This window comes from Doryrhamphus excisus, linkage group LG16, assembly GCF_037039965.1.
Source record: "Doryrhamphus excisus strain RoL-2023G ecotype Guam linkage group LG16, RoL_Dexc_Guam_v1.1, whole genome shotgun sequence".
Taxonomy (NCBI): domain Eukaryota; kingdom Metazoa; phylum Chordata; class Actinopteri; order Syngnathiformes; family Syngnathidae; genus Doryrhamphus; species Doryrhamphus excisus.
In genome coordinates this window covers 11186588-11438584 of record NC_136372.1, presented here as the reverse complement: position 1 = coordinate 11438584, position 251997 = coordinate 11186588, and the positions used below count along the sequence as shown (strand labels likewise).

The following is a 251997-nucleotide window of genomic DNA, read 5'->3' as shown; positions in this document are numbered from 1 at the left end:
AAAAACAAAAACCCTAGTCAATAATCCCTCATTTATTACGGTTAATTGATAAATCAGTCCACCAAGTCGGAATCCTTATTTATGAATTTATTTTTTTGAGGTTAGAGCATAGAAAATCTGTTTACAACCTTCTAAATATGTTATTTTTTACATTAATAGAGACCTCTAAACATGAAATAACACCCCTATAGTCATTGCATGCATTTCAGACATATATGTCTTATAAGACCTGTGTGTTGCTTTCAATGTGTTCCGGTGCATTGAGTTGAGTTTTAGCTTGCAATAAAAGCCTGTTATTGCGGCCATCATGTCTGGTGCTTGTGTGTCTCAGTGAACATGACAGTTACTGACACCTAGTGAACAGTGTAGAATACAACATATCCTCCCATTAAAATTAAAATTAAAATTAAAATTAAAATTAAAATTAAAATTAAAATTAAAATTAAAATTAAAATTAAAATTAAAATTAAAATTAAAATTAAAATTAAAATTAAAATTAAAATTAAAATTAAAATTAAAAGCGCACATCAGCGTGGTACAGGATTAGTTATTAGGACCACGCTAAATAATTAAAAATATAACAATAAATATAAATATAACAATAAAATATAAAAAGTATATACTACTACTAATAATAATAATACAAAATACAAAACTTTCTTACCTTTTTGTGCGAACAAAATTAATGATTTAAAAATGATGCATAAAAACTGCCAACTTGCTGGCAGGTAATTCTCCAAAAAATACCATTCTAAAAAAATTAAAATACACATATAGTTTGATACATTTTGTCTATTCGTGAAGATAATTTAATGTGATTTTCCTTAGTTGCATACACATGCTGTATATAAATACACACAAGACATAGTTGTTGGAGGAATAAAATATGACATACTGCTTATACAGTAAATACACGCAAGATGTAGTTGCTGAATACAATAATACACAGTCACAGATGGTTGATTTGCATGGGCTCAGCTCCCACTCGATGACAGCGTTAATTTGATTGGTCGACAGTCTCTATGTGTCCTGTGATTGGTTAGAGGAATAAAATATGGCAGCACTTGAGTTTTACTTCTAACCAGTAGGGCGTTAAAAAAAATTATTATTTTTTCCCTCATTTTAAATATTGCACGTAATATTTATGACATACAAAGTATTATATACGGTATATAATATATAGTATTACATAATGTTGTTGTATGAGTTTTGAGTATGAGACAAAAAGCAGTTTTGCATGATGATGGCCCACATGCAGTAGCCCGTAGGATGTGTAATCGGTATTACTGCCGTGATTGAGGTTCACATTGTAATATGTGTCTGTTGCTTTGAAAATCTTAATCCCTTTTAATCTTTAATCTCTTGGTGCGGTCAGGTTGGTATAGTGTTGTAACAATGTTATTTTTTAAGGATGTATGACAATGAATGGGAGGGACGAAAGATTTTTCAATAAAAAGCGCCCGTTTAAAAAAATCTAAATGTAATACTGTACATTAATACAGTATTGAATGCAGCCCCTCTTGTTGAAATACCCCAAGTGACCACAGGGTGGCACTGTTATAACTACTTTAGTCGAACTGACGGGGCAGACGCTATAAGTCGCCCTTTTCCACTATCTTTATGACGTTTCCTGATATTCTTATTCTATTCATTATATTATTCTATTATATCATTTATTTCACAGCATTTGCACCGGCAAAATGTAGAGCTTTTAATACAAATACTCCCATAAAAACTCATTAATACTGTTTTAAATGTACTAATATTACTATTTTTATTACTGTGTTTATATATATATATATATATATATATATATATATATATATATATGTATATATACATATACATATATATATATATATATACATATATATATATTATTACTGTGGTTGTACTTTTTGGTGGTGTTGACAAAGTATTGCTTCATACTGAGAGGTGTTTCATTAAACATTCTGTTAACATTTCATTATGTTAACATTAACGTTAACATTTCACAACAATGCTGCTGCAATAATAATACTATTTGTGAATAGACCGAGTGAAAAGGTAAAATGAAATCAAATAAGCACATTTCATTTTATAGCAATTATTTAATACTTTTATTTCCATTGATAGTATTCATTTCAAGTTACATGACAGCTCTCTGGAAGTGTCTACAAGTCAATGCACCATGTATCAGCCATAGAGGAAGGGGGGGGGGGGGATGGCGGAAGACACCAGTAAAGGTTTGAAGGGGGGGCGGGGGGGGGGGGGGGCAGAAGAGGAAACTCTGGTTACTGCTGCCAGGTCCCAAACTCAACCCGAATCAACACAATGTTAGTCACACCATCATCGTCGTCATCGCTGTTGCCATTCAGTCCAGTGCTGATGTGCAGAAGGGAATGCTGGGAACTTGGAGGACTCAGTGCAGTCGACCTACAGGAGGATGAAGACACACAGATCAGATCAGAGTCTTAAGAAATGGACGCAAATGTGTTATTGTTTTAATACAATCCAAAATACAGTTTATAGTGGAACCTTGGTTAACATCAATCTCATCCAGACAGTCCGACTCTAACCAAAATTTTCAATGTAAACCAATAAATCCATTCTAGAAAGCCCCAAAATCGTTCCATCCATTTTCTATGCTGCTTATCCTCACTAGGGTTACGGGTATGCTGGAGCCTATCCCAGCTGTCTTGGGGCGAGAGGTGGAGTACACCCTGGACTGGTCACCAGCCAATCACAGGGCACATATAGACAAACAACCATTCACACTCACATTCATACCTATGGACAATTTGGAGTCACCAATTAACCTAGCATGTTTTTGGAATGTGGGAGGAAACTGGAGTACCCGGAGAAAACCCACGGGAGAACATGCAAACTCCAGACTCAAGCGGAGAATCGAGCTGCAATACTATGAGTGCCTGCATCTGAGATAAAGAGATACTGATGGGGCATCTTACAATGTGAGCCTCGAGTCTTAGAATGACCAACTGTTACATGATGCTCACATTAAGGATTGGAGGGCGACTCCTGGCTCATGACGTCCCCTCAGCTGCATTCTTCACACACGCAGCGAAGGCCTCCATCAGGTCTTTGCATGCCTCCGCTCCCTTCTCAGCCACACTGAAACACACACAAAGAAAAAGAAGAATTACACCAACCAGCACTGAATAAAGTGTGACAACAAAGGCGCAACATCTGTTGACAAAACAGTCAGTGTTGGATGTGCAAACACAACTGGAAGACAGTAATAATAAAAAAACACACTAAACAGCTTGGGCTGCACGGCGGACGAGTGGTTAGCCCAAAGGCCTCGCAGCTAGGAGACCGGGGTTCAATTCCACCCTCGGCCATCGCTGTGTGGAGTTTGCATGTTCTCCCCGTGCATGCGTGGGTTTTACTCCAGTTTCCTCCCACATTCCAAAATCATGCTAACATGCTAACATGCCAAAAATTGGCGACTCCAAATTGTTTTGGTCTTGGAAACCTGCCAGTTATGGTCATGAACACTGAAAACTTGCCATAACTGAGGAAAGTGAGGCCTGCGGTTCTTTGAATGTTGTTGCCCTGTGGACATTACATAACATCCCTATAGTCACCTTTCCAGTCAAATTACCCAATATAGTAGATGTAATCAGAAGAAATAAACCATTTAAGACATAAATAACCAGAATGGCACATAAATAAGTTTTATTTTACATAGCTGTCATTTAGGCCTCACAGCTAGGAAACCCAAGTTCAATTCCACCCTCAGCCATCTCTGTGTGGAGTTTGCGTGGGTTTTCTCCGGGTACTCCGGTTTCCTCCCACATTCCAAAAACATGCTAGGTTAATTGGCGACTCCAAATTGTCCATAGGTATGAATGTGAGTGTGAATGGTTGTTTGTCTATATGTGCCCTGTGATTGGCTGGTGACCAGTCCAAGGTGTGCTGCGCTTCTCGCCCAAAAACAGCTGGGATAGGCTCCAGCACCCCCTGCAACCCTCGTGAGGATAAGCGGTAGAAAATGAATGAAAAAGGAATGGTTATTTTGATGAAAACAACCTTTTTTTGTATAGTTTATGTTGTGGTTTTGACCCTTTTTTGGTCAGAAAGTAATATTTTTTTTATATTTACCTTTGTTCTACTGCTGGTTACTAAAGACTCTCATCTTTCTTTTGGTAGGTTCCATGTCTGTATAGCCAAACAATATTCTGTGCATTGAAAAATCAGTCAAAGTCGTCTAAAATGGCCGCTACTGAAAGGGTTGAATTTTGAAAAATGGCTGTAATTGAATGAGTTAAGGGCCTTTTAAAATGATCTTGGATTCCAGTGGGATTTTACTGTACTTTGTTTATAAAACAACTGCCAGTGATCATAATGTAGGTCTTTAGCTCCACGGAAAATTTTCATATCGCAGTGTTACTCATTTAAATACTCAATTCTTACAACTGAAAAAAAAATACTGACCGACTGTAAAGCAAAATACAAAAAAAGCTAAATAAAGTTGTCAATTGTGAAAAATTAGGTTAGGGAAAAAGTTATAATATTCTGGGAATAAAGTCAAAATATTACAAGAATAAAATAATATATAACGAGAGGCACATTTATAATGATAACACATGTCACTGCAAACAAGTAAACAATTGCAATTGAAGAGAGAAGGCAAAGGCTCTGGAGTGGAATTTATTCCAATACTTAAATATTAGTCCGAAATCGACGGAGAACATCAACGTCAAGCTAGCAGGACATAACACGGGTAAAATGTATTTCACTCTACAGGATTTTTACTGATGTATCGATTACTAACAGTACCGGAACGTAGCCTTGACTGCAATGTTGCTTTTTCTCTATATATGCAATTTTATCTTCAATTTCAGTTTTTGTATCTCTTTATATTGTGCATTTTGTACATCCTGTTCAACTGAATGAAGCCAAAAAAAGACTCTATAGAGAGTGTATAGAGAGAGAGAGAAGCTGGGAGAGTATTTCTGGCTCCCATGCAGCAGCAAACAGTAGCCGACGCTGCCAAAGTGCATTAGGGTGATGGAGCAAAAGGGAGGAAGAGAGGGGGTGGCGGTGGGAGGAGTTATGAATACAGAAGAACGTGTCTGTGTAGAGACCCATCTGTTCGGCAGGACACCAGTGAGGGAGGGGCGGATGGAAGGAGGGAGGGAGGGAGATTGCGTGATGATGGAATGATGACAAGACACGCAGGTAGAAGGCTGAGCTTAGAAGGGGGGTGGTGGTGGTGGGGGGGGGGGGGGGGGGGGGTCAATGCTCAGCTCCTCCGTCCCTCAGCAAAGCATGCAGTCTTTAGTCTTGGTGTTACTCACCAATAGCTTTTCTATGTGTAAAAAAATGTATGCTATTAAATAGATTGAATGCACATCAGTATCTGACACACTATTCACACTGACCAGAATGTAAGAACGCTAACCATAACACAGAAAAACTACAAACATGCATGACATCACGTCGCTACATTTGCTGGCGTGTTGGGAGAGAGGGTGGCTGAGCATGATGCAACTCGCATCTGCTAGCTGCAGATTATCACTCAGCACTTTAGTACGCCAGGAGGCTGATGAAAGTGGTGCGTGCTGCTTCCTCCCGTATGTGTGTCATGGGGGACGTCAAATGCTATGCCTCTCTCGGTATATAGTTGACCCCGCACATTCATAATTCAGCACCTCAAAAAAATTTGCATTTTTGGCCAAAATATAGTATTTTTTGACATTTTCTACTATAACAATTGGCTTTTTTCCTGCATAAAACACATTTTGATGGCATTTATCTGTTTGTTTGTGTTAAAAAATAACTTGAAACATTCTGAATGGATTTCGATAACATTTTTAGGAATTGTTGGCAATGGGATCAGGAAGAACTGATTAATATTTAGGGGTGATCAGGATCCGTTTTTTAACGGATTCTTTAACATTGCTAGATAAGACCATCTTGTGCATAACTCCAAAAAAAATTGTCAATGCACTTGTTATACATTTATACTTAGACATTGTGCTATCATGCTCGGTGTTAGCATGCTAAGGTTAACATGTTAGCATTGCTAGCATGCTAGCATATTAGCATTTTTTTATTTTCATATAGTGGCATTTTTAGCCATTTTCAAGGGGAGAAACTTATATGAACACTTAGCCCCATCATGCTAGGTGTTAGCATGCTAATGTTAACATTACATTACATGCTAATGATAGCATATTAGCATTATTTCTATTTTCATGGGTAGGCGCATATATCAACACGTGCCACTATATTGCTAGGTGCCACTATCATGCTAACGTCAGCTTGTTAGCATTGTTAGAATGGTAATATTAATGTAGTGGCACTTTTAGCCGTTTTCATGGGTAGATATTTATATGAACACTTAGCCCTATCATGCGAGGTATTAGCATGCTAATGTTAGCATGTTAGCATTGCTAGCAGGCTAATGATAGTATATTAGCATTTTTTTCTATTTTCATGGGTAGGCGCATATATCAATATGTGCCACTATATTGGTAGGCGCCACTATCATGCTAAGGTCAGCTTGTTAGCATAGCTAGCGTGGTAATATTAATATAATGGCATATTTAGCCGTTTTCATGGGCAGACACTTATATAAACACTTAGCCCTATCATCCTAGGTGTTAGCATGCTAATGTTAGCATGTTAGCATTGCTAGCATGCTAATGATAGTATATTAGCATTTTTTCTATTTTCATGGGTAGTTGCATATATCAACACATGCCACTATATTGCTAGGTGCCACTATCATGCAACGTCAGCTTGTTAGCATTGCAGGCATGGTAATATTAATATAGTGGCATTTTTAGCCGTTTTCACGGGTAAACACTTATATCAACACTCAGTCCTATCATGCTAAGTGTTAGCATGCTAACTACACAACTAAAATAAATGGGCTTACCACTTTTACTTCTCAGTGTCAACAACACACTTATACATTCAAAAGTGTAAGTAAAGAAGAAAACGTATTGAAACACAGCCGTTGTGTCATCTGAGAGTCATACATGTTTGGACACAAACAACTGGTTTAACAAGTCTTACCCACTAGTTAAAAAAAACATCTCCATTCATTGTGGGTTTGCTGAGTGTTCACTAGTTGCTATGACAACCCACTTTGCCCCATGACCCTGTAATATGACCTTCAGTTACAGTGGCAGTGCACTCTCTCGGGACATTGCGTGATGGCTGCAATGGTGATATCATCGGCTCCCATGCGTTCTGTAATCCTCCCATACACACACACACAGACACACACACACATTCACAGAATGAATACATATCACTGTGCCACTATGTTGAATTAGGTGACATCACACCATCACCATAGAAATACTGGTAATACCATTAGTATTACGCTGATGCATCAGCCACAGGCCCAATGATGCCGTCCTCATGTCTGACACAAAATACGGCTGAATGATGTAGTTTGTCTTTTGGGACTGACATGCATAATAGATCACTGAGCAGGTGCAGCAGCAATAAGGAACGTAAAACATTAGTCAAATGAAGACCACCGCTCACTTCATTAGGTACTCATACACAATACATGAACTATATTAAAAATATTTTTAAAAAAGCTAAATTTTGATTGACACCGTCATAGAAGTACTAACGCGGTTGCAGTATGTGGTAGTATACTGGACTGTATTGTACACATTTTGAAATTTTGTGCCTTTCATGTTATTTAATAAACAAAAATATTAGAAACACTCAGCTCTAGAGTGATGTTTTTATGTAAATGCACACATTTAAGACAGCTCTTGTGTCAGATTCCATTATATACAATAGTACACATGTTACTAGACTTGCTAATAATAAAGTAAATAAGTAAATCCCCACTATTCATGGGCGCTATGAACCCCTGCAAGTAATTGAGACGCCAATAAAAATGGCAATTTTGAACCAACAGAAGATCATCAAACCAAACACCTCCCTCGTTCACGGTGCAACCAATAAAAACAAGTGGAATTCACAATGAAACTTGAGTGGTTATCAAAATAATTGCTAACACACAAATATACTGTACATCTACAAATGTAAATACTATTTTATACTGATTTGTAACCTGCAAGGCATGATGGGTAATAATTTTGATTTGGGGCAATGTGCGTGTGGGTACATATTGTACATATTTTTAAAGGATTATAGCCTGTAATCAGTCCTAATAACCAGTATTTTGTGCAGTCAAAGTAACAAAGAATTCTGATATAAAACATGAACCTGATGTTGAGTTCTGCAAGGAACAACATTGCTTACTATGATGAAGTCTCGTAAAGGAGGGACCGAATCATCCATCATCCTCACTGATAAAACTTTTGCACATTCATGCTACTAATTTCTACGGAGTCACTGAATTCCACCATAAAAAATACCTGTCTGTACATGCAAGAGCAGTCAATCAGTGACAGAGAAATAGAGTGTGTGTGTGTGTGTATGAGCATGTGTGTGGAGGGCAAAGGGTCAAAGCAGGGGGTGGGTCACTGTTAATCCCATGGAAAGGTCAAGAGTCTAAAAGTACCAACTGGTAAGTATGCTGTTGTGCATGTTTGCAACATAATGCTTATTTTAAACAGGATCCGGTCACATTGTGTAAGTGTACACGGACAACATTACTGATGCCAGCTTTGTGTTGGCTAAATTCAATTTGAAAACAAATTACAAATTACAATGATATTTTAATGTGTTTTTAACATTTTTATACTATACCGATAGGTGCACTATGAAGAGTAAATGATTATAAATAACGAAAATAAATACTACATATATAATATACTATATAATACATAAATATACTAAATGTTCTTAGCAAGGCGCTTATCCCAGCTGTCTTCAGGCGAGAGGCGGGGTACACCCTGGACTGGTGGCCAGCCAATCACAGGGCACATATAGACAAACAACCATTCACACTCACATTCATACCTATGGACAATTTGGAGTCGACAATTAACCTAGCATGTTTTTGGAATGTGGGAGGAAACCGGAGTACCCGGAGAAAATCCACACATGGGGAGAACATGCAAACCCCACACAGAGATGCCCGAGGGCGGAATCGGACTTGGGTTTCCTAGCTGTGAGGCCTATGTGCTAACCACTCGAACGCCGTGCAGCCTATACTAAATGTTGTTAATGATAAATGACAACTGTGTAAAATAAAACTTATTTATGTGCTATTCTGGTTATTTATGTTTTAAATGGTTTGTTTCTTCTGATGATATATACTATATTGGGTAATTTGACTGGAAAGGTGACTATAGGGATGTTATGTACGTATGTATGTCTAATAATCAACAACATTCAAAGAACTGCAGGCCTCACTTTAATCAGTTATGGCAAGTGTTCAGTGTTTATGACCATAACTGGCAGGTTTCCAAGACCAAAACCACAAAAATAACATAAAGGCTCTTCTCAATTTTGCCAGAAAACATCTTGATGATCTCCAAGACCTTTGGGAAAATACAAAAGTTAAACTTTTTTGGAAGGTGTGTGTCCCATTACATCATACCAACAGTAAAATATGGAGGTGGTAGTGTGATGGCCTGGGATTGTTTTGCTGCTTCAGGACCTGGAGGACGCTATGATGCTGGGAATTTTGCCCATCACACATATTTCTTTCGCTTTTCTGTGTATTATAACAAGAGAAAATGTGTTAATATGAGCTAGCTAACACTGCACTTCATTGGGACACACATATTTCAACTATGAAGCCTTCTAAAAAAACAACGTTATGTTTTGATAAACATGCTGTGATCATGCATTAACACGTACACTGATGATAACATGTACTACTTACAGTATCTTGACGTATTTTGATGAGTTAAAACACTACCAAAACTTATTTCCTAGGCGCATTGATACACATACTTATGCTAGTTCCGTCAACAACAGCAGTATCAATACAGCGACAACACTTATGATGTCCGCTCTCCTTCGGATGGACGTGTGCTCCAGTCCTCGGGTAAAAAATACTGACGGCAAACGAGCATCTTGTTTAGTCTTTGTAGCAAAATTGAGAGCTAGGTATCCACTCTTCCGTCTGTGAATGACGCTGAGACTCACAATTAGCCATGCGTCGTGAGATAAAAATAGTTTTCCATGTTAGCTGCTACAATAACAATATGGCTGTGGCTTGGTTAACAAGTCAGTTATGTAAATGGTACACTTTTGGCGTTTTTTTCGGCTTTTTTTGTGAGGGCTTGAATTGGTGGACATAGACAGTTTGTAGGGACCAACTGAAGCGGTTTCCACTGCATAAGGAGACACCATGCATGTCTAAATATCTCTATGTCATCAACTGAATGACAGAGTAGGAGCATTTTTGCTTATTTAGCAACCCCAGTTGAAAGAAGAAGGTGTCAGATGGAGAAGTGAGTGTCATGTTATCCTGCACATACGGTCTCACGCTGACATGCCACAAATTGTGACTTTTAAAAAGCTACTGTCTATAAATACCCGGATGGCTCTGGTATTGATTACACAGATCCTCATGTTAAAAGTGCAGTTGTGTTGATGTTAGAGTTCAGACCAGACAGCCCAGAAGTGGAATATCACTCACATGCAAAGACTTAATTCCTAAGTCATCATTACCTTGAATTAAATTTAATGTAGAGACTAAATAACATAAAAAAACAATAATAATTTTTGGGAAAAAAATCCAAGTTGAAGCGCACATCAATTCGAACCTGTCATTCTACCGAATTGTGCCCTTCTATCTGCCCTTCTTTCCATTCCATTCCATTTCAGCAGTCTCAGTAGGAAGTTCAGGCTTCCCGGTCCCCGGCCACCTCTTCCAGTTCCACTGGCAGGACCCCTAGGCGTTCCCAGGCCAGCTGACATAATCTTTCCAAAGTGCTCCAGGTCTGCCCTAGGGCCTTCTCCCGGCTGGGCATTCCCGGACTAGCGGCTCTACTCTGACCATCTCCTGGATGACCCAACTCCTCGCCCTTTCTCTTCGGTTCCGTCCGGCCACCCTATGGAGGAAACTCTTTTCACCCGCTTGAATTTGCGATTTCGTTCTTTCAGTCGCAACCCAAAGTTCATGACCATAGGTGAGGTGGAAACCACAACAGTCCAGTACAGTGACTGCATTACTGCAGACGCTGTGCTGATCCCGTCTGTCGACCTCATGGTCCAAACTTCCCTCACTTGTGGAAAAAGATCCTTAGATATTCAAACCACTTCACCTTAGGTATGACCTCGCTCCCAAACAGGAGTCCTCGGATTTGTAGGTGCTGAGTCTCAACTCCTGAATGTCACAATCTGATGAGGCCATCAGGACCACATCGCCTGTGGATAGCAGAGATGACATCCCAAGGCCTCCTAGAACATACTCCATGACCGTGATGTGCACTTGCAGCTTCCCCATAGGACAAAAAACAAACTCCGACCTAACTGCTTTGCTTGTTGGAGTTCGAAGACCCGAAGCTAGGCTGACAACACCAGCTAGCGAGCTGGCCAGCTTCCGCCAATGTCAGGTAGAGCCAGTGACAGCTAAAGCAAAAAAGGCAAAGCATTGTAAACAAAGATGCAAGAAAAGTCAATAGGTTCGATAAGAAAGTGATCAAACACGCTAATTGGCATAGCCGGTGTCAAGCTGTCAAACTGAAGCCAATGAGGTTTTACAGACTGGTTTTGAAGTCTGTTAGCAACACTATGTGACACTGCATACATGTAGGGTTTGCAGCTACATGCCGCAGTTATCAATATATGCCGATGGTGTGTATTTAATATTGAAATCGGCCCTTATTGATCAGTGGCAGATCGATCGGAGCACTCCTGGACAATATCAATAAAGTAGGCACCCGGTGTTCACAGGAACCACCAGCGAATGATGAAAAACTGTATTATACGTGATTGACACACCCATAAATATATTTAAATGTCATGCTCTTCCCGACCTCCAAACCCTAATTTAAGATGACTGATGAACAGAGGGAATTGGAGTCAGGTTGTAGCCAGCAGCACACAGCTACGGTGCGTTCACGGACCACTGCTTGCCAAATCTCACCATAAAGATTAAAAAAACTTAAAAACTCGGGCTTGTCTTTAACATATATATTGTACATTGTATCAGTTATTTATAAATTATTACCAACTTATGGTGAATGAGGTTTTCAGGCAGAAAAATAAAATAAAAGTCAGGATCCTCTATTGTATTACTTTATCATTTACACCCTGTATGCAAGAACGTTTATGACCAGTAGTAAAAGACATTCCTTCCCACTTTGTATTGCAATGTGACGTATAATGAGGAGCAAATCATGTACAACAACCAAGATGGCAATAAAACATTGTCATTTCAAATGTTTCATGTAAGACCAGTGCTAATGAATCAATACACTCTGCACCTACTCGTAACCCTTGCCTGAGTGAAGCCACTCCCATCATTCAGCACAAACTGCTATTATCTGGAGCCACCACACTCCAGCAAAAGTTTTATCATGACTCAGCACTCAGGCTGGACTAGTATTGGCTGCAACTACAATAAACGAGAAACTGAAAATTGTGCAAGAGAGATATGAGATACGGAGACTATGGAGGATGGGAAATCCCATAATAAGTTATCTAACACAGAGGTGTTCAAAATGCGTATTCTAAAACGTATTCTAAAAATATAATTTAAGAAGAAAACTACAAAAAACAACATTATTTTTTATATGATGAGAAACAAACGAAAAAATTAATAAAGTTGTAATTTTTGGGAAATTAGCTTTCGGAAAAAGTTGTAATGTTACAGGAATAAAATCACAATATTATAGCATAGGCATAATAAAGAAAGTAATTCACACTTGTAAAACTTAAATAAAATAAAAAAAAAACAACAGCAGAAATAGGAAGAAACAGCTGTAATTTTATGAGAACAAAAATCCAAATATTAATTAAAAAATATTTTTTAGACGAGGAAAGTCACAAATTCAAGAACAAAATAAAATACAGTTGTAATTTTAGAAACATTTGGTTGAGAAAAAAGTTATAATATTATGGGAATAAAATCATAATATTATGAAAAGAAAATGTATTGTGATTATTTAAAAAGAAAGTTGAAATACTTGAAAAAAACAGCAAAAATGGGGGAAAAAACTATCTACATAGCAGCCATCTTGCTAAGTGCTAGCATTAGCAGTTTAGCATTTTGTGTACCACATTAACATTTAGCACTTTAGCAACTGTCTATTGAAGCAAAGAGCTGTTCCCATGTTATCACAATGTATCCACACAACATGCTAGCATGCTAGTTTTTTTCTTTCTTTAATACATTTGAAAACATAAAAAATGATAGGTTTGTGTTCATTCTGGGGTGTTGTGTGTAGAATTATTCAATTTTGTGCATACTGCACTTTTAAGATTTTATGTATATAGTAGCTATCTTGCTATGTGCTAGCTTTAGCGTTTTACCATTTGACATTTAGCACTTTAGCAACTGCCTGTTGATGCAAAGAGCTGTTCCCATGTTATCACAATGTATCCACACAGCGTGCTAGCATGCTAGTTGTAAGCAAGCTAGCAATTAGTATTTGTTAATGTAATGTTTAAAAATACATTTGCAAACAAAATTAAAAAAAATATGTGTCTGTGTTGTGGGATGTTGTGTGTAGAATTACAAGGAGAAAAATTAAATGTGAATACTTCCCGGATACACTGTAGATATATAACATTTAATGTACTTAGTAGCCATCTTGCTAGGTGCTAGCGTTGGCAAGGCACCAATCCAAGCAGGTATAAGTAAGCAAGCTAACTGTTAGCATTGTTAGCATTTCTTCATTTTAAAAAAATATTTCATACACTTTCAAACATTTTAAACTTTTTAATGGGATGTTGCTTATACAATTTTGATGAGTAATTTTAGAATGAGGGTGGAATGTCACAAAATGGGGGAAAAGTTCTAGACTCATGGTAATTGTATTAAGTCCTGTTATCATGAGAGCTTTGTCACACACAAACACACACACATTGTTATGATTCATACGGATGTGCATGTGTTCTGTGTTACATCACAGTATCCCTCGCTTGGTTGCACACTTTATGTATCCGTGTTCTGTTGGGATGGCACTTTAAAAAATAAAGTATATACAAATCGTGGACACAGCGCGATGCAGCACGGGAGATGGGCCGAAGAAAGGCAAAGAGCTAACGCGAGGCATTGTGGGAAGAGGATGCAAGTGACGTAAGCAGATTCCCAGCCTCCATCCATGCGTATGGATGGACATCAAACCTCACCCACCATTAATCCTCAAATCATTGTCCCAGACAGTGGGTACCCCAAGTTGTTGTAACCTTTACCCCAAGGCTGCTAACATGTCACATTCGGTTAAATGTGAGAGCTCTTGTTTTGTGGCGACTTTCAGCGCCGATCACATCGTCCTCTATACATAGACTCCATTTTAGCGTGGCGGATCTTCGGTTATATGAAATAAACCCTCACAGATGTGTATTTTTTTATGTTTCTGGTCATTTTTGCTGTCATTTAATAAAATGTACGCTATAGTTTTCATTGCATGACAGTGGATGCAACCCCAAGGTCATGCAAAACCTTACATGAAGTTCCCATGATCTCACAGGTTGCATGAAGAAGAGCTTCACCATATTCAGAAGTTTCATACCTCCTCACACACCGTCACTTACCATTTGTCCAGGTCAGCCTTGATGCTGGCACAAGCAGCGGGAACTGGGGCCTCTGCGGGAGCAGCGGCGGTCTCGGAGTCCGACATGTCTGGTTGAGTACAAGGTGTGCTGTTCCAGTTCCTGTCCTCCAAACGTCAGTCTGTGGATCCAAGCACCACCAACGGAGAAAGAGAGGGACAGGGAGACAGTAGGAATGTGACTAAGTGCAAGGGGAGGGCACACGAGAGGAGGTGGGAGGAGATAAAACACGTGAGATGATAGCACGGGTCAGGGTGGGAGGCTGGAGGGGGGCTTAGGGGTAAGGGGGAAAGGTCACCGACCCAGGCTCATGTTATGTGCAAACAGTTTAGGAGGTAAAAGGTTGAATGGAGACAGGAGGAGACGTTGACGTTCTGTATTATGTCCGCTTCGTCTGCTTTGATGATTCTGGCTTTGGTCATTCGAACAAATTAGAATTAGAATTGAAAGCTTAACAATATGGCTCCACTGTCAAAATGTGTGTGTGTGTGTATTGGAATCCACTGACAGCCAGTCCTCCAACAGCTTCTGCACATTATGGTGCGCCATCAAGTGGCAGCTTTCTTCATCACAGCGTATGACAGCCTAAAGGTCACAGCTACAAAAAAAGATAGATAGTTTATGAAGATAAACTAACGTGAAAGAAAGTAAGTTGGGAACATTTGCAGCAATTTAACTTTTTGAAAATATTGAATACCTGATGTTTGCCCTTATGTAAACAATCTCTAAGACTTCCCAAGGTCATAAACCTTCAGGAACATCAGGACAAATGACCTTTCCTACCTTCCTTGTCCCGGTTACACTGAAAGAGTAGCCTCGTCCAAATCTCTTTGTAACAGCACACAGACCCCATGACCCCTCTGGCTTTTATAATGGTAATGGTTTTATTTCATTTGAACATGCATCAGATTACAATTGAGTGCATCCCATAATCAGTCCACAGTTCCACATGTCCAAAAGGAGTAGGAAGAAGCAGAGCTTATTAAATCCCACCCCTCCATCTGGTACTTTTACAATCAGTAACTGTTACATTTGTTCACGTCCTGCTTTCCTAATATAGTTTAAGTTTTTTTTTGTTTTTCATCCTCGTCATCCTTGGATTTAGCAAACATCAACTGCTTGTATTGTTTCTTGAATTGGCTCATCGTTGTGCATTGTTTGAGGTCCTTACTCAATCCATTCCATAGTTTGATTCCACATACTGAAATGCTATGGCTTTTTAACGTAGTCCTAGCATATAAGTGTTTCAAATGTACTTCTTCCCTGAGATCATATTTCTCCTCTCTTGTAGAGAAGTATTGGATGACATTTTTAGGTAATTGGTTATTTTTAGCCTTATGCATTATTTTAGCTGTTTGAAGATGAACTATATCAGCAAGTTTAAGTATTTGTGATTTTAGAAATAAGGAGTTAGTATGTTCTCTGTAAGCGGCATTATGAATTATCCTTACTGACCTTTTTTTGCAGAACATTTAGTGAGTGAAGATTGTTTTATAGTTATAGTTTTATAGTTACAGTTATATAGTTTTATAGTTATAATGATTGTGACAGTTGAGAGGCCAACATCTGAGTTTTTTTTCATGATGTTCATTTTTACTTCCACGGTGATAGCCTTCCTTTTGTTTTGTTGTTTGTATTGTGACATAAAATCAGTAGGGGTTGGAGACAATAACATATGCAGCCTATCCCAGCTGACTTTGGGCGAGAGGCGGGGCCCACCTAGTCGCCAAGCCAATCACAGGGCACATTTAGACAAACAATCACTGACACTCACATTCATACCTATGGACAATTTAAAGCCACCAATTAAGCTAACATGCATGTTTTTGGAATGTGGGAAGAAACACCTCCACTCCCCCTTCCCTCTCCCCTGGTGCAAGTCCTCGAGTTCATATTGTAAAAGTGTGTTTATTTGTGCCTATGTTGCTGAGTTTATTTTTGCCAGTCCCACACATTACTCCCCCCATAATTGTCTTCTTTTCCCCTATCATCTCTTTTTGTTGTTCCCTTTCCTGGGAACTTCCCAGGATGACTGTACGATAATGTTGGACGCATGATTGCACAATTTCGCTTGTACCTCTGTCTAAGTGACATGTAAAGGCCATTCTGATAATACAGGGTCAGGCAAAATGATCTGACACATTTGTAGGTTAAATAAAAGGCAAATAAAGTAAAGAAACAAAATTTTTTTTTTTTCGAAAAGTACATATAATACCATTTTGCTTTGTTTCTTCATAATGCCATTGTTTTTCGTTTCTTTTTCAGTTGCTGCCATGAATTGGACTGGTGAGCATTGTGATTTCATTGTGGAAACGTTTATCAAAACAAACAAATCTGTAACCGCAACACAACGAGCGTTCCATTTGCACTTCAATCTTGGTAGACATGATCCCGTACCAGCTGGAAACACCATCTTGTTATGGGTTACCAACTTCAGAGCTACTGGATCTGCATTGAAACCAAAATCAACCGGCCGACCTCGCACCGCCAGAACTGATTTCATTTTTAAAACACAATGAAACAGAATAACATTATATGTACTTTTGAAAATAAAAATACTTTTTGTATCTTTACTTTATTTGCCTTTTATTTAACCTACAAATGTGTCACATCATTTTGCTTGACCCTGTACAATAATATAAGACAATGCAAGATGATCAACAAAATAATACAACAATTAAATCCAAACAACTAAATCAAATCAATAGCCTGAATCAATCAATCCAGCAATAAGCTAACAAAAGCAACAACTACTAAATTCTTTGGAACGTTTTGCCCCAAATCCCATTCAGCAGTATATGAACTGACCCACCCAGCTCTTCTTTGGACACCCCTGCCTTAGACTAAGTTGGACATGTAAATTAACCAAAATCTTGGTTTTGTTTCATCTTTATTCATCACGTTGCCTTCAGGGCCTCTGTGTTGTTTCCTGAAATAGCAAAAGCTCATTCATACTCCATTAGAAAATGTGTGCAGCCTAAATTAAATCAGTATCAAATACCATGCAATTAACTTACTCAAAGCAACTTGAATGAATAAACACAATGCACGTGTTGGGGTAAACATATATGGTATGCTGTATTATCAGTAAAAGCACACAGTGTTCAAAACAGGAAGAAAGAAAATAATATGTATTTAAAGCTTCCTTGTATGAGTACATGTGTGCATGCAGTACATGTTTGTTTGCATTTGTTTGCACGCCTGTGAGGGAGAACTTACAGACAAGAGGGGGGTGTCCTATCAACAAGTGGAACATTGCACGGGCCAGTTACTTAGTGATTTGGCTGATAACATTAGAGGACACCTGAAAGTCAAAGTGTAGGACGTAAGGTACGGGACATGCATGGTGGCTTAAGCCTGACAGCATGACAAATAGAAGGGGAGTGGAAAGAAAAGGGTCATGGCTAATAAACTGTACGAAGCACTGCATGGCACCTGAACTTTGTCCACGGGGATGGTGAGAAGGCCCAAAAGACACTAAAGGGAAGTGTTGACAGTGGGTGTATCCAGTTCTTCTATCCAGTTCTTATGTCTAAGGGAGAGCCCAGCCATCCGATAGACAAAACTAATTTCACCTGCTTGTACCCATAACCTTGTCCTTTCTGTCACTACCCAAAGCTCATGACCATAGGTGAGGGTAGGAATGTAGATCGACCAGCCGCTCCCTCTTCAGGGTTTGCATCGCCTGTTGATCTCATGTTCCATCCTTCCCTCACTTGTAATAAAGAACCGGTGGTCCTTAAACTCCTCCATTTGGGGCAGGATCTCATCCCCGACCCTGACATGGCGCTCCGGGAAAGAACCATGGACTTGGAGGTGCTCATTGTCATCCTGGACTACAAGTAACGTAAGATTTCATCTTTGGTTGTGATCCAACAAGGCGGCGTAAACAAACTGGATTGTATTCGGGACGATAAACAATAGTGCAAACGCAAGCCATGGCTAAATTTTAGCAAATATTTTATATGTTAACCAAAAAACGGGCTAACCAGGGCGAATGTGAACCAAGGTACCACGGTATTAGATTAGATAACCCTCCCCTGCTCGGATCAACCAATCACGACAGGCAGCTGGTCCCTTTGCTTGGATAAACCAATCAGAACCACGGGGCCTGCAAGCTGGAGGCTGCCTACACTGTGCCTTTTTGCTATATTTTTACCATTTTTCCTGCGGGCCAATAAATAACAAGACAGGGAACACACTTTGGACACCAAGCAATGTAAGATTTCATCTTGGGTTGTGATCCAACATGGCGGCGTGAACAAACCAGATGGTATACGGGACGATAAACAAGAGGGTAAACGCAAGCCAAGGCAAAATTTTTGCAAAGATTTTGTATGTTAACCAAAAAACGTGCTAACCGAGGGACGAATGAGAACCAAGGTACCACGGTATAACATTAGATAACCAACCCCCACTCTGCTCAACCAATCAGAACCAGGTGCCTGCAAGCTGGTGGCTCCCTACACTGTGCCTTTTTGCTATATTTTTACCATTTTTCCTGCGGGCCAATAAATAACAAGACAGGGAACACACTTTGGACACTAAGTAATGTAACATTTCATCTTGGGTTGTGATCCAACATGGCGGCGTAAATAAACCAGATGGTATATAGCACGATAAACAAGAGGGCAAACGCAAGCCAAGGCAAAATTTTTGCAAATATTTTGTATGTTAACCAAAAACGGGCTAACCAGGGCGAATGTGAACCAAGGTACCATGGTATTAGATTAGATAACCCTCCCCTGCTCGGATCAACCAATCAGGACAGGCAGCCGGTCTCTTTGCTCGGATCAACCAATCAAAATGTAAGATTACACAGTAATGTAAGATTTCATCTTGGGTTGTGATCCAACATGGTGGCGTAAACAAACCAGACGGTATACGGGATGATAAACAAGAGGTTTTACCCAAGCCAAGGCAAAATTTTTGCAAATATTTGGATTGTTAACCAAAACATGGGCTAACTGGGGGACGAATGTGAACCGAGGTACCACGGTATAAAATTAGATAACCCTCCCCTGCTCGGATCAACCAATCAGAACCAGGGGCCTGCAAGCTGGAGGCTCCCCACATTATTCCCTTTTGCCATATTTATAAAAAAAAATTCTGCAGGCCAGTAAATAACGAGACAGGGAACAAACTTTGAACACCCCTGCTAAAGAATATCAGTATGTAGCACTGTTATAGCTACCTTTCATAGATTAAAAAATCAAAGAAACTTTCCCATCAGATGGTGGCAGGTGAGGCTGATCATTCATCAGAGAGTATAGCTGAGGACAATGCGTCACAATGTCATTGGTAAACATTGTGGCGACATGAATGTTTATATTCATCTCTGTGATTAAGAAGAAGGAACCCTTCCCAAAACCAGCCAGCGGATGTTGCATTAATTCACATCTCCTGGACCATGTTTCTCATTATGAACCACACCAACAAGTACCAAACAATTAGCACATAGTCCTGCTGCATAAACAATATAAACGATGGAAGTATAAAATGGACCTTGAGAAGATTGGACCTTTACAAGAAAAGGGCAGCAGAGAAAAAGACGAGCAGCTGGTCAGGGAAGAAAAATGGCTCACAGAGAAAGCAATGGTAGAAAGATTTTCATCACAGGTAAGATAAAAAAGTTTTTGGACAAAACTTTCCTTTATTTTATTAGTATGACTAGTTTTCATGACGCTAACATTGTAAAAAAAATCAGATATTTGAGGATCTATAAAACTGTCTGTCCACCTACTTTTTATAGTGTTGTACATGGTAGCCATGTGCAGGGGCGTGCCCATCACTGACCTGCTTGATCGAGCCTCTCAGCACTCAGACAAACTACATTCTCTCAGCACGACGCTCACCCATGAGCTAGTGAGTACCTTTAAAAGCGAACAAATAATTCAGAACTGGCTCTGAACGTTCTGTATATATTTTCTTGCCAGGACTCTCATTTCCCTCCTCTTGGCCGGATGGTCTTGCCCCGGCCATCTGTGTGCCACACATCCTCACTGCAGACACCCAGCGACAAGGAGCAAGCACTTCAAGTACCTGTAAGTCACTTTGAATTAAAACTTTGATTAATAATGACTGTAGATTGGACTCAGATCCAGAATTGGTCCCTTTTCAAGTGCAAATGGTCACTCAGGACACAATCCAAATTTAAGACCTAAGCCTTATTATGAATTGGTACTCATCACGATGATGAACAGATTGAATTGATACATTTTTACTTCTCCAGCACACAACTATGGTGCATTCAAGGACCACTGAAAAAGTATGGAAACTCAACACTTCGAAAAACATGGATATAAATATTTTTTTTATAATTTGTGCTGCACGGCGGACGAGTTGTTAGCGTGCAGGCCACACAGCTAGGAGACCCTAGTTCGATTCCACTCTCGGCCATCTCTGTGTGGAGTGAGCATGTTCTGTGCATGCGTGGGTTTTCTCCGAGTACTCCGGTTTCCTCCCACATTCCAAAAACATGCTAGGTTAATTGGCGACTCCAAATTGTCCATAGGTATGAATGTGAGTGTGAATGGTTGTTTGTCTATATGTGCCCTGTGATTGGCTGGCAACCAGTCCAGGGTGTACCCCGCCTCTCGCCCGAAGACAGCTGGGATAGGCTCCAGCACCTCCGCGCCCCTCATGAGGATAAGCGGTAGAAAATGAATGAATGAATGAATAATTTGTGCATTTCCCAATCAAATGCATGGCAAAAGCCCAAATTTTGCAGGCCACACAAACTTGAGTTGCCTGATGCTTGCACGTTTCTGTTTCTCAGCATGTTGCCAGTCTTCCTGTTCGGACAATAAACTGCAGAGACAAGCGTTAAGGTCAAGCGGATTGTACTTTGTCGCTCCTGAAAAGGTCATATGTGTAACATCAAGGCACTAATCCCAACTGATGTTCAACTTTTGGTCTTTTTACGCCATTATTGTCTGTTTGGTCGTATTATTTTGTTACATCTGTTTCCTGTTTGGACGTTTTCCAGCAAGGGCCACATGCTGAAATATGAAAGGACACAATGGCCACGTTGATATTTTGTAAATCAACACATCTTTATATACTAAGAATTTTTTTTTCATAAAAAAACTGCAGCTCAGGTGTTTGTATTAGTAATACTACATATAGTACATACAGGTTGATCCTAATTTAGTCGAAAATTTGCTTTTTTTTACCTTTCCTTTTACCTTACATAAATTATTCCCCTCATATTTTTACATTATTCCCGTAGTATTATAACTTTTCCCCCAACCCAATGTTCCAATAATTATGACTGTATTTCACATATAATTAGGACTGTAAAAAATAGCATTCATTCTTTAATATTTCAACTGTATGCTACTAAAATTGCATTTTTTTGGGTCAGGATATTACACATATATGCTTGTAAAATTTAAATTTTCTTCCTGGAAAATATCTTCTCATATTTATGACTTCATTCCCATAATATTCCTGTCTTCACCTCTCATGGTGAGTTTTATGTTTACCATGGCTGTACCTTCTTCGTCATTTTGGTACTTTTTGCATGTCGTACCACTCTATGTGAGTGTATAATTAGTCAAAAAAAGACTGCGTTGACTCATGCAGGATGCGGACTTGCTTTCACTGGCTCGTTCCCTACTCCAAGCCTGGGTGGACCCACTGGGGGTCCTGTCCTCTTCAGCTTACTCCCTGCCTCACCTGGCCCAAAGTAAATTACTAAACAAGATCCAAGAGCTGCAGCAACAGTCCAAGAGCCTAGGAGATGGTCTGAACATACTATCTGGCAAGGTATCCATGCTACAAAGGATTTATTTGCATCACCTGGTAATATTTCAAATATTACATATGACACTTTCCCTTGCCTCCACTATCACAGATGGACCAAGCGGCTCAGACCATCTATTCCCTGCCCTACAGAGGAGGCAACGACATTGGGCAGGACAGGATATCCAAACTGAACAAATTCCATTTCCTCTTGTCCTGCTTTCGCCGTGATTCCCATAAAATTGACAGTTTTCTCAAAGTCCTCCGGTGTCGGGCCGCAAAATTGCAACCCCACATGTGCTAAGCACCAACGTGCCCATCTGGAAAACTAATTTCAAAGCAAATCTTGTATTGCAAAGCAGCTAGCGCACAGATAGAACATTCTAACAGTATGCAGCAAGAATTAGATTGCTATATGCTACCTAATATGACAAAGCACAGCATTATTACATTATTATACATTTAAATCCTTTGTATTGTTTTCTATCCAGTACTAATACTATTTAATTCATACTATGAAGATGTTTAAACAGGGTTTATTCACACTTACTGCAGCGCAAGCTTTTTAAGTAGTATCTCTTTCCTCTACTGGGCTTTGTTCCTGTGCTGTGTTTTATGTGATAATGTAATGATAATTGTTAATATATCCAGTAGGTCTGAATACTACCCATATTTGTAAATGCAACAAATAAGTAAGCGATCATTCTTTTCCTTGTAATAATACAATTTGCTACTAGTTTTACTCATTGGCCATCAATAGAGAAATGCTATACTTTACTGTAATAATTGATTTTGTCTCCCAATGTAATGCTTTTTGCAATATTTGCACTGTAATGACACTTTTTAAATGCATTTTTTAATGAAAAGGTTTTCATTAAATTACATTTTCTCTTACACAAGCAAAAATAACTGTACCGGCTCTTATCATTCTTCTGTTTTGCTGACTCGTATACTGTTTATTTTCAATTTTTTACATTCTCATTCAATACAAAATGATTAAGGGGCCATCCATAATTTTCAACATTTTCACAAGAGTACAAAGAGTACTCTTTTGCCACCACAGAGTAATTCAGAAAATGGCAATCACAGCCAGGTCCATGCCCAAATATAGATGCCATGCCCTTTCTAAGCCGCCTGGCCAGCCGCTACAGCGTCCTTCCGCTTTCTTTCCGAACGCACAAAGCAGTAAAAATGTTGAAAATTATGGATGGCCCCTAAGGCTTCCCAGCATACTTTGCTACAGGGAACGCCTTGAGATGTAGTCTAAGCTAATGTCAGCATACCGACACCTACGATGATAACGTGTCTGCTTAAGTTTACATTTGTGAAAATTGCAAAAATGCTAGTAAAATTAATTAGTTCATTTCAGCACGCCAGCGATAACAACATGCTAATGGTAGCATGCTAACACCTAGCATGAGCAAGTGATGCAAGTGATGAAAAATGCTCCCAATGTAATGCTTTTTGCAATATTTGCACTGTAATGACATTTTTAAAATGCATTTTTGAATGAAAAGGTTTTCATTAAATTACGTTTTCTCTTACACAAGCAAAAATAACTGTACCGGCTCTTATCATTCTTCTATTTTCAATTTTCATTCATTCTCATTCAATACAAAATGATTAAGGCTTCCCAGCATACTTTGCTACAGGGAATGCCTTGAAATATACTAGTCTCTCCAAAATGTCCTGGATCTTCCCCGGGGCCTCCACCAGTCAGACGTGCCTTGAGCACCTCCCTGGGGAGGCGCATGGGAAGCATCCTGACCATATCCCCAAGCCTCCCTATGTAGTAGTAGTAGTAGTAGTAGTAGTAGTAGTAGATGCCCTGTGTATGTATTATCTACCTTTTATGACCACTGTGTGTCGCACTGTTATGTTGAGTAATAACCTCCTCTGTAATGACCTCTTGTTGACGTGTTCGTCACTAAGTTGAAACGTGATTCTGAACTGAATACCTGATGCGGGCCAGACTCCATCGCGAGCGGTCCCCATTTGAGTTGATTTTGAGTCCTCAGCTTGCTTGGTGACATCATTCGTGCCAACTGGAATGGACAAGGGAATAGTTGGCAAATAATTCCATGAAATTGAAACACTGGGAACCTGTTCTCAATAAGAATTGGCTTTCGAATCCCATCCCTATTCAGCACGTCACCTGTTATTTTTGCTGCAGGTACGCAGTCTGTGTGTGAGTCCGAGTGATTCTTCCTGAGGAGTGATATCAGATAATAAATATTACAAGATTCCATACTCAACTCTCCAAGTGTTGTGCAGCCATTGCAAATTGCATATTTACACTTATTTATAGTAAGTTAATAATAGCAAATCCAAACCTGGTTTGCCAAACCCTTAACATACAATATTGCATCTACTGAATTGTTTGTTTGAGACCCCCCAAAATTAGTGTTATTACTGGAGGGTGGCATTAAGAAAGCACAACACCGGCCAATCCGTGTAGACCCCCTCCCTTGCCCATCACTAAAAACAGTTTGCGCTGCGTTCTCAGCTGACATTTAGTAGCTCTCAGCTGTTTTTTTGTTGTTGTCGAATGCACATATCTCTTTTGCTCCAAAGCTTCCTCTTGTTACATAGTTGGTATTGGGAAACTATCATGTTCGAGTATGAAGAATAAACACAACCAGGTCGAAGTTACAGACGCGTCGTCTTTCGAGGTGACTCTCCAGCAACTCAACGACTTGTTGACGGACGACAGCGGCTTTTACAGCTGGCCAACAAAAAACTTTCACGAGGTTTATCCACGCATCTATGTCGGCAATGCGTGAGTTATTTTTATTTGTCATTCCCAAAGTTGGAGCGCCAACATTAACAATAATGCTTCAGATGAAATGTCAAACTTTCATTGCTTTATAAGTGCTCCCAATCCTTCTCCATGAGGGAGTGGGCGACATATGCATGGTGACTCGATCGCAATGGCTATGGTATGCTGTGTGTGTGTTTTTTTTTTTAATTAATCTAAGCTATGTTGCTTTTCAAAATGAGGGACTGTCGAGTACTTATACAGTACTATGTCAACATAGAGTAGTCAGTGTACAGCTTATATAGCATTATAGATGACTATGTACTGAAAATACATACACAAAAAACAGCCATTGTCTAAAGACTGGCAACACCTGAGCATCAAGATAAGTAAGTGATAAGTGTCTTGCTTATGTTGGCCGTAGCATCATGGTTTGGGGCTGCATGAGTGCTGCCAGTTCTGCAGAGTTGCGGTTAGTTGAAGGAGACATGAATTCCAACATGTACACCAACACCAATTTTGAAAAACATGATAAACACCCCCATAATGACACCAAATGTGTCCGAATGTTGACCCTTTGGCTACAATTTGGTTTGTTGTTGCCAGCTTTTAGACAATAATGACTTTACAGTGTTAAGTACTTTTCAGAGGATACAACGTTGTATGCATTTATTGTGTTTGTTGAATGAATGCAGGTTTTTGGCGAACAATGTGACACGTCTGAAGCGTTTGAAAATCACACACATCTTGAACGCAGCAGAGGGAAACTCCTTCATGCATGTGAATACCAACGCTGAGTTCTACAAAGGCACAGACGTCATCTACCATGGCATGCCAGCCAGCGACACTGATCACTTTGACATCAGCATTTACTTTGAGGAAGCTGCAGAATTCATCGAGAACGCTCTGGCATACAAAAACGGAAAAGGTCAGTGCATGCTTATTCATCATTCACAACTTGCTAATTTTTGCCACGGGTTATTTTCCAATTCTGTAAATATATTTGAAATTGTTATACACAGTATAAATATTTTTAATTATTTTTTTCAATCAAAAGTAAACACATGCTAAAACTAGAAAAGCACTTAAAGAGTTCAGACCTCTGCAAGGTACCATAGTTCCCCCCATATTGTGATTTACACAATAAATATTAGTCCTACATTTATTTTATCTACGGTACATATTAAGATTCCTTGACTATGAAAACATGCCATGGAAGGGTTTGAATGACTTAAAAATGCTAAAAATGCTAACATGCTAACACCTGGTATTATAGTGTATTATATGCCTACCTCTGAAAATTCTACAATGATTGTTTGCATGCTATTGTTAGCTAATATCAGCATGCCGACACCTACGATGATAACGTGTCTGCTTAAGTTTACATTTGTAAAAATTGCAAAAATGCTAGTAAAATTAATTAGTTAATTTCAGCCTGCCAGCAATAACAACATGCTAATGGTAGCATGCTAACACCTAGCATGAGCAAGTGGTAAGTGTTCATATAATCTATCTACCCATGAAAACAGCTTAAAATGCTACTATGTTAATATTAGCATGCTAGCAATGCTAACATGCCAATATTAGGAGGCTAACACCTAGCATGATTGTGGAATGTAACAGAAAGACATGCACAAATGGTCTTATCTCACAATGTTAAAGAATCCCTTTAAAAAATTCCTGGATCCAGATGCAGATCACCCCCAAAATTTAATCAGTTCCTCCATATCCCATTTCCGACATTCATTCATTCATTTTCTACCGCTTTTTCCTGTGCTGGAGCCTAACCCTGTCTTCGGGCGAGAGTCGGGGTACACCCTGGACTGGTCGCCAGCCAATCACAGGGCACATATAGACAAACAACCATTCACACTCGCCAATTAACCTAGCATGTTTTTGGAATATGGGAGGAAACCGGAGTACCAGAGAAAACCCACGCATTCATGGGGAGAACATGCAAACTCCACACAGAGATGCCCGAGGGTGGAATTGAACCCTGGTCTCCTAGCTGTGAGGTCTGCGCGCTAACCCCTTTTCCGACAGTCCCAGAAAACTTTTATCCAAATCCATTCAAAAACATAACCTCTGCAGGATGGAGGTAAGAACATTTGCAGTAGTTTTCAATATAGCTATGCTAACAATTGTCCATATTTCTAAAACAATAAATGAAGTTATGACAATATTTAAACAAAACAGCATCTTTTACAATGTTACTGAACCACATGGATTAATTATGCTGGTGTCAACATCAAGGCTTACACACTGATGTACATGCAAAATAATATACTATTTTATACTAATTCATAACCCTTATGTCATTGTGCCGACATGACTGTATTTTGTCTCCGTTCTTCCACAGGTAGAGTATACGTGCATTGCAAGGAAGGCTACAGCCGCTCACCCACCTTAGTCATCGCCTACCTGATGCTTCGCCAGAACATGGATGTCCACAGCGCTCTGGCCACGGTGCGACACAACAGAGAGATCGGACCTAATGACAGCTTCCTTCGACAGCTCTGCCGACTAAATCATAGGCTGACTGCTGAGGGAACGTTCTGGAACAAATGAAGCAGAGGAAACAAGGTGCCAATTATTTGTGCTACGGTGGAATTTGCTCATGTCAATGTTCCTTGGTTGACTGATGTCGATACACCTTGGAGGTATTTCTGTTATCACTTTGATGATGAGATTTTTGTTATTTCGTTAAACCTAGCTGTGCCTCCTCGCTTTTGCTACAGGAAGTCACTGAATGGACTTTTTTCATGTTGTTTAGCTTAAGAATAATGTTGCTGTTTTTTCATGTTGTTTAGTAATATTGATGATGCCAACAATACTACAATGCATGTCTCAGATTTATATATGTCGACGTCGACTTAAGCAAGCACTTTTTTTAGTAATTAAAAGAACATGGTGGACAGGGACTTGATGAGCTAGACTGCGGAAATTAAAGGTTAAAGGTTAAAGTCTACTCCAAACCATCACATGGAACACTCAATGTAACTGCGCCACACACGCTATGCACTTACACACTAAGTAAATGCAAAACAATACTATTTTCTACTAATTTAGCCCACAAGGACACTTTCCCAACAGTCTTTGCAGTTTAGAAATTAGTATAAAATAGTAGTTTTGCATGCATATTAGTGTGGAAGTGGTTTTGGTTGCACGACGGTGGATGGCAGAGGTGTTTGGTTTGATGACCGCTTGTTAGTTTGTGTTGTTAATTAATTCATGCATGTGCTCTTGGAACATAATTTAGCAGGAATCTACTGTACTTAGTTTGTGAAACAGTCTTAGCATAGGGCTAATCAGTGGCTTTCACTGTTAAACAGGCACACATTGGAGTCTTTAATGCTAAAGACGGCATATTGTTATTTTGTTTTTTGCATCACATACAAATATCAAGGCACTTTTTAACTTTAGAGTGAATCGTGTCACCCAAAGTTGAATTGTAGTTTCAACACTCAATGCAGGATCACGTGATTGTTTTTATATTCTTTGATTATGTAATAATGCAATTACTGAATATTGGGTATAAGCAATACAAAATAAAAACATCAAGAAAGTGAAGGTTCTTTTTTAAGCCATAAAAACCCATCAACATTTTAAATATCCCCAAACAAAAGTTTTGGGTTTAACTTTATAAAAGTTATATTTATTTGAGTGCTTGTCATGTGACAGGTCACGTGGCTATTCCAGACGTCCAGGATATGGCAGTATGTCAGGTAAGCTAGCTAGCTTCTTTCCAAACGCTTATTTTCTGCCATTAAAGATTCTTTTATTACCGTTTCACTGTTTAAATGCTTTAAATTGGTGTTAAATTATGCAATTTAACTGCGGTTGCTATATTTCGTCAATTAATAATTCAATTAATTCATATCGCTATTACTATATTACTTAAAATTGACGTTAGATATTCGTCACTATAAGCAAAATGCTAATAAACTACTGTCGATTATTGTAAATGAATTAGTGTTCTTTTGTTCGATTAAAATGACATTTACGGTGCGAAGCTCAAACAATTGTTTCAAATAAGGAATGTTTACACAGTGAAAGGCCAATGTAATCATGAATCAGTCATCGACTTGCAGGTTAACGCTGACTTTATCCTGTAGAGGGCGCCAGTGGTTCACCTCTGTTGAGACAAGTAAGACACGTTTCTTCAGCATTGATTTCCAAATTTGTGTCAGATTACGTTATGTTATGAGGATACTTCGATGATAAATACATTATTGAATATTGTGGACGGTACTACTGAAGGCGTGACCAGCTGCATAATTTGTCCCATAAGATTAAAAAAAATAGTTGCAGAATTTTCTCTAGAGTACAAATTTGGCCCAATGCTGTTGCATGTTGTTTAATCTCCCATGCTGCTCACAACCCAGTACAAGGATTATAGACCAGGATTATTCACTGTTGTGTTTGTTTGTATATGTATCAAATCCATGACTTTCATTATATCCACCCTGCTGCGCATTAGCCAACAAACGGATGTGTCTAATATTTGTTTTTAGAAAGACATTTTTTACTTGCAAATCCTCACCTTGTAGCACCCTTACTCCCTATCATCAAATGTGTGCTAATGTTCCTAAAGATTTAAATATATGCACTTTAAAGTAGCGGTGGACCATTTAAATGTTGGCATATTTGTGAAAATAATCATCCAAGAGAAGTGGAAAAATATTCCCTGAATGGCCTGCTGCCCGGTCAGCCGACCTCGGATAAATGGTAGAAGACGGATGGATGAAAAATACTAATTTTATCATGCAAGTATTGCTTCAATAGCGATTAATAATGATACTAATCTGTATTTGGATGAATCCATGCACTGCTACTTTTAAAGTTCAATTTGGGGAGACAGGTTGCACAGGTTTGATAAGGGTACGCAGAGGTCTCAAGGAAATTAATGTTAGTCCCTGCAGGGGATTGCATGTGTGTGCATGTGTGTGTGTGTGTGTGTGTGTGTGTGCATTCCAAAGGGTTTAGATCTTGAGCTCAGTGATTCGGCTTCTTTTCCTTCCCAAGTTTTCTTTCACCTCTGTACTTTCTGTGTCCAATCTTTTGTTTTCTCATTTCATGCAGTGTGTTTGTATGCCGCTGTGACGCATGGAGTTGACACAAGGACATGTCTGTGAGGAGAGCAGGCTAACGCTCTTACGTAACACCGGTCTGCATGAATGGACGCATGGGGGTGGGGGGATGGGGCATCTATGTGTTCTTGTGGCTGTGCTTATCTGGCTGAGTCAGGTGAATGTGACTGGAGTGAAATGGGATATGGTTGCATGTTAAAAGCGGATATTTTAAAAAAGATAAATTGCTGTTTATTATCAACTCCTATACGGTTTATCAACTCCTATAAAGTTAGCTGCACAAACCGGAAGTCCTTCTATGCATTTGGCCGTGCCTGGAGGCGGGCCGTGGGTGGAATACATTAAAACAGACTGTTTTCACTGGAAGCATAAAATGCAGCTGAATAGGTGCAGATTCTGGAAGAACTAGAAAGTTTTCTGAGCTGGTTATCTTGTGTAGCTGCTTTATAGGAGACTGGATTTGGGCTGTACCTCCCTCATGTCTGAGAGCAAGAGGGAAGAAGGGTGGAGCAGAAGCCGGAAGCTGCGTATAAGCTAACAGGCTAACATCTCTATGATGGAAGAAGTCCCAATTATTTAGCACAAGCATTATCACAAATGTACAAAGAAGTCAGACAGACAGCTGCTGCACCTGATGCAGTTGAAATGTTGGTATTCCTGCCACAAAATAAGGAATACTTGTGACTTGTAAACATGTTTACAGAAAAATACTGCTGTAAATACTACTTTAGTTTAAAGTATATTTCAGTTGGTGACATTTTAAAATGTCCTCCAAACCAGCCTCTTTTTCCTTTTTAGAAAAGAATGTCCCACTTTATTGTAGTGGATGTGTTTAGATACGATTTTTAAAATGTGACTCTTGTATGAATATCTTCATGTTTTTTTTAATAAAACAACTTGACATTTTAACTAGGTCAGAAAAGTGGAAAAAGCATAATAGGTACCCTTTAATAGTGATATAGTAATGCGACAGCTGAAGCCGCTAAACTTGAACAATAGTTGGCCTTCAGTTTGTTCAGTTTTTCTTGTGCCAAATAATGGAAATAGAAATACTTTGCTGCAAAACCGCCCCGATTATAAAACCTGCAGTTTCTGATATAACATTCTTATCTGCCATATACATGTAAAAAGAAGTTAACCACTGTTAATATTCAGATTAAAATGTATACAAGAATAAAGAGGGCTTAATGAAAATGTCATCACAGATGTACCTCATGCATTTCATTGTTTCTCATTACTTTGGTGGGCCCCTTGTGTTGCAATTGAACGAAGCTATAAATATAGGAGTACAAAGTCACACATGCGCATACACACACATAATCAGTGGCAATCTGCAGTAAGTCAGCTCTGTAACAGCTGTGCCTCTGAGTGTTTTTTTTTTTTTGAGAGTTTCCGGGATGGGCGGGTGTGTGGGTGTGTGTTGGTGCCAGATTCTGTATTGGTGGAGACTAAAACTGCCCACTGATACATCATCCCCCCTACAACAAACCACTAATAAGCTGGATCAGTCTTCGTACATTCATTTTCCAAATGTAGCAAATCTGCACCACAGGAAATATGTTTGTTGAAATCCAATGCAGTGCAGAATGTATTGAAACCTATCATAGTCTAAGCTGCTTACCATTATTTAGCATGTCTGTTATTGCCATGGCAACACCTCATCACCTATTTCAGTGGTCTATGTTTGATGATGATAGTAATTACAGTGGACAATTAAATACATCATTTGACTTTCTTATTTGATGGGATACACAGTAGTATATTATAAAATTATACAGTCATGTTTGATTGCAGGCAGGATGGAACGGGTGGACAAAAATGTCAGGCGTGAAGAGCTTCAGTTAAAATGAGAGGAACGGTATACAAAACTGTGGTGAGACCAGTCATGTTGTTTGGTCTAGAGCAGGGGTCTCAAACTCAATTTACTTGGGGCCCCTGGAGCTCGGGTCTGGGTGAGACTGGGCCGCATCAGGTTTTCCAAAAAAAAAAAACCCAAAAAAGCGCATTTAATAAAATTTATAAAAATAAAATAAAAATGTTTAAAAACTTCGCTTTGGTTCCAATTTTCTACAAGAAAACCTCTGATAAAACATTCCACTGTTCTCAAATATCTTACTTTTTGTTTTTCTACACAAAATAAGATGAAAAATAAACAAATCAAGAATAAAGAAAATCAATCAATCAGTAATAAATAAATAAATAAAATAAGAATAATAAAACGGCAAATAATAAAAACTTAAGAAACCACATATAGTTGGGGGGTAGACAAATTATTTTTTTCAGATTAAAATTAACAAAGCATTATTAGAGCTCTGTAGACATGACAGAACACGACGATAGTCACATTTATACTCTTTATTTACAACATATTGCGCAACTGCAGGGTCTTGAGACACATGCTAACTCACAAACTAGAGAGCTAGCGACCTAAATGGTAGCCTTCAAGTTATTTCCTTTAAACTTAAATAGCCAAAAACTTACCACTTCCACATGGATAGGGAGGATAACTACTAACAGTTATTTAACCTTTAACATGAACATTAATCAAATGTAATAATTTTTTTCTGGGTACATGATACCATACAGCATCCATATCAAACTTGCGCGGGCTGCACTAACATTAAACTTTCATATCAAGGCGGGGGCCTCAAACTAGTGTCCTGTGGGCCACATTTGGCCCGCGGGCCACGTGTTTGAGACCCCTGGTCTAGAGACAGTGCCACTGAGGAAAAGACAGGAAGCAGAACTGGAGGAAGCAGAAATGAGGATGCTGAGGTTCTCATTGGGAGTGGCTGGGATGGATAGGATCAGGAACGAATCCATCAGATGGACATTACATCTGAGAGGCCTCGGAGATAAAGTCAGAGAGGCCAGACTGAGATGGTTGGGACATGTCTAGAGGAGAGATAGTGAATATATTGGTAGAAGGATGCTGCGTTTAGAGCTGCCAAGGTAGGAGGCGTAGAGGAAGACCAAAGAGGAGGTTTATGGATGTAGTGAAGGAGGACATGAGGATAGTTGGTGTGAGAGAGAGACAGGGTTGGATGGAGGCGGTTGATTTGCTGTGGCGACCCTTGAGGGGAAAAGCTGAAAAAGAAAGAAGTAGATACAATTATGTTTAAATCCCATGCACCCACAGAACAAGGGAATCCCCGGAGGGAGCACTCTCCAGTGCTGGACGACTTCAGAAAGAGTGGGCAGTCACCCTTTTGGAATCGGACCCGTGGCCAACCCGAAGGCAGAAGGACACTACCGTCCCGGTCACCGTGTTAAATTCCAACGTGCAGGCCACGAGCCGAGGAGCACAAGGAATTGTCACCCCTGCCCATCACCTCTCACTGAATAGTCCAGCCCCTCTGGAGAGGACAGGTTCCAGACCCCTTGTTGTGCCTTGATTATATCCAGCCGGAACTTCACCTCACACACCAGGTCAGGCTCCTTTCACATCAGAGAGATGACACTCCAAGAGCTAGCTTCTGCAGGTCTCTGCTTTTGGCTGCTACCCAGCTCACTCTGTACCCGACCCCTTTGGCCCCTCATTGGAGCGGGGACCAATGTTGTCTGTTGGAGGTGTGCCAGTTCCTAGGATAATTGGGACACACAAACTCAAAACAACAACAAAAACTAAAACATACAGTATTATACTGTATATTCTAATTATATAAGTACAGACATTATATAACCATGATTCACTTGTATAACTTTTTTTCCTATGTGTCCGTACTTTAGGTGCACCATTAAAATGGAACAAATGCATTTATGTGGCCCTCCTCTTCGTGGTCCTGATTGCAGGTAAGCATTTAAGATGGTTTTATTTAAGCTTGTGTGCAACATCGTGTGACGTAAAAGACAAAAACACAGTACTCCAACTGATATCAAATGGTTTTTATAATGCTGAAAATATATATCACAGAGCCACAAACACAAATAGCTTTTTAGAAGCCATTCTTTGATTGTGCCACACTGATTTGTCACTGGAAAACAAAGCAGACAAAAACAACTGTGCCCATGATAACCCACAAGCAGCACTGTATCAAATACATCATCAAACAATCACCAGGGGGCCTTTAAGACCCTCGTCTTTTTCAGCTTTTACATTCAACTTCAAGCTGTACCAAAAGGTTCTAAGTGCTTCGCCAACAGGAAACAGCCTTCTGCATGCACAGAGCCTCGTGTGATGTCTTACAAAATCAGGGCTGCATACAGTCACAGTGAAAAGGACAAAAAAAATCAAGAGAGGACATCACGGCAATAATAGAAGTCTGGGACATGGTGTCCCAAATCTCTCATTCAAGGCACAATTTATTGGCCTCGGTTTGGAATTCCTGTAAAGACGGTCATATTTATAACTTTAGAGGCATGTTGCCAATTTGCACTGCTGCCCACGTTATAGTGACGTCCTCTCTTGGTCGGTTAGGGCTTAGAATGGAAAATGTCCGCCATCTAATGCTAAAAGGTCAAAGAATGGCTTCATATAGTATGTCATGCTTATGCTTACAGACATAACAGGAAGTGCAGTCAGTGCTGAGAGCCACAACTTTGTCACAATGCTATCTAACAATCGTGAACAGATGCTACATGATTCACAGCCAATTCACAACTTTTTTTTTTTCCTAGTCTTGGTTACATTTCTGGAGTTTTCTGGAGCAGGCACTAAACAAGTCATAAAACCACAATTAACTTCGCGTATGCTGACACTCGAGCGCAAAGCAGTGTGATGTTTTATGTTTGACGGTAACTTTTACTTTGACTTTTTCTAAAAATCCACAAACAGCAATATTCTTCTCACGACACTGAGATAATGTAGATTTTTACATCAAAGGATGGACCTTAGTTAAAGGTCAGATGAATGTCAAGCAATCTAAAGCCTCAAAGCATTATTTAGTATGTAGTTTTTTTTTTTTTTTTTGAAGAGCAAAGGCTCAAATGAGCACGACAAGTCGGGTCACTCATGTTCTGTTTGACAAACAGGAACAGGAAATTGATAAAAGCACTGATAAAAACAGTATAAAGTGTAAAATGAATAGTGCTAGCTTAGTACAGGTGGTCCTCAGTTTACGGCCCAAAAATCAGTTTGTGTAACATTGCTTATTTGTTTTCTTATGCTGTAGTGCGCTAAAGAAAAGGAAAGCTGTCAGCATGGAAGTGAAAATGAACATCTCAGAAGGAGGAGACACGTCCGCCAATATTGGCCACCCAGCTGTTCGACCGCCATTAAAGGTAAAGATTATTGAATGCTAATGAATGCTAGAAAGGTCATGGAGTCTGAGGCGCTTTTACAAGGAGATCTGGGTAGGGAATCTGAGGTTATTCTTCCAGACTAGCATGGGATCGTATTTTAAGAAGGTGGAAAGGCCTGCAAGACAACTACAATGGTAAAAGTAAAAGTAAGGAGTTTTTATTTCGGTTTCATTTAATTGCCATATGTTATGTCTTTAATGTGTTCTGTGCACAATGTGAGTGATTTACGTTCCATTTAGGCATATATATTTTTTATTTTACTATTTTACTTAATAGACATTAATTGAATGTTAATTCTTAATATTTAACTGTAATTTTGTCAACTTTTTTTTCACTACATACAGATAAAAATCCAAATTTTGAAAAAAATCTGATTTGTTTTGATCCCCAATTATACTTCCTATGGAAAATAACCCCTCCCTTTGCAAGCCTTCATGTGCACCCTTTTGGGGGACTTTCAGGTCTTCGTTCTACGTACGACTCTCCTTCCTAAGACTATGATATAAATTTTAGTCTTAAGTCAGAATTTAAACCTACATAGTATCTAAATTAATAACAAAGTCCATCACACTGTACGTAGCACACACAAGTACAACACTGTAATAAAAAGATAAAATAATATATAATAATGAAATGAAACAATAACGAGACAGACCCGTTGTCCTTGTTGAAATGTCAGTAATGAGGCGACTATGCTGATTACTTATCACCGTCCATTTCAAAGGAGCAGATCCTTTAACATGTTCAAGGATACCATCTTTGTCCTTAATGAATTTTCACTTTCCTTTTTTATGCACTGCATCCAAAAAGTATGACTTCATTCAATTACTGCAGGGTGTTGTAAAACGAGGACCGCCTGTATTAGGTTACCTAAATCGTGGCTTCAAATATCTGCTTCGGAAGAACAAAGTTTAAGAAAGAAATGAAAGTTATTAAGAAAAAATATCCATTATCCATACATTAAAAGGGACACTTGATTATTTGTCAAATATTGGTTCTCCAGCATGAAATTAGGCTGGTTCCTTTAATGAAATTCAACTGAACACTGAATTAGATGACTGCATTTCCTCCGATGATGCATCTAATAAAGCATAAACACAAATAGACCCACCATCTCTTCCAAGAAAACCATATGCACACTGAAGACAAAGAAAAGAAAAATATGTTACAATACATTGCTCAAAGTGTTTTTTGTTTTTTATACATATTAAAAATATCTCAGTGGCAGTGTGCCACTCAATCCTGGCTTTAGCTTACTTATGCAAACTCACCCTGCCAAGCATATTTAGTAGAACCACACGAGCAACATCCATTTCAGCAACAACATGAGTGTGGTACAATTACAATTATATTACATTCCACAAGTGGACATACTCCTGTAGAGGATTGTCATCTTTCTCCACCAAACAGTGCTTGTATGAGTTGGGGCAGATGTCTTTGAGGGTGTTGGAGTGGCGGCAGGGGACGACATAAATAGAAAAGACAGGGGAGAGGTTTGACGTTGCAAGAGATCAGAACAGATGTGGAGAGGACAGAGAGGACGCCGATTAACAGATGTTTTCCCTGGGTAAGTATCATTCGTTTTTAAGCAGGCGCATGAATGTAATGTGTTCTTTTTTTTTATAGCCTAGCGACAAGTTCACAGTTTCATTTATTGTAAACATGAGGTAAAACGTGACGAGTATTTAAAGTGTCAGACAGACAGACAGACAGAAGGGAAAGTTCAGCACTAACAGGGGACGGAAAAACATTTCATTTGCATTAAGTTAAGTGATGCAGAGGATGGAATTTCCCTAAGAACAGGCTAAATTATCTTGGTACTACAACTAAGACCATGCTCAAACACATGCAACAGGTTCATTCTGTTTATACCAGAAGGGGTCAGCGTCCAAATGAACAAGTTCCTGAAATGTAGACCGTGTGATGATTTTTTTTGTACAGCCTTTTTAGCGTAGGTTTTGAATGTCCCAAACCTTCTATCAGGCTAATGCTGCCTTCCAGAGTACTTGGAAGCTGGAAAAACCTTCACCAAGTCATACTTTTTGGTTGTATGAGTTTTCAACCATTCAAAAAAACTGGAGTACCAGTGTTTATTTGAAGAATTCATATATGAGATTTTTCCAAGTTCCAAGTTATCTAGAATGCAACATAATCACCCCCAACATAGTATATGGTTGTAGCCAGTATTTGAACATGGCGTTGCAGTAGCTGGCACAGTAAATGGATTCTTACTGTTAGTCTGTCTCTGTCTCTGCTATGCTGGTGCATGTGATCATGGCTGAAGGCAGTGCGTTTTTTCTGGTGCTGGTGATCGTTTTCGGGAAAGATAACCACTGAGAATGGCTGCCAGCTCAAATTGTGATGTCAAACCTCATTTGTGTGTAGTCCTTAAACTGGAACACAATATGTGCTCTCCGCGCTCAGGGACGAGAGATCCTGAGTTTAGAAAAAACGGGGCAATGTGAAGGTCATTTTGGTGATTTGGTGTTTTGGACTCCCATCGCCGTGAGTGTGAGCTCACTAATACAGGTGTGCTACATGACTGCTTGGACGTGATGATGTGATTTGGAGTAGGTCAGCCGCTGATAGCATAAATAAAGTGTGTATTTGGTGTGTGTGTATTTGGTGTGTGTGTGTGTGTTTGCCCTGCTTTCATTCACAGTGAAGGTGAGATCACAGAAGGCCTGAATGCCAACTGTGAACCTGCACTGCTTGATCATCCTATTGCTGTGCATGTGTGTGTGTGTGTGCGCCTGTTTAATCAGTACTTACAGTTCTATTTAAATACCCTGCAATGTGGACAAGTAACAAAGAGCAGTGGCACTTAAAGGCTGTATCACTGTCAGGGGCTGCTTTTCCAAAGACAGAATTTACATTTACATTTCAGAATGATTCTGTTAGATTTTTTTCTTGCCATGAAAAAACGTGGAAGAAGTCCCGACTGTGATGAATTTTCATCTTGGCAAAGTATGAGCAATTGGTGGCACAGATTTAGAGGATGCCATGACTTGCTACCATGGCAACAAAGCTCTCTCAGCTCTCGAGACAGCGTCTTTGTGAAACCAGCCCCCTGTTAAGTTTCCTCACGTCGATGCATGCGTGTGTGTGTGTGTGTGTGTGTGTGTGTGCAGTAGCGTGAAGGTATATTTCACAATATGGTCATGATTAGTGTTGCAAAGAGGTGGAAACATCCTGTAGGATAAGGATGTTTCACCAATATTCATTAGGATACTTTACACTGGAATTATGATAATTAATGGGAATTAAATGGATTTGATTTATACGTTCCAAACCAGTTATAGTCTCAGGAAGGGTGTAGTTATTTATTTTTTTTTAAATAGAATTTTTTATATTTGACATCAAATTTGCTGTTAAAAAATAGTAACCTGAAACGGTGTACAAGGCGTATGATTAAATAAACTTTCTTCCTCCTCCTTTTTAGACATGTTGAATTGTGCAAATGTAAACATGATGTACAGTGGATCCCCGCAAATTTGTGATTCAGCATTCACGGCCCTGCTAAATTTTTCTAAAAAAAAAAAAAAAGCAGTTTTCTCAGGTGATATGCCAATTTTTCTGCATTCAACCTAAATCATTTATGATTTAGAGATACCGGATATTGCAAATAAAATGCACAGCTTAATTATACTGTTTATGTCTTCACTGTATTCACTTGATATGAGATTTCACACTTTGTTTGGGAGTCATTGGACGCATCATAGTTGCAGTGAGTTGCAGAAGTAAAACCTCTAAAGGAAAGAGGGGCAAGCTGTGCGTCAAAAATAAACATTTTTGTGGGCGTCTCAATTAGTCATGGATTTCGCCATTGGCTAATAGTTCCGCAGAGGGATCTACTGTACATCAATGTAACTATGAAAAACTAAACCATTAGTCCTATGATCCAACTAAATCAATCTGGGTTCAGCAAGTTGCCATTTTGGACGACATATGCATCGATACTAGGAAATAAAGCATTGGAAGTAAGCACTTTTAATGATTCATTCATTCATTCATTCATTCATTCATTTTCTACCGTTAAATGTTACTCATGTAATTGTTTGATTTGGCGTAAGTTGATTAGTTTTGCCTGTTGAGTGGGGCGCACTTGAAGTGTTGGTTACATTTGATTTAAATGAAATGTGAATGCACTTGTTTATATCCATAACTGATTCCATTAGAGAGAAAAAAAACGATGAGAATCTAGGAATCCCCGGTATCCAGGTATTTATTTCACAGACCGGTTGAATTTTTGGCTAAAAATGTATTAAATCATTTTGGCTCGTATTGTTTTAAATGAACCAATATAGTCGTTGAACGTATAGTCAACCGCAAATTAAATCGTTATTAAAACAAATCATTACACCCTTATTTATTTACATCCTATGAAATGACTATTCCCATTAATTCTCACACAGTTCCCAGTACTGGACTGGATTTGGATTTGTGCAACCCTAATCAAGACAGCTTGAAGCAAAGAAGAATAAGAAAGAAGTGAGTGTACAGAAGAAAAGAAAGTGTTTGGGGTTATTACATCCATTGTAGTTCTAGTGCAACATAAAAAACCTGATAGTTATTTGTTGATGATGATGGGTGGAGCTTATTTCAGAGGTGTTGAATTGAAAATGTACATTTTAGGGACATGACAGTCGTATTTTTTTTCCCCAACGGCGCATGGCTTTACGTCCGTTTCTGCTGCCGACAGCAGGGGAGAAAGGGAAGAAAACAGGGTCCAGTTCAGAGTCACATGACGCCAAGTGCTGTTTCCTTCCTCTTGGCTCGGATGAATCCAGAGGCAAAGACTGCTTACTCGCCGTTTATTGAATCCCCACCGCCATAGCCTGTTGGCTCCATCCAATCAGGCCACAATGGCTCCTATACTGGAGTCCCATTTTTTGCTGTCGTAATGAGGTTCAATCGGCACCATGTAAGGTCAAAAGGGGCCCAATTCAGACCTGCCATCAATGTGTCTGGTGTAACCACCGATTCAAATGATGTTCATTTGCCTAAACAAAACAAACGCCGTGGGTTCACTCTAATGAAGCATTTGCAAACCTCGAGTCGAGGGTGTCTGGACCTGGGAGCCTTTTGTCGATGGCAAAGATTGATGACATCAAGTCTGCATCAGAACTTTATGAAGGATGGTTAAGGCCACGCTGACATGAAAAGCAAATATTCGCTATGTCGCAAGCAACTAAATTTTTTTTAATTCATATAATTTTGTCAATTTTGTAAAAGAAAAGAAATCCAATCCCCCCCTCAAAAACCCTTCTCCTGAAAAAAAAAAATTACCCAATTTAGATTGGATTGCATATTTAGCAAACACAAATATGGATTTTTATAGTCAAACATAGTTTCAATAAAATTACAAAATAAGCAACTAAATATTTTTTAATTCATATAATTTTGTAAATATAGTAGTAAAAGAAAAGAAATCCACCCCCCCCAAAAAACCCTTCTCCTAAAAAAATAAATAAAAATAATCAAATTTAGAATGGATTGCATATTTAGCAACACAAATATGGATTTTTATAGTCAAACATAGCTTCAATGAAATAGCAAAATAAGCAACAAAATTTTTTTAAATTCATATAATTTTGTAAATATAGTAAAAGAAAAGAAATTCAATTTCCTCCCCCCAAAAAACCCTTCTCCTAAAAAAATATTTTTAAAAAATCCTAATTTAGATTGGATGTTGCATGTTTAGCAAACACAAATATGGATTTTTATAGTCAACCATAGCGTCAATAAATATTTTTTTTAATTCATATAATTTTGTCAATATAGTAAAAGAAAAGAAATCCAATTCCCCACCCCCCCAAAAAAACCCTTCTCCCAAAAAAATAAAAAATAAAAAAAATAACCCAACTTAGAATTTTGATTGGATTGCATATTTAGCAAACACAAATATGGATTTTTATAGTCAAACATTCAAAAGTCAAGCTTCAATAAAATTTCAAAATAAGCAACTAAAATTTTTTTATTCATATAATTTTGTCAATATAGTAAAAGAAAAGAAATCCAAATCCCCCCCCCCAAAAAAAACAAACCCTTCTCCTAAAAAATAAAATTATAATAAAAAATAACCCAATTTGGATTGGATTGCATATTTAGCAAACACAAATCTGAAAAATATCAAAGTGGCCCCCACATCCTTTCATTTTTCTGCATGCGACCCACAGTGAACACCCTTGTCATCAGCGGTCAGTAAAGATGAGTCAAGTTAACTTTCACTAATCGGATCACACCAGATGCACGTTGAGAGGCGGTGTGAAAGGGGCCCTCAGTCTTCCGTCAAATTCTGAAATAAAAACGGTAACTGTTGGTCCCACAAAAAATGAACTGGTTGATCCGTGGCCCATCTTGAGAGAGCTGTCTTGCAGATGAAAGGGCAACTGTACCAACATGAGAGGTGAGGTAGAATCGGTCCGTTTTTATCAGCAGTACTTGAACCAGGTACATGCCACGAGGTAAGCGACATAACCCCCCACCCATTAGGACTTGCTGGGGAGGGTCAGGGTCATGTCATGGTGTGTATCAGTGGTATTGTAGTCCGATGAGAATGTAGGCAGGTCGAAGGAGGTGGGTGTGATGGCGCAGCACAGTAGTTGTTAGCCATGCAAACGTAACCAAGGTCTGAAATAAATATGTTTCTAAAAACCACCCAAAAAAGAAAAACAAGTGTATGTGTGATACATTTGTGTATGTGCGTGATGCAGCGAAGACAGGAGGTATATGTTGGAGATATAAGTACCTCTCTATGTCTTGATGTTGACATTTTTTCATGTCACACAAATAACCCCCATCTGTGCAGCTTCCATCAGTCTTCACCTCTGCATTTTTATGTTTGCGAGCTATAGGTGGCGTTATTAGAGTGTGAATGCTGAGAGACACATTACACACAAATGCTATTCTGTGTCAGAAATGTATGGCTTTTTATTCGGGGAGGTGTAAAGTAAAATTGAATGAAAAACTTGTTGAGACAAACATTAAGACTATTGCTATTTTGCATCTTTAAAAAAGTATGTGAATTAAGAAGGTCAGTGGCGATCATGGCCCGTCTACAAATGTCAACATTTAAAAATATGGGCTATTTCCTGGAAAATAAGGGGACATTTTCCTGAAAATTAGGGAAATTCAATGCAAAAAAAAAATTTACAAAAATTTTTGTAAAAAAATTTTTTTTTTACAATTTCTTTTTTGTAATTTTCCTTCCTCCTTACTGGTGGAACTTCCTGAATTTTCCAGAAGATTTCCCTCAATGTTTTGGAAAATATGCCTTATTTCCAAATGCCTGATTGTTGCAGAGAACGTTAAAATACGATAAACTATTAAAACAGGAGGGCGTCTAGGAAGAAGGGCAAAAATACTGGAGTTTCCCCCCCAGGTAAAACGGGAGGGTTGACAGGTATGTCTGTCTAGGGGACGATGTTGGCACGGTATGTGTGGATTGCTACGGTATGCTGTGATATAAAAGCGGGCGTCAGGACAGCATCTCTCAGCATTCATGTGCAGCTTTAAAGACAACTGCAATGTCTTGTTTATTTTGCACTGTTAGTTAACATTCACTGTCCTTTGGTGTGGAACTCCTGAGGAAAATATATGGTTCTTTACCCAACAATACAAAGAAACTGTGTTGTCATTTGGGGGGGGGGGCATACCTGTCAACACTTGCATTTGAAAATACGGGAAATTTTCTGAAGGAAATCGAAATTCTGGTCAAACCAAAATGTGTAACAACCCTGATTTTACAGAGTGTATCACGCATGACGTTAGTATTAGTATTAAAGTATTAAAACAGGAAGGGCAAAATACGGACGTGTCCCAGGGTAAACCGGGGGGTTGACAGGTATGGGTTTAATCTCTGATCCTGACCTTTCATTCAATATAATCAGGGACGGCTGGCTAATAGACAGGGTATGATGGTACCAACATTCCTGAGACATCAAACTATAATTATGTATGGGAAAATGAAAAGAAATAGACGCAATATGATCTCAAATAGCATCCTTAGGGATGTGATCAAAACCAGTGTTATTATTCTTTTAGCTCTAATTACAATTGGAAGAGGAGGCAGAAGGATCTGCTGCACATGTGAGCAAGTGGGCTTTGTTTTGCTAACCACATCCCAACGTTGGCCTGATTCTCTGGCTGCGTACATTGAACAGAGAGCTAGCACTAAATTCTTTATCGCAGGCAGTTTCACTTTATGTAACTCCTAATAGGCTGTTGTATAAGTGAGATGCTTGAGAACCAAAGGCTAATTATTCACAGGCTAATTATTTTCCCATGCAGATTTCCATCTCGCGAATAGGGGTGGGCGGTTAGACCCAAATATTCATGGGATCGGATCGATACTTGCATGATGAGATTGATATTTGTGTTTATTGGTCGTGTTCATATTGTTATATTTTTATGTTATTGGTTATAAACTCAGGGAATAGAGAGGCCAATTGATTTGAATGACAACCAACTGTAGTTTTTGCTTTTGTTTATTTTGCACGACTGACTTTATTTTGCTCCAACAACACTGACTGTGTTTGGTTTACATTGATTTGGTCCGTCTAGGGCCTGATTAATTTCTCGATTAATTGACACAACAAGCTTCAGATTAATCAAGCAAGAAAATAATCATCAGTTGCAATCCTAACTGTAATATTTTGTTCATATTGTTTATTTAATGTTAAATTATTATACAAAAATTACTTATTAATGCACAGTTTATTATAATTTATGCATAATTTATTAATATAAATATATATTTTTTTAATCAAGCCAAAATTATTGGCATCGGCAATACTGGTCCCGTACTTACTAAATTTACACTATCGCCCACCCCTAAAAGCAACACCCAAATAAGATCCAGGCATCCCAATAAATAAACACATTTTTATTCTTATTTACAGCTCATAAAATATTGATTTGCAAAAGTTTATTTGTATATATCTGACAGGGGAGGGGGGGTTACTGGTAACGGTTGTGATGTAGTCTAGAGGTCTATGTTCAAAACTTTCCACCAGCCGTCACTGATTATGAATATAAAATATTAAGCGTCTGTTTATTGGACACCATCATCATTCAATAGAAACGCTGACATCAGATCTACTGTACTGTCCTATTATATTAAGTGTTCCCACCGTAACTACTAGAGAGGTACAAATGAGGACTACATGGCTGTGTGTTTTCTCAGTAAACCACCAATAAATAAGACACTGTATTTTACAAGCTATGAGGTAAAAGTGCATGTGTTGATGTTTTTCCTGTGTCTGTGTGTGTGAGATAATTGAGAGGTCAGTATGTGAGGGGGAGGTAGGTTGACCAACACTGTCATGGCTCCTGGTGGAACTGTAGAGGGCACCACTGCAGATATGGAAGGTGCAAAGAAGCATGTGGAGTGGGATTGTCTGAGATGCTGATCAGGACGCAGAGGAAACTACATGTGTGAGAGGCGTGTGTGTGTGTGTGTGTGTCTGCATATAGTTGGACTTGAGTGTATGTGGTTTAAATAACTATACTGTACCTTTTAAAGTGACAAGACTAAGAAGCCACATTTTTTTTTCACTTGTGATGTTGAGTGCTGGTGGTAGGTGGTGGGTGTGTGACCCCCCAAACCCCCTGAAAAATGTTCACAGGGCATGTTCCCATGAAAGACGAAAAAATAATTAGCTTTCTCCCACTTCTTTCCCAACCCCTCCACCTAGATTCAGTTTTTTCAGTGTCAAAGGGGTTTGCCAATGTTATCCGGTCACACGTCCTGGTCCTCGAAGACCTCCAAGAAGAGCGGGGGAAACAGTTCGTTGGGACACTCCACCTTCATGTGGAGGAAGCGGCTGGCATGGCACGCTCCGATCATGCGTAGGTCTGTTACCTTCATCAGCAGCTTGGGCCAGAAGTGAGGAATGTTGTGCTTGCGGTAGTTGATGTAGTGCTCGAACGCCAGCAGGTAAGCCTCTTGGCACTGCTCGATCTTCTCCACATTCGTCAGCCCTGTGCGATCTTGGGTGGAAAAATACACAGAAGGACATGTCAATGTAATTTCTAGAAGATGACATCACATACAGCGGTGTGAAAACGTGTTTGCCTCTTTCCTGGTTTCTTATTTTTTTTGCACATTTGTTAAACTTAAATGTTTCAGATCATCAAACAAATGTAAATATTAGTCAATGACAGCATAACTGAACACAAAATAAATTTTATTCTATCATTAAGCGAGAAAAAAATCCAAAAGTGATCGCCCCCTAAACCTAATAACTGGATGGGTCACCCTTAGCAGCAACAACTGCAATCAAGCGTTTGTGATAACTTGCAATGAGTCTCTTCCAGCGCTTTGGAGGAATTTTGGCCCACTCCAAAGTCTTCATTTGGTTTTTCTTCAGCCAATCAGAGGTTGACTTGCTGGTGTGTTTTGGATCATTGTCCTGCTGCAGAACCCAAGTTGGTTTCAGCTTGAGGTCACCAACAACAGATGGCCAGACAGCAGAATTCATGCTTCCGTTTATCACAGCAAGTTTCCCACAACAGCCCCAGGCCATCACACTACCACCACCATATTTGCTGTTGGTATGATGTTCTTTTTCTGAAATGTAGGCCATTTTTGCCCAGTGTCTTATGATTGAGTCATGAACACTGACCGTAACAACGGTGAGTGCAACCTGCAGTTCTTTGGATGTTGTTTGCGAGGTGTTTTCTGACTTCTTAGATGAGTCATTGCTGTGCTCTTGGGTGTCATTTTGATTGGACGGCCACTCCGGGGAAGGTTCACTAATGTTTCATGGTTTCACCACTTGTGGATAATGGCTCTTACTGTAGTATACTAGAGTCCCAAAGCTTTAGAAATTGCTTTATAACCTTTTCCAGACTGTGATATCTCAACATTTCAATACAAGGCCATGTAGTTTGGGATTTTTTTGTCTGTCAATTATAAAAGGTTTCATTTAAAAACTGCACTTTGTGTTCAGTGGCGTTGTCATTGACTAATAGTTTGTTTTATGATTTGAAACATTTAAGTGTGCAAACACTTTTTCACACCACTGTATTGTAACTATTTCCAGCATGCACAGCAGCACAAATTTGTGAATCAAAACCCGTTTTCCTTATTTGTGGGTAAACCCGCCATTTTCTGCTTCTAATCCCCATTATTAGCTTGTTTATTGTTCGAAAACCCATTTCATTTACCATATATTGGGAAAGCTTGAGTTGCACAGAAGAACTTTAACTCGCTTCAGGGCGTGTTCTTCCCTTGATATTTATACTGTTACTCCTGCACCACAAACCAACAGGAGCTTATCCCTAACTCCTCCATAACTCACCACCAAAAATAACAACAAACAATGTAAGTGTAGCAAGCACACAGACTCTGCTGATATGGAAATAGACGCTTACAATAATAATTCATAATATGAATGCAAAACAATAATTACACAAATACTTCTACAAAACATATAGTTATTTCAGGCATGCTGGGAAGATCCGGTGATGTGGCTTAACTTAATTAACAAAATGGTCAGACTGAGAATGTGATGTGAATCAATCACATCCTTGGCCTTGTGTTGGGCGTGTGATGTTTGAGAACATAATCACATCAACACAAGAAAGCATAACAGCGCTGGAGGCAGAGAAGAAATCCATATGAAGAGATAAACATCTGAATGCATAACAGTGTTGAAAATGGAATTTCCCCCTGAAGTAGACAGATACACAGCTCCTTGTTCCGACAACACAAGGTTCATCTGTTGAATGGGACTTTTTGTTGCAGTATTCATACTGAACTTTGTGAACTATTGATCAGGGGTCTGAGATCGCCTGCAGCATTTTCTTTCCATCTCAGTCTCCAAAAATTCATTTCTCGCTTGCCGCCGCATATTAAGAGAAGAAAAATATAATCTGTTCATTGCAAACGTTTTCCTCACCTGAGCTCATGAGCAGGACGGCCTGCATCAACGCCACCTCTGAATCGTCAAGGTTAAACTGGGCCAGGCTCTTGCCTAAATCAAAGATGGCGTCCGACACCACACCCAGTCCCCCGTTCTTCAGCTGCTCACGTTTTACGGCCATCTCGCCACTTAGTGTCAGCGTCTCGCTTTCCGGATCGTAGCGGACGGCGGCACGTAGCGACATGATCTCCATGCAGCACCCCTTCAACAAGATGATCTGGTCTTCACACGGAAGCTGGAAATACAAAATAAGAATGTAGTGTCATCACTAAGATAACCTTAAGCAGGTTTTACAGTATTTACCAATATTCAGGTCAAAGTTTTAGTTTTTTTACTTAACTATTCAGCATACATTCTAATTTGGTTCACTATTAACCTACCTGAGAGCAATCAAGCTGCTAAATATTTGATAATACTGTTGTATTTGTAGGCTGCATAGTGATCAAGTGGTTAGCGTGCAGTCCTCACAGCTAGGAGACCGGAGTTCAATTCCACCCTCTCAGTGTGGATTTTGCATGTTCTCCCCGTGCATGCGTGGGTTTTCTCCGGATACTCCGGTTTCCTCCCACATTCCAAAAACATGCTAGGTTAATTAGCGACTCCAAATTGTCCATAGGTATGAATGTGAGTGTGAATGGTTGTTTGTCTATATGTGTCCTGTGATTGGCTGCTGACCAGTCCAGGGTGTTCAAGTTCAAAGTTCAAAAACACTTTATTTATCCCCGAGGGGCAATTTAAAGGACACAGAGAGCAGCATATGGAATAAAAAATGTAGAAAGCAGACAAGAAAAGTACCCCGCCTCTCGCCTGAAGACAGCTGGGATAGGCTCCAGCACCCCCCGCGACCCTTGTGAGGGTAAGCGGTCGAGAACGAATGAATGAATGTTTTATTTGTGATTATTTGTAGTGATGATGGCCTGCACGGCGATCAAGTGGTTAGCGCGCAGACCTCACAGCTGGGAGACCCAAGTTCAATCCCACTCTCGGCCATCTCTGTGTGGAGTTTGCATGTTGTCCTTGTGCATGCGTGGGTTTTCTTCTTTTGGGAGGAAACCGGAGTACCCATTTCCTCCCACATTCCAAAAACATGCTAGGTTAATTGGCGACTCCAAATTGTCCATAGGTATGAATGTGAGTGTGAATGGTTGTTTGTCTATATGTGCCCTGTGATTGGCTGGCCACCAGTCCAGGGTGTACCCCGGCTCTCGCCCAATAACAGCTGGGATAGGCTCCAGCACCCCCTGCAACCCTCGTGAGGATAAGCGGTAGAAAATGAATGAATGAATGTAGTGATGATGAAATATAACATATTTACAGCCAAATATAATTGTGTATCTTTGTGTCCAAAATATGTCCCTGCATTTCTATTGCACTTCTTTTGTTTCTAGTTAAAAGATAGGAAATTAGTTGACAGACGATCAATAGCTAGATAGATACCAGGGGTCCTTGTCTTAGAACGTTCCACACCAATGCCCTGGTATAAATGAATGAAAAATGTTATTGCTCGAGAACAAGTAACAACAAGGTGCATGCCTGGATCGCTAAGCGGAAGAATATAGCATGTGTCTGTGCAGCGACACTGAGTAAGAAGAACATTGCTTGTTATTTTTTATCACTTCATTATCCCTCCCTGGAAGCTATCCTGAGTAAAGCAAAGACAGGATGTTTTCCAGAGAGGACAGGGAAGGAAAAGAGAGTAATAATTAATTCATTGATGAAGCCGATGTTGGTGCCATGAAAAAAGTGTGCTAAGTCCCCATCAGTCTATCCTCGTGACATCCCTGCTTCCCACTACTCTTTTTCCAAACATGCTGAATAGTGTAACTGTAAACATGTGATGATCCTTCTTGTAACTTGTTAAGCATGTTCAAAACAAACTAGGTCATGGTCATGACCGCATGGAACTAGTCTACTGTACACCCCTTTTCATCATTTACATTATTTGATATAAACAACATTGAAAACTTGATATTCTGGAGTCTGTTAATGAAACCCAAACACATCAAATGGCAAAAATGACATGTAACCTACCTCTGAGAACATGGGTAGTTTCTTGGCAAAGTCCACCACACGTGTGATGGCAGGTGTCATGATCTTGGTGAACTCACTGAAGGCTTCCAGGTCCACCTTATCTCCTTCCGATGCAGGCACCAACTTTCCCTGACCAATGTCATCTGACTGGAAATAAACATCAATAAACAATAGCCACGTATACATGAATCCAAATATTCCAATTGCATTCGGTTTATCTGCTGAAACGAAATGAATTGAACCTTTGTATACACCTCATTTCCAAAGAAAAGTGCCAATCCGAATGAACATATAATCAGATTCCTTTCCCCAATCCGAATGAGGTATCTTGTACCCCCGAAACGCAAAGTTGTTCTTCTTCATTGTGATTTTCTTCTTCTGTTGTTTTTTGGCGGTTGGCCAGCAGCTTTCGGTGTGCATTACCGCCATCTGTGGAACAGAATCTAAACCCTTCTATACTTCATTCAGTTTTTCTTTAAAAAGAAAATATATATCTATATAAAACATGACTTGAGTTTAATTATAAAATATTAGCAAGATTGAATTTGATCTTCATTCATTCATTTATTTCTACCGCTTTTTCCTCACAAGTGTCACGGGGGTGCTGGAGCCTATCCCAGCTGTCTTTCCTTGGGGCGGGAGGCGGGGTACATCCTGGACTGGTGGCCAGCCAATCACAGGGCACATATAGACAAACAACCATTCACACTCATATTCATACCTATGGACAATTTGGAGTGGCCAATTAACCTAGCATGTTTTTGGAATGTGGGAGGAAACCGGAGTACCGGGAGAAAACTCACGCATGCACGGGGAGAACATGCAAACTCCACACAGAGATGGCAGAGGGTGGAATTGAACCCTGGTCTCCTAGCTGTGAGGTCTGCGCGCTAACCACTCGTCCACCGTGCAGCCCTGAATTTGATCTTTTCTCGTTTAAATTTATCCCGGGTGCGTTCTTTCAGTGCATGATCAGATATGAGGTAACATGCAGCTCGAGACGTTCTTCAGTTTTAAAAAATGGAGGCGAGCAATTGGCACTGGACTGCTGCGGAAAGTTTGTTTTTGATCCAAACTAAATTTCAAGACTGGATGGACGGACACGCAATACGGAATGGAGTTATTCCAACAAGTGGAAAAAAAACTCTGGGAAGCCGGTATCACGCCATGTTCATGTTTACGTTTTACTGCGCATGCCCCATTGACTATTCTGTTTGATTATAGCGGTACATGTAGAAAGGAGAATGGGAAAGGATTCTGTGGGTTGGGAATGAGCCAGAAACACATGACTTCCATCTTCAACGTAATGAATTCAATTAAAATTGATTTCCTACTAAAATTGTGACTGACCATGTTATGAAAAAAATGAATTTACAGACAAGCATAAATAAATAAGCGCTTACCGTAAATACCTCTGTATAAGCTGCTACTTTTGTCTCCATCTTATGCAACACTGAGGCGAATCTAAAGCTAAACTCTAATGCTGTGACATCTCCTTGACTTCAGAACGACTACAAATTGTTTAAACAGTCTGACTCATGGCGTCATTTTACAAAGAACACTAAGCTCATCAAACAGCCCAAAGGTATACATGAGAAATGTACAAGCATGTACCAATACGACATTAAATAAAACACAAAATAAAATGTAAGGTTTTCTCATAATGCAGTGCCTCCGAGCAATGCATTCATCAGGGTGCTGCAATAACATCAGCCTCCCTCTGGGCTCTTCTGTCTCTCTGGTGGACAAAGGCAGCATTGTAGCGCCATCCATCCATTTTCTATTACAACTGCTTTGCTCAGATGAAATGGATTATGGGAAAACTTAAAAAAAACTTGCATTGGTACATGTTTGTATATGTATTGGGTATACCTTTTCTGTGTTAAGTTGTTGTGTTCTGAGTTTAGTATTTTTTGTAGGATGGCATCTTGTGTCAGACTGTTATTTTGACTAATGAGCTCCTGGAATTTCGAATGGGTTGACAATCTCAGTTTGAGTTTTTTTTTTTTTTTTTATAGTTGATGATTGGCTCCACAATATGCCATTTAATGATATGGACATGTCCAACTTATACATGGGCGTGACTTATACACTGGAATTTACAGTACTTCATTTTTACAGCACTTACCAGAAACTTGCGCTTCTGTTTCCAGCTGGATCCCTGCGCGTTGGTGTTTCGGTGGGCTTCCGTTGCCATCCTGATCAACTCCCACTCTGTGGTGTTCGGCTCTGGTCTCACCTGCAGTGTTCGCACCAACTCCTCCCTTTTTCTTTTTTCACGATTCTCCTCGATGAGACGCCGCTTGGCCACTCGCTTTGAGTCATCCAATACCACTGATAGATCAAAAGAAAACACAATGGTGAGGTTGTGCTCGTGCGGGGAAGTATTTCATTTCTGTTTTAAGGTAGTTTAGATAGTTTGGTTGTGACTATGACTTCTGTTTATGGATCATCTTATGGCACGTTAGCCAGCACTTTCCATCCAGCCCCAGAATAAAATGACTGAATTTGGGTCCTGTGCTAGTAAAAACCTGAAAAAATGTCTAAAACTTGAATAGTTTTTGACAATGGCTATCCAAAAACATACTTTTGTAAAATCAGAAGCACCGGTTGTAAATCTATTGTGGATGGATCATTTCATTGTGAGATTCCAAGACACACAGTACGGCTGATTTCCTTTAATTCGCCTCGCCTCACTGTGAGATCACGGAGGAGAAAATAGTGATCGTGAATTAACTATCACTGACGATCTGCTCTGCATACCCTTGAATGTTCATGCTATTTGCTGTCTTGTCGTATTTCTGTCTTTGAGCATGATGATATTTTCATGGACTGATCAATTTAACATTTGACTTGGCATGAAATTGGAAAAAAGTGGAGTAGTTACGATAAGTACGATAAGCAGAGATGGATTTGTGATAAAGCAGGTTAGGTTCGGTTTGATACAGAGTAATTTGCGTGCAGGAACGCACATTGCCTTATAAGTATATGGCTTAGTGGCTTAACCAAGGTAACAATGCTACAACAACCAATTTTTCATAGAAATGACCCCTTCGGGTCTCACAAAAGTGGTTGACCATGTAAGTGGACACTTTTTAGCGTTGGTGGACTTGATGAGTTGGTGGACTGTAGTATTTATAAGTATGTGTCAATGAATGAGAAACACTATGATACATAAAAGCTCCATAAAAGGCCTGGGTTCATTTAACAATTGACTGTAGTGTAACTGCTACATAAAATATGTCAAAAGACAAGCCCAGGTGTTTGTACATTTATGTTAAACTGCACATAATCCGAGTTTAAAACATACAGCTTTAATTAGGCCATGAAATGTTGGCACACAACATTAGGCTATGTCCACATGAACACGGATATTTATTTTAAAAAAAAAAAAAGCAAATTTCCCCCCCTTCGTAAATAAAATTTCCATCCACGCACGTGGAGTAGGGGACCTACTGTATTATATTCATTTGCAGGTCTTTGTATTGAGTTCTGAACTCCTATAGAGCAGCTACACACCATAACCCACACAGAAAGCTTTCTAGATCTTCCAGACTCTGTGCCTCTTCCAGCAGTGTTTGTGGAACTTACTCCCCCACCCACCGAGACCACTCCAAAACTTTCAAGGCTCAGTTCCAAATGCGCGAATCTCACTATCTGACACGTTGGCATCACAATAATAATAATAACAAGACAATAAATAATAATTAACACAATAATAATACAACATTGTAATGACATTTCTAGGTCAGAAAAGAGGAAAAGCATAATAGGTCCCCTTAAAAAAAGCTCTGCCCACATAACACGGAAGCACAGAAAGCAATCACAGTTGACTTGGTCATGGAATATAATGACGCTGTTCATCAATATAATGATATCGTAGATATGCATGAAATGTAACCAACAGCCGTAAGAGGATAAAAGAGGAGATACATTGTCGAACATTTGTTCTGACACAAACCATAAAGCTCAGTTTTCCCCATCCACACACAGACACTCTAGCCAGAACTTTGAAAATCTCCACTTGTTTGCCTGTTGTTTTTAAAATATCAGTATTCTTGTGGACATACTGTACCATAGTTCATCCGTGCTTGTTGGGATCACTCAAATTAACTATGCCTCCTGGATCGTGCTCAGAAAAGGGGCCTTTGCAGACAATGACCACATTGCCGGAACGTATACAATTACAAATAGCAAATGTGCCTGATCTCCAAAGATCCCAAATAACAAACACTAAATTGCATGTCCAAACTAAAACAATTGCTATTATTACTATTACTAACTATTAGTGGTCTTGATGCAGGTGACCTACATTGGTTTTGAGTGCGATTTTTAACAGGTGCTATTTAAAGGAGAAATATGATCTCAGGGAAGAACTACATTTGAAACACTTATATGCTAGGACTACGTTAAAAAGCCATAGCATTTCAGTATGTGGAATCAAACTATGGAATGGATTGAGCAAGACCCTCAAACAATGCACAACGATGAGCCAATTCAAGAAACAATACAAGCAGTTGATGTTTGCTAAATACAAGGATGAAGAGTCTTGAACCAGTCATGATGTGCTATACGTATCACTATATTGACACATAATGGTACCCATTATATCATTGGATGGTCATATCACCTCGTACAAAATAATTTAAAAAAGGCAGGAAGTGAACAAATGTAACAGTTACTGGTTTTAAAAGTACCAGATGGAGGGGTAGGATTTAATAAGCTTTGCTTCTTCCTACTCCTTTTGGACATGTGGAACTGTGAACTGATTATGTGATGCATTCAATTGTAATCTGATGCATGTTCAAATGAAATTAAACCATTACCATTACCATAAATGAGGATGTGGTACCGGCTGTTATCATGGCGAGTTTGGAAGAGCATAGCGGCAATAAAAGAAAAATGAGGTCTGAAGCCATGGAGTTAGAAATTTTGGTTGAAGATGCAAATATACACACTCTGCATCATCATAATAATGCTATATTAATCTATTTTGTCATTTAATATACATGTTTTACACTAACAAAACATAAAAAAAGTACATTTTTTTATTAACAAAACAATTTTCATTTTTTTAGACTACAACTGATTATGTGATGACATTTGTGATCTCTGAAAATGTACTTACAATATATAGTGTTATCGACTAACATGGCTACATATCCAGGTGAAATCCATATTATTGGGATACGGGACGCAACAGTGGTGCACGGCTCGATATTAAACGATGGTGCACTGGAATATTCCAGACACAAGAAAATGCAGTGTTTTCCATCGGAGATATGGCTTGGCTCCTTTTTGTGATTGGCTCCAAATCAGCCCTTCCAGTATCTCAAAAATTGCAAGGCCGGGTAGATCGGGTCTGCACGTCTTTCGTAGATCAGGCCCTTAAGTGCAGCTTTTCCCAATCAACTCTGGTCGACGGGAATGATTGCCTTGTTGTGATTGTATCTATTTGCCACCTATTTTTGATTAGTACTGTACTGTAAGTACTGTATTAGGAGGGACTACAGAAGAAATGAAAGGTTTATGTGAACTCACAATCCATTGCCATGCCCACAGAGGTACACTTCTTAAAGCGGCATAGCTGGCACTGGTTGCGTGTGATCTTGTCGATGATGCAGCAGCCTTCATATTTACACGTGTACGACGGGTGGAGGTTCTTCTGGATGGTTCGACGGAAGAAACCCTGTTTGCACAACAGAGAGGGAGAAATGAAAGATAAATAGGAATTAGTAATTTGATCTATTTTGCCGTTCTGTTATGCATCTTCATGGTAAATACGACAAAGTCAACCATGAGTCACAATGCATTCATCCATAAGACTCTAGTTTTGGCTACTTTTGCAGTCAAATTGACAAACATCTGAAGGACATAAACTTCCTTGTTGTCAGTGAGGAAGAAGGAAGTTTTGCAAAGGCCACTAAAAGTAGAATAGATTCCAATTGGTTTGTGAATCACTGAAAAAAAATGAGCTTTTCTTCAGTATGTCCGAGCAGCTGATTCCCCATGTGATATAGCGGGATTTGATTCTGAGCAAATCAATATGAAACACCCATTACAGTTTCCAAAAATTATTCTCTTCACTTGTTTTATTCTATGAAACGACACTATTATATTTCCATGTGGAAATCTGAATTTTCCGTCATTCATTAACAGTCTGTTCCAGGGCAATTAAAGGAAAACTGTACTTTTTCTGGAATTTTCCCCTTCATCCACAATCCTTATGTGAAACATGAGCACATATTTATTTCCCTTTTCTGTGCATTCTCACGAAATAAAACTTGTTAGTAAGAGCTTGCTAACAATGCACGTCATTTGGAGGTACCTACAGTGAAGAAAATAAGTATTTGAACACCCTGCTATTTTGCTATTTCTCCCACTTAGAAATCATGGAGGGGTCTGAAATTTTCATCGTAGGTGCATGTCCACTGTGAGAGAGATAAACTAAAAAGAAAAATCCAGAAATCACAATGCATGATTTTTTAACAATTTATTTGTGTGATACAGCTGCTAATAAGTATTTGAACACCTGAGAAAATGAATGTTAATATTTGGTACAGTAGCCTTTGTTTGCTATTACAGAGGTCAAACGTTTCCTGTAGTTTTTCACCAGGTTTGCACACACTGCAGGAGGGATCTTGGCCCACTCCTCCACACAGATCTTCTCTAGATCAGTCAGGTTTCTGGGCTGTCGCTGAGAAACACGGAGTTTGAGCTCCCTCCAAAGATTTTCGATTGGGTTCAGGTCTGGAGACTGGCTGGGCCATGCTAGAACCTTGATATGCTTCTTACGGAGCCACTCCTTGGTTTTCCTGGCTGTGTGCTTCGGGTCGTTGTCGTGTTGGAAGACCCAGCCACGACCCATCTTCAATGCTCTGACAGAGGGAAGGAGGTTGTTCCCCAAAATCTCACAATACACGGCCCCAGTCATCCTCTCTTTAATGCAGTGCACTCGTCCTGTCCCATGTGCAGAAAAACACCCCCAAAGCATGATGCTACCACCCCCATGCTTCACAGTAGGGATGGTGTTCTTCGGATTGTACTCTTCATTCTTCTTCCTCCAAACACGCTTATTGGAATTATGACCAAAAAGTTCTATTTTGGTCTCATCTGACCATAAAACTTTCTCCCATGACTCCTCTGTATCATCCAAATGGTCATATGCAAACTTAAGACGGGCCTTGACATGTGCTGGTTTAAGCAGGGGAACCTTTCGTGCCATGCATGATTTCACATCATGACGTCTTAGTGTATTACCTACAGTAACCTTGGAAACGGTGGTCCCAGCTCTTTTCAGGTCATTGACCAAGTCCTGTCGTGTAGTTCTGGGCTGATTCCTCACCTTTCTTAGAATCATTGAGACCCCACGAGGTGATATCTTGCATGGGGCTCCACTACGACTGAGATTGACCGTCATGTTTAGCTTCTTCCATGTTTAGCTTCTTCTTGTTTAGCTTTCTAATGATAGCTCCAACAGTGGACCTTTTTTCACCAAGCTGCTTGGTAATTGCTCCGTAGCCCTTTCCAGCCTTGTGGAGGTGTACAATTTTGTCTCTGGTGTCCTTGGACAGCTCTTTGGTCTTCGCCATGTTACAAGTTAAAGTCTTACTGATTGTATGGGGTGGACAGGTGTCTTTATGCAGCTAACGACCTCAAACAGGTGCATCTGATTCAGGATGATACATGGAGTGCAGGTGGACTTCTAATGGGCAGACTAACAGGTCTTTCAGGGTCAGAATTCTAGATGATACACAGGTGTTCAAATACTTATTTGCAGCTGTATCACACAAATAAATTGTTAAAAAATCATGCATTGTGATTTCTGGATTTTTCTTTTTAGTTTATCTCTCTCACAGTGGACATGCACCTACGATGAAAATTTCAGACCCCTCCATGATTTCTAAGTGGGAGAAATAGCAAAATAGCAGGGTGTTCAAATACTTATTTTCTTCACTGTATAGCGACTATGAAACCCTCTAAATGTGAGAGGATCCATTGTACTCCAACACAAGTAGAAATGAACAGACTGATTTTCCATAAAGAAATGACCCCTATGGGTCTAAAATGTTATGTTTAGTTTATGTCGGCGTCTACTTAAATTATATTTTTAGTAATAAGAAGATCATGGTGGACCACAGGCTGGGGTCGGCAACCTTTACTATCAAAAGAACAATTTTGCCTGCTCTTATGGGGCAGTGAAGCCTTTTTTTGTATGAATTTGTATAAAATCAAAATAAGATGTAGCCCACTTTAATTTAATAAAAAAAAACAAAGTTGGCATGTTTTAAAAAAGTAAACATAAAGCGTTTTGGGATGTGTCTGAACAGTGACTGAACAATGCATTTCCTTCTGAGGACATTAAATAAGCCGAAAAGGCTGAGCAAGCTGAAAAGTTTCATACTAGAACCACACAACTTAGCTAACAACGTCTCTTATTAGCTGACCTGTACCTTACCTTGCAACCCTCGCATGTGATACAGCGGTAGTGGTAACCGGTCGCCTTGTCTCCGCACACCACGCATGGTTCATCCTTCTCCAGATAGCTGGGGATGTACCCTGGAACAGAGATGCTAAGAGCTATAGGAGAGGAGGAGGAGGTTACAGAGGAAGACGGGATGAAATGAAGAGAGAGGTGAATACCGAAACGCCAGGTAGAATAGGATGGGCAGCCAAAGATGCAGGGAACGAGTTGTGATTCAAATGGGGAAGAACATGAAGGGGAAGTACAGGGGGGGTAGGGGCATTGTGTCAACACAAAATGAAGCTCCTTTTGTATTAGACCCCCAAGAGCAGGGGTGTCCAAACTTTTTTCCACCAAGGGCCACGTACTGAAAAATGAAAGCAAGATAGCAAGATCTCATGGTGTATAGATATCATATATTATTTCATATTATCTTGCAAACTGTATTTGTATACAACTCTGGGTAAAATTGTTAATTTGTTAATACTTTGGTTGTTTATATTGTTTATTTTTTATATTGTGTATTTTGTACTGCTTAACTGATTCTGTTTTCTTGCTGCTGTCCAATGCAAATTTCCCCACTGAGGGACGAATAAATATATTTTGTATATATGTATATTTTGTAAAACAACACCTGTAGATATGCTCAGTAGTTATATACATTATATTTCAAGAAAAAAATTGCATCTCAGCTTTATGATACAGGTGAAAAAACGTAGTATTGGTATGAGCTAACATTTGTAACTTTTATTTTTGCAATATTATGACTTTTATGACTACACATAATATTTTGACTTTATTCTCAAAATATTGCAACTTATTACAAAATTGTACAACTTACTAGGTGGAGTGGAACCTTGTTATGACTGGATGACTGCTGTCGACACAAGTGGTTGTCAACATAACCAAAACCAAGGGAACAAAAAAGTTATATGGAATCTAATTGAATCTAATTGCAATATTATGACTTTATACACATAATATTTTGACTTTATTCTCATAATTTTATTAAAAATTTATTAAAAATTATATGGAATATAATTGAATCTAAACAAGTGAGTGACGTGTAGGCTACTTGGACAGATTGTCTACATTCCTCCTAACATAAAAACATCAATATACTCTGCCTTAATTATTATAATTATTATAATTATTAATTATTAAGTGGCGACATGCATGAACTTGCTATTGGCTCACTTGCAATAAATGTTTACTTCAATAACCTAACCTCAGTGTGTTAGTGCAGAGTTTATATTTGGAATCCAAAGAAAAAGCAAAATGCATGACGACACAATGGTTTGACCTTCTCTCTTTTCAGTAGGTCCATTATGTTGGAATTTATAGCAGTCGCTCCTAGGGGTGTCACGAGATTGTGACAAGGTTTCATAAATCACTGATAATTATGCGATAAATGAAAATGAACTCAATAATTTTGATGCTATGTCTGTTTTCCTCGTGTCTCATCTCCGAACAGAAGGAAGAGCAATCACTCTGTCCATTGGTTCAGTGCCTTGACGCTTCATAGAAGAGCAGCGGTTCTTAGAACAACATCGTGAAACCTTTTGTTAGTCATACAACCGCTTTGGCTATGCTGGGGGAGGCGGGGCCGTTAGCATACACACATAGCAATGTAGCAAGGGAGCCTCATGAGCCTCAATATATTAGAAAGTCGGATCAGGAGTAAAAAGAAGATGATTAGAAAGTCATAATTGGTTAAATAAACAATGCATTTTCTTGTCTTGGGAATTGAGTATCTTGTGACGCAACCCTAGTCGCTAGGGTTCAAGTCCCGGTCCACCATAGTCTTTTATTGCTAAAGAGTTAAGGTTGACATACATGGTTGACTGCTTTTGTCGGCATAAAATTTGAGACCCAAAGGCGTCATTTCAATAAAATTGTTGCGTTTATGTCGACATGTGTGGTGGTATTGTTAAATTTTGTGCTAAAAAGCGTAAAAATGTCAACTGCAACATATGGCATGGTTGCATTAACCTGAATTCTACCACAGCAAATTATTATTTTTTTATCATTACCCACCCGAAGAAAGGTTTGCACATTTATGGAAGCGTTAAAAAAAATACAAAAAAATTACCAATATTCAATATTGCGCAACACTTGATTAGCGAGCTCAACAGTGATGCAACCGGATGCATTTCACAAATAAACACAAATTTGTACAAAATAAGACAAATGCTGCGCCAATACAAGTTCCTGAAATAGTGCCAAAATGCTGCAAGTGACTGAGGTATTCTTTCTTAGGTGTGATATTTGATATTATATCTTAGATGCACAATATTATTGAGACGTGACATGACATTACCTCAAAGCTGCATGGAATCAGCCATCACATATCTGACATGATACTGTGAAAAATAGTTATCTCATTCTGTGTGGAAGTGGTAAGCTTTTGGTTTCTTACTTCTTATTTTGAATTTAGAATATATACATTGTTAATCAAATTGGCTTGAGGTAGATTAACTTGGTTAAGTATATTTTTCATCACAATAGTAGTCATGCCAAAACATTGTGTTGCTGCTGGATGTTCACAGTATCCGAGTGATACTGTATGTTTGTTTTCTTTTCCGAGAGAGTTAGGTTCAAGACAACAATGGACAAAGCAAGTGCAGAGAATGAGAGACAGTTGGACGCCCACTACAACAAACGTAACGTAACACTTTACAATCACTGCAGATTGCATGTTTACAATCCTGAGATGAAATAATTCTAGACTAAGTTTATTGCTCTGTGGCACATGTCACCATTTTTTTATTATTGGCAGAGAAACCAATACTGATAAGATCTAATTTTTATCCCAATATCAGCAGATATTAAAAAAGATAAAAGATGATAAAATATATGAAAACAGAAGATAAAGATCCAAATAAATCACCAACAAACTGCGGTATGTTCAACAATCCTCTATTATCTCCATTCATGTCATGTCACAAGTAAAAGTGTAAGCAATGGGTAGTTTCGGGTTTTGGTAATGCCGACAACTGCTGATGTCGAAGTGAGTCACCGACGTAAGTATTAAGTTATGACCTACCCCCCAAAATTCCGAACCTCATAAAACACCTTAACAATGCCAGGATTACGTGTCCTTTGGTGGGATTAGTAGGGACATTAGTAAGGATAATAACTTGTTAAAGTTGCAGTTAAAATATGATGAGTCTATCATTTGACTTTCATTCTCATACCAGCTTTTTAAAGTCGTTTTATAACTTCTGTATGTGAGTCTTGGTGGAGGGTTTATAACAGGGTTCTTCAATTTTGACGACCAGAGTGAGCTCATTCTTATAACACAATGCCGCTAAATGAAAAATAGCAAGATGTCTCGTACAACAGCGAGGACAACACTGGGGGAGTCCACTCCAATATGATGAGGTATACTCAACATTCATGAGACTTCTCCAACACATCAAAAGAAGAGCATCATGGCTCACATGGCTCCTCCATTGTGAATAGATATATATATATACATATTTTTTTTTGGTAAGGACAAAAGCATGGATGGGGAAAGTTGGAAATGAGTCACCCTTACCAGACATACTCTTCATTGAAGACTGGCTGTTCTTCCTTTTTCTCTTTGGCACATCGAGCCACCTGGGGGAGGATTAAGATAAGGTGGGGTGTCAAAAAAGGATGATACAGTTTCATCATTTATTTGTTCACGGGTTTGACCGACAATTCAACCAAGACCCATTTCCACTTTCAACTCGACTGAGGTGATTTGGCTCAGAACCATTTTTTTTCACTTCTTTCTGGCAAATTTATTGTATATTTCCTTTGGACTTTAACCTACAACGCTGTTTGAAAACCAGAAAATATTTATTGAAACACACATCTTTTTATGTCTTAAATGGCTCATTTTCTCCGATTATACGTACTATTTTATGTAATATGAGTGTAAATGTGACTATAGGGGTGTTATTTGATTTCTAGAGGGCTCTAATAACATTCAAACCTGTATGTAGAAGGTTGTAAACTGGTTTTCCTTGTTTTCTAAGCAGGAAAACATTTCATAATATTGAATCCTGCTTCATCTTCAGTGTTGAATTTGCAGAAATGTGAGGGAGACTATGATTATATTTTCAAATTCATTATGAGCGCATCTGCTGTTTCCATGACCTCCATTCTTCAAACCACCTTCATCTTTTTGGCCTCCTCCTCCACGTCTGGCTATATTGTTCACTCGTGTCACATTTTCATTGCTCCTTTCTCCTGTGTGCGTCCCATTTTTCAGTTCCACCTTTCTTTACCTCTGTTCTGAAACGTACTGTTTCTTTCTTTTCACCAATGCTTAGTAATAGAAAAACAAGCGGTGACGTCTCGTTTTCATTTCTCGCTGTTCTTTTCACGGTTGATCAAACGTGTTAGTTTTATTGCCGAGCACATGCTCAGGGCAGTAACACTGTGGGAAAGTGTCTCGGCCGGTCACTATAAACTCTGTGAGGTGAGCTGTGAAACAGAAGCATTGTACATCAGCTGAAAACAACAGTCATCACTTTATTACGGATGGGCTCACCATGATGTAATCATGGATATTTCACTATCAGAGAGGAAGTTGGTTCACCGCACCAGAGTCTTCTTTTTGGCCTCTGGCCTGAAATACGTAATGAAAAGCCTCTGCGCACATTGCTACAAAATCCTGTAATGCTTGTAGTTAAGCAAGACATAGTCACTGATGCAGTTCCTGTTGTTATTATTATTATTTGGTTTACATAAAAAGGATGTGCTCTTATTTTGAAGGCCAGACGTGTGTTGTGTGGACAATTCAAATGAGCTAGGTGCAAGAATATACATGCCTCTCAAACTTATTTCACTCAGAACTTGCACTCGTTTACATTAACAAGCAGTTTTTTTTCAAAGCCTTCCTTTCTTTTCACACAGGAAGTGAACACAATGCAAATGGCAACATGTAAGCAACCAAATTATTGCAAGTGTCAACATTGTGAATAGAAATAATTGAATAAAATTAGGTAATTTTGCTCCTTCCTAATCCTTTTCAGATATGTTAAATTGTGCAAATATAACCATGTGATGTCCCTCTCAATGTAACTGGTTAAGCAGGTCTGAAACACATAAACCATATTATAGCATAGATCATAATCAGAGGTAGGAGAAAGTCTTTAATCCCACGTCTCAGTCAAAGTCAAGTCTCAAGTCAAGTCAAGCCCCAAGTCATAGACTTAAAATTTTTAAGCCCTTACAAGTGATAAGCACTGTTGAATAAAACGCTATTGTAACAATATATTACATTTGGGAAATGCATTTTGAATTGATTTATTATATTTTAACATAACTTAGTCACAGATAAAGAGTTGTGTTGTTTGGTCTAGAGACAGTGCCGCTGAGGAAAAGACAGGAAGCACAACTGGAGGTAGCAGAGATGCGGATGCTGAGTTTCTCATTGGGAGTGACCATGATAGATAGGATCAGGAGCGAGTACATTTGCAATTTATATACTGGTTGGAAATACCCTTGTGAGAAATTCATTGTAAAGTAATTGATAAAACGTTCATATAATTCAAAAAAATCATGGAGACATTCAGACATTTCCTTCAAGAACTTTGGTTAGTGCGCTGATTTAAACCATGCTAACTTTTATGACCCTACCTCTGAATAGAATCGGAATCGAGAATCATTAGGAATCTGAATCGAAAAGCAGAATCGGAATCTGAACCGGAATAGCTGAAACTCAAATGATGCACAACTTAAATGTGCATGTGAATAACCTTCTACCATTCTCCAACACTCATTGAAGCCACACCCTCTAAGGTTCATCGTGGGAAAATGTGTTGTCTTGCTGGAATGATATAACAATGGGGACACATTTTACGCAACAGTATTTTCAAGTCGTCATATTAAAGTCCAAGTCACTGATATCAAAGTCCAAGTCTGGAGATGATATTGTGAAGTCAAATCCAAAGTCATCCATGACCGAGTTATCATTGATTAAGATATGCCTTTATTCGATGATGATCTTCAGAATAGTCAAAACCAGAGCGCTCTCGTTGACAGAATTAGAAGCAAACATTGGGCCAATTGGCAAAACATTACGCAACAAAGCTTCACATGTGGCTATTAATACATACAAAAAGAAACTCAGAACTGGAATGCACTGTACTACTGTTACAACAAACGCTTCAGCAGCAACGCAAAACAAACAGTCTGTAACCATATGCCTTGCTTGAAGTTGCAAGATGTCTAGCATCCACCACAATGACAGGAAAAGAAAGCTGACTCAGACTTTAGGAGACTTTGAAATACTCACTAAATGACCAATGTGCTACTTTCAGTGGCTACTTTCAGTTTCTTGATGAGAATTCGAGTATAAGTATAGTGTCTGTAAGAGTTGTCAATCGGATATCTGCAGTACTACCAAGAACACCAAAGTGACAACTGAATCAATACAAGACCCTGCAAGTGCATAAACACAAACACCAACCTGTTGATGCAGTATGGCTGTAAAATATGCATGTTGCTCTGGTTATTGTTTGCTCTTTCAGTCTCCCGGCGCTCTCATTTACTGAGTACACTCAGTCCTCAGTGGCTGTGTTTGCAGTGAAGTTGTCCGTGTTGCTCCGGGTCCTCAAAGCAGTTGGCAAACAGCTCGCATTGATCTCCCCTCAGACGGAGGTCTGAACTCTGACAACCTCCCTGTAACCTCAACACTGAAGTTGACCCCGCGAAAGTACACGAGCCGCACAGATTGTCGAGCTCTTGTCAGTTGTGACAGCACAAGCGTTTGAGTCCGCCTGCCTCAGACTAACTGCTGGCAGGAGTGACTACGCTGTTTATTTCCCTCTCTCCCCTCCCTCTTTCGCTCCCTCTCTTCCTCCTTCTGGTTCACCCTCCCCATCTGTGGGTGCATGAGACACAATGTGGCATTCCCTTCCGTCGCAAAAAAAGCTGTGTAATTATGTCAATGTTATGCTGTTCTAACATATGTCATACAGGGGAAACCGGTCCTATTTGTATTGAAAACTTGGCGTACTCAAGTCAGTCCCAGTATATCGTGTTCTTTTTACAAAAAAGACCACAACTTAGGTTGTCATAAAATTCGAGACCCAAAGAGTTTCAAAGAAAAAACGGAAAAAATGTGAATCCACTGTGTACTCCTTTGCAACTTTATTAGCAGCTTTCTGCTAACACTATGCCAACAACATAACATTCTTTATTAACATCTTCTCGGCCCCTTCAATAAATTAGTTAAAAGAAATACACATAGAAAAATAAATAAAGAACAAGAACGCATGAATGTTATTTTTAAACAGCTAAAATAAAGTTGTCAGTTTGAACCGTCTCTTCTCCCTCAACGTACCAAACGTCATACTACGCTCACCATAATGCCATAATCGAGGGGAGCCCTGAGCTTGTTTCTCTGCAACAAGATGGTCCCATCTGGGGGCAATGGGAGACATTAGCCACGTTTTCATGAGTTTTTCGTCTTTCCGAATGGAATCTTTGTGAATGACTTTTCCGAAAACAATGGTATACATGGAAAGGAATAATCCAAGCTCTTGTCTACATGTGCCGCTATGATCAAACAGAATAGTCAATGGGGTAAACATCAACATCATGTGATACCGGCTTCCCCGACTTTTTGTTTCACTTGTTGGAATAACTCCGAGTTTTTCGTACGTCCAGTCTTGAAATTATATTCAGTTGTTTCAAAGTTTGGATCGAAAGCAAACTTTCCGCAGCAGTGCTGATTGCTTACCGCCATTATTCCGTTTGAGTGGGTACAAGATACCTCAATCGGTTTGGGGAAAGGAATATTCCATCCCTGTGAATCCAACTATATGTCAATTTGGATTGCCACTTTTCTTTCGGAATGAGGTGTATACAAAGGTTATGTTGTTTCTGTTTGAGTAAATAAACCGAATGCAAGGGGAATATTTGTGTCCATGTATACGTGGCTAATGACAGAGTGCAGAGGTGCACACACTTTTTCAGCCTGAGAGCTACTTGGGACACGGCCGAGTCAAAACGATCTACCACATACTAAAAATGCAAGACACATTTTGACACATGCGTAGTGACGCGTGTGTGTATACAACTGTGCTAAGTACTGCAAAATAGTGGTGGGCAAAACCGTTCATTTCAGTAAACCGTATCATTACGTTCATTTCGGTCAATTGGTCGTTAGCCTGTGATCCCCCCCGTGTCGAGTCAGTCCGTTCACTCATGGTCATGTTCGTTCCGACTAAACAGCGCAACAGTGTTGGTCATGAACGAACGGCCGAAGAGTGTCCGTCAATCTCTCATCTCGGTCTTTCAGTGAGCTAACCCCACCCACAGAGTGAGGTGCGACGATAGGATAAGACAGGCAAGGACGCAGATAGTCCCGCCCTGCAAAAGGAACGGTGAACTGACTCTCCAGCCAATCAATAAAAAGCAACTGCGTTTGCCTCATCTGTCAGTTTTTTTTTTTCAATGCCATGCAATCTACCCATAATGCCTTTGTGATCGAACAGTCGATCGCGATCGACATAATGGGCACCCCTGGCGTAGTGCATTGCATATGTCCACTCTACTCTGTTGTTGCTGTCACTGCAGAAAACCCCAGTTCACACAGATATGATGTCGGAAATGGCAACAGGGTTTTCAGGGTGGTGGCGATCTCAGAGTGCTGTGTCATTACTTTCATCCAGAACATCTGTACAGTTTTTGTCTTTTTTTAAATCGCCATTGTTTGCGATCTCCAGCAGTTGACGTTCTTCTTGCATAGATATGCTGGAGTCACCTGGATTTTTCATAAATGGGCCACGGATCCATTCCTTGGCAGTTCTTGTGTCATTTTTGGTCGGGAAGTAGCGCTTGAAGTCTTTTAAAAGAAAAGACAGGTGATCCTGCCCCAGCTGGGAGAATGAAGGCTCACACTCTCACACAAAATCCCTGCTAGTGTCTGAACATTTCCAATATGCCTCTGTTAACGTGCCGTCCCAGTAAATCCAGTTTGGCATTAAATGCAGCTACTCTATCGGCCAACTTGAAGAGCGTTGTCATTTTCCCCTGAAGTGACAGATTGAGTTCATTGAGGTTGAATACTGTATGTCACACAAGTAAGCCAGTTTTGCGACTCATTTCTCATCACTGAAATGTGCTGAGAGAAATCTTTGCAGCGGCTCTGGCAATCGTAATTCAAACACTCTGGCCAGCGATTACCCTCGAGGTAACCATCTTATTTCTGTGTTTAAGAGAAGCCATCCATCTCCTCACAGAGCTACTCAAAAGGCTAGAGTTAAGGGTGTGTGCTTTGATGTGGTTAATAACTTTGACAACATCATTCAGTACGCTGTTCAATTCTGGTGGCATTTTCTAGCATTTCCCTGTGAATTGATACAATATGTAGATTCCACTCAGATGCTACCTCCTTAATGCGAGGAGTTAAACCAGACAACCGTCCAAAAGGACGGTTTCAGTTTTTCTGACATATACCCATCCAGCGCCTTGAACGGTTCTTGGCAATGAGAGTGCACATAACATATCTTCATGTACTCTACATCCTCCTGATTTTGTTGTTGTCCACATCTGTTGATCCGTCATGTTGTCACATTTGTGATGTTCTGAGTGCATTGGCATTTATTGATGTGGTGGCTGCCAGTCATTTCTTCTGTCTTTCTTGCTGCTGTTTTTGTCTTTCCAAATACTCCGGTGGCTTTGAATTCAGAGTGCTTGGTTTCCAAGTGGCAAAGCAGTTTTGAAGGTTTCCTTGCCTCATTAGAAAGTCAGTCGTCACATATTTTGCAGGGTGGGCTTGGTCTGTGAGAATCACATGTCGTGATAAATCCAGTTCAAGTAGATCTTGTTGTATTGTTTGTTAAAAGCTTTTATTTCTTGGAAGTGGTAGGCTCTTCTGTCTTTTCACTGGAACTTTACCCCTTTGAAAAGAAACTTTGCAAACATTTTACTCATTTTTGCAAACTTGTGGGTTTGTCATTGAGATGTAACCGAGAGAATCTGGTCATTTTTCAAAAAAAAAATTTCTAAATGAAAGGAAAGGTATTCAAAACTGTGGGTGAGACCAGCCATGTTGTTTGGTCTAGAGACAGTGCCACTGAGAAAAGGACAGGAAGCAGAACTGGAGGTAGCAGAGATGAGGATGCTGAGATTCTCATTGGGAGTGACCATGATGGATAGGATCAGGAAGGAGTACATCAGAGGGACATTACATGTTAGAGGCCTTGGAGATAAAGTCAGAGAGGCCAGACTGAGATGGTTGGGACATGTCTAGAGGAGAGATAGTGAATATATTGGCAGAAGGATGCTGCGTTTAGAGCTGCCAGGTAGGAGGCGTAGAGGAAGACCAAGGAGGAGGTTTATGGATGTAGTGAAGGAGGACATGAGGGTAGTTGGTGTGAGAGAGACAGATGCAGAAGACAGGGTTGGATGGAGGAGATTGTTTGCTGTGGTGACCCCTGAAGGGAAAAGCCACTGAAATAATTAGTTATTTCGTGGGCAGTTGGCGGCCCGGTACCCATCCATGGCCCGGGGGTTGGGGACCACTGCCCTAGAGGGCAAAAAAGTCCACTCTTAATCAACTTGAGTTCTAATAAAAAATACCAAACATGTAAATATTATTATTATTTTAACCCTGTTGCCACTGTTTTTGCTTAGAAAAATACAAACCAAATGTTAAATGAAATAGGTTATTTTCCATATAATAAATGTTAGAGGCCTGGGGGTCTTAACTATACATACAGTGAGATAGTAGTAAAATTGATTTTGAACAACAAGCAACAACCACTTAACAACAAGTAAATGGCTACTTTGGACACCATCTTATATTAACATCTACCAGCCAGTTCAAGGGCGTCGACATTAATGAGTTCCTCTGTGTTATTTAAATTTCATGAATGTCCAATTTGTGCTTCTCTTCCATTAATCTTTCTCCCTATCTCTTGGCATCCTCATTAGTAGTGATTAGTTAATGTCACTGAACTCATTTTCATGTCTTTTCACTGTGCAGAATGTTCCATGTTTTCAGTGTATTTGTCCCTCAGGAATAAAAAGCCAAAAAAAGCTACTCAACATCCAAACTCACTTAGGCTTTAACACTAACTGGATTACGTAACAGCAGATGATGCAGTCTCTCCGATACAAAGAGGATGGGAAGGCTATTACTCTTCTCATGCCAAACACTTGCGTTGGGAAATCATTTATATACTCTATATCAGGGGTCTCAAACTCAATTTACTTGGAGGCCACTGGAGATCGGGTCTGGGTGAGACTGGGTCGCATCAGGTTTTCAAAAAAACCCCCAAAAACGCATTTATTAAAAACAATTTTTTTTTTTAAAAACTTCGCTTTGGTTCCAATTTTCTACAATAAAAGCTCAGATAAAACATTCCACTGTTCTCAAATATCTTACTTTTTATTTTTCTGCACAAAATAAGATGAAAAATAAATAAACAAATCAAGAATAAAGAAAATCAATCAATCCATAATAAATAAATAAATATAATAATAATAATAAAAACTTATGAAACCACATATAGTTGGTGGGAACACAAATGATTTTTTTCAGATTAAAATGAACAAAGCATTATTAGAGCCCTGTAGACATGACAAAACACGACTATAGTCACATTTATACTTTTTTTATTTACAACATATTGCGCAACTGCAGGGTCTTGAGACACATGCTAACTCGCAAACTAGAGAGCTAGCGACCTAAACGGTAGCCTTCAAGTTATTTCCTTTAAACTTAAATAGCCAAAAACTTACCACTTCCACACGGATAGGGAGGATAACTATTAACAGTTATTTAACCTTTAACATGAACATTAATCAAACATAATAATTTTTTCTGGGTACATGATACCATACAGCATCCATATCAAACTTGCGCGGGCCGCACTAACATTAAACTTTCATATCAAGGCGGGGGCCTCAAACTAGTGTCCAGCGGCCCGCGTGTTTGAGACCCCTGCTCTATATAAAAGCCCACAATTGTTTTGTTGTTTTTATGTCTTTATGTGCCGCATGGTGGACTAATGGGTAGCATGTTGGCCACACAGTCAAGAGATGGGTTCAAATCTCTGCTTGGCCAATTCTGTGCAGAGTTTGCATCTTGTGCTAGTGAGTGTTTTTTTTTTTCCCGGCCACTCCGGTTTCCTAAGACATTCCAAAAACATGCATGTTAGGTTAACCGTCGACCCCTAAAGTAGGTATGGGAATGTTTGTCCATATGTGCCCTGCGATTGGTTGGCAACCAGTCCAGGGTGTACCCCACTTCTTGCCCAAAGTCAGCTGGGATAGGCTCCAGCATACCCCCACAACCCTAGTGAGGATACGTGGCACAGAGAATGAATGGATGTCTTTATGCATCACTGATAATGTTTTTGTTGCAGAAACATTTATGATACAGTAATTTATGACTTTCTGCAGCCTGTGTAATGTCTTTACTCTACAGTGCATGTGACAAGGCACTCATTTTGTGCCTGCAGTGGTACACAACTTTGCGTGCCAATGAGTAAATCGGCCATAAGCAGATGTGCCTTCTTTTTTTCTAGTTTATGCAGGACTTCAACATCTTGTAGGTCCCTTGCAAATAGCAGCACCAAATAATGCCATGACTGCTCCATGAATGCGATGCTGGTGACAATGCGAGTAGACCGTGGGCTTTTTTTCCAACGCACAGCATTTTCGGCCCCCAATATGACAAAGCCAAAGGCATACCTTTATAATCAGAATATGATGCCGAACTTGGTTAGATGGAGTTAGAACCGGGAGAAAGAGAGAGGAGGGACAGAGAAGTGGTTCAAGCTGGACCCAGAGACGGGGTGACTGACAAATAGTGGTGCATTCGCTTGTGAGGTCTGACTTTTTCATGGAAAAAAAAGGTTTTGTGATGCAAATACGTTACTCTTTTGAACGCATATTGTTTTGAGAATCAAAACTTGACAAAACAACTTGACTTGACTGACTTAACTTGACCCCAGCCAACTTAGCTGGCACTACTTTCCTCAACACCTAGAACTAACCATGGGACAAAGTAGGGCAAAAGTCACAGGGGATGCACTACACCGCCGATGGGGATGTCAAAGTATCCGTTTAACAAGGATGGTCATATCACAACCATAAGAAGCGCATTAATGATACATGCCAAAAAATATCATGCAATTCTCTCAGAAAATGCATGTGAATGGTTAGAAATAAGATTACTGCAGAAGGCTTGCTAAAGAAAGGAATGAATTGAGGACTATAACAACAATGACAAGTGCATCCAGGCATTTTATGACAATCAACAGATGCAAATGCAAGATGCCCACTAGCGGTTGAGAGCAGAATAGGGCAGGTCGTAGCAGGGCTACTCATCTACATAATGGACAGTTTTGAAAATGTAAGGGCCCAAGGGCCGGCTGGGCATGTGCTGACACATTATACTATTTTAGTATAATGGCAAAAGTGCAATTAACAAAAACAATGGGCATCACAGCAGTATTTCATGTAAAGAAAATAGAAATGAATCAAATGAAAATAAATCAGTATGACATCAGTGTTGCAAGTAAATAAAAAATGCAAGCAAAAAATAAAAGTGCATCATATAAATTACCTAGTTTTTCTAGTTTTTTTTTTAGCATGTCCCCATCCAAAACATGCACATGGAGTTTGACATGCACCCCCAATACTGACCGGCTCTGCCCGCCGGCTGTGATTGGTTAGCTTGCAGAACATTATTTCATGTGTGCATATGATTCATTCAGAGATCGGTGAGCACACAAATGTTGATTTTAAAAACAAATAATCACACAAGGATTTCTCTTTAATTATGTAATCATGTTTTTTTGTTTATCCATCAACCAGCCTGTCATTTTTTTCCCCACAATTTCACTGGCTGAGACTGGATGTAACGATTTCAGCGATGCACAGTAAGTATGAGCACAGAAGGTAATTGGCTATTGTGCCCCAGCAGATGTGTTAAACAGTTTTCTATACTATCGAAAATTCACGGTTCAAAATTCATTCAGTAGCGTGAAATGACTAATGCATCCATGCAAACTGAATTTACAATCAATAACGTGAAACATATTTGATGAAAATGTTGGAAAATGCACAGCAGTAGTGAGTGTGTCTTTATAGATATAAGGCTTGGAACTATATTCTGGACCACTGCCTATGTAATAGGATTTTCATGTGAATATTTGACAGTGCTTCTCAATTATTTTCTGTCATGGCCTCCGAAGGGACAGAATTTTTTTTTTCCCAATAGCGGCAGCAGTCCAAGCAGGAGCTGTAGTAATTGTACACTTGATCAAACTTACTTAAGATTTGTTAGATCAAAACACAATCACTGCACAAGACTTCAAATCTCACCAAAAATAGGCTTTCCTATGATGTATAACACAGGAAGGAGGTAAATATGAGCCGTCTTCTTCTATTGTTGCTTCATTGCAACACACATGCCTTGTTGTTGCCCCCTGCAGAGCGGAGGAAGTACTGCAGTTATATTTTTTGGGTGATGCATCAGTTCTCTGGGCTTCCAAAAACCCATGAAAATCGATGCTGAGTCTCTAAGCAGTTACACAATGATGAATAAAGTATATATATGAATAAATAAATTTTTTTAAAACCCTCATTATAGCTATTTGGGTTGCATGAGCTCGCTATCTTTTGTCTTCCAACTTCAATGCAAACAGCAATGCATGTGACAGAACCTTGACGTGGCCAGTTAATCTTTCTTTTATGGGTCTGTTTTCCCATTATAAGTCCATGCCAAATTAAAGGAAGGAAGTTGCAGTTAAAGCAACACAACAGGACTAAGAATAACCCAGTGAGTTCTCAGGAAAAAGCCACTAATTAATACGCCGACGTTCTGGCTTTGTGAGAGGGAGGAGGGACTGCTGAGCTTGCTCGACTCGGCCGCTTTGGATGGAAACTGCATCCATCCCCAATTAAAAAAAAAAAAAACAATCACACTTTAATGGAAACCACTCCATGAAACTGCTCATGTGACTGCCATGCTTTAAATGAATGACACTTTGCCAGGGAACATCAAAGTGTTGTACAATATGCTGTTGTTTTGTCACACAACAGGAGCGACTGGCATGACTCCAAAATGCTTTTATGTGTGTTTGTGTACAGAGGTGAGGCAAAAGTGTTTGTTTAGATGTCATACAATGCAGTGAGTCCCCTGGGGCGGTGCCAGTTGGTGCCAGCTCACTCCAATGCAATTTGCTGTGGTACATAGTGTCCCCAGTAAGGTGCCTAGTGACGTGCAGTGGCTCAAACCTCCCAACTGGCTCGAGGTGGCCCGTAACGGTGGCAAAAATTTCAAAATGTTTAAAATCTTCCTCGCACCGATTGCTTGATGCGAGTGTCCACCAAGTGGAACCAAATGTTGCAAACAAGCCGCCTATTGGAATCCACTGGAATGTAATGGCGCGAGCCAAGTTGCGCCAATGATACTAGGAGTCCACTGGGCCGGGGCCAGTTGGTGTCAGTTCGCTCCAATGCAATTTGCTGTGGCACATAGTGTCCCCAGTAAGGTGCCTAGTGACGTGCAGTGGCTCAAACTGCCTCCCAACTGGCTCGACGTGGCCCGTAATGGCGGCAAAAATTTCAAAATGTTTAAAATCTTCCTCGCGCCGATTGCTTGATGCGAGTGTCCACCAAGTGGAACCAAATGTCGCAAACAAGCCGCCTATTGGAATCCACTGGAATGTAATGGCGTGAGCCAAGTTGCGCCAATGATGTAGGAGTCCATTGGGCCGGGGCCAGTTGGTGCCAAATATTATGTGATTGGCGTGTAGTGGCTCACTGTGGCGCCAAATTAATGTTTGCTTGGCGGCTGCGCCTCTGCGAGCCACTACACGCCAATCACATAATATTTGGCGCCAACTGGCTTCGGCCCAGTGGATTCTTAGCATAAAGAATCCTTAGATATGCTCCTTAGATATGCTCCTGTGCAATACTATGTGTATATTTTGGATATCTTGTATATATCTTGTTAAATTGTCTTTTTTACTCTACTTTTATATACTTTTTTTAAATTGACTACTGCACTGAAAGGAGAAGCTCTCCAATCTCGTTGTACATCTTGTATAATGACAATATCATAGATGCATGATATGATACAAATACCGTACAAGGTGAATCAAGTGTGTGCCGGTAAACTTGCGGTTTAACATCTTAGCCATGCAGTACAACTTATCCATATGTTTTATTGTGTCAGGGCACATTGTAATAATTCTTGTGGTTGTACTTTACTTTATTCATCTGGCATGTGAACGGCTTGAGAGAGGACAGACAAAGACAGTCGAGAAGATGAAAAAGAGAAAAACAGAAGAAAATCTCCAAAAAAGAAAGAGGAAAAAATGATGACAGGTTGAGAACGACAATAACAGGAGACAACAGCAGCAATAGCACTTGTTGGGACCTCGTCGGGGAACCAGAAATAGAAAGCAAGAGCAGAAAGCAATAACAAGCTGCAATGACAGCAATCACAACTGCATCCACTTCTGCTGCCTTGATTTAAGAGGGGCTAGACAGAAAGCTAGAGGTTGCGATAACAACAACAACCCACAGCCCAAGGGACAACTGGGCCCGAGTCCAGACAATCAGGGCATCCCACAACCCACAGAAACAGAAGGGACACACATGGTAGTACAAGTACCTGACAAGTACTTATCACAAGCTGGAAATCCATAAACATACTTGCATTTACTCCAGGTACTACAGTTTTCTCCCGCAGTCTCAACAAATGAACAAATGAAAGTGTGGCTTAGATTTCAGGGTAAAATAATGAGGAGGTTTGAGGAAATATGCATATGTTAAATTGTTGATGCATTTGCATTGGAAACCATTTCAAGGGGACCATTCATTCATTCATTCATTCATTTTCTACCGCTTATCCTCATGAGGGTCGTGGGGGGTGCTGGAGGCTATCCCAGCTGTCTTGGGGCAAGAAACGGGGTACACCCTGGACTGGTCGCCAGCCAATCACAGGGCACATATAGACAAACAACCATTCACACTCACATTCATACCTATAGACAATTTGGAGTCGCCAATTAACCTAGCATGTTTTTGGAATGTGGGAGGAAACCGGAGTACCCGGAAAAAACCCACGCATACATGGGGAGAACATGCAAACTCCACACAGAGATGGCCAAGAGTGGGATTGAACTCGGGTCTCCCAGCTGTGAGGTCTGCATGCTAACCACTCGACCGCCTTGCAGCCTAAAGGGGGGGCAATTTTTTCCATTTATCACTTATTTATCTACCCTTTTGTATTGAGTCGTGGTCTCCTATAGAACAGCAGCACACAATAACCCGCACATGAAACGTTTTAGATCTTCCAGAGTCTGCACCTATTCTAGCTGTATTTCCTTTCATTTGTGCTTCCAACCTAAATGGTCTGTTTTAATTTATTCCACCCACGGCCCGTCTCCAGGCACGCCCACTCCGCTGTGATTGATCACACTCCCAAAGTGCTTCCTAACTGTGAACCATATGAGGAAGTCTGTGATGTCTCTGTGACATCACAAAGGGGCAGTTTTACCACACCTTTTGAAACCGAGGGTTTTGAGACATCCCACACTTCTTTCAGGGCTCACTTCCAAATACGCAAAGCTCATTATCTGAAACTTTGGCATCATTTAACACAAGAATACTACATTATAACTACATTTATAGGTCAGAAAAGTGGAAAAAACATAATAGATCCCCTTTAAAGAAATCTCTTAAGTGGCATTCTGGTACTATGGTGCCACGTCACGCAGTGGCTCCCCCTCGTCTGGTTCAAACATCCCCACAGCAACGACACTGCATCCAGGGATTACAACGAACAGGAAGTGGGAGGTGGTTCAGACTGCCAATCATTCACGAACAGTGTGGGATCCGAAGGCGGAACCAAAGGTCCTTTGAGGGTCATCTAAACATTTGAAGCATACTGTCTAATTAAGCGAGCAACTACAGCATTTAGTATTGGACTTAAGCTTTACTAAAACCGGGCACCATCAGCAGCTCTAATCTTTACCAAAAATGGGGAACCTACATAAAAAAACATCACAGTGTAGCCAAATCCAATGCTCGAATTGCAATTATTTATTCGAGCATTGAGATCTAATAATTTATCAATAAGCCACAAAGAATTGTAAAATTTTATGTGCTTACACAAAAATGATTTAACACCTGCGCCAGCGGCAACAAAGTTGTTACTATTCTTAAAAGTAAATATCAAAACTTTGTAGCTGCCGCTAATCAAATGCAAATGGTATAATGTTTTACTATTTAATTATTCATTCATTCATTTTCTACCGCTTATCCTCACGAGGGTCGCGGGGTTGCTGGAGGCTATCCCAGCAGTCATTGCACCCTGGACTGGTCGCCAGCCAATCACAGGGCACATATAGACAAACAACCATTCACACTCACATTCATACCTATGGACAATTTGGAGTCGCCAAATAACCTAGCATGTTTTTGGAATGTGGGAGGAAACCGGAGTACCCGGAGAAAACTCCACACAGAGATGGCCTAGGGCGGAATCGAACTCCAGTCTCCTGGCTGTGTGGCCTGCATGCTAACCACTAACTCACCGTGCAGCCTCTATTTAATAATGAAAAAGATATTTATATAACACATTTGACAGAACTATTAAAGAATTGGCACAAAAAATCACGTGCAAATGATACAAACTCAGTGTTGTATGAACCCAGATATCATAAAAACGATAAAAGACCGAGACCAAGTCCTGTGAATAATGAGACCATCAAAATATAAAGATATTTTGGGTTGAAGGAGCTTAGCACATCAGTCACTCGGCCCATCTCCAAAATTATTAATCCTGAACAAAAAATGTTTCCAAGCATGTGGATAATCGCTCCCATTTTTAAAGTGGAGACCCTAATTCTGTGGCGAACTATAGAAGCATCAGCAGTGGCCGAGGTAGCAGAGAAACGAGTCGCAAAACAAATAATCATTTAAACACCACACCCTTTGCTCTACATCCTATGCAGTTTGGCTTTAGAGCCAATTACTCCACCCTGACTGTTGCTTGTTATGTCACTGCAAACATCAGCGCAGTGAAATAACCTTTTAGACCAAGGTGGGGTTTGGTGGCATGTTTTTCACGCTGTCAATCATAACATTTTGCTGACAAAATTATTATTTACATTTCTCACCATATGCACTGAGATGGATTCTTACCTCAATTAGCGCTCCCAACATCTCAGAACCCAGTCTGTTAAATCAGTAGCCATCTGTCCACTGGAGTTCCTCAAGGATCAAATTTAGGACCATTGTTGTTCTCACTTTACATTATGACATCACATTCATTTGTGTTGATGTTTCCGTCCAAATGTATGCTGATGACACTGTAAATTTACGCTCACGGTAGAAGTCCGACAATACCTTCAGTGCCGAGCCAGATGTTTCGTACCAGAATTCAAATATCTGGATATCATAACTGCCACAAAGCTGTCATTTAAGTCACATGTTAAAAGGCTCTCTAATCGGATCAAATTTAATCTCAGTAACTTCAGACACATTCGCCTTTAAATGTCCGCACAGGCAGCAAAAATGTACATGTACGCTATGATCTCCTCGCATATCACTTACTGTTTACCCACTTGGTCACAGGATTGTATTACATCTTTGAAACCCCTGCAGTCATATCATAAATACATTATGTACTTTTTCACTGTAGTCCAGTATTGTTGGCTGAGACAATATGGTCAAATGATCAAATTGAAAAATTATTCACGGGTTATCATCACCTCCTCTGACACCATGTCAACATCCAACTGGTAATAGCAGTACCAGAGGCACTGAGAGAGGAGATTGCATTATTCCCTTTTAGAAAAGTGTATTTAGAGAAAACAGCTTTCTCCATTCAAGCTGTTACTATGTGGAACCTCAAACCCATAGCCATTAGAAATGAAAACATATATCATGCATTCAATATCAAGTTAAAGAAATGACTTATTGACAATCAGAGCTACCAACCCTAACCACAGACTGACAGGTACTGCTATTGTTAGGATCCTGTCCTGCTGTAAATGATGATGATGATGGCTGGGTTTGTTTGAGGGATGTTTTCTCAATTACAAAATGCCTTTATCGCTAACCATTTTCCAGCTACAACCGTTTGACGTAGTAATATCAAAATTTAATATTTTCTTTTAAAAAACTCCTAAAAGACCTAAAGGGCTTGTAGGCACTGTTAAAAAAATACTAACCCTATCATCCTTTCTGCCTGCCACTCATCTCCCCTAAGGACATAATTTACAGCAACATACACAAGCATGAGTCTTATTTATGTCTTAAATATTTACTATTATTATGTCTACAAGATTGGGTAATATGAGTGTAAAGGTGACCATGGGGGTGTTATTTAATGTCTAGAGGACTCTAATAATGTTAAAACAGAATTTGGAAGCTCTTACACAGGTTTTAATTTGCAGAAATTCACTTATCATGGTCTGGGCTGGAACCAATTAACCGCGATAAATGAGGCATTACTGTAGTTGTTTTTTTAATTGGAATGCAAGGAATTCTAACAGTTCCTCAACAGCGTGAGACTATTTTGATGGTCCATGTAGATGAAATACTGTTTATAATTCTCTGTGGAATAAAATGCGGTTGTCCATTCTACTAATATTTCTTCTACATATATCAGATATCACATTTATACCTGTGGGAAATTTAGCATGTCCAATTAGCCTAACAAGCATGTTTTAGGGATGTGCAGACTCAACACACAGAGGTCCAAGCTGAGATTCAAATTCAAACCAACTGCTAGTCCCACCACATAGCACATAACACCCTACTGTGTTAAAATTTCCGTCCTTACGAAATACGCAATTTTTTACACTGCATGTCATTAAACTATGTGGACGTAACTAATGATGTGCCCAGTGGCTATGTATCTAGTCTTTCCTAAATAAAAGGATTCTACCTCAGGGCACTATTACTTGAGTCAACACGCTGTGTTGAACACTTAGAACCCTTGTTCCAGGTGGATATTAGTAAACAGGAAAATGCTAAAAACTACTTCAGTCAGACTGTATTACTATAATAAGGCACCTATTTGGCTTTGCAGTGTACTAGAGAAAACTATCTTATCAGTAGTGGTAGTGTCCCAAAGAAAAGGGAAGCTATCGTCACCATGGAAGTGAAAGTGAGCATTATAAAAAGCTCCAAGAGAGGAGACACGCACACTGATATTGGCCACTGGATAAAGATTATTGAATGCTAATGAATGCTGGAGGGGTCATGGATTCTGTTCACTGTTATGGAAATATGGAAGAGGAGATTATTCTTCCATAGTAGCCTGCGACGATATTTTAACAAGGTAGAAAGGCCTCCAAGTGATCCTGTACCCTGTACCCTTCTGCAGAGTATGGCTGAATCTCAATTCAACCCCTTGGCACTGATCTTATCCCTTAACCCTTGGTTTTAGGCATTCACGACTTGTGTCTGACAAAACATTGCATTCATCATCCAGTATTGATGGTCAGGAAGTGAGACAAATAAAAAATGTAAACAACATGGCCATATGTGGACAGCACACCACATTATCTAACTTTATCCATCCATCCATTTTCTATACTGCTCATCCCCACTAGGGTCGCGGGTATGTTGGAGCCTATCCCAGCTGTCTTTGGACAAGAGGCAGGGTACACTCTGGACTGGTCGCCAGGCAATCACAGGGCCCTAAGTTTTAAGGGGTAAGAATTGGGATCCAGTCTATGGTAATGGTAATGGTTTAATTTCATTTGAACATGCATCAGATTACAATTGAATGCATCACATAATCAGTTCACAGTTCCACATGTCCAAAAGGAGTAGGAAGAAGCAAAGCTTATTAAATCCTACCCATCCATTGGGTACTTTTACAATCAGTAACTGTTACATTTGTTCACTTCCTGCTTTCTTATGTAGTTTTTAAAGTTTTTGTCACGTACCGAAGTACGAGGTGATATGACCATCCAATGACATAATGGGTACCATAGTAAGTATCAATATAGTGATATATATAGCACATCATGACTGGTTCAAGACTCTTCATCCTTGTATTTAGCAAACATCAACTGCTTGTATTGTTTCTTGAATTGGCTCATCGTTGTGCATTGTTTGAGTTCCTTACTCAATCCATTTCATAGTTTGATTCCGCATACTGAAATGCTATGGCTTTTTAACGTAGTCTAAACGTAGTAGTTTAACGTAGTCTCAATGTATATCCGAATAAGTCTGTCTGTCCCTTCCAGTGGGCAAGACAACCACAGGGATAAAAGTATTTTATATGTCCCTTGTGTGTTCTGTGTTAAGTGTGCGTGAGTTAAATTCGGTATAATTTATGTACGGGCTCCAACTTTCATAAAAGACTAGGAAAGGAACCTGTTTCTAACACAAGAACAGACCTTTATTCTCCTGAGGTAATCCTTATTTATCCTTTATTCTCTGTAATCTTCATCTGTGTGCGTTTAAAAGAAAGCGAAGGAGCATCCACAATGTTCTGAGACTGAAAAAAAAAAATCACAAAGGGGAGGGTACAGGGCATGAGGCAGCACTCACGAGAACACGTGCATGCTCAATGACACCGCAAGAAACACGCACATGCGCACAAACACAAAGCAACAATCCCCTGCTGTCGTCACATATTGAAGCATCCTGAGCCGTCCTCTGCTTTCTGTTACTCCATCTGTCCTCACTAGTTCCTAATCCCTCTAATCCACACACCCACACAGCCATAATATGATGCATGCATATGTACACACACATATACCATACTCAACACAAACATTACACTGGCGCAGGTATGCATGATCACTTGAGCATAACAACTGATCCGATCACATGGGGAATCACTCTCGTACAGATGGCCCATGCACTCGGTCCACTGAGACGTCTGCCAAAGTCCAATTACCTTCCCGAGGTAGATGCACCCTTTACAATGAGCTACATTAAACATGCTCTACATGGCGGTATCCATGGCAATAGGTGAGCTCGTGGGGGTCACTAATGTCAATACATGCATTGCATGTATTTCCATATTAATACTGGAGTTCAAAATGCATGGTTCCAGATGAAAGTTTCCTATAGGTGTACTGTAGTTCAACATAACTGTCGGGTTCAAATCTTTTTACCCTTGTTGGAAAAGTGGGTTTCCTCCGAAGAACACAGTAGTACACATTGTTACCGTTCAAGGTAACACAGGTAACAGGTTCTTCCAGTTCCAGTCCTAAATGCAAATACATGCTTAGCTTAGCAGAATGTTACTTAACGTTAAGTAACTTGATCTAGTTCCACTTGCACTATTAAAGTAGAAAGAAGAAAAGTCTATTTAATCACTCCTTCTCCGTATTACTTCACTTCCTGTACTTCCATGTAAGCCCACAAATCACAATTTTCAACATCCTGTCTTTTTATCATCCACGTGTGTCCTTATGTAGCGTGCATTATACATTGGAAAAACTGGCAGATGGTCTCACATGACAACTTACTGTGTCGTTATCAAAATCATGAGTGCAAATGTGATCAGTTCACAGTGGTCTTTCATTCTGCTCGGTCTGGTGATTTTATTTGGATGTATATTAAAGCTGTTCATTGTGTCTATAAAGTCTTTATTTGTGGTTCAGAGGATCACTGAAGGCAGCATCCAGTCCTCAAACGTTTCAATACATGTCATTGGTGCCCTGTGTATTGAGCTGAATATACAGGGTTTGATTGTCATAGAGAACCATGACTTTAAACCTTAATGTTTTCTTTTTTCATTTTCCATTTAGCCATTTTACTTTTCTGATGTTCACAATATTCACTAACTTAATCAGACTTAGGGCTGCACGGCGGATGAGTGGTTAGCACGCGGGCCTCACAGCTAGGAGACCCGAGTTCAATTCCACCCTCGGCCATCTCTGTGTGGAGTTTGCATGTTCTCCCTGTGCATGCGTGGGTTTTCTCCGGGTACTCTGGTTTCCTCCCACATTCCAAAAACATGCTAGGTTAATTGGTGACTCCAAATTGTCCATAGGTATGAATGTGAGTGTGAATGGTTGTTTGTATAGATGTGCCCTGTGATTGGCTGGCAACCAGTCCAGGGTGTACCCCGCCTCTCGTCCAAAGACAGCTGGGATAGGCTCCACGGTTCACGGTTCCATTTATCACAGCAAGTCTTGCAGGTCCTGGAGCAGTAAAACAGCTCTAAACCATCACACTACCACCACCATATTTTACTGTTGGTATGATGTTCTTTTTCTGAAATGCGGCCAGATGTAATGGGACACACACCTTCCAAAAAGTTCAACTCTTGTCTCGTCAGACCACAGAGTATTTTCCCAAAGGTCTTAGGGATCATCAAGATGTTTTCTGGCAAAATTGAGACACACATTAATGTTCTTTTTAACCAGGAGTGGTTTTGGTTTTGGACGCTCATGCAGGCCGTTTTTGGTCAGTGTCTTTCTTATAGAGAATCCATGACTACCTACTTTACCTGAGGCAAGTGAGGCTAGCAGTTTTTGGATATTGTAGCGTCTTTTGTGACCTCTTGGATGAGCCACCCGTGGGAAGGTTCACCGCTCTTCCATGTTTTCGCCATTTGTGGATAATGGCTCTCACTGTGGTTTGCTTGAGTCCCAAAGCTTTATTAACAAGGGGGCAGAATATATATATATATATATATAAATATATATATATATATATATCTTATTGACAATTGACAGTATATAGCTGTGTGTTTGTATTATTTGTTTTGGCATGAGTAAAACGTGTTGTGTGTCAGGGTTAAAGATGTCACACCAGTGGCGGGGTAAGGGTCCTTAGGGGCTCAAAGCAGGAAATTCATGGGGCCCCCCGTGGTCGATAAACAAACAAACCTTGCGGCTCACGCTGATTGACACAGACAATGCCCCCCCATGGTGTTTGCTATGTCATTCTTCCTTAATTGCATCCTAAATGGCCATTGTTGTCGTTTCTGTGCAGTACATGTATTGGCACTTGGAGCACACGGTCTCTCAGGGGCCCCCTAAAAGCCGGGGCCTCATGCAAATACCTGGTTTGCCTGTTGGCACGCCCCACCTCTGGATGTCCCAAATAATTAACCTGTTGCCATTCGTACAATAGAATAAGTCATGGCACACTTGGTGGTGTGTGCCGCGGGATTTTTTTCCTCATGTAAAATAAATACCTTGGCTCAATAACATTTGGGCAGTACAGCACGAAATAATGTTATAAGTAACAATATGTATTTGTCCAGACGAGTGGTTAGTGTGCAGGCCTCACAGCTAGGAGACCCAAGTTCAATTCCACCAATGCCATCTCTGTGTGGACTTTGCATGCGTGGGTTTTCTCCGGGTACTCCGGTTTCCTCCCACATTCCAAAAACATGCTAGGTTAATTGGCGACTCCAAATTGTCCATAGGTATGAATGTGAGTGTGAATGGTTGTTTGTCTATATATGTGCCCTGTGATTGGCTGGCATCCAGTCCAGTGTGTACCCCGTCAGCTGGGATAGGCTCCAGGCTTTGTTCATCCCAAAAGAACACCCTGTTTCTATTAAACGGAACATTAGTCAAGAAAAAGGATGCTGAGAATACAAGACGCCAGACTCTATACTGTACACATAGTCACCCTATTCATACTGAATCAACACAGAATGAACAGAATTAAACAATGGCCGATGTGATCCAATCATTACTCCCCATTAATATAATAAAGAGGAATGCTTTTTGTTCTGTTTTTGTGCTCTAGACTGTTCTAGATGCCTCTGAACTCAGGCAGTTAATTTGTTAAATGAGGCATTGAGGGCAGTGTGTGTGTGTGTGTGTGTGTGTGTGTGTACTGTACGTGTGGTGGTGTGAGTGAACACGTGCAGGAGGAGAGATAGCGACGGCAGAAGCACAGATGGCAGCATGATGTTGTGTACTGCCTTTAAGTTTACCTAAAAATACACTTGCTATCACTCGAGTCTTGTCTTATACATATCACCTGAAACTAATTCTATATATCGGTGTTCTCTTCTTGCTAAATATACACATTGAAATATTTGCATCCCTTTCAAAGCCATCTGTTCTGGCATAGCAACAGTTAACCATTGGTCCCCTATGATGATATAGACACATACAGTATGCATGCACAAAGCACAGCATGTCCATGTGATAATTGGACACGTTTAAAATGTGTACATGCACAATCTAAAGAGATCCAATTGAAGAACTGTTTGGGGCAGTGGTGTAGAATTGCAGTGCATTGTGCTAAAGGGACATTTCAGCTTCTCATTACCATTGTAAGTACTTTTTTTGTGTGTGTGTAAAGACACAGTTTGCCTCACCCTTTCTCATCTTTCTCTGATGAGATGGTCTTCTGCTTCTGGGATGCTGGCTCCATTCAGCCTCAGTCCCATGCAGCAGCCAATCACAGGACAATGAGGCGGATGCCGGCCTTGCCAGCCTGTTCAGGATTTGCCTGCAGACCCTTCAATTGGCAGCCGTCTGGGAATGGTTACAGCCATTGGCTTGTAGGAACATGGTGGGCACAACAGCAGCTGAAGCAAAGGGAAGCTGGAAAAGGAGAGATGGGGGAAAACGGTCAATTCAAATGGCAAAACTGAAATGTAGGCATTTTACGACGTGATCACATCAATGCAAAGCATATATCTGAGCATGATTATTTCACAGTTATGCCCAGAATGTGCAGTTCAACTGTATTGGTGGTCACAGCAGATACCGATCTCACTTGCAATACAGTTAAACTGCAGGTTTTGGAATTTGCAATAATCATGTCTACATAGCATCTTGACATGCCACATCTGTCAGGTGGATGAATTTTGGAGGCTCACTAATACAGATTTACACAAAGCAAAGACTTCTATCTACCAATGAGTCTTTAAATGCTGCAAAATGGCCAAGTAAAACCGGATTTATGATGAATAAAGTTCACCATCAATTTGTCATTGCATCGTCATGTTAGTTCTCATATGTGAAGACTTTTGCCGTAGGATGCCAACCACTTTGAAAGCCAAAGTAAACAAACAAAACACACGATATCAACTTCCGATTGGTGGAAAAAGCGTGTCACCAATCAGGCAAAGCCAGGAAAGTTTGTTTGCAGAGGGAACAGAAGGAAAGATCAGCCAACAGTGCCATCAAGCAGCTAATTGACAGAGATGTTTGGTTTTTGAGTGACGTTTAGGTCCAATGTGGTAATACAATAAGTCAAAATGGAAAAAAAAATGTACAAAAGGTAAAGATAAATATAAAAGTACAAAAAAAATGCTAAAAACTGACAATAAAGCCAAAATACAATTACAAAATCCAAGCAACAGTAGTTTATTGAAGTTTGTAAAAGCAGTGTGCAATTCTGAAAAGTAACAAAGCATTACACAACATGAGGGGGTGTCCAGGATCCCGAAATAGGCTTACCGGGGTTGCCATGGTAATGACAGAGACACTATTCTAAGGGAAAGCTAGTGGCGTCATGTGTTCCTCTATGTCTGCATTCTATGTATTTGTTAGGGAAGAGATATAAGCTAGAAACTAGAACACAATATTCTTGAAAAATCGGTCCAAACTTGGCTGGGATTGAATGACTTAACTTGTATTGCATAATCCAATATTTGTTAAGTTTTATTTGTGGCCTCACAGTAAAAAACGCATTATGGGTTCATTCATTCATAGGTTCATTCATATAGGCAGACCTGCTGCCTATATCGGTATCGGTATGGGTTAATAGCGCTATAGGGAACTTTCATTTGAACCCGAGCAGCGCAATATTTCACATCAGAGCTGTCAATGTAGATAAACAATCAGCTTGAACTATTTTGCTTTCATCGCGCCGACAACAGACTTGGCTGGGATCTTCCAATCCTACAATGACACCGCAAACTGAAAGGACCTGTTGGGCGAGTCCAGCTATGCATCTGCAGTGAAACGTGCTAGAACATTCCTGGAGTTGACATTTACAGAAAATGAATGACTTTATCAGATACAGTAGATGAGGCGTCAAAATCAAAGTGGACAAAGAAACAATTGAAACTGAGAAACCACATGATGCGTTATCAGAAGATGTGACTTAGGAGGCGGAAAAATCTGGATTGCAAGTCATTAAAATTTCATCTTAGATAACTTAGAGAGAATTTATTCCTTATTAACCTAAATGATTAAGTGTGCATCATAGCCAACAGTGAATACTGAATAATGTGGGAGAAGAGGCCGTTAGAAATCTGTGTGTGCTGCCATCTAGTGGTTTCCACAACATCTCACCATTGCTGACCACTAGAAAAAATATTTTTGTAATGGAAGCCCCCCCCCCCCCCCCCCCGACATGCTTTTTCCACTTGGGAAAAAAAAGTGAGTTTTTCCAAATGTCAGGTTTAATACCTGAGGATTCTACATCTGCTCTAATTTAATATCACTGTGTATTGATAAGACAATGTCACAATTAAAGATTCATAAGTTAATATATAAATAAAACCCATTAGAGTTGTCCTACCCACAAAGATAATATACTGTATGAACCTGCACTGTGTTACAAGTTCCTGATGGGGGCACCAGTGCAACCATATAGGTACCCTGAATATATACAGTGCGACCTGAAGTGACCTGTTTCAAGTACTGTTCACATCTGGTATCATCATGTTCCCCATGTGACCTGAACATAAGGCGGCAGTACCATAAAGCAATGGTTGCGCAAATTAGGAGTCAGCAAATTCTGTCCATGTGAAGAAGACAGCAATATGAAATCTGATTATTGTGACTTCAAATTAATTGATGTCCTACAATGGTAATGGTTTTATTTCATTTGAACATGCGTCAGATTACAATTGAATGCATCACATAATCAGTTCACAGTTCCACATGTCCAAAAGGAGTAGGAAGAAGCAAAGCTTATTAAATCCTACCCCTCCATCTGGTACTTTTACAATCAGTAACTATTACATTTGTTCACTTCCTGCTTTCCCAATATAGTTTTTTTTTTAACCTTCCTCTTGTGTTAGCTTTCTGGTATCATCTCTTATGTTAACGGGTCGGTTTTGACCCATGTATTAAATCAGCTATGAAATACACTAAAAACCAAAAGTTACCATCAAATTAGCTTCTCATGTCTTGGTTACCTTCTTAGGCTTCCTCATCCATGAAAATGTTGGTTTTAATACTTTTGGTGTGGGCATGTAGGCCTTTTTTTGGTCACTATACACCTCGATTTCAATTTCTAAAAATGGTAAAATGGGGGCGGCACGGCGGTCTAGTGGTTAGCGCGCAGACCTCACAGCTAGGAGACCAGGGTTCAATTCCCATCTCTGTGTGGAGTTTGCATGTTCTCGCCATGCATGCGTGGGTTTTCTCCAGGTACTCCGGTTTCCTCCCACATTCCAAAAACATGCTAGGTTAATTGGTGACTCCAAATTGTCCATAGGTATGAATGTGAGTGTGAATGGTTGTTTGTCTATATGTGCCCTGTGATTGGCTGGCCACCAGTCCAGGGTGTACCCCGCCTCTCGCCCGAAGACAGCTGGGATAGGCTCCAGCGACCCCGCGACCCTCGTGAGGAAAAGCGGTAGAAAATGAATGAATGAAAATGGTAAAATGAACGTCAAAAGAATCATATTAATAAATTGAAGGTTCTTTTGTTACCTGGCTATTACTGAGGGCTATAGAACATATCTCTTAAATCAATTAGTTTTATTTATTTTCTCATTTTAAAATTAATCACTAAAGAAACATCTATGGTGTTCGGGTCAATTTTGACCCATATATATTAAGTAATTTTTTTTTTTATTTTTGTCATGTACCGTACCAATGTTACAAATAGTGCTATCTACTGTATATATACTGTCTATATAGCAAAGGATTGACTAGAATGAGCAAGGGAAAAATACGGCCCGCTGGCTTTAACAACCTATTAAGCCCATAAAAGAGTTCCGCCAACTATTCCAGATGATTTTATTCCAACACTTTAACACTCAATCTGTCACCATAAACAGGATTTCCAATGCTATTTTGAAGCTAGCATAAGCCTTGAACTAGTTGCGCATTTCGATTCCAACTAGAGGCTCTTCTATTTCAATACGTTAATGTAAGGGACCGTGTCACAGCAGCAGATGCGGCTTTTATACAAAGCAGAGTGGGGGTTTACATAGAAGCTGTGAGCTGTTGTGATATTTTATTCTAACAGTTTGTTTTCCTGTTTCGCCATGCGGTTTGTTGCATTTTTGCTGTGTTTTTGTTGGATTGCAAAAATGTCCTGGAGGTTGACGCATAACTGATTAAATTAGGGAGGAAATAATCCCAGTAAGTAGTAAAGACTCCTTCCTTTAAGTTCATATACTGTTGTTCATAGTTGGAATTGTGAGAGTGCCTTATTCAGTGAAATGCTGTCAAATTCTATTCTGTTTTATGAGTTGCTCTGTCATCTTGTCCTGGTAAAACACTTAATGCATGCAGTAATGCAAAGCAACTGCCAGATGGTGAAAGAAGTAACCTTGAAACAAGGAACAAAAGCACATGGTTTTTACATGTTAATTAGTCACACAAACACTCCATCCATCTGCTTCTGGCTCAGAGTCCTTGCCAAATTTTTGAATCCATTGTGGCCCACGCATCAAAAGGTTTGTCCATTCCTGGGCTAGAGGTAATTCTTTCCAACCTGATTCCACACAGTCCAATTTGTATTCTCTTCAGCTCCACCATTTTGGGTTATTTAGGCCTGGGGCTGTATTGAATTGAAGAAATAACTCATGGCAAAACAGGAAGGTGTTACATTTTGGGACACATCATCAGTAGTGTACCTTTTAGTCAGTGTCTGTTTCGGCCTTTCAACACTAGACACCATCATCAAAGGCGGCCAACTACAGGGTGATCAAGCCCGAGCCTGCGTCCCATGCCCAGGGTGGGGAAGGGGTAGTTAAGGGGGGCAGATGATCCATAAACATAACATGTAACTTAAAACGTTTACTTCAAAACGCCCGCAAGGCATGCTGGGTAGGCAGCTGACACAGCAGAACTATAAAAAATAACTATGTGGTCCTCGACGTATTTTTCAATCAAGCAAAAATGCGACAAAGAGCAAAATGTTGGGAGAAAGAGTACCACAAGCTACCCAGCATGCCTTGTGGCGGTAATATATGGCTATTTTTGAGTATTGAGCGTATAAATGATGTATGCGCACAAGTAGGTTACTTTGTGCATCATGTGTTTGGATGGTTTCGTTTTTTGTACAAGCTACACCTTGCATCGGACTCGAGCATGCTACAATAGCACTACAAGTCATGTTGCTGTATAAACCACAGTTACCCACCCCTTTCCTATTTCCCCCGGTAGTTTGAAAGCCCCCCCCCCCGTGTTTCCAGCAAAATCTAGTGGGGCAAAAAAAGGTTACTCCAGGTGTGTTTTGTTTTTGTGGAAAAGGGGGCTTATTACTGCCAGGATTGTCTTTCAGCACACTGGGGGAAACGCCCTTCTACCCGTCTACAGAGAATACTGCTACTATCAAAAGTGGTCAGAATTTGCAGTTGCTTACATTTGGAAGTCTTACAGTTGACTGAGTGCATGTTTAACACTGGAGGCGCTTCCATCGCTTGTGTTCCAAGTGCCACATACAGTCCATAGCTTTCTGAAGATGTCACGTGGAACCTATAAACGAGGATACCTGATATCTGAACTTCAAATCTGTCACATCGGGGGAAGCGACGTTGGACTGAATGCAGGACTTGGTAGGAGAAAAACACAATTAAGGCTGTAAGAGTTGTGAAGCACTTGCCCGTTTTAAATATTTAAACACACCTGGGTCACAGAGTACACAGAAGTACTAGATGTGATTTGTGTTAACCTACTTCAGTACAGTACCGGGTAGGTCACTGCATTCTTTATCATAGGCATGCAGAGATAGCTAGATAGCGAACAATCTAAACTCGGCTTTTTCAGTTGCTTACCGAACCCAATGAGGTCACAGGTCAGCATTTTAACGATGAAGTTGAGCGTGGCATGATATATTATCTGGGGACATATGCGAGCGGGTATATGTTACTCCTGAGGTCTAAATGTTCTCGAACCTGATGCATATAAATCAGGGCAGATTCATGACTAAAAGCATACAAATGCTGTATGGATTATTACGACTGGCCTCCACTTGCACAAACAAAACTCTTCTGTTTAAAATAAACATTGTCTCAACCTTTTTGCATGCAACAAAGTTTGTATAAGCATTACAACAGCAGTAAAGTAAAGTTAGTACTACTAAAGTAGGTCATCCAGGGTTGTCATAATGATGCATTGGTCCCATTCCAAGGCATTGTACCATCAAAACCATTTTGAAGATGACATTTTAAAGTAAAAATGTTGCTTGAAGTATGTGCAAAAACACATGCACTGCATGTGATTAAGACTAGAGCAGATTTAGCATATGTGCTGTTCTGAATTGTGAATTCCATACGTACCTACAGTACATCTAGTCCAACAGACAGAAATATATGCAAGTGCGGTTCTAATTAGCTGATTTACATATAACTTTGTACTTGACACCGTTTGGTCACAGAAGGCAGAGACAAAGCCAGAGAGTAGCTTTTAAATTTAGCTGTCTACATCGTCCTAACAAAAATGTCCAAATGGCTGCAGAGAAAATATGAAGCACCGAATTTGCAAGGCCTTTTGTTAATAAGTGAATAAACTTGGCTAGTATTATATGCTCAACAAAAAGTCCAGTGTAACTGCAAGTTTTTCAGTTAATCAGGACTCACGCGTACTCGTCGTTATTAATTTGTTCACCCCGGCTACAACTAGCTCAATTTAAAAAGGAAAGCAGTTAATATGTCCTTTATTGTGCAACTGGTACTGGTACTTTTCTATAAATGTAGACCTGGTCCTCTAACCAAAAAACTGTGTACTGCCCTTTCATCACAGACGAGACAAAACAAACATTTCACTTGCTCAACCCATGAGTTGCACTGACTCACATGTGCTCGACGATGGCTCGAGTTGTTTGGTCGTGTATTGTATTTGCTTAAATGTCCTGTGAAAAAGTCCTTGCCTCAGATTAACTTGCTCAACCTGTGATTTTGAGTTTCACTGACTCGTGGGTTGACAAAGACGTGCACTTCAGTGACTCACAGACTCAAGTCTCACTGCTCGAATCACTCAGATCGTTGGTATGTACCGCATAAATGTAATAGTCCCGTGGAAAAAGCAACAGATCCGGTCCCCTTGCATCACCGCATCACAGATTCGACAAAATAAACAGTTCACTTGGTCAACCCGCAAGCTTCACTGAGACGTGGGTTTCGGTGACTCACAGATTGACAAAGATGCAAGTTTCAGTGATTTACATGTGCTCGACAAAGACTTGCTTGGGCGTGTACTGAATTGGCATACATGTCCTGAGTCCTTAACTCAGATCAACTTGCTCAACCCGTGAGTTTCACTGACACACCGGTGGCTCGATGAAGACTTGAGTTCCACTCACTCATGGGTTGACAAAGACGTGCATGTCAGTGACTCACAGACTCACAGAATACGCCAATTTCAGTGATTCACGGGTGCTCAACGAACACTTGAGTTTCAGTGACTCATTGACTCATGGATCAGTTTCACTGATTCACGTGACAAAGACTTGAGTTGTTTGGGCGTGTTCTGCATTTCAATAAACATATTAATCCAGATTCTAAGATTCACGAGTTGACAAAGATGTGCGTTTCAGTGACTCACAGATTGACGAAGACTCAAGTTTCACTGATTCACGTGACAAAGACTTAAGTTGTCTGGGTATGTACTGCATTTCCATAAAAAATATTAATCCTGATTCACTGATTCATGAGTTGACTCATGGATCAGTTTCACTGATTCACGTGACAAAGACTTGAGTTGTTTAGGCGTGTACTGCATTTCCATAAACATATTAATCCCGATTCACTGATTCATGAGTTGACAAAGACATGTGTTAAGTGACTCACAGATTGACGAAGACTCAAGTTTCACTGATTCTACATTCTAACTGCATTTCCATAAACATATTAATCCATTGGAAAAAGCAACATATTAATTATTCTTCCCCCTTGCATCACAGACTTGACAAAACATTTCACTTGCTCAGCCAGCAAGTTTCATTGACTCACAGGTACTTGATGAAGACTCAAGTATTACCGACTCACAGGTTGACAAACATGCACATGCAACTTTCTGCCCATGTACTTTGTAACACGTGACTACCCAAATGGAGTTTCCCATCACTGCTGCACATTTGAGAAAACCCTGAAGTATTTGCATGAAAAGCTGCATGGTTCCATTGTAACGCTTTCATGTAATGCATGAAAAAAAAGACTCTTAATCTCGTTTAATTTTGTCTGCTCGCTCATCCTCCATTCCGGCCTTGTTTGTTCAGCTCCGCATTCCAATCTCAACCCAGAGCTTTGTGTCCCTTCCAGTCCTCACTTGCCCCACTTTAATGGGCTCCAATATTTACACCAATTATCTGTGCAGTCATTGCCTTTCCACCCAGACTCCATATTGCCAAGATACATACTGTACGACAGGGACTGGAATTACTGCACCATCACATGGTTTCACTTCTGTTTATATGACTCTATGTCTGCCTGTCCACAGCTGTGTGTGCACAAATAAGTTAGCATGCAGGCATGCTGGCTTCATGAGCTTTGTAGTGTCAAAATAGGCAGAAATGTCTTCCAGATGAGTTTCAAAACAGTTAAATTATAAAGGTCTTTAGTCTTTGTGGTGTGATTAATTGTCGATGCAAAATACAACAATAGTTTCAATAGTTTTGTGCTCAAGCCAAGCCTGGCAAACATTATTTGGGTTGCACTTTAAAAGGAGAAATAAAAAAAACTACTCTACAAAATAGTATCTAAATAGAATGGACCACTGCTTTTTTGGGCCGTGCATTATATTATATAGCACATCCACTTACACAAACACCACAGATAGATTGCAGTCCTGTGGGAAACACTCTATTGGCAGCGCATCCTATTATATGAGAGCTGCAGCTGCAAACGCTTCCATGCGCTTCCAGGAGTGACTATCATCCTTGGATGGGGAGTGCATGTGGAAATTAAACTCGCCAAGCAAAGTACAATAACGCTAAGGATCATTAATGTGGATAGATCCATCTGTGTACAGTTGAGCAGGTGACTTAGGAAACATTTTGTAATGTAATAATGTCTGTCAATCCGTCTAGAATCCCCAAGTATTAAAAATAATGAACGCGTGATGTTTCTTTCATTGCCGTATCCACATATAAAATGGAAAGAATTATGCTGTGGGGTGTAGACAGCAGCATGTAATAATTTGCCAAGTCCACAAGTGAGCCAAAGAATGTTGAAATGCGACTGGATAAGTTAATCATGAACATTCTTAAAGATTTTCATTTAAAAGCTTTTCTGTGTCGCTCTCCACTTATTCCATTTTCCCCCTCATTTCACCCGATCCACATCCTTTCTCTCTGCTCCCCACTCGCTGACCAATGGACCACTGCATCTGCTAAGACGTAGGATCAGGCTAACCATATGGAACTGATTTGTCAGACTTTCTATCGACATAAACAAGGTATTCTCACTTCTGCTCCCATAAGAGAGAAGGAATAGTAAGCTGAAGGTGGACTCATCAAAGCATGAGCAGTCTGTGGGCAGGTTTCATGCACAACGGGAGGTGACGGTGACTCACGGTAAAGCAGGTGAAGCGAGGAACACTCATGTTGACGATAATTTGATGCTCTGCGATGGAAATAAATGCCTGTAGAGTACAAATCGAATTTGACCGATGATGTAATCATTGTGCAAAGATGGAGATGGAGCCTTAATTACACAATGTACGAAGTACAGAACTGTATAGTGTAGCGTTATTAATTCGTTCCAGAAGATATGACTCTAACCAAAACGTGCTCTAACCAAATCAAGCTTTCCTATAAGACATAATGCAAATCCAATTAATCTGTTCAGGACATAAAACAAAACACTTTTTGATGTAGTGTTTCTCATCTTTTTCAAGTCATAACTGTGTTTGTCTGCAACCACTGATGATGTCATAGAAGGCGACAGAGCTAATGCACTCCAACCAAGGCAAAATTGTCAACTTAAACCGAATCATACGCTAACAGAGGTTCCACTGTATTCCTGTACCAAACATTCATTCATTCATTTTCTACCGCTTATCCTCACTAAGGCTGCAGGGTGCTGGAGCCTATTCCAGCTGTCTTCGGGCAAGAGGCGGGATACACCCTGGACTGGTCGCCAGCCAATCACAGGGCACATATAGACAAACAACCATTCACACTCACATTCAATTTGGAGTTGCCAATTAACCTAGCATGTTTTTGAGAGGAAGCCGCAGTACTCGGAGAAAACCCACGCATGCACGGGGAGAACATGCAAACTCCACACAGAGATGGCCAAGGGTGGAATCGAACTTGAGTCTCCTAGCTGTGTGGCCTGCGTGCCAACCACTCGATCACCATGCAGCCGTAAAGGTGACTATATGGGTGTTATTTCATATGTAGAGGGCTTGAATAATATTAAAACCCGTATTTAGAAGATTGTAACAGGTTTTCTATGCAATAACTACGAAAATATTCCATCAATTAATATCGAATCCACAGAAATCCTGGAACCAATTACCTGTGATAAAAGGGGACTATTATATGATGGCAGTAACAGGCTAAAATCATGTTACAGGTTATCGCGGTTAATTGGTTCAAAACCAACAACGCTAAGTGAATTTCCGGGAAGCTGTATTCAACATTAATAAGTGCAATACTTTGGTAGTTCACACACAATGTGCAGACCAGTGTAGCCTCGAGAGGAGCAATGCAAGGTAAAATAGTAGAAATCACATTAGTAGATTGCAATATATTTTTTCATTATATGTTTACTAAGTGCACGGTGGGAGTGGTTACCAGGCCTCACAGCTAGGAGACCCGAGTTTGATTCCACCTTCGTTCCCCCCGTGCATGCGTGGGTTTTCTCTGGGTACTCCGGTTTCCTCCCACATTCCAAAAACATGCTAGGTTAATTGGCGACTCCAAATTGTCCATAGGTATGAATGTGAGTGTGAATGGTTGTTTGTCTATATGTGCCCTGTGATTGGCTGGCGACCAGTCCAGGATGTACCCCGCATCTCGCCCGAAGACAGCTGGGATAGGCTCCAGCACCCCCTGTTACCCTAGTGAGGATAAGCAGAAGAAAATAAATGAATTCGTTGATATTGTTGTTGTAGCTGAACTACCTAGCATGCCTTGTGGGCTTTTGGAAATACAATTTTGAGGTGTTATGTTTAGCGCTTTGTTGTTGATTTATCCGATGTGTTAACTTGCAATGGATGTGTTGTGTTTTTGTTTCATGTCTGTCATGTAGCCATTGTGGCCTACGTGTCGGCCACATTTTCTTCTATAGGTCCATAGGTATGAATGTGAGTGTGAATGGTTGTTTGTCTATATGTGCCCTGTGATTGGCTGGCAACCAGTCCAGGGTGTACCCCGCCTCTTGCCCGAAGACAGCTGGGATAGGCTCCAGTAGTTAGAGCATTGAAAACATGTTTATAACCTTCTAAATATGTTTTTTTAAGAGTATTACAGCCCTGTAGACATGGATTTACACCCCTATAGTCACCGTTATTCCTGTATTGACCAATATAGTAGACATACTAATAGAAAGAAATATAGATTATTAGTTATCGCTGACCGTACTTCCTAGAGGCTATTGTGTCTGCAATAGAATATTGCTGACGCCTAGAAACCAGTGTAGAATAATACTTGAGAGACTCACGAGACACTATTCGCTTTATTAACAAGAAGAGAACACATAGTATGCAGTGGACATTTACACAGGAGCTGCTGTCGACCACTCTCAACACTACGAAAAGTACCATTTAGACCAGGGGTCTCAAACACGCGGCCCGCGGGCCAAATGTGGCCCGCAGGACACTAGTTTGAGGCCCCCGCCTTGATATGGAAGTTTAATGTTAGTGCGATGGATGCTGTATGGTATCATGTACCCAGAAACAATTATTACGTTTGATTAATGTTCATGTTAAAGGTTAAATAACTTAATAGTTATCCTCCCTATCCATGTGGAAGTGGTAAGTTTTTGGCTATTTAAGTTTAAAGGAAATAACTTGAAGGCTACCGTTTAGGTCGCTAGCTCTCTAGTTTGCGAGTTAGCAGGTGTCTCAAGACCCTGCAGTTGCGCAATATGTTGTAAATAAAAAGAGTATAAATGTGACTATAGTCGTGTTTTGTCATGTCTACAGGGCTCTAATAATGCTTTGTTCATTTTAATCTGAAAAAAATAATTTGTCTACCCACCAACTATATGTGGTTTCTTAAGTTTTTATTATTTGCCATTTTATTATTATTATTATATTTATGCGGTTTTTTTTTTTTTTTTTTAAAACCTGATGCGGCCCAGCCTTGCCCAGACCCTAGCTCCAGTAGCCCCCAGGTAAAATGAGTTTGAGACCCCTGATTTAGACCATGAATATGCACATTTTGCTTATATATACATTTGTTTTTACTAATAATTGACTACTAATAATAGATAGAGAGGGTGTGATGTAGCAAAGGACACAGTAGAATCTACTGTACTTAAGTTGGTTCCACTTTTATCAACAAACTGTCCATCATGTTCATTTTAATAGTAAAAATCGTGGTGCAATGTTTTCACATTTGTGCCATTTGAATGTCTTCCACTTTTCCTCACTGCAACTAATAAGCAATAACTTTGCAAGGACTACAAACTATGCCGGTGACAGTGTCGTCGTTGTCATTGATGACGGATAAAATGAAATATACTGTATGCAGAAATTCACAAACAAACTGCCACCATGGTTTCAGCCACAGTCCCCAGACAAGACAGTGGATGACTCATCTAATGGTCCAATTACACGTACCTGTACGCACACATGTACACACGCACAAAGAGATAATGAGATTTTATCCAGCCTTGGTTTGTCCCCGGTGTGCTTTTTGCAGCAGAACAACTGGGTCACTTACTGATGTACGTGAGCACATAGACACATTTCACTGTCAGAGATGCCTGGTGTGTTCTTACACAATTGGACCAGTGAGTGAGAAATCCCACCCCATTTTCTCATCCAGAGACAAGAATCCCATTGGCCGATGCGGCGTCCTATACATTACAGCATATCTCAGCCACAGGTGGTGGAGGAGACGGTGTGTTGCCGTGGCAACTAGAAGCAGAGGCCCAGAAATAAGTTATGGCACTATGATGTGAGGAGACTATCAATGACGGAGGGTATTACATGTGAAAGACAGAGGGTGGTGAAAGGACAGAGGGTGTTTGAGGTCAAGCTGAGACAATGCTGCTGTGGGGGGGTGGGGGGGCATCAATCTTTGTCTATTTGCGACATTTCTCATTGTCTTGACAATGAGATTGTACGATTTGACTCAAGACGTACTATCAATCATTCATAAAATTGTATTTATTTACAGTCTGGTTCTACTTACTTCCTTACATGGTGAGCATCATTAATTTGTTCCAGAACATCCAACCAATGCTAACCGAATCTCACTTTTTCAAATAAGAAATAATGTAACTTCAATTCATCCATTCCAGGAAGCCTCAGCATACCCAAATATAAAGTGGTGTGACTAATTTAAATATTAGTCAATGGTGACACAAATGGCCCCCAAATCCAAAAAGGATGAAAACATTGAACAGTGGTGAACCAAGACCACAGAGATGAGTTATCCAAGAGGTCACAAAAGACCCCACAACAACATCCAACGAGCCTCAGTTAAGGTCAGAGTCCTCCATAAAAAAGACACTAGGCTGGCATGGTTCTAAGACCAAAATCACTGCTGAACATAAAGAACATTAAGGCTCAATTCCCAAGAAATATTTTTGGAAGATGTGTGCCCCATTACATCTGGCATTAAAATGTAAAGCCGCATTTCAGAAAAACATCATCCCAACAGTAAAATATGGTGGTGGTAGTGTGATGGTCTGGGCTTATTTCGCTTCTTCAGGACCTGGAAGACTTGCTGTGATAAATGGAACCATGAATTCTGCTGTCTACCACAAAAAAATCCTGAATTAGAATGTCCCTTCGTCTGTTGGTGACCTCAAGCTGAAACCAACTTGGGTTCTTTAGCAGGACAATGATCCAAAACACACCAGCAAGTCCACCTCTGAATGGCTGAAGAAAAACAAATGAAGTCTTTGGGAAAGAAATACAGTATGTGTTCATGTTTCGCAGACTGCGAATGATGTGCAAAATTCCAAAAATAGTGCCGTTCCCCTTTAATATTCTTTTTATTCAGCAGTGGTTTTGGTCTTGGAACGCTGCCATTTTTGTACTGTGTCTTTCTTATGGAGAAGCTACAGTATAACCACTGACCTTACCTGAGGCAAGTGAGGCCTGCAGTTTTTTGGGATGTTGTTGTTGCATCGTTTGTGACCTCTTGAATGAACCACTCTTGGGAAGGTTCACAACTGTTTCATGTTGTCGCCATTTGTGGATTATGGCTCTCATTGTGGTTTGCTGGATCTCCAAAGCTTTATAACTTTTTATAGCTTTTATAACCTTTTTCCAGACCGACAGATGTCAATTCATCTCTATTATGTTTTAACGGGGGAACAATGATATTTTCACACAGAGACATGTAGGTTTGGATTTTTTTTCTCGTGCTGGAATGCACAGAGACGTGTTCATGTATGTGAATGATAATGAGCAAAATTCCAAAAATAGTGCAGTGTCCCTTTAAAAAGGCACTTGAAAGTAATGAGTTTTTTTTAATTACACACTTACACACTTAATTCTTGCATTCAATCTTTTTAAAATTGTATCTTGTCCTTCATCACAGTCATAGGAATCAAACTCGCCCAGAACACAAGAACGTCTAATGTACAATGTGTGCAAACCGTGATACGTGATATGAGAGCATGTGACCCACATAAGAGATCAGTCAACATGACCCCAAATCCCAGTCACACAAAAAGTTCTTGTGAAAAATACAGTTGTTGCTTTGTTAGCCGTCTACCAAAAACAATAAAATGCTGACTTTTCTATGTAATTTAAACCCCTTCTATTATCATGTGACGGCTTGAAAAGCTCATTCATTTCCATGCTATTGGTCTGTGTTTAGTTACACAGTGTCAGATGATGGCAGCCGGGATTGTACAAAGTGTATCGAACCAGGATGGCACTGTGGTTTCTAGCTACAGTAGATGTTAGAAGATTAATATCAGTGTTTTTCACAATCCTATTGTGGTGGTGGGCTGCAGAAGGGAGGGGTGGCAAAATGTAAAAGCCATCCACCATGTACTGTACGTCGATGTTGACAGAAGCGGACAATATAAAGGAAAGGAAAACGGCACTTTTGCCCATCATCCACAAGCCTTATGGAAGATATGAACATGTCTTCCTCTTTTCTGTGCGTTCTAAAGATCTTCTATCAATAAGGTCTTCTGAAATATACTCCAAAAAACACCAACAACTCACCATTTACATATAATGGGACGTTCATATTAACCAAACTACAGCAACATTGTTATTACTAGGGATGTCCGAAATGCCGATATTGTCCAACTCTCAATTTCCAATACTGATATCAGCCCATACCGATATATGTAACATGACATATCTCCATATGTGTTCTAATTATGTTAAAAATTGCATTTAGAAGATCATAAACAGGTTTTCCATGCCATTATGACCAAAATATACATTCATTCATTCATTTTCTACCGCTTTTCCTCACAAGGGTCGCAGGGGTGCTGGAGCCTATCCCAGCTGTCTTCGGGTGAGAGGCGGGGTACACCCTGGACTGGTTGCCAGCCAATCACAGGGCACATATAGACAAACAACCATTCACACTCACATTCATACCTATGGACAATTTGGAGTCACCAATTAACCTAGCATGTTTTTGGAATGTGGGAGGAAACCGGAGTACCCGGAGAAAACCCACGCATGCACGGGGAGAACATGCAAACTCCACACAGAGATGGCCGAGGGTGGATTTGAACTATGGTCTCCTAGCGGTGAGGTCTGCGTGCGAACCACTTGGCCCCCAAAATATTAAATGTATTAATATTGCATCCTACTTCACGGGAATTCGCTTATCGTGGTCAAGTCTGGTTACAATTAACTGTGATAAACGAGGGACGCCTGTACAGTAATCCCTTGTGGTTCCAGACCGGACCTTGGTAAGTGAATTTCCTGATTTATAAATGGAATATTTTTGTAGTGAGATCATAGAAAACCTGTTTACAACCTTCTAAATATAGTTTTTAACATTAGATCCATGAGATATGCAATAACACGCCAATAGCCACCTTTAAACTCCGATTAGCCAATATGGTACACATAATAATTTTGAAGAACTGTGTCATAGTGAAGCCGAAATCCGAAGCATGGCGTGGCAAGGGTCGAATGTATGCCTGAAATATGCCAATATTTACTGTAGTTTACTGTAAGAAATATAAATTACATGACACAGTTGAAACCAGCGGTTTACATACAGTATACTGTGTAAAAACACACAATCTGAAATGAAAGCAGACTAAACTTTTCCTGTTGTAGGTCAGTTAGGACTACCAAAATTAGCTAAATTCTGCAATTATGAGAGAAAAGTAATATTTTATAGTCAAAGGTTTACAAACACAAAGATGTCTTTGTCTTTGAAAAATAAGGAAAACCCCACATGACCTGGCTGTGATAGGCCAACTGACAACATTTGAGTTATTTGGAGGCACATTTATGCACGTGTTTTAAGGTCACACCTCGGAAATTATACTGCTCGGAAAGAGGTTGCTTTCTGTCACCCAGAGATGAAGACATTTTGGTCTAAAATGTAGGAATCAACCCCAGAACCAAAGCTAAGAACCCTTTGAAGATCATAGCTGAAGCCAAGAGTATGTCACTGTCTACAGTCAAACTTGTCCTGCACAAACAATAAGAAGCCATTAATCCAAAAGCAACATAAAAAAGCCATGTACACAGGAATAAAACACCTCATTTTGGGGAATTGTCCAACAGTCTGATGGAAGTTTGGCTATAATGAGTATTGTTACATTTGGAGGAACATGGAAGAAGCCTGTAAACCTCATCATGTTGCGGGGCTGTTTTGCTGCAGGAGGAACTGGTGCGCTTCATAAAACAGACATCATGAAGAACGAAGAGGAAATATTGAAGCAACATTTCAAGCTAGGAAGTTGAAGCTTGGTCGCCAATGGGTCTTCCAAATGGATACTGCCAAAATAGTCAAAGTGACCAAAAACACCTCAGTCAAGTCAAACAGTTTAAACACAATGCTATCAGATATGTATGGCAACTTTTATCTTTGAAGAACGTCATTAAGAAAAACTCTAAAAATAGTCTCCAAAAAGTCTCTTAACATACTCTTTAATAATTGCAGCATTTAGCAAACCAGTAAGAGGGAACTAATGCTGTAGCTACAAGCTTCATACCCAAAGTGAAACTAACTTCCGTGGACATGTCTGCATGGCGGTGTTACCCTTTCTTCTGCAACCAGCTTTGAGGCCCATTACCGCACCTAGCATGTTGGTGTGTGGCCCTGAGTTATGAACGTGTCATGGCAATCGGATCGGCTCGATCTCATGTCGGAAGCCGACATCATCCAATCTCCAAAAAATACATCGGATTGGCCCCTGATCCTGAAGATCTGGATCGGGGATTTCCATGATTCTTACATCAATAGCTATGGTATGTACTGGCCAAACTGTAGCTATTTTTGTTGTCATCAAATATACTGGAAACTGAAGAATCATGCTGTTGGAATTGTACCGCTGTTGACATGTATGACATGTTCAGGTCAGAATCAAGTTGCAACGTGGAAAAAGTGCCAAAATCCAGAACTCACCGATGCATTCCTTTCTTTACTCTTAAGGCGTCTCTTCGTGTGTTGTGTTTTTTGGGGGAACACAGGATGGATCTTCTCAGTTCTTGGTTTTTAATTTCAATGAATTGTGAGACTTTGACTTGAATTCATCAACGAGTTTGCAATTTTTGTCTTCTGCTTCCTTGGAGGCTCCAACGAACGGGTGACAGGAAGCTGAAACAGAATGTAATAGTCTCTACTCTGAAGGCCTGTCGATCAATAGCTTATCTGTGCTACCACTTAGAGGCTTTTATGGGGCTTTTTGAGAAGCAAATGCAAAACAGGTGTTTGCCGCATGGAGTCCAAAATGGTTCTCTGGAGGACTTCTTGGTTACGGTTGCTGTAATCCAGTCCCTAAGGCAAATGAAAGATTCTGAAATGGATGGTCCACTGGGTAAATCGCAGCACCAGGATTTTGTATGAAGTTCCTCGTTCCTTTCGGTTTCCTTGAGTGAGCGTGTCTGCTGAGGTATAAAGTTGTCTGACAGGTATATTATTTGGACAGGTGAGGCTACAGCTGGTGTATATTTGACTTTCCGGCAGTATGGCCCTGCTTTTTTCCTTAAATGTGGTACAATTTTATACAATGACCAAGATCTAGGCGAACAGGTGGTACGAGGTCCAGAGTCACTGCTGGTTCTAACATTTGCAGCAAGGACAGTCAAACAGAGAGGCAATCCAGGTTGTCACGGTAACAGCAGTAAGAGGTCACAGGTTTAGATTTGCTGTGTTCCAGAGTTGGCTGTTTTGATGGAAGAGGTAGGTGGCGGGAGAGTATCCCTGAGGTATTTATAGAAATGTTGTACGAAGGAAAAAAAAAATGTTATTAGATAATTGTTTTTTGTCCTTTTCTTTTTTGACAGGAGGTAGAAAGCAGAGGCTTCTTCTGAGTGGATGGAAGAGAAGATGGTTGGAGGTAAGTCCGTCAAAATATTTGAATATCTCGTATAATCTGCTGTAATAAATGACGCTGGTGTTATCAACTATAGAATGAATACAATAGTGTCAGGTGGAGCACAATCAAGGGAAGTCTGAGTGGTCCAGTCCTCCTTTTCTCAGAAAAACTGAACTGATGACTTGACTTGTACAGGAAGAGGTTCCTCAGGGGTTCCACCTATGGAGAATACAAAAAGAGACAGGTTGGAATATGACCACAATAAAAATCAGTTTTATCCAATGAAGACGGAATTTGTGAAAATTTCCACTCAGTTTTCCAAAAACGTCCTTCATTCATTCTTTGCTTATCCTCACAAGGGTTGTGGGGGTGCTGGAGCCTATTCCAGCTGTCTTTGGGCGAGAAGCAGGGTACACCCTGGACTGGTCGCCAGCCAATCACAGGGCACATATAGACAAACAACCATTCACACTCACATTCCTACCTATGGACAATTTGGAGTCGCCAATTAGTCGCAATGTTTTTGGAATGTGGGAGGAAACCGGAAAAAACCCACACATGCACAAAGAGAACATGCAAACTCCACACAGGGATGGCCGAAGGTGGACTCGAACTCGGGTCTCCTAGCTGTGTGGCCTGCGCGCTAACCACTCGTTCGTCGTGCAGCCCAAAACCTCAGTTTTCAATGCAAAATATGCACTTTTTAAAATCCAACTGAAATCCGTAGAGTGGTGTAAGACCAAACAATCTCGTAAACTGAAGGAGCACTTCAAGTGCTTCTGCAAGGGAGCGTGAGCAAATACAATACTGCAAAGTCAATACGGTCCTTGTGGATAGTCTGCTCGAGAAATTGAATTCTGCACTACCATCACACCTTTCAACAAAACAATTTGAAACAAGGGTCAACACTCATGCACCCACATTAATGTTGCACTTCAATGAAACTGTACTGGCATGATACGTAAATTTCATCAATTTCTATATCACAAAAACCTGGAATTATACAAGAATATATCAATATTTGATATCCAATACAGTTTGTAGATATTAGAAACTAGGGATGAAACACCCAAATAACACGAGCCGTCACCATTTGGTTCAATTTCTTTCATCCCCAAAGGGTACAATCCTTTATTTTACCTATTAGTGTTTCATTTGTGTTGTAGTTTTTCCCCCATTTTATTGTATTTGTCTATTATACAGAATGTAATCCCCCAAGAGGACATTCAATTTACACTCTTCATTGTGTTGCACATCACACGCAACCACACACATGCAGGCATGCAAGGAAAGATTTTAGAGGGGAAGCAGGAGTGAAAACAGCAGCTGTTCTGTGCCTTGCTCAAGGATACCTCAACATTCGCCGTGAATTTGACTAGCAACTTTTTTTTTTAAATGGACAGCCTAATACTACTTATTCATGTCTGATACTGATATCATCTAATACAAGAATACAAGATTGGACAGCTCTGTAGTGGTGGGCTACTGGGGAGGCGGTGACAGTTACATAATTGGCCATGACGTGTGTGCTAATTTTATGGACTCTGTGGGAAAACACCATAAAGAGAGCAGCAACACAAAAAAAACAAAACAAATATGCTCTTTTTGTCTTTTTTTTCTCTTTTGAGTGCTTTTGGTGGGGGTTAGGACAAGTGGGGGCAGGGGTGCACTTGTCGACTTGTGCCACCGAGCGCTACTGAGCATGTGTGAGAAAAAATAACTTGACGGAGAGGAGAGTCTTTAGACAAAATAACCCAATATGAATATGTTTCGTCATTTGATATGCCGTAATTTCCGGTGTATAAGTCCCTCCTTTTTTTTCTACAGTTTGAAACCTGTGGCTTATATAGCAGTGAGGCTAATTTATGACTATGATCTAATCTTCTGACATCCCCTTTTCGGGTTATTTGCTCAAATGGAAAGAATCTAACCTCATTCCGAAAGAAAAGTGCCAATCCGAATGAATATATAATCGGATTCACAGGGGTGGAATATTCCTTTCCCCAATCCGATTGAGGTATCTTGTACCCGCTCAATCGGAAAGTTGTCAGGGTGCGTTCTTCTTCGTGTTGTTTTTCTTCTTCTGTTGTTTATTGGCGGTTGGCAAGCAGCTTTCGTGTGCATTACCGCCATCTGTGGAACAGAATCTAAACCCTTCTATACGCCATTCACAAGTCCAGTTTTATTAAAAAACAAAATACATATCTATATAAAACATGTGCTGAGTTTAATTATAAAATATTAGCAAGATTGAATTTGATCTTTTCCCGTTTAAATTTATCCCGGGTGCGTTCTTTCAGCGCATGATCAGATATGACGTAACATGCAGGCCGAGACGTTCTTCGATTAAAAAAAAATGGAGGCGAGCAATCGGCACTGGACTGCTGCGGAAAGTTTGTTTTTGATTCAAACTAAATTTCAAGACTGGACGAACGAAAAACTGGAAATACGGAGTTATTCCAACAAGTGAAAAAAAAAACTTGAGGAAGTCGCTATCACGTCATGTTGATGTTTACGTTTTACTGCGCATGCCCTATTGACTATTCTGGTTGATTATAGCGGCGCATGTAGACACACGATTGGAATATTCCTTTCCATGTATACCATTGCTTTCGGAAAGTTCATTCAGAAAGATTCCATTCGAAAAGAGAAAAACTCCTCATGTAAACGTGGCTATTGAGGAAATGTTAGCAGGGAGTCAATCACGGCCTACAAGGGAACTCGCAACGAGCTTGTCAACCCCACTGGAAAATCGCAGGCGATCATTACTCAATATAAAAGTCTGACTCACTGTGTCATCTTTGATGGAAGGCTAAAATCATCACACAGCAACTTAACACCCAAACGGTGGCTAAGAAATATACAATAATATCTCCTAATTCTCAGCATTCATTGGCCAATGGCATATTATAGTATATCTTCTTATTATGCCAGTTTGCTTTTGGCCTTCCCTTGTGCCATCTAGTCCAGCTTGTTATTTCCTTTGCCGCACGTCCTGTAGCTCCGTCTGACAGGTGATTTGTTTTCCTAAGCCTTAATTCCTTTTGTCTATTTGTCACAGAGCCTTTTAGTTTGTTTTTGTTTCTCATACACCCCACCTCGTCACATTTACACTATTAAACGATGGCATTTACAATTTATGATGATATTCATGTGAGCATATCAAAAATGTCTATCTGTAACAACATCAAACAGCACTTGATGTAATGAAAGAGAGCCTTTTTCAGCCCATTAAACAATGACATTTAGAATTTACGATGACATTCATGTGAACATGACACAAAATCGCCATCGGAAACGAAATACAAATTTCATCACATTGTGAGGGCATCACACTCGCAACTCAGTCACTATGACATCACAGCATTGAAACTAAAGATACTATAAAATCTAACAATATCACATTGCAATGACTTGCTGATTGTGATTTATAACGTGCTCACATGGATATCTTCATAAATCACCATAAACGGTGGTACAAGTTGGCGTCGTGCACACATCTCGTCATTAGAGCGCTTCGGGTTTATGTGTGACAGACTGCCACACATAAAGGAATGTATGGGAAACGGATGTGCTTTGTTTAATATACCGTAGATACCAAGGATTCTGCTCCCCTGAAGGAAGACATTAAATGTCCCACAACATGACTCGAGTTGTGTATATTTCGTTAAAACCACACAAAGCTTTTAATGGCTTATTTAATTGGTTTCCCGACATCCAAAGTTTCAAAATAAAATTCAATAAAGTCACCACTCTAAGTGAGTCTTACATCAACATTAGGGGCAAACTAAAGCGTAACTCAACCGAAGGGTCCAGTTCCAGAGCCTGGTCATGTTTCACCCAACTCTGGGTTCAAATCCCGCAAAGCTGAGAATATAGCGTTAAAAATATGTCCAGACAAATAACTATGCTCCAACCATGGCTGTTATGGGGTCAAATAACCTGGATAACACCTAGCATGTCCGCTACATCGATCACGGTGGGGCACCACTACAAAACAATGTAAGTAATGTATATTGTATGAATTTATATCAAGCATATATGCTGCATAAATATATATAGGGCTGCATGGTGGACGAGTGGTTAGCGTTCAGAACTTTGATACAATGTTAATGATTTGATGAAAAGACAAATGCGAGAAAGATGCATCCAATTATCCTATTAAAGCATAAATAATGTCAGATAAGTGATGCATTTACTGTCATTATGAGAACAGCTTTTTTGTTAGGACTGAAAGACAAGTCACATGACACATGAAGCAATACGTGCTGCGATGTACTGCAGACTTCCTTGTACATTTCTAAAAACCTACCATACCTGTTCTATATGCAAGTCAACTACAAAGTGGAAAAGCCACTGTTTGCAAACACAATGTTCACAACACCCACGCCTTCTCTCTTAATCGTCCTCCATCTGTCAAAGCTGCTCTTGGGTTGGGAGAACATAACAAAAAAAAAAATGGCTACTGAATGTACAGTGTCATGACAACACAAAGAGAAACAGCGCGGGAGGTAATTATATCATATGAGAGACAAAGGCCCGCACTTCAACAGTCTACATCAAGCACTCTTCACTCTCTTGAACGCCACTTGTCAACGCATTACCCGTGAACGGGACATATGCAAATTCTTGCAATGCTGTTGGAGATCTCACATGCTCCATCCAACAATCAAACACCACAAGTTTTACAAGTCCTACTTAACAACCACAAGTTGGGTCGCCGTCACACTAAGCCAGTCGAACCGTGCTGGACTCGGGACCGATTCCCGTTTCCTGTCCCGACCTCCACTAGTATGCGTGATGTGCTTTAGTCTGTTTTCTAGTGTCATCACTTGACTTGTACGTACTTGTATCGCTGCAATTTCCTTTGTGGATTATTTTCAGTCTGGATTGATTATTTCTGTTATGGAAGGTGTCAGCTGTCATTTACTTGCTAAAAGAGGGGTTGCATTAATTTGCAGATAAACAAGCGTGCATTATTTTTGAACTTTGTTCATTCATTCATTTTCTACCGCTTTTCCTCACGAGGGTCGCAGGGGGTGCTGGAGCCTATCCCAGAAAAAGATCATCATACCAACAGTAAAATATGGTGGTGGTAGTGTGATGGTCTGGGGCTGTTTTGCTGCTCCAGGACCTGGAAGACTTGCTATGATAAATGGAACCGTGAACCGTGGAGCCTATCCCAGCTGTCTTTGGGCGAGAGGCCGGGTACACCCTGGACTGGTCACCAGCCAATCACAGGGCACATATAGACAAACAACCATTCACACTCACATTCATACCTATGGACAATTTGGAGTCGCCAATTAACCTAGCATGTTTTTGGAATGTGGGAGGAAAACGGAGTACCCGGAGAAAAACCCATGTATGCACGGGGAGAACATGCAAACTCCACACAGAGATGGCCGAGAGTGGAATTGAACCCTGGTCTCCTAGCTGTGAGGTCTGTGCTCTAACCACTCGCTCGCCGTGCAGCCCTTGAAACTTTGTATTTATTTGAAATGTGTCGGTTAATATTAAGAATATGAAGAACAATCACAATGGATGTCCACACATTCAGTATTCACGGCCTCCATTCAAAATTGTCCAAAAATATGCAGTTTCACACATCTAATTTACAATAAATTAGTAATAATTTATAAATACGTAATAATACAGGTAAACTGTACAGCATACTACATGTACCACTATAAGAAAGGCCAACATTTTTATATGTTTATGTCTTTATGCTTCACTGATAATGCTTTTTCATCAAATATTGAGAGTTCCCACTTTGTTTTGCAGTCCTTGAACACATCTTAGTCGTGTGCATCTCACAACACGGAAGCCAGTTTGGCTACGGAAGCTTCATGAGTCAATCCCAGCCTCAAAACCAATCCAACCTGGATTTTCTTGCGAGTGAACAATGGCAATCGAAGACAGAAGGGGAGGATTCTGGAGCCAGATCTACTCCAATAAATATTTTATTGCAAATGTTGATCCAAAATTGTAGGACTACATTAAACTAGCAGGAGGAAAGAGAGATCTGTTCAAAATCCATTGCTTGTGGTTTTCCTACCAACCACTCCTGGCATTCTATGATCCTGCTACATGCCACACATTCATGCCGTGCCCTTGCCATGACCTCTTCAAATTGTGACAAATTTGAGCGCATTACGTCCGGTACATTAGGTGTGAATTGGTGCCATGCACTGTATGATTGGTGTGCTAGGAGTGGTATTCTCCACTGTAAGAAATGTTGCTGTAGATATTGTAACAAGTGAAAATAAGCCATGTTTCTCCGTCCTCTCATGTCACTTCAATTATGTACTCGCTACAGCTAATGAATTTATATTTCCAAGAAGCACACAGACATCTCCAAAATAAACCGTTGCGTCCTCAAATCTAATTAACTCTGCAGGTTTAGTGGATACGCGACAGACTTTCATGAATAATCTTGGGAAGAAAGGCGGAGGATGAAGGGAGGGCATGACAAGAGAATTTTCATGCAAGTTCTGTCATTCTATAAGCAGATATCAGGTATACCTCCCATGGGTATAGTGGAAGATTTACAGTGCAAGCTGCTATCCTCTTTTTGTTTTGAATTCAAAGATCCGTCATAATATAAGAGAAAAGAAAAAAATGTAAAAAAATACAACGTGAGCTCATTAGTCTCAAAGGTATACATGAAAATGATTCTAGCCTTGTGTTCCACGTTATTATAGTCATTCTAATTTTTTTCACACAACACTAAGCATATTTTTATTTTGATTCAGATCAACTCTCAAGGTAGTGAAAAAGCCGCCTGTTTCTCCTTGACAACACTCCACATGTGTCAGTACTTTAAACAGCCATGCACCAATCATTCATCACTTCCCTTAAAAGGCCCTGTGCTCACCTAATCCACATGATAAATTGTGCTGCCTCACAAAAAAATACACAATGAAGCAAATAGAGGAAGAAGAGAAAGCAAAAATATGCAAAATATGTATGAAAAGATAAAAATAACAGGAACGCCAATAAACACAATGAGACATTTAAAAGGGTGTCATCTGTCATGGTTAGGTACTGTAAAGCGGGCACTAGTCTTTCAACGCATCACGACAACCACTCCACCTTGCTGTTTAATCTGTTCTCCGAAACCACTATTGGTAACACCACCAGGGGATTACGAGATTAAAACGTGACCAGAGTTCTGACAAAAACTGTCTAGGCCTGGAACGATAATAAATAAATGAATTACTCCCCCAATAAATCAAAATGAAGTTGATAATTTTGCCGGAATTAATATATTGCCATGTGCATGCGTGTGTGTTTTCCTCGTTTCTCACCATTTCTCACCTCCACACAGGCGACAGGAGAGTTGCACCTGAGTGCATTTGTTCCATAGAACAACGGCATGAATGGAGTGAGCCCTCAATCACTGTCTCAGTGGGTGGAGGCGGGTCTGGTAGCATACACACAGCGTGCAGACGAGTGTAGCCTCGAGAGGAAAAATACAAGGTAATGTAGTAGAAATGACGTTAGTAGATTGCAATATATTTTTCATTATATGTTGACATGTTCCACTGGAAGGATTATACTCTGGAACACTTTGTTCTTTGTATTTAACCATGTTGAGAAATGCTATAATGTTGCATTTAAGGTTTTTGTTAAAAAAGCAAGTAGGCTGAGAGCGTATCATTCACAAGATGCTGGCCCAAATCCAAAGCTGACCTTTGCAGAGGAACGTTACCCTCTAGGCGTGGAACAGAGTGAGAGCGTTGTGTTTGTGTGTAGGGATAGAAAGAGGCTCTCCCAGGATTTGGCTGCTGGTAGGATGAGGTCATATTGTACTCCGATTTTTTTCTTCTTCACTTTTTACAAGTACTACAACACACCTACACACATTGTAACAATAGCACATACTGTGCCAAGTGCATGTGTTATATCTTGGCATGAGGGAAATTGTTGAGACAAAAGAACTTGGCGTCGTACTTTTTGTTCTCCCAAATGGTGTGTGAGATGGAAGCTATTATAATATAACCAGTGTTTCCCAATCATTCATTTATTTGTGTCGGCCCATCACAAATACCTCACTCAAATGTTAAATAGTACACATACAGTACCTCAGTCTATAAGGACTTCAAACATCAAAAATGAAAAGTGACAGTTCGTGTCAAACTATCTGCAAGTAGTTGTTAGAAAGACATTCTGACTACCGCTCTGGTGCCCTTGAGCAACTTAGTTGTTAGAAAGACGTTCTGACTACCGCTCTGGTGCCCTTGAGCAAGACACCGAACTCCCCCAGAGAGCAGCTCTAAGGGTGAATTCACTGTTTATGCCACAGGTCTCTGTGCACTGTGCAACACAATACATGCATCAGAGTGGAGAATAAATGGGCTGGCAACCAGTCCAGGGTGCACCCCGCCTCTCGCCCCAAAGTCAGCTGCAACCCTAGTGAGGATAAGCGGCATAGAAAATGGATGAATAAAGATTCTGATCAATGTAATAAATACAAAACTAGCTTAAAACAGACTATTATAGTCTGTAGTATAGTATACTTATAGGTTATCACATAACCTTCTGTCTCGGGCTGATACTGACACTTGGGGGCATGATACTTGGCCTGATACCAGACAAACCATGTGATGATCTTATTATCACATACTATTTAATCATGAGCTTATTATGTACTATTTAATCAAAAGACCATTTTGTTTCCAGAAAATGTTCAGTTTATTACATGTATTATATCTAAACAGTGTAAACTGTGTGTTCACGCTCGTGCGCTGTTCTCTGATTGGTTGTTGCACGATACCAGAGCAGCGCGCTCTGAGTGGACAGCTACGGGGGCTGATACTGGACATGGTTAAACTCTATATTTTAGCAGTATCATTGCCCTGGGCTTTGACACAGTATCATTTCGGCCTTTTCCCGTATCATTCATGGGCGGTTTCTAGGGTACAGGGCCAATTAATACTCTAGTATGTGATAATATACAATATAGTATACCATATATAGTATAGTATAGTAATATAGTAAATATAGTATACAATATAGTAATATAGTATACTATATATATATATATATATAGTATACTATACTAGTAGTATGTACTATATACTGTATTTAGTATATTAGTATATTTATTTATTTATTTATTTGTTTTTTATTTATACTATAGTAGTATAACAGACAACTATACTGAAAATGATGCAGATGAAAGCATTTCTCCGGGGCAGCACACATGATGGCGGAATATAAACATCTCAACTGTACAGTCGCCCGCTTTGACAACCCACATGTACTTTTTATTACCAGAGTGACTGAGTAGGTTTGGCTGCATAGACAAGAATGGAGAACCGCAAGACTTGTAAGTGTTTTGTTGATTACAAATAAAACAATAAAGAAAAAGTATCATATAATTATAATAATAAATAACATATAAATGTTTGCATATATGCCCTATTGTGATATCACAGAATCCCTATCATGTGTAAGCTCAAGAGAGCTGAACTGTTGTTGGATGTACAGATGGCCTCACATCATTAAATCCCAGCGTCAGAGGACATCTGGGCAAAGTGAATTCATTTTATTTATGATTGTCAGACCTTCCTATTGACGTAAAAAAAAACCAAAAAAAACTACAGCCAACCAAGTACAGGCTGTGCTGACGGAGCTCCGTATGTTGCTCCAAGGCTGGGAGTTGCAATGTCTTGACTTTAGGTCTAAGAGTACACAGACATGACTATAGTTTTCAAGGTGAAACACACACCAAGCTGCTTTCACTGGTCCCGCACGTCACGTCAGACTGCTATTTCATTAGAGGGGGACCGGATGATCTGTGTCCAATATGATTGAGACAGGATAGAACCCCAAAATCAACTACTGTGAAGGACTATTTTGCGAGGGCTTTAAGTGTGCTTTAATTCTTTGCGGCCTCATTGAAGTGACAGGAGTGTAGCCTGTTTAGCAGCATATATGTACATTATAACTAGTGTTCCAGGGGAGGGTGCGCCATGAATATTTCTCTGACACACATTAGATTTCCATTACATTTGCACCTGTGAAGGTGGATCCACAAACACACACCCTCACATTTACTTCAGGTACATTAAGATGTACAGTACAGATGGGAGTGTGCCAAAACCTTGCAGTGCATCAAAGAAAAGGAAAGCCATTACCACGGAAGTGACATTAGACATTGTAACATGCTCAGAAAGGTCATGTAATGGCACACGTTTCTGCCTTTTATGTAAAAGATAAACTGAGAAAAAAATGTATTCTAGCTACATAGCTACATTACATGTGATTAATCAGGAGTTAACTACAATCAAAATGTGATTAATCATGATTACACCCTAATCTTGACTAATAATAAACCATATTAAACCACAAAACTACATGATTTATTAAAAAGGACCTATTGTGCTCATTTGTATTGAGTTGTTTTCAGATCTTCCAGAATCTGCACCTATTCCAGCTAGACTTCCTTCCTGCCAAAATGGTCTGTTTTAATTTATTCCACTCCACTGTAATTGGTTACACGCCCAAAGTGCTTCCTAACTATGAACCATATAAGGAAATCCCCTGTGACATCACAAAGGGAGCAGTTTTACCACGCCTTTTGAAACGGAGCGTTTTGAGCCATCCTAATCTTCTTTCAGGGCTCACTTCCAAATGTGCAAACTTCCTTATCTGAAACTTTGGCATCGGAAATACAATATTCTAACTACATTTATAGGTAAGAACAGTGGAAAAAGCATAATAAGTTCCCTTGAACTGATATTAACTGTTTGGAAAAAAACCCGTCACGATGATGTGCCAAGGGATGACTGTGCTCCTCATTAATGTCATTCAATGAAGCTCCTAATCATAATATTTTCTACCACTAAGCTTGTTGTCTGTGCTGCATTCTCAAAATGCCCTCTGGGTATTGTTAAACATTAGTCTGACAGGCTTAGGTTTTCATAGAAAATGAACAACAACAGATCGGACTATATGTATTCATGAAAAACAGATCCAATATTCTTTTCATGAAAAGGCTGTTTGTGTGAATGTCGCGTCTGTGCATCATGCTGGGCATCAAGGACTCCAACAAGGTGTAACCAAGAGGTGTAGACTTGTGATGTATGAACAGGTTGCATTAGTGAAATGTTCATTGCTGGAAAGTCAGTACTTTTCCACTGACTTACTGCTTAATTTGCAATATTTACACCCCTGCATAATTGGAATGGCAATCCAGTAATAAAATAAATATTAATATAACTGTACTGAACGGGAAATCATTTGAAAACCGACAAATCTAACGCAACGGATTGTGCTTTAACTATAGTGAGTAACAATTATCTGTACCTCAGCTCATACTCCTTTACATGAAAATCACATTATGGGTGTGAACTTGTGGCTGCATAGATCAAACATGCGTGTGCACCAATGCAGTCGTCTACCGGCTCAAAGCACGAACACATAAATATGCATGTGAATTATTCAAGCAAGCTGAGCTACACCCATACAACGCAGTGTTCCAAACCCAAATCAATGACATGTTCTATAACAGCACATAACAAACATTGCATGTCAACACTACCGAGATGTCAATATTTGCTGAATGAAGTGAGTGCATACAGACAGAAACTGGCCTTGCGTGTTTTGCACAGCACACGGTCTTCCTATATTACCATCTATATGACCTCAGGGAATGCTTATGCAAGCAGGCTACATGAGGACACGCTGTACTTTAGATACAGAATGTACAGCATGACACACATACCATAAATGTAAGTGTACAGCGTGCACAACAGGGCAAGGTAAAATGGAGGCAATATACTTGCAGTGTTTTTTTATCTGGAAATGTACAATCCATCTCTTGCATTTGCACACGCACACGCACACACACACACACACACACACACAGCAGCCCTTTTGCCAGACTTAGGGCATAGTGTGGATGACCTTGAGGGCTGCAAACTGAGCCAGCAGCTGAGCCAAGATCAGAACACTGAAGTGGACAGTGGGAGGCAGTATGGTCAACGTTTGAGAGCGAGGAAGAGACACAAGGTCAAAAGTATGAATAATTCTGAGGTGGGGAAAAAAAATACGCTTGAAGCGGTGATGTGCAGCGAGGTTCATGGCTGGTGAGGCACTGACTCATTTGGAGTTTTTTGATGTTAGTATAGGTTAAGAGGATCACCAACTAAAGACATTGGCGGTCTTATCTTATCTATTTGTATATGAAGCGCATGCTTCTCCAGGAACAGCTCTGATACTTTGTTGTAAAAGTCTGATTATATTCTGGTGAGCTTGGATATACGATTCTCCATCTTGGCAGTCCTATTATTTCATTCAGCAGAGCATAAAAATATCTTTACTGCATTGGACTTGTTGCTGACTGTAGCTCTAGCCGGCGCTGTTGTTTAGATAGACGGAGACAAATGATGATGTCAGACTTATATTGAAGACATTACACACGCTGTAATAAATGTTTCTGGAAACATGCTGACAACTTTGGGTTGTACGCTCAGACGGTAGGCTCAGCTTGTGCAGTAATCCAAGAGAGGAGCCTCACTGGAGCCTCATTTCAGGTTTCTGGTCTGCACTTGATCAGGAAACGTGCAAATTCAGCCATTTTTAATAGTATGAGTGCGCCTGAACGCATCACGGCACAAGGAGAGCTGAGCAGGAAGGAGACAGAGGGTCAAGTTGTTCATTGTTCTGTGTGCATTGTATCAAGAAATAAGTTTGAATGATTATTTTGTTGATTGGTTTTCCAAGTAATGCATGTGTGGAAATTCATCCATAAATGAGGCTTTATCGTTGGTTGTATGTATTTTTATATTTTGGATACTATTAACTCATTCGCTACCACAGATGTATTTACAACTCTACAACAGAAAGGTTTGGTGCAGTTTTAAGCTGAAAAACGTCCACAAGGTGGCAGAAGTGCATTTTATAAGAGCTCAGCCTGCATCTTTCCCATTGAAACACATGCTCAGCAGCAACCAGGAAGTGAAAAGGCATCTGGTCATGTTGCATGAAGGAGGTTACGGAGGTTCTTTTTGTAGCAATCATGTTGTGGTCTCGTTGACATTTTGGCGAAATATATATGGCTAAATTTGTGTCAAAGTGAAAGTTATGCTTGTGGTAATGGTGCATTATTATGATTACAACATTTCATTGGCAATTTCACTCCTGTTATTGTGCAATAACAATAAAGAAATAAAGAAAGAAAATCTATCTAAATATATGCTTTTTTGTTGAGAATTGATATTTTGCTGAAACTACTGTTCTACTGCTGATTGCTAAAGAATGGAAAAAAGTAGAAGAAAAGTTTTTCTATTGAGACAGTCTATTTAGTCCAAGAACATAAATTAAAGCGTGTGTGCCTTGAGAAATCAGTCAAAATCATCAAAAAAAGGCTGGTACCAAGAGTGACGGCTTTTGAAAAATGGCTGGGATTGAATAAGTTAGGACACCATGGAAAGATTCCAGTCAGAAAATGGACACCACATACTCACCAACAAGCAGACTCAAAACTCGCAAACTGCTATCAGTGCTGAGCTTTTTCTAAGAATGGTGCATTCAGGTGCATCACATTAACTCCTCGGACACTTGGAAATCATAGCAAGCGCACCCACACATGCACGGGCAGCCCAAATCACGTGACCTTCACAAAACCAACCACTTGTTGCTCATAATAAGAGTAAGACAATGTTACCAAATGATCTACGTATAACAGACATCAATTTCAGACAGATATTGCTATATCATGATCGGTAAACTTTCAGTTTGGTATGAAATGAAATGTGAGGGAACAAAAAAGTGACGCTCAAATTCAATCTGTGCAAAGGGAAGGATGCCAACACCAAAAGATATGTAGGATGATAGCGCTGCCGGGTATTTACACAGTGCCTTACCAAGGAGTTACATGTGGTTCAGTTATACTGTACATGCACGTGTTAGAAACCCATACCATCTCAAACTGGGTCGACACACAGTCAAGGCAAAGCCACCATTGACCCCAACCTGGTGATGAGTTCAGTTCGCGGTCACTGGATTCTGGCGGTTGAAATCATTCATGCAGCATGAAGCAATGGTGAGATACAGTAAATGAAAGACTTCAAACAGTAAGTCCGGTGGTGGTGGTTTTGGGGTACACTCACATGGGAACAAAGCTTCATTTGCCTCACGGTATTGACTAGGCCCCATTCCGGATTAGCCAAGCCTAACCAGTATTAATTTATGTACTCTCGAAAGAGAACACATGACCAATGAAGAGGTCAGGATGACGTCTGCCGCTGAATGTTGTTAAATAAATTAGAATGTGACCCGGGTATGTGCAGCAACGCACACCAGAAACTACTGCACTCAGTAGAACGCAGATGTTGGCAAGACCGAAGACCGACCGTATGTCCTTGAGACGGCTCTAGAGATCGCCAGTCATTGGGTTTGTATGGAAATTGGCAGGCAGGAAACCTGAGCTGGCTGCATAAAAGTCCACTACCACTACCGCTCTCTAATCATCTGTATACAGTATATGGAAATATGTAAAATGTAAATATATGGAAAATTTAGCTGTACCAGTTATCGTACAACATTGTGTGTAACTAACTTGTATTTTACCAGTTAGCACGTTGAATCTGGAGGTATTAACAACTATGTAATAACTATGACTACTCCCGGCAATGTTTGTTTATTCAGCCATCTTGGATCACACCCAACACCAAATATGGTGACACTTAGTTTACATAATACAGGGTCAGACAAAATAATCTGACACATTTGTAGGTTAAATAAAAGGCAAATAAAATAAAGAAACAAAAAAGTATTTTTATTTTCAAAAAGTACATATAATGCCATTTTTTTTCACATTAGGCCATTTTGTTTTGTTTCTTTATAATGCCATTGTTTTTCATTTCATTTTCAGTTGCTGCCATGAATTGGACTGGTGAGCACCGTGCTTTCATTGTGGAAACGTTTATCAAAACAAACAAATCTGTTAATGCAACACGACGAACGTTCGGTTTGCACTTCAATCTTGGTAGACATGATCCCGTACCAGCTGGAAACACCATCTTGTTATGGGTTACCAACTTCAGAGCTACTGGATCTGTAATGAAACCAAAAGGTAGGTAGGTTGGTAGATACTTTATTCATTCCCATGGGGAAATTTCCAGCATACTGCGTAGAAGTAGAATATCTTGATTAAAAGACACAACATGATTAAAAGACACAGTAAACCAAAATCAACCGTCCGACCTCGCGCCACCAGAACTGATTTAATTTTTAAAACATAATGGTAATGATAATGGTTGGTAATGGTTTTATTTCATTTAAACATGCATCAGATTACAATTGAGTGCATCACATAATCAGTTCATGAAAGACAATGGCATTATATGTATGTACTTTTCAAAAATAAAAACACTTTTTTGTTTCTTTACTTTATTTGCCTTTTATTTAACCTACAAATGTGTCACATCATTTTGCCTGACCCAGTACTATGATATCCCGTAAGGCATATTTGGTGAGCTCAAATGAGAAAATTACGATTAAATCAATATTATCGTGTTATCAATCCACTGCTTGAGGTTTGTTTATTATAAAACGTACCTGTTAGCTAGCTTTCAACTCCCACCGAGACGTAATTGTCCCCCAGCTCAGTCGCCTATGCATGTCATTCTCACCCGTTGATTATTGACGGAAGTAGCGCTAGTTCCCATCCATGTTATGGCTATGTAATAAAGAAGTTCCGGTAAAATGTAAAAAAATACAGCTAAATATTCCATATTGTCATGAATGTACCTGTTAATGCGTGTACGTAAAACCATTAAACGTTGTCAGAAGTTTGTAAGAGGGCTTTAAGGAAAAAATAGGTGTGTCCCAAGACGTGCATTGTTAGCTCCCTCGTGCTAACTGTTTTTCTCTCATTAGAACGAACACAAAAAAGAAAGACGGATCGTAAATGATGGGCAAAATTCCCCAAAAAGGGCAGTCTTCCTTGAATTGTTAATTGATCCCTGCAAGTAAAACAAAAATTGTTGAATATTTCAAGTGCTTTGTGTCAACACTTGTGCATGTCTGGAGCAGATTATTGGATTCCCATTGTTTCCGATGGGAAAACTTATTTTTGACATGGCCGGTAGCACTTTTTCCAAGCGAAAGATTAATCATCGCAGCTCTTCTCAATCTTGAGGCTCTGCATCGCGATGCTATAAGTTATCTATCTTGGCTTAGCCTAGTCCATAACTGCTAACAATTTTTGTATCCAACTCCTGTTGGGAACATTCAAATGCTTTCAGGCTTGCCAAGAAGGAACAAGATGTACAGCCTCTGTGTCGTGTTTTTGGCAGCAACGCTGCTTCGGTGTGACAATAATTAATAACATACTTTTCCAAGCACCCACATGTGCTAGTGATACAAAAAAAAAACATATCCCACAAGGTCACATAGTTCCAAAAGATATATGCTTATTTTTTAACTCTCCAGACATTCTCTGATACTACCTAAAAACCACAGGCATGTTTTTTTACACACCCATGTAAATGTATTGACTTGACTGCCACATACTTTGCTATCTTTCTCTATTCATGTTACATTTCCCTTCGATTAACATCTGTTCGGGCGCTTTACTGCACTTCAACTGAAGTGAAATGCTGTCATTCACTCAAATGTTATTGTGCTTTTTCTTTGCTCTGGTATGTGGAAGGGTACCCCCAGGCAATGTTGGGGGAATATGGAATTACAAACTTTCAAACAGTACAGATAAAAATAAAACAGGTGCACGCACACACATCTATGAACACTCACATAATGGCGGTTTGCACACAGTTGCTGTTTACAGTAAATATACAAATCATGGGTACAAATGTCATCAGATCGATTTTGTACCCTTACTGAACCAGAATGATTATGTAATAGAAAATATTTTATTTTATGCTGATGGTTCCAGAATGTCTTCAGTCAAACCCTGTTAACGCATCATCGTTTCGGTTTTTAGTAACAGAAACTAAAGGAGTTTTCTACGTTTTGAATGGCTGCCACTGAACGCTGTAGTGGCACCGTTACTCCACCAACATTCTGTTGATGATATGCTGATACACGTCTGGGAGGAATTCTCTTATGGCATTGATGTTGGCCGTGCTGCTTGTAGACTAACAATACACGACTAGATTGTGAATAGAATACTGGAATACTTGTGACTTGGCTGTTGCTTTTCCATAGAATTCATTCATTCATTCATTTTCTTCCGCTTTTCCTCACAAGGGTCACAGGGGTGCTGGAGCCTATCCCAGCTGTCTTCAGGCGAAATGGCGGGGTACACCCTGGACTGGTAGCCAGCCAATCACAGGGCACATATAGACAAACAACCATTCACACTCACATTCATACCTATGGACAATTTGGAGTCGCCAATTAACCTAGCATGTTTTTGGAATGTGGGAGGAAACCGGAGTACCCGGAGAAAACCCACGCATGCACGGGGAGAACATGCAAACTCCACACAGAGATGGTTGAGGGTGAATAGAACTTGGGTCCCCTAGCTGTGTGGCCTGTACGCTAACCACTTGGCACTTGGTCTTAAACCATTCTGCGGATTTCAGTTGGATTTTTAAAAAATCCGTACTTTGCATTGAAAACTAAGGTTTTGGGCTGCACGACAGCCGAGTGGTTAGCGCACAGGCCACACAGCTAGGAGACCTGAGTTCGATTCCACCTTCGGCCATCTCTGTGTGGAGTTTGCATGTTCTCTTTGTGCATGTGTGGGTTTTCTCCGGGTACTCCGGTTTCCTCCCACATTCCAAAAACATGCTAGGTTAATTGGCGACTCCAAATTGTCCATAGGTATGAATGTGAGTGTGAATGGTTGTTTGTCTATATGTGCCCTGTGATTGGCTGGCTACCAGTCCAGGGTGGACCCCGCCTCTCGCCCAAAGACAGCTGGGATAGGCTGCAGCACCCCCCACGATCCTCCTCGTGAGGAAAAAGCGGTAGAAAATGAATGAATAATAATAATGAATGAATAATAATGAAAATTAAATGAATGAATGAAAATGAATGAATAATAATTCCAATACTCAGACTCTGGGTCAGGTAAAATCACCTGGCTCAAGTCATTACAAGGGGGCCACTTGAACCCTGTGATCTTACTAGTAAATAGTAAACCCTACAGAGGAATTAAAAACACAAATACATTACTAAACAAACATCAAGTTGACCCACGGCTGAGTTACAAAATCATTCATCAGCTCACAGGAGGAGCAATTGCATGAAGTACCCGCCTTGTCTTTATCGCTGCACGCATGAATGTCAATGAGTTTGATATCCCCGCTCTAACGTGTACTATAACTTTCTACAGCTCTTATGTGTTGTGGGTAATGTTCTAATGAGTGTTTAAATGACATCTGCTTTGGTTGCTGTGGTTGTGGTGCGCCTGAGAGGCATAGAAAGAAATCGCCGCGGGGTAGATTGGGTGTACATTTAAATACAAGCTGTCGGCTACGTGGTTAATTACTTTTAATCGCTGGATTAAAAGTCAATGTGGTATGTGGACATTCCTTGCTTACTTTTCACAAGAAAGTATTACTAAAGATTAGGGATGAGCGAGTACACCACTATGTATATCTGTATCTGTATCAGTTCAGGGCGGCACGGCGGTCTAGTGGTTAGCGCGCAGACCTCACAGCTAGGAGACCAGGGTTCGGTTCCGCCCTGTGTGGAGTTTACATATTCTCCCCGTGCATGCGTGGGTTTTCTCCGGGTACTCCGGTTTCCTCCCACATTCCAAAAACATGCTAGGTTAATTGGCGACTCCAAATTGTCCATAGGTATGAATGTGAGTGTGAATGGTTGTTTGTGTGATTGGCTGGCGACCAGGGTGAGGCAGGGTGTACCCTGCCTCTCGCCCAAAGACAGCTGGGATAGGCTCCAGCACCCCCCGGGACCCTCGTGAGGAAAAAGCGGTAGAAAATGAATGAATGTATTGGTTCACCCATCCAAATTATTTGTATTCGTATCTGGATGGAGTATGAACCGGAATTGGGTGTCATTTTTCTAGAAAATGGGCGGAGCATGAAGCGGAAGTGGGGGTGACTAATCGGAAATAGGCGTGGCTTAAATCAGTACATTAAGTATGAAATGAACATGGATTGATGAGAAGTTGCTATATTTGTTATTATTCAGCTGTACGTGTATTGTGTATGTGTGTAAGTGAGCCGTCAGACTCATTCGTTTTTAGTATTGAAAGTATTTGCTCAATTTTGCTAGCTCAAGATAAAAGCTAAAACAAACACATAGTCTCACAAATACTTATACACGCACCCACACAAAAAAGGACTAACGTGACAACTGACAGTTAAGGTGGAAACGTCGGGTACGCATATGAGAGCTTGCTTTACAACAAATTAAAAGCAGAATGTTCCAGACGCCTTGATGCCCCAGCAAACAAAGGAAAAGATGCCTTGATGCCCCTGCAAATAAAAGCAGAAACACCATGAAAGAAGCGGTTCAATCAAGGGCAGTGGCGAAAACTGATTGGTCCAGGACTCCAGCCTCTTACACAATTTTGAGTGTATAAAACGGCCGGGCAGGGAAAGGAAGGGTGCTTTTTTGCAGCTGCGCTGTAATAAGACCCGCTTACTTGTAGGCATACAGGGACTGCAGATAAGCCTGGACGTCTGTATTAGGTATTCTTGTCAGCAATAAACAATCTGGTTCCCATTCTATGATTTGGTTCTTAAAGATTCCCTTATCCTCTATTTGAAACCCACTTCGAGTCCTCAGGGGGAGGATTTCTACAAGTATCAACTTGAACACGATACGAAAAGGAGACTTATGTGTCATTTTAAAAACCTATTTTCACAAAAAAAGTGCCTGAATTCAAGTGATAAAAAGCTAGGCCTGTTTAACTTTGGAGGTTCGATTGCAATGTCAGCTGTTAACTAATCAGAAGGCTTTGAAATGTACTGCGTTACAACATGCGTATGAAGTTTAATCAAAACCTGATGAGAGACGAGAGAAGATTCCTCAGAAGTCAGGGAACAAGAAATACTTGACAAAAATACAAACACCCTCTCATTTGCATTCAAGGATATCCTTTGATGGGAAATATCGCCTTGAGGTCTGTGATCATTTGGCCAACAACGCGTACGGGAGATTAGGTTAGACACGTGAATTTGTTTGGGTCTAAATGTCTTCAGTGCTGCGACTGACATCTGAGACACAAATTGCCCAATGGAACACATAACACTGATAATTTCATTTGATGAGAATGGAAGACAAAGCAAAGGGGGGCTGGAGGACAATTAAAGGACGGCGTAGGAATACAAGGGAATCCGGTATCGACCAGCTCATTAAGTCCCGGTCCGCTGTGTTCCTTTCAGTACTAAAAAGTGCAGGCATAAGTAAATGTCAACATGCATGGTCGGTTGCTTTTGTCAACAGAAAATTAGACACAAAGGGCCGATTTCTATGAAAAAATGTTCCGTATATGTTGGCATGTGTCGGAAAATTGTTAACGTCACCGTTGTCGCTAAGTATTGTGAAAAGTAAAACAGTGACTAGCAACATTCAGTGCAAAATAAGCTTCATTTTTTTTTAGATTGTATGTTATTGTAATCACCCATCACATTCTCACTCTATTGCATTTTTTCAAAAAATGTATCAATTATCACTGTTTTGTATATGAATGCATATTTAAGCAAATGTTTTCTTGGCCTAATTTAATAATTTTAAGGCATACAAATCTTCTAAATCAACTAAAATACAAATACAGTATAGGGAAATACAAGGTGTTGATGAACTATAGTCGATTGGCCACAGGGTGTCACACCAGATTTGTTCGCCAACTTTAGAATTATTTATCTTACAGTAGGAATAATAACATAATAATATTAATAATTATTATTTATCTTACAGTAGGAATAATAACATAATAATATTAATAATTATTATTTATCTTACAGTAGGAATAATAACATAATAATATTAATAATGATTATTTATCTTACAGTAGGAATATAATAATATTAATAATAGTCATCATCATCAAAAAGATCCGCTGTGGCGACTCCGTAAATGCCAAAAGAAACAAAAAAGTCATAATAACACATCTGTGACTACCGACGTCACTTCCTGTCCACATTTCCGAAATACATTTATTAAAACCCACAAGCATATATGTGTCTTAAATTGCAAATTTTTCCGATTATATTTACTACATTTAGTAATACGAGTGTAACAGGGACTATAGGGGTGTTATTTTATATCTAGAGTGCTCTAATAATGGTAAATATTACACCTACAAAAGTCATTGATCTAACTACCAAAATATTTTGTTAAGATTGAATCGTACTTTGTAGAAATTCACTGATCGAAATTGGGTCCGAAACCAATTACCGTAACTGAGAATTACTGTATAGCAAAACTACCACAGTAAAATGTGTAAAATATTGTAAAGTTGTCAGAATGCATCAAAAAACTACAGTGGAGACCTTACAGCAAGACACGCTCTACACTTTCAGTGCAGCAAACGCAGTTCGCTAACTTCTCTTCTTTCCTGGGCTGGCTAAAAATGGCAAATTCAACGAAAACACAAATATTAGGCATACGGACGATGCATTCAATTGTGTAATATCTAGCATTCCACACTGGCCACTAGGTGTCACTAGGTGTCAGTAATGTTATATTTAATGAGACAATAGCCACCACAGGAAGTACGCTGTCAAGAAAAAACTACAAGGAACCTTGCCAATGCAAGCATGTGAATCTATGCTATGTCTTATTTACTGTTATTATGTCTACTGTATTGGGTAATATGAATATAAAAAGGTGTTCATGTCTTTGGGGCTGTAAAAAAATGGTATTTAGAAGGTTGTAAACAGGCTTTTGATGAAAATGGAGGAAAATTATTTAATAGATTATGACTATGTCAAAAACCGCTTACGTCGCTGTCAGTCAGCAAGTCCGAGGGGCGTCCCACTGGATGAAGTGGAGTTGACAACAAGATAAAACGCTACAGACAGAGTAACTTGCCAGGCTTGAGACTGGATGATGCATGAAATGAATGCACGGAACATTGCGGATGGAGCACAGATGTGACTTAAACGCTAATCGACAGGAAAAAAAAATGCTGTCTCTACAAAACCAAAGATCATCTTTCAACACTGCGCAGGGAAAGACATTTACAATAAGTAAGTGGAAGCCGGTGAGTCTCCGCACTTAAATGAAGCTGAGAGCCTGCATGCTTGAGTAGGCGCTTGGTGTTTTGGTCCGCGAGGTAACTCCTTCATGTCTGTGTGGGAAGAATAGTGTCAACTGACATATTTACTGTATCCGCCGTTTCCTGAGTGTACACTGAGGGAAAGTCATTCTTTTATTTTCTACCGCTTATCCTGGTGCTGGAGCCTATCCCAGCTGTCTTCGGGCGAGAGGCGGGGTACACCCTGGACTGGTCGCCAGCCAATCACAGGGCACATATAGACAAACAACCATTCCCACGCATGCACGGGGAAAACATGCAAACTCCACACAGAGATGGCCGAGTGTGGAATCGAACTTGGGTCTCCTAGCTGTGTGGCCTGCATGCCAACCACTCGTTCGCCGTGCAGCCCAGTGAGGGAAACTGCTTAAGAAAATGCAGTGAAATATGAAATTCATAATATTGAGAATTATGACTCCAGGATGTTTGTTTTTTTAATCCAACCTGCGTCGGGCTGTTATGTTACTTACTGAGCAATGAGTAAACATACAGTGTTCCCTGTTTATGTCTTACAAAATCAGCAGGGGATCAAATCATTAGCTACCTTGCTGTAAGACTAACAAATCATCATGATTAAAGTTACTGTTTAACCTGCAAGGAAAGTAAAGCGGTTTATTGCATTTCTTTCTTGCCCTCATCTATTGGGTTTTCACTCTGTGTTTGGCATTTCAAGTTGGCAGGAAGAATGTTTTTTCTGTAAAAACGGCTTCTTGCTGCAGTGAAACCACAAAAGCTGTGCCAGACTCATCATCATAAGCCCATCAAATCAAATATTATATGTTACATAACGTGAGTCAAGCTACATATCTGATATGTCATAATATAAAAAAAAAAACAAAAACATGAAAAATCATGTGATCAGTATATATGGCTTGTACTATTGCCTGTGGCAAGCGTCTTCCACCCACTTTCCTTTCTGCCCACAATCATGTCTGTCATGTGGGACGTACCTGTCATTTGTGGGTGTGATGTAAATTTTGCACCCTGCAAAACATGCCACCAAATATATCTGGCCTGAGTAGCATGTTAAGAAGCTGATATTTGAAGTACAAAAAGTTGAAGGAGAATGGTGAGATTTTGAGGATGCCTCCCCGATGGGGGGGGGGGGGGGCATGCCTGACCTGTACGAGGCCTTGGGGAAGACCAAGTACACGTTGGACAGACTGTGTCTCTGCCCTGGGAACGCCTTGGGATCCGTCCCTGATCCCTCCTGCTACATCTTCTTATTCTGTGCCAGACCTGAGATGTGTTAAGAAGTGGATTTACAATGCATACCGCCACCTACTGCCCTGTTGTATCGATAATCTACATTCACACCGTCCCATTGGAATGTGTCATTTCTTCACTGATGTCCCATGAAAAGATATAATATCAAGAACTGAGAGTGTACTATATGTTCACAAGATGGATTCAGTTGCGCTAAATCAGGAAACAAAGTGGATGTTCTAACTGTCTATATCCCCTTGAGTCCTGAACCAGCACCTGCACCGTTTCTCCACCTCTGTGACGTAAAAGGTCATTGTGGGACTCTTATGTAACTCGTTTCTCTAAGACGGAGGGGCAAGAGGAGTGGAATAAACTGGTTTTCTTCCCTGTCTCCTCCCCCTTCCTCCACAACCCCCACCGTCACAAACACTCTCTATACATTAAGCATTAACCTCAGAAAACCAGAACGCAGCCTTGCAGCAATAAGCTGTATGGGAACACTGCTCGAGGGAGGGAGGGAGAGAGGGGGGTTTAGCGATGGACGTCAAAGGAGGTCATGTCTGGCTGCTGGCATGCAAAGCAGAGATTATAGCATTGGGATGTAAACAGACAACCATACTTCAAATATTTTCAAACAGCTTTGGCATGTTGTCATTAATTCCAGCCACATTTGGATTTGCTCTAACCCTGAATGGAATAATAAATACATTGGAACAATCCATAGTGGTCAAATCTGGGTGGTCAATATTAATTTTGCTTCTGTATTGTGTGATTGCATGCACATACACCTGCACTCATTTTGATATTCTACTTATTTGTAGAAATGGTAAATATTATTATTCATGTGATAGTAGTAATAGTTTAGTTTATCACGAACAATCAACATGGCTGATAAAGTAGAGCTTATTTAAATCAGGCTTTCCCATACATTCATTTATTTGGGGTGTACCGCCACAGACAAATTTGGACCACCACTGATAGATTTGTTGCTACTATTTTATTTATTTATTTATTTATTTTCCCTCACAATATAGTTTGTTGTTACAACTCTGTACAGTAGATGGCATTGTAACTCCTGACTCTTCTTAGCACACCTCACACCCATACCACAACTGATTTGGCGGCACTTTATAACGCATCTGTTCATCAGAACATTAAAATGAACATAAAATGTCACACATTCCTTACGACAGAATCCAAAAAGCTCTGTTTTACCCGTCCACGGCCAAAACTATGGTGTAAATTTGTAAGTTTCCACACTGTGAGACGAATAAAGGTATACCTAATCTAATCTAATCATTTGTGAAAAATGTTCACTCTGACCACAGTTTTGCATCACGGCCAATTATACAACGGGTACATTTCATACTTCATGCTGTAGAACACATGCATTATTCATATCACGTCTGCGATCAGTCGGAGCATTTCAAGCAGTGCAACTTTTGTCCCACACAAAGACCGAGGGATGTGAAAAGGGAATACATTGTATCTCAATATGTATTATTAATTGAAAAGTTAGAGCGTTATGATTAGAACATAATGAGAGCAAACTGCAAATATGATCATATCCATATTAGAACTGCAGTGTAGCATACTGGGAGTTGTTTCTAATATTTTGACTTACTCATGTAGCTAAATGAGGTATGTAAATATTAGAAACAGCTCTCAGTATTTATCAGAGTGGTGCAAGTGTAAGTGACCAGTCCCAGTCAGTGTATGTACAGCAGGGGTGTCCAAACTATGCCCATCCAGGGACATACAGTACATAGAAATGCTGAAGGATGTTGATACATATTGTACATTAAATATGCTAAAAACAAACAATGTAGGGCAATATATGCCAAGCTATATGAACAAAACATTCACATCTTAGCTTACAGTGAATGTGAACAACTATAATCATATTTTTGCATAAATTAAAATATATAACTTGGGTTAAAGTGCTTCTGCATGCAGTCAAAGTGAATTAACCGTTAACAAACTTGGATAATTATCAATATTAATGTTAGTTCACTGTGGTGCTTTCATACATTTTTAAGCACCTATGCACACCATTGTTTCCCATACATTTATTTATTTGTGGAAGCCCGCCATAGTTACATTTGGACCGCCAAGGTTCTTATGGGACTGTCTGTGCAGTTTGTCATTACAACTACGTCCAGTAGATGGCATCATGACTCCGCATCTTAACACACCACATGCACGCCGCCCCAGCTCAAGTCTGCATCCACACATTCCCACTGATTGAGAATTAAGCCGAGCAAACGCTAGCCAGTGAGTCTAAAGCCTCTGGCTGTCAGGAGAGTGAGGAGTGAGGTTTACACAACGTACTATTGCACAGCCACACTATCTGGCATTGATTATACACATGCCAAAGCTGAATTAAGGTCTTGCATTATAATGCATCTGTTCATCACACACAAACAGAGTTTTACAAAGCTCACTTCTGTCAACACAAAAGCCTACTTGAACGTGAACAGGATACCAAATTATAAGTTTTTCCAAATATACTATATGTATTCATGCTGATGACTTCAGATTACATTTAATTAAATACAATTATGCCAAATAGATGCTGCCTCCCCTCAACCAAATGCCACAGATAGATTGCAGTCCTGTGGGAGACTGTTTGGGCATCATCATATTAACTGTTGACCCCCTTTATACTCCTACTGACTGATCTGTTATCAAGTACAACTGTGTGCAATGTATAGCACGACATCAGTGGTGGGCAAACTTTCTTGACATGCGGGCCACAATGAGTTAAAAAAAATTGCGGAGGAAGCGTCTATATATAGGCGGCATCGAGCAGAATGACATACTTGCTCACGGAGCAACAAAACAAAAACACAACACATCCACGGCAAGTTAACGCATCACATGAATCAACAGCTAAGCGCTAAACATAACACATAACTTTAAAATGTTATTTCCAAATGCCCTCAAGGTATGCTGGGTAGTTCAGATGCAATAAAGAGGTACCCAGCATGCCTTGCAGTGGGACTATATGGGTGTTAAGAAATGCCCGGCGTGCCGGAATAAGACGCATGGCGTGCCTGATGTGGCCTGCGGGCCGCAGTTTGCCCAACCCTGAACTACATGGATAAACTATTCCCAAGGCACACCTCCACGTGTGCTGCAGTAATTTCCCTTAATTGGCTTAAATAACGTATATAACACTACATTGATACAGCAGTGACATCAACAAATCCAACATGTGGAGCCATTTTTTATGCAAAAACACAAGTTCCTTTAAATAATTGCAAACATATGGGTTTACACTGCAACTAGCGTTTAAATACACGTCAGGTCTATATAGGTAACAGATTGGGGTCATGTTCACGGTCCAGGTTTCCATACATTCACGTATAGGTCATGTTACCGTACATGGAACAGGCAAGCCGGGTTGACGTGAGGACATGCGACCGCCATACACTCTGCAACGCAGCCTTCTCTCTGGAAGACCCCTTGACAAGACCCACTCTCATCCGGCTCGACTCTCACCGTATACCCGCCTCACGAACCGTCAATATCCAACCACGCCAACACAGTGAAGCCAGCGATAAGGCGAAAAAAATAGAACAAATGCGTGGAAGTGAAAGCGAGTGTCGTTGTTTACCGTCTCAAAAGACGTCCAAGCTTCCCCCGGTGTCCCTCTTCCTTCCGCTAACAGGCGAGTGTTTGCCGGTCACTGTCAAAGCCACTGCCACCGTGAGTGTGCGTGCAGCGTCCTCCCCCATGCCTGGTACAGTGCGGCCGAATGCGGGTCAGGAACACAGCCGGGCTCCCTCAGCTATGGATGATTCACAGTCACGCTCGGCACTGTCCTCTAGCGGTGGACCGGTGAAGCACACCGGGGAGAGTTGCATAATCCCGGGATGCCTACACAATTAAAGGTACAGGACCCCTTTTTTCCCCACAGGAAAAAGAAAAGCGAGACATTTGTTTTTGTTTCCTTTTTTAAGGAAAAAAGTACCTATTAAATAATAATAATGATAGTGATAATTATAATAATAATAATAATAATAATAATAATAATAATAATAACAATAATAATAGTAATAATAATAATAATAATAATAATAATAATGATAATAATAATAATAATAATAATAATAATAATAATAATAATAATAATAATAATAATAATAATAATAATAATAATAATAATTTTCCGTTTTTCTCCGGTTTCCTCTCACATTCCAAAAACATGCTAGGTTAATTGGCAACTCCAAATTGTCCATAGGTATGAATGTGAGTGTGAATGGTTGTTTGTCTATATGTGCCCTGTGATTGGCTGGCGACCAGTCCAGGCTGTACCCCGCCTCTTGACCGAAGACAGCTGGGATAGGCTCCAGCACCCCCGCGACCCTCGTGAGGAAAAGCGGTAGAAAATGAATGAATGAATGAATGAATGAATAATAATAATAATAATAATAATAATAATAATAATAATAATAATAATAATAATAATAATAATAATAATAATAATAATAATAATAATAATAATAATTTTACATTTACTAATTAAGTATAAAAGATATCCAACAGAGTTGATTTTTTAATGATTTTTTAGTCTCTCTTGTTGGTAAAAAAAAAAACTCCACATTAATGGAGAACAGTCTTTTTACCGTTTGTGGTTGCCACAGCTAGTCAAACACATCTTGCGTTTGTTTTAGCTTCACACTTCTTTCTTGGCACTCCCATTTATCTGGGCTTCGGACCAAGACTGGACTTGTCCAGTCACTTGGTGTAGGGGCTCTGGCTGGTAATCAAACCTGCACCATCTGCAAGAAAGACTGCAATGCCACCAGGGCATACAGAAACAAGACTACACATCCATCTATCCATTCTCTAGAGCTCTCATCCTCATGGGATTCCTATTGCAAAAGATTTTGTGTCAAAATGATTGCTTTGAGAAACGATCATTAAACATTGCAATGTGTCGGGGCCTGTGGAAAATGTAGCACTGATCCATCATACACGTTTGAAAAGAACTAGAACAGAGATGGTGACAGTAAAATCTTACAAAATGGCTTGACCAGTTTCGTTTTAATGATCCAATCCACAAACAGTCTGAAAAATCCCTAGATTCTGTTCCCAAAGGCAACCATACCCTCAATCCGGGCTGGTAGTCCGAGGAAAGTGTCCAGTGATGGTTGCTCAGTCGTGGGATACGATGCGGGAGAGAGAATAGTAGCACATGATTTGAACCAGGAATGGCTGGATCTAGGGAACGGACACCTCAGACTTCTGGGACGAGGATATATAGGGTTGAAAGTCATAAACCCACCAAGCTGACAATGGAGTTGTGGGCATACCCCATTCTAAAGAGGTGAGATGACAGCGGCTGGCTACCTCCAGGTGTTAATTGGGACACTCCATCTGGGTTTTGGATTGGGTTTAGTAGCCAGAAGTAGTACTAGTAGTAGTAGTAGTAGTAGCAAGTTGTAGACACCACATATCAGGGAAATGAAAGCGGAAAGCATGCAGAACCACAAGGTCAGCAGTCTTGAGAACGCTTGAGAGCTGGGGACCAGCTTGGAGGAATGATCAACAATGGTGACAATCACGGTATTCGCCAGTAAGTGCAGTTCAAAGTGGGTATCATGGGTGGGAAGTGGACAGAGGAGACCAGCCTTATTGTGGACGCAGGTGGGGCAAGCTGCTACAAAGTCTTTGGTGGACCACAAAAAACACTTCAGAAGACAACAAGCAATCCCGGAAACATGGGCCCCGGTACACAAAGATCACTTTAACACCTTCCAGATCTCTGGAACTGATCGATGGTGTACTTTAGGGGAGTTAGTGCTCCTGTACAGTTAGGGACAGTCTACATAAAACATCCGGTTTACCGTGCCGAGAATCGGGGCAATAGGTGATGGTGATCCACTGGTCGTAACATGGCAAAGGGAATTGGGACCAGATACAAATTCTTTACTGCGATGAAGTTACGACCAGGTTAATCAATGCATGGCTTTTATCTTTTTTTATCCAGAAAAAAATCCCCATGCTAACAGGGGAGGAGGATTAAAAAAATTGTTTGTCAGAATGTAATTTGTCACCGGAGATCTAATCAAAGCAGCAATTATCGAGACAATGACACCTCATGGAGATCAAGAAACAAGTCTCTAATTGTCAGGCAAGTGCGTCTTAGGAGACTTGAGTGGTAGAAACAAATGCTTATTGAGGGTATAACCCAATCAATATGAGGATTGTGGTGCTGCAACCAAATTAATCCGAGTACAACAGATACGGGCTGTTATGGACTGAAGAATAAATCAACGTTTTGCGTTGAGAAAAGTGGAATTTGTCAAATTCTCCACTGATTTCAATGGGGATTCATGGGACAGAAAATGCGGAATTTGGGTAAAAAAAATGCATCCTTGGAATGAAATATTTTGAATGGCTTGAAAGTAAGTAAGTAGTTGAATAATGAGAATAATAAAATGTTTTGCACAATAATTGTTATTACTAGAAGTGTCATAAGACACTCAGTTCACCATAACAATATAATTTCTATTATGCTATACTTTTTTCTGCAATGTGTGTGTGTACCAGCCCCGCCTCCACCCACCAAGACAAAAGGAGGCTTTGTTCATGGCGTTGTCCTATGGAACAAATGCATTAATGCACGGAGTGAACCTTCTTCCTGCCTGTTTGGAGGCGAGAGACGTGAAAAATAGACACGCATTCACATGGCAATATATCGAGACCGGAAAAATGATCAACTATTATCAACTCCATTTTCATTTATTGTTTGATGACTGATTTATTATCGTCCCAGGACTACTGCCCACCAGACATTTTTTTTCCCAACAAGGCATCTTGTTTAATCTTGTGAGATCTTCTGACACCCCCCCGCGCTACGACTGCAGTTATTTTGTTAAGAACCTCTCCATCATTCTTGTAAATCAACATATTATTCAGAAGTTCCTTAACTGGCTGTCTGCGGCACGAAGATCTCTGCCTTTTGTGTGGCTTCACACTATTAAAAACTATTCATCACTATGTAATGCCTTGTTCTTCACACGGCGCACGCTGCTGATTGCAGAAACTGATATTCGCCCCCAATGTGTCAGCTCTGTTGTGCTTTATTGTTGATATTATTGTAGACGACAGCTTTTAACACATCTCTCATACTGGATCTCACACTTTGGACTGCAGATACAAGTACGTACGTAAGGTTTTATGGCAACTTGCACCTTTTATACCAAGTCTTTAGCCATCCACGAGGATTAATCACCATTAAACAAGCAATAAACAGCAGGATGTGACTTTGTTTCTGTGCATCACTGCTTTTTATTGCAATAATACATCTGGAAATAGACATATGTGTTTATATATATATATTTACACACTCGCACACGCCCGCCCACACACACACATAATTCACTGGTTAGAACACAAAAATCTTGGAACACTAAGCGCTAAACACATATAGTATATCACAAAGTGAATACAACACTCACATTTGAGCAATGACCAAAAAGGACAATACTATATAGATACTTTAAAGTAGTCAATGTAGCAGTATTTACGTATGTACTATCAACTAAAGATGACCGGGAACGAAATACACAGTACTATGATAAATACTGCTTTTCAAGCTTTACACTGACTACTCTAAAATATATTCAAGGCTAATTTCTATAGTATTGTCCCTTAACTGTTACTCAAATGTAAGCTGTGTCGTTACTTTTGTGAAAAAACAGAATAAAAAAACAAGTTTGTAACACACACACACACAAAACCATACACACAAAACCATACACATATGCATACACTCATTGCACACATGCAGCCTTTAGGTTCCCCACACATGCACAAAAAGCTCACGATTTTATAACGGACCATAACGATAAGTACCCATTTTGTTGTTTTTTTTTTGTTCTTGTTTCATTTCGATCTCAAAAGTGCAGATTATTTTGTTAATTGAACACTGACAATGCCAAAGCTGTACTACCTCGACTAAACTGTACACAACTGCACATAACAATCCAACACTCACTTTCACTGTAACAGCAACCTGGTGAAGTCAGGGTCCCCGGATTGTAACAATTCATACTGTTACATACATATTCAGGTGGAGCATAGAAAGGATCACTAAAATCACTCTCAATATACTGCTGTATGTTTATATATATACTTTGTACTTTGGGCTTAACCCTGACCTTAACACATGAAGAAATGACATATATTTAAAGGGTTTACATTTACATATTTTTTTTAGCCACTACATGTTCAGTAAACAATCTGTACTTGCATTCTGTTCGCACTGCCTTGTTTAAGTCACTTACTATAATTGAGCAGAACTACAAATACAACACATACTATACAAAAAGCTACCAACATACATAGCTTGGTTTCAGCACAATGCACAAAAACAGCACTTTTTACAATCATCTATTGCAATATCTTTACAGGTAAGTTTTAGAACAGGACAACTTCCAGTAGATTCCAGGTATATTCTCAGGGCATTGAATCTATCACAACTGGACTATTCAGGCTGGCTTCATCCGCTCATGCTCAAAAACTAGACAGGACAACGCTAGCATAGCACTGACTACAGCTGATCTGGTCTTGGAGCTCGACTTAAGGACACAGGAAAGCTGTCCTATTTAGTCTCTGGGCCCTAGCTAGTAAAGGACAAATGAGAGCTGGCCTATCTAGTCTTTAAGCAGTAGTCTAGTGTAGGACAAACTAGAGCTGTCGTTTTGAGTCTAGTTCAAGTTTTGAGATCTAGTCTAGTGTAGGACAGACCAGAGTTGTCCTATCTAATCTTTGACCGCTTCAAGTATGGGACAAAAAAGTGCTGTCCTGTGTGGTCTTTAAGTGCTAGTCTAGTATAAGGACAGACTAGAGATGCCCTGTCTAGTCTTTGAGCTCCAGTTAGTCTAGGACAGACAAGAGTTGCCCTATCTAGTCTTTGACCGCTTCAAGCATGGGACAAAAAAGTGCTGTCCTGTGTGGTCTTTAAGTGCTAGTCTAGTATAAGGACAGACTAGAGATGCCCTGTCTAGTCTTTGAGCTCTAGTTAGTCTAGGACAGACAAGAGTTGCCCTATCTAGTCTTTGACCGCTTCAAGCATGGGACAGAAAAGTGTTGTCCTATCTGGTCTTTAAGCGCTAATCTAGTATAAGGACAGACTAGCCATACCCTGTCTAGTCTTTGAGCTCCAGTTAGTATAGGACAGACAAGAGTTGTCCTATCTAGTGTTTGACCGCTTCAAGCATGGGACAGAAAAGTGCTGTCCTATCTGGTCTTTAAGCGCTAGTCTAGTATAAGGACAGACTAGCCATACCCTGTCTAGTCTCTGAGCTCCAGTTAGTATAGGACAGACAAGAGTTGTCCTATCTAGTCTTTGACCGCTTCAAGTATGGGACATAAAAGTGCTGTCCTATCTGGTCTTTAAGCGCTAATCTAGTATAAGGACAGACTAGCCATACCCTGTCTAGTCTTTGAGCTCCAGTTAGTATAGGACAGACAAGAGTTGTCCTATCTAATCTGTGACCGCTTAAAGTATGGGACAGAAAAGTGCTGTCCTATCTGGTCTTTAAGCACTAATCTAGTATAAGGACAGACTAGCCATACCCTGTCTAGTCTTTGAGCGCCAGTTTGTATAGGACAAACAAGAGTTGTCCTATCTAATCTGTGACCGCTTAAAGTATGGGACAGAAAAGTGTTGTCCTAGCTGGTCTTTAAGTGCTAGGCTCGTATAAGGACAGACTAGAGATGCCCTGTTAGTCTTTGAGCTCCATTTAGTATAGGGCAGACCAGAGTTGTCCGATCTAGTTTTTAAGCCCTAGTCTAGTATCTGACAGACGATAGTTGACCTATCTAGTCTTTAGATTGAGCTCTGTTCTAGTATGGGGCAGACTAGAGCTGTCCTATTTAGTTATTGAGCTTTTGACTAGGTTGGAACAAACTAGAGCTGTCCTATCTAGTCTAGGACAGACTAGTTTGGGACAGCTGTCATATTTGTCGTTGTAGTAGCACAGACTGGAGCTGTCCTTTCTAGACTTTGAGCGCTAATCTAGTATGGCACAGATTAGACCTGTCCTACCTAGTCTTTGAGCATGAATTGATGGAGGCAAAACGTCTTATAAGACAACCTGAACAGGTCAGTTGTGATGGATTCAATGGCGTGAGAATAAATGACCTGGATGAATGAGAATAGTCACAGGCATAGAGATATGTTCACAAATATACTTTGGTGATGAGGAGGACACAGTGATACAGTGATATTGCCGACAGAAACATGCTGAGATAAAGGGGGGGGTAGAGGGGTGTTGTGTAGTCTTTTGCTGGGTGTGTAGAGAGCTGGACAGAGGGATGACTTGGTGGACAGACATCTTGATGTCCTCCTCTTCCTCATTGCATCACATTGGGGGCTTGTTGACGATGGAATGGCTCAACTCTACTCGTAGAAGCTGCGGTCGCTGCATAATGGAAAAGGCAAACAAAGAAAGAGTTAAGTAGTTTAGTGGACGGTGAAGTGGGCCAATCGATTGCATCAACTAGATTTGTTGGGCAGGGCTGCATAGGATAACTATTCATTCAATCGCAAACTGTATGCATGTTCTCAAGGTTTTTTTTTACATTGTTCTTGCTATTTGTATTTAGTAATAAGAAGAAGTACCACTACATTTCCATGTCTTTATGCTTTGTTTAATGGTTCTTAAACGCATCATAGTTGTGTACTGTGTGGCACAAAAGTTTATTTGGCTACAGAAGCACAAGCTTCGTCAGTCAATCCAGCCTCAAAACTACATACTGTATTAGCACAAGATAATATATTGTTACTGGAATAACAATCAGTTAGCATCCAGGCTAAGTGTACATGTGACTCTGATTCTGTCTAGTTGAGAGTACCTTTATGTTTTAAGTTAAAGTGTATGAGGCATAGTTAGAGCTTAAACCTGGACTGTGTCGTGGGTAAACAATGGCAATTGAAGAGTGAAAAGCGCTGGATCTGAACTTAATGTAATAATTACAAAGATGGTGACTTTTATTGGAAATGTTGATCTGAAATTGGCTGACAATGACAAGCTAGAAGGAGGCTTGTCCCATGTCCAGAGTGACCAGATCCAAACTCACCAGATGTGGGACACGGAGTATGCTTGTGAGGGACAATGTGGGACGCAGATGACGCTTGCGGCGGACACCGAAAATACATATGGCACAGCTTGCCAACTGTTCAGTAACATAATATATACGACTGTAACAAAATAACAACTATAGATCTATAAACAAAAACACAGGACACAGAATTGCAGTTGAAATGATCTGCATTTACAAAAACACCACAAAGTGCGAGCAAAGTCTTCGACATGAATTGCCAATAGGAGCTCACAATTAAGGCTGTAATTATTCTCATCATATCTTAAGGTAACCTTGTTATAACTGCATTTCCTTTTCTTCTTCCATTCTCATTCATTCATCTCTAATCTCTTTTCAATGTAACACGTTCCTTGAACTCGGGTTTCCTAGCTGTGAGGCCTGCGCACTAACCACTAGTCCACCATGCAGCCATCTCCTCACACAGGTGTTTGATAAAAAACAAGATTTTAGACGCACGTTTGAAAATTGGAGCCTGTCCATCAGAAATGTGGGATGGCGAGTCAATCATCCAAATGCGGGACAGCCCTGCGCAAACCGGGACATATAGTCAACCTACCCGTGTCCCAGGTCCTTAAGCTAAAACTATCTAAAGACAAAAATCAACACGACAGAAAACTACTCTACGGATACAAACGACTAACTAATGGCTCACTAGCTTTTCAAATCATTGGTCTCATGTATGTGGACCTTACCCGAGCACAGAGAGAGCCACTGACTGACAGCTTAAATTCGGATTTGATTGCCTTCGTTCAACCTGGTACAAGATAAATCATACAGGTCAGTCATTGTCTCCATAGGAGTTACTTATGTTGTTGTTAGGGTTCGTTTCTTTATACTGGGTACCTTGTGTGACGGGAATCGAACCCATAGATGCAGTATGTACCACTGTACTATCAAATATGGCAACAATGTGACTGTATCGACACACATAATGGCTGATGGACTGGAAAAGGGCAAGTAGTAGTAGTATAGTAGTAGTAGTATACTCACGCCCCCTCATCTCGCAACAGGGACAGGAACTTCGTCACTCTGTAATCTTGGTCCATCTAGAGAGGGTAAAGTGAGTGTTAGTGAAAATGTTGATCCAAAATTGGAAGTGAACATCAACCTGAGGTAAACAGGAATGTTTGGACACTACATTAGCTGTTCTGCTGTGCCGTGTTCATCGTGTCATTGCTAGCTTTATCGTTACTCCTTCAATGGCGCATACCTGCAATGACATCTCGATAAGCACAAGCAGCTTCTTGATGCCAATCCAAACTCGCTTTCCTTTAAGCTGGTGTGCAATGCTGGCCCGCTCTTTATCTGTGAAGCTCCCCAATAGCTGCAGAAAGAGCATAATGTTGATTGGCAGTACAGTTGAGAACCTTCAAGCTTTGATACTTGTTGAATGTCTTTAATGGTAATGGTGTCACGGTCAGTCTCGAGAGCTTTAAGGTTCGACCCCAGGATGCAGAGAGAAGGACCAAATGCAGGTAAATAATATTTATTCGTTGCGAAAATTGCAGCAGCAGAAAAAAGCAACTCAGGGAGTAGACGGACAAACGATAATGATCTCACACAGGGAGAAGCACACACCTGAACTAAATAGATGGGACAAATTAGGGACAGGTGTGGGTGGCTATGGCAACGAAGGCACACGAGGCAAAACAGGAAGTCCAATACAAAATAAAAGCGTCAACAACGGAAACCAAAGCCCAAGAAGGTAACTCAAACTTAACCTGTCACGTGGGAACCCACACAGGGCATGACAAATGGTAATGGTTTTATTTAATTTGAACATGCATCAGATTACAATTGAACGCATCGCATAATCTGTTTACAGTTCCACATGTCCAAAAGGAGTAGGAAGAAGCAAAGCTTATTAAATCTTACCCCTCCATCTGGTATTTTTACAATCAGTAACGGTTACATTTGTTCACTTCCTGCTTTCCTAATATAGTTTAAGTTTTTTTTTATTTTTTGTCACGTACCGAAGTACGAGGTGATATGACCATCCAATGACATAATGGGTACCATAGTAAGTGTCAATATAGTGATATATATAGCACATCATGACTGGTTCAAGACTCTTCATCCTTGTATTTAGCAAACATCAACTGCTTGTATTGTTTCTTGAATTGGCTCATCGTTGTGCATTGTTTGAGGTCCTTACTCAATCCATTCCATAGTTTGATTCCACATACTGAAATGCTATGGCTTTTTAACGTAGTCCTAGCATAGAAGTGTTTCAAATTTAGTTCTTCCCTGAGATCATATTTCTCCTCTCTTGTTGAGAAGTATTGGATGAATCGGTTTTTGGTTATTTTGGTTATTTATTGGTTATTTTTTAATGTGATGCAGTGTGCACGACTGTGCAGCTCTCAGCCAGCGATTGTGGTCACATATGTATAATTTACCTCCAAAGCATCGACAAGCTGCTCTCCAGTAGAGATGTTCGGAATGTGGATGGTAGTGCTAAAGGCATCCAACATCTCCATCTCTTGTAAGACATCCTTCCTGCTGGTGGTGCCTATGATGAGGAGCTTCCGACCCTGCAGGAGAAATCAATTACGGTAGAATCCCTCGGATTAGCTGACTCAGTTTCACATTTACTTGTGACTTTGGCCGGAGACATAAGGAGAGTATCAGTTTGTGTCCACTGATCCATGTTGTTTTTGGCAGCCATTTTAGTTTTAGTCAAAACTGCTTCCTGTCGGTGCAATCTGTTTCACAATCAAATCATTATTACTGCTAATCAGACAATAAACCACTGAGAAAGGCGGTAGTCAGTTGCACCTGAAGGGGTCATACTATGTGTACATGGATGCCTCAGGAGTCACACCAGCCATGAATTTCTCTGCACGTCACTGATGTAGGAAGTAGATCAATTACCTTGGGAGGCGCTTTCTTCAAGAGCACTAACAGGGCTTGGAGGACCAGGTTGGAGAAACGAGGGCCGATGGGGACATAGTCCAGCAGGCGTTCAATGTCATCAACCACCACGCAGCTCAACTGGGACTTATAAGCATCATCAAAGACCTAAAAGAGAAGAACATCCATGCTTGTCACTACTTCATTCATACATTCATACCTGGGAGTCAATGAAACGGCGGTTTTCGTCGGCTGGCACTAACCTTTTTGATGGCCTGGCACTTGGAGATCTCCGAGTGTCCAATCATCTTGTCTGGTGAACAGATCTTAATGAAGGGGAACTGTGAGTCCTCTGCAATCTTGGCTGCCAGAGCTGTCTTTCCACTGTGAGGTGGACCTGGAGAAGATTTGACAGGGTTTGGTGACACCTTGTGGCCACAATCGTTCATTGAGTTGAGCTTGTGACGCAGTTAGGCGAGCGAATTGAATGAAACAAAGCATATCAGACGCTTTTTAATACGCGACTGCCTTGGAGACTGCAGTGTCTGTAAGTAATGTGCAATTACTAACTAAATACAGAGGTTTGATTTCCAGCCTATTCTAATTCATTTATGAATACAAAAATTAAGTTTTGGTGTTAAAATACAGCTGATAGGTTTCTACTCGGGCTGTCAATCGATTAAAATAGTTGATTAATTGCATTTTTTTATCCATAGTTAACTCTCAATTAATTACAGATAGAAATAAGTTTGTATCTACAATAAGTAGGGGAAATCTCTTTGTGGTAAACGATTTGATGTGCAACCACAACAATAATTACATCAAATTTGATGTAAATGGATATCAATTTCTGAATCAGGGGAGTTATTTAAAACAATACAGTCAGCAAGCACATTTTTGTATTACTATTTTCTATATTATTAGCATATTAGCTCTTAAACCCGTCCACAAACATTCAGCAAATACAAAATATGAGCGAGTGAGACCTCTCACACTGACAACAAACATGTTTTTTTTTTAAATTACAGTGTAAGGTCAAAATAAGATTTGTTTATCTATGATACTGGTTTTAAATTCTAAATGTTTGTGAGTAAAAAAGACGATTTAGGAACATTCAGAAGGGATTATTATTAAGGATTTGCCTCAATGCACCTTTCCTTCATGAAATACAAATGAAAATACATAAAATATAGGTCAATCGTCATAAAACATTTAATCGAAATTGCAAACTCAATAATAGTTTAATTTCCCTTTTAAAACACACACACAAAAAATAATTATATTACAGTAAATATTGATTTATTACAATCCTGTCATATCATAAATATAAATACTCTTTTCTTTTTCCATGTCCCATCAATATTTGTTCCAGCTTATGGCTACAGAGTTACCGTGCTTCAACCAAACTACGGTGGAGGTCGAGGGTCAAACAGGAGGAGTGCACGTTAATCGCGCATCAAAAAAATTGCCGCCGTCAAAGGAAACTTCTGTTAACACGTAATTAACGCGTTACCTTTGACAGTCCTAGTTTCTACACACCAGAAGGCGTCCAGATGGCTTCATCTTCTTCTCTTGTGAATATAATGTTTGGACACTTCTAAAACAAGGCTTGCTCTCAATCATAAATATTGGTAATGCGACTTATGCAACTTGTACATTGGAGCGACTTCATACAATATTGTCATACTACTTCTCCTCTTTTAATGCAAATATTCCTCTAAATCAGAGTTTTGTGTTTTTCTGTACGTAAAACCAGCTAAACATGCTCATCATTAGAAGATTCTGTTGCTGTGGCTTACCCTCGAGTAAGACAGCCACCAGCGGTGTGCGGTCGCTGTTCTTGGTCTGCTGTACCAGCAGCTCTCCATCATCCAGTACGTGGGTAACTGGGTCACCCCATTTGATGATGCCGTTCATGATGTAGCTGGAGTAATCCTCCTGGTTTGTACCGAATGCCTGGTGAAAACAAAAGGAATCATTTATTCACTGTTGAAGAAATCAACTATAACTCACAACCATTGTAGTAAGCGATACGCACGGGTTTAATATCATTGTTGAGCGATCCCATGAAGTCATCCCTTGTGACCTGCAGCTTCTCTGCCCTCTCCATGTCCACCTCAACCGTGGATGTAGCCTGGTAAAAGAGGGCACATGAAAAATCAAACAAGCAGGGATGTGAGAACCACTGTAGGCTACAACTCCCTTGATGGATATATTTTTAAATCATAACTGAGCATCAAACATATTCTGCTATATAGGATGCAGCTTTCAAGTTAAAGGCAATGGATATAGCAACTTTTACTCAAGTCTGTCAGTGGATCCTGACAGCGGGAGGCAGTGTCAAAAAATCCACTATCACCGAAAGGCTGGAGTACTGCGTGAAGGAATAATGGAATAATGGAATAATGAAAAGAGAGACTGAGACTGACAAGGTGTGTGACGAGGAAATTATGAGGCTGTTGAATTCTGACACTGAAGAAGACGACTTCAGTGGTTTAAGTGCAAAGGAGGAGGATGAAAACTGCATTGAATATCTTTTCTGGTAAGTTACTGTTTAACTAACCGTGTTAGGCACTGTTTGGGAAAAAAGCATTTATTTAACTTAAAGAAAATCGTCCTGTGTAGCATCTTTCTGTGCACTAATTATTGCATGTTACAGCGTGGCAAGTCCGTAATCAGGAAAAAGCTGAAACAAACAACAAACAAACAATGTGGACTGACCTTGATGTGTCGGTTCATGGCAGTGGACTGTGCGGCCCTGACCAGCCCCTCCAGCTCTGCACCGCTGTAGTTCTTGGTTTCAGCTGCCAGCTCCGGTATGTTGACATCGCCAGCCAGCAGGTTGAAGCTCCGCATCTTGTTTGTGTGAATAGTGAGAATCTGAACACGACCTTTCTCATCAGGAAGACCTGGGCGGAAAATGATGACAGATGTGACGGGTGAGTAAGGGGGGCTTTAATAGCAGAAATCAGAACTGAATTTCCTTCATTAAAAGAACATTGGACAACACTGTGAACCATGCTTTGGTGGCATGCTTTAGTTAAGGTGGAGGGACTAAGGCCTAAAAATCTAAAAAGTGGAACCTTCAGCATTTAACATACTGGGCGCTCTAATGGCAACTGGGTATCTCTTTCTTTGGCAGGAGCCAATCACAAGCCTTCAGTGCCCTCACAACGGGCAACCCATTGGAAATTGCAGGCCAGTATGTTACAGTATAACAACATAACTAACAGTATAACAACATAACTGACTTACAGTGTCATCTTACAAAAAACACTAATCGTTCATCACACAGCAACTTAACACTCAACATATATGCCTGCATATATTTGTATAGCGCTTTTCAAAATACTCAAAGACGCTTTACAGAAAAAATCGAGTTGAATGAAAGCAAGTAAACAGAGTAAAAGATACATTAAAATACAACATTCATTCGTTTCTACACAGCTAAAACACGGGTAAAAGCAGGGCACAGCAGTCAGGTATAAAAAGTTAGACATTAAAAACAGATTTAAAGAGGTGGGTTTTTACATGTACCATGTACCAATATGAGTTTAAAATTTAAAAAAAATGACTCTTAAAGGCTGCAATCACATCAGCCTCCCTATGGGCTCTGAGTTCCTTTGGCTCCCTCTGGTGTACAGACACAGCATTGCAGCACATTCACCATTTTCTATGCTGCTTTGACACTTGAGGCTTACACACTGGCTCATATATGTATAAATGTGTTTTTTCTTTTAAATTTAGTAAATGCGGTTTATACACCGGAATTTACAGTTAGCTTAAAAGAACAGATCTTCAAGGCTCACCAATTTCCATTTTGACTTCAAATCTGCCAGGCCTCATGAGGGCATCATCAATCAGGTCAGGCCTGTTGGTCATCCCTAGTGAGAACAGAAATAGTGGTTTTACAGAGAAAGAGAGGAAGCACTGAAATATGCAGGCTGGTATACACTAGAATTAAAGTGGAACCCGTTTAGGTGTCATATTGGTCTCATCTTGGTTGTCTCATGTCAACCTACAGTAAGTCGTTGTCGACAATACCCATTGCTTGCACATTTAAATGTGACTTTCTCTGGATACATACATACGTGAGGTGAATGATTAATAATGTCATATTTTTGAACAAATGGCAGTTCGTTTACATTGTTTTCCACCAAGTCTACTGCGAATCGATGTTGTTGTCGCTCTCAAATCCATCGTCTGTCTCTTTTGATCTCTTTTCATCCGGTCTGGCTGCCCCAAATACGAATAAAATAATAAAAACATCAAATGAAGTTAAACACAAATTATGCAACAGGAGACATAGCATACATTTCACACACAAGTCTCCAAAGCACATACGGACATTTAGCTCATCTATACTCCTCGCCTAAGTGGCTGTCACGAGAAATAAACCAGATCCATTCATGGATCTGACATGGAAAATGACAATAATGTCTTAATTATGCATGTATGTCTCGTCTAAATGAACATAAAGACAAACAAAACAAAATCAGTGTATATGGTTATTACCCACTAACGTGCGGAAGTACATTTTGATGCATTTAAGTACACTTGTAAATCCCAGAAAATACATCTACACTCAAAATGTGAATTTGACTTAAATTACTTGGTGTCTGTGAATGCAACTCTTCATGGTTAATAATAACCCAGTTAAAGTGTGATTCAAATGTTGTGCTACTATTAAAGAGACTGGTCTTAGGCAAATAGATTTTCAATTGTGTGCTATCTAAACACATTATTTCATAAAACACGGTAACAATTGGCATATTTCACACAGAGCAAAAAAATGCATCATGATTAATTAATTAATTAATCAGCCAAAAATTTATCACAGCTTCCATACCTGATTGATTGCATTTGACTAATTAATCTTGATTAAGTAATCTTGATGAATTAATCATTAATTAATCTTGATTAATTAATCTTGATTGCTTAAGTATTGACCTGTGATTAATTTGATTTTTAAAATTCAATCATTTGACAGCCTGAGTTATAACGAGGAAAAAAAGCCTCATTTTGGCACCAGTATCAGATAGCATCTGAATGATACCTGAACTTACTTAAACGGGTTCCACTTTAGCACATTTGGCATTTGACAAGCTTAACTACAATAAAGGGAAGGGATTGTCATGTCCACAAGATGGGACTCTTTCTAGGATTTCAAGCAACTGTACGTTCATAAAGAGATAAGGAAAAATGACACATCAACAGCATTACTCACCAATGACCAAGATATTATTAAGTTGCTCCACACCATCAATCTTGGACAGGAGCTGGTTGACCACAGTGTCGTGTACGCCTGTGCTGCTCGCGCCTGTGCCTCTCTGCTTGCAAATGGCATCCAACTCATCAAAGATGATGATATGCAGGCCGCTGTTGGCTCCCAGCTGGAGTCGGTATTGTCACAATTGTTAAATCCCATGTTGTATATTCTCTCTTTAATATTCAAATTACCATATTTTCCGCACCATAAGACGCACCAAATTATAAGGCGCAGTCTCAATTATGGGGTCTATTTCTGTAGTTCACCTATACATAAGGTGCACCGTATTATAAGGTATCAAAAAAATCAATGATGTATGAGAAAATGAAAGCCTTTTAAGTGCTCCTTATAGTGTGGAAAATACGATATAAAGCATAGTTGCACACCCGCTTCTGCTCCTCCTCTGCCTCAGCAAACAACTTGCGGATGTTGGCCTCAGACTCTCCCACATACTTGTTTAGGATTTCTGGACCGTTGACAATCTTTGGCTCACGGGCGTTCAGCATTTTACCAATCTGTCTGGCCATGAGGGTTTTACCACAGCCTGGAGGTCCAAAGAGCAGGATTCCCTTCACGTGTTTGCAACCTGGACACAATCACAGTGCAAAAATTAAGCTAATACCAATACAGTGTACACAATGTACGTTAAAAAGGGGAATTCTCACCCATCTGCTCCACAATGTCAGGAGGGAAGACTCGAGAAGCAAAGGCTCTGCGGAAAATGTCAGAGAATTCTTTATCCAGACCTCCAATTCCCATTTTCTCAAAGTTCCAATCTGGGTTGATGATTGTTTGACGTGCCTCCTTGGTTTTTGCCTTGCCTTAAAAAAATATAAGAAGATAGAAGCAATATGATGATGTGATGGTTGAATGATGTTCCAAAGTACTACACTTTGTTGTGATGAATTGTACTTTCATTACTTTTACCATCAACCACACTTGATATGATATGATATGATATGATATGATACTTTAGTTATTAGGGTCAATATAAGTGTATTTGTATTAGGTCTTATAGTAGTAAAGTGGTCCTACTGCCATCTTGTGGAGATAGTAGGCACTTCAGTATCCTAAGAATCATTATATAATTCTAAAAAATAGACAGATGTATATATTACGCCTCTTCATTGAAATCTTTTCTTCTTTTTAAATAAGTAACGTACCAACAAGTGTCAAGGATGAACTCTCTGCCTTCTCAAAGATCACCTGGCTGTTACCCACCAGGAGTCCAATGTCAATCTGCCCAAAGAAAAAGAAGACAAATTAGTCTCAAACTCTTAGAAGAGCTTTTGACCTTTGGCGCAGGAAGGCAGCGAAAGTAAAGCATGACATCATCTCCCTATTGGCGGAAAAATCAAAGCATGAACAGCAGAGGAAGTTGAGGAAGGTGAGCCTACAGTGCCACCAAGTCATGCCAAGAGGCACATGATGATGGCTTTGAAAGGCCAAAACAGGCCTGGCTTTTCCCTCAAGCATGCTATCAGTTTTTTCGAGAAGTTGCATTTTGTACTTTTTAAGACCCTGTGGATACGTTGTACTTGCTATATTTGACATTTCATATGTACATTATACATTACAGGAAGACATCATTACACGTTAGATATTTTTACACACACAAAAAAGGTTTTTGGGTGATTTTGGCCCAATGTGTTAAAAGTCGACATGGAAACATAATTGCAACATAGCGCTACTGAATGCCATTTATTGTCACTATACACATGTACAATAAAATGAAGTGCATAAAACACTAAAAACTAAATGCAACTAGCAAAAAAGCTGTATCGGAAAGCAGTGAAGATGGAGCTTTTATACTATCACATCACTGTGACATCACAGTGAGCCTTCCTTTTATGGGTGTTCCCGAGTACAAGCTGTAGGCCTGCCCACCTAGGCCTGCACAGTTTTGTCTTGGGAGTGTGACCAATCATGGTGGAGGAGGTGTGCCCGGAGGCGGGCCGTGGGTGGAATAAATTAACAGAAATCCAGGGAAATACGTCTGGAATAGGTGCAGATGGTGGAAGATCTAAAGAGCTTTGTGTGTGGGTTGTTGTGTGTACCTGCTCTGTGGGAGTCCACAACTCAATAATACAAAGGGCCGTAAATGAGCATAATAGGTACGGTGTCTCATCAGATGACTTGGTGAAGACATCATTGTGATGTGATCCTGTGTGATGTGTATAATGTATGTTTTTGAGAGTGAGAGGGAAAAAAGGTACACAACAGTGGCAGGAGGAGTGAGGATCGATTCCCTACTTGATCTCTCCCTGCAATTTATACAGAACATTCATTCATTCATTCATTCATTCATTTTCTACAGAGATCGCAGGAGTGCTGGAGCCTATCCCAGCTGTCTTTGGGTGAGAGGCGGGGCACACCCTGGACTGGTCACCAGTCAATCACAGGGCACATATAGACAAACAACCATTCACACTCACATTCATACCTATGGACAATTTGGAGTCGCCAATTAACCTAGCATGTTTTTGGAATGTGGGAGGAAAACGGAATACCCGGAGAAAACTGACGCATGCACGGGGAGAACATGCACACACACTATTTCTGCAGTTGCAAACCTACCTTCTGTGGTTTCTTTCCAGAGGCTGCTTCACCTTTCAGGATGCTGGCATCCATGGCCTCAATATCTTTGACAACCAGTCCAAAGAGTTTGTCACAGAAACTGAACACCAGCTGAAACAACAACAAAAAAAAAGACAGCACATCCAAATCCATGCTTCCTGTATGTTCGTGGGCGTAAGCACGCAGGCATCACTAAACAGCAAACCTGCTGTGTGACTGAGAAGCCCTGGCTGTTGAACTGCTGGATGAACTCGGCAGCCATCTTGTCGGAGTCATAAGGTGAGGAGTCGGTGCTCTTCTTCTGCAGGAAGTCGATTTCGATTGTCATGGCACCGATGCACTGCTTGGACTTGTCAAAGTTGTAATTGGACACTATAGGCACACACATTGATTGTTATTATATTTTAGTGTTTACAATTATAGTTTAGTTGGATCTTTGATGGTATTGACTTTCAAATGATACACAATATGCACTACACACAGCAAAGCATGCTTAACTTGTGTGGTCAACTTGATAATAAACAAAATACCTTCCACCTCCTGGCCAATGGAAAGACCCGCCCATTTTCGCTACAAGACAAATAAAGATGAATAGAACAGATTATTTCCTCAACAAGTAATCATTGAAGGTGATGTCACTGTTGGGTATTGAGGGACGTTGAGACTGGACTGGACTATATATAAGAAGTGGTTGGTGTATAGGTGTATAAAGTATGCTTGTGTGGGTACCTGTGGGAGACTGAAAGCAATTGAACCAGGCGCCACCGTGTGGTGGGTCTTGACCGTAAACACAAATTTGTGGTTGGGTGTGGTCTTCACAGTCACATGTCTGTGGAGAGACAATTACCTTCATTCAATCCTTGGGTATACCATCGATTTACATCTATTTTCTATGCCGCTTATCCTCACGAGGGTCGCTGGAGGTGCTGGAGCCTATGCCAGCTGGCGAGAGGCGGGCTACACCCTGGACGGGTGGTTGAGTGGTTAGCACGCAGACCTCACAGCTATGAGACCCAAGTTCAATTCCACTCTCGGCACGTCTCTGTGTGGAGTTTGCATGTTCTCCCCGTGCATGTGTGGGTTTTCTCCCAGTACTCTGGTTTCCTCCCACATTCCAAAAACATGGAAGGTTAATTGGCGACTCCAAATTGTCCATAGGTATGAATGTGAGTGTGAATGGTTGTTTGTCTATATGTGCCCTGTGATTGGCTGGCGACTAGTCCAGGGTGTACACCGCCTCTCGCACGAAAACAGCTGGGATAGGCTCCAGCACCCCCCGCGTGAGGAAAAACAATAAAAAAATGGGTGGTGTCTGCTGTGTATCGGCACTGAAAAGCAGAGATGAGGGGGTGTAATAATGATGGTGACTCACTGTCCGGACTGCAGATCCTTCTCGCTGACCACGGCACAATTTGTCAGTGACAGCTCATCTGTCGGGCACCGTGCTGCTTGCATGGTCTGCAAGGAGAGAAGGACAAGGAAATTATGGGATTAGCACATACCCAAAATACAGACTGGAGATTAAATGTCATAATGGACAGGTGAGAGATTAAAGTCCTCATTGTTGTAATTGCGCAGGGTACACAGGTACATGACCAATGAAATTTAGTGGCTAACCACAATCGCAAATAAAAGCCACCTGCATTATTTGCAGTTATGCAGTTTGGTTATGTCGACAACCAGTTATGTCAACGCCAGTCAGTCAATCAACAAGTTCCGCTGTATGTGGATTGGTCAGCAACTTTAGTTTCAATAGGGATATTTACTGTACATAAGGCGTAAATCAACAAGAATTACAATAAAGGTTCTCAACATTTTCATCAGTGTGGATTTTATTTTCTGTTTTATTGTGCTAGTTTTTTTCCCCCGTTCACTTTCATCCTAATAAATTAAATGGAAAGACTTTGCAGCACAATTGAATCGTTCATGCTAATTAAATGCACCTGACAGAAAATCAACCGCAAGCCTCAGCTGAGAATAGAAATACCAATGCAAATGACTGCAGCCTGAGCACGTGACTTTGTAACCATGGCAACTGCATTAAGCAACTCAATCCAATAGCGCTACAGACAATAAATCAGTTTTACTGCTGGCAGATTCATCGGAGTCAGCGAAGGTGTTTCAACCACAAATTGTTTGATGACAACTGTTTCAGTGAAGCGTTACAGCAGCAACAACCAACTGTTAGCTCGGGATGGGTATTGATACGCGATACGCTGTCGACGGTTATGGTAGTAACCAGATTAAAGAAACTTCATGTTGATATGAAGTAAGCAGTTATTCCCATTTAATAGTTACTATTGAATGTTACGAATGTATTAGTTACTATTAATTTAGTTAGTGCTCCCTCGGTCTATCATGATTAATAATAATAATTATTATTGGTCAAAAAATACTGAAAGGCATGTCATATGTAGTATTATGGTCATTAGGCATCAGTAATGCTACACTCATGAAACATTACATTACCTTAAACCACTGCATGTAGTCAGCCATGGCATGTCTGACATAGTGAAAAGAAGTTCTCCCATTCCGTGTGGAAGTGGTATGTTTTCGGCTTCTTACTTTATTAAGTTTGGAATAAATTAATTGGAGGCTGGGCTGCACGGCGGACGAGTGGTTAACACGTAGGCCTCACAGCTAAGAGACCAGAATTCAATTCCACCCTCGGCCATCTCTGTGTGGAGTTTGCATGCTCTTCCCGTGCAAGCGTGGGTTTTCTCCGGGGGAGGAAGCCGTTCCTCCCACATTCCAAAAACATGCTAGGTTAATTGGCCACTCCAAATTGTCCACAGGTATGAATGTGAGTGTGAATGGTTGTTTGTCTATATGTGCCCTGTGATTGGCGGCCTCTCGCCCGAAGACAGCTGGGATAGGCTCCAGCAGTGAGGATAAGCGGTAGAAAATGACTGAATGAATGAATGGCTGTCACCCTGGACTGGTCGCCAGCCAATCACAGGGCACATGTAGACAAACAACCATTCACAATCACTAAGATTGGTTGGCGACCATTCCAGGGTGTACCCCGCCTCTTGGGATAGGCTGGGATAGGCTAAGTACCGGTTCCGGCGCCTCTTAAACACCAACAACATTTCAAGAGTACAGATTTGCCCCCCCCCCCCCCCCCCCCCCCCCCCCCCCCCCCCGTAGCAGACAATATCCAAACGAAACCAAACCTCATGAGTCAACTTATCAGTTCTTCTGTATCTGGAGTACAGCTTCAGAATGCCCCATTCAAAGCAGTCCTAAAGGTTCTGGACTAAAAGAGCTCAAAGGTCTCTTGAAAAAATTACCTGTACCTGATGGCAAAAAATATATATACTTTGAATTACTTGTAATACTTCTAATTCTAAAAAATGACAATTAAGGGTGCAAGAGCAACAGTAGTAATTTACAGTACAAGAGCTCCAGTTATTTTGTTTCCTCAAGAGTCCAAACATTATAAAAACTAAGCATCTTGTGCATATTTTTAGCCATACAGTGCAATTATTTTGACTATAATTCAGTGCTGCTAAAAATGTACCTGAGTCGCTTCAGTGAGTGACTCGGGTACTCAATTCCCTCAAGTCACTCAAAAACAAAGCGCATCCACAGAAAACACCAGTCTTGATTGAGTCCCCGTGAGCGAGTTTGACTGTTCAACAAAGACAGGAGTTGTCGAGTTTGCGATGCAATTGGAGCAGGAAGGGGAAAGGGGAGTTGATTTGAAGCAAAGATGATAACTTGTTTTTTCCATGGCGCTAATACATTTCTACAAATGCAGTTAAGCCACCTTGACCCTTGCACAAATTTTGCTGTGGCAATATGTGTCACTTCGATGGCACAACTGAAAGTGTTTGCAATCCGTTTAGGTATAAATTACGCATTTAGCACACAATTCATGATTGAAAATGGTGTGCATTGGCATGGAATATCAAACTACCACATGTACCTCTATTCTACAACATGGTACGTGCAACGTGTATTGCTCCCACATGGGTATGCATAGTCAACAAAACTTCCTGCATCCATGAAGCAATCATGCAAGGGACCTACAAAATGTTGAACTCCAATATTATCTCACAGTACTACTGTGGACGGGAATGGAGGAGAGGGATCCGTCTTGGCAAGTTCCGACTTGCCTTCAGTCTCTGTGAAGTCCAGACACTGCTGGCTCTCCCTCTGTTTGTTTGATTGAATTACCTGTCATTATTAAGAGCTGCACGGCGGGCGAGTGGTCACATGTCTGTGGAGAGACAATTACCTTCATTCAATCCTTGGGTATACCATCGATTTACATCTATTTTCTATGCCGCTTATCCTCACGAGGGTCGCTGGAGGTGCTGGAGCCTATGCCAGCTGGCGAGAGGCGGGCTACACCCTGGACGGGTGGTTGAGTGGTTAGCACGCAGACCTCACAGCTAGGAGACCCGAGTTCGGTTCCACCCTCGGACATCTCTGTGAGGAGTTTGCATGTTCTCCCCGTGCATGCGTGGGTTTTCTCCGGGTACTCCGGTTTCCTCCCACATTCCAAAAACATGCTAGGTTAATTGGCGACTCCAAATTGTCCATAGGTATGAATGTGAGTGTGAATGGTTGGTTGGCAAAAACCGCTGCAGTGCTGGCAAAATTCAAAATGTCTCCCAACCGAAGTATTTATGGCATCTAGAGTAGGCTTTCTCATTTTCAGAACAATATTTTTCATGCACGTGATAATTCTAATCAGTCTCATTCCCTTGTCGACATGCAGCATCTGCTTACACCTTACACCTCGATATTCCTCAACCAATACAAGAAGAAGATGAAGACTCTGACCAATCCCAGTGCCTCAGTCATCCTGGGGTTCTCATCCTTGAAAATCAGATTTTCCTACCTGCTGTAGTCATGCAGGCAGTGGGGTTGCCCTGCGACTGCACAGCCTGGATGCTCATTTGTTTCCATGACATGATGCAGAGCAGGCTTTGGGAGCCTTTGAAAAGCCATTAAAGCCTGTACATGTATTTCCGTGAGAACCATATTATGTATTTTAACACTAAATACAAATAATGCATGCTGGAGCTAAAAAAGTGGTGAAAAAGTTATCTTAAAAGTTCATTTTTGCATCACTTTTTGTATGTAAAAGTATAATTATTGTCTATAAAAATTGTAATGTGTTAAAATATTTGAGTTATATATTATTAATATTTTCTATGGTCAAACTTGCCTTGGTTAGAGTCCGTTTTGGTTTGAGTCAGACCTCCTGGAACGGATACACGACGCTAACCCACGGCACCACTGTATATGCATACGCCCCCACTTATATGTCACCTGTGACTGAATAGCTTTGTATAGCGAGCCAACTTAATGAAGACAGCAATATTGGAATTCAGTAACACCATTTTGCTCGAATTAGAACACCCAGGAGGCTGGAACACCCTGGAGGCTGAATTAATAAATGCTAATGATGTGAGGTGCGTTTCCCCTTCGGTCTGCGTGTGTATGCACCGGGTGACTCAGCTGCAATGGGACCACAACACCACATCCGTATCCGGCATATGATCCTGCCTGCAGCAGTGGCGCACTTCCTCAATGCAACCAACCCTCCAGTCCGACGGCAATTAGCGCGCTGTCATGCGGGAATTGTAAGTGTATTCCACCTCCTTTTTAATAGTTGAACTGTTGTGTAGCCATACATACCTTGAAAAATATTACCACCTTGTGGCGCCAGCGTAGGCAAGCAGAGAGGAAGGACAGAAGACAGTTTTTGAGAAGGAGGGGGCCTGGAGATGCAGCTGCGAAGCCGTGGGGGGGCAGTGGTCAGACGCATTGATAGGTATGGATTCATGAATGGAGGGATGGGAATCAAGTGCATGAAGGCCAGAAATGAGGATATTCCACACAGATTCCTTATACAGTCATTCCTCGCCACATCACCGTTTGAATTTTGTGAATTTCCGCAAAGTAGTATTAAATAATAATTGGAGGATTTTCATACAGTAGTGTGCAAGAGTTTATTATTCTAATTGGGACAAGAGGCCAAGTTTGTGAAATGACACCCCATAAATGTGACAGCCATCCCTGCGGGACAAAAACAAACTTGGAACTATCCTACTCATTTTTTGGGACTTTTGTAGTGACTTCTGAACTCCTCCAGAGCAGCTATACAGGAAACCTTTCTAGATCTTCCAGCCTCTGCGCCTCTTCCAGCAGTGTGTTCTTGGAAACGGTCTATGGAATTTACTGCACCCCCGACCCTCCTCCCACCTAGCCCACCGTAAAATCCAAAACTGCTTTTAGGGCTTGCTTCCTACTGCAAAAATTTCCATTATCTGACGCGTTAGCATTGTTTAACACGAGAATTAAACAATGTAACAACAGTTGCAGGTCAGAAAAAAGGAAAAGCATAATAGGACACATTTAAAAAGAAAATGTCACTGTGGATTAAAGAAATAAAAAATTTAAAAGTCACATTTGGAGTCCGTAGACAAATAACTATAGCTAGCTAGTTGGTAGAGACAGTAGAGCCAGGCAAAATTAGTAAACAACAATGATACCGGCTAAGGGTTTTTTGTCTTATTTTCTCTTATTATATCCACTATATTGGGTAAATACAAATGTAAAGTGCCTACTCTATATGGATGAATATCTATATCTCATGTCTAGAGGGCTCTAATAATGTTAAAAATATATATTTTGAAACAGGTTTTCTGTGCCATAACTACAAAAATGTTGTATTTAAAAAGAAGGAATCCTACTTGATGGAAATGCACTTATCATGGTCAGGTCTGGAACCAAATGCCAGTGATAAACGAGGGATTACAGTATTGGATTCTTTACATATACAGTAAATAAATGAATATTCCCAATAACTACGAAAGTACCTTGCGAGATCCCGGTTCGAACATCGCCCCATCACTCTATCACAGGTTTTCACAAAGTAATTAATGAATTGCTGTTCCGTGGTTGAATATTATTTGAAAGAAAATGTATATTTAACCAAATTGCAGCTATTTTGGGCCTAAATTAAGCCCTTTCAAGCATAAAAATTGCTAAATCAACAAATGAAATGAACTAAAATGCAAACACATAGCAGAAGAAGCGTTCTAATTGTGAATGTAGTATTCTACATTGGCCACTAGGTGTCGGTATTTGGTGACTTTAAATCATCTCACAACATGCACAATAATAGCATAATAATCATAATAGTCATAACATTGGGGTGATAATTCATGACATGCTAAAACTCATCTATGAGCCTCTGACATCACTTCCTGTCCTCTACACATTTGTCCATCCAATCTGTTAATTTATTTATATCCAATATGTCTTATTTGCTCTGAAAATAAACATGTTTTATATGCCGTAACTACAAAACTAATCAATTTATTCATACTGAATCCTACTTTGCAAAAAGTCAGTTATCGAGGTTCAGTGCGGAACCAATTAACTGCGATAAACGAGGGACGACTGTAATTTTTACATTATGTTGACAAGTTATACCCCAAATCTGGTATACTACGCCTCTATAAGAAAAGGGTCATGCAAGTGTTGATGACATGGCAGCATTTCTCCGCTCCAACAGTCTTAATGCGGCATGAACACAAGGAATGGGATGAATGTATGAGTGGAAAATGAATGAGTGGGAACAGTACAACACCCTAATTTCCTAATTGGATTGGTGGTGGTGTAAGGGGAGTCATTCTGACATATTCTGGTTATTGTGTTGTGCTGTTAAAACTGGATTAGTTTGCGTTTTAGCTGGCATGCTCAGACAGAGAAGACATAAAAGTTAATGAAACAAGGTCAGAGAAAAATACGGTGACCGACAGGGGAAAACACGCAGCCTCTCCAAACACAAATGATCCAAAAAACACTTGCAACAAAAAAAATGCTGTGACTCAAAAATGCTGCAACCACATAAATCCTGCAGGATCAAAAATAAATGCACACAAACAATGCAAAAAACAAAAAAGGCTGCAAATACCAAAAACACCAATAAAGCCAGAAAGCCGCCATCTTTAAAAGCCTGAGTGGAATACCCAGAAGGAAATTTTTCCTTATTTCTTTGTTAAAAATGGTAAAAATCTGTCAGTGTATAATACTGTAAAATACTATGTTGCAGGTTTGGTGCCCCTGGTAGCCGAACCTGCTTCCGTTTTGTCCCAGAACCGGCAACATTTCTCTTCTGCAGTTGTGTGTTTTGGCATTTTCAGCATTTTTCTTCTGCATTTGACGTTTTCTCATACAATTCCTTTATTTATGGTACTACCTGGTCGCCCTCGCTCATAAACACATTAACTGGTCTGCCAGAATATAATACACTGGAGCATGAGGGATCAGATCAGAACCATTTGCATACTCATTTTTTTTTAATCCAATGATGAGTCTGCTTCTGTAGGACCCTCAGCCATCTAAAAGCACTCAATGACAAGTCTGTTTCCTGTTTTAGTGTTGTGCCACAGTAGGAAAACACTACATTAGTCGAATATTGCAAGTGCTTAACGTGATGAATGCATAAGGGGGGCGTGACGGTGCTGATTCTTGTCACATAAATTGAAAGCACACACCAGAAAAAATGGAATCCAATTCACCAGGTTTCAAGCTATAACGTCCTCAGGTGTGTGCAATGTGATTCATTGTGTTATTATTTTCAAATTACAATAACAAGTTGAATCTAATTTCGCTCCGATACTAGCCATGAAAACATCATTAGAATACATTAGTCATTTTATTTAAAAGCGCTTTCCAAGACACTCAAAGATGCTGACTTCAAATATCAGTGAATAATAATCTGTTTTACATTGTAATGGTCCTCAAGTGCTAATAGGTAGGTGTGTCACAATATGAGATTATAAGAAAAGTACAATAAAAAAGCATAAAAAATATATGACAATATGCTGACATATTTTCTACTAAGTTACATTCTTTTGCACTTTGATCGTATGCTACCAGCCCCACCTCCACCCAACGAGACAAAGAGACTGTATGACTGACAAAAGGGCTCACTCCGTTTGTGCTGTTGTTCTATGGAGCAAATGGGCCCAGGTGCTGAAACCAATGCACAGCATGGCAATATATTGAGACCGGCAAAATTATTGAGTTCATGTTTATGTATTATGTGGTTAATAAGGTTGCGCGGCAGTCGAGTGGTTACCGCACAGGCCTCACAGCTAGGAGACCCGAGTTCAATTCCGCCCTCTGCCATCTCTGTGTGGAATTCATGTTCATGTTCTCCCCGTGCATGCGTGGGTTTTCTCCGGGTACCCCGATTTTCTCCCACATTCCAAAAACATGCTAGGTTAATTGGCGACTCCAAATTGTCCATAGGTATGAATGTGAGTGTGAATGGTTGTTTGTCTATATGTGCCCTGTGATTGGCTGGCCACCAAACCAGGGTGTACCCCGTCTCTCGCCCAAAGACAGCTGGGATAGGCTCCATCAACCCGCGACCCTCGTGAGGATAAGCGATAGAAAATGAATGAATGAATTTTTATTCTTATTTTTAATAATAATTTTTAATAATACTGAAAAATCAAAGGAAACAGGGGGCCAGGTTGATATTTCACATTTTGCAAACCATTCATTCATTTTCTACCGCTTATCCTCATGAGGGTCGCAGGGGTGCTGGAGCCTATCCCAGCTGTCTTGGGGCGAGAGGCGGGGTACACCCTGGACTGGTCGCCAGCCAATCACAGGGTACATATAGACAAACAACCATTCACACTCACATTCATACCTATGGACAATTTGGAGTCACCAATTAACCTAGCATGTTTTTGGAATGTGGGAGGAAACCGGAGTACCCGGAGAAAACGCATGCATGGAGAACATGCAAACTCCCCACAGAGATGGCCGAGGGCGGAATTGAACTTGGGTCTCCTAGCTGTGAGGCCTGTTAAAAAACAGCTGAAAAAAAATGGAGTGCAATGTCCGGTTATGTAATGATTTGTCTTTGTACTACCCATTCACAAACCAGAGAGCACATAACCAGGCAAATGAATACCGTAGGGAGAAACTGTATGAAAATGCTGCACTCTATGAGGATTTTTCCTTAATATAATGTGAGTCCCTATTCCTTCATGTTTTGTAATCACTGCAATACACATGCAAAAAAATAAATAGAAACCTATATGAATATGCATGCACTACTGTACATCAGTGAAAGAACAAAGAGTCAGGAGCATGGTCTGTGTTTCTTGGTTGAACCTTAACAACCAATACAGATGTCATTTCACTGAATTAAATCTGATGCAGATGTCTTCTCCAGTTGTGGACTACACGTATGAGTAGAGCTGTAAAGCGGTCCCACCCTGTACTTGCCCTTGTTAATCCGAACAGGCCACATCTCCAGGCATCCCACTGAATTATTCATCGAGCTTTTTCCTCTGGGGGGAATCCAGTTTGATGTTTGCACCAGCTATCAATGCTGCAGTATCAGAGGGTTTGAGATAGTAACATATACTGTATACTGTAACAGCAAGGGTGGGAATTGTTGTGCTATTTTGAGTATGACAATACGACAAACAAGATTGAGACTGATAATGAGCACAGAAACCTTTGTTTGGTTAAGTGACATAATCAAGGCTTCAAATATGCTATTTAAATGAAAGAAGAACGCATGTTATGAATTGGATGCTGGCTACTCACAGGGGTGATTCTACGAAAAATTCTATGAAAAATTGAGACGGCCATAAAATTGTCTATTTTTGAAACATGACTACTTCAGAATTCACTGGGCAAAAGTGGACAATGATGTATTATATCAATAAATGGAAAAACTTTCATATTTGACTTACTTTCACAAAAATACACATACCTGATCTAAATTCCTGTGTGGAGAAAGACAGGCGCCCTTATGTTCTGCGTGATTTTAGTGACATTTTTAGGCTGCAATGAGGTTGAAATGATCCATATCATTCACTCATTCACTTGAAAGCAGCAGCCCAAGTCAGAGCGACCTGGCTGATAAAATGAAATGATTACTACTGCAAAAAAATATTGATTTTTTGGGGGGGGGCATTCGGAGCAGTCAGATGGATATATTAGGGAACTGACTGGTGAATTAGGACAGAACTGATAAGAACACCAGCAGCTTCTGCATCACATACGCAACATGAAAACACTATATACTGCTGTTTGTCCGTATCTGTCTTCCTTTTGTTTGCCCTATGTGTGTCTACTTAGTGGTTATGTGCTTTAATGAGTTTGTGAAAGCAACATGGCTGCTTAAATATAGCTTTCATTAAATCACAAACACACACACACGCACATATTGAAGCATTCATTTATTCATTTTATACCGCTTATCCTCACTAGGGTCGCGGGGGTGCTGGAGCCCATCCACCACAGGTCACCAGCCAATCACAGGGCACATATAGACAAACAACCATTCACACTCACATTCATACCTATGGATGGTTGTTTGTCTATATGTGCCCTGTGACTGTACTATGACGTAAGCAGTTATTCAATAGTTACTACTGAATGTTACGAATGTATTAGTTACTATTAATTTGGTTAGTGCTCCCTCAGTCTATCATGATTAATAATAATAATTATTATTATTAGTCAAAAAATATTGAAAGACATGTCATTATGGTCATTAGGCATCAGTAATGCTACACGACATTACATTGCAAACAATATATTACCTTATAACACTGCATGTAGTCAGTCATTGACATGTCTGACATAGTGAAAACAAGTTCTCCCATTCCATGTGGAAGTGGTACATTTTCGGCTCCTTACTTTCTTAAGTTTGGAATAAAACAATTGGAGGCTGGGCTGCACGGCAAACAAGTGGTTAGCATGCAGGCCTCTCAGCTTGGAGACCCGATTTAAATTCCACCCTCAGCCATCTCTGTGTGGAGTTTGCATGTCCTCCCCGTGCATGTGTGGGTTTTTTCCGGGTACTCTGGTTTCCTCCCACATTCCAAAAACATGCTAGTTTAATTGGTGACTCCAAATTGTCCATAGGTATGAATGTGAGTGTGAATGGTTGTTTGTCTATATGTGCCCTGTGATTGGTTGGCGACCAGTCCAGGGTGTACCCCGCCTCTCGCCCAAAGACAGCTGGGATAGGCTCTAGCACGCCTGCGACCCTCGTGAGGATAAGCGGTAGAAAATGGATGAATGAATGAATGATAATTGAATAATTGATCATTCATTTTCAACATGGGGATGAAAATGCTATTTCACTGACACCAACATAATTAAAAGATCTTCAAATACATGTTTTCAAAACACCCTAAAAAGAGAGGGCTGTCTTATTCTATCAAATGGGTTTTATGAATACGTTGACCAAGCTAAACAATCCAACAACAGATGGAGAAGGTCAAAGCTGTAGACAGAAAAATAAAAGATTCTATTAGTTGTTTGGAGTTGGTGATGTGTTTAAATGCAGCCTAGAGCTTCTCCCAAACAGCCCCAAACATCAGCAGATCCTCTCTTGGCCATGAAAGAGAGTGGGTGGACAAAGAGACACCGAAGAGGAGAAAGATAACGCTGTTGAGCAGTAGAAATTTATGAGGAAAGCAACCCACTGACTGTTCAGGGGAAAAGACAACAAGACGTTTATAGCCCATAGATTTGCTGCATCATTGTGGACTATGGCTGCATCAATCTGCAAAACATGTGATTCACAATTTTCTTGCTTTGATTTGATGTCACACATGCACACACACGTGCATACGCGCAAATAAACGGCTATGAATTTGCAAAAATTACATTTATAGTTAATGACGAACGATTTCCAGATCATCTGGATAATTTCAGTTGGGTAAACAAACGGTGTACGAGACAGAGGATGTTTACAGTGATTAAGGTTCGTCATGTAAAATGGAAGTAATGTTGCCTAGTGCCAGTCTGTCAACATGTTTGTGGGACTGACAAGACTCAGTATGCCCAGCAACTGTCATGCTGGGCAAATAAGAGAGAAGGATGAAAGTGTGCGTGTGTGTGTCAGCAGTGGCTTGAAGCTCCTTAGACTCATACTGGATGACCATCACATCTCTCTTCACAAGGACTGTGTACTGTGCGGAAAACCTGAATTGGATTTTAAGCAGTCCAGTGAATGTTTCCAAACAGATGAGAGGCACCATCAAATAAATATTAGCATGTCTGCTCTGCTGGGTCATTTTCTTACTGATTTCTTGTGAAATGTTGCATTTTAGTTATATTATGCCATCATATGTGTGCCAAGAAACTGCATATTCATTTCAATGTATTTGTGGTGCTGTATTGGAGAAGGGGAGAGGGCTTGAATGCATCATCATCTAATTGACATAATTGGCCATGAGCAATATGTGTTTTCATTTTAGAGTATCCGAAAAAGACCCAATTGGTTGCAAGATTTGACATAGTAAAGTTGGCAACACTGTTCCCTCCTGCTACAGCTTCTTATTCTCAGGCACGACAAGCTCCATTCACAGTGTTTAAGCACCAAATGTATTCACGGCGGTCCAAATTTGTGAATTAATAAGGTTGCACCACAGGTTTTTATGAGTTTGTCAAATGACAATTTAATAAAAGTGACAAGTAGAACAGTATGGCCTTTAAACATTGCTATTGGTAAAGCTCCTGTGGGTGCTGAGTCACAAGTAAGAGGTCAGATTGTTCAGATGCATCAATCTGCTTCTGTTTTAATCATGCTGCCTTCTGCAGGGAGAAATAAGAGTCCTCTCAGCTTCACATTAAAAATGTAAGCATTCGATTTCACCAGGTCTTGTACACAAAAACATGCAGAGGGATGTTCATACATTTATGTAGGTGTGATGATTGCAATATTCCATCACATCACGTGGCAATTTCATAGACTAATGTGCAATGCCTTGCAATGTGCCTCACATGCCTCATATCAATAGAGTGTGGCCATACAAAAAGTGATGTAAAGACATAAGTGACTGTCACACATAACCAAAATCTCGCCAGTAGATGCACATTTACTTGTGACCAGAGGCATAAGAAGAATGGGATTATAGTTTATACTCTTGTCAAACAGAGCTTCTGCTGTAATTCCATTGTATGTCTTGGCTACAGTGACAATAAAGCGTTATGAGGATTGTTTTTTAGCTTACTTTGCACTGAACAGGAAGCCACTGTGTGCATGTTTGCAATTTTAATTTAATTATAACTGCTGCCAACAATTACAGTATGACGTTAACAAATAATACAATGGACCTATGTTTCATAGAAATTACCCCTTTGGATCTAAAACGTTATGTCAACAAAAGCCATGTCAATGTCTACTGCCCTTAACCAGGCACTAGTGGACCAGACTTGATGATTTCATCGACAAAGACAGGCTGTCGACACAAACTCCCTTATTTATTTAGTAATTTAGTATAGTATACAACAAAATGACACTCTGTTCTCCTTTAAAGGGGACCTATTATACTTTTTCCACTTTTCCGACCTATAGTTATAATGTTGTATTCTCGTGTTAAATGATGCCAAAGTTTCCGATAATGAGGTTTGCATACTTGAAAGTGAGCCCTGAAAGAAGTTTGGGATGGCTCAAAATGCTCGGTTTCAAAAGGCGTGGTAAAACTGCCCCTTTGTGATGTCACAGAGGGGCAGACTTCCTTATTTGGTTCATAGTTAGGAAGCATTTTGGCCATGTGACCAATCACAGCAGACTGGCATGCCTGTAGGCGGGTCGTGGATGGAATAAATTAAAATAGACTGTTTTGGCACGAAGCACAAATCAAAGAAAAATTACATTTGGAATAATTGCAGATTCTGGAAGATCTAAAAAGCTTTCTGTGCGTTATTGTGTGGAGCTCCTCTATAGGAGACCACAACTCAATACAAAGGGTTGAAAAATGAGTATAATAGGTCCCGCTTAATATGTACAATTGTTTGTGCAAAATAAAGTCAACTGTGCAAAATGAAGTGAAAGTGAAAGTGAAAATTGAAAGTGAAAGAAAGCAAAAACTGATATTGGCTTTTTGCCTTTCTGTGTCTAACTTTTCTAAGTTTTCAAACAGTCTAACAATGTATTTGACACAACACAACAAAAAATACAGATATTGTATATACGTATGTGAAATTAAACAACAACTGAAAAATACGAAGCTAGAATCAAACCAACAACGATCGATAACGTTGATATTTGGATCGATCCACCCACCTCTACTATACTCATTTCAATCAAGAAAGTCTGCCATCAACTGTCCTTCCAGGAGCTGCCAAGAACTGTTTCCTGCAAGACTGCAATCTATCTGCGGTTGGTGGGGGCTGGGCTAGATGACATAATTGTCTAATTTGCATAATTAACAAAGCCAAGCCAGGTGGCGTACAAATAAATGTATGGGAACCACTGACGAAGAAAGACCACTAGGAGTTTCTTTGGAGGAGGCCAAGACAACAAGGACTAATAATTATGACGAGAAGAAAACATAAACATAAACATGATGTCAACTGTAAGCAAAACTGCAGAATTCTGCAACCCTACCGTAGATTATAGTAAATAATCCAGCATTTCAGGCTTTTGTAATTGAAAAAAAAGTTGCCCCGACGTATAATAACACCACCTTTAAGTCCATTAAAGCAAGGTATCATGTTACCTATCAGCTAAAAAGGGAGCAGTCTATGCATTAAAAAGACTGCAGCGTGGTGAAAGGAGGCTACGATGCTTTTTCTACCCACAAAGTGTCACCCCAATGTAATTTTTGTGCTTTAACACCAAATGAACCAGCTCACTATTATGTGAGATGCTAGTAGAAGCTTATTATCAGTGAGCCTCTTTTTTTTACGCAGAAGCGTCGGCTCAAGGGCAAGCAGCTTCCAGGATTAAGCAGCCATACTCTCAAATAGGAGCAGCTTGATGGCGCTCTCTGCTCGTTTGACAGAACATGTCACATTATTGGCACAATGTTGCAGCATCGAGTCAAACACAAAAATAATATAAATACAAATATATACAGAGACCCAATGACATTCAGTGACTGAAGATGTCCTGCGTCCGATACATGGGAAGCGAACGCTAGTCCGACATTTTGCTGTCTATTTTACCGTGGATACAAATCAGGAAACGTGCTATATACGCTATATAACAACGTGGTAGTAATAGTCACAGTCCAACTATATATGATGCTCTTACCCGAGTAGCCATCTTCGCGGTTGTAGTGGATTAGTGATGCAGTAGCGGTTGAACACGGTTCATATGACAGGGGAACAAGTGAGCCAGGAGGCGGGACAACCGATGGCTTTTATACGGTCCAGCGCACCTCTCTCTGATTGGCTGATTTAACCGGAAGTATACATACCAGGACGCGCCCCATTAGCTTACACGCGCTTGCCTGTGTGACGTACCATTACGCTCACGTGTAAGCACCAAAAACGTATAGAAGAAAAATGATAAATATAGACAAACCAGGACACATGTTGACAGAAATTGAAATACGTAACGCTACTACAACGCTACTAGGTCCTAAATTGTGCCTGATTTAGGTAGACTATGTTAAAAAGGGTATTTAGCAGCGTAATAATGCTAGCAAGTTAATAATATGAATACATTTTAATGTGTACAGGTATGTGATATATGTGTCTGTTCCATCGGAGATTCCAAGCCCTGTCAAGTTTTGGCATTGAAAAACAAAAAAAAATGAAAAAAGAATGAAAACCAGGAATTCAACATTAAACAATGAGGACAATGCGCTGTGACTGAAAAAAAAACATGTGTTTCAGCGCAGACTGTCTTTCACTCCAAAGGCAAAATAAAACACTTTAATGGCAGTGTACAGGCTTCATAAAAAGGCATTTTTATTATTTTATTATTGAGCAGGTTGTTATGATTGTGTGGCCCTCTATTGACAAATGACCCTGCATCAGCACCATGGACAGCAACACAATATCATCATTTATACAGCGTAGACTACCTTTGAAATAGTTGAAATAGCTTGAAATGAAGGTCAGTGGTGAAGTACCAGAGGTTTAAAAAAAGGTTATCCAAAAATGAAAAATAATATCTGTTTCAGAAGTATACTAAAGGTTTCAGAGACCACAAAATGGGTCAACAATTTAAAGCTTGATCAAGCCTTGGGAGTTGGTGCAGGGGTTCCAAGTTCTGGATGACTTCCTACCTCCTCTGTCTGCATAAAAACAGTATTCGGAACACACTGTGGTACTATACCCTCGTGAACATCAGTCAAACAGCATAGTACTGGAGAAAGTACTCCAGAAAAAATGTGTGTTCGAAAACATTTAACCGGTAGTGTACATACAGTATATTGTACCTCTCTAACTCGGTATAATATTGCACACTGTATATTGTTGTTATCATCTTAATATTAAAATCGATAATCCTAAAATGTGTGTGAAATTGCCCATAGGTAGTATATGAGTGGGAGTGTGAATGGTTTGTCTGTGCCCTGCAATTACCTGGCGACCAGCCCAGGGTGTACCCTGGTACACAAAAGTCAGCTACAGCATACACCCGTGACCTATAGTGAGGACAAGCGGCATGGATGTCTATATAACACACCATGGGGCCAATGGAAGTAAACATGCTACAAAGATGGTGAAGCTAACATTTTTTTGTGTAATATTAATTTACTCATTTTTCAATACAGTTCCTTCCACCTTGATGCAAAAGAGATTAGTCGTCAAAGAAATGAGCTGAGGCTGCATGGCAGACGAGTGGTTAGCATGCAGGCCACACAGCTAGGAGACCCGAGTTCGATTTCAATGTCAGCCATCTCTGTGTGGAGTTTGCATGTTCTCCCGTGCATGTGTGGGTTTTCTCCGGGTACTCCGGTTTCCTCCCACATTCCAAAAACATGCTAGGTTAATTGGCGACTCCAAATTGTCCATAGGTATGAATGTGAGTGTGAATGGTTGATTGTCTATATGTGCCCTGTGATTGGCTGGCGACCAGTCCAGGGTGTACCCCGCCTCTCACTCGAAGACAGCTGGGATAGGCTCCAGCAGTGAGGATAAGCGGTAGAAAATGAATGAATGAATAAATGATTGGCTGTCAGGACCTGGACTGGTCAGCAGCCAATCACGGGGCATATTTGGACAAATAACCATTCACATTCACTGAGATTGGTTGGCAACCGGTGTACCCCGCCTATTGGGATAGGCTGGGATAGACTAAGTACCGGTTCCGGCGCCAGTTGCAACCCTCATGAGGATAAGCTAAAGAAAATGAATGAATGAAATGAGCCGAGACCCGGTTGCTTGTAAATGTTTTAATACAAAGTACCTGTAACAGCTGATCGACTTGTTCTTTCTTGCATACATATTCATACATCCACATAGTAACAGACTGCAGCATCAGTATTCTATCAACACTAGTAGATTTCAGTTTCAACAAAGATTCTTGTTACACAGTATGGTTCACGAATGAAAAAAAAACATAATAATGCGAGAATAATTATATTACACGACAGTTTTTGTCTTGTACGCGTTGCAAATATGGCACATAGTTGATGAGAGATGATTGGAAGGATTCAAAGTTCTCTCAGAAGGTCTTTAAAATGCTGCCTCTCCTTGTCACATTTCTTCATTGAAGCGGGCAGAATCCATTTGTGAAGAATTCCAACAACATTCATCACAAACACATCATCACCCGCTGTTCTTTCTGGAAAATCCGCATGCCACAAAATAGTCCCAATGCAATTCTGTGACGAAGAACACGGACAGTGGGTGAAAACTGCTTCTAAAATACACCGTATGGTTGACAATTCACCTGTCCAAATATAAAAAGACTAGAGAATTCATTACAGTGTTCATCTGCTCTATGATAATAAATATTACGTGATCCAGCCCACACAGCTTAGAAAAGATTCCAGCCTAATACTGACCGTCATGTCTTGCTCTTACAGTAATTGGGTTTGGTAGCTGCACCATTTGCAGCAGCTTAAACATTTAATACTGGAAAAACATCCCAGTAAGAAGCCTTTTCACATGCACAAACAATAAAAGTAAGTGTTTCAGCATATCAATAAGCTACAGCGTGAGCTTAGTGTCCGATTTAAAAAAAGATATGCAATTTTGTTAGACTTAAACCACTGTATGTGCTTTCACACAACTCATAAAGCTTGTATTATATTTGCCTATTTGTTCGGCTAGTAGCTACCGAGAACACTTTATCTGCTGACAGTTAAGAAATGAAGTGAAATATAAATAAATGGTATTATTCACTTGAGTGTCAATGAAGTGACTGTATTAGAAATATTCAAACCTGCAATTATGTCGTGTAATTGCAACCAAACCAAATACCGGTATATATAATATCACCTAAGCAACTGTCCTTTAGAGAAATGCTACTATTAGTCTATTCAATCCAGCAGAAACAGAAAACAACATAAAAACACGTGTATCATTATTCATATGCATAACATGAATTGTGAGGTCAGATTCTGGATTTGGGCTACATTATTACCACCAGAGCGAAAAACAAGAGTTCAAAGATCAACAACCATACATAGGCATGGCATTCTATGGTGTTTTAGTCATTGGAATTCCCTGTGTCCCTGTGTGCACAATAATCTCAAAATTGAATGCTTCAAATGTCGTTGTTTCCGAGTTTTGGTGTTTTGGATTCAACGGTTAAACCGACACCTTCTTCAAAAAGTAAACAGTTCTTCTGTATTTTCTTTCACAGTATCTATAAATTATCTGATACAGTGAAACCCGTTTATGGATTGTCAACTCGACTGAAATTGAAATCTAAACTAAACACATTTACTGTATTTTCCAGACTATAAGTCGCACTGGACTATATTTTTGGGGGGGATATTTATTTTAGAACCAAGAACCGACATTTCATCTTGTAAGGCAAGTTATACTACTACTAATAAAATAGGCGTCTGTTGACATAACGTCTATAGGTTGTATGTTAACGTAACATCCATCCATTTTTTGTACAGCTTATCCTCACAAGGGTCACAGGCATGCTGGAGCCTATCCCAGCTGTCTCTGGGCGAGAGGCGGGGTACACCCTGGACTGGTCGCCAGCCAATCACAGGGCACATATAGACAAACAACCATTCACATTCACATTCATACCTATGGACAATTCGGAGTCGCCAATTAACCTAGCATGTTTTTGGAATGTGGGAGGAAACCGGAGTACCCGAAGAAAACCCACCAACGGGTCTCCCAGCTGTGTGGTCACCGTGCAGCCATTAACGTAACATATTGACAGTAATTCAGATAACTCAACAACACAACATAACGAGTTTACTTACAGCTTGTAATCTGCACCACATGATTTAGATGCACAAGTTGCTCTGGAGTATAAGTCCCAGGACCAGCCAAACCATGAAAAAAAATGAGACTTATAATACGGAAAATACAGTAAGTATTTTTAGCACAGTTTTTCCTCCATTTGTGCATATTTTATTTAGATTCTTGCGTTTTGATATGATACTTTATACTCCTGTGTAACACAGCTGCTGCATTAACTTGATTGTATGTCTTGACTACATTGACAATCCTATAAAATGAAATGAAAAGGCTGTGTTTTGTTAGTTACTGTAGTAGAATCCGGGTTAATGCTGCCAAGCTGTTATTTTGAAGTTTACTTTGCACTGAACAGGAAGTCACAGTGTGTATGTTTTAATACAGTGTAACTAGACTGTAGTTATGTTGTGGTGGTTTCACGCTGGGGAAGTTAACAATACTACAATGCATGTTGACATAAACGGACCAATTATTCTTAGAAATATCCCCAATAAAAAGACGGTGGACCAGGACTTGATGAATTGGTTGACCAACTTAAGCGGGTTCCACTGTATTTCTCTATTATTTTATGATTGAATGTGTCTTTAGCGTAGAATTTCATTACAGTTTCCTTTCAGTGAATGAAAAATTTCATGTTAATTGTAGATTTTGAAGTGTAGTATTCTGTTATTACGATGTGACCAAGATGCCCTTTACAGTCAATGCTTATTGATATGTGCATAGCATTGACTATCTTTTCACACTTTTCCTTCAAGAGTGAGTCTTTGTATACAGGAATCGACCTCTCTGCACTTGTACCCAGTCTTTCTTGTAAAGTATAGCGCCTAGCCAAAAAGCAGCATGCCTATCAAGCTATAAAAGCACACATGCAATTTGCTGGATGAATGAAGTTGTGAACTGCAGTGTTTGTCTGCTGCCACGAGGAGCATAGACTGTATAAAAGGGCGCTTGATGCAGGTCAAGATGCATACAAAAGGCATTTGTATGCTTCCAACTTGACTGAATGTGCGTCACAAAGCAAGGTCCATGAAGGAGTTTGGTTTAGAAGAACTTTAGAGCATTGACTTCATTCACATTTGGGGTAAACTACAATCTCTCCATGACAAAATCCACACTCCAAAACACTTTCATTCCAGAAAAGTCAACGTTATCTTCCGATCCACACCCTCATTCAGAACACAAACGTTTGAAATTGAATCTGCATCAGTATTTATACAGTCTATGAGACCAGTAAAGGGGAGAAATATGTAGAATGGATGTCAAATGATAAAATGGTGGCAGCACTTTGTGCCAATGAGATGCCACATCCTCATTTTAAGCGATGCTCCCATCGTGGTTTGCTTTCTTTCGTACTTTCACACTGTTCTAAAAAAGTTTAAATTTTGTTCTTGTTGTCATTTAAGACAGCACCATTATAGATCTAGGGCAGGGGTGTCCAAAGTGTTTCCACTGTGTGTTAATTCAAGCAAAAATTGATGCAGTTGATGCAATATTTGCATTTGAAATAAGGGAAAATTTATTTTGATGGCCCGACTCTGGCATAATCGGAGAGGATGTTAAGGTTAAAGCTAAAACCAACAATGTGTGTATCCGGGCAAACATTTTCATTCTGTACATTAGGGGTCCCTTGACCTGATCCGACAACACCTCCCATCCTGAACCCTGCTCAGTTACACCCCCCGCTGAAGAGTGGCAGGAGTAACGCACAAAAATCATCAAGACATTCTGGTAGCCGACCATTTTCAGGAGGGATTTTCGCCATTCCCGTGGAATGTCCTAATGAATTTTATCAGCGGGATAGAACTGGCCACCAGGCCAAAGTTTGGACAACCCTGACCTTGGGGAAAAAAGTGCAGGAGAATGGGGAGTTATTATATAAATCCCCATTGAGGATAAGCAGTATGTTTTTGTATACAATTTACTGGCCTGTTCAATGATAATACAGTGGAACTTGTTTATGTCTACATCATGGTAAACTGACAACAATGAAACCGAAACTAACCATTGCTTGCGCAAAAATGTATCATATAAATAACTCCTTTAGATTTCAAATTTTACATCAACAATGTATGTCGACGTCAACTTAAGTGGGCACTTTTTAGTAATTAAAACACGATGGATCAGGACTTGATGATTTGGTTGGTTTGGGTGACATAAACAGGGACTGACGTAAACGAGTTCCACTGATAAAGACAATTCCAAGCAGCTCCTCATTAGAAGATCATTAAAAATGAGCCCACTAATATTTTTGTATCGTATGTTTTCAACACTTCAGAGCTTGCAGAGTGCCGATGAGTGCAATAAGCTTATGAGAATAGGGAAAAGGATAATTGGAGTTGGCAATAAGCAAGCGGCCATGTCCGATGACTGATGACTTAGTGACCTCATGCAACGTGGTATCAGTATCCTGTAACTTTATGATTACATATACTACTCAGCTTTACTTATATAAATGCATGTTGTCTGGTGTTTCTAATCTTTCAGTCACAAAAAAAAACAAACTATCACTACCACTTCAACAGGACTGACAATTCTTACGTCACTGATGCAACACATAGGTCACAAGTTTGGGCATGCCCTTATTATTTAATGTTATCACTTAGTTCAGGGGTGATCAAATTCTAAACATAAAAGCCATTATTAATGAGATTTATTATTAGATATTACACTATTTTTATTATAAAACAAAGCTAAGATGTGATGTCGTGTTTGGACCCCATGACCGAGTAGGATTTTAGCTTTGTCGGGCACAAACGAATTAAATCCACTTAGCAGATAATAACTGACTTTCTGTTCCTTTGTTGTCCGAAATAAGACAAGTATAAAACATTAGAGACGCCAGACAACACCACTGTTTTAAAGTACACTGCAGTACAGTAGTCCACCTGTCCATGACATATTAACACCCTCCTTTCATTTTCTTCCCACCTTCCACCTCCTTTTATCGGTCAAGGCCTATAAAGAGTTTGGTCTTCTCCTCTTCTTTCTTGCTCTCATTCTTCAGGTCAGCAAACACCTGGGTGAAGAAGTGCGGGTCGGTGTTAATCTGGAGCATCTTGCCGCTCATGCGGTTGATGATCTCCAGGCAGCGGTCCCAGAAGGCCTCCTTCTCAGCCTCGACCAAGAAGGGCTTCAATGGGTAGGAGATCTCATTGCCCATGTAGGAGTAAGAGAGATAGAGACATGTGAGCAGCGACGCCTGCAGCTCGCGCTCCGAGGCCACCTCGGCGGAGACCACGTCGCGGCACAGCATGTAGAGGAAGACCACATTGGCCGGGGTGATGAAGCCTTGGTCCTGCCAGCCCTGAAGGAGGAGGGAGCGGTCCACGCTGCGTAGCCACAGGACTGGATCGGTCGGGGAGAGACGCTTCAGTCGGTAGCAACGGCGGCATAGGAATTCACCGAGGCTGCGCATCAGCTCGCTGGTGGAGGCCTGAAGTGTACAGAAGAGGAAGGTTCAGGGTGGGAGGGGAACACAAAGGTAATTGGTAAAGGATTATGAAGACATCGGGTTCTATTTTCGTCCAATTTGGTAATCTGGTAGACTGGGCTACGCCGAGATGGGTGCGGTGGCGCACCAGGGGAGGTGATCACATTTTCAGCTTGACAAAACAGCGCACCAAAGGTGAGCTACCAGCTCGCCAGCTACAATTTAGTCTATTCTCGACGCAGGCAAAGCGCAACCGGTGCGGTGGTATATTGGCTGACGTAAGCGCGCAGTGTACACACGTAACCAAAACCCCACAAGGGTGTGTCTTTGTGTCTGGCACATTTCAATGCAATAAACAATCACAGCAACCGCTATATAATTTAACCATCTGAACCAGCGTGTACATTTTTGAATTATCATCAGGAACTGTGTCAGGAACTCAACCTGACACATCACATCTCTCAGCCAACCACAAACAGCCACGCCATCCGATATGGAGAATGATGTCTGGATTAGCCTGCTGCTGTGTTTAATTTGTTTGTCACTTAATTTTGTACTCCCATTCATGACACAGGAATAGATTATATGTGTCCCATGAGGTGGGAAAAATTATTAGACCACCTTTAATCACTATATTTGTCCAAACAAATATACCTTTAGTTGTACCAGCCATTAAATTGAACAAGAAAATAAAGAAATATGGGGTAGTATAATTTGTTCCATGACTGTATGAGTGAGTCGGTGAGTGGATGACAACCATTAGATCAGCAATTTGATTACTGGAAAACAGTAATGTTGTTACTGTCAACGGGACTACAACACATCGGACTGAGTTTTGACTCACTGAGTAAAACGGTCGATCGCAGTTCAAACATCTTACTCTCACTCTATTGCGTTTTTTAAAATTATGAAGTAAGAATATACTGTATAAAGCAGGGGTCTCAAACACACGGCCCGTGGGCCAAATGTGGCCCGCAGGTCACTAGTTTGAGGCCCCCGCCTTGATATGAAAGTTTAATGTTAGTGCAGCCCGCGCAAGTTTGATATGGATGCTGTATGGTATCATGTACCCAGAAAAAAATATTACATTTGATTAATGTTCATGTTAAAGGTTAAATAACTGTTAATAGTTATCCTCCCTGTTCGTGTGGAAGTGGTAAGTTTTTGGCTATTTAAGTTTAAAGGGAATAACTTGAAGGCTACTGTTTAGGTCGCTAGATCTCTAGTTTGAGAGTTAGCATGTGTCTCAAGACCCTGCAGTTGCGCAATATGTTGTAAATAAAAAGAGTATAAATGTGACTATAGTTGTGTTTTGTCATGTCTACAGGGCTGTAATAATGCTTTGTTCATTTTAATCTGAAAAAAATAATTTGTCTACCCACCAACTTATATATGGTTTCTTAAGTTTTTATTATTTTCTGTTTTATTATTATTATTATATTTATTTATTTATTACTGATTGATTGATTTTCTTTATTCTTGATTTGTTTATTTATTTTTCATCTTATTTTGTGAAGAAAAATAAAAAGTAAGATATTTGAGAACAGTTGAATGTTTTATCAGAGCTTTTCTTGTAGAAAATTGGAACCAAACCAAGTTTTTTTTAATTTTTTTGTTTTTAACAAATGCGTTTTTTGTTGTTTTTTTTGGAAAACCTGATGCGGCCCAGTCTCACCCAGACCTGAGCTCCAGTGGCCCCCAAGTAAATTGAGTTTGAGACCCCTGGTATAAAGTGTAATTCAAAATCTTTGACTTTTTTGTGTACGCCTTTAAGAAGCGGGACCTGAGAAGTGACCGATGTGACATCAGCTAACCAGGATTGACTGTTAGCTTGGCAGTAGCAGGTTAGCAGTGTAGAGAGTGGCCAACAGCAGCTCCTGTGTGAACGATCACTGCTTTCAGCAGCAGTAGAGTAGTATTCTAAACTGGTCAGTAATGATAATGCTGGTTGCTTATATTATTTATTTATTTTCTATTATTATGTCTACTATATTGTAACACAAGTGTATAGGTGACTGTAGGGGTTATTTCATGCCTGCAGGGCTCTAATAATGATGAAAAAATTTATTGATGAAGGTATTCACTCACTTGCCATACATTTTGTTCTTTGCGTTAGGTAGTGTGAGCCGACAGGTCCGCCCCTGCACAGACCCAGAGCTCGAACCAGGGTCCTCGGATGAGAGTTGAGCAGCATAAGCTGACAAGCTAAAAGCCCGGGCTGTCAACTCGTCATCCAGCACGACTCTTCAAGGTGCGAGCGAGTGACATTTATTCACATCTGTTACGGTAGCCTCTACCAAAGGTGGAAGCAAGTCAGTGTTTTGCAAGCCTGAAGTAAATGTCAAGTCTTTCACCTCAAGTCTAGAGTCAAGTCTCAAGTAAAGACAAGACCGGTTGCATAAAGTCCGAGTCACAGACTTGAACATTCAATATTTAGTCAGTGCACAGAAATGTCATTCACACATTGTATATTATGTTGTATATTCTTGTATATCTTGTATATTATACTTTGAATAGGAAAACATTTTACTCAAGTTTGAGGGAAGTCATTGATTTCAAAGTCCAAGTCTTTGATGATAATGTCAAGTCGAGTCCACACCTCTGGCCTCCACAATAAAAACACTTCACATCAGTAGGAAAACCCTTATTGGGCAATATTGTGCAAGATGAGGTTACCTGAACAATAACACGCTTTGGTGTGCCAACTGCAGTCGAAGGTTGGATCCCGGAGCCTGTTAGGGAATTCTTTTTGGCGGCTACTGTTGCTACATTAATCAGGGTCTTGGAGGTGGGGAGGTGGGAAGAGGTAGTCGTGGTGGTGGTCGAGGGATCCTGACAGGAAGCGTAAGAGGAAAGGTTTGCACAGGACTGCGACTTCTTCAGCTTCAAGCTGTTGGAAGCCGAACTAGAGGTGATGACGGCGTCCGCGTCGGGCGAGCATCCTTTCCCGCCATCGCCGCTGTCAGACTGCAGCTTTTTGGAGCCCTTCCTCTTTGCTGACACAGCCACTATACGTTTCCACGGCAGCACACTGATGATGGAGGGACGTTTGAGGGACTTCGCAGCAGCTGCGGCGGCATCCTTGGCATTCTTGCTGTTCTGGACGGCCGTGTAGTGACCCACTGTGGCAGGGCCGTCCTCAAACAGGGCGGCCTTGCGGTAGCTGGGAGAGAGGGACAGCACTGTACCCATAATGCCTGCTGAGGGTCAGCGGAGCGACAGAGGACGGATGATTGGGACCAGTGGGAGGAAAGCTCCGTTATTGGAACCGGACCAAAATGTCTCACCTCTGTGAATCTGTGAGCAGAAAGAAGTCTCGATGTAATAAAAGACAGTCCAAAGAAATACAGCACACGCTAAAAGAGCAATCCTCCATTTTCCCTCTGAGCTGTGAAACACATCCCAGTATTTTGCTCAAGTTGACTCCCTACAGTAGAAATGTGCTTCCATTGTGAGTCACAGTCGCCCAGTTGCTATGACAACTAAGCAGTCTCCATCCCCTCCAGAAAAATCCGGACTACATATACCCTTCACGTTATTTTCTTCTTTAGAATTCATTCATTCATTTTCTACCGCTTACCCTCACGAAGGTCGCGGGGGTGCTGGAGCCTATCCCAGCTGTCTTCGGGCGAGAGGCGGGGTACACCCTGGACTGGTGGCCAGCCAATCACAAGGCACATATAGACAAACAACCATTCACACTCAATTAACCTAGCATGTTTTTGGAATGTGGGAGGAAACCGGAGTACCCGCATGCACGGGGAGAACATGCAAACTCCACACAGAGATGGCCGAGGGTGGAATTAAACCCTGGTCTCCTCGCTGTGAGGTCTGCGCGCTAACCACTCGACTGCCGTGTAGCCCTCTTCTTTAGAATAAAACACAAATATATATTGTTATATATGTGAAAAGCGTTTGTGTAACGCATGGACGTACATATGTATAACTCAGTGTATGAGTGGTTAGCGCGCAGGCTACACAGCTAGGACACCCTGGTTCGATTCCCCGCCCAGGCATCTCTGTGTGGAGTTTTCATGTTCTCCCTCTGCGTGCATTTTCTCCGGGTAGTCCGGTGAGTGTGAATGGTTGTTTGTCTATATGTGCCCTGTGATTGGTTGCCGACCAGTCCAGGGTGTACCCTGCCTCTCGCCCGAAGACAGCTGGGTTAGGCTCCATCACCCCCGCGACCCTTGTGAGGATAAGCGGTAGAAAATGAATGAATGAATGAACATCAGAAATATGTCTACTCATTTGTCAGCCATGTTGTGAGTAATAGCATTACAGTAGTAACAGCCTTACTGTTTTCTAGTAAAGGGTAATCTATGCTGAATTAGTATTTCAAACGTTACAATAGAGTGAAAAGTGTTGCGTTATTACTCACTGATATCTATATAAACTATCAGGATGTTGCTTCAGTCGCAGTTGTTTACCGCTACTACGCAGGAAGCTAAACAGCTAGTCAACAAGAGTTGTGGCTCTTAGCGTTTTGGGAGGGATTTATAAGTCACAAAATTGACTCTCAGCTTTGATAAATCAGAATTATTTTACATATGTGACTAATTACCTTCCCAGTAACTAATTTTATTGATTGAGTAATTCCTATACTTTTAGGTATAAAGCAAGTAACAACTAATTACTTTTTAAAAGTTAATGGCCCACCACTATTTGTCAGGGTGTTTTTTTTACTGTCTGTTTGTAATGTTTGTATGGTAAACATATTTCCACTCACGTTGTCTCCTTTAAATGTTTGACTCCATGCCATTAGAAAATCTATCTAAAGCCCATTAACCTTATTTTAACAAAGATCTATTTCAAAAAGAATCCTAACGACAGATCATTTATATCTCCAGACAGTATGTTCCCACTTTGTTGTGTCATTTCCAACAAATGGACCTCTTGATCAGTGTATGCACATTTAATGGAAGCCGCCATCATCTCTACGTCAGCAGAACCAGATTCACACACGGATATGATGTCTTTAACTCCAAAAAATCAACAAGTCATGTTTTTTTTGGATGACATTCCTTCACATGATGATCATAACTCTTTATAAAAACCACATGCACTGGGCTTTAATCTTCACCTGTACACTTCAATGCTGATGCAGCATCCTACCCTACAGGCCCGCAGTGCTCATCCGTATTATATAAGAATCAAGATAGGCCAAGAAAGAAATGTGCGCAAGCATCCATCTTAGCTTCAAAATGGAAGCCCTGAAAACAAGACTCCCCACCTCCTCTTCTTTTTTTAACACAAGGCATACTCAGAAAGCTCATATTTGTGTTTGCTTATCATTCGGTCAAATAACTCCACAAAAGATGTTATTTTTAATTACTTGTATAATCAAAACTAGCCACTGTACTGTAAAAACAGCCTATATTGTGTCCTGGTGGGTGTATATTGTTGAATTTGGGTAGTCTGGTCCTATTTTTTAACAGTCTATATTGTGTCCTGGGAGGTCTATTGTTAAGATTTTGATATCACTCATAAGAAACGTGTTGTGTTTTCCCACCTGACAACTAGTCGACTCTCCTTGTGGTATCCATGCAGACGATGAACACCTTGCAGCAAAAAAAAAAATGCAGTCGAATTCCAGGTCTTCGGTTCGGTTTGCACGCAATACCGGTCCGTGATAAGCCCCCACGCTGCAGGCCCGATTGTTATCTCGTCCCCCCGTGGGCTAAAGCTTCCTCTCAATCTTCATTTCAGACACTGGAGTGTTAATGTGGGATTAAAATGCGATTCGAAAATGCGAAATGTGCAGCCGGAAGGTGTCTTCCATTCCAAAATCTACACGGCCACAGAGATGCTCACATTGGCCACATACAGCACGACGTATAGTCCTTAAAATAAAATGTAAAAACAAAACAAAAAATGCACCAAACACAAAGAAAGCAGGAGAAAATGGCCACTACAGTTTCCAAAAATAGACATCGGCTTATACCCTTGGCAATGCAAACCTGCGAGAAAAGAGAGAGAGGCGCTGCTTTGATGCGGGTGTCTACAGTTATTCGGGTTGGATGCAGGAAGAAAATGGCGCCTTCTGATTGGCTGATGCGTGGGATGCTGCTGCTGCCGCCTCGCGGTCTCTGTCGCAGCTTTCTCCATGAAACCATTGGACGTCCACCGACTCCAGCCAATCAGAATCCCTCCGCTGTCCGAGGTGCTGACCCCAGCCGAGCAGATGTGTCAAAGCTGCTGTTGGGCAGAGGGAGGAGGTGCCGGGAGGCAGATGTAGTGATAGAGTGAGTCAGCCCTGGGGATTGGTGATTACGTTTGTGTGGGCCAATCCACCACCTACACTGCGTGTGGAAAAGCCGCCTGTGGATTTTACTGTTGAAAAGCTGAGATGAATGCAGTACCTCTAAGAATCAGAAAGCAGAGAAAGAGGGATACAGGCATGAATGTGAGTGTCAACCCATTCACTAATTTTCTATGACGCTTATCCTCACTAGTGTTCAAGGGGTATGCTGGAGACTATCCCAGCTGACTTTGAGCGAGAGGTGGTGTACACCCTGTACTGGTCGCCAACCAATCGCAGGGCAGTGAGTGTGAATGGTTGTTTGTCTAAATGTGCTCTGCGATTGGTTGGTGAACAGTCCAGGGTGACAGCCGGGATAGGCTCTAGCATACCTGCGACCCTAGTGAGGCTAAACGGCATAGAAAATGGATGGCTGGACTGAAAAACAAAATATTATAGAAGGTAAAATGACGGCAGTTGTTGAGGCTCCTATATGTTGAAGTGTATTTATATAAGCACACATGTAAAATAAATTACAGATTAGTTTTATTCATTCATTCCTCATGAGGGCCGTGGGGGGTGCTGGAGCCTATCCCAGCTGTCTTGGGGCGAGAGGTTGGGTACACCCTGGGCTGGTCGCCAGCCAATCACAGGGCACATATAGACAAACAACCATTCACACTCACATTCATACCTATGGACAATTTGGAGTCGCCAATTAACCTAGCATGTTTTTGGAATGTGGGAGGAAACCGGAGTACCCGGCGAAAACCCACGCATGCACGGGGAGAACATGCAAACTCCACACACAGACGTGTGGAATTGAACTCGGGTCTCCTAGCAGTGTGGCCTGCATGCTAACCACTCACCCGCCATGCAGCCAGATTAGTTTAATGTTTAAGCAAAAAGAAAATTCACATGATATTTAAAGTGCCATACCAAGAAGTAGTGAAATATATTATACTATGTTTTGATTGACGTCTTACGCGGCAAATGTGTTTTCTGAAAAATCTTAAGTAACTTCGATCAAATGTAGAATTACTACAGCTTCTGCTCGGATAGTCACACGGCAGCAGTTGTTCAACTTTGATGGAAAAAATAGCCACATGTCACGAGCAACTGACACTGGTAAAACCGAGGTAGGTAGGATTGCAAGGTTTATAGTGTACAGAAAGCATTTAATATGCGGTTTCAGTACTACCTCACACATTGCCATTTTCACATTACGTGTAATATCATTCACACTAGCAATGCCATACCCACTTCTGGCTACCCTGTTCTCCCAAGATTTTTCCAGTGCATTCAACACCATCCAGCCAGCACTTCTGAGGGACAAGCTGGAGCACACAGGGGTGGACCTGCACCTCACATAGTGGATACTGGACTACCTCACCAACCGTCCACAGTATGTGAGGACACGGGACTGTGTGTCCGACACGGTTGTCTGCAGTACGGGGGCCCCGCAGGGAACGGTCCTGGCTCCGTTCCTTTTCACCCTCTACACTGCAGACTTCTCATACAACACACCAACCTGCCACCTGCAGAAGTTCTCTGACGACTCTGCAATTGTTGGCCTCATCACAGATGGGGACGACTTGGAGTACAGAGGACTGACACGGGACTTTGTGGATTGGTGCCAGCGGAACTGCCTCCAGATCAACACGGGGAAAACCAGAGAGCTGGTGGTGGATTTCCGCAGGCGCATCCACTCTCCTCCAACACCAGTGAACATTCAGGGAATGGACATTGAGATGGTGACATATTACAAGTACCTGGGTGTTCATCTCAACAATAGACTGGACTGGACTCATCACACAGAAGCACTTTAAAGGAAGGGCATGAGCAGACTCTATCTGCTCCGGAGACTGAGGTCTTTTGGAGTGCAAGGGGCACTCCTCAAGACGTTCTATGACTCTGTTGTGGCTTCAGCCATTTTCCAGGGAGTGGTCTGCTGGGGCAGCAGCATTTCGGCTGCGGATAGGAAGAGACTGGATAAGATCATCAGGAAGGCCAGCTCTGCCCTGGGTTGCCCCCTTGACCCAGTGGAGGTGGTGGGAGAGAGGAGGATGTTGGCTAAGCTATCATCCATGTTGGAGAACGACTCCCATCCCCTGCAGGAAACTTTGACAGCCCTAGAGAGCTCTTTCAGCGATAGACTGCTTCACCCCAAGTGTGTGAAGGAGCGATATCGCAGGTCTTTTCTTCCTGCAGCTGTCAGGCTGTACAACCAGCACCGCTCCCAATAGACTTCTACACCACTATGTACATCTGTGTAATACTTGCTTTTATAGTCAGTATAGTTACTCCAGACCCCATTCACTGTGCAATATCTGATCAACCTCCATGTGCAATATTAAGGGCTCTAAATGCAATATACTAAGTTCTATGTGAAGTATTTCCATAATGCCTCATATTAACTCTCTAACAAGATCTCAGTGTATAGACTGGTCATATATCTCATCTCGTTTCATATTATCTACATACTGTATTGTATATAACTCTGTGAAAAACTGTTGATTTTTGTTAATATTGTTTATTTTTCTATATTGTGTATTTTGCACTGCTTAACTGACTCTGTACTCATGCTGCTGTGCAATACAAATTTCCCCACTGAGGGACGAATAAAGGCATATCTTAATCTTTGTCTTAGGATTTCTCTAAATGAGTAATATTGTCACCCCTAGTAATTTCAGTGGAAAGTTGTATAATGGTGCTATATGCAGCAGAAAACAAGTGCTGCAGCTATGAATCCAGAAGAGGACGCTGTCCCACAACTCAATTACTCAACATTTTTCAGCAGATGCTTTGACAAGACATGAGGTTGTCATGCCTATTCTATAAGTACAATACTGTATGCCTGTAAAAATTTTATCTTGACAAATAACTTTGTTGTTGTTTTAATTTATTCAAGGTAACAAATCATCTTGAAAAATTTCAAGTAAAAAGTCTCCCTATTAGTAACAGTAACTATATTTACTTATTATCAGATCAATACCAACATTTACAGTATCACCCACTTCTTTTACTGATTCATAAATGAACAATGTACGTATATCTATAGTACATATAGTTATCTATAATTATAAAGGTAGCTCATATTTACTATTTAAGCTTAGAACACATCCATTAAGGGATATGTGGCCATAGTATGCTGTCTTTCCTACTTCTACCAACTGCTAAAGCTATCTGTCTCACCGTTTCCAAACTCCCAGCACCCATCTGATAAAGAAACAGATGAGTTTGTTTACATCCGGTTACGATCGCCAAAGTCAATGTGATGGTGCATTCGTATTTCAGGGAAATGTGAACTTTCCACTGAAGCTTACGAGGTACGATCTGAAAGCGTTCCATTGAGGATGAAGACTGCGACAAGCTAGTGTAAGAGAGAGTATTGTGGCCAGAGTGGAGAGAAATAATTTGTAAAATTATTTAAAATAATGATAACATTACGAGAAATAATTTGAAGGAGTGGATGGCAAAATTCCCACACAGAACTAAACACAACTACAGTACTTGTCAGTAATTACAAAAAAGTCGTTAATGATTGTCTAAGTTAAATAATAATAATCTTACGTTTTTTGTTGAAAATATGACATTTTCCTCGTAATATTACGACTTAATTATTTGGAAAGTACGTCTTTTCTCGTAATATTACGACGAAATTGCACTAATACAGCATTTGAAGTCTCAGCAAATATTGAACAACATTACCCATAATGCAACTAGTACAACGCGTTCACTTCCGGTTCAATGTGTTAAAAGAGGATTTGGTTGTGTTTTCGCGGAATTGGGAAGTCGAGCTGTTGTGGTTTAGGTAACGTCGCAGCTGCTTCATTTGTTAATTTATTTACTGTACTATCAAATGGATGCTTTGCAGAGACATCGTTTGCTTTATAAAGCAACAACCCCGCCATGGAGAGAAACATATCGCAAGGTAGGACATTTTAAATACTTAGCAAGATAGCGGTAGCCATTTCACAAATACACTATACATTAACAGTGGCTTACTGTGTGAACATTTGCTTCTGTATTTAACAGCGCTGTGTAGAAAGGCTCAAGGGCAGCCGGTCGAGGTTGCTTGACAAGTATCGCAAGATGGGTGAAAGCTCCACTGCCGCCATCGTACAAGAGGTCATGGAGGCGGAGTGGACGGCTCTGCAGTCGGAAGGCCAGAGGTTGCCGTCTCTGTTGGGTGCGGATAGTATTGCAGAGGTACGTAAGCCTTTTATACGGTGGCTTATGAGACCTCCTAAACCTAAAAAAATTTCGGCCATATACTGAGGAGATGCATGTTGTTCTGTGGTCAATAGATGTACAGTGTCACAAAGGAGTATGATGAACTGGCAGTGTTGGAGACAATCCAACAGGAGCTCCTGTCCTATGGTAACACGTTCATTCACTTTACTGCACTGCAAATACAAACATAAATAGCAGGGCTGAATATTTTCCCCTCTGTACTCCAGAAATGTCTATTATGGAAGAGTATGAACAGAACCAACAATTTGAGGAGCAGTACTTATCATCTGTTGTTGAAGGAATGGAAGAAAGTCATATTATTTGCCCCTTGTGCCGCATGTAAGTATGATGATGGATGAAATTGTACCTGTTGAATGATTTTAAGGCATTTTATAAGTTGACATAATGTGCCTGTGTTTGCTAGGAATTACTTGAACATTGACAGCCATTTCATCTCCTGCCCCTGTGGACTTTACAGTAATACGAAGGTTTGTGTACTGCAGTCACCAACACAAAACAATGGGTAATATATGTCTTCAAAATGTCAAGTTGTGCCCTGGGGGTGTAATGATACATACAGTTGATGAAAAGAACAGTTTTATGAAGATTGTAGCTCAATCTTTTGTTGTACTCTGGCTTCAGGGGAAGAACATGACGCCAGACGTCCTACGGCATCTTCTGGAATCCAGAGTTACGGAGCACATGGAAGACTGTCCCTATGATCCCGTTTTCTCACTGGCGTCAAACACAGATACATCTGCCAACCTGCTCATTACCTGCAAGGTACGACAAACTGAGTCAAGCGTGTCTCTGCAACCTGAGAACCAGTAAGCTGCATGCTACATTGTAATTTACTGTATACAGTGGAAATCGATTAAGTCATTGTAATTAAGATGTTCAAAAATAATATTACTGCAATGGGGTAAGAATTAAAAATAAAAATATGCAAGCAATGGTTATCTTTGTGTTTTCGACATGGGTCACCCAGTCGACTTAAATGGATTTCATTGTAGCATGCTGTGTTCTAATCTTACAAATTAACTTTGCCATCACATTGTATGTCACTCTGCTTTCAGGTTTGTGACTACCTCTCCATCGTCCTGTGACTGCCAGAAGATTTTTTTTAATGTATAGTTCCTTCATATGTATGTTCAAATAAACTATTTTTTTAAAAGAAAATATGTAATTCACTATTTTGTTTGTATTGGGTTGCTGTTCATGTGGAGGAAATCAGTTTTAATATTCTGGTCAGATCAGAAACAATGAACATGAATGTTCCACTAAGTAGCGAAGATGGTAAATCCATCATAAAGAAGAAACTGCAAAAGACATGGCAACAGTATTTGGACAGAGGAGACGCGGGACGACATTTATACAATACATTATTCAAAAAAAATGTTTAATGTAGAAGAAGCCTGGGCAGGTTATCACACGTCTCAGAATAGGTCACATATGGATTGCATGTGTGTAATGGTGTTTGGGTTTTTGGATTCTGTGCATTTTCCTCAATCGACCGCTGTATTTGCAAGTTTTAGTCAAATATCACAAGTAAAAATACATTTTCTACAAAATGAGGCATTTAGGAGACCCTTTTCAGTATAAAAGGGCTTATGTTCGTCTAAAATACAAGGCTGAAAATATCGCTACTGCCCAGCCACTCTCCAGTCCGGTAGGTGGCGGTAAAATGCCAAAGTTGGTGCGGGTGTCAGACGCCAATCAAAGTCTTAAAGAGGAAGAAGAAGAACCAGGTATGGCCGGTTGAGGGCAGCATTGTTCCAACATCCGAACAGAAAACTAAGCAGCAGAGTGGAGGGAAGTGTGGCCGGGCAGGTACAGGAAAGATGGCAGCCGCGGCAGTGGCTGAGTTTCAGAGAGCACAGTCACTGCTTGGATCAGACCGGAATGCCTCCATCGACATCTTGCATTCAATAGGTAAAATATAACTGACAGTGTGTGACATTTGACAGTCAATTCGTATAGCGTCTAGCGTTCGTAGCTGCACAGGCCATTCTGCTAGTAGACCAATTGAATGTGTTATGTTATTGGCTAGTTAGCTAAGTGGCAGTCTCGTTTGCCCACGCTTATACAGTGAGTCAGCAGCAGCGTGCTAGCCGGCTAGCATCATACCGGAAGTTAGCTTTACCGGCTTGCATTCATTTCAGTTGGACTTGACAGTTGGCGACTTCATCTTGGAGGTGTGTCGGATTTTCCGCTTATTACTTTCCCCCAAATTGTGTCAAATATTAACTGCCAGGAGTGTGTGCATTGATAGTGTGTTTATGTCCAGAAACATCAATTGTTTTGTATTATATTTATGTAACCCATCTTGGTCACCCCATGCACACAACCGGGGTTAGCCTATTCTTATCTCTCACTGTCTTGTAGCTTAGAGTATTGTGGGAGTGCCCAGCATGCCTTGTGGGCACTTTGTAGATAAGTTCATGCAGTTACAATGCCATCTACTGGTCCGAGTTGTAATTACACTCCATTCAGTACAGAGCATTGTAATATGAATGTTGAGAAAGGATGAGTGTGAAATTTTAGGTATTTGATATACTTAATGTATATGTAATTGATAATTTATTACAGCAAATGATAGTGATATTGACATTGATTGGTTTTGTTTCCCTTAAATGTGTTACGTATATACTAATTCTAATTATGATCAACAAATTAAAGACAACATTTGTGACATTTGTGTGTTGCAGTAAAGCGGGACATCCACGGTAGTGATGAGGAGGCTGTGCGGGTTAAAGAGCAAAGCATCTTGGAGCTGGGTGGATTGCTGGCCAAGACAGGACAGGCTACAGGTAAACACAGCAATAATAATATCTGAATGGGTGGTTTGATCAGGTAGATCATTGTGTTGTGTGCTATGATCCACAATCCTTATGTGAAACATGAACACATATAAGGACTGTGGATGATTGGCAAAATTGCCAAAAATGCACTTCCCCTTTAATTGTTGTTAGCCTTTGATTGGTGTATGATGTATGAAATGAGTCACTTTTCACAGATATTACCTAAAATATTCTTTAAAAAAAAAGAGGTTGCCCTCCAAGCATTATCTTCTCTCCTCGTCCTCTATCTTTGCAAAACCAGGTAGAAGTTATATTAACTGTTCAATTGTCCATCCATTTTTCATTTGTAATTTTTGTAAAATGTAAAACCATAATTATTGTCCATGAAATGTGTTTTTTGTTAAAGTATTTGGCTTTACATTATTTTCTGTGGCAAAATTTGCCTTGGTTAGAGTTTGTTTTGGTTTGAGTAAGACCTTCTAGAGCAGATTAATGATTAAAGACATCACTGGATTATACAGTTGAGAACAAAATTATTAGCCCCCCTACAAAATATCACTGTTTTTAAAGTATTTCCCAAGTACTTTTAAACAGAGCATTACATTTTCAACACAGTTTTTTTTAGACATCCTAGTTTTCGTTTGGATGCGTCCAATATTTTAGTTTGCACACAGAAATGAAAATATTCCACAAACAAAAATGGCCAGGGTCAAAGTTATTAGCCCCCCGCATACTAAAAGTCAACTGAATATCCTTTTTGCTGGATAACAGCATGCGTTCATTAGTTGTAGTTTTCAACAAGTCTCTCACACTTCTTTGGAACAATCCCAGCCCATTCTTCTTTTGCAAATCTCTCAAGCTCCTCCAGATGTGATTGCCTTTTGGCATGGACATTCTTCTTTAGGCATGGACATTCTTCACACATTTTCAATGGGATTTAAGTCAGTCCAATCCTGGTGATTCTCTTCCTGATGTGGCCAAGTGATTCACCAACGTCTTGACAGTTGTTCTGGGGTCTTTAGACGCATCTCTCACTAGTTTTTTGTCCTGGGTCTTTGAAAGTCCTTGAATCTCTGGATTTTACTTCTCACTCCAGTTCTTAACCCTTGGAACGCTTGGATAGCATTGTACATTGTTATCCTGCTATGTGTGCATCAATAATTATTTTTCTCAAGTCCAAACTGATTTCTAGAATTTTCGGCATGGTGCAGTTCAAATACCCACACTGAGGCTTTTAAAACATGTTTAACTTAACTGTTTAGTGAAATCTCCTGATTCACCTGGTCTGCTTTAAGAACATCACCTGTGAAGTTAAAGCACATCATTTGCACAAAAGTAGTTTGTGCAAATGACTTAATAAATGGTCATTTCTTAAAGGGGGCAAATAATAATGTCCCTGGTCATTTTAATTTTTCTTCAGTAATTCTATTTTGGTGTACAAATAAAAATAATTTGCCACTTCTAAATAAAACTTGTATGTTCAGAAATGCTATGTTGAAAATTCCTTGCTTTGTTAAAAAAGTATTTGGGAATATCATTAAGAAACTTCATAGGGGGAAATTTCATAGGGGGGCTATTAATTTTGTCCTCAACTGTACCTCACTATATTTATGACATATGTGTTTCAATGCATGGTCAAGTCAGTTGTGGTATGTGTGTATGAGGTGTCTTTAGAAGCAGAGTTGTAACAACAAGATACACCATGATAATGTGTTTGTGAGCTAAGGGCCAACATGTCTCGTCAAATCTTTAGAAAGAGCTGCCACAAATAAATGTATAGGAAACCCTGCAGTTGTAACGGCAAGCTACATTCATAGACAGTCCCATTATAATGTGTTTGTGAGCAATGGTGAACAGATCAATGAATGCATGGGAAACACTGATGGCCCTTTTTAAAGACATGACACATCTATCGGTGGCAACTCAACAAGATCTAATTTATCTCAGTTATCCTTCAGGCTGTGACCTCTCTTTGTGTAGTCATTATTTTCCCTCTGCCTTCAGAGCTCGGTGGCCTGTTGAAGTACGTCCGACCATTCCTCAACTCCATCTCTAAGGCCAAAGCAGCCAGGCTGGTCCGCTCCCTGCTTGACCTGTTCCTGGATATGGATGCTGCCACAGGACAGGAAGTAGAACTCTGCCTGGAGTGCATAGAATGGGCCAAGGCTGAGAAGAGAACCTTCCTCAGACAGGCTCTAGAGGTGAGAAATACTGGAATAAGGAAAAATAGGAATTAGGGATTCATTATAGGAAAAAATTAATAGTCAGTCATTGTTTTTCAATTTTCTTTGGGCTGCAAACAAATTCTCGATTCCTAAATTATGCCCAATCAGGACAGTCATACCAAAAAAAGAACGTTTTCATAACTCTGAATTCTGTTTTGGTTGATCTGAGAGCTTTTGTCATCTCCTATGCTATTTCCCTTTGTTGCTCTCTTTGTCGGTCTGAACTCTTTTACCTCCTTCCTGTATCATATTTCTTCATACTTCAAATAACTCTTTCATCAATAGCTTGTGAAAGGTTATAATGGAGTTGTTTTTTTGCTGCTGCATCGATTACCTTTCTGTCTGGAATGAGAGATTGTCTTCTTTATTTTGCAAGGCATTCCTTTGCCAGCCTATCACCTTGATTCAGTTGTCAGTTAGAATGGTATCCTAGCGGCTAGCACAGGGGTCAATGGGGAAAATGCACGTCTTTGTAATGAGTTAAAAAAATCCAACTTTGTGTGGGACTATGAATGCATCCTGGCTGAGTTCTGACTGGTGATTGGATGAACACGAGGAAGGCAGGGGAAGCCAGTGTTTGGCTACCTGCGTTGAGTGTGATGTGACAGACGCGTATACCCCCCAACGTGGTAAAGTAACCGGGCAAGTCTCTATGCAGCCAAGGGACACGCAAAATCTGTGCTTGTTAAATTTTCTTTGTGCATGTCATCGTGCACATGTTGGCTTACGATGCGATCCCACTACACTGAAAAATGTTCAACTTTTCATCGCTTTCGCCCAGACGAGGACCAATCAGTGGGATGGACAACTAATGAGCAGACAGGATGCTATTCAGTTCTCTCCCACACAAGTAAACATGGAGGAAAAAAAAGTCATACTTTCCCAGAGCTAGTTCACATTTCTAAAAAAGAAATAAAAAAACAGCGGCTTGGGAACTTGTTTGCGCCAGAGTAAAGAAATTAGGTAGATTTACAATAATTTACACATACATTTATTTAAGTTTATCTCCAATACTAGCCATCAAGTCATCTTTTCTTATCTGAACTACTTTGATAACCCAAACTTTCCTCCAAATTGACGGCCAAAATGGTGGGAGACTCATAATTGGCTCAGCATGTGAGCTCATCACCGCTGTTGGTCGCCAGCTAAAAGAAACAGGCTGTCAATTCACTGTGCTACACATTTCTTCAGGTGTCAGGTAGTGATGTTTAACCAAGATGATACCATGATAACCCTACTAGTTGGCATCGCTTACACATGCACACTCACTGCACTTCTATTTGTTGAATTCTCTTGTTGTTTTGATGTTGTTTTAAACCTATGTTTTGCGGCTCCAGGCTATTTTCTTTAAAGGGTTCTTTTCATAGTAAAGGTCGCAGACCCCCGGGATAGCATTAGGTATCTTTGGTGCTTTTTAGACAATTTTTGGCTTCTTTTTATGTAAAAAAACCTCACTAACAGCACAAAAAGTGGAAAGTTGTATTAATGAAATGTATTTATGTTCTGGTTGAAAGTGCACCAAGCTTTTCACTCATTTCTGCAGTCCAAGTCTGAAAACATTGATACAGCAGCGTTATTGACTTATGCATGGACAGGATTCATTAACAATATACATTTCCATTGTAAGTCTGTTATTTTATTTACTCCGTAGGCGCGGCTTGTTTCACTATATTTCGACACAAAGTGTTACCAGGAGGCCCTACAACTTGGTGAGTGTCTTATTTTGTTTTTCTTTTTGAGTATCACAATAATCTAAGTCTCCACCATTTCTTTACAAGCTTCTTAATACACATTCTGCCGTAACTGGGGCACTTCTCATGATTATGTGTGGAAAGTTATGTAACAACAACACGTTATCTTCCACCTCCAGGCTCCCAGTTGCTGCAGGAGTTGAAGAAGATGGATGACAAAGCCCTGCTGGTGGAGGTCCAGCTGTTGGAGAGTAAAACATATCACGCCCTCAGTAACCTGCCCAAAGCCCGAGCCGCTCTCACGTCAGCCAGGACAACCGCCAACGCCATCTACTGCCCACCAAAACTCCAAGCAGCTTTAGATATGCAGTCAGGTAAAAAGCAGAAGAAACCAAAATGAATCACCATCCAGCAGCATACCATGCACAGTCACAAGGTGTGTATTACTTCAAACACAATCCGGAGGGCGCTATTGACAAAGGTGATAGTGATTGTATGGGAAATGCTTCCCATTGCCATCCATTGCTGTTTACCTGACAGTACTGCGTGTATTTCAAGGGATCATTCACGCAGCAGAGGAGAAAGACTGGAAGACGGCTTACTCCTACTTTTATGAGGCCTTTGAGGGCTATGACTCCATTGACAGTCCTCGAGCCATTACAGGACTCAAATACATGCTGCTCTGCAAAATCATGCTCAATGCGTAAGTGATTGGAATACAACTTTGCCTCATGTAATCGATCAGTCTACAATATTGTTGGGGGAAATTGCTGAAAGTAGCTACACATAACGATTGACACTTTAAAATGGACCCATGATTCTGATTCTAATGTTTTGATTTCAGACCAGAGGATGTACAGGCCCTCATCAGTGGCAAGCTTGTTCTGCAGTACGCTGGCAGACAGGTAACACTTTTTTTCTTATGTTTAATAGTTTAAATTCTTTGCTGTTCACGAGTCAGTAAGTAATCACAAGCTATCGGTGCACAAACAATGTCAACCCATTTGATATAACAGGAGGTCAGTATGTACAGTACAATAAATATATATATATATACATACATACACATACTTATATACACGCACATAAGTTTGTATACTTTAGATGTTCAGTTGCTGTGTGATGAGTTTAGTGTTCTTTGTAAGATTACATTGTGAGTCAGACTGTTATATTAATTAATTACACTTTCCAATGGATTGACAAGCTGCTTTTCTCATAGCTCGTGATTGGCTCCTGTCAAATGAAGAGCTGCTTGGTCCTCACAGACTCAGAAAATTGTTCTCAATTTGTGGTTTTGCAAGGCTGGTGGAGCCATTCCAGATTGACATTTACCATGCATATAAATGGACAAGCCACATTAATGAGCACACTTGCACAATCTAGATCTAAGAATGCCTGCACGGCGACCGAGTGGTCTAGAGGCCACACAGCTAGGAGACCCAAGTTTGATTCCAGCCTCGGCCATCTCTGTGTGGAGTTTGCATGTTCTCCCCGTGCATGCGTGGGTTTTCTCCGGGTACTCCGGTTTCCTCCCACATTCCAAAAACATGCTAGGTTATTTGACAAATAGTGGTGGGCCATTAACTTTTAAAAAGTAATTAGTTGTTACTTGGTTTACCTAAAAAGTATAGGAATTAACCAAACACTGAAATTAGTTACTGAGAAGGTAATTAGTCAGATATGTAAAATAATTCTGATTTATCAAAGCTGAGGGCCAAGTTTGTGAGTTGTAAGTCCCTCCCAAAATACTAAGGGTCAGTGAGCGTGAGGAACCACAACTCTTGTTGACTAGCTGTTTAGCTTCCTGTGTAGTAGCGGTAAACAACTGCGACTGAAGCAACATAGTTTATCCTGATAGTTTATATAGATATCAGTGCATAGCAACACAACACTTTTCAGAAATACTAATTCAGTATAGATTACCCTTTACTAGAAAACAGTAAGGCTGTTACTACTGTAATGCTATTACTCACAACACGGCTGACAAATGAGTAGACACATTTCTGATGTTCATTCATTCATTCATTTTCTACCGCTTATCCTCACAAGGGTCGCGGGGGTGATGGAGCCTATCCCAGCTGTCTTCGGGCGAGAGGCGGGGTACACCCTGGACTGGTCCCCAGCCAATCACAGGGCACATATAGACAAACAACCATTCACACTCACTGGAGTACCCGGAGTAAACGCACGCAGAGGGAGAACATGAAAACTCCACACAGAGATGCCTGGGCGGGGAATCAATCCAGGGTGTCCTAGCTGTGTGGCCTGCGCGTTAACAACTCATACACTGAGTTATACATACAGTGAAGAAAATAAGTATTTGAACACCCTGCTATTTTGCTATTTCTCCCACTTAGAAATCATGGAGGGGTCTGAAATTTTCATCGTAGGTGCATGTCCACTGTGAGAGAGATAAACTAAAAAGAAAAATCCAGAAATCACAATGCATGATTTTTTAACAATTTATTTGTGTGATACAGCTGCTAATAAGTATTTGAACACCTGAGAAAATGAATGTTAATATTTGGTACAGTAGCCTTTGTTTGCTATTACAGAGGTCAAACGTTTCCTGTAGTTTTTCACCAGGTTTGCACACACTGCAGGAGGGATCTTGGCCCACTCCTCCACACAGATCTTCTCTAGATCAGTCAGGTTTCTGGGCTGTCGCTGAGAAACACGGAGTTTGAGCTCCCTCCAAAGATTTTCGATTGGGTTCAGGTCTGGAGACTGGCTGGGCCATGCTAGAACCTTGATATGCTTCTTACGGAGCCACTCCTTGGTTTTCCTGGCTGTGTGCTTCGGGTCGTTGTCGTGTTGGAAGACCCAGCCACGACCCATCTTCAATGCTCTGACAGAGGGAAGGAGGTTGTTCCCCAAAATCTCACAATACACGGCCCCAGTCATCCTCTCTTTAATGCAGTGCACTCGTCCTGTCCCATGTGCAGAAAAACACCCCCAAAGGATGATGCTACCACCCCCATGCTTCACAGTAGGGATGGTGTTCTTCGGATTGTACTCTTCATTCTTCTTCCTCCAAACACGCTTATTGGAATTATGACCAAAAAGTTCTATTTTGGTCTCATCTGACCATAAAACTTTCTCCCATGACTCCTCTGTATCATCCAAATGGTCATATGCAAACTTAAGACGGGCCTTGACATGTGCTGGTTTAAGCAGGGGAACCTTTCGTGCCATGCATGATTTCACATCATGACGTCTTAGTGTATTACCTACAGTAACCTTGGAAACGGTGGTCCCAGCTCTTTTCAGGTCATTGACCAAGTCCTGTCGTGTAGTTCTGGGCTGATTCCTCACCTTTCTTAGAATCATTGAGACCCCACGAGGTGATATCTTGCATGGGGCTCCACTCCGATTGAGATTGACCGTCATGTTTAGCTTCTTCCATTTTCTAATGATAGCTCCAACAGTGGACCTTTTTTCACCAAGCTGCTTGGTAATTGCTCCGTAGCCCTTTCCAGCCTTGTGGAGGTGTACAATTTTGTCTCTGGTGTCTTTGGACAGCTCTTTGGTCTTCGCCATGTTACAAGTTAAAGTCTTACTGATTGTATGGGGTGGACAGGTGTCTTTATGCAGCTAACGACCTCAAACAGGTGCATCTGATTCAGGATGATACATGGAGTGCAGGTGGACTTCTAATGGGCAGACTAACAGGTCTTTCAGGGTCAGAATTCTAGATGATACACAGGTGTTCAAATACTTATTTGCAGCTGTATCACACAAATAAATTGTTAAAAAATCATGCATTGTGATTTCTGGATTTTTCTTTTTAGTTTATCTCTCTCACAGTGGACATGCACCTACGATGAAAATTTCAGACCCCTCCATGATTTCTAAGTGGGAGAAATAGCAAAATAGCAGGGTGTTCAAATACTTATTTTCTTCACTGTATGTACGTCCATGCGTTACACAAACGCTTTTCACATATATAACAATATATAAAGAAGAGGGCTACACGGCGGTCCAGTGGTTAGCGTGCAGACCTCACAGCTCGGAGACCAGGGTTCAATTCCACCCTCGAGTTTGCATGTTCTCCCCCGTGCATGCATGGGTTTTCTCTAGGTACTCCGGTTTCCTGCCACATTCCAAAAACATGCTAGGTTAATTGGTGACTCCAAATTGTCCATAGGTATGAATGCGAGTGTGAATGGTTGTTTGTCTATATGTGCCCTGTGATTGGCTGGCGACCAGCCCAGGGTCACGTGTACCCCGCCTCTTGCCCGAAGACAGCTGGGATAGGCTCCAACACAGCCGTGACCCTCGTGAGGATAAGCGATAGAAGATGAATGAATGAAAATGAAAGATAATGCACAGTTTTGGAGTATTCTGTCATAGAGGCAAGTTGTATTGTTTGTTGTTGTAGTTGTGGTTTGGTGCAATTGTACGCCTCCTTTTTTGTTTTGTCTTTTGTTGTTGTTTATGCTGTTGTAGCTTTGCTGTTGCTAGAATTTGTCATTTCCCTGAGGGACGCGCCAAAAGGATCACTTTTTTCTTTATTTTTAAAGATCGTGTTATTGTCTTTAGGCTTATTCCATTAGGGATCACCACAACAAGTCAATGGCATGATGTGTTTGGTCATTTATTTTTATTGGTTGCTCTTTCTGACACAACGCTCCCTTTTATCTGATGTGGGGCCATTGCCAGGAAGTGCCAGTGGCTGACCTCATGATGAAAAATAGCTGGAAAATGTCATTACTTGTGCCTTAACAGTACTTTTTATGTTCATCCACTTGTATGCAACTTTCTTCCTCTCTTTTTCCACAGACAGATTCTCTGAAATGTGTGGCGCAGGCAAGCAAGAATCGATCACTTGCAGACTTTGAAAAGGTATGTATTATATCCATTGTACTCTAGTAGAGGAAAGTAATGTATGTAATATTCTAATTCCGCTCTCTGTTAGGCACTAACAGAGTACAAAGCAGAACTGAGGGACGATCCCATCATCCGAAACCATCTGACCAAACTCTATGACAACCTGCTGGAGCAGAACCTCATCAGGGTCATTGAACCTTTCTCCAGGGTCCAGGTAAGCATTTTACCTCAGTCATAATCAGTTCAAAACTAATGTAACTAAATATATTGTTATGTCATGAAAATTTATTATCTTAGTAAATCTTTTTCCCACCAGATGGCACACATTTCCTCCCTCATTAAACTTTCCAAGGTAAGTTCTCCTGAACGTCTGTAATACTGTACGCTTGATCATCAATAACAGGCAGCAAGATGAGCAGAATCTGATGGCGTCTTTTCTTCCAGGGAGATGTCGAGAGGAAATTATCACAGATGATTCTGGACAAAAAGTTTCATGGTATGTTACTGAGACAGCACTTGGCTTTTATAACAAAGGACATGAAACTTTGTTTTGTTTTCATTTTCTAAATTGTGTCTTATTTTTGCCCAGGTGTCAGAATTTTTTAATTTGGTCTTATCACTGTCTTGGAGTCATCAATACTCTTTTTATTTTGGTCGCCGTCTGGTGGCTTTAAGCTGTCTAATCACCAATGCCAATGTTCTCTCTCTGAAGGCCTCCAGCGCCCTCTATGGAGGCTCGCCGCACACTTGGAAAACCCTAGCTCTCGGCCTTCTTTAGCAGCCCAAAGGTGTTTTGTTTTTTTCATATTTACACTCCTGTCCTTCCTTCTATGACAGGTATTTTAGACCAAGGTGAAGGTGTGCTCATTGTCTTTGATGAACCTGCGGTGGACAAGACATATGAGGCAGCCCTGGAGACCATTCAGAATATGAGCAAGGTGGTGGACTCGCTTTACAATAAAGCCAAGAAGCTAACATAAGGTTGGTGTAATTATTCTTTCTCAACAATAACATACTCTTTAGATTGGGGCGTGTTCAAGATAATTCTTAAAGTTTTTAAAGTTCATTTTACGCACAGTTGACACTCGCTACTTCAAACCTCAGGTTCTCTAAAAAATTTATTAATTCATAAATGATTGCTGTTTTTGTGGTTGACTACGATCTAGATCAGGGGTGGGCAAACTACGGCCCGGGGGCCACATCCGGCCCGCCAAGTGTTTAAATATGGCCCGCCCAATCTTTCCAAAGTATTTCATTTAAACTCAACATACAACCTGGCATCATGGCCTGAGCCAACCTTTTGATGGTTTTATCAATTTCGTTTTTTGACATAGTCTGTTGTTTACAAAGTGCTCCTGAAAAAAGGGACACAAGCACATAATAATAATAATAATAATTATTATTATTATTATTAGATTATTATTAGATTATCACAATTATTATGAGAACTATTATGATTATTGTAATTATTATATTAATGCTAATTATTGTATTAATTATATATAATATTATTGTTATATTTGTATATTTTACATAATAATAATATAATAATTATTATTTTATTTTTATTGTAATTATAATATTTTCTTATTTTAAAAATATTTAAATATAAATATAAAATAATAAATAATAATAGCAGATTGCATGACAATTTTACAGATACAATAATACCAGGTGGACTGTTACGTGTAAAATATATAGTCTGCCCCCCCCCCCCCCCCCCGTAAATTTTGTCATATCAATGCGGCCCGCGAGTCAAAAAGTTTGCCCACCCCTGATCTAGATGCATTTTAAAGCTAATTTTACATCTAAATTCAATAATAAAAATGGCTAAAATGTAGTATTCTACACTGCTCACTAGGTGTCACTAGGAACACTCACGCCAGACTTGACTTGAATTATCTCACAACAAGCACAATAATAACATAATAAACATAACAATAACATGGGCTGCTGTTATGGCTGTAATCTAGCTAAAACTTAACTATGAACCGCCAACACATACCAGTGCAAGTATTTATGTCATAAATGTCTTATTTTCTCATATCTACTATATTGGGAATGTAAAGATGACTATAGGGGTGTTATTTCATGTCTAGAGGGCTCTAGTGACATCATGTGTATGTAGAAGGTCGTTTTTATATGCTATAACGTTTGTAAATAAACTTACATTTACTTATCATGGTCTGGTCTTAAACCAATTAACCATGATAAACGAGGGATTACTGGACTTAACTCATTCAATCCCAGACATTTAAAAAAAAATTTGATCCCATAAGTAGTGGCCATTTTAGATAATTTTGACTGATTCTTCAAGGCACATAGATTATTGTGTTCCATGGCTATATACATAAACATGGAATTTACCAAAAGAAAGATTCACCAGGAAAAAAAGTTAGTTTTAAAATGTTTCCATTGTTTAGTAATCAGCAGTAACATATGAGTATGTTTAAGCAATTCCCAACACAACAAAAAGATGGTGGAAAACTGCTATCTGTGAAAAGATACATTTCAAACACAACTTTCATTTTGACACACATTTTTTTGCTTTGGTGACAGCTCAAATATCAAAAATAACAATTTATTTACACATATAACACCATAAACTCTGCACTCTCTCACTTCCTCCTTGCTGTGGAGGTGTTATACATGCTAAAGATCCATGCTAAGCTCCTATGGAATCCACTTCTGCCATCTTGTGGCCGTTTTATATGACTTTAAACTACGATTGTGCACTTGTCATCACCTCTTTTTGCCTCTTGCGTAAAAAGACGTATAAATACAGTATTGAAAGGGTTAATCAATATCATTAGTAATATATAAAAAAAATCAATAGCATTTTATAACAAAGTCTGATCATTCAACATGTTATTTCCTTAGATTGATCTGAGAATCAAACCTTCAGTCTACCAACTTTCCATGTTTAACTAAGCTGAGTGATGTAGAGTTAAAGATCATGAAATGGATAGGTGGTCAGGCTGTGACTTGTAGAACTAAAACTTGACCTGAGCATATTTGCAGTCCAAAAAGGGATTGAACTACTTCTGAAATCCACTTCAAGAGGGTTCTGCTGCCAAGTTCCAGTCGTTACACGGTCGCTCCCAGGGTTCCAAACAGAGACAAGACACAACAGCAATTAGAAGGCGGTCCAGAAACCTCTGCCAAAGCCACACAACCTCATCGTGTAAATCTGGATGTATTTCCAGAATTGTAACATTAACAACATATAATGTTGTAGCAAATGTCCAATGATCCAGATCTGACCCAGGAAGTACCGTTTTATCCTTGGCTCCTATTCCTCACGTCTATCATCTATACGAGGGAACCGATGCTCCCATCACTAACCAGGTTGACTGGGGATGCTGCTTTTCAGCGATGATTATAGATGATACAGATTAAAACATCTGTATTTCGTTTTCCCGCTACAGTGACTAAAACCAGCAGTGTGGAGTGTCGTGGGCCAGTCAGACACACCCCTGCAGGGAAGAAGGAAGGGACGAAGGGGATAAAGACGTTTAAAAAGACTTGATGAACCTCAGGAGACACTCCAACAGAGGACACACTGCTCCCTTCCATTCCTCTGCTCTCTTTTCCTCTTCTTGTTCCAATCAGGTTGGGTGTACTTCCTTAAGGACAGATGTAGGCGCCACGCCCCCCTCTTCCTCAGCTGATGGCTGCTACTATATGTAAAATAGGTCAAATATCCTCTTTATCTTTGTTTTCCTTACCTTTCTCCTTGTGCTGGCCATCAGGGAATCTTGTAAAAAATAATAAACAATATACATGAACCGCACTTACACATCCATGTATTATAAAATCAACAGAATCTTACAGATGTAAATACAGGTTGATTGGATTCAGCCTGTATTTCTTATTTGTCTATTACACGATGGACCCACATTTAGGACTAGCAAGCGTCAGACGTGAGCTTTTCACACAGGCTCATCCGCACAATATATTTTGGGATGCCACAGACCATGTCGCAAGAAGACCTTCATCATGTTACTGTCGTGCCACTCGCCATCATGTGACCTCCTCTCTGTATATAACATCGCCAAGCTTGTTTGCCAACTTCATGCAATGTCCCATGTAATTATAAGGTCTAGTTTTTTGGAAGATGTAAGAAACATGTACATCTTGCCAGTGAGGACACGGCCGCTCACAGAGAGTACTTTCAATGTTCATTTGTAGGAACACAGGAAGTACTTTTGCAGGGGGTGAGGGTTTACCATACATGAGAACAAGTGCTAATAATTTTTGGAAGAAAAAAAAATCATAAACCTTGTAATGTTTGCTTTCACATAGGAGCTAAAGTATACAGTAACAATACCTAACATTTAGATGGAAGTAAGTGATGTAGTTTGATTCAACTCATTTGTTTGACTGTGACATTGTTTCACATTTCAAGCAGCCATTGCCTTATGCCTAATTCCATTTGCTTCTCTTCTCTGGGACTCAAACCGAATTATGTCTTGCCAAAAAACTGCATGATGATCAATAAAACATAGTGCAACCTGCTTATTTTGACCTTTGACCGAAATCGAAACCAAAACTACTAAGCTATTACTTGCACATTTACTAATAATAAGTAATATATATATTTTTTACTTAACATCGGTTTTCTCCTTAGTTTGATTATTTTTTTTCATATTGTAGCCAGTATTACGTTAAGTATTACGGTTCTGAGCCGTGATTCAATGGTTGGCCTATGGGGGGAAGTTTCATTGGCCTGCTAATTAAAGCCAGCCTAGGATAGAATTTATTCATTTTCTACTGCTTACCCTCACAAGGGTCGTGGTGGTTGCTGGAGCCTATCCTAGCTGTCTTCAGGCGAGAGGCGGGGTACACCCTGGACTGGTCGCCAGCCAATCACAGGGCACATATAGACAAACAACCATTCACACTCACATTCATACCTATGGACAATTTGGAGTCGCCAATTAACCTAGCATGTTTTTGGAATGTGGGAGGAAAACGGAGTACCCGGAGAAAACCCACGCATGCACGGGGAGAATATGCAAACTCCACACAGAGATGCCCGAGGGCGGAATCGAATGTGGGTCTCCTTGCGGTGTGGCCTAAGCACTAACCACATGTGCAGTGACTGTAAGTTTGTTACATACAAACAAATACATTACGACAATTACATTAAAGCATCCATACATGCACAAAACATTATTCCAGTGGCTAACAATCTGCAAAAAAAGCTTACTTTGCACTGAACAGGAAGTCACTGTGTGCTTGTTTTAATGCTGTGCAACTAGACGTGTCGCTGTTGTTTCATACTGCCCAGTAATAATTATTGACTAAACAGATTGAGATTTCATAGACAGCCATTTAGTTTCCAAGATGCAGTATTAGGTCAAAATATGACATTTATGCAAAATATTTTTTAAAATGTAGTTTTTTGGAACAGTGTGCAACCAGTTCTATCTAAAATATTTTAATATGTCCAGTGTTTTGACACCCCGCCTCTCGCCTGAAGTTAGCTGAGATCCAGTATACCGGAGGATAAACTGTATAGAAAATGGATGGATGGATGGAGTTTAGACATAGAATTTTTGTTTTTATTTGCAGAAATCTCCCTTGGAAGTGGACAAAATGCATGCATTTAGGGACATTTCATGAATGGCAGCAGAAATTGACATTTTCATCACAATATCTTGGAAACTATAGATCATTATAAGCAGCTGGTGGCAAACCACCTCAAGTCATACAAAGCCCTTGGCTGCAATATGTCACTGAATTGCATTCCCATCTAGATTTGTTTCCATTGAACTGTGAAGAAGTGCTGAACACAGGGAACGATTCCACCAGGACATTGCAGCTATGGAGAAAGTGAAAGTGGAGTCAAAGCGTTGGAATGTGGTCAGTATGAGCATAAGAGACGAGCCAAAAAGCATCATTCCGATACTGAATAAAGGGAACTTTGTTGTTTGAAGTGATACTTTAGCTGTTTTTTCATAAGATATTCAATCACATGATGTCCTAAGATATTCTGTAGGTAAGTATTTTCAAAATATAAATATTTTTAAGCAAAAATGCCTAAATCTATTGTAAATTTCCCCTATATGGATTTTCGAGTGGTTTTAGATTCAATGTTTTAGTACAGGATGTAAAAATGGAAAAAATAAATACAGTCACACATGAGAGGTTATACTGAAAAAAGGAAAACCACACAAAAGAGACACTTTATTGATTCAAGGTGAAGTAAGGTACACATGAAAGTGTGTAAAAACACATTTGAACTCACTTGTTGCATTTAACAGAAATATATGGGTGCTATCACCGCTTTCCAAAGTGCGGCCATTTGAATCCTGTGGGTGTTTATTTTTTGTGTTGGTTTTTTTTTTTTGGCCTGTGGCGCATTCCAGAAAATATAATGTAACAAGAAAACAAAAAATTAAAAAGGGAAAATTAAGTGGTGTAAAGTCACAATATTATGAAGAAAATCCAAGTTTGCAAACATAACATCATATTATGACGAGAAATAATGTCATTTTAGTGGCATAAGTTGAAATATTAGATTATGAGAAAGTAAACAATGAATAAAGTTGTCATTTTGGAAGATTAGGTTAAGGAAATATTCTATAATGTTTTGAGAATAAAGTCAAAATATTATGTAAATAAAGTTTAATTACAAGAAGAAATTTTTAAAGAATATTGAAATTTTAAATAGTTAAATGAGTATATATATATGAGTATATAACAGAAATGGAAAATACAGCTTACATTTTATGGAAATGAAATCAATATTCAGTGAAAAAAGTAGCAATTTTACAGGAATTAACTCATAATATTATTAGGAAAAGTGTTTAGAGATGTTTGATATATGGGTTTTTTTATATTGTTAAACTCTCAATTTGTGATATCAACTGATATCACATTTTTATGCTGTACCGATAATTATGGGACATCCCTAAAAATGTGATTTTAGTAGCGTAGAGTTGAAAAAAGACTTTTGCCGGGTCTTATTATAATGGAATAAAGTCATAATGAGAAGAAAGTTTGTGAATGTTAAGAAGTTGAACTATTTAGAAATTAAAAAATATGAGCAAGGACCAATGTAATAATGTGCTTTTTTACCAACATAAAAAACTATATATAACTTTTTAGCATATCTACAGTGTTGGTTTACAAAATATCAAAGTGTCTCTTCCATCCTTTCATTTTTCAGCATGTGGCCCCCGATGGAAAAAGTTTGGACCCCCCCCGCCCTACAGGGAATCCCACAGGGAGTGTTTGTGGGCTTTTAAGTTTATGGTGGGTCCACTGTGGAAAGGCTGCCTCCTGCTGAGGGCACGGTGGAAGCCTGGGGCTCAAGTCAACACATGTAAAGACACAAAGCTTTATTTAAAGATGCCTTGATTGACTAAATGAATCCCAACACCGGTCTGGAGGAGAATCTACATTTGAATAGGAGCGAAGCTAATGTGTAAACAGGCCTTATCACAACACCGTTATGCATGTGTGTTTAGGAACGGTTCATTTATTGTCTCCACTGTGCATGTTGTACCACGTCAGATATTGTTTTTTATTCAACTTTGGTAACAATAAGATCATTTGGATGTTTCCCAGCATGCAAGTTTGAAAAGTGCAAATTCATATTGGCATTGGATAATACGTCATGATACCCAATGTGCTCTATGTGGCCCCCAGGCCGCTCCTTGGACATCCCTGCTTTAAGGCTTGAAGGGAGAGGTTGACTGGAGGTTTCTGCGGGGAGGAGAAGGGAGTCAGACAGGCGACAAGCAATGCCGTGTTGGCCGCGGGGCAGAGGCTGCTCGTGGGAGGGTGAGCCAATGAGAAGGAGACTTCCACTCCTTTTCTCCTGCCCGGCTCGGCTCACTTCGGCGCGCCCTGTAATTAGGAGCTCCACTTGTGGGCTGGGCGCCGCCACGGTGGACCGCTTTGGGAAAGGCTAGTTCCAGACTCTTTTCTTTTACTTTGAACACTCGGTGGGACTTCGACATCCTTAACATGAACGGACAGCCGTCACCTGTGTTCGAGGAGAAGAAGCCGTCCCTCCGCGCGTCCCCGAGCCTACCGGAGACCTCCCCCGCTGACATGGGCTTCTACGGCGGCCACGGAGCGCTCCACGGCTCGCAGGATTTTTACGCGGCGCAGCAACCCTACTCGACCCAACACATGAGCCCGTACTCGTACACCCACTACAACCTGAACGGGATGGTCCCGAGTGGGGGCTTCCCGTGCGGTAAAAGTGACTACACGTACCCGCACTCGGTGTACAGGGAGCCCGGGGGCTTCAACAGAGAGTCGCAGCCAACGCTACCGGACAGTGGTGAGTGACTTCAGCCTATGTAAAAGTACTACTATATGCCTTTTAAAGCTGGTTATGGACGGATGCATTTAATGATACAGTATTCAATTTGATAATTTATTTAAGGTCCCAATGGGGTAAAGCAAAGGTGTCCAAACCTTTTTCACCAATACATAAAAATGTTGATATTCTTTGTTTATAAACACCCTAAACATACAAAATAGAGGCTTTTCAAGTATTTTTTAATGTATATTTCCTGGTTATCCAACTACTATATAAATACTATATTGAAATAAATTACTTAATTACTGGCAAATATTTGTTTTGACCACCAAACCAAATTTGCAATTTTAAATAATTCTTGAATTATCCAAATCGAGCTAAATCTTTTTTTTTATTACAGAGCAAAAAAAACTTTCTTTGTACCTTTTATGTTTTCGTCCATTCGATGTTGTTTTATATGAACATCTGAATGGTTTAATGTGTATCTGAGGATGGATTTAGCTAATATCCTTAACGCTAGTGTAGATTTTACCATAAAGATGAGATAATGTACTTTTTTTTCCCCGGGGCCAAATGGGATGCATAGTTTATCTTGGAACTGACAGATGTTGATTTAGTAAATAAACATTAATTCATTGAAATGCCGTTCACTGTTACAAATAGCATTATGCTATGCTAATGAATTACCTAACCACTATCCATTCTTTACTGACTGTGTGAATAGTGTTTCCCACATTATTTATCAAAACAAATGGCATTATGCTAGTCAATGAGTGAATCTGTCTATAGTGTCCTAACTACTATCCATTCTTTACTGACTGTGTGAATAGTGTTTCCCACATTATTTATCAAAACAAATGGCATTATTCTAGTCAATGAGTGAATCTGTCTTTAGTGTCCTAACTACTATCCATTCTTTACTGACTGTGTGAATAGTGTTTCCCACCTTATTTATCAAAACAAATAGCATTATGGTAGTCAATGAGTGAATCTGTCTATAGTGTCCCAACCACTATCCATTCTTTACTAAATGTGTGAATAGTGTTTCCCACCTTATTTATCAAAGTGCTGGCACTTACAGTATATTCGATCCAAGAACACATCAACCACATCTCTATTAATGCAGTTAGCGCATTAACAAGTTAATGCATTAATCAGTTAATGCAATCAAATGCATGCATGAGACAGCACTTTACGGCACATGTCACACTATCGTGAGTCCACAATCTACTGTGCACTGTGCTACAATTTGCCACTTTTTGGGCTTCATGGTGGGATATTTTGCAGTCATGCTAAAAATAATTTAGCAATAATTTTCCCTCAGAACTGAATCCTATGAAAACCCAAGTCCAAAAAGTCCAAGTGTGGCCCAGGGGCCATTTTCGGGCCTGTGAAATGATCAATGGCTGTTGAAGCTAGTGCTTCCACAACCAAACTACCACTTGTGAATTACCACACAACTACGGGGCATTCAAAGACATTCAAAAATGTGAACTCTAAATGCTCGACACAGTCAGTGAAGCATAAAGACATACACATGTAAACATTGTGGGCTTTCTGACAGTCGTACGTGTATGCTGTACATTTTATGTGTATTATCAGTACAATGATGTACATGACAGTCACACACTCACTTAGCCGTTTATACAAACAGACAAAAACAGCGCAAAATGGTGTGTGTTCACAGAGAGTGCAGTTTAATACTTAGCAAAAAATGGTTGCTCTTTAATGCCGTTGAAAAGGCAGCATTTCAAGAAATGCTCCAAACATTTGATAGCCAGTTCAATTTGCCTGTGAGAAAATACATGCCAATTCCACAACTGAAATATGACATCATAGAGGAAATATTGCATTATTATGATATATCCTCATATTATTGTAACATGAGCAGTTTATTTGGTCTGAAAAAATGTTGGCAATAATATCCTTTAGTGTCTATTTGCCGGACCATGAAAATTTCAAAAAGCAGAGGCATTGTTTGTGCAGTTATATATTTTTCCATTTTACTTTTCTTAAAATTCATGTTAAAATTTCATCTCACTCTCATAGACCTAAAGGTGAGTTAAGTGTCCGTGATACCCTTAAAAATAAGGTTATTTTCCCTCATTATGACGTTATTCTTGTAAAATTACATTTTTTTCTCTTTGCAAGAAAAAAAATTCTATTAATATTTTGACTTTATTCTGGTGACACTTTTGTTGTTTTTTTCCATTCATTTCTTTAATTTTTAGAATGTACCGTTGGCCATACTTTGGACGCCGCTGGTTTAAGCTGAACAACCCAAATCATCACACGATTTGTTGTCAGTGGACGCGCTTCTGAACATGCACCGCAGTGATGTCACACATTGGCAGCTATGGAGGGAAATAAGTTCAAGCAGGAGCAGGTTCTCCACTTCAAAGTATCACAAACTTTTTCAAACCAAAATGAAAGGAAAGCGGTGGCTCAGGTTGTGACATAAGCCACGTTTGTGGGTGAAAAGGAAAATCATTTTTAAAAGTAAAAGCTAAAGTGCTAAAACAACATAATTTTGTTACTGTACTGCAGTATGTACATGGCAGTAACAACAGTTAGGGGCTTTAATCCTGCACTTTTTTCACTTTTGTGGAAGATGGGACTTCAATGTTTAAAGAGTGGGAAGTGCAAAATCTTTCAGTGACAATCCAAAACCCTGCATTTACTATTAATCCTTTTTAAAACCGCAGGACCTCAGAACTGAGGGCTGGGGTAAGCAACACATATAATAGTTTGAACGCTAAAACTTAGCCTCTACGATAAAAAAAGTATCATTCTTCTACTGTTAAAAGCACTCGTAGAGCACAGATTCCGCCCCATTGTGATTTTTCACCATAAATATTACTCCTATATTTCTTTTATCTACATACAGTAAACCTCGGATATATCGGATTCAATTGTTCCCACTGGTTTTGTCCGATATAAGCGAAATCCGTTATATGCGTATACCGGAAAATGTCCGTTCTACGCATATATCGGATTTATATCCGGTATATGCGTAAATCGGATTTTATCCGTTATAAAAAGGCACTTCCTTGACTATGTTTCCAATGTACCTGGACTGGGCAATGAAAAGAGACGTAAGGTAATGAGAATTTAACTTTATTGGACTCTGAGCATAACAAATTGTTAATTAAGCTAGGCCCTGTTACGCCCGTCAGGCCTACGTTATTTCCAATAGTGAGGTTAAGATCTCATTCACTGCTGTGCTAGTATCATTGACGTCACTCACTTTTATATTTGTCCTAAATCTGGAGCCAGGAGAAAGACACGATGCGAGGGAAATTGGAACGGGACTGGAGATTTTGTCCGAAATAGGCGAAATCCGTTATAAAAAAATCCGATATATGCAATGAATTTTTATTGGAAATGCATTACAGAAAAATCTGTTTTTTTTTTATCTGTCCGTTGTGAGCGAATTTCCGATATATCCGAGTCCGATATATCCGAGGTTTACTGTATTTAGATTCATTGACCATGAAAACATACCATTAGCAATCACATTCATAGTGATATCAATATTAGTTCAGTAGTTAGTCAAAGAAATGGCATTTTTCTTCCAGATCTACCTTCATACTGTAGCTTTTGAAGACACAACAAGTCCTATGATGACAATTCCAAAGGTCATATTATCCAGAATTATTCCCATATATGGATCAGTCTTTGATATTTTGTACAACCTGTAACACCTTCCAAGTGCTCCGACTATTTTTTATGAGTCATATGCACAAATAGGCTGCACAGCGGGTGAGTGGTTAGCACACAGGACCTGAGTTCAATTCCACCCTCGGCCATCTCTGTGTGGAGTTTGCATGTTCTCCTTGTGCATGCGTGGGTTTTCTCCGGGTACTCCGGTTTCCTCCCACATTCCAAAAACATGCGAGGTTAATTGGCAACTCCAAATTGTCCATAGGTATGAATGTGAGTGTGAATGGTTGTTTGTCTATATGTGCCCTGTGATTGGCTGGCGACCAGTCCAGGGTGTACCCCGCCTCTCGCCCCAAGACAGCTGGGATAGGCTCCAGCACCGCGACCCTTGTGAGGATAAGCGGTAGAAAATGAATGAATGAAAGAATATGCACAAAAATGATCAAATGACCATACTCATTTCTGACAATTATTTCATCCAAAACTATTCATAATTTTTAACTTATTTTGAACACAAATAAACAGATAAATGCAGGCAAAAAACATTAACTTTGCACTACATTTTCATATCAACAGTACAAACCTCTTTTATGTGGATTTGTGGAGCAAAAGCACGGAACACACATAGCATAGCACACATTTTAATTTACCATGTCCTCATAGACAAGGTTAAAAAACATCACCTTGAAAGTCATCTCTGTGTGAATTACTTGAGGAAATGTAAACTCGACAGACTGGTGCACTGTTTTTTTCGACATTCCAGTTGGGAGTTGACTGCTGGAAATGGCTCCGGGGGACTTTGGCCCTCAGCCACGCAGCACATCAGGTGTCACGACATGTCAGTCAGCCCTGGTCTTTGAATCATCCAACAACACTGACTCCTTATCACGCGAGGCTTACAGCTGCGCCCCAGACAAATAAATAAAAACGCGTTAGTTTATTTAATAAAATGTTTTTAGAAAATAACCAATAGACGATCGCGTTGATTTCAAGCAAAGCAGATCACGAGATATTGTGAGACCTCCCGCCCTCAAGACATAAGGCACACAACTGGAAATATTTAAACAATGCAGTATATGGCTGCTTTTCACAGGGTTCAGGTTCTGGGACCACGTTCTATGATTTTCATGGCAGATTGCAGTATTTGTATTATTTTGCACAATGTCTACAGTGAAGAAAATAAGTATTTGAACACCCTGCTATTTTGCTATTTCTCCCACTTAGAAATCATGGAGGGGTCTGAAATTTTCATCGTAGGTGCATGTCCACTGTGAGAGAGATAAACTAAAAAGAAAAATCCAGAAATCACAATGCATGATTTTTTAACAATTTATTTGTGTGATACAGCTGCAAATAAGTATTTGAACACCTGTGTATCATCTAGAATTCTGACCCTGAAAGACCTGTTAGTCTGCCCATTAGAAGTCCACCTGCACTCCATGTATCATCCTGAATCAGATGCACCTGTTTGAGGTCGTTAGCTGCATAAAGACACCTGTCCACCCCATACAATCAGTAAGACTTTAACTTGTAACATGGCGAAGACCAAAGAGCTGTCCAAAGACACCAGAGACAAAATTGTACACCTCCACAAGGCTGGAAAGGGCTACGGAGCAATTACCAAGCAGCTTGGTGAAAAAAGGTCCACTGTTGGAGCTATCATTAGAAAATGGAAGAAGCTAAACATGACGGTCAATCTCAATCGGAGTGGAGCCCCATGCAAGATATCACCTCGTGGGGTCTCAATGATTCTAAGAAAGGTGAGGAATCAGCCCAGAACTACACGACAGGACTTGGTCAATGACCTGAAAAGAGCTGGGACCACCGTTTCCAAGGTTACTGTAGGTAATACACTAAGACGTCATGATGTGAAATCATGCATGGCACGAAAGGTTCCCCTGCTTAAACCAGCACATGTCAAGGCCCGTCTTAAGTTTGCATATGACCATTTGGATGATACAGAGGAGTCATGGGAGAAAGTTTTATGGTCAGATGAGACCAAAATAGAACTTTTTGGTCATAATTCCAATAAGCGTGTTTGGAGGAAGAAGAATGAAGAGTACAATCCGAAGAACACCATCCCTACTGTGAAGCATGGGGGTGGTAGCATCATGCTTTGGGGGTGTTTTTCTGCACATGGGACAGGACGAGTGCACTGCATTAAAGAGAGGATGACTGGGGCCGTGTATTGTGAGATTTTGGGGAACAACCTCCTTCCCTCTGTCAGAGCATTGAAGATGGGTCGTGGCTGGGTCTTCCAACACGACAACGACCCGAAGCACACAGCCAGGAAAACCAAGGAGTGGCTCCGTAAGAAGCATATCAAGGTTCTAGCATGGCCCAGCCAGTCTCCAGACCTGAACCCAATCGAAAATCTTTGGAGGGAGCTCAAACTCCGTGTTTCTCAGCGACAGCCCAGAAACCTGACTGATCTAGAGAAGATCTGTGTGGAGGAGTGGGCCAAGATCCCTCCTGCAGTGTGTGCAAACCTGGTGAAAAACTACAGGAAACGTTTGACCTCTGTAATAGCAAACAAAGGCTACTGTACCAAATATTAACATTCATTTTCTCAGGTGTTCAAATACTTATTAGCAGCTGTATCACACAAATAAATTGTTAAAAAATCATGCATTGTGATTTCTGGATTTTTCTTTTTAGTTTATCTCTCTCACAGTGGACATGCACCTACGATGAAAATTTCAGACCCCTCCATGATTTCTAAGTGGGAGAAATAGCAAAATAGCAGGGTGTTCAAATACTTATTTTCTTCACTGTATATGTCAATCTGGTGGCATCACGGTAAACAAAAAAGGGAACATATGTTAATTCATTGCATTAGTTTGTGGGATGAGCTATACTGACCGTATCGGTATTGGAAGTAAAACATTGGACAATATCGATATATGGTATATTTTTAAGACAAAATTGTGGCTTTTCTAACAGTGGTACATGTATGCTATACATTTTATATGCAGTATGACATATTTATAAATGATTACCGACTTGAATGAGATTGAATGAGATTTGTTTTCTGCTGAAAAAATGTACTATTTTTATTTTTAGATCTTCCAGAATCTGCACCTATTCCAGCTGTATTTCCTTAGATTTGTGCTTCCTGCCAAAACGGTCTGTTTTAATTTATTCCACTCACGGCCCGCCTCTGGGCATGCCCACTCCACTGTGATTGGTCACGTGCCCGAACTGCTTTAAGGCTTTAAGAGGTACTGTAAAATCTGTCCACAAACAATTCAACTATGTGAATGAAGCCAAACTCCCACATAATTATCTTTGGCTTGTAGTAGTAGTATGTCGTATTAAAAATGAGTAGAGCTAATCCCTCGTTTATCGTTAATTTGTTCCAGACCCGACCATGAAAAGTGAATTTCTGCACAGTGGGATTCTTCTTATGACACAGGAAAGCTGTTTATGGTCTTCTGAATATTTTTTAACATCATTACAGCCCTCTGGACATGGATTAACACCAATTTAGTCACCTTTACATTTGTTTTATCCAATATAGTAGCTTGTTTGTGTCGCAGTAAATGTGTTCCGAATGTGTGGAGTGACATCGACGGATCAGAGCTGTGATTTAGCTTTTAGCTCATGAGTGACGGCTGCAACAGTAGCCCTTGTTATTATAATTGGGATTATTATTGTTATTATTGTGCCTCTTTTGAGATGATTTAACCCTGTTGCTCCAGCTATCAGGTTTGGTGCGTGTACAACAAATAAGTGAAGGTCATATTTAACCATGAAACTGCATGATTTATTAATTAATATATGATGGGGAAAATGGGGTTGCACGGTGGCCAATCTCCATGGAGTATGTGAGTGTGAATGGTTGTCTATATGTGCTCTGTAATTGGCTGGCGACCAGTCCAGGGAGTACCCCGCCTCGCCCCAAAGTCAGCTGGGATAGGCTCCAGCATACCTTACCCTAGTAAGGGCAAGCAGCATAGAAAATGGATGTTTGAAAAACCGTGGTAGATCAATTATTGATGTTGTTGTGTATTGGAAGCATTAGCCCAAATTTTTTTGTTGGAATTTAGACAGCATTTTAATATGTGTAGTGAAGCCTTTTTTTCTCAACACATTATATTATATTGCACCTGTCGTGAGGGATGCCATCAAGCTGAAGGAGTCCTGTTGGGGCTTTTTGGCTCATAGGACTTCAGCGGCAACTGACTGGCAAACCAAGCGGTCCACGGCTTTGGCAGTCATTATTTAGTCAGATAAAAAAATGCAACATTTAAAAAAACAATGGCACACAAACAGATGTCAGTCAACTCCGATTGGCTGCTCCAATCATTAAATGAGGAAGCCCCTTCCCTTTACATGTGATTAGACAACCACAAAGCTTCTTGGACTCTCCAAGCTCTTCAGAAACAAAACTGATACCATCAAAGTCAGTTTTATGTATTTGTAGTTTTGTGTATGGATGTTTAGTGATCCCTGGACTATTAGTGGTAGTAGTCAGGCACCTAGGCCAGGGTCCTGAACCTAGATCCTCAGTCACTAAGTTAATTTTGTTTTAAAAAGGGAAAAAGGGAGTAAAAAAAAACTAACTGTAAACTGTAATGTGCCTGTGGCCCCAAGGAAGCATAGTCTTTGCTATGGTAAAGTCTCATGGACATCCCGGACGCACATGGACAAACAACCATTCACACCTATGGATTTACAACCTCCAAGTAGCCTGACATGCATGTTTATGGAATGTGAAAGGAAATCGGTGTACCCGCAGAAATTCCACGCACACACGAGGAGAACATGCAAACTCCACATAGAGATGTTCCAACCCAGATCTCCTGACCGTGAAGTCAACCTGAGTGCTAAACGTCACAAGTTAATTGATAAAATATTGAGTGTGACTGCATAAACAAAAGTGATGCAAGAGTACTGCTAGTCACTCAACGGGAGCGACGTACTGTGCTGTATGTATAGAAGCTGTCCTCCGGACAACATGAAAAGCTCCAATAAATTTCCATCTCCCTCCCTGGCTGTGTGGGACACTCCGACCAAAATTATAAGTTCAGAGTGCTGGTGGAATTTCTTTGAAATGTTGGGGTTGTAGCGGCCGTGGCTATTTCTGTGCTATGTCGCTGCTGTGAAGGCTGCTCGGGAAGAGACCCATTTAAAGCTGCTTTTATTGTGTGAAGCGTGAAGAGAAGACACGCACAGATACAGTGCAGTGCAAAGCAGTAAACTTAAAACCCAGTTTCTTCAAGAGATGGACATATTTAACCAAATGTGTATCCTCTTCCAGTGAAAGAAGAACCAGAAATGGAGGTTCGGATGGTCAACGGGAAGCCAAAGAAAGTGCGGAAGCCCCGGACTATTTACTCCAGCTACCAGCTGGCAGTCCTGCAGAGGAGATTCCAGTCTGCCCAGTATCTGGCCCTGCCAGAGCGGGCAGAGCTTGCAGCACAGTTGGGTCTGACACAGACACAAGTGAGTGATGAACATGACACAGTTAGAAGGATAAGATCGGTTTGAATTGACACTGTTGACATGAAAGTATTCAATTAATTCATCGTCGGTGACAAGTCAATCAATGGTGAGCGTTGTTTTTGGAGAGTGCAATCCACTCTTGTCACACTTGTGTGACACTTGTCACACAGCCTCAGTTGAACACTGCTGGTTTGGGGTTTTTTGGGGTGGGTTGAAAATACAATCCATAAATAGTCAGTTGCATCTGGGAAGGGATCACTGGGTGAAAACAATGTAATACATGAGGCACACCTAGCACCACGTGACACACCAAAACTACAGAAGAAGAAAGAAATCATGCACACAAGTATTTTATCATTTAAGTCTCTCATACACACGGGAACAGCATTCTGGGTGACACACAAACTGTGTTTCCAGAGTCGGTGTTTATACCACAGTAGAAAACTCATGAGCCGTACGGTTTTGGCGCCATCTTGTGTAGCACTACCTTGTAAGCACTACCGCTGAAACTCTTCGGGGGGCAGTCTTTCATTTGAAAGGCCTAATCATTTTGTTCATTCATTCATAAAAAATTAGATGTTTAAAAATTGTCGAGGGAAGTGATGGGATTGTAAAAATATCAATGAGTATCATCAGCCCTCCAGCACTTAATTGAGAACCAATTCGGCAGAATATAGGCAAACTCAGTTTCACGGGGCTACCTATATATATATATGCCTATACACTGCGCACGCTGAGCTGCCAAGTTGTGCTACACAAGATGGCGGCGTGTGCCGGCTGTGAGCTTTCTACGTCTTTCTATTTCCAGTGGTTTATACATGCGATATGAGAATGACGTCAGTGACCCACCAGCTCTTCGTCACTGTCATGTGACCAGAAGTGATGACAAGCCAACATAATATCTGAATATTTCGACGGACATGACTCACCTCAACCGACAGTATCCTGATATTTTGTAGCTTTATACTCCATAATGACTCGTAGTCGAAATTCCACTTTACATAAGCGGAAGACGGCGGACTTATGCGCATCCGTTCTTTCTTCTTCTATGCTTGGAGTGTCATGTGTTTCCATGTGCGTGCCAATTCACAGCGCCACACGACGCTGACCGAGAAAGATGGAACACAAGCGACCCAATAGGAAAATCATATTCGGCAGATTACAAGCAGCAAATTTGTGAGTGCAGTGACAAAAAAACAAAAAAAAAACTAATCACGGGCTAAAAGCTAGATAGCCACAGCTAGAGGAACAAGTTGAACAATGTCTGCCGGGAGAGGCTTGTCAACAGTGCAGTTACGTCTCCACGCCCAGGTAGGCGCCAAGGGGATGAATATGGATGACTTTGCGGGCCAGCGTTAGCTGAGTAATTGTTAATGTTATGTTAACATCCCACCAATTCATGTTACAGACGCCCATTTAGCCAGTTGTTCTCCATATTGTGTTGAGTCATCTTTCCTCTTCATTGTACATTACACTTCACTGTACGAGCTACTTATAGTCCGGAAGGAGAACTCTTGTCACATTTAAATCCCGCGAGATCTTGTGACACCCCTGATAATGATGAATAAAATTGTCACAAAAATATAAAATAAAGGTTAAATGTTGAAGAGCTCACACAGCAGACTGAACGATAGTGAAATAGTTGAAATGTTACTAATGTCAAGATGCTCTAAAAGCTAATTTAATAAAGAACACCTGACAGGGCACCTATGGGCAATTTGGAGTCTTCAATTATGTATCTGCTATTGTTCTTTAGACTAAGTGGCTGTTCTGGCTGGAATGACGCCCTGGGCGGATGACGCAGTGTAAATGTCGGCATTTACAAGACAAATTTTAAAGATATTTACGTTAAACCTTCATCTTCGGGCCACGTTTATCCTCAATCCATCCGTTTTCTATGCCGCTTATCCTCACTAGGATCGCGGGGGTATTCTGGAGGTTGGAGCCAATCTCAGCTGACTACGAGTGAGACGCGGGGTACACCCTGGACTGGTCCCGTTTTTGCTGTTCTTTTTAAATTGTGCACCTGAAGGCTTTGACTTTCTCTTTTCCCTGTTTTCTTGACCAAAATAACACTATTTTGTAATCTACCAACATCACACACCTAGTGGTCAAGGCACTGAATTAAATAATTAAATGTCCCCCCCCCACATACTTGTAATTTCAGGTGAAAATATGGTTCCAAAACCGTCGCTCCAAGTTCAAGAAACTCTACAAGAATGGAGAGTTTCCACTGGGAGACATTGCTCTGGAGCATAGCCCAGAGGCTAGTGATTCAATGGCTTGCAACTCGCCTCCATCCCCTGCAGCATGGGAAAACAACAACAGCAGCAGTAACACTACCGCCACCGCCACCAACAACAACAGCAGCAGCAGCAGCAACGATACGAACAGCAGCAGCAGCATCAAGAATAATACAATGCTGGACCCAACCAGCAGGGGGCAGGAGTCTTATCAGCCTCAGGGTGATTCCTCTGCAGTCTACATGGATGAGTACGCCCACCAGAATTGGTACCAGCAGCAAGACACGCATTTAGGTTTGCCAGCAGCTGGCCCCACCCACCACACACCACCATCAGCACCAGCATCCACGCCGAGTATGGGCGCTGTTTACTGACTCCCGTAGGAACACTTTAAATGGACCCATTCAACTTAAACGGGAATGTTTTGGATTATCCAGACATACCTGGAGTCATAAATCTAATGCAACGTAATAATGTACAATCTTCACATGACCATAGTACCAAAATATAATTCATTCACATGATGCCTTATGCCAGTGTTGCCCAACCAGGGCACATATCTTACATTATTATTCTATTATAATGAATGTATGAATGGCAATCCAAAGGTGTATTTATGTACTTTCTGCCATCTAGTGGAGGAGCATGTAATTGTTTGCTGGCATTGCGAGAGAAGAAAGATTATTTGTGGTAAATTAATAATAATTTGGGGCCAATTACGTAAAATTGGATCATGTACCATGGCGCATTGGTTTCAGAATCATAAATGTATACATTTGTATATTCTTGTAAAGCAGTGTGGGACAGCAGGTCAATTTTTTGGAAGATTTCACTGTGGTTTTTGACAACAAAATGCCAGTCCAGCATGTGTAAATAATAAGAATATCTTGTTAATAACCAACTTTTTTTAGAATTATTATTTTGATTCCGTTGCTCCCCACAGCCTGTCAAACAATTCTGGCTTGGAGCTGATGTGAGCTTATAACACAGAGGTGTCCAAAATCTGGTCTCAGGGCCCTTGGAATATTCTAAAAAAAAAAATGAATTCATTATTAAAGAGATACCCCTCCTTTTAATCTATAAGGAGCTTTTCAACCCAAATACCTACCTCACTCACGGTGCAACCAAAAATAACAACAAATATGTGACAGGGCCACCAGCGAATGGCAAAAATCCACACGTAATACCGACGTCCATGAATGGTGTATTTTTGACACACGGCTTGCTCTTCCCCCTCCGTACCATACAGCTACCCTGATTTTCCTCTCTGATTTTTGGATCAACATTTGCAATTAAAGTGCCTGATGAGATTCACCTCCATAGCCCTCCCCCGTCTTGCTTCAGTATGCCTCACACACTTATTTAACACATCTAATGTATGAAATGTATAGGTACTCACCACTAATGAATGATAATTAATCTGATTAATGAACAGATGGAATCACAGAACTTAAGTGAATGTCTGCAAAGTAGGATTCCTTACTGACAAATGGAATATTTGTGTGGTTAGATCATAGAAAACCTGCTAAGACCTTCTAAATATGTTTTTTTTAATGTTCTTTAAGCCCTCTAGACATTAAGTAACACCCTTATAGTCACCTTTACACTTGTGTTACCCAATATTCATTCATTCATTTTCTACCGCTTATCCTCACGAGGGCCGTGGGGGTGCTGGAGCCTATCCCAGCTGTCTTCAGACGAGAGGTTACCCAATATAATATATACTATAAATTTCATTGTATAAATATACTATATAATTTATCAAATATACAATAAATTAGACGCCTGGGGTTCATAGTTGAGTTTTCTCGGTGTGGATTATAGTAGCCCATGTCAAGGTTTTATTGTACCTGTTGTGAGATAATTGAAACCTGGAATGAAAGCCGGGTGCTTGTGTGTCTCACCGAACATTGCTGCAAGCCTTACTAAGATCACAAAGTCTTTGAATGTATCATATAGATTATGAATTTTATGCTTGAAAATGCCTTACTTTGGGGGGAAAATGCATACAATGTGCTTAAATGTGCATTTTTTTACTCATAATAGGTTGTATTGAACCATGAAACAGCATAATTTATGAAGATATTTTTGGAAAAATGCATAATTTTCAGTACGAAGTGGCAAAGGACGACTTTTTGGCAAAGGACAACTTATTGCTAACTCAGGGTGAATGCATTTTCTGTGGGAAAAAAATACCTATATTTGGAGAAAAAAAGAAAAATGTATCATTTTTCAACGCAACAATCTAGCAATTTTCCCTTTATCAATACAGCAGCTATTTTGGGCAGTCATTCATTCATTTTGCTTATCCGGGAGTGCTGACGTCTACCCCAGCTGTCTTTGGGCTGGGAGGCGGGGTACACCCTGGACTGGTCACCAGCCAATCACAGGGCACATATAGACAAACAACCATTCACACTCACATTCATACAATTTGGAGTCACCAATTAACCTAGCATGTTTTTGGAATGTGGGAGGAAACCGGAGTACCCGGAGAAAACCCACGCATGCACGGGGAGAACATGCAAACTCCACACAGAGATGCCCGAGGGTGGAATCGAACTCTGGTCTCCTAGCTGTGAGGCCTGCGTGCTAACCACTTGGTCGCCGTACAGCCATTTTGGGCAGTCTCACAAGCAAGACAATGTCAACACATGCAAGTGCGTCATGCAACTCGTCAGGTGAGGTCTAATTAATGTGAGAAAATCCAAGCTAGGGAGGGTGTCGGTGTGCTTGAAATGCATGTCAAAAACGGAGTGTCACCTCATCTTGTTTGAATTGTTGTTTGTGATCATTCATGGACGATAAAGTGCAACGCAGTTGGCAATTTTAAAGGTTCTAGCAGTATGTGATCGTCATGACATAAAGGCCAACGTTTGCCAAACCCGAAGCAAATATTTTGTCCGTCAGTGCTACTGTGGGTGGCGTCGTTGATGTGACAAAGATGTTGTCATTGAGGTATGAGGATGCAATTGTAATTGAACTTTTAAATAGAGAACATGTGCCGTTGCTGTGTTTGTTCCTCCCCAGTATGTGCTATACAACAAAGGAGTCCAATGGCCTGCTGTTTGTTTTTTCAGTGGCCCAAACCACATTCTAAAAATGTCATTAAAAGAGAAAACAAAAACTAAAAAAACAACAATTTAAAAACATTTATGATAATAATAATAATAACAATGGTGATCACTTAGGATGTCATGGTGGTCTAGTGGTTAGCATGTTGGCCACGCAGTAATCACATGTTCTCACCATGGGTTTTTCTCCGGGTACTCCTGCTTCATCCCGCATTCCATAAACATGCATGGTAGGTTCAGTGGAAACTCTCAAGGTATAAATGTGAGTGTGAATGATTTTGTGTCTGCCCTGTGATTGGCTGGCGACCAGTCCAGAGTGTACCCCGCCAGCTGGGATAGGCTCCAGCATACCCTTGTCACCCTAGTGAGGACAAGTATTCAATATAAGGCATTCAAGAGATGGATTCAGTCATGCTGATGAAATGTAGTATTATACACTGGTCACAAGGTGTCAGTAGTGTAACTGTTGCATTGACACACAAGCACCAGACTTGAACGTCGGAAGAACATGCTTATTGCAGGTTTGAATTTTCTCACTACAGGCACAATAATTCCTAATAAATACACAGGCTACTTTTGCAGCCATTACCCATGTAATGCTAAAACTCATCTGTGAACCGCCGAGGTCACTTCCTGTCCACATTGCGTTTTCAGGTTTCCTAGGGAACACACTAATAATTACACAGTATGATTCTCATTTATGGCTTATATTTGCTTATTTGATCAACTAAATTGGGAGTAACGGGTGTAAAGGTGAAGACAGTCACCATTCATTGATCACTTTTAATTGGTTAGTGATTGGAATGTTTTGTGCCATTACTGACACCAAGTGACCAGAATACTACATATAGATTGTATTTCAATATTTTTGGTAAATTAACCACAAACCATTATATGGGTGTTATTTCAGATCTATCGAATTTTAGAAAGTCATAAACAAGTTTTCTATGCCATAATTACAAAAATATTCCATTTATTAATGTTGAATCCTACTTCACTTCTCGCGATGAACGAGGGGCAACTGGGGGCTAGTTATTTGGCACAAATCCCAAAACACAAAAAAACAGTAATTGTCTAATATAATTCATAATAGCACATCTAATGCAACATGTTGGTATGTATTATAGTCTTTTATTTATGTTTTTGGACCAATTTGAGATCAAATGACGTACAGTACATCAGTCTCTGCCTGTGTTGAAATAAAACATTTTACTTGAGTTTTCCTTGTGTGATTGTCTAACTAATTTGGCAAATATCCGAGTGTTTTTTGTTTGGGGGGGGGGGGTGCGAATGTGTGTACGTGATCTCTCCCACACCGTTTATAAGAAGGCTGTGGGAGGTGACAATGCAGCAGACACGCCGGAGTCTTTGGATGCTAATAACACACCAGCAAAACAGAGAGGCTGGTACATTTCCTTTCATGTGGCGCACAGTTGGAAAAGGGTGGAGGCGGGTGTTGTTGTGTGTGTGTGTGTGTGTATGTGTTCGGGTGTGGGAGACAAACAAGCGTCTTTCCTTGATCTTAAGAAACCAAACCCACAGGTTCAACTTTAAAATGGTGCCATAAACAAGACACCATCATGGGAAGTTTGTCTTTCAAACAATAGTAAATCAGTTCAAACACTCTTTGCAGATATTCTCCAAATCCTGAAGGTTTCAAGGCTCTCACTTGCCCGGGACTGCGGTCCATTTTGCAACAGTAATGTGCTTCTTTTTGGCGCCTAGTGTCGCCGATAAGGTGCCTAGTGGCACGCAACTGCCTCCCAACTGGCTCATGGTGGCCCGTAACGGCGGCAAAAATTGAGTTTGGCGGCAAGAAAATTTTTAAATGTTAAAAAATGTTGTCGCGCCACTTGCATCAAGCAATCAGCATGAAGTGTCAACCAAGTGGAACCAAATGTCACAAAAAATTCGCCTATTGGAATCCACTGGAATGTAATGGCACGCGCCAAATTGTGCCTATGATGCTAGGAGTCCACTGGGCCGGCGCCAGTTGTTGCCAGTTTGCGCCAAAGATTATGTGATTGGAACCAACTGGCACTGTTGTAAATTTACGAGAACATAAACATTGTAAATTTTACGAGAACAAAGTAATACATTTATGAGGAAAAAAAGTACTAAATTTACGAGAAAAGGTTATATATTATTAGAATAAAGTTGCACATTGATGATAAAAAGTCAGATATTTAAGAGAAAAAAAAGTTGTCAATTGAAAAGAATAAAAAGAATAAAAAAGAATAAAAAAGAATAAAGTTGTGCCTTTACAAGAAAACATTTGTACATTTACATTTAAGACAATAATTTGTAAACTTACAAGGAAAGAGTCATAATATTGTGAAAACAATTGTAAATTTATGAGAACAAAGTAATAAATTTACGAGAAAAAAATAGTAAGTTTAAAGAGATGAAAGTTGTAAATTTACAAGAAAAAAGTCATAATATAACGAGAATAAAGTCATACATTTACGAGAATAAAGTTGTACAATGACGATAAAAAAAGTCGGACATTTAAGAAAAAAAAAGTTGTCAATTTACAAGAATAACATTGTGCTTTTACCAGAAAATAGTTGTACATTTACAAGACAAGAATTTGTAAATCTACAAGGAAAAAGTCGTAATATTACGAAAAAAGTAGTAAATTTACGAGAACAAAATAATACATGAAAAAAGAAAAAAGTTGAAAAAAAGTTGTAATATTATAAGAAAAAAGTAGTACGTTTATGAGATGAAAGTCTGAAATTTACAAGACAAAAAGGAAATAAAGTAGTACATTTACGAGAATGAAGTCGTAATACTTCATGTCATACAGTATGTGTCAGAGAGGAAATAAAGCATAGGAAACTCCTCTTGCTTCAGGCTAGCTTTTATTTATAAAAGATTAGCATGCCCCCCCCACATGCCAAAGGTCACATTTGTTGTCTTATTCATAGCTGTCCCAGGCAATGCCTGTAACATAACATTGACACTGATGATGACACTGATTCAGTGAAATGGCTCATATTCTTCCTAAGATGTTTGTCATCAATTGCGTCACAAAGACGAGATAAAAAAAACATTAAACGCTTTGAGGCTCGCTGAACTGAGGTCTTACGGGATGTTTTGTGGAACCTGAGAGGAATATTTTTATTCCTTTTGTCCATACACTCACAGCCACACCCCTTTATTTCATCATAACATCATGCTCAACCGAAACAAGGAACCCAAGAGCAGCGTCCTCCAAGGACACCTTCCTTGTTTATTTAGGACTTACCTTCCTGTGCTGAGCCCTCAGCTTCAAGGTGTCAAGGAAGAATGTGTCTGAACATCTCCGAGGGAGGCAACAAGGACTTGTAGTGACCTGTGGCCGCCTCCCCCACAGGAAAGATGGTTTTCACCAAAGTCAAGGTTCTAACTGACAGATCATGACTCAGCACAACATGCAACCTTCACACAGGGATGTTCTAGTTATAGGGGATACATGAATAAAAATGAAGAATAATTAGCGCCTGACACTCCAAATTACGAGTGCGCTTGAACACCTCAAAGTGCGAGGTGACCACAGCAGGAAGGAGACAGTTGTTCCTTGCTCTGTGTGCATCTTAGCAACAAATAAGCACGTTTGAATGATGACTGGGCGGCACGGCACGAGTGGTTAGCGCGCAGACCTCACAGCTAGGAGACCAGGGTTCAATTCCACCCTCGGCCATCTCTGTGTGGAGTTTGCATGTTCTCCCCGTGCATGTGTGGGTTTTCTCCGGGTACTCCGGTTTCCTCCCACATTCCAAAAACATGCTAGGTTAATTGGCGACTCCAAATTGTCCATAGGTATGAATGTGAGTGTGAATGGTTGTTTGTCTATATGTGCCCTGTGATTGGCTGGCGACCAGTCCAGGGTGTACCCCAAAGTCCCACAGACCCTCGTGAGGAAAAAGCGGTAGAAAATGAATGAATAAATGATAACTTTGTGCATTCATAGTGTTATATCTTGATGATTTTATTTATATTGGCGTTCTAATACATTCCCACACAAATTCAGCTTTGGATTTTTGACGTTTTTCAACTCCACATGTCATTGTTGTCGTTGTATTTTATTCATTTGTCGTGTGTGGAAGTCTCCTGCGTCTGTGACAGTTTGATTGGTTTAACCAGACTTTTTCAAGTTGAACATGTAACTAGATCCTGAGATTATTATTATTATCATTTAATGTTGTGTCAAATCGTGTGTAATAATAATCAAATGATTTGGTTCCATTACCGTCAATTAACCAGTATGCAACATGACAAGGGAAATTAGGGAGACACAGATCATAAACTTCCTCTTTCTCTCACTTTAACATCAACTTTTCAATTACGGTGACACCATGCCAACAAGTAACAAAAGAAGGTGATCATTAACGCTCATTATCATGTAATTGGTTTAAATATATACTCCAATTATTTTTGCATGTTGTTGATTAATGTAATGTAAGTACCTGCCACTCTAGCTAATTGTCAAATCCCATTGGCCTCTGATGTTATGTTTGGAGGTGAATGACAGGAAAAACGTTCTTTTTTAGCTTGAAGTTATAGCTATAATAAATTAATCTTATTTTTTACAAGATACAAAGCTGGATTGAATGTATGAGTCATTTAAGTTGGTCCCGTTTATGTCTATGTCGACTAACTCATCAAGTTGTTTGTAGTACATACATTTTTAATGACTTTGTCAACATAGAATTTGCAACCAAAAGGTATAATTTCTACGAAACAAGTGATGTCGGCCATAAAAATGGCTATTTATGCCGGAAACCGGAGTACCCGGAGAAAACCCACGCATGCACGGGGAGAACATGCAAACTATACACAGAGAGTTTGCAAGGGTGGGATTGAACTCCGGTCTCCTAGCTGTGAGGCCTGCATGCTAACCACTCTTCCGCTGTGCCAGCCAAGGTAGAGATTAACAAGCAAATAAAAGGTGACCTGCTGTTTATGTCATGTGGTAAGTGATGCTCTTTTTTCCATGCTGCCTTTTGCCCAGTAATAAGTTGTGAAATCTTCATTTGGGTGTGACGGGTGAACTCACCTTTGTCATCTAATCTTCTTTCTCTCTGGGCTTTTCCCTTCAGGGGTCACCGCAGCAAATGAATCTCCTCCATCCAACCCTGTCTTCTGCATCTGTCTCTCTCACACCAACTACCCTCATGTCCTCCTTCACTACATCCATAAACCTCCTCTTTGGTCTTCCTCTACGCCTCCTACCTGGCATCCTTATTCCAATATAGTCACTATCTCTCCTCTGAACCATCTCAGTATGGCCTCTCTGACTTTGTCTCTAAGGCCTCTAACATGTGATGTCCCTTTGATTTACTCTTTCCTGATCCTATCTATCCTGGTCACTCCCAATGTGAACCTCAGCATTCACATCTCTGCTACCTTCAGTTCTGCTTCCTGTTTTTTTTCTCAGTGGCACTGTCTCTAGACAATAATAGTATCATAGGGTATACACTCTTGTATCTCACCAAAGTTGCTATGTTGTTTTTATTGGCTTACTTTTTTTGTCTTAATTGCACAATTTTACATTGCAGCAGCGATTAACCGGTAGAATGCACATCTCTTTTGTGTTTGTGTGCGACTTTACAACTGCCTCATTCTTGTCATAGTCCATAATGATGATTGCAGAAAGTACGGTATGTCTTTTTGCTGTTGCTTTCCATTTTTTGTTGTTTAACTTTGGCTTATAGTGTCAATTCAAGATGACTCTTCATATGTGTATATATTACTTAATATACTTTTTGTTTTTTTTATTATTTCTTGGGCTGCTGACAAGTGGTTAGCGCACAGGCCACACAGCTAGGAGACCCGAGTTTGATTCCACCGTCGGGCATCTCTGTGTGGAGTTTGCATGTTCTCCTTGTGCATGCGTGGGTTTTCTCCGGGTACTCCGGTTTCCTCCCACATTCCAAAAACATGCTAGGTTAATTGGCGACTCCAAATTGTCCATAGGTATGAATGTGAGTGTGAATGGTTGTTTGTCTATATGTGCCCTGTGATTGGCTGGCGACCAGTCCAGGGTGTACCCCGCCTCTTGCCCAAAGACAGCTGGGATAGGCTCCAGCACCCCCGCGACCCTCATGAGGATATGCGGCCTAGAAAATGAATGAATGAAATTATTTCTCTTTGTTTATTATTATTATTATTATGTACAGTCAGTGTTTGGTCATATGACAGACTCATTCAATGAAAAAAAGCAAAGAAAAAATGTTGTTATACCAAAAATATCTTTATTATTTATTCTTTAAACCCCGGTATGTAACATGTAACATATAACATGTAACATGTGTCCATCCACCCCTTGATTTTCACCAGTTTGCCCAAATATCCAAATAATGACAACATCGCCTGCAATCCCAATAGTTCTCCATCCCATCATCTCCATTTTCGACCAAGAACTAATATAGGCCTTGACCGTATTTGAGCTCAGTGGAAGGAGTAGCTGTTGCCATCTGTAATATAACTTTGTGATTCAGTTCTATTAAAAACACTCAAAATAGTAACAATCTCATTGCCTCTATATTTTTGTCCTTTGGCTCTTTAATCCGATTTTCTTTTAAGTTTGAAACAATAGAAAACCTTCACATGAGCCCTTTCCCACATGTAATTATGCCACTAAATCCCACAGAGAAAAACATTGTCTGGAATTACAGATGCCTCAGCACTGGCGTTGTCCATGAGACATGGTGCTTATGTGTTGCAGTACTTTTTGTGCATGCTGTGTACACATAATCCCTGAAAACAGCGCAAATATCTTGCACAAAAAAAACCCACACAGTTTTGACACAGAACTGTGGGGGTTAAAGGTCAGTGGCCATTATTTTCTTCAGCTTCACAAATTGATCTCAACTTTATATGTTTGGTCTCACTTTACATTAAGGTAGGCAAAAATATGGGGGTTGGGGGCACACTTTGAACACCCCTGCTGTAGTGCTTGTGAAAACTGGTTGCTCTATACAGCCAGTCCTGGCTAAGAGAAAACAAATCCGGAAATACGTGAGGTGGCAGGTTTATAAAGTTTGCAAATAAATAGAAGTTACTTTGAGGTTTGAATTGTATTGAGTGCAACTGTAAATAACAATAGATTGATTCATTCTCCACTACCTATCTGCACATCTGTGTATTTATAGTTATAGTCCCTTAACCAAAAGTTTAACGCCATCTTCTGTCATTTGTGGCTTCCAGTGTAAACAGTGTCAGATCCTCAGTGAATTTTTGCCACAGAAAAAGCCTCGGCACAGGCAAGGGTCACATCATTTGAGTCCTCGGTATGCTGTCCTGCTGGTGTCCCTGGTACCAGTGGCTGTAGTTGTTCATGTATCCAGCAGGGTGCACTGCTGGCCCTTTGGCAGCTATGCTCATGTCCCACAGGGCGCACTGAGACGTGGAAGATGATACCGGGGGAGGAAGGGGTTCTCCATCAGGTCCGCAGGGCCCGTTCTTCATCATCTTCTTGTATTTTGATCGTTTGTTTTGGAACCAGATTTTTACCTGAAGGTGGGAGAAGACAAATTATAAATGGAGCCACATAAAAACTATTAATATGTTTTATTTGTTTTATTAATACCCATCCCAATGAAACGCACAAGTCAGGTGAACCCTATTGAGTCATGATATCATGTCAATCGTCCAGGGGCGCAAAGGGGGGTGGGGGAGTTAGGACAATTCAATTAAAATACGTAAAATAATTTCGTTGTGTGGTTGTGATTTCAGAAAACACTTAAAACGATATGTTGTATTTAGTAATGACAGTTAAATATCCACATTGACCAAACTAAGCTTCCATATTGACTGACCGCCCCCCTCACACACACCTGCTACATGAAATGGTTTGATCCACTACTACTTTCATGTCAATCGACACTTACGACGGAGCACATCCGTTCTAGTTTCTAAAGAGCGAAAACAAGGCTGCCAAAAATAAAAATACAGGAGTCAAAAGACGAAAAGAGAAAAAGTTGGAGAAGAAAGGCAAACCTAAAGAACGTGAGTGCATTTTTTGTAGCTCAGCCAGTGTGTCGTCAAAATGAACATATTAGCTAATGAAATAAGCCAGTGTTAGCGTAATGTGTTCGGCTAAATCTCACTCGTTTTAAACCAACATTTTTGGAATTTTTGTATTTTCATTGCTGTTTTTTAGTTTTCATTCATTATTGTATGTTATGTATATCTGTTCCAGTCGGTTATTGCCACTCCTACATACCTTGTTGCTGCTATCGGACCTCAAACTTCCCTACGACATCAATAAAGTTGTATCTAATCTTAAATAATCTAATCTAAACTGTTCCAAACTGAGCCTTGAATGATACAACTGTGCTTTTCAGGCAAGCATCCAAATAAGGGAGAGCAAATCAATCACAGATAAGCACATAATTATAAATACACAGGCAGTCGACACATTTGTGTTAAACAAGTTTAACTGGCTGCAAAAGAAAACACGAGGATTAAACTCATCACGTTAAGGCTAAACCGATGAAGAACATGAAATAATGATGTTTAAAATTAAATGCTTGTGCACCTATATCATTCATGGCCACAACTAATATAAAGAAATTTATATTTTTACTGTCATGTTGTTTTGAGAATATTCCATGACTTTATGAAATGTTTTCATAAAGGGGAGAATCCAGATCCATCCCCCCTCACAGATGTGTGTGTGCTGAGAAATTTACACAGCATATTAAAATATTATATTGTAAAGGTGATAAATGTAGATATAATAAGCTTTGTGTTGTTATTAGTTGTTACTTTTGTGGCTCTTCCTCCGGTCAGGCTTGTGGCATCGACTCTATGAGCAAACCACTCATGGCTCATGGGTATTTAAATTAGTAGTAGTTTTGAATCAAAGATGTCACGAGATTAGAACATTGCTGGATAAGCCACAGGGGTCAACACAAAGTACTGATTTATACACCAGAAATTGTACACTATTTATTAATATTGAATCCCACTTCACAGAAATTACCATATTTTCCACACTATAAGGCATAAAATAACATCTCAACATTTTGTAAACCAACCCATGTACTGTCAATAAGCTTAGAAATAACATATTTATTTCACATTTCAACTTTATGATTGTAAAAGTTGTTTTTTCCTAATAATATTCTGACTTTATTCTCGTAAAATTATGACTTTTTTTCTCAGCCTATTATGACATTATTATTCTAATATGTCAACTTCATTGTCATAAAATTACTGCTGTTTTGTCAATTTTTGCTGCTGTTTATTGTTTAATTTTATTTTTAGACTATTTTTAGTGGGCCACAAATACCCCCCAGGTCATACCTAGGACACCCCTGTTGTAGAATATGATAAAAACTTCCGCACTTTTCCGCAGCTTTGGCAGGAGGACAGAAAAGGTTATTTGTCTGTCACAGTCATGCTTATAAAATAATTGTAAGTATGTCCTTATCATAATCTCTTTGTCATGAATTTGTACAGCAGTCCAGCAGAGCATTGCCTGTAGTAGAAAAAAAAGTCAAGAGGACGACTCCAACAAAAGAGCAGTCAAAACCCTAATGTGAATAAAACAGCGCTGAGGAGTACTTGGGTCAATCAACAGCACGTAAAGTTAATGCAGCCTCGCTGAGAGCATTTCTGCTGTAATTATTGGTTTCGTATTGCAGCAGCAACATGGAGCTGACAGCTTCTCTGTGAGAGTAGCTAATGACACCGACATGAGATGCGGAAGGTGCCAGGTGCTACATGCGTGTGTGTTGCCAATGTGTTCTATAACACATATAAAGCATATCCCTGTGTTGTGTTTTGCAGGAATAAGAATCCTCATTATGCCGGATGGTTTTGCGTGAAACAGGCAGAGATTGGCAACGATAGGCTACAAAGTCAGGGAAACATTATGTGCTACGTGCTACTCGGCAGCTGCGCCTGGGAACAGAGGAGGGATAGCGGTCAGTGTTTGGCCGGCAGCCTAATGGCATGTGATGTATGATGCCAATCTTCAAATGCATGTGTTTATGTTACTGTGTGTGTGTGGGAATGCACCATGAGCTGTGCATGTGTGTGTGTGTTTATGTGTACCTACACAAGCGGGTGCAACATTTACAATAATAGTGAATGTTAGATTCAGTGGTGTACAGTCAAGGCCAGCAAAGCCTTATCTGCTGGCCTCACCACTACCAGAAGCACTGACCTACATTGACAACTTCCACTCATGCACAGGGAGAACATGCAAACTCCACACAGAGATGGCCGAGGGTGGAATTGAACTCGGGTCTCCTAGCTGTGTGGCCTGCACACCAACCACGCCGTGTAGCCAATTCTAGTATTAGTTCCATGTTCATTCATTCATTCATTCATTTTCTACCGCTTTTCCTCACAAGGGTCACGGGGGGTGCTGGAGCCTATCCCAGCTGTCTTCGGGCGTGAGGCGGGGTACACCCTGGACTGGTCGCCAGCCAATCACAGGGCACATACAGTGAAGAAAATAAGTATTTGAACACCCTGCTATTTTGCTATTTCTCCCACTTAGAAATCATGGAGGGGTCTGAAATTTTCATCGTAGGTGCATGTCCACTGTGAGAGAGATAAACTAAAAAGAAAAATCCAGAAATCACAATGCATGATTTTTTAACAATTTATTTGTGTGATACAGCTGCTAATAAGTATTTGAACACCTGTGTATCATCTAGAATTCTGACCCTGAAAGACCTGTTAGTCTGCCCATTAGAAGTCCACCTGCACTCCATGTATCATCCTGAATCAGATGCACCTGTTTGAGGTTGTTAGCTGCATAAAGACACCTGTCCACCCCATACAATCAGTAAGACTTTAACTTGTAACATGGCGAAGACCAAAGAGCTGTCCAAAGACACCAGAGACAAAATTGTACACCTCCACAAGGCTGGAAAGGGCTACGGAGCAATTACCAAGCAGCTTGGTGAAAAAAGGTCCACTGTTGGAGCTATCATTAGAAAATGGAAGAAGCTAAACATGACGGTCAATCTCAATCGGAGTGGAGCCCCATGCAAGATATCACCTCGTGGGGTCTCAATGATTCTAAGAAAGGTGAGGAATCAGCCCAGAACTACACGACAGGACTTGGTCAATGACCTGAAAAGAGCTGGGACCACCGTTTCCAAGGTTACTGTAGGTAATACACTAAGACGTCATGATGTGAAATCATGCATGGCACGAAAGGTTCCCCTGCTTAAACCAGCACATGTCAAGGCCCGTCTTAAGTTTGCATATGACCATTTGGATGATACAGAGGAGTCATGGGAGAAAGTTTTATGGTCAGATGAGACCAAAATAGAACTTTTTGGTCATAATTCCAATAAGCGTGTTTGGAGGAAGAAGAATGAAGAGTACAATCCGAAGAACACCATCCCTACTGTGAAGCATGGGGGTGGTAGCATCATGCTTTGGGGGTGTTTTTCTGCACATGGGACAGGACGAGTGCACTGCATTAAAGAGAGGATGACTGGGGCCGTGTATTGTGAGATTTTGGGGAACAACCTCCTTCCCTCTGTCAGAGCATTGAAGATGGGTCGTGGCTGGGTCTTCCAACACGACAACGACCCGAAGCACACAGCCAGGAAAACCAAGAAGTGGCTCCGTAAGAAGCATATCAAGGTTCTAGCATGGCCCAGCCAGTCTCCAGACCTGAACCCAATCGAAAATCTTTGGAGGGAGCTCAAACTCCGTGTTTCTCAGCGACAGCCCAGAAACCTGACTGATCTAGAGAAGATCTGTGTGGAGGAGTGGGCCAAGATCCCTCCTGCAGTGTGTGCAAACCTGGTGAAAAACTACAGGAAACGTTTGACCTCTGTAATAGCAAACAAAGGCTACTGTACCAAATATTAACATTCATTTTCTCAGGTGTTCAAATACTTATTAGCAGCTGTATCACACAAATAAATTGTTAAAAAATCATGCATTGTAATTTCTGGATTTTTCTTTTTAGTTTATCTCTCTCACAGTGGACATGCACCTACGATGAAAATTTCAGACCCCTCCATGATTTCTAAGTGGGAGAAATAGCAAAATAGCAGGGTGTTCAAATACTTATTTTCTTCACTGTATAGACAATCAACCATTCACACTCACATTCATACCTATGGACAAGTTGAAGTCGCTAATTAACCTAGCATGTTTTTGGAATGTGGGAGGAAACCGGAGTACTCGGAGAAAACCCACGCATGCACAGGGAGAACATGCAAACTCCACACAGGGATGGCCGAGGGTGGAATTGAACTCGGGTCTCCTAGCTGTGTGGCCTGCACACCAACTACGCCGTGTAGCCAATTCTAGTATTAGTTCCATGTAATTCTCTTAATTTATACATAGGGCATGCATTTTTGTCCAATCAGATTTCAGCATCTATGTGTTGCCATATCAATGTAATCTGCCCCGGGCCTTCAGAATCAGGAGAACTGGGCCATTTCTATACACACGATTAGCAATGAGGTTGCTTTTTTTTTTTTTTTTTTTTACCAATACTTTATTTAATAATTAAATACAGTATTATATTGTCATATAAAAAGGAAAAAATGCTATTCTGCTTGTGCTAAGAAAATAATTTTCTTAGCACATACAACAACATACCAATGCATTGCAAACCCAGCATAACCCTCAGACAAAAGCTGACTCACTCCCAGACAAATCCCCAGAAGCAAACTCAGCAATGTTATTTATGCACTGCAATGCATGCACTGTAGTTGGGCCCAGCAATGTCCCCTAGATTGGAGAGACCCAGCAACCTGGGGCTTTAAAAGAGGTGTCAAACTATGAAAGGCCCTCTCTTAATAGAGGTTGTTCATTGTCCGCTTTCAACAATATCTTGACATCTCTCCCACAGAGATTGCCTCATTCCATGGAAAGAGCGGTGAACTGTTCTTCCAGCAGGTTGAAGATTCCTTAACTCTGGCTCAGAATTTAGTCTTTGTCTTAAGATATCTGTTCCTTGTAATTTTACTTTTTTTGTAGGAAAATTTCCATTAAACACCCACTCAAAAATTCCTCTTGAAGTTACAACATCTCATGAAAAACCAAAAGAGGAAGTTTGGATAAGATCCTTAAATTCTACTAACTTCTCACTTCTATGCAATCCTGCTAATGTGACTCACTTGCAGCCATCCGCAATCACGCCTACTTGGTTTTTATAAACGTGCAGGCAAACAAAAGGATCATCTTTACATCTAGTGTAAACATGATTGTGGTTAAGGGTGATGATTGTGCATCTGATAACATCAATTTGGGATTATACCTCAGCACCTACATGAACACGAGCAAATACACATTCCTCATATCAATCACTCAAAGAGATTCTAGTACTGCTGTCTGGCATCCTGAAGCTTTTTTCCCCTACAAACAATATTAACCCATTGCTCTTGAAAAATGAGGGCAATAATTTTGGTTATGGGCTGCACGGCCGCCAAGTGGTTAGCATGCAGGCCCCGCAGCTAGGAGACCTGAGTTCAATTCCACCCTCGGCCATCTCTGTGTGGAGTTTGCATGTTCTCCCTGTGCAAGTGTGGGTTTTCTCCGGGTACTCCGGTTTCCTCCCACATTCCAAAAACATGCTAGGTTAATTGGCGACTCCAAATTGTCCATAGGTATGAATGTGAGTGTGAATGGTTGTTTGTCTATATGTGCCCTGTGATTGGCTGGCAACCAGTCCAGGGTGTACCCTGCCTCTCGCCCGAAGACAGCTGGGATAGGCTCCAGCACCCCCATGACTCTCGTGAGAATAAGCAGTAGAAAATGAATGAATGAATGAATGAATGCTCTTCCATGTCTACTGTTGTAATGAAGAAATCTGTGTTTTATGCCATCCCTCGTTTAAATGTCTTGGTGTGTTACCAAATGCAAAAAAGACAATCAATTTGTCCATTTGTGGTAAACTTACCTTGCCATCCACCCCCATATGTAGTCAACTAGATTTGTTTTTCAATAAGGGGTTAAAATAATAGTATTAAAATTTTTTTCCCATAATGCATTTCCTCCTAGCAAAGCATTAATTGGTTATTCCGGCTGGGGCGCTGCAATGCCACCTCTGTGCAACCAGAGGGAGCTCGAGGAGGCCAGAGACTACAGGGAGGCTGACATCATTGCAGCACCCAGGTGGGAATAACCAATTAAATGCTTTGCTGGGACAAAATGCATTATGGGAAAATGTTAAAAATGTTTTTGACACTTGTATTTGTACTTATAAAATTCTTAGGTACCTTTTGAGTGTTAAGTTGCTTTGTGATGATTTTAGCCGTCTTTGTAAGACGACACCATGTTATGTTGAGTAATGACCGCCTGTGACCTCCTGTGTTTTCCAAAGGTTTTTTCAAACTTGTTGGTAGTTTGTTCATAGCTCATGATTGGCTCTTGTCAAATAAAGAGCTGCATGGTCCTCACGGACTTGTGCTCCCCACAATATGTCATTTGATGATGTGGACATGTGCAGCTTGTTATCCGGTGCAGTTTATATATGTCTGCTTTTCTCTCAAAATTTAGTGAGTAAACACCAGAATTTACATTATATATATATATATATATATATATATATATATATATATATATATATATATATATATATTACATTACAGTTATGTAATGTAATAAACATAACGTCTAAATGCAGATAGACACTCACTGAGGCTAATTTGAATGACATAAGTTGTGTTTTTTTTTCTTCACAGCCTAAATTAGCAACTTCAAGTGGCTGTACAATCGGGAGCATACTGGTATGTAGCATTCATACAGAGTGGGAGCCCGACTATTATTTCCCCATCTGCATATGCTACTGGTCTTAATAGAAGAGGAAATTATGTGAGTGTGTGATGACAGCGTTCAAAAGAATGTACCCATTCATGTTTGAGCATTTATAAACACACAAACAAATAAGGACTGCATTCATGTGACTCAATCAGTATTATAATTAAAGAAGGAAGAAAGGTGTTCATTACCTGCGTCTGCGTCAGGCCTAGTTTGGCAGCCAAGTCAGCCCTCTCGGGCAAAGCCAGGTACTGGGTTTGCTGGAAACGCTGGTTGAGAGCCTGGAGCTGCAGACTGGAGTAAATAGTCCGAGCTTTTCGGCTCTTCTTCCCCTTCACGTTGAGCCGTAGCTCTCCATTTTCTAAGACCGTTGTGGGCTTCTCATGTTCTGTATGAGGAGGAGAGACAGAGCATAAAAATGGTTAAGTGACCAACAAACAAATGATTCACTGATATGTTTAAAAACTATGTAAGAATTACATGTAATTACAGGACTGGATTGGTCACCAGCCAATTGTAGGGCAAGTATATATAATAATACTAATAGTCATAATAATAACACAGGCTACTGTTACCGCCCTAACCTAAACACAAACTAAAACTCAACTCTGAACCTCCAACGTACTTTCTGTCCGCCACCCATTCTGCTTCCCTACAAACACCGGAAACATTTATTGCAACACACACAAACATGAGTTTTATTGGTGTCTTAAATTACATATTTTCTCAAATTATACAGTATAAGATATGCCTTTATTCGTCCCTCAGTGGGGAAATTTGTAACAGTACAGTACAGTATATACTGTACTGTGTAATATGAATGTAAAGGTGCCGACATGGGTGTTATGACATATCTAGAGGTCTCTAATAATGTTAAAAAAAACTTATTTAGAGGGTCATAAACAGGCTTTTATGCCACAAAGAAGGAATCGTACTTCAAACGAATTCACTTAAACCAATTAACCAGGATAAAAAAGAGATTACTATACACCTAAATAATGGTTAAGTTAATTGCCAGCAAGTGACAGAGCATGTAATTGTTCTTTCATTTTGTTGTCACTGTTTGCTGGCACAGATAGATGAACTAAGATACATTATTTGTAGCAAATACGTACATTTCAGAGCAATTAAGTGATAATAGATAATTATAGATATTTTCTTTAGCAGATATATTTCTAAAGTATTCTGTCACAGCACGGTGGTTGGGAATTGCCGTTATAGGTGACAAAGCCTAATTCAGTATTGTTGTGGTGGACACTCGGTGGCATGACTCTCATACAGTCCGCAGTCGGGTTGGAAGCGTCATTTATGTCCCAGGTTTTGGTGCGCAAATGGGAAAATGAAATTCCGCATGACACCAAACCCTGCATGTTTTGTACTACTGCCACATTGGTGACCCTGACGTGATCCAACGTGGCAGTTGCCCCATTTAGATGCTTGTGGTTTGAACTGTCTTCTGTTAATCTTAAATTTGTTACATTTTGATTTTAGCTGACATTCTTGGGCAAATGGGCTTACTGTGGGCTTATGTGTTTACTGATATTGAGCAAGTATACCATAGCAACACAGGCACAAACCCAAAATTAAAAGGTCAATTGGTACTGGACAAATCACCATAACGTGTGCAATGGTGCTTCTATAACAGGCTTATGAACTTATTTTGTTTTTTAAACGTATTACTATATATGGCATACAGTAGATCCCTGCTATGTGACACATATGTCTATTTCAACATTTGCAATAAAAGTGACTGTAATAGTCAATGAACATATGGAATTGGAGCCTCATGAAGTTAAGTGGTAGAAAATGAATGAATGATTTTACGTCTTGTAGCACACAACTATGGTGTGTTCAAGTCCACAGTGTGAAATCTCAACGCTTGATGAAAAAGCAATATCAGCGAAACAAGTGTTGAAATTACTTTGCAGAGTCGCAAATGCAGAATTGTCACTATAAACGATAGTATCTTCCAATATTAGTGTATTCAAGTTCTCTACATTTGGCTAAAGATAAACTCACACACACAAAGCATACATGGTGCAGTTCAATAAAGGATGTAGCACTGGTAAAATGAATAAAAACTGTTTTGTCTTTTTGCCAGGCACGCTATACCACTATTTATTTACTCGGGGTGATCTTTGTTATGACATACGTTCCTCGCCTATGGCGGGAGAGAACAGCTGTGGACTAAAGCGATACCCCCCAAGAAGCTCTGATAACTGCTCATGAAGCATGCAGCAGTTCTGAAGCAGTAAATGAAAGACTAAAAACTCTAATGTTATATCACAAAAGTTATAAATTAAAGCATATTATATATTTTTTTAAATCACACACAGAAGGAAAATGTGAAAGACTGATTTTAAGAGCAAAAAAAGGCATTGCAGGTATTCTTCTAATTCTAATGACGTCATGGGAAGTTTTGAAAATGATAACAGGATTTTTTTGAGCTTGCAGAAAACTTGCCATTCTTCAAAGATATTAGTGTTCATAGACCAAAAGTAGACCAGCATAAGCAGCAATAATGTGACAACATATAGGCCAACTGTACTGTATCCAATGTACTGTTTGCAAACTGGGAGCCAATTGCAGCTGGAATGATTGCTAACCCATGGCATATTGTATCAATACAATTAATAAAGTCCTATAGCAATAATGAAGTCATTAAATGCTAAATAATAATATAATGAATAAATAATACAATGAATTTAAAAATTAAAAATGTCAAAAATGACGCTTATCCTCAGTACGGTCATGGGTATGCTGGAGCCTATCCCAGCTGTCTTCGGCGAGAGGCGGGGTACACCCTGGACTGGTCGCCAGCCAATCACAGGGCACATATAGACAAACAACCATTCACACTCACATTCATACCTATGGACAACCACTCGTCCACCGTGCGGCTCTCTTTATTTTATTTCATGATATTTTTTTTACTTAACACTCTAATAAATGTTACAACCCTTCAAAGAAGAGTTATTTTTATTTATTTATGTCAGGCCTGGAAAATTGTTATCTACTTTGATTTTCTGGTAGGTGGCCTTTGCCCAAAGTGAAAAAAATATATTTTTGTCCATATTGTAACACAATATGAGGGGAATTAAAGATGAGCAAATTCAGTCAAAATGAAGTCAATCAGTGTGTGGATATTTTTTTGGAAATGTATTATATTATACCCGTTTTACAACATCTATTGGCCAAACAACTACAATATTGTACATGTCAGAATCGATTTTTTTCATTCAAATGAAAGTAGAGAGAAAGATAAACTAGAAGTGCTTAAACCCACCGCTGTCCTCAAGCCTGGTGTGTCCCAACGCGCCGCTGTGCCCGCCGTGCTGGTACGCCACGTAAGGCCCGGGTTGGTGCGGGCTGACGGGGCTGTGGTACGGAGGGTACCCGAGCGGGCGGCCGTAGGAGGATGCAGAAGACTGGAACGGGCCGTCGTGTTGCGTGGGTCCGACAGCGTGCAGACTGTGGAAGGCGTAATGGCCGTGCGATATTCCGGGGGAGGGCTGCTGGTGTCCCGGGTAGCCGTGGCCCCCGAATTCCAAAAAAGCCGATTTGGAAACATCGGAGGAGACCAAAGTGTCCGACATGGCGCTCATAGTCATAATGAGGGTGGATGAGAATATGAGGATTGGACTGGATGAGCTATGAGTACTGAATAAATGTCATGACAGGACTGCGCTCATTGAAAACAATAAATAAGCTGCAAACAAGTTGTTCAAATCCCAAAACAATAAATTAATGTTCAAAGGTGCGTATAGTCCACCACATGAGTTTAAAAAAAGCCTTAAAAAGTTTTCTTCAAAGATGAAACTTCAAGCCGCACTATTAGTCCACAGTGTGCTGCTGCTTGTCAGGACAGACAATGTGCGTCTGGGGCCGGCTTGTCAGGCGCAACTTGGCGCACCGCGCTCTCATTGGCTGTCAGTCTGACACGTCACACATCAGCAAGAAAATGGCAGTGCTCATTTTTGGCACAGAAAATAACGCCTGATCATTTTCAAGTTCTACTGCAGTTTATAAAACATAATTAAGTTTTTATTATGTTTTTTTAAAAAACGTGTTTTTTTTACTTAATTTTTGAGATGAAATAAAGTACGCATTAATTGGAGCCTGTGAAATAATTGTTTTTATTAGCCTGTCTGAAAATGATTTAGCCGTTTTTTTTTACCAAAATGAAAAGTTACTGAAAGAAAACGTCACAAAAAGCGCACTTGTAAAGGTTATTGAGCTGCAACAATTAATCTATGAATTAATGATTAATTTATTGTTCAATTAATCCACATCTAGTGCCTCTGGAATGTGAATAATTTTTAGTTTTCTTAGTCATCCATGAAAGCAGACCTATTATCTTTGTGCATGTTTTAGACAAATAAAATCTTCACAAAGATCAGCTTTGACTTTGGAAAACAGTGATCAACATTTTTGCCTCCTTTCTGATATTTTACAGACCAAACCACTAACTGTCTGTCTGTCTAGGGCCTAACCAATTACAATTAATTGAAATAACAAGGTTAAGATTAATCGACTAGGAAAATAATAGTTAGTTTCAGCGCAAAAAAGTTAGAGTCCATTTTAGGTTCATTGGATTAGTACATTGGATTAGTTTTAGCATCTTTAATATAGAAAATGTAATCAAGTGGTCCTTCTTATCCTTCATTTTTATGTGGGCCTCTTTCTTGTTATCAAATTAAATGCAACCAAAAAGACACACATAAATGGCCCATTTATTAATATTTACACACACAGGATGTAGTTACAATTTTCTTTTTTTGTTGTTATTGTATTTTTTTTGCACTTTTCAGTATTTTATTTATTTTATTTAAAGTGTTCCTGACAGTTTTGAATATGTTTAAATATGTTATACATTGTTCTTGATTACATTTCACACTGTTTAATTTCTGAAAGGAACAGTCATTCATTCATTCATTTTCTACCGCTTTTCCTCACGAGGGTCGCGGGGGTGCTGGAGCCTATCCCAGCTGTCTTCAGCAAGAGGCAGGATACACTGGACTGGTGGCCAGCCAATCACAGGGCACATATAGACAAACAACCATTCACACTCACATTCATACCTATGAACAATTTGGAGTCGCCAATTAACTAACATGTTTTTGGAATGTGGGAGGAAAGAACATAAGGAGAACATGCAAACTCCGCACAGAGATGGCCGAGGGTGGAATTGAACCCTGGTCTCCTAGCTGTGAGGTCTGCGCGCTAAGCACTCGACCACTATGCAGCCAAACGGAATAGTCAATTCGCAAAATTTACATTTATTGTTCACAAGCTAGTTCTTGCGGGAGTGAAGTTATCGGGGTGACACCTCTCAGCTACATAAACATAGCAGGTGTACGGGACAGAGGATGTTTACAGCAATTACATTGAAAAGTTGAGCGATGTGTCAATTGTTTTTGAGTAGAAAAGAAGTGAGAAACATTTGGAGGTGGACTCGAGAACTTGCAGAACCTGGACTTAAGCCTTAAGACATGGAGATGAAGATTAATCGCCTTCAAAACACAGAATGGTGTAAATTACTCTGGAGTTGATTATCCTTGGCAAAACTCTGTTTTTTTCCCCCTGTGTACACTATCAGGAACAACATACTTTTTCAAGCCGAACACTTCTCTTAAAGGTGTTGCTTCGAAGCAGCCATCAGCAGCGTGTTCACTGCAAAGAACAGAACTGCAGGTGTGCAGTCATTTGTCATCTTAAACCTTCGTCTTTTGGAAAAGAAAACAAACTTACAGTATCGCTCGGATCCTGTGAACATCCAGCAGCAACACAATGTTTTGGCATAACCACTATTTTGATTAAAAAATATATATTTAAAAAAAAAGTAGACAATCTACCGCAGTTTCACCCGAGTAAAGTTGGCCCCCCACCTCACTCTGAACTTTGGTCAAATAGTCTAATTTTTTTGTCCCACGAACACACACACACACAAACACACACTGGAGGGACTAAAGCTGCCTGTCAAAACTAAGATTATTAACTGAAGAGGATCTGAGGGAAGTTGGCCCCCCACCTCACTCAAAACTCCTTGCTGCCGGTTTGTGCAGTTAAAATGAACATTTGTGCTGCTTTAGTTTTTGAGTTATTAATCATTGAAGTTTTGGCCTATCACATAAGCAGCCCCCAAGCATGCGCTGAATTGAACCAAAATGGTACCCATTATGTCAGTGTATGGTCATATCACCTCGTACTTTGGTGTGTGCCAAAAAGTTTTAAAAAAATTAAAAAATAAAAACTTAAACTATAATTAGGAAAGCAGGAAGTGAACAAATGTAATAGTTACTGATTGTAAAAGTGGAGGGGTAGGATTTAATAAGCTTTGCTTCTTCCTACTCCTTTTGGACATGTGGAACTGTGAACTGATTATGTGATGCACTGATTATAATCTGATGCATGTTCAAATAAAAATGAAATAAAACCATTACCATTACCATTACAAAATAGTCAAATCTTTTAGTGCTAGGTTAGTACTGTTTTGTGCAGTTCAAATGAAATTTTGTGCTGCTTTCGTTAACAATTTAAGTTTTGGCCTATTACATAACCAGCCCCCCCAACATGCTCAGAATTATGTAATAGGCCAAAACCGAAATCATTCATGACTGAAAAACAAAAGCAGAACAAAGGTTCATTTTAACTGCACAAAACAGTACAAACGTAGCAATAAAAATGGGAAACAAAACACAAATACACCCACAGACACCAAATGTATTTCTGGTAAAATTATAAACGAGTGCATGTTTTTTGTGTCAGTCGTATCTCAAATATATTCCAGTCAATAAATGAACAACATCCACAAACGTGCAACCAATGAGATATTTCAAGGGGTTTCGTCCTCGTTTATCCTTTGGATTGTATTCAATGTAAACTGATGTGAACAGAATTCTTGCACGTCCACGGTAACTCTCTTTCTTTCATCTGCATCCAACATTCCTCTCCTCCCTTGAGGGTACACCCTCCTTACTGTCAGCTGTTATTTCCAGCATAGCTTTGCACAGTCATAAGCTTGTTTCTTTTGTTTTTTTGTTTTCAGGACACAGTGATGCTAAAGGTGAAGAAGTAACATGGAAGCGGAAGTGATTGCAAATGTGCACATTTCAGGTAATCACATTTTCAGATTAGTTTCAGGGATAATGGACAGTATACTGTATCGGGACGACTTGTCCAAAGGGCCAAAATGTTCACAATTTTGATTGACAAAAGGTAAATAGTTCATGGTACAACCCTATTCATTTGTCAGACTGCAACAAGGCAATTTGTCTTCCAGTGTGGCGCAGGAAGTGTAACCCTTGTCTGAAGTTGACAGATAAAGTACTATGTATGTCAATTCCTGCCTTTAGGAAAAATAAGTGGTGATGACTTGTAGTGTGCGGATCAATTCAAGTGTTGTGTAGTGTTGATATCAAGGGTAGTATCCGTATTGTATTGTACTATATGATGAAAGTCAGTGTGTCCCATACAGCAACAAATAAACAAGCGCCAATAAACTTGGCGCTACCTGTCTTGTCGCTCTTGAATCCATTATAATGGGGCTGTGTGTGAATGTTCCAACATTCTAAGTCTTTCTTACCACGCCTCATATGCATCTGGTTTGGCAGAGAATTGCAGCAGGAATCAGTGTTGCCAATTTATACATTTTTGTGCTAAATTTAACTTTTGGAGACTTTTGGACACCCTGAATTGGCCTCATGGCCAATTAAACAGATGTACATTTTTTTAGTTTTCACACATATACATACATATGTGTTATATTTACATGATGTAATATTGTTTACAAACTCAATGAATACATTCTTGGACAGAGGAAGGATTACAAAGGCAAACAGCCAAAGTATTTGAAAGTAACTTATTTCATTAATTAAGTTAGTGTAATTAACGCATGCACATCAGGACAAGCCACACCTCTGTTATGACAGCAGGCAGAGACACATTGTAGCAACCCCACAGTCATACATAGTCTGATGGTTTTTTATTTCTTTATTCTGACCTGAACACATCAGTACAGTTCCAACACTGTATATGTATATCTCCAACTTACAAACACTTCTCTAGTCCATTTGACACGACACTTCCTCATTGTCACTAGACAACCACGAGGTGCATTCAAGGACATTCATAACATTACAAAAAAGTTTTTTTTATGCGTGTATGTGTGATCTAAAACAAACAAGCAAAAAACCAATAAGTGGATATTCTTATCACTCACATTGGTTGTCTTACTACAGAAGTACAATTTGCTGCATTTAAACCTGCTCAGAAATCCCCAAAATACACGTAGCCTACACTCAAAAAAGGCCAATTCAACTTCAACTATTGGTGTCTTTGAACGCAACTCTTATTGCTCATAATAACACGGCTACCATGTAATTCAATTCTGCTACTGTTAAAGAGACTAGTGTAAGGAAAATAGATGGATAGTATATTTAATATTCAATTTTACATTGACAGTTTGTTTGTAGCTCTTGTCCTCTTTCATGTCCTGTCAGTTACCTTTCTGTTCATAAAATACAGTGCATCCGGACAGTATTCACAGCGCTTCACTTTTTCTACATTTTTTCATGTTACAGCCTCATTCCAAACTGTATTAAATTAATCTCTTACCTCAAAATTCTACACAAAATACTCCATTATGACAATGTGAAAAAAGGTTTTTTTGACATGTTTTGAATTTATTAAAAATAGAAAACAAAAAAATCATATTTACATAAGTATTCACAGCCTTTGCCATGAAGCTCAAAATTGAGCTCAGGTGCATCTTTTTTCCACTGATCATCCTTGAGATCTTTCTACAGCTTAATTGGAGTCCACCTGCAGTAAATTCAGTTGATTGGACATGATTTGGAAATATAATAACTGTCTATATAAGGTCCCACAGTTGACTGTGCATGTCAGAGCACAAACACCAAGCATGAAGTCAAAAGAACTGTCTGTAGACCTGCGAGACAGGATTGTCTTGAGGCACAAATCTGGGGAAGGATACAGAAACATTTCTGCTGCTTTGAAGGTCCCAATGAGCACAGTGGCCTCCATTATTCGTAAATGGAAGACGTTTGGAACCACCAGGACTCTTCCTAGAGCTGGCCGGCCTTCTAAACTGAGCGATCGGGGAAGAAGGGCCTTAGTCAGGGAGATGACCAAGGCCCCGATGGTCACTCTGTCAGAGCTCCAGCGTTTTTTTTTTTCTATTTTTAATAAATTCAAAAAAAGTCAAAAAATAAACTTTTTTCACATTGTCATAATGGAGTATTTTGTGTAGAATTTTGAGGTAAGAGATTAATTTAATACAATATGGAATGAGGCTGTAACATGACAAAATGTAGAAAAAGTGAAGCGCTGTGAATACTTTCCGGATGCACTGTACAGTAAAATGGGCATATTTAACACATAGTGGGGCGTCGTGGCTCAGCTGGTAGACCTGAAGGTTGTGGGTTCAATTCTCCATCCTGCCGTGATCATGTCGAAGTATCCTTGGGCAAGATACTGAACTCCCAAGTTGCTCCTGATGCTGCTTCATCAGTCGGTAAATGTGCTAACAGTGTCAAAGTGCTATTCAAGTGAAAGACCATTTACATAACTGCAAATGGTGATTAATCATGATTAAATTATTTGAAAACTGTGACTAATTGGACTAATACGTGTTATCATAATGAGATATGTTTTTAGATTATTATTATGAATTTTTTGAGTATTTTTTGTCCAAATATCTTGCAATTGCTTTTAGCATCATTAACGTACCAAATGTGTCAAAAGCATCCTTAATTTTTACCTGGAATAATTTTCTATGTCTTTAAGGGTAGAAAGTGTGTTTTTAAAAAAGTATCCAAGCGTGAACGTTCATGGTTTAGCAGCTGAACGAATGAATGCCAAGCACCGGAAGCAACTCCCTACGGTTGACTGTGGAGTGGTGGAAATGTGTTGTAAGAAATGAGTAACATATTCCACAACCCGGAGATATGATAGACCAGTTTAGTTGTGGTGAACGTTACTTGCTTGACTGCATCAAGTCAACTTTTGAGTGTGGGAGGGTAGATGATACAGGTTGGTTTTACTGGTTGGGCTAAGCCTTGAGTTTCAGTGCGGGCAAATCTTCATATTTCATCTAAACTAGTTGTTTTGGACAATTATCTGCTTCCAAGTCTGGTTTTCCGTTTCTGCGTGACTCCATAAAGATGATTGGATGAGTTTGTTGTGGAAGAGTGGAGGATTGTTGTCACATTTAAATATTTCAGTTTGAAATATGAGTCAATGACAACACAACTGAAAACAATATGCAGTTTTTATATGAAACTCTTTATTATTAAGTGAAAAAAAGTATCCAAACCTACATGGTCATGTCGTGATTGTTGATCGACCACCTTTTCATCATCCTCCCAACATACAGGCACAAACTGCAGTATTTTGTATCAACACAAAAACATCACAATCCACAGGTTTGTGTAGCCAGGAAGAGTTGGCAGCTGTGGAATGGACTGATATATACCTTTCTTGTGCAGACGTTGCTTGCTATTTTCCAAACACTTTTCATTTTCAAATGTCTTTTTGTAGTAGTCCCCTCGAATTAAAGCATCGATTTGCAAAATGCACTAAATTGTTACTTTTTGTTCCCCCCAAAAAGTGTAACATCCACATTTTGTCATAAAACGGGGAGGCAGAGTGGAACCTGACAGCTGAAATCTCTAACCTAGCGTTTGTATCCTGCCCCTAAGCCATGATGTTGAACAATCTTTCCTCTCACATCATTTGACAGTTGTTTTGAGGCTACCATGGTACTATTCTTCAGAGAAGATGCAACTTGAAGGAGAACAACTTGCAATTGGCCACCTCAAATACCCTTTCTCGTGATTGGCTTCACGAAAAATGTATGTAGGCCAAGGGTCTGTGAGGTATTCAAATCAATTAAGGGTGCCCAATCTTAGGCACCTGACTACCTTTTTTAAACATTATTGCACATTTTCTGTAAATCCTATAAAATTATCAAAGATGCCCAAACTTTTCATGCCACTATTGTTATTATTGATTGTGGATGATGGGAAAAATTCCAAAGAAAGTTCAGTTTTTCTTTAAGTACAGTTTGGCTACGTTTACATGCAGTCAAATAACCCTATCATAACCGGAATATTAGCAATAACCCGGTTGCACACGGCCATGTAAACACTAATAACCCTTTTGACTGCATGTAAACATAGTGTTTGAGACCTAAAGGAGTAACGTATATGAAAAACGGGTCTGACATGTCGTACTATTGTTAACTGTGGTTATGTCAAAAGGTTAGCCAGGAAAGGAGCTGTCACTTACCTTCAAAGCTCCAGCACTGGACTAAAACGAATTTCTTCTTTCGTGGGAGACTGCTTTTATAGACAACTAACAAAATGCACATTTAAATTTTGCACAAATGGAGGAAAACGATGTCAACAAACTGTCATCGCTTCAAAAATATTTTATTAGCACAAATTCTCTGCATGTTTCTGGCCAAAGACATAAGTAGTCATAAAGTAAGTCATCTTCAGTCGACCACTACTTATGATGCCAACTTAAATAGATTCCACTGAAAACACATTTCACAAATAATTTTTAAAAGACATTACTTCTGCTAGATTTGATTATTTATCTAAGTATCATTAAATTAATATTCAATGTTCATGTGTCCATGGGGTGTCCTAATTTTGTTCACATGACTGATTTTGCAGTACTTTGTAATCAACCAAAAAAACAACAAATCACCCCAATGACAGCGACACACTTCAACGCAGGCCCGTGTTGCTAGCCCTGTATGTACCTTTGGTGAGGTGTGGCTTGGCAATGTCTGCATAGACTATAATTACGGTGCGTCATTACGGAGCGCACAACAAAGGCGAGCCCGACAGGCCTGCAGCAGCCTGAGAGGTATACCGGTATCCCCTGTATACAGTACTGCTGCCTCTATTCACCCTGCAGTTAATAACAATACACCACTGCACACTGCAGACAGTGTGGCGTCAAACTCTCCCACATCTCCTTGTGTGTGGAAGAGATGGCAGGAAGGGAGGGGACAGAGTTGTGTTGTTAGTTCCACATATACAGCGGAACCTTAAATGTGGAACACCATCCATGCCGGGATGTTACTTGACCTCTAATTTTCCTCAATATTTGTATATAAATTGTATATGAGGGCTATAGACCAAACATATTGAAATTGAAGGATCAGGTTCAGGCAGGGAAGTCAAGGTCAATGTGAACTTTATTATACCCAAGGGCCAATTTGTTTTACAGCTGACAGTTGACAGTAGCTGAAAAGTAAATGACAGGGTCTCGAATTGGAACTGCAGCAAATAAATTCTTCCTATAGGATCAACACACACAAACTACAGCTTACGGGCCAAACAGCAAATTCTTTTTAATAAACTTTGGACAAAGCTAACAATAGGATTTGCCAAACAATGGGGACATTTTGTGCAAATTTCTGTCCCTTTGTATTGAGTTGGGGACTCTTATAGAGCAGCTTCACCTGATAACCGCACCGAAAGCTTTCTAGGTCTTCCAGATTCTGCACCTCTTTCTGCGGTTTTCCATGGATTTTCATGGATAATCCTCTGCCGGCCGTCCTCCAGGTACAACCACTCCACTGTGATTGGTCACACTCCCAAGCACTCCCGAGGACTTCCAAACAGCTGCCGAGATCATTTTGCGCTATTACTTAAAGAAAATAAACAGGACACCGATAAATTATTACATACAGCTTGCTCTTCTGACTTCTCAACATGACCATGTAATGTTAGAAAGGCGTCAGACTTCAGCAACGGTTTGGCGGATAGTGCAGCTTCGAATAGTTTCACTCATGTTCACAAAACAGTCCCGTCCCACATGCACATTAACCAATGAGAATATTTTTCTCTCGCGGACCAGGAATCAGTAACTCCAACCACTTCTGCATGATACTTGCCTCGTTAGGAAAGCTCAAAATTAGCTTTCCTAGGAGTCATTGCTAACACGGTGAACAAAGCTAAGCAGATCAGAGGGAGGAGGTCTACAGTGTATATAGGCATGCCCATATAAGGCCCGCGTTGCACTGGCATTAGTCGAACTGTAAAACGAGAATGCAGAATCATCCAAACCCTCATTATCTGATACCTGGGCCTGGTTGAAACCAAGAATACAACATTGTAACATTTATAGGTACAATAGGTCCCCTTTACGGGTATGTAGAAAAGTTATATTTGTGTGTTGTTTGTTCCTTTTGCTTGATTACTAAACATGTTGGGGAGGACCTTTGAGACCTTTGAGGAAAAAACAATCAGACTGCACTTCCGGAATAACAAACAAAAACAAACTGTGTACATATATTTATACTGTTATTCTGTATATTTTGTATTTTCATATTTTGTATTTTTCATTCTTTTTTAATAGATGTGTATGCACCTACTATACCAAAACAAATTCCTAGTATGTGTTTGATCATACATGGCAATAAACCTTTTCTGATTCTGATTCTGACCTTTTCTGATTCTAAACAAGGAAACGAAGAGACAAAGTGCCCAAGCATAATGGTGGAAACATTATGCTATGGGCACAGGGAACCTCGTCAGGGTCCAAGGAACCACGAGAAAGGATTACATCAGGATCCTTGATGAAGGATCTGCTGAGAAAGTATCAGCAAGACCATGATGACCAAGGTAGTGAAGAAATGGTTCAAGGACGGTGATGTCAACATCCTAACGTGGGGATGGGTGGGGGTATTTGAGTATATTGTGAGATTGTGAGTGTATATTTTCACACCTATTTCAATGCAGAACAGGTTGTGGCACATGTGTGTAACAGAGAAGGGCATGACGTGAAACTTAATTACTGAGACATGATGAAGGGGTAGGATTAATAATAAGCTCTGCATCTTCCTATTTTCAAATTGTGCAAGTGTAAACGTGTCAATCTGAATATAATTTATCAAGTATGTCAGAAACAAATTAAACCATTACAATTATCTTATTTATATAATCTTCTAATTGTTTTTTTTTTAAATATTCACAATGGTTGCCGCCTTTAATGTGCAACGTCAATCAGTTGCACATCATGAATCCGTTAGATCACAGGATCTTAAAGGGGAACTGCACTTTAATTTTTGCCCATCATTCACAATCCTTATGTGAAACATGAACACATTTATTTAACTTTTCTGTGCATTACACCATGATAACAGCCCTCTAAAAAAAACTCTAACAACGTTGCATGGTTTGATATCTATGCTGCGATCATGCATTAACACGTACATTGATGATAACATGTAATAGTTACAGTATTTGCCGTATTTTGATGATTTAAAACACTACTGAAACGTCTTTCCTCACCACATTGCTACACATACTTATGCTAGTTCCGTCAAAAACAGCAGCATAGATATAGCAACAATGCTTACGATGTTCGCTCTCCTTAGGATGGCTGTGTCTTCCAGCACAAGACGTGTGCACCAGTCTTCAGGTGAAAAATGCTGATGGCAAACAAGCATTTTGTTGAGTCTTTGTAGTGAAATTGAGAGCTAGGTATCCAGTCTTCCATCTGTGAATGATGCCGAGACTAGCGAAAAATAGTTATTTTAGCTGCTGCAATAATAATATAGCTGTAGCTTGGTTAATATACAAGTCAGTTATGTAAATGGAACGCTATTGCTGTTTTTTGCGTCAAAATAGGTACTTCCCATGATGTCCGTTGTTAGCTACCTCATATTAACTTGTGCTAGAATAGACAGAAAAGGTAAAGAAATATGTGTTCATGTTTTGCAGAATTGTGAATGATGGGCAAAATTCCAAAAAAGTGTTAACTTAGGGTCCATGGACAACACTTTGTCTAAAATGGAATGGGATACTTAAAAGTTTACCCAAATTTACACACAAAAAAATCCCCCAGTTTTTGTATGTTAACTTGTCCATCCCATTTTGTTTGACGGTCCTTGAATGCACCACATAGCATTCGCCCACGCTACACAGATATTATATTTCCTCCTTTTTCTTTCACCTCACATTTAATCCCAAATGCTGGTCATATTGACAAAATCCCCAAGTAGCTGTCCTCAGCTATGCCTGTAAATTTTAGCTTGCAGTTCAAAGTAAAAAAAAAAATGGTGGCTCGCGTTAAAAAAAAAACACTTGTTAGTTGGGACATTCGTGTGCCAATAAAATGAAAATCAATAAAAACAATAACAATGGCAGTTGACGTACTCAACTCACAGCAACAGTAAATACAAATAACTTCTTTTATACATTGAAATATTATTTTGTGGGAAAAGCTGCCATTTTGTCCTTATACTCTCTGTAATTAGACCATTTACTGGTAGACTGGCAGGAGCTTACCACGGTGCAACCAAAAATAACTGCAATGTGCTAATACATGCAAAACAACTATTTCATACTTTTACAACCAGCCCAAGTGCACATTTACCCAACATGAATGTACCCAGTATGCCCTGCAGGTTACAGATTAGTATAAGATAGTATTGTTGGGTATACACATCAGTGTGTGAGAGTCAGTCACTTGCATTGTGTGTTCTACAGTACATTTGGTGCTTATGTTACGTTTGCAGCATGAGTGAGGGAGGCGTTCGGTTTGAACTCCTCTTGACTGATGTCAAAATATGATGACATTTTTATAGGCGTCTCAAGTTTTTGCTCTTGACAGGTGTCCCTGAATGTAACCCCTGTGAAAAGTGTGTCTCTAGTGTATATATATTTCAATATATACACTATATTTTTGTGTCATAGGTGACAAAACGTATATTATTATTAGCGTTATTTTTGTAGATGTTAGTTTTCTTGTTCAATTGTATTTTTCAAACATGCTGCAGGTCCATAAAAAAAACAAGCCGAACCACTCCTTTGCATTGTAACTGTGAGGGTAATTAAGTTAATACACAGGTTAGAAAGAAGCAGAAGTAATAATTCACCCAATCCATTAACACCGTGGATGACATATAAATTATAACTTGAGGTTGAAATCCGAATATTAAACACATTCATGCTTTATTACAGGTTAGCTTGCAGGAATGTTTTTTCAGGTAAATGTTCAGGTGAAAGCAATTGCTGCATGTCTTGTATTTTTGGGACTCATTTTCTCACTGATGTATTATTAGCACACAGGGCGTACCTATAGGTGTGTTAGCTTTGATCTTTGTAGGTGTGGATGTGTATGGACGCAGTTCAAGTTCATCAAAAAAAAATTTCTATTGTATTACTGATGTGTGTATTCATTTTGGTGTTTGATGTGGACATGCTCTTATTGTGTGTGAACATGTGAACTTTCACGAGGTGGCCTGGGTGCCTGCAGGGTGCGGCGGGCAAGCCTTTTTTTTTAAGGACTAGATTTAGCTAATTGGTTTGAGGATAAAGACAAGACATTCCTTCGCTTGGCGTGCTACAATGGGTGAAGAAGAGACAAAAACAATAACAGTTCTCTCATTTGTATTGTGTGAATGTTGAGAAGGAAATTGAGTAGAACGTACAAAAACACACTCACTCTTCATGGGTGTGAATTTCATTCATTTTAGGACTTTAATGATTTATTTCGGTGCGGAGTTTGCATGTTCTCCCCGTGCATGCGTGGGTTTTCTCCGGGTACTCCGGTTTCCTCCCACATTCCAAAAACATGCTAGGTTAATTGGTGACTCCAAATTGTCCATAGGTATGAATGTGAGTGTGAATGGTTGTTTGTCTATATGTGCCCTGTGATTGGCTGGCGACCAGGCCAGGGTGTACCCCGCCTCTCGCCCGAAGACAGCTGGGATAGGCTCCAGCACCCCTGCGACCCTCATGAGGAAAAAGCGGTAGAAAATGAATGAATGAATGAATGATTTATTTCAACCATTCTTTCAACGATTTTTTAACGACAGGAATTTGGTGCACATATTTGAATTTATTGATAATTTTCTCTAATATACGCAAAGTTTAAATCAAGCAAACAACCCAAATAAATCCATACATCCAACATCTGAATCTAAAGAGGTAAAAAAGGTTTGAGAATGAAGAAAAGCGCTAACCATGAGCTATGACTCACAACTCAGTATAACAGTCTGACTCATGGTTTCATCTTACAAAGAACAATACAACTCATCACACAGCAACTTAACACTCAAAGGATAGCTAAGAAATATACAAGTACAAAAAACTTTTTTTTTTACATTTTCCCATAATGCATTTTGTCCAGATAAAGTATATTATTGGTTATGCTTTTTGAGATGCTGCAATGCCACCAGAGGAGCCCAGAGCCTATAGGGAGGCTGACATCATATTGAGTCATAACCTCCTGCGATTTCCAATGTGTTGACAATCTCAGTGTTACTTCCCTTATAAGTTGTGATTGGTTGCTACCGTTACCTCACTGACACGCGAGTAGCACAGTATTTAAACCAGGGGTCTCAAACTCAATTTACCTGGGGGCCACCGGAGCTAGGTTCTGGGTGAAGCCGGGCCACATCAGGTTTTCAAAAAAAAAAAAAACGCATTTATTAAAAAAAGGGGAAAAAATCAATAAAAAAACTATCTTCAATGCTTTTGCTTCTGCTACACCCTACACTTTTTCAGTACTTTGGTTCCGGTTTTCCACACCAAAATATCTGATAAAACATTCCACTGTTCTCAAATATCTTAATTTTTATTTTTCTATACACAAAATAAATAAACAAATTAAGAATAAAGACAATAAATCAATCAATCAGTAATAAATAAGCAAAATAATAATAAAACAGCAAATGAGAAAAACGTAAGAAACCACATACAGTTGGTAGAGAAATAATTTTTTTCAGATTCAAATGTACAGTATTAACAGTTATTTAACCTTTAACATGAACATTAATGAAACTTAATCATTTGACCCAATTAGCAAGTTAGCATCGTACTCAGTTCCATCTGGGAGCAGCGTCGTAACTTTAACAACATGTTTGATGAGATGCTTTATCTTGACGTGTATTTTCCGTTTTATTCCAAATCATTTCCTGCATTTATTTGTACCCAGCGTCATAAGCCTTTAGCTTCATTGCTAATCCTAAGCAAAACAGGGCGGGGTAACAGGGTAGGGTAACAGTATGGGTGGGGCAAAATCATGTTAATTGTGTCCGGTGTGCACACAGCTTTAAGCTGTCATTTCAACATTAAACTTTGATATCAAGGTAGGGGCCTCAAACTAGCGTGTAGCCGCGAGTTTGAGACCCCTGATTTAAACAATTAGTATTTCTGAAGTAAAGGACATGTCACAAGATGAGAACATAGCCATAAATGAGCTGCACCCGCTTGTTTCAGCTGCAGGGTTTAAAGTTTAAGAAAAAAGTAGCGACAGAAATTACAGTAATTTGACAGCACTCACTTGACCCATAATTAGTGTGAATTCAGCCGTTCTGCTCCGTTCAGGAGAACACCAAGTTGTGCAGAATTACTTACATTTTTAACATTCGGACATGTGCCTTCAAAAGGTTAGAAATGGTCCAATTAAGTTCACCTGGAAAGATTATACAGTGGAACCTTGGTTAGCGTATTTTTTGTTTTAAGTAGAAAACTGATGTGAAAATCTTGCCTTGGTTTGCGTACATTTTCCGGTTAGAGTACAATACGACACACATCTTGTTGTGTTGCGTGAGTTCAACTGTGTTCTTAATGTAAACATGCCTGTTGGCAATGTGCTAGCATGGAAACCGGAAACAAAAGTCATTGTGCCCAAGCTATGATGTCATCAGTGGTTGACTCTGCAGATTTACACAAAATACATTTTTATAGTTTTAGATCTACACAATCATAGTTTTACATGCATTATATAACAGAACTTAACTTCATTGAAGACATGATTATTTGCAAAGACACAATGTGACAGTGAGAGCAACACGGACACCACCTTCTTGTTTTGCCATGAGTTATTTCTTAATTTGAATTATATTTCTCACCTCAAGTTGCTGCTTTTCCTTAAATTATGGTTGCAAAATAATAAAAAATGTAACTAAAGAAAGTTGTAGAAAGTACCAGCATTTGATAAATGTGTTGAGAAACACAAAAAAACTCTTAGCAGAAGACGAAAATGGTGCCACATTGTGTCTTTGATGAAGGTAAAAGTAATCTTAAATGTTGATTGATCCCTTTCATTCATCATTTCTGAATATAGAATTGTTTATGCATGTAAAACTATAACTGGAAAACAATAAAAACGTGTTTTGTGTTTACATTTTTGAGAGCTGTGGCATGACTGTGTTTTTTAGCAAAGAACTACAGTCAACCACTGATGACATCATTGGCGGGTGGCAGAGCTGACCTTCCAGTTCCTGTTTCAATGTATTAGCAAACTGCTAACAAAGACATTTTGGACAGTTGGACTCACACAATAACCCATATTGAAGCTAACTGAAAAATGTACACAAATGGAGACAAAATATTGGCGTAAATTTTTGACTTGAACTGTAAAAAACTCTAACCAGAGTGAAAGTATGTATGTATGTATGTTTATATGACATTTGGTTTCGCCATTTTAAAATGAAAAACCCAGCAAGGACACCCCATTAGTGCCGTACAAGAACAGTGGGAAACTTTTTTTTTTTTTACAAGCATTAGGTATTCACTCAACGGTAGCAAAACGATTGACTTCATCTCAGCAAAGTTCATTAGCAATGCTAATTATTAAATCATAGATCACTTTAACTGTCATCCAATATGAATCCCTAATAATGGTAATTATGCCGCGAAATAAATGCTGCAGTGTTGACTAGCTTATACATGGAAGGTTTCTTTATGGAAAGGAATGGCCTTTATTGTCATTATACAAGATGTACAACAAGATTGGAGAGCTTCTCCTTTCAGTGCAGTAGTCAAGTTAAAAAAAAAAAGTATATAAAAGCAGAGTAAAAAAGACAATTTAACAAGATATATACAAGATATCCAAAATATACACATAGTATTGCACAGGAGCATATGCAGGAGCAGATATATTAATTTTAGTGCAATGATAAATGGGTCATAGTGCAAAGAATGACTGGTGTATACAGTAAAGTCACATATGAGTGTATTGTAATGGGTTGTTAAATAAATAAATATGATACAACAATAATATTAATACAACCACAAAATGAAATCCTGTCTGAGGGAGGTGAACTCAATTATTTTGGACTGCAAACATTGCAGTCCACCTGATGTTAAACGGGAATCTTACACCGACCGACGCTAAAATCACAGCAATTCAGAAATGACGAAGAGGGAAGAGAAAATGCGTGAGAAGCATAGTCTCTTCGCTTCCTTTGCGTGGGTGACAACTAAAGAAAGTCGTGAAGAAGAAATATTCCATTGAATGCGTTGTGATAACCTGCTCTGCATGCACGGAGACACGCCTTTCCATCGTTTGTCCTTTAATGACCGGTTCCATGCAAATAATTAAATGAGTGTATGTAATTCTAATTATAGCTTGTGGCATGCCTGTCACACCTGTGTTGTCGTGGTGACGGACGGGGGCAGCATTAAACATACCAAATGCAACTGTCTCATCTGAAAGAATTGTTTGCTACCAATTAGTTGTGATTGTTGTGAACATAACGAAGGGCAAGTCTTGTTAGATTCCTGCAGCATATTTGCAAACCACACAAGTTTGATGTCACTTTAACGCATCACAATGGGCTTTGTGCGTCTATGCAGATTTAGGTTCATACGTAACATTTCACTTTTCTACACAATGCACGGCATGAAAACTCAATGTATCAGTCTGACAGATGGTCATTTGTCTATATGTGTCTATCGACTGGCTGGCGACCAGTCCAGACCGGTCTCACCCAAAGTCATACCCCCGCAACCCTGGTGAGGGCAAGCGGTATAGAAAATGGATGGATGGATTGACAGTCAGGGTGTAGCCATTACCTGGTCGTCAGACATGAATCATATGGACATAAACATGTAAAAATTGCAAGATTTCTAGCTTATTATGTACTGAGATGAATGAGATGTCTTTCCTTCCAAAAACATCACCACAGGGGCCTCATCTATAATACTGACTCAAGTATGCCAGAACCCCCCCCCAAAAAAAAATAGATATATATACATATTCAGACCAAAAAGAAGTGGCGTACACACTCACAACTTCCTGTCACTGCCACATAGAACCAACTTGCT

At 40.1% G+C, this 251997-nt stretch overlaps 9 protein-coding genes and 2 long non-coding RNA genes across 19 annotated transcripts; 5 read left to right on the top strand and 6 right to left on the bottom strand.

The window, feature by feature from the left end:
- Window positions 1–2069: 2069 nt before the first annotated feature.
- LOC131103038 (uncharacterized) lies at window positions 2070–14828 on the bottom strand. The gene is made up of 3 exons (XR_009119538.2): window positions 14608–14828; window positions 2997–3111; window positions 2070–2415 (listed from the first exon to the last, which is right to left on the bottom strand). It is a non-coding gene; the product is annotated as an uncharacterized LOC131103038 (long non-coding RNA).
- A 5312-nt stretch (window positions 14829–20140) lies between these two features.
- Window positions 20141–23470, top strand: prl (prolactin). Its single transcript, XM_058048893.2, has 5 exons — window positions 20141–20244; window positions 20378–20490; window positions 20562–20669; window positions 22213–22395; window positions 22484–23470. The coding sequence occupies exons 1-5, from the start codon at window positions 20202–20204 to the stop codon at window positions 22673–22675; spliced, it is 639 nt and encodes a 212-aa protein (XP_057904876.2). The 5' UTR covers window positions 20141–20201; the 3' UTR covers window positions 22676–23470.
- Window positions 23471–24203: 733 nt separating this feature from the next.
- On the bottom strand, window positions 24204–25166 carry LOC144901852 (uncharacterized). The gene is made up of 3 exons (XR_013629966.1): window positions 25011–25166; window positions 24527–24579; window positions 24204–24416 (listed from the first exon to the last, which is right to left on the bottom strand). It is a non-coding gene; the product is annotated as an uncharacterized LOC144901852 (long non-coding RNA).
- LOC131103036 (dual specificity protein phosphatase 3-like) lies at window positions 24898–28604 on the top strand. The gene is made up of 3 exons (XM_058048891.2): window positions 24898–25150; window positions 25825–26057; window positions 27489–28604. The coding sequence occupies exons 1-3, from the start codon at window positions 24993–24995 to the stop codon at window positions 27695–27697; spliced, it is 600 nt and encodes a 199-aa protein (XP_057904874.2). The 5' UTR covers window positions 24898–24992; the 3' UTR covers window positions 27698–28604.
- A 14058-nt stretch (window positions 28605–42662) lies between these two features.
- Window positions 42663–129823, bottom strand: LOC131103035 (thyroid hormone receptor alpha). 6 transcript variants are annotated; one of them, XM_058048886.2, is made up of 10 exons: window positions 129634–129823; window positions 101677–102808; window positions 84167–84395; window positions 61427–61488; window positions 57880–58001; window positions 54963–55110; window positions 51550–51755; window positions 49422–49568; window positions 47367–47625; window positions 42663–45453 (listed from the first exon to the last, which is right to left on the bottom strand). In XM_058048886.2, the coding sequence occupies exons 3-10, from the start codon at window positions 84220–84222 to the stop codon at window positions 45203–45205; spliced, it is 1251 nt and encodes a 416-aa protein (XP_057904869.1). In that variant the 5' UTR covers window positions 84223–84395; window positions 101677–102808; window positions 129634–129823; the 3' UTR covers window positions 42663–45202. The 6 variants fall into 6 exon arrangements, with proteins under 6 accessions (XP_057904869.1, XP_057904871.1, XP_078653275.1 ...); XM_058048888.2 differs by having other exon boundaries at window positions 57880–57980; XM_078797149.1 differs by lacking the exon at window positions 84167–84395.
- A 4391-nt stretch (window positions 129824–134214) lies between these two features.
- Window positions 134215–164004, bottom strand: LOC131103034 (vesicle-fusing ATPase). 4 transcript variants are annotated; one of them, XR_013629953.1, is made up of 23 exons: window positions 163898–163978; window positions 153493–153510; window positions 149210–149295; window positions 148567–148666; window positions 148368–148407; window positions 148043–148209; window positions 147838–147948; window positions 146424–146499; window positions 145926–146081; window positions 145647–145846; window positions 145219–145384; window positions 143801–143875; window positions 142713–142900; window positions 142030–142125; window positions 141791–141947; window positions 140255–140388; window positions 140013–140159; window positions 139538–139672; window positions 138349–138462; window positions 138129–138184; window positions 137831–137892; window positions 136081–136456; window positions 134215–136031 (listed from the first exon to the last, which is right to left on the bottom strand). XR_013629953.1 is itself a non-coding variant. In XM_058048882.2 (22 exons), the coding sequence occupies exons 1-21, from the start codon at window positions 163907–163909 to the stop codon at window positions 137862–137864; spliced, it is 2265 nt and encodes a 754-aa protein (XP_057904865.1). In that variant the 5' UTR covers window positions 163910–163978; the 3' UTR covers window positions 134215–136456; window positions 137831–137861. The 4 variants fall into 4 exon arrangements, 3 of the variants coding, with proteins under 3 accessions (XP_057904865.1, XP_057904868.1, XP_057904867.1); XM_058048882.2 differs by having other exon boundaries at window positions 134215–136456; XM_058048885.2 differs by lacking the exon at window positions 153493–153510 and having other exon boundaries at window positions 134215–136456; window positions 163898–164004.
- A 1970-nt stretch (window positions 164005–165974) lies between these two features.
- Window positions 165975–177417, bottom strand: LOC131103690 (cyclin-dependent kinase 5 activator 1-like). Its single transcript, XM_058050156.2, has 3 exons — window positions 176931–177417; window positions 174095–174715; window positions 165975–171421 (listed from the first exon to the last, which is right to left on the bottom strand). The coding sequence occupies exons 2-3, from the start codon at window positions 174608–174610 to the stop codon at window positions 170930–170932; spliced, it is 1008 nt and encodes a 335-aa protein (XP_057906139.1). The 5' UTR covers window positions 174611–174715; window positions 176931–177417; the 3' UTR covers window positions 165975–170929.
- A 3979-nt stretch (window positions 177418–181396) lies between these two features.
- Window positions 181397–183074, top strand: rpain (RPA interacting protein). The gene is made up of 7 exons (XM_058049428.2): window positions 181397–181593; window positions 181698–181871; window positions 181970–182042; window positions 182123–182234; window positions 182320–182383; window positions 182538–182678; window positions 182972–183074. Exons 1-7 carry the CDS (start codon window positions 181522–181524, stop codon window positions 182999–183001), a joined length of 666 nt encoding a protein of 221 aa, XP_057905411.2. The 5' UTR covers window positions 181397–181521; the 3' UTR covers window positions 183002–183074.
- A 537-nt stretch (window positions 183075–183611) lies between these two features.
- On the top strand, window positions 183612–197235 carry LOC131103163 (26S proteasome non-ATPase regulatory subunit 11A-like). Its single transcript, XM_058049192.2, has 13 exons — window positions 183612–183827; window positions 184604–184705; window positions 186701–186897; window positions 188573–188630; window positions 188792–188986; window positions 189171–189315; window positions 189457–189517; window positions 193395–193457; window positions 193531–193656; window positions 193759–193794; window positions 193887–193938; window positions 194280–194423; window positions 196871–197235. The coding sequence occupies exons 1-12, from the start codon at window positions 183737–183739 to the stop codon at window positions 194420–194422; spliced, it is 1269 nt and encodes a 422-aa protein (XP_057905175.2). The 5' UTR covers window positions 183612–183736; the 3' UTR covers window position 194423; window positions 196871–197235.
- A 3793-nt stretch (window positions 197236–201028) lies between these two features.
- On the top strand, window positions 201029–214692 carry LOC131103261 (homeobox protein Dlx3b-like). Its single transcript, XM_058049373.2, has 3 exons — window positions 201029–201744; window positions 210653–210837; window positions 213005–214692. Exons 1-3 carry the CDS (start codon window positions 201423–201425, stop codon window positions 213452–213454), a joined length of 957 nt encoding a protein of 318 aa, XP_057905356.2. The 5' UTR covers window positions 201029–201422; the 3' UTR covers window positions 213455–214692.
- Window positions 214693–222388: 7696 nt separating this feature from the next.
- LOC131103566 (homeobox protein Dlx4b-like) lies at window positions 222389–234788 on the bottom strand. Its single transcript, XM_058049933.2, has 3 exons — window positions 234180–234788; window positions 231085–231281; window positions 222389–223654 (listed from the first exon to the last, which is right to left on the bottom strand). Exons 1-3 carry the CDS (start codon window positions 234502–234504, stop codon window positions 223412–223414), a joined length of 765 nt encoding a protein of 254 aa, XP_057905916.2. The 5' UTR covers window positions 234505–234788; the 3' UTR covers window positions 222389–223411.
- Between the last annotated feature and the right edge of the window lie 17209 nt (window positions 234789–251997).

Excerpts from the sequence above, each read along its gene's own strand:
- LOC131103690 (XM_058050156.2), bottom strand. The coding sequence starts at position 174,610 with ATGGGTACAGTGCTGTCCCTCTCTCCCAGCTACCGCAAGGCCGCCCTG. Across the intron at positions 171,422-174,094 it reads CAAAGCGTGTTATTGTTCAG|GCCTCCACCAGCGAGCTGAT; the intron begins GTAACCTCATCT and ends TGTACACTTCAG.
- LOC131103163 (XM_058049192.2), top strand. The coding sequence starts at position 183,737 with ATGGCAGCCGCGGCAGTGGCTGAGTTTCAGAGAGCACAGTCACTGCTT. Across the intron at positions 189,316-189,456 it reads TGCAAAATCATGCTCAATGC|ACCAGAGGATGTACAGGCCC; the intron begins GTAAGTGATTGG and ends TTTTGATTTCAG. Across the intron at positions 193,939-194,279 it reads TCTGGACAAAAAGTTTCATG|GTATTTTAGACCAAGGTGAA; the intron begins GTATGTTACTGA and ends CTTCTATGACAG.
- LOC131103034 (XM_058048882.2), bottom strand. Across the intron at positions 148,210-148,367 it reads CATTGGCCAGGAGGTGGAAG|TGTCCAATTACAACTTTGAC; the intron begins GTATTTTGTTTA and ends GTGTGCCTATAG. Across the intron at positions 142,126-142,712 it reads CCATGAACCGACACATCAAG|GCTACATCCACGGTTGAGGT; the intron begins GTCAGTCCACAT and ends CTCTTTTACCAG.
- LOC131103035 (XM_058048886.2), bottom strand. The coding sequence starts at position 84,222 with ATGGAGCCAGCATCCCAGAAGCAGAAGACCATCTCATCAGAGAAAGAT. Across the intron at positions 47,626-49,421 it reads AACTACCCATGTTCTCAGAG|CTTCCGTGTGAAGACCAGAT; the intron begins GTAGGTTACATG and ends TTGTATTTCCAG. Across the intron at positions 45,454-47,366 it reads CGTCCTGCTCATGAGCTCAG|ATCGCACAGGGCTGACGAAT; the intron begins GTGAGGAAAACG and ends TTTCCACCCAAG.
- LOC131103036 (XM_058048891.2), top strand. The coding sequence starts at position 24,993 with ATGAAGAATAAACACAACCAGGTCGAAGTTACAGACGCGTCGTCTTTC. Across the intron at positions 25,151-25,824 it reads CGCATCTATGTCGGCAATGC|GTTTTTGGCGAACAATGTGA; the intron begins GTGAGTTATTTT and ends GAATGAATGCAG. Across the intron at positions 26,058-27,488 it reads GGCATACAAAAACGGAAAAG|GTAGAGTATACGTGCATTGC; the intron begins GTCAGTGCATGC and ends GTTCTTCCACAG.
- rpain (XM_058049428.2), top strand. The coding sequence starts at position 181,522 with ATGGATGCTTTGCAGAGACATCGTTTGCTTTATAAAGCAACAACCCCG. Across the intron at positions 181,872-181,969 it reads GTGCGGATAGTATTGCAGAG|ATGTACAGTGTCACAAAGGA; the intron begins GTACGTAAGCCT and ends TGTGGTCAATAG. Across the intron at positions 182,235-182,319 it reads ATTTGCCCCTTGTGCCGCAT|GAATTACTTGAACATTGACA; the intron begins GTAAGTATGATG and ends TGTGTTTGCTAG.
- LOC131103566 (XM_058049933.2), bottom strand. The coding sequence starts at position 234,504 with ATGACTATGAGCGCCATGTCGGACACTTTGGTCTCCTCCGATGTTTCC. Across the intron at positions 231,282-234,179 it reads CACCAGGCTTGAGGACAGCG|AACATGAGAAGCCCACAACG; the intron begins GTGGGTTTAAGC and ends CTCCTCATACAG. Across the intron at positions 223,655-231,084 it reads TAGGCCTGACGCAGACGCAG|GTAAAAATCTGGTTCCAAAA; the intron begins GTAATGAACACC and ends TCCCACCTTCAG.
- prl (XM_058048893.2), top strand. The coding sequence starts at position 20,202 with ATGGCTCACAGAGAAAGCAATGGTAGAAAGATTTTCATCACAG. Across the intron at positions 20,491-20,561 it reads CGACGCTCACCCATGAGCTA|GACTCTCATTTCCCTCCTCT; the intron begins GTGAGTACCTTT and ends TTTTCTTGCCAG. Across the intron at positions 22,396-22,483 it reads TGAACATACTATCTGGCAAG|ATGGACCAAGCGGCTCAGAC; the intron begins GTATCCATGCTA and ends CCACTATCACAG.
- LOC131103261 (XM_058049373.2), top strand. The coding sequence starts at position 201,423 with ATGAACGGACAGCCGTCACCTGTGTTCGAGGAGAAGAAGCCGTCCCTC. Across the intron at positions 201,745-210,652 it reads GCCAACGCTACCGGACAGTG|TGAAAGAAGAACCAGAAATG; the intron begins GTGAGTGACTTC and ends ATCCTCTTCCAG. Across the intron at positions 210,838-213,004 it reads TGGGTCTGACACAGACACAA|GTGAAAATATGGTTCCAAAA; the intron begins GTGAGTGATGAA and ends TTGTAATTTCAG.